At 39.1% G+C, this 288,358-nt stretch overlaps 1 protein-coding gene, 2 non-coding genes and 2 pseudogenes across 7 annotated transcripts; 3 read left to right on the plus strand and 2 right to left on the minus strand.

Moving 5' to 3' along the window:
- Positions 1–14,042: 14,042 nt before the first annotated feature.
- On the plus strand, positions 14,043–14,150 carry LOC142872023 (U6 spliceosomal RNA). The gene has a single exon (XR_012920271.1). It is a non-coding gene; the product is annotated as a U6 spliceosomal RNA (small nuclear RNA).
- A 6,510-nt stretch (positions 14,151–20,660) lies between these two features.
- TPD52 (tumor protein D52) lies at positions 20,661–231,940 on the plus strand. Of its 5 annotated transcripts, none has more exons than XM_076005202.1 (8): positions 20,661–20,870; positions 100,577–100,692; positions 112,642–112,790; positions 114,427–114,528; positions 115,615–115,641; positions 121,728–121,769; positions 123,354–123,402; positions 128,007–128,542. In XM_076005202.1, exons 1-8 carry the CDS (start codon positions 20,852–20,854, stop codon positions 128,124–128,126), a joined length of 624 nt encoding a protein of 207 aa, XP_075861317.1. In that variant the 5' UTR covers positions 20,661–20,851; the 3' UTR covers positions 128,127–128,542. The 5 variants fall into 5 exon arrangements, with proteins under 5 accessions (XP_075861317.1, XP_075861314.1, XP_075861315.1 ...); XM_076005199.1 differs by lacking the exon at positions 20,661–20,870 and adding an exon at positions 86,061–86,532; XM_076005200.1 differs by lacking the exons at positions 20,661–20,870; positions 115,615–115,641 and adding an exon at positions 86,062–86,532.
- On the plus strand, positions 44,734–44,874 carry LOC142871996 (U4 spliceosomal RNA). The gene has a single exon (XR_012920248.1). It is a non-coding gene; the product is annotated as a U4 spliceosomal RNA (small nuclear RNA).
- On the minus strand, positions 67,851–68,889 carry LOC105857596 (solute carrier family 25 member 36-like; annotated as a pseudogene).
- A 13,052-nt stretch (positions 231,941–244,992) lies between the features above and the next one.
- LOC142871975 (uncharacterized) lies at positions 244,993–245,111 on the minus strand (annotated as a pseudogene).
- Positions 245,112–288,358: the final 43,247 nt, after the last annotated feature.

Genomic DNA, 288,358 nt, shown 5'->3' on the forward strand with positions numbered 1-288,358 from the left:
CAAAGGACCCTTGAAGCTTTGGTTCCCGGCCATGCCCCACCCTTGCAGCTTTCTAGGATTGTGGTTTTTTTTTTTTTTGAGCCAGAGTCTCACTTTGTTGCCCAGGCTAGAGTGAGTGCTGTGGCGTCAGCCTAGCTCACAGCAACCTCAAACTCCTGGGCTCAAGCAATCCTCCTGCCTCAGCCTCCCGGGTAGCTGGGACTACAGGCATGTGCCACCATGCCCTGCTAATTTTTTGTATATATATTTTTAGTTGGCCAATTAATTTCTTTCTGTTTTTAGTGGAGATGGAGTCTCACTCAGGCTGGTTTCAAACTCCTGACCTTGAGCAATCCGCCCACCTGGGCCTCCCAGAGTGCTAGGATTGCAGGTGTGAGCCACGGCTCCCGGCCTAGGATTGTGTTGTTGACAGGTGACACATGACCTGCAAATAACCTCCGCTGTCTTTTAAAAATTTCTCAATGAATGTTGATTTAAGACAGTAACCAACTTTTCTGTACCTTAATGAATAGTTTCATGGAGAAATTTAGCTAATGTCTGTTTGAAATCATCTGGTGCCACCAAGCAGCCTTTTTGTGAGGATTAGTGATTATTTATGTGAAGAATACAACCAGATTTTTTTCCGTTCTTCCTTGTCAAAACCAGAGACTACAAATTGACATTTTGTAAAGGCCTCTTTGAACCTCTCCAGAGATTTCTCTTTAGAGGGTTTTGTTAGGATTGTAAGCTTGATTAAGGCTTCTTGTTTGGAGATGCTGCTAGAGCGTGTCTTTAGCTTCCACAGTATCTTTTCTCATGGGCCTTAACCTTTATATTCATAGTAGCCTCCTCTTCAGGTAGTAAGAGTTCATCTAAAGTTCCTTAATTTGTTGTTCATTTTTGGTGGAGGTTCCAGCAGAGGTCAGAAGCCTTTTTTGTTTCCAAAGCATGCACAAACCATATATTACTCCAAAAGCTTAACTACTGCCCGTATATATGTTTACTCTCTGGACATTGTATAGTTGACAAGATCTACTAAGTGCGAAATTCTGCCATCTGTGTTTTTTTATTTATTATTATTTTTATTGACTTTTAATTAAAGATTGTATATATTTATGGTGTACAACATGATATTTTGATATATATATATATATATATATATATAGTGGAGTATGTAAATCAGGGGTCCTCAAACTTTTTAAACAGGGGGCCAGTTCACTGTCCCTCAGACCTTCGTAGGGCCGTTGGAGAGTGCGGCGCACATTCCACACATGCGCACTGTGGGCCTGGGATGAGTTGGCTGCTAAGCAGGACAGGCAGCGGCAGTAAAAACACCTGGCGGGTGGGATAAATGTCCTCGGTGGGCCCCATGTGGCCCGCAGGCCATAGTTCGAGGACCCCTGATCAAGATAGTTAACATAGGAATTACTTCACATGCTTATTTCTTTGTGGTGAGAACACTTAAAAATCTCTCTTAGCAATTTTCAAGTATACAATATATTATTATTGACTGTAGTCACCATGATGTACAATAAACCTCTTGAACTTATTCCTCCTATGTAACTGAAATTTGCATCCTTTGAATAACATGTCCCTAACCCCTCACTCTCAGCTTCTGGTAACCACGTTTCACTCTGTTTCTATGAGTTCCACTTTTTTAGATTACATATATGTATGAGATCATGAGGTTCTTGTCTTTCTGTGCCTAGCTTATTTCACTTAACATAATGTCCTCCGGGTTCATTTATGTTGTCACAAATGACAGGATTTTCTTTTCTTTTAACGCTGAATAGTATTTTATTGCATATAATATCACATTTTCTTTATTCACACACTGAAGGATACTAAGGTTGATTTCATATCTTGGCTATTGTGAATAATTCTGCAATGAACATGGGAGTCTAGACATCTCTTTAACATATTGATTTCACTTGGTTAGGATATAGACCCAGTAATGACATTGTTGGATCACATGGTAATTCTATTTTTAATGTTTTGAGAAAACTCCATATTGTTTTCCATAATGGCTATACTTGCTATTTCATTTTACCTCAGATAGAGAACTAGGAAAGCTTAAATGAGTGATAGAATGTCCTGCTTGGCCTCGAGTTTCATTTTTGAGGTATAATCCATGCACAAATACAATTAAGCCATGTTCTCAATGGGAGTCTCTAATAAATTTGAGGGAGGTAAGGAAAGTTCCCTAACTGAGGTAAGACAATCATGAGGTTCCCCTTCTTCTGGTAGGATCAGGGAGTAGCTGGAATCAGGGTGTTGCAACGGTGAATGATAATGTGAGTAGGAGAGAATAATAGAATCTCATAAGAAGTTAACCGGCTGCGTGAAAGTGCTATATGTTCTCAGTCAGTAGTAATGTCTGGACTTCATGAGGAAACATGAGGTCAAGCAGGAAGCCTAGAACTAGTTCAAGAGAAACATTCTTTTTTTTTTGAGACAGAGTCTCACTTTGTTGCCCAGGCTAGAGTGAGTGCCGTGGCATTAGCCTGGCTCACAGCAACCTCAAACTCCTGGGCTCAAGCAATCCTCCTGCCTCAGCCTCCCGAGTAGCTGGGACTACAGGCATGCGCCACCATGCCCTGCTAATTTTTTCTATATATATTAGTTGGCCAATTAATGTCTTTCTATTTATACTAGAGACGGGGTCTCGCTCTTGCTCAAGCTGGTTTCGAACTCCTGACCTCGAGCAATCCGTCCACCTCGGCCTCCCAGAGTGCTAGGATTACAGGCGTGAGCCACCGATCCCGGCAGAAGCGTTCTTTTTTCTTTTCTTTTCTTTTTTTTTTTTTTTTTGAGACAAAGTCTCACTCCATCACCCCAAGTAGAGTGCAGTGGCATCCTTATAGCTCACTGCAACCTTCAACGCCTGGGCTAAAGTGATCCTTCTGCCTCAGCTTCCCGAGTAGCTGGGACTACAGGTGCAAGCCACCATGCCTGGCACTTGTCACCACACCTAGCTAATTTTTCTATTTTTGGCAGAGATAGGGTCTCACTCTTGCTTAGGCAGGTCTTAAGAGAAGCATTGACAAGTTTTTCAGTGATAGCTATTTCCCTAAAATAAGTGGGATAAGCCTTGGTGACCAGGTCAAGAATAAGGCCATAATAAGCAAAGAGTTTTTGATGGTTCCATGAAGCTGAGTTAAAACCCCAAGAGTTTTCCTAGATTGCTCTTGTGGCTATTACATTGTCACCTTCTATAACTCCCAAATATTGTTGAAAGGTATTTTCTACCTTATCCAAAAATCATATATCATACACACACATACACAAATATATTCTCTGTTGCATGTTTGAGTTATGGTCCAATCAATTGTTTTTTTTTTTTTTTTTCTAAGACAGAGTCTCACTCTGTTGCCCTGGCTAGAGTGCCGTGGTGTCAGCCTAGCTAACAGCAACCTCAAACTCCTGGGCTCAAGCGAACCTTCTGCCTCAGCCTCCCGAATAGCTAGGACTACAGTCATGTGCCACCATGCCTGGCTAATTTTTTCTACTTTTGGTAGAGACGGGGTCTCACTCTTGCTAAGGCTAGTCTCCAACTCCTGAGCTCAAACAATCCTCCTGCTTCGGCCTCCCAGAATGCTAGGAGATAACAGGCGTGAGCCACCTCACCCAGCCATACCAATCAATTCTTATGGAAAGTATTTATGTATTTCAGTTATGGCTATTAGGAGACTTTGTCCAACTTTTTTTTTTTTTTTTTTTTGAGACAGAGTCTCGCTTGTTGCCCAGGCTAGAGTGAGTGCCGTGGCATCAGCCTAGCTCACAGCAACCTCAAACTCCTGGGCTCAAGCAATCCTTCTGCCTCAGCCTCCCGAGTAGCTGGGACTACAGGCATGCGCCACCATGCCCAGCTAATTTTATATATATATACATTAGTTGGCCAATTAATTTCTTTCTATTTATAGTAGAGACGGGGTCTTGCTCAGGCTGGTTTCGAACTCCTGACCTCGAGCAATCCGCCCGCCTCAGCCTCCCAGAGTGCTAGGATTACAGGCGTGAGCCACCGCGCCCGGCTGTGTCCAACTTTTTGAACCATTTTTTTTTTTTTTTTTTGAGACAGAGTCTTGCTTTGTTGCCCAGGCTAGAGTGAGTGCCATGGTGTCAGCCTAGCTCACAGCAATGTCAAACTCTTAGGCTCAAGCGATCCTCCTGCCTCAGCCTCCCGAGTAGCTGGGACTACAGGCATGCGCCACCATGCCCAGTTTATTTTTTCTATATATATTAGTTGGTCAATTAATTTCTTTCTATTTATAATAGAGACGGGGTCTCGCTCTTGCTCAGGTTGGTTTCGAACTCCTGACCTCCAGCAATGTGCCCGCCTCGGCCTCCCCTGTAAAGGCGTGAGCCACCGCGCCCAGCCTGAACCATTTTTTTGACTTTCAGGTTTATTGTGAAAAGAGGAATCCTCTAGATAACCTTGTGGGTCAGTCCAACTAGCTTTTGCTATCCAGGATTTAGTATCTGAGTTTCTTTTTTTTTGTTGTTGTTTTTTTGAGACAAAGTCTCACTCTGTTGCCCTGGCTAGAGTACCATGGCATCAGCCTAGCTCACAGCAACCTCAAACTCATGGGCTGAAGCAATTCTCCTGTCTCAGCCTCTCCAGTAGCTGGGATTACAGGCACACGCCACCATGCCTGGCTAATTTTTCTATTTTTAGTAGAAACAGGGTCTTGCTCTTGCTCAGGCTGGTCTCAAACTCCTGACCTCAATCGATCCTCCTGCCTTAGCCTCCCAAAGTGCTAGGATTACAGGCATGAGCCATAGCACTCAGCCAGTATCTGAGTTTCTGACTAAAATACGTATAATTTGATATAGCTCAGGTAAGCTGGGGGTCATAGGCACCTAGGTCATATGCATAATAATTCCAAAATCTTCAATAAATAGTTGTTGATATTATCTAGGTTTAGGAACATCCTTAATTATAGCTCTTAATTCAGCTCAGGTCCAAGGTTTAAATTTTACAGTTGCTTGCATACTGGTTCCAAGGCATGATTGATCTTTATAGGCAACTGATATTTTCAGGTTTTAGGAGAGTTGTTGGGAAAGGTTGGGGGGTCTGTAGGAGAGAAAGAGGAGGGAGGAGCCTATGTAGGTGTGGAATGATAGACAGCAGGAGGATGAGGAGGGAGAGCTGGATAGAGGAAAGCAACTGAGAACAAGGAGGGAGGAGGCTTACTAGGGAAACAAATCTAGTTTTTTATTGCTTAAGTTTTCAAGTTGCTTATTAGCATTGGCCAAGTAAAAATTTTTTAGTGCAGGGGTTATTGAATCAGAATTTCATTCAGAGGCCTTTGCATACCAATCAAAACCCACTGCCATTGGACCTGAGAAAGTTTATTTCCTTTCTTGACTAAGGTTCTTCTCAAATGAACAATATTGTTCAAGTTAAATGAAGGACCACGGTGAAGTTATGCATTTCAAAAGAAGTCACACAAATTAGGATCATGATGAGAGTAGGATATAGATTTAGATGACGACTAAGCAAGTCAAAAGTGATGTTTGTGCACTTTGTGTCTCAGGCCCCAATCTTACCATAAGGCCACCTCTGGACACAGACCTGACAATCTGTGCCCCCAAGTAAGCAGAAAAATACAGAGAACATTCTCTCTGGATCAAAGCCAAGCTTTTAGGACCAAAAAAAAAAAAAAAAAAATCAATTCAGACAAGACAGAAGAACCTTATTCAGTTTTATTGGTGATCCATAATGAGGTTTGTCTGAATGGTTACTGGTTTGGTGAGAACCACAAATTCACCAGTGTGTGAGGCTGACTCAAAAAACAAGCTAATAAAGCCTATATCTGCGCTATAACTTTTGATTCTCTTCTTATGTCAAACAATGCTTTTAGATAGCATAACACAAATTGAAAGCACAAAAGAGAACAAAAAGGATGAAAGGAAATGGGCTAATTCCACAAAAGATGTCAAACAAATGAGAACGAATAAATAACCTGGGTACCAAACAGAATAAATAGCCAAGGAACTCAATGTAAAAAGTGCAGGATTTAGACCTGGTGCTGATTTACTGTGTCATTATAGATTCCAAAGCCACAAGCACGCTTGAGCCTAGGAGATCGAGACAAACATAATGAGACACCCCCCGCGCCCAATCTCTATAAAAATAAAAAATAAAGGAATTGGCTAGATGTGATGGCACGAGCCTGTATTCCTAGCTACTTGGGGAGGCTGGGGGTGGGAGGATTGCTCAAGCCCAGGAGTTCAAGGTTACAGTGAGCTATGATCAGCCAGTGCACTCCAGGCTGGGCAATGGAGCAAGACCTTGTCTCTAAAAGAGAAACACAAAAACAAAAAACCCACAAGGAGCAAGACACAAGAGGCCTCTGTGGTACTGCTCCTGGTTGAAGGCTGAGATCTGCAGTAACGGGCAGGGCAGACCATGTCTTATGGAGCCTCCAGGAAAAATGTAGAAATAAATAACATCACCCACATGAGAACAAACAGAAGCTTTTTTTTTTTTTCCTCCAAAGCTTGCTATATCTGGGGAGTCAGCCACCCTCATTAGTGTTTGGCAGAGATTCAAAGGCAAGCCGGGGAATGGCAAGATTTACAGTGAAAAAAATAAAAAGGGAAGGCTTCTGGTTTGCTTCCCTTGAGGCTGTTGGCATGGAGAAGCGGAGGCCGGCAAACTAGCTAAGTCATCTGATGTGATTGGTTTGGGGAGCATCTTTGGCTTCCTCTGGCTGGTCCTGAGTCGGAAGTGGGTGAAAAATGGGGAAGCTGATAGTCATCGGCCAAGTCCTGACCGTTCGGGGCTGATTGCAACAGAGGTTGTGGTTTGGCTTCCTGGACTGGTGGCTGCAGGTTGTGGGTCAGAGTTCCATTGTCATATGCAGTCTGGCCATTGTCCATTTGTATAGTCAGTCTCTCAGTAGTAATCTGATGCCCCTTAAATGCGATTATTTACACAGATGTTCATTCTACCTATTGGGAGAATGTCCTTTCTCAGGCTGTCTGAAATGTTAGCAAAATCAATTTAAAATAGTCTGGCGGTTGCCTACTCCACAAAGTGGTTGTGAGGTTTCAACATGCTGGTCTCACCTCACAGAATAAAAGAAACCTGGATTTTGGTTGTGACTTCATTAATAACCACAAGCCCTGGGCACTTACTGATCTTTGGGACTCAACTGCTATTCCAATAAAATGGGTATAACAACAAAGTTATTTCCCAAAGGCAAAGAACCAAACCAGATGCTCACTTGGAGTAGTTTCTAGCCCCAGTCACATGATTATTTATAATTTTTTGATTCTAGGTCTGTCCATTGGGATGGGCACCTGGCTGCTGGGGTTAAATAGGAAATGTTCACTTGTGATTGTTTCTTTGTCCTGACCTAAGCTGTGACAATGCATTAATCATCCTCAGACATTTTTGCTGTAGTGGTGCAGTGAGAAGAGCTCTAAACTTGAAAGGAGATATCTAGTGAGTTATAGTTCTGACATTTAAGAGGTGTATGATTTTTCAGTCAGTTTTTTAATATCTTTGTGTCTCAATGTCCTCATTTTCAAGATGTCATTTTCTTACCCCAAGCTTGTGGGGAGAGTATTAGTGTGTATCTTCACATTGATATTTGGCTTCATTAAAATTCTGGTGTCCAGTATAATGAAGTGTGAATTGGAGAAAATAATTCAATTTTTTAAAGTGCAGAATTAAAAACTTATAGAAAATATTAGGAAGCATGGAAAATATTTTTCAGATAGTTCATTCATAGGCCAGCAAGTGGGACTTCATCAGTCCCTTGACTGATGGGGAGACTTTAGACCTTTTCTTTTCTTTTCTTTTCTTTTCTTTTCTTTTCTTTTCTTTTCTTTTCTTTTCTTTTCTTTTCTTTTCTTCTCTTCTCTTCTCTTCTCTTCTCTTCTCTTCTCCTCTCCTCTCCTCTCCTCCCCTCCCCTCCCCTCCCCTCCCTCCCTCCCTCCCTCCTTCCCTTCTTTCTTTCTTTCTTTCTTTCTTTCTTTCTTTCTTTCTTTCTTTCTTTCTTTCTTTCTTTCTTTCTTTCTTTCTTTCTTTCTTTCTTTCTTTCTTTCTTTCTTTCTTTCTTTCTTTCTTTCTTTCTTTCTTGTCTCACTCTGTTGCCCAGGCTACAGTGAGTGGCATGGAGTCAGCCTAGCTCACAGCAACCTCAATCTCTTGGGCTCAAGCAATCCTTCTGTCTCAGCCTCCTGAGTAGCTGGGACTACAGGCATGCGCCACCATGCCCGGATAATTTTTTGTATATATATTAGTTGGCCAATTAATTTCTTTCTATTTATAGTAGAGACGGGGTCTTGCTCTTGCTCAGGCTGGTTTCAAACTCCTGACCTTGAGCAATCCGCCCGCCTCGGCCTCCCAGAGTGCTAGGTTTACAGGCGTGAGCCACCGCGCCCGGCTCAGACGGTTTCTTTCTTTCCTGTGTCAGAGGAGGTCAGGTCATTTCACATCCCCATCTAGTTGTTTATTTTAGAAACCTCTTGCTTCTGTGGCATTTTCCTTAGGGAGGAAGTAAGAGTGACCATAATTGAGGGATTATGACCCATTGTTTTTATTTCTATACATACCATAGAGGAAGAGCACTTATCCTATTGTGTAAATTGGGCTTTAACATAGCTTAGGTATTTTTAAATTTTCATTTCTTTAATTTTTTGCGGGGGCTTTAGGAGAACTGAGCTTAAGATACACTATGAGTAAAGCTTCCTTTGGAGCTTCCTTGAAAAGATCTGGAGATAATACCATCGCATAGCATTACTAGGTCATTTGGAGTACATTTTTGGCCCTGTGAGGAAGGGTTCTCGGTCAAGGTCTTTTTTTTTTTTTCTTTTTATTGAGACTAGAGGCTAGAGTGCCATGGTATCCGCCCAGCTCACAGCAACCTCAAACTCCTGGGCTCAAGCGATCCTCCTGCCTCAGCCTCCCGAGTAGCTGGGACTACAGGCATGCACCACCATGCCCAGCTAATTTTTTCTATATATTTTTAGTTGGCCAATTAATTTCTTTCTATTCTTTTTTTTTTTTTTTTTTTTTTTTAGTAGAGACGGGGTCTCGCTCTTGCTCAGGCTGGTTTCGAACTCCTGACTTTGAGCGATCCGCCTGCCTCAGCCTCCCAGAGTGCTAAGATTACAGGCGTGAGCCACCGCGCCAGGCCTGGGTCAAGGTCTTGACAACTGGGTAGTGGAGCATTTCTCCCCATATTCTTAAACTCCAGTGTCATCATAAGGTAGGTTTAGTTGTTATTTCCCTGCTTGTCACTCTTAGTTCTATCTCGATTCATACTAATAATTTATAATATAGGCAGAAAAGCCCAAGAAGGTTGCAGACAGCATGACTGTGGAGGGTACTGAGTGGTAACACCCAGATCTTCTCTTCAGGACTGAGAGTGTCAGCAGCTTACGACTCTGAGCCAAGTTCCCCTGCAAGAATTGCCTGCGACCGCAGAAAGCCCCCTGGCCCCAGATCATTTCCTGAGGGCAGCCCACTTCCTAGGGTGGGTCCATGTGAGGGCATAAAGGCAGGGTCTTTTGCTTCAGCTTGGCACAACCATGAAGGGACATTGCAGCTGCAGAGCTTCTGGAGGAACAGGCGGGGGCCTCTGTGGTGACAGCATCACACACGGTCCACTCTGCCCTTACCAAACCCTGCTTGCTTCTCCCTGCACCCAGGGCAGACGCCCAGGGCACTCGCCCCCTGCACACAAATCTCCATGTCACCATCTATCTGCCAGGGAACCTGACTGTAGTGATGACCGGAACATTTTGCACAGGGGAACCTTATTACTCTATCTTTCTTACGTCCCTGGTCAGAACTGACTTCTCTTAACCCTTTGAGCTCGCTTGCTTTTTTCTCGATTCCTTTATTATACTCGGACTTTAATTTTTTAAATACCCCAGATTTTACGAAGTGTGGCAGTAGAATAAAAAACTGGAGTTTCTTTTCATACACACTTACTTATTTGGATTTTTAATATTTTAAATTATTGATACATTCAAAGAGTAATTTTAATCACTATAATTTTTGCTAACCGTGTCGAGTCACACTCGACATCCGAGTGCAAAGGGTTAATTTCATTTTCTTTTTTTTTTTTTTTTTTTACTTTTTTTTTATTTTGGCATATTATGGGGGTACAGATTTTAAGGTTTCAATAAATGCCCATTTCCCCCCAATTTCATTTTCTTTGTGGAAGAACAACAGAGAAACTTATGAGAGAAACTTTGAAGTTATAAGAGCTGCCTTCAGAAAACATGAGTTTTTAGATTTTACAACATCAAGTGTCTTCCTCAAACTTGTTTTCTGATCCTCCCAAATAGTTAACTAGTATTTCTTAACATAATGATTAATTAGAAATGAATAAAGGGCGAGTATTGGATAACTCTTTTTTGTTGTGGCAAAATATACAACAGATAAAATTTACCTCTTTAACCATTTTAAGTGTACAGTTCAGTGGTATTTAGTACATTCGTTGGGCAGCCCTCATCACCACGACCCATTTCCAGAACTTTTTAGTTGTACCAGCTGAAACTCCTGATATGGATTAGGCTTGATGTGATAATTTAGTTATTGGTCCCGTTCATTCTAAAAAGTTGAGTTTGGGGAAAGGAGAGTGGATAGGAATCCCGTATGATTCTAAAGGACCTGACATTATGCAAAATAGTGGCTACCACAGAAAAAAAAAAGTGAATGAAAAAATGCTGGGAAGCTGGGTGATAATAGATTAGTATTTTTCAGACTAGAAGTTCTAACACTCCTGTGGAATAAAGAGAGTGAATGTAAATATTTTACTCATTGATTCCTTAGATTTTTACTTTAACAAAAAGAACTTTATTGCTTTTTTAAAAATAAGCTCGGTGTTTAATAAAAAATACCAAGAATAAACTAAAGAGGATAATAAAAATAATCTGGTCCTACCATCAAGAAGTAACTATTATTAACATTTGGTCAATGTCTTGCCAGATATCTTTCTGTGCATAAGATTGAATACACAAATTGAATACACAAATATATTTTTCTGAGAACATGATTATAATCCGCCTTGCTTTCTCTTCACAAAAGATGTTTTGTCCATCTTCACAGGCACCATAGATCTTTAGAGCTGAAAGGGAAATTGGAAACAGTATTGGTAAGGCCCTTATATACTTCTGGAAATGTGTGGGGCCTGAGAGCTCTCTACACAGAACAGAGATTTCATAGCTACCTCAAGGATTCAGAGAAATAGCAACTAGCTTCTCCCTAAAAAATGTTTGTGATACCCCCTGTGTTCATGCAACTTAATTTGTTTACTTAAATTTATCATTTCAGGGGGGAGGAGGGGATTGGGTAAATTCACACCTAATGGGTACAGTGCGTACTGTCTGGGGCTTGGGCAAACTTACAGCGCTGACTTGGGTATTGCAAAGGCAATATATGTAACCAAAGGGTTTGTACCCCCATAATATTCTGAAATAAAAAATTTATCATGTAAGTAATTGAGTTTTGTGGGGTTTTTAAATTTTATTTTTATTTTCCAGCTTTCAGTTTTTATGCATGCCACATATTTTAAAGATGCAAACAAGGCTTGTCGTTAAAAAAAAACCCAGCAGTCCATCCCCCTTACCCTCTGTATTCTTCTCCTAAAAGGCACCTGCCTTCAAATCATTTAGGTTTTTTTTTTTCACTTTCTAATATTTAAATAACTTGCATATTTTGGTACTTCTTCCAGTTTTAAGAATTTTCCATCAATTTTCCATTACCAGTGATGATGATTTACCCCTTTAGTCATCCCTCACTATCACCCATCCTTAACTTTCCTATCCACCACCAATCTATCCCTTCAATACAGGAGAAAATAAGGTGGAAATTGCTTTTCTTTAGTAAATTAAGGGTAAGGCTCCATTGTCTTTCAGTCTTGTTCACAAGTCCAAGACCATTGTTATTCCTTTTACTTTCTTTTTTCTTTTTCTTTTTTTTTTTTTTGAGACAGAGTCTCACTCTGTTGCCCAGGCTAGAGTGAGTGCCATGGCGTCAGCCTAGGTCACAGCAACCTCAAACTCCTGGGCTCAAGCGATCCCCCTGCCTCAGCCTCCTGAGTAGCTGGGACTACAGGCATGCACCACCATGCCCGGCTAATTTTTTCTATATATATTAGTTAGCCAATTAATTTCTTTCTATTTATAGTAGAGACGGGGTCTCGCTCTTGCTCAGGCTGGTTTTGAACTCCTGACCTTGAGCAATCCTCCTGCCTCGGCCTCCCAGAGTGCTAGGATTACAGGCGTGAGCCACCACGCCCAGCCTCCTTTTACTTTAAATGTCTGATTTTATTTTATTTTATTTTTTTTTGAGACAGAGTCTCACTTTGTTACCCAGGCTAGAGTGAGTACCGTGGCGTCAGCCTAGCTCACAGCAACCTCAAACTCCTGGGCTCAAGCGATCCTGCTGCCTCAGCCTCCTGAATAGCTGGGACTACAGGCATGCACCACCATGCCCGGCTAATTTTTTCTATATATATTAGTTGTCCAATTAATTTCTTTCTATTTATAGTAGAGACAGGGGTCTCGCTCTTGCTCAGGCTGGTTTCGAACTCCTGACCTCGAGCAATCCGTCTGCCTCAGCCTCCCAGAGTACTAAGATTACAGGTGTGTGAGCCACCTTGCCCAGCCTGAATGTCTGATTTTTTTTTTTTTTTTCATCTCTAGAACTTGTAGGATCTTTGTCTCCAGTGCTCTGACTTTTATAAGTTTGTGCCTTGCTCTGGGCCTTCAGCGAGTCCTTTCAATCTGGAAATCATGCCCCTCAGCTTGGGGCAATTCCCTGATTTCACCAATGATCCACTTCTCTCTGTTTCTTCCATTTCTCTCTCCCTCTTGAGCTCTTCTTTTGGACATTGGACCTCTGGAATCAGTCTAACTTTCCTACATTTTCTCCTCTATTTTCTAATTTTCTTACATTTTCTCCTCTATTTTCCAGATCTTTGTTTTTTGTCTTCTCTCTAGGAAACTGATTTACTTTTCTATTCCAAACTGATCATGGAGTGGCTTAAAATAACACAAATGTGTCACCTTATAGTTTTGAGGATCAGAAGTGTAATAGAGTTCTCCCTGGACTAAGGCCAAGGTGTGTCTTTCTGGTTGCTGGGGGGAGGGGGGAGGATCTGTTTCTTGCTTATTCAGGTTGTTGGCAGAATTCAATTTCATGTGACTGTAGTGCTGAGGTCCCCATTTTCTTTTCTTTTCTTTCTTTCTTTTTTTTTTTTTTTTGAGACAGAGTCTCTCTTTGTTGCCCAGGCTAGAGTGAGTGCCGTGGCGTCAGCCTAGCTCACAGCAACCTCAAACTCCTGGGCTCAAGCAATCCTGCTGCCTCAGCCTCCCGAGTAGCTGGGACTACAGGCATGCGCCACCATGCCCGGCTAATTTTTTCTATATATATTAGTTGGCCAATTAATTCCTTTCTATTTATAGTAGAGATGAGGTCTCGCTCTTGCTCAGGCTGGTTTTGAACTCTTGACCTCGAGCAATCCGCCTGCCTCAGCCTCCCAGAGTGCTAGGATTACAGGAGTGAGCCACCACGCCTGGCCCCCATTTTCTTGATGGCTGTCAGTTAAGGGCTCTTCCAGCTTGTAGAGGCTGCCCACATTCCTGGGCTCACACCCTCCTTCCTCCACCTTCAAAGTCAGCACCAGTGGTTCAAGTCCTCCAGTGCTTTCAGAATCTCTCCCAGCTTTTTCTGTTGTGTCATCTCTCAGCCTGCAGCCACAAGATTCTCAGCTCTTAAGAGCTCAGGTAATTAGAGTGGGCTCACCTGATAATCCAGGATACTCTGCGCAAGCTCACTAACCTTAATCATGTCTGTAAATCCCATTATGCCACGCGTTCCGGGATTAGGACACAGATATCTTTGGGGGTCCTTATTCTGCCCACCACAGGAGTTTTAATGCCTACTATACCTACTGTAATATATTTAACTTCTAACAACTCTAGTTCTCTGAATGTTCCCTTTTTTGTAGAGCAAACTATTTTTATTTCATGTTTGGGATAACTTTACTTATCTCTCTGAATATAATAATGAGAGCTTTAAAAATCTGTTTGTTGTGCTCGCTCCAGCAGCACATACACTAAAATTGGAACGATACAGAGAAGATTAGCATGGTACCTGTGCAAGGATGATAAAATTAAAAAAATAAGAATAAAAAAATAAAAATCTGTTTGTTTCTTCTCCTTGGATAGTTTGTTTCCTGTAAATTGCCTTTTTTTTTTTTTTTGAAACAGAGTCTCACTTTGTTGCCCAGGCTAGAGTGAGTGCCGTGGCATCAGCCTAGCTCACAGCAACCTCAAACTCCTGGGCTCAAGCAATCCTGCTGCCTCAGCCTCTAGAGTAGCTGGGACTACAGGCATGTGCCACCATGCCCGGCTAATTTTTTCTATATATATTAATTGGCCAATTAATTTCTTTCTATTTATAGTAGAGATGGGGTCTCGCTCTTGCTCAGGCTGGTTTCGAACTCCTGACTCGAGCAATCCGCCCACCTCGGCCTCCCAGAGTGCTAGGATTACAGGCTTGGGTCACCATGCTCGGCCTAAATTGCCTTTTTATTGTGTTTATTTTTGTCTTCATCTTCCACCCTGGAGCTATCTGTTGGTTCACAGTTGCCTGCCATGGGCATGAAACTGCTGATTGGTATCTCTGGGCACCTGGGCAAGACTTGCGGACCATGGGTTTGAGGATAAGGTGGCTTACATAATATCAACACTTGGAGTTTTTTTTCTTGGGTTGGTCAAGTTCCTGAGAGATGGATCTTTCAGTCTCTTGCTTTTAGGGTATAGGCTAGCTGTCTCCATTCTGGGAACCAAGGAAGGCAAAGCCGGGAAACCTCAGCATTCATGATATGAACTGCTAATGAACTTCTCTGCTTGCATTAGGAAATCCTCACTCTCAAATGTACTTAACCGTCTTCTAGTCAAGAGATTGTCAAATTTCCTTCTCCAGAGAAATTACATTGGTCTTCTCCTTTGCAGAGTAGGGAAGGGGATTGGGACATAACTTCTTATTACATAGACTTTCAACCAATCCCCCCTGTTTTGAGACTCAACTCTCTGTATCCACAGATACCTGATGCCAAGTCCTGAGCTTTTTGGAGCTTCCACAGTGTAAATTAGGTTCTTCTTGGCTTCCCCACGGCCAGCTTAGCATTTGGCTTTCTCAGATTCATAAGATCAATTATCATTATGTAGCCTCTGGCATCGTCTTTGTCCTTGTGGGTGTATCTCTTTACAGTAATTTTAGCAGTATTGGGAGGAAATAAAAATGAATCTATGATGTGAATATACTAAAGACCTCTGAATTGTATCCTTTAAGAGGGTGAACTTTATGATATGTGAATTATATCTCAATCAAATAAATTTTAAAAATAAATATATGTGTGTGATATGCCATCTTTATTCCAAAGCACGATTCCAGACTTTAGCGAGGAGGACAGTGACTCAGAGAAGTTTATGTGAAATGCCCAGGATTGTGATGGTTTTAAGTGAGGACTTTCAAGGGATGATTTAGCTTAATCCACTCCAGTGTTCTCAGTTGTATCTGGCCTTGTGAGCTTTGTTTTGGTGACAGAGGCACAGACTCCTCAGCCCTGACCTTGGACACTGGCTGTTCTAGCCTGTACCATTTCTTTTTCTTTTTGAGACAGAGTCTAATTCTGTTGCCCGGGCTAGAGTGCTATGGCATCAGCCTTGCTCACAGCAACCTCAAACTCCTGGGCTCAAGTGATCCTCCTGCCTCAGCCTCCCGAGTAGCTGGGACCACAGGCATGGGCCACCATGCCTGGCTAATTTTTTATATATATACTTTTAGTTGTCCAGCTAATTTCTTTCTATCTTTTTTTTTTTTTTAGTAGAGATGGGTCATGCTCTTGCTCAGGCTGGTTTCTAACTCCTGAGCTCAAACGATCCTCCTCCCGCCTTGGCCTCCCAGAGTGCTAGGATTACAGGCGTGAGCCACCACGTCCGGCCTAGCCTGTACCATTTCTGCAAGAGGAACTTTGGTGCTCTGGAAAAGTAGCCATCCTTGCAGGGGTGAAATGGTTTGCAAGACACTGAGTTAAACACCAGTTAAAAAATTTAAAATTATTGTGAATCATTTAATTTTGAATCTACGTACACCTGATGCAGTTTATACTCTGGGATAATCTTAAGGAAAGATGAAAAGATGAAGATATTGGGAGGAGTGATGGTGGAGACCCTCAGAGAAAAGGGATGGTGGCTCTCTCTGCACTCCCCTCCCCACCCAGCTCCTCTAATGTAATTTGATAAATACGCAGAATTCAGAGTGGCTTAAAAACATGGAAGAAAGATTAAGTGGTCTATGGCTTTCCTTAATGTAGCCAAAATCAATAATGTGAGATCATTTCCTATTAATGTTTAGAGATTTACATGTCCTACTTCCATTAGTGTTAAGTACTCTTTCCTGCCAATACCCATTTCTACACATTTTTAAGGTTGTTTACTTCATATTCACATTTAGTCTTTGACATAGCTAAGAGAACACATCCAAATGGCTATAATATGTTCTTAAGCAATTAAGTGTTAATAATCTGACATTAAATCAATTTTTCTCTAAAAATGTTTTCTTGATTTCTCGGATCTCTGAATCCTCCGCACCCTTGTTTACTACCAAAATTCAAGCAGAGAGAGTTTGCCTTTCTCCTGGATTGGGATAATTTTAGCAAAATTGTGGTATCACAGGACTTCAGTTGTTGAACAGAGAGCCAGAACTGCCCTTAGACGTAGGTAGGGTAGTAAGATTTAGCAAATAAAAATATAAAATGCCTTGTTAAGAAAATAATACATACTTTTTAAAGTATAAATTTGTAGCAAATATTTCAGGGGATACATTTACACTAAAAATTATTTGTCACTTATCTGAAATTCAAATTGAATTGGGTGTTATCTGATCTTACCTGGCAACCCTAGACCAGTACTGTACTGGGCTCTGGGCTTTAGAGACTGCACACCAGTGCTTTCCTAAGAGTGCATAGTACTTGCCACCAAATATCTACACCTTCATATCTATACCTCTTTACAGGCCACACATCCAGTTGCTGCAACTCTAAAATCTCCTGCCTAAATTGGCCCGCCACTGGTGTCAGGGCCTTCCACTTTTCTTCCAGGACAGTCCTTTTTTTTTTTTTTTTTTTTTTTTTTTTGAGACAGAGTCTCGCTTTGTTGCCCAGGCTAGAGTGAGTGCCATGGGTCAGCCTAGCTCACAGCAACCTCAAACTCCTGGGCTCAAGTGATCCTTCTGCCTCAGCCTCCCGGGTAGCTGGGACTACAGGCATGCGCCACCATGCCCGGCTAATTTTTTATATATATATCAGTTGGCCAATTAATTTCTTTCTATTTATAGTAGAGACGGGGTCTCGCTCTTGCTCAGGCTGGTTTTGAACTCCTGACCTTGAGCAATCCGCCCGCCTCGGCCTCCCAAGAGCTAGGATTACAGGCGTGAGCCACAGAGCCCGGCCAGGACAGTCCTTTTGAGTACAAATCTAGGCTGGAGGTATGGCCAAGGGGCAGCTGATGGGAAAGGGTGAATAGAGATGGGATATGTCACTAAGGTGTCCACACACAAAGGAGTGGGCCAGGCACACACAGATGCAGCATAGAACCAAGACGAAGAGCCAGAGCCAGAAGAGAAAGCCAGGGTCTCCATTTGTACCCTTGCCTCCGGCCCCCAAAATGTGCAAGGTGGCCCCACAGAAAGCACTCGACTATCTACACATTTTGTGTGATTTCTGCTGGCTATCAGCTGGGGGAGGTGTGTTCAATGAGGGCAGAGTACAGAAGTTTCCACTTATAATTTATAACTTCCATTTCTACTTATCTTCTTCAATACCTTCATTTGTTTCAGGTCATCTGTTTTAGGGGAAGTCTACAGTTTTTTATAGAAATTTCACCAGTGGATGAGTGTTGTAAAAAAAGAAACTAAAAAAAAAAAAAGAAAAAGAAAAATCCATGTTACCATTAACAACACCACCACAAAGCAAATCTAATGTTTCTCTTCTGTACCAAGCCTTTTAAGTATAGTTCAGCTCAGTGCACCCAGGTCCTCTGTTTAAGTGCTAGCTGTTCTCCAGAGATTCCTTGGAGTGCTAAAATACAAGCTCTGTTCATTTCAGAAGTAAAACAGTATGAGTTGTAAGTGCAGATTCTGTTTGCCAGAAAAAAAAAAATTGAGTAGAAGGAAGACAAGAGAAAAGCAGGCTTTTTATGTACTAGGTTTTTATGGTATGAATAGTGTTTCTTTAACCTCATAGAGAAAATTATGCTAATATTTGCCTAAGGCTCAGGATTGCACAAACCCACCTATATGGGTGCCTGCCAGAAGGGGATTTCTAAAACGGCATGCTGTATCACTTAGGATTGATTGCCTTTGGCTCCATGCAGCAGGAAGTCAGGCATTTATTTTCTCCTGTAAGAAGCAGGTCTGTGATGCCACTGAATACCTGGGTTCTTTTCTGCCTTTCCACTCTGCCTGTGGCTTTCTTCCTCATGTCCATAAGATGGCTACTGTCACTCTAGGCAGGAAAGGAAGCGTGAGGGGCAGAGTAATGTTGCCAAGTCTGTCTTCTTTTTAAATGGTTGCTTAGAGATTCCAACTAGCAAATTTAGCTCACATCTCATTGGTCATTAATGAGTTAGAGAACTACCTCTAGCTGCAAATGAGTTTGAAGGGGCAGTATTTCATGGGGCACATTGCCACCTCGAACAATATCTGAGTTCTCTTAGGAAGGAAAATAGGAAGGCTGGATATTGAGCAGACTATTATCCATCTTTGCCACATATGAACTAGTATATAAACCCTTTAAAAACCAAGACATTTTTTCTTTTCAACATATATAACAATTCATCATTATTATAGATGTAAGTTAAACAGATATGACTAGAATAAATATTTCTAACCAACACTCATTTTCAAGTGCTGTTTATTCATCCAAAATTAGTCCATAGGTTAAGAGACCATCTCTCCAGATATGTTTTTCTTTTCTTCTTCTTGTTTTTTTTTTTTAAGAGGTAAGGTCACACTCTGTCACCCAGGCTGGAGTGCAATGGCCAGATCATGGCTCACTGCAGCCTTGAACTCCTGGGCTCAAGTTAGCCTCCTGACTGGGCCTCCCAAGTAGCTGGGACTACACTGCGCACCACCACACTTATCCTCATCATATATTTATCTCCACACAACAGTTCTGAGCATCAGCTAGTCAAAACTCTTTACTACATTACAGAATTTTCTGCCAATGCCAAAACTTACCTTAATATTATATTAAAAATAATTTTTAAAAAAGCATCATTGTGCTTTTTTGTTATAAACACTGGATTGTTAGCAGATATAATATACCTCATTTTGAAATTTAAGCTTGAAAGCTAAAGTTATAATATTTATTAAATGCATGGTATAATTAAAGTATACAAGGATGACCAAAATGATCCTTGTCCTCCTGGAGCTTGTAACCTAGTAGGACTATGAAAGAGATATACCTAGAGCTGTAGTGGGCTGGCACCAGTGTCAGGGGTGAGTGCCACGAGAGAGGAACCAAGTATAGTTACAGTAGAAGTCAAGAAGGAGAGATCACATCTGTTTGGAGTAAACAGAATAGACCTCACCAAGAAGACATGCCACTGTTTACATACAGTGCAATAGTACAGAGATACAAAGCATGGACTCACTTCAGGTAACTATGAGTAATTAAAAAACACAAAACCAACTTGCTATTTATCTGTTGCTCGTGCAGTACTATACAACGTTGCCAGGTGAAGTGTCAAGACAGTCTCCACACGAAACAGAGAGCAGCCGGCCCCTCTCTCGCAGTCTCAGATGGATTTTGTCTGATATAGAGGCACCACCTTAGGACAACCCACATAATCAACCAGATTTCATGGAAGACCAGTAACTGTAAAACACCTTGAAAACAGAGTGCTAATGCTAATAATGAAAAGTACTGCATTGTTACAGGAAATTCAAACTGTCTTTTTTATCAATGGACATGAAGCCTCAAGACGCATTTTCCAAAGATCCCTGCTGATAATTCTGCCCTTTGGTTAATTTAATTCATTTCATTTGATTTAATTCACTTCAGAGTTGTCCTCAGTCCCACACTCAAAGCAGTCACGTTCTTATTACATAGAAATCTTCCTAATTTGACACCTAAAAAAAAAAAATCCACACTTTCCATGAAAGGACAGGACTATATAATTTTTCATGAGATTCTCTGTAATTTTCGCCTCTGCCGGGTTTTTTGACCTAGTTAGAGAAGATATCATAGGCTATTATTTAGGTGATAGAAGAATATGAGGACCACAGGGAAAAAAAAAGAGCCACGGGCATTTCGAAATAACCTTCCTGTGTTTTCTAACCAGTAAGTGCGTGAGAGCAGGTGCTCACAGAGGCAGGGAAGGGGCATCCCCAAAGCCTCAGTGGAAACTTTTGATTTTATAAATAACTTGATGGCGGAACGCAAACGCCACCCGGTTCCCAGGCTGCATGCAGCCTCCATGGTTGAGTCCCTCTCCTCGCCGTCCTCCTCTTCCCTCCTCCGGGCCGATTTCCTGCGGGTGCCGGAGCCGGGGCGCGCCCGGCCCCCTCGCCCGGCCCCGCCCGCGCCGACGTGGCGGAGCGCACAGGTCGGCGGGGTCAGGTGGTTGGGTGACGCCCCGGGAAAGCGCTCCCTGCCGAGGGCGGGCGGTGCCGCCGCGCCCGACGCCTCTGGGGGTGGGGACTTCGCGGGAGTCGCCGCGGGCCGAGGCGAGGAGGAGCTTGGCGCGGCGCGGCGCGGCGGGCGATCCGAGCCGGGACGGGCTGCGGGCGGCGGAGGCGCGGAGGACGCGAGGCGGCGGGCGGGCGGGAGCCATGGACCGCGGCGAGCAAGGTGAGGGCGGCCGCCGCGGCTGCGGTGGGCGCGGGCGCGGGCGCGGCGCTGCGCGGCGTGCGGCCCGGTGCCCCGGCAGGTGCGGAGCCGCCCGGGCCGCCGCGGCAAGTTGCGTCTCCCGGATCCGCATCCGGCATCCTGGGGCGGCCGCGGCTGGCAGCTGGGGCCGCGCGTGTGCGTGCGCGTGAAGAGACAGAGACAGGGCGACAGAGACTGAGAGACACAGAAGGTTCTGGGAGGCGGCGGAGGGGCCGGCGCCGGGCTTGCCGAGCTGAGGCTGCCGGTCGTGATGCGCTTTGGGTCTAGCGAGGCGCGCGCAGGGAGTGCAGTGCAGCCGGCTCTCGCAAGTGCTGGGAACCGAGGAACTGAGGACGGTGGGTCGTTTTCCATCCTCAAGATGGGGACCCGACTCCCTCCTCCCAATATTAAGACTTTCTGCCCTGTTCTAAGTTAAGCCGGGTAAGATTTTTGGTGGCATTTGATCCTATGGCTATGGTTTTAGATGCACATATTTAACATACCAGGTGTCCCCAAATGGTGGTGTCTGTGGGTCTATTTATGGGAAAGGAGCTTTTCATATTCTTTTACCCATCAAGATGAACCCCCCCAACACAAAACCCTTAGTCTGATTTACCGTAGCTTTGGACGCACTTGTTTCTTAAGACTGTGACTCAAGTGAAATTGTTCCGAATAGAATCATTGTTTGAGATGTAGTAATAGTAGGGCATGGTTTTCAGATTTAAATATTGCCTCATCCTAGAGATCTCTACTGATAATAACTGATAATAACAGTGACTGTAACACAGATAAGCGTGGCACGCTTTAAAAAAGACACATAAATCCCAAAAAAAGATAACAATTAAGGCAGCATTGAGATGTGAGGATAGGAATCACTTCTGTTTTGAACCCCGACACAACAGTTTTCATGTTTTGCTTTTTTTCCTCCAGTGTTTGCCTTCCTGTGTGCGTTTTTATGTAAATAAAACCATATCCTTATATACTTTGTGTTTTACTTTTGATAACTAGAATCTTTGGAGCTTTCCAGCCCTTCCTCTCTCCCCATCAAATTAATTTTACAGTTAACATATGAGTGCTTATAAACACTTAACATCGGAATGCTTGTAAACATTATCCACAGTATAATTTATGCATATACATGTATTATACATTATATATGTATATATTCACATATGCAGTATTATCTAGATTTTAAGCTTCTTAAAGTTAGAAACATATTTCATCTTTGATCGTCCTTGGTTGGGTAACATGGTGACTTGCACATAGTAGAAACTCAAATGTTTGAGTCAGAAAGCTTGCCACTGGTCTTGTATGTGTTGTCAGAAGGCCTAGGGGCCACCATGTAAGGCAGCATTATGCGTGTCTGGTTGTTGTTTTTTTGTGACAGAGGCTCACTCTGTTGCCCGGGCTAGAGTGCGGTGGTGTCAGCCTAGCTCACAGCAACCTCAAACTCCTGGACTCAAGCAATCCTTCTGCCTCAGCCTCCCTGGTAGCTGTGACTACAGACATGTGCCACCATGCCGGGCTAATTTTTTCTATATGTATGTTTTTAGCTGGCCAATTAATTTCTTTCTATTTTTTTTTTTTCAATAGAGATGGGGTCTCGCTCTTGTTCTTGCTCAGGCTGGTTTTGAACTCCTGACCTGAGCGATCCACCTGCCTTGGCCTCCCAGAGTGCTAGGATTACAGGCGTAGGCCACCTCGCCTGGCCATGTGTCTGGTTTTTAATGGGGGTGGTGTGTGTGTGGGCAAACATGTGTACATGCATATTTGTATACTAATCTGTTTTACATTGTCGTTTTAAACATAATTATGTTTTTAGAATAACTGGTACTTGTCAAAATAGACTGAATAGCTGTGTTTGATTTAGGTGAATGGAATGACTAGTTTTTTTTTTTTTTTTTTTTTTTTAAGAGACAAAGTCTTGCTTTGTTGCCCAGGCTAGAGTGAATGCCGTGACATCAGCCTAGCTCACAGCAACCTCAAACTCCTAGGCTCAAGCAATCCTGCTGCCTCAGCCTCCCAAGTAGCTGGGACTACAGGCATGCGCCACCATGCCCGGCTAATTTTTTTCTATATAAATTAGTTGGCTAATTAATTTCCTTCTATTTATAGTAGAGACAGGGTCTCGCTCTTGCTCAGGCTGGTTTCGAACTCCTGACCTCGAGCAATCCGCCTGCCTCGGCCTCCCCGAGTGCTAGGATTACAGGCGTGAGCCACCGCACCCGGCCAGAATGACTAGTTTTAGTAAATTTTGTGTTCTGGCTTGGGTGGCAAGAACCACAGTCATTAATACTACTGCAATATTCCAATTTGCTAATATACTTTGTGCGGTTTTTATAGGGCTTTTTTTTTTAAGTGTCTAATTCTGAGACATATTTTACAATATTATTTCTTTGGCTTGTAAGATGAGTCTTTTTTCTGTCTGTAATTTTCAAATGTTTTCTTTGGTCGAGTGATTTGTTAGTCATGTTAGTCCTTGTTTTTAATTCTCTGCCTTGTGGGCCAGGGAAGTCCACGCTTTCAACGTGGAGAGCTTGGAGGACTCTGCTTAGAATGGCAGAGGGGAAGGTCAGCTGGTTTACTCTGGAGCTTTGCTGTGTTAGAACCACGTGGCTCTCACTGACCTGTTTGCTTCCAGACTCTGCCTGTATATCTGCCTTTTCATCTTTCTGTTCCCAGGTACACAGCAGGTGCTCAGAAATGTTTGTTGACTGCCTAAGACAAAAGGGAAAAGCACCCCAAGCAGGTTCCAGCCCCAGGAACCTCTGTGACCCTCTAAGTCATTCTCTGGTTTCCCATTTCCTCCTGTTCTTTTTTTCCTCTATTCTTAAGAAGCAGAACTGTGTGGTTAGGCAAAGAAAGTTGCTGATAAGGCTGTGGGTCTTTGAACTGGTAGAGCAGATGAGTAAGTCCTTAATGGATCTGTATGGAGACTCCTGTCTTAAAGTGAAAAAAGTAAAACCTGGGATTTTAAACCTGATGTTCATGTGCAACTATGTGGGCTGAAATAAGGTTTATAAAACTGTGTGTTTGTCTCTTGAATTATGGTTTTTACAAAGTATTTAAGACCAAATCAGAAATGTTTAGGACTTGTTTAACTTTATTTTTCACATACATGGAGTTTTCTTACATTTGTCCCTTAAAAAAAGAGCAGTAAAACTCTAGATGCACAAGTAAATGGCCTACCTCTTGTCTTCAGTGCATGTCTCTATTGAAATGCTTTTGTAAACCTTCTTGTATAAAGTTGTCAAAATCTATCCTTTACTACCAATTTTATTTAACAGAGCTATAAGGTTTAAAAAGGAACACAGAGTTATCATGTTAATGCTTTATAGTATCAGGCCCAGATTCTATTATTTTTCTACTTCTCTTTTACCCAGACCTTGCATACAATACTCTGCTTACATTGAGAGTTCAATAAACATCAAATGATTTAAATACCTTAAATTGCACGGTGCCTTTTAAGAGTTTCTAAGCATTAAGCTCAGCACAGCACATGTAATGTGTGTGGTATTTCCTACTTTCAAAGAGCAGTTTATGCTAACTAGAGCATACATTGGGTTAAAAAAAAAAAACTGACTACTTTTTATGGGGCTAAATAAATATTTATACTGAGTACTCTCATATTAGTCAAGCTTTAGTTTAGCACTATTAAATTGAAGTAACAGTCACCTAGCCAGTAAGCATTTTACTAGTTTGAATGGAAAAAAAGGAAAGGAAAACCATTATTTTAAGCAGAAGGGAAAAGGTTGCTGGGGCCAAAGGACTAAGGAGAGGGAAAGGCTTTAAGCAAACAGTAACACAACAATATGTCACTATAATTTCAACACTGTAGTTATGCCTTAGAAATAAAAATGTGGGATGTCATTTATTTAAAAGTAAAGCAAGTGTAGAGAAGAATGGATAACAGTTTTGAGGGTCTGCTGACAAGTCTCTGGGTGTGACCCACCCAGGCTACTAATTTATTTGGTCCACAGCCTCTCGATTTCCATATGGTGCTAATGTCTTTGTTAGCTCTTCTTCACTTCCTGCATTTATTTTTATGCAGCAGCCTGCTTAGTCCCTAGGGGAAAAGCTGAGTGGTAGGAAGGGCTGTGATCTTTTAGTAGGATGTCAAAACAGAATAATCTATACATGTAATAAAAACAAATATACTCACAGTTAAAAACAAAAAAAAAACCCCAAATCCTCTGAACTTCTGTGCGACTGAGCCTTTTGTTATAGGCTAAGATTATTTTATTTTCCTTTTGGGGTTAATTATTTATGTTTTAATTGTTGACTATTGTAAAAATCTCTCTTCTGAGACTTCTCAAAGTTTATTTAAACTGAGTGGGTACCAACTGTGCTGAAACCATAATCTTAGCAATGTATTTTTATTGGAAAAATGTCCAAATGATAAAGGAATTTTAATATTTAGTGTAACTTTAAAAAAGTTAGATTGTAAAAAATGCTTTTTCGTATCTAAGAATAATTCATTTTTTAAAAATCAGAAATATAGATGGAGAAAAAGGAAATAAAATCACCTGTAAATCTACTCTGAAAAAATTATGGTTACTGTATTATTTTATACCTGTCCATATATCTATCCTTTTAAGCAAACAAATCACAAAATAATCTCTTACTGAATATGCCATTTTGTATAATAAGCTCCCTTTTCCAGAACTCAGTGTCTTTTTTGTTTATTTTTATTTTATTTTTAAAATTGGTGTATAATAATTACACATATTTATGAGAGTACACACTGATGTTTCAGTGATCAGATCAGGGTAATTAGCATATCTGTCATTGCAAACATTTATCATTTCTTTGTGTTGGAAATGCTCAACATCCTACTTCTAGCTCTTTGGGACTATATATTATTGTTAACTATTGTTCTATAGTGCTATAGAACACCAGAACTTATTCCTCCTATCTAGTTGTGATTTTGTATCCTTTAACAAATCTCTCCTTATCCCTACCTTCCTAGCTTCTAGTATCCTCTGTTCTACTTTTCATTTTTTTCTTTTTTAGCAACCCACTCTTAGAGAAAAATTCTACTTTTTACTTCTATGAGATCAACTTTTTTTGGCTTCCACATATTAGTGAGAACATGCAATGTTAAACTTTCTGTGGCAGGGTTATTTCACTTAACGTAATGTCTTCCATTTCCATCCATGTTGCTGTGAATGACAAGATTTCATTTTTTTTTAATGGCTGAATAGTGTTCCATTGTCTACGTATACCACATTTTCTTTATCTGTTTGTCCATTGTTGGGCACCTAGGTTGATTCCATGTTTTAGCTAGTGTGAATAGTGCTGCAATAAACATGGGGGTGCAGATGTTTCTTTAATACACTGATTTCTTTTCCTTTGGGTAAATGACCAGTAATGGGATTGCTGGATCGCATGTTAGTTCTATTTGTAGTTCTTTGAGGAATCTCCATACTGTTCTCCAAAGTGGCTGTACTAGTTTACATTTCCACCCACAGTGTTTAAGAGTTCCTTCTTCTCTGCATCCTGATCAGAGTTAGTTATTTTTTATCTTTTTAGTAATAGCCATCCTGAAGTGAGATGAGACAATAACCTCATTGTGGTTTTCATTTGCATTTCATTGTCGTTTTGATTAGTGGTGGTGAGCATGTTTTCACATATTTGTTGGTTATTTGGATGTCTTTGGATAAATGTCTGTTCAGATGATTTGCCCATTTTTTAATTGGATTGTTTCGTTTTTTTGCTGTTGAGATGTTTGAGTTCCTTGTATATTCTAGATATTAATCCCCTGTCAGATGAATAGTTTGCAAATATTTTCTCCCATTCTGTAGGTTATCTTTTCACTCTGTTGATTGTTTCTTTTGTTGTGCAGCAGCTTTGTAGTTTGATATAATCCCATTTGTTTAGTTTTGCATTTGTGGCTTGTGCTTTTGGGGTCTTAGTCATAAAATCTTTTCCCAGACCGATGTCCTGAAGTATTTCCCCTATGCTTTCTTCTATTAGCTTTATAGTTTTGGGTCTCACATTTAGGCCTTTGATCCATTTGGAGTTGATTTTTGTGTAGTGTGAGAGGTGAGAATCTATATGGATATCCAGTTTTCCCAGCACCACTTATTGAAGAGACTGTCTTTTCCCCAATGAGTGTTCTTGGTACCTTTGGCAAGAATCAGTTGGCTGTAGATGTGTAAGCTAAATGGCCTAATTACTTCTTAAAAGCCCCACTTCTTAATATTACCACATTAGGCATTAGGTTCCAACATATGAATTTGGTGGGGTGTGGTGGGGTGAGGTGGGTGGGGGGAACATGTCAACATTCAGCCCATAACAGCAGTCATCTGCAAACCAGGAAGTGGGCCCTCAGAGACTGAATCAGCTGGCATGTTGATCTCTGACTTCATCCTCCAGAACTATGAGAAGTAAATGTTGTTTAAGCTACCCAGTGTATGGCATTTCATTATAGCAGCCTGAACTGATTAAGACAAAGGCTAAGTAGGAATTTTTGCAAGTGGTGAGAGAAAGAAGGGCGAGGAAAGGAATTTACTAAGAAGATTCAACTTGTGCAAGGATGCAGAGGTGTGGAAGGGTAAAAAAGTGATTGTGAATTTTCAGAAATTCCCTGTGGCTGGAGGTTGTCCCTAGGGGAGTGTAAAGGATCTTGTATGTGAGGATCAGGAATTGTGGTTGTATTCAGGTGATGAGCAGGTGGTCAGTGTGTGAGAGTTCAGTTAGAAATATGAAGGCTTGCTCATGTGAGGGGTTGTTGACACTGGGAAGACTCAGCAGCTCAGGCTCCCTGGGTACCTGCCTCAATTTGCTTTGTTTCCGGTGTGCAGCCTCAGGGTGCCTAGACCTCTTCCATGTTGCCTCAGGGCTCCTAAGAGAGGTAGGCTGATGCTGGGTGGCTTTTTATGACCTGGTCTTGGAAGTGACATGGTGTCACTTCCATCTTATTCTTGTAGTTAGAAATGTGTCACAACAGCCAGCCCGTATTCAAAGAGAGGGGAATTAGACCACATTTTGGTGGGAAGAGTACCAACAAATAGGTGCATGTGGTTTTATTTTGTTGTTGTCGTTTCTGTGTTCTTGATTTGACTCTCAGCTTAGCTGTTGTTAGTATGTAGAAAGGCTACTGACTTGTGTACGTTGATTTTGTAACCTGAAACTTTGCTGAATTTATTTATCAATTCTAGGAGTTTTTCAGTGGAGTCTTTAGTGTTTTATAAATACAAGATCATATCGTCAGCAAACAGGGATAGTTTGACTTACTCTTTCCCAGTTTGGATGCCCTTTCTTTCTTTCTCTTGCCTGATTGCTCTTCTAGGACTTCCAGTACTATGTTGAATAGAAGTGGTGACAGTGGGCATCCTTGTCTTGTTCCATGTCTTAGGGAGAATGCTTTCAACTTTTCCCCATTTAGTATGAAGTTGGCTGTGGGTTTGTCATATATAGCTTTTATTATTTGGAAGTATATTCCTTCTATGCCTAGTTTGTTGAGGGGTTTTATCATGAACAGGTGCTGTATTTTATTGAATGCTTTTTCTGCATCTGTTGAGATGATCATCTGGTCTTTGTTTTTACTTCTGTTTTGGTGGTGAATCACATTTCTTGATTTGTGTGTGTGTATTTTTTTTTTTTGAGATATAGTCTCACTCTGTTGCTCGGGCTATAGTGCTGTGGTGTCAGCCTCGCTCACAGCAACCTCAAACTCCTGGGCTCAAGCAGTCCTTCTGCCTCAGCCTCCTGAGTAGCTGGGACTATAGGCCTGTGCCACCATGCCTGGCTAATTTTTTTTCTATATATTTTTAGTTGACCAGTTAATTTCTTTGTATTTTTAGTAGAGACGGGGTCTTGCTCTTGCTCAGGCTGGTTTCGAACTCCTGACCTTGAATGATCCTCCTGCCTCAGCCTCCCGGAGAGCTAGGATTACAGGAGTAATCAGTACCTGGCAGATTTGTATATATTGAACCATCCTTGCATCCCTGGGATGAAACCCACTTGATCATGGTGGATTATCTTTTTGATGTACTATTGAATTCAATTTGCTAGTATTTTGTTGAAGATTTTTGCTTTTATGTTCATAAGGGATATTGGTCTGTAGTTTTCTTTTTTTGTTGTGTCTTTTGCTGGCTTTGGTAACAAGGTGATACTGGCTTTGTAGAATGAGTTGGGGAGGGTCCCTCCTTAATGTTATAAAACAGTTTCAGTAGAATGGGTTCCAGTTCTTCTTTGTAGGTCTGGTAGAATTTGGCTGTGAACCTGTCTGGGCTGAGGCTTTTTTTGTTGGGAGATTGTTTATTACTTTTTCAATCTCGCTAGTCATTATTAGTTTGTTCAGGATTTCTGTTTCTTCCTGATTCAGGTTTGGGAGGTTGTGTGTTTCTAAGAATTTATCAAGGTCCTCTAGGTTTTTCTAGTTTGTGTGTGTAGTGGTTTTCCTAGTAGTTACAGATTATATTTTGTATTTCTGTGGTGTCAGTTGTAATGTCTCCATTTTGATTTCTGATTGAGTTTATTTGAGTCCTTTCTCTTCTATTTCTGGTTAATCAAGCTAGTGATCTATTGAATTTTGTTTATTTTTTCAAAGAACCATTATTTTTGTTTCATTGATTGTTTGTATTTTTTTGTTTGTTTGTTTCTTATTTTGTTTAGTTCTTCTCTGAGCTGTGTTATAGTTTTTTTTCCCTTCTGCTACCTTTGGGTTTGGTTTGTTCTGTTTCTAGTTCCTTGAGGTGTGATCTTAGGTTGTTAATTTATGATCTTTCTGTCTTTTTGATGTAAACATTTAAAGCTATGAACTTCTTCCTTAGCACTGCTTTTTTGTATCCCTTAGATTTTTGGAAGCTTGTGTAGCCTTTGTTGTTCAATTTGAAAAATTGTTTGATTTTTGTCTTGATTTTTTTCAGTAACTCAAGGATTATTCAGCAGTAGATTGTTTAATTTCCATTTATTTTTGTACTTTTGAGAGTTCTTCTTTTAATTAATTTCTAGTTTTATTCCACTGTGGTCTGAGAAGATACATGGTATGATTTTAGTTTTTCTAAATTTGATGAGACTTGTTCTATGGCCTAATACATGATCTGTCTTGAAAAATGTCCAATGTGCTGATGAGAATGTATATTCTTCAGTTTTTGGGTAGAATGTTCTGTAAATATCTATTAGGTCCACTTGCTCTAGAGTCCTATTTAAGTCCAATGTTTCTTTGTTGATCTTCTCCCTTGATGATCTGTTTAATTCTGACAGCAGGATATTTAAGTGCCAGGCTATTATGATGTTGCTATTTATTTCTTTCCTAAAATCTAGTAGAATTTGATTTATGAATCTGGGAGGTCATGTGTTAAGTGCAAATATTTTACGATTTTCGTATCTTCTTGTTGAGTTGATCCCTTTATCGTTATATAATGATCTTTGTCTTTTCTTTTTTTTCACTATTGTTGATTTAAAGTCTATTTTATTTGATACGAGAATAGCTACTCCTGCTTGCTTTTGGTTTCTATTGCATGGAATATTTTTTATTTATTTTTGAGACAGGGTTTCACTCTGTCACCTGGGCTACAGTGCAGTGGTACCATCCTACCTCACTGTAGCCTCAAACTCTGGGGCTCAAGTGATCCTACTGCCTCAGTCTCCCAAGTAGCTGGGACTATGGGCACGTGCCATCACACCCTATGAATTTTTTCTATTTTTAGTAGAGATAGGGTCTTGCTCTTGCTCAGGCTGGTCTCAAACTCCTGACCTCAAGTAGTCCGTCTGCCTTGGCCTCCCAGAGTGCTAGGATTATAGGTGTGAGCCACCTCGCCCAGCCTGCATGGAATCATTTTTCCATTCCTTTACCTTGGGTCTATTTTTGTGAGTTAAATGGGTTTTCTGGAGACAGCATATATTTGTGTTTTTGTTTTTTAAATCCATTTAGGATTTAAAGGCCAGAGGTCCTTAACCTATGTTGAGTTGTATAATTATTTCATTATATATTACAATGTAATAATAATAGAAATAAAGTGTACAATAAATGTAATGTGCTTGAATCATCCTGAAACCATCCTCCCGCACCCAGTTCGTGGAAAAATTGTCTTCCATGAAAACAGTCCCTGGTGCCAAAAAGGTTGGGGACTGTTAATTTAGGCAATCTATATCTTTTAAAGAGAGCATCAAGACTGTTCACATTTAATGTTAGCATTGACATGAGGTACTGTTCTGGTCATCATTTTGATTGTTACCTCATTGCTTTGTTCTACCCCTTGTGTTACTGTTTTATAAAAGCTATGAGTTTTAACTTTTGGGTGTTTTTACACTAGTGGATATTAATTGTTTTATTCCATGTATAAAACACTTTTGAGCTTTTCTTGTATGGAAGGCCTAGTGGTGACAAATTCTCTTTGTGTTGGCTTATCTGGGAAAGACTTTATTTCTATTTCATTTATGAAACTTAGTTTTGCAGGATAAAAATTCTTGGCTGACATTTACTCTGTTTAAGGAGACTAAAGATAGACCCCATTCCTTTCTGGCTTGTGGTGTGTCTGTTGAGAAGTCTGCTGTTAGTCTGGTGAGTTTTCCTTTGTATGTTACTTGATGTTTTCATCTCATGGCATGTAGGAATTCCCCTTTATGTTGACTTTGGTCAATCTGATGACTACATGCCTTGGTGGTGCCCTGTGCACATGTTTAAAACCATCACCTCCTTAGCACTCTGGGAGTTCGAAACCAGCCTGAGTGAGACCCCATCTCTACCAAAAATAGAAAGAAATTAATTGACCAATTAAAAATATATATACAAAAAATTAGCCGGGCATGGTGGTGCATGCCTGTAGTCCCAGCTACTTGGGAGGCTGAGGCAGGAGGATTGCTTGAGCCCAGGAGATTGAGGTTGCTGTGAGCTAGGCTGATGCCACTGCATTCACTCTAGCCTGGGCAACAAAATGAGACTCTGTCTCAAAAAAATACATAAATAAAATAAAACCATCACCAGATCCTTGTGGAATGTCTTTCGTGATAGGGTCAGGAGTGAAATATGGATCTCTAAGGGAAAGAGCTGGGCAGGATATCAAGGTTTGGGAGAACTTAGCATGGGTGATATTTGAAGCTATTATGTTGAGATGGTCTAGGAAAAAAAGTAGAGCAAATAGAGAAGCGAGAATGGATTGTCAACATCACAGAGTGGGGAAAGGAAGATTCGAATTAAGAAATAGAGAGGTAGACTTTCAAAGGCTATGGAGACGCTGAGTAGGTTGAGGGGAAGAGCAGATACTGGCTTTGGTGATGTTTCCTAGTCATGGATAATGCTGAGGGATTCAAGATCCGTGGATTGGGATGTGGTTGAGGAGAATGGGAGGGCCGGTACAGTGGACTCTGGGCCTATGGGAATGGTAAAGGGAGGCAACCAAGGAGTAAATCGAAGGGAAATTTGGATTAACTGATGGTGATTTGGTTGCCTGTGCAGAATGCTGTTTTGTTTTAGTTTTGAAGTGAAGAGAGTGAGTAGTCTGGCATTTCTATGTGTTTGTAAAATGAGAGAAGAAACCAGAGTCAAGGGAGAATAACTGGATTTGCTATTCCTATGTATGCCACCGGTTTAGGTTATGATGCTTTCAATGCAAAATGTATTTTAATAGTGATATTATAGAGTTTGACCTTCAAGGAGCTCAAGTCTATAAGCAATAATTCACTTTAATGTGTAAGAGCCTTGCAGAGAACAAGTACTTATTAAATATTTGCAGAATGAAAGTATTATACTCTCCCTGGGTGGTATGCTAGCCAGAGAAGCAATTTAGCTTAGAGGTGACATTTTAGCAAAATCATAGTAGTGCTGTGATTGTTAAATTCTAACCAGTGATTTCTAAGGACAAAGCTGAACCTGTGAGTTCATCATAGAGTGTCTTGGCTATGGGATTGATTTGTGCAGTTTCTGGATTTGTTAAGTGTTCTAGCTCAGGTGCTCTTGAGAAATAATTTTCATTCTAGAGTAGCATTTGCCCAACCTGAGGGTCAGTCAGCATTTTTCTTCAAGTCATCATTGAAAGAGAAACCTATCTGCTAAGTCTGCCTTTCTTGGCAGATTTAAAATGGATTATTACTACTGCTGATTGCTTCAGGGATTCAATGGAAATTTTAACTAATATTAAAGATAATATGACAGATTTCTCTTGGTTTAGGAGTTTTTATTTTTCCCAGCCTTACAATCCCTCCCCAAACTTCCTTCCTTTTTTTTAAGCCCACAAGAGAGGACTTCAGTCCTAAGATCCTTGTCTTCCCTGGTGGTGTGCTCTCTGGTCTGGGCTGTGGTCACTGCAGATGCCATTCTCCAAGTTGAATCATTCCTTTCCTGATGGTGACTGTCACTATGATGTTAAATTGGAAAAGTAGTGAAGTCTCAGGAGGCAGCCAGCCTTTCAAAGTGCACAGGATGACTTTGTGAATTTTCTCCAATCCAAAGTGGAGCAGAAGCCTCAAATCACGCGTCAGTCTGTCTGTCCCCTTATTTTCTTCTTAGTGTATTCATTTCTCTCAGAATTCCTGTCTCCTGTTTTTGATTTTCCTGTCTCTCTCCCTTAGCTTAGCCTTTCTCTTTTTTTCTGTCTTTTTTTTCCCCACTCAAATTTCCCTTTTTTTTTTTTTCTCTTTTTATCTTTCTTCATTTGGGGTCATAAAATGGAACTCAAGCATTTTTGTTGTTCTTTTTGTTTTGCTTTTATATAATGAATTTCATGCATTTATTCAATATATTTTATGGGTCCTATTAGTATTACATTTTTGGTCTGTAGGGATAATAGAAAAAAAAACCCTGAAAATGGATTTCTTAGTTTGTTCATTTATTATTAATTTCATTGCTATTTCAAAGGTAATTTAGTTCTTTTTATATGTACATGTGTGTCGTGATTCGAAGCTTAAAAGAAACATTTCAAGTTATTAATTGAGAACGGAAAAAAATATAATGCTCTATTGGTTTAACAATTTGGATTTCTCTGAGGAATTCTGAGCCAAGGAGAAACACTTAGAGACCACACATCCCCTTTCCTTTTTCTTGATTTAAGGGCATTGTAATTTTAAAAACTTATTAGAAGATGAAGAGAGGCTGGGTGAGGTGGCTTATGCCTGTAATCCTATTACTCTTGAGAGGCTGAAGCAGGAGGGTCCCTTGAGGCCAAGACCAGCCCTTAGTGAGAGCGAGACCCATCTCTACTGAAAACAGAAAAATTAGCTGGGTAATTGTGGCATGCACCTGTAGTCCCAGCTACACTGGGGGCTGAGACAGGAGGATCACTGGAGCCCAGGAGTTTGAGGTTGCTGTAAGCTATGATGACACCACTGCACTCTAGCTGGGGTTACAGAACGACCTTGTCTCAAAAAAAAAGAGAAAGAGGAAACTTGATTTTTCTTTCTCAATTAAAAAGACTGAGGCAAGCGGTGAGTCAACTGCGACTCTAATCCAGTGCCATCTCAGAACATGGACCTCTGTTCTATTGTCACGTCCACTTCGGGCTCTGCACACATTGGCCACCAGTGAGGGCTCCAGCTCCTGAGAGCTCTGTTTGTGCCCAGAGCTTGGGGGAAGGCTGTGGATGCCTAATCACCCTTTAGCATTTTTTTTTTGTTTTGTTTTGAGACAGAGTCTCGTTTTGTTGTCCAGGCTAGAGTGAGTGCCGTGGTGTCAGCCTAGCTTACAGCAACCTCAAACTCCTGGGCTCAAGCAATCCTCCTGCCTCAGCCTCCCGAGTAGCTGGGACTACAGGCATGCACCACCATGCCCAGCTAATTTTTTCTCTATATATTAGTTGGCCAACTAATTTCTTTCTATTTATAGTAGAGACGGGGTCTCGCTCTTGCTCAGGCTGGTTTCGAACTCCTGACCTTCGAGCAATCCGCCCATCTCGGCCTCCCAGAGTGCTAGGATTACAGGTGTGAGCCACCACGCCTGGCCACCCTTTAGCTTTTTGATGGTAATATGTAATTTTTTGTGTGTGTTTATTTTCCCATTAACGCTCCTACCTCATATCCTTATTTTGTGTATGAATGAAAGGAAAATGTGATTGTGTCCTTCACAGTGTGGCAGTTCTGCTCTTCCTTGCTTTAGAGGTTGGAAACAGTGAAGAGGGCGAGATGGGGATGGCTTTGGGCCTTTCAGCTTTTGAAGAATTTGAAATTCTTAGTTCATTTTAACTGATGCTGCATGGAAAGAAAGACATTTTACTTGGAGATGATGCTAACATTTATGGAGAGAGCGTTTCCTAGGTCCTGGCTCCAACCAAGCACTTATTTGATCTCACATCAGCCCTGGGCAGATGGCTGTATTCTTCCTTTTCCTGTTTTACTGATGAGGGAGTTTAGAGTTTCAGGGGATTAAGGAACTACCCTAGAACTACTTTAGATCATAAGAGTTTATCTACAATATTTTACATCCTCTCAATAATCTACAGAGAGCTTATCTTGAATGAATTTGTTGCAGACATAAATTTGCCAGAATGGAGCTGACTTATTTAACAATACCAGGTCTCACATGTGAGGGATTTGGGATTTGAATTATTGAATTGACCACTGATAAAATGTTATGATGCAAGTATAGCCAAAGGGAGCGGAAAAAAAAAAGGTTTTCCTGTTGCTGTTTTGGGGGAAATAGTACCTGTGATCCAAGAGAGGGGAGAAGGCAATGGTGAGATGTGGAAAGTGCTAGAAAGGAAGCTTTCTGCTCACCCCTGGCTGGTGGTGCTGTAGGTTCCTTTAAGGAATAGTTTTTTCTACCAAGGCAGTACATCTCTGCTTGTTCCAAGGGAAGCCAATGGGCAAGCCTTATGCTCTTGGAAGCAACCATGGCCCCATTAACTTCCTTCAGTTACTGGGCAGTGCCTGGTCAGAGCAGCTGTACTTAATGTGCAGGGTGTCCCAAAAGTCACCATACATAGGAAAAATGGGAAATGGTAGTTAAACATACTTTTATTTGCAAAATATTAATTACAAAATTTTATAAATTTTTATCTTTGTATGGAGACTTTTGGGACACCCTGTATTTAGTATTTTCCTATGCTTTGAAGTGATTCTTTATCACTTTTTTTGTATAAGTTGTACATAGACTTAGTGGAGAAACATGTATGAAAGCATAGCAATAAAATATTTCTTTTAAATAAAAAAACTAGGGCCGGGTGCGGTGGCTTATGCCTGTAATCCTAGCACTCTGGGATGCCGAGGCGGGAGGATTGCTTAAGGTCAGGAGTTCCAAACCAGCCTGAGCAAGAGCGAGACCCCATCTCTACTAAAAATACAAAGAAATTAATTGGCCAACTAAAAATATATATAGACAAAATTAGCCGGGCATGGGGGCACATGCCTGTAGTCCCAGCTACTCGGGAGGCTGAGGCAGGAGGATCGCTTGAGCCCGGGAGTTTGAGGTTACTGTGAGCGAGGCTGACGCCACGGCACTCTAGCCCGGCCAACAAAGTGAGACTCTGTCTCAAAAAAACTAAACTAAACAAACAAACTAAAACCTAGTCACCTTAAGCGCTTTCCTTCCATGTTTATTAGCGTCTAAGAGTCCTTTTTTCTTCAACAAATCTGTTATTACAAACACATTCTAATGAAAGTAAGAACTAAGGTGCAGACCTAATTTTCTTTGTTCCCTGATATTTGTCGCCCTTCCCTTCTTCTCCTCCCCTGCACACACAGCCTGTCCAGTCAGGATTCAGGTTCTTAATCACAAGCGTTTACTTGAAACACAGGCTGCTTTCTTTGGCAGGCCTGTCAGGTTTCCTCTCTTCAAAGGGAACCTGAGACCTGCTGGTGCCTGACGTCTTTCTCGTCAGAGATCTTCTTTAGAGCTGGATTTGCCCCTCACGGTTTTACGTATGAAGTGTAGTGGGTGCTTTTTTTTGTGGGAGGGATGTCCAGGAAGGGTGTTTTCACAACAGCGTTTCCTACCTCCTCTGGGTGCTGGGGCTGGAGTTTGCTTCTGCCCGTGTGATTCTCAGTCACTGCCGTGGGCTGGCCTGGCTCCTCTGTCCTCTGGAGGGTATGGCTGGCACCTTGTCTTCTCTGTCAGCTCTTTTCCTCTGGGTGGGAAAAAGGCGTTCAGGATTCATCTGCTTCAGAGGTGGGTGGGGGTTGTGGGGAGTTAAGGCAGGTCTGGTTGTAAAAGTGTCTTTCAAGCTTTTACTGGCTATTCAGAAATATCTGTTCTAGAAGGTGCCTCTAAAGCTGGGGTGTTGGCTTCCCAGGGTTGCAGTATTCTATTTTTGAAGTGACAGAGGTGCAGGGCTCTTGTTTATATTGAAAGCTGCTTACCAGGAAGTGCTAAGGCCTCCTCGGACAATGTCCACACAAGCGCAATTATGTCCAGTGGCTTGCTTTTCACTTGCTTCCTAACTCATTTAGGAATGGAGATATTCCACATAATCTTGTAATATATCTTACACTTGTCCAAAGATAAAATTACAGCAAATTTAGTTATAGATCTAATTGGCTTTTACTTGGGATTCTTAAATCCGGGCAGCCTTTTTACTCTGTAACACAGAGAGTTCCTACGGGGCAGGGGCAGAACAGTGGGTTTTGTGAAGGGGGAACAAGGAAACAGAGCCACGGAAAAAGCAGTTGCTTGGTTAACGTCAAGTTACTTCTGGTTACTTTCTTGCCAGGAGCTGAAGCAGAGTGGACTTCCTTATGCTGACTCAGATAGACTGGAATCTCCTGTTTTCAGGAAAAACTGGTCTGTTTGGGGATCTGCTTCCTTAAAGTTTCAATTTTGTTATGTGGCATGCAGCATGAGTGACACCATTTCAGTTTGGTTTGGTCTGTTGGGGTGTAGGACAGGAGCTCGGTCCCAAAACAGTGGTCTTCCATCATTTTTGTTTAATAACCTTAAAAATTTTTTAATAACCTTAAAAATCACGTATGCTGTTTTTTTCCCCAAGTTTTAAGTCTGTATTTATTTATTTATTTATTTATTTATTTATTTATTTATTTATTTATTTATTTATTTGAGACAGAGTCTCACTCTGTTGCCCAGGCTAGAGTGCCATGGTGTCAGCCTAGCTCACAGCAACCTCAAACTACTGGGCTCAAGCCATCCCACTGCCTCAGCCTCCCGAGTAGCTGGGACTACAGGCATGCGCCACCATGCCTGGCTAATTTTTTCTATATATTTTTTGTTGGCCAATTAATTTCTTTCTATTTTTAGTAGAGACGGGGGTCTCGCTCTTGCTCAGGGTGGTCTCGAACTCCTGACCTTGAGCGATCCTTCCACCTCGGCCTCCCAGAATGCTAGGACTACAGGCGTGAGCCACCACGCCCGGTCTGTCTGTTCTCTTTAGAGGTAAAGTACACTCTCATTACTACTCTTTCCCATAGTGGCAATTTTTTTTTTTAATAATTGGATATTTCTATTATATGAGGCTATAATAATAGTTTTACTTCATCTTCTCTGGGTAAAGAACTTAAGCTTCTTAATAGATACAGCTAAAAATTTGGCCTTGTTACAGGAAGAAAAAAGTTGGCTGAATCGTGGGATATGAGAAGAACTGTGTTTGCTTTCAGGTTAAAAAAAGAAATTATTTTTCTCTATACAATGGAGAAGCATGGCCCAGAAAGTTGAATGGCATACAGCTGTTTCTTTGTACTTCTGCAGTAACTTCGAGCATGGGCTTTTGCTTGTGTCAAAGTATAAGTGGGTTATTATGACCGCCCAGTATTCAAGAGAATAAAGCTTGAAACTGGAGTAGCTGATGTTCCAAAACCCAGGAGTGAGAATGTACTTTTATTTAGTTTTTTTCTCTTCAGTGAAATCTGAAGAGTACTCCTTATAGAGAGTGAAACTTTTATTTGATCTTTTATTGTAAAGTTAAGGAATAATATCTAGGCTGTTTTAGATGTTAGGCTTTAAAATTCTCATGTGGTATGTGTCAGGGATGATGCCATGCACTTTTGATATCAAATCAACTAAACTCTCACTTTAAAAATATTTAGAACAGGGAAATTTGTAATTTTTTAAAATGAGATACCACTTATTTTTTTGCCCCTGGTTTGGAACATGACTTATATCAATAGTCGGGAAATTAATAGGTTAGCTCTTCCAACCACCTTGCAACTGAAAATTAAGTATAATCTTATTTTTAGATTTATAGGTTTCTATAAACCTTATTTTAAAGTGGATTGCTGACTACACTTGTGGCATTTATTTGATCTTCATAAATACTGGCAGTAATGGTGGATTTCACTTCTGACTATGATGTTAATGGGAAATAAAATATATATATATATATAGAGAGAGTGTGTGTGTGTGTGTGTGTGTGTGTGTGTGTGTGTTTGTGTGTGGTCTTTCCAGGCCCCACTACCTTGAAGGGGGTTGATCAGGGCTTAGGCTCGGGATAGTGGCTAGATGTCCTCACTAAGGCATGTTGCTTAGATCTCAAAGCTCGCTTTCTTGTTGTCTTTGCCTTGCTAAACTGCCCCAGCAAATGTAAGGATGACAGTGGAGGCTGGGAGCCGGGTTGGTGGCTGCAGTGTGTGCTAAAGAATCAACAAAACAGGACAACAAAAGACTTTATAGAAGTGTAGCTTTCCCCAAACAAGGTCTGCATTGTGTGTTCTTTTTCATCCTGGGGTAGCTAGCTGTCCTTCCTACCAGAGTCAACTATTTGTCATGCACTCTCTCCATGGGAGACATCGGTAAGACCAGCCGAACTGTTGAGAGTTCTGGAGTAAAATTCCTACTGGACTTGTTTTTCGTGCTTTCTGTGACCTCCAGTGTTTCAGCAGCTCTTAGGGAACCTCATTCTCTGTTCCATCAGCTTTACTGTCACCAGGATTATATGGTTAATCATTTCCTAAGGCGCCTGCCTAGCACCTGCAGTATCTAAAAAAAGTTACTTTTATTGTTTCCTTTTTTGTCTATTATAGTCGGTTCTAAAAAAGTTACTTTTACCTTACAGGAGCAATGCATAAATATATTCTCCTTGTTAAGTTAAAAAAAAAAAAAGGCAAAAGAACATAAAGATAGTTGCTCAAAGACCTCGGTTGGTGTGAGTCCTGTCCAACCTTTTCTAGTTATCTGTATACCTGCCAGTGTAGACCAGGAGTTCTCCTGCTTGTTAAAACAAGGCCTCAGAGGGCCTGTTAAAACAGATTGCTGACCCCACCCACAGTGTTCTGATTCAGTAGCTCTCAGGTGAGGCTGATAATTATATTCAGTAGCTCTCAGGTGAGGCCTGATCATTGCATTTTTAGCAAGTTCACAGGTGATACTGATACTGCTGTTTCAAGGATCACATTTAGGAACACTATATAAAATTGATTTTTTGATGTGCCTTTTTTTTTTTTTTTTGAGACAGAGTCTCACTCTGTTGCCTGGGCTAGGGTGCCATGGTGTCAGCCTAGCTCACAGCAACCTCACACTCCTGGGCTCAAGCAATCCTTCTACCTCAGCCTTGAGTAGCTGGGACGACAGGCACGCGCCACCATGCCCGGCTAATTTTTTCTATGTATTTTTAGTTGGCCAATTAATTTCTTTGTATTTTTAGTAGAGATGGGGTCTTACTCTTGCTCAGGCTGGTCTCAAACTCTGGACCTTGAGCGATCCTCCCACCTCAGCCTCCCAGAATGCTAAGATTACAGGTGTGAGCCACCATGGCCTGCCTTGATATGCCTTTTTTTTTTTCTTTGAGACAGAGTCTCGCTTTGTTGTCCAGGCTAGAGTGAGTGCCGTGGCGTCAGCCTAGCTCACAGCAACCTCAAAGTCCTGGGCTCAAGCGATTCTGCTGCCTCAGCCTCCCGAGTAGCTGGGACTACAGGCATGTGCCACCATGTCCGGCTAATTTTTTCTATATATATTAGTTGACCAATTAATTTCTTTCTATTTATAGTAGAGACGGGGTCTTGCTCTTGCTCAGGTTGGTTTCGAACTCCTGAGCTCAAACGATCCGCCCACCTCGGCCTCCCAGAGAGCTAGGATTACAGGCGTGAGCCACCGCGCCCGGCCTTGATATGCCTTTTTAAAAAGCAAATGCTATGATGTTATGTGTTTCTGTGTTTTTCATCAGCTCTGTGTGAAGGAGAGCTTTCTGTGCTAGTAATATTGATCACTGCATTCTTTTTAACTGCTGTGTAGTTGCCCAGGCTAGAGTACAGTGGCGTCATCGTAGCTCACTGCAGCCTCACACTCCTGGGCTCAAGTGATCCTCCTTGCCTCAGCCTCTGGAGTAGCTGGGACTAGAAGTGGGCACCACCACACCTGGCTAAATTTTCTATTTTTTGTAGAGATGGGGGTCCCATTCTTCTTCAGGCTGGTCTTGAACTCCTGAGCTCAAGCAAATCCTTCTGCCTCAGCCTCCCAGAGTGTTAGGATCACAGGCGTGAGTCTTCATGCGCAGCCAGTCCAGCTTCTTGATAGCACACAGATCACTTTCCCATGAAAATGTGTTCAACTTTTTGTGTGCAACTGCCATGCCGACTCAAAGACCACTTGTCATTAAATTTTTTACGTAGATTCAACACTTCTGGTCACAAGCTGGGCTTAAACAAGATTGCCCTTATATCTTTGAGCTTCCTGGGAGAGTCTGTTTTTTTACTTAACTGTTCAGGCAGAACAGAGTAAAGCAAAGCAAATTCTTTCTCTTGTAAGAAAAACTTAATATCTTTCACCTACTTTTGCACTTGTGCTTTGGGATATGAAAATAAGCTATACGAAATGACAATAAAATTTGTAGTGAGTTTAACACCAGGGCTTCCCAGATAGACAGTGGCCCTCCAGGAGTGCTTCAGCGGAGCCTGAGTTGGTTGCACATTTTGAACCCCATGTGGTGTATGGAAACAAATTAAAAAAGTAACCCACAGAGTAATTCATTACAATTTTAATTCTTTCCATACAACCAACATGTAAGGGGCTTATTAGGTTTTAAACAGATACTGTGCTTTATTAGATTGTTTTTTGTTGTTATAATTTACTGGATAAGGTGCTGAGGGAATTGAGATGACCTAAAAATTTAAATAATCCTTAAGTTGGGTCACAATGGACACTGAATGCCATGTAAAAAAATAGACACAAGAAGCCACTTAAAAAGGACAATCTGCCGGGCGTGGTGGCTCACGCCTGTAATCCTAGCACTTTGGGAGGCCGAGGCGGGCGGATTGCTCAAGGTCAGGAGTTCGAAACCAGCCTGAGCGAGACCCCGTCTCTACCAAAAATAGAAATAAATTAATTGACCAACTAAAATTATATATACAAAAAATTAGCTGGGCATGGTGGCGTATGCCTGTAGTCCCAGCTACTCGGGAGGCTGAGGCAGTAGGATCGCTGAGCCCCGGAGATTGAGGTTGCTGTGAGCCAGGCTGACACCATGGCACTCACTCTAGCCTGGGCAACAAAGTGAGACTCTGTCTCAAAAAAAAAAAAGGTACAATCTGACACCTGCCTGCCCCAGAGGACCAGTTGTAGATATTTGCTTTCTGGGTTTGTTTCAGTGAATTAGATAGAAAAGGTGTTTCCGAAGGAAGGATGGGGGCCTGTGAGTTGTGTGTGCCTCCCATGGACTTCCCTAAGAAGACCACTACTCTGAAACCTAATAAATATTCAGTGTAATAGGAGATATCTGATGCTTTATCTCATTAGTGCTGAAGGACTTGCTGCAGTTGCCATGGAGAAGCAGGTGCTGCTTTTAGCGATGTGACAAAGGCCTTTCAGGAATGAAAGGTCGTCTAACCTCAGCTTGAAGTGCCCTGTTAGTCCTGATGAGTACTGATCAGTTTCTTTATGTCTCCCATATTGTAATATGTGTAACATTTTAAACTGTTCATTATTTTTTTTAAGTACTATTTTATTTTAATCAGAATTTGGCTTCCAGTTGCAAAGTCGTAGGCTTGTATGTTGGTAAAATTAAGGTGTAATTTATTTACTAATTGTTTATAAAATTATCATGAAATTCTTCTAGTAGGTAAGAGAACAAAATATTATAATATGCATAATATTATAAAAGACTACAAAATCCTTGCCTGACAAAGATTACTTTCATTTGGAGAAGCATGAATGCTCTGGTTGCTTCTGACTATATACCTTGAACATTTGAAAAAGCTGATCACAAAATTTGTCATATAAAATTTAAATTTGAATTTTGGAACCTTTTACATGACTTTTACCTTACAGATTAACCAACAAATGAGGTAATGTGACTTTTGCAATTATTTAAAATGTTAACCTTTCTATTTCATGAATGTAAGAATATAACATTTTTATGAAAAGCATTTTGCTTCTTTGCTTTGGTGTCTAATATGGTGGAATGTTCTAGAATCTTAAGACACATTTAAATTCCTGTTGAAATGTAACTGCCCAAACCTTAGTAAGATTTCACTATGTTAAGTTCTAGAAATGATAAGTTTTGGTTGATTGATCAGTTGGTCGATTTTGGTTGATTGATTAGTTTTGGTTGATTGATTAGTTGGTCGCCTTTAAAGTGATAAACATTGTGTTAAACCATGAAGCTTTAACAACAGCAACAACAAAGTGAATTCAAAGCCCAGCATGGTGGCTGGAGCCTGTAATCCAAGCAGCTCAGAAGGCTGAGATGAGAGGATGGCTTGAGCCCAGGAGTTTGAGGCTGCAGTGAGCTGTGATTGCTTTATTGCATTCCTGCCTGGTGGTGAAGTGAGACCCTGTCTATTAAAAACAAGCAAACAATAAAGAAAACCAGAAGAAATGAATCCATGGCTACTGCACCTAAGGAAGGTTTAGATGAGTGAGAGATGCTAGCATATGAGTTAGCTACAATAAATTTTATAGGGTGATGCTATGTGTAATCAGCCTGCTTGTGGGTGGCCTCCTGCTAAGTTTTGATGAGTTCTGATCAAAGAGAAATGTATATTCCAAAGGAGCCACACGTTTAATTGGGGCCATACATAAGTCTGTAAGTGACTTTGAAGGTTGTCTTCCCAACCCTGGATCCTCTTTTGGGATTCGTAGCAACAAAGGCAAACAGAGATGACTTTACTTTGGGTCTCCATGTTAGGACTTAGACCTTCCCATTCTGGGTACAACTTCTTGAAGCCTGGCTCCAGAGAGGGGAAAGGAAGTGGCTGATTTGACAAGCACGGTTCATAAACTAGATTGAACTCATTTTGTCTTTTCAATAGCTGCCTTCATAATTTGTAGTATTTTACAGATGGGAGATCTGATGGTCCAAGGAGTGGAACTTTTTCCTACTTTATAGGGTTCACAGTGGAGTCAAAATGCAAACCCCCATCAGTTTGATTCCCAAGTTCGTGCTCTGTGACCACTCCCATCAGCTGCTGAAGACCATGCAGCCAACTTGGAGGGTGTTGTGAACTACTTGCCTTTACCTCACCTCACCTCACCTTTACCTGAGTTTGTGCACCCTTGTGTGCACGTGAGGACATACATGAACATGCATGGAGAAGCCCTAGCTCTTGCTGGATTCTGGGCACATTAGTTTACACTGTCATCAAGACGATGTTTCTATCAATTGTTCCTTCCCTGCTGCCTTTTGGTGGGACTACAAAGGAACATGTGGGATGGAGAAGGGAAGCTTGAGTTCTGCCCAGGACCAGTCTGATTGTGCTTTTTTCTTCCCTGATTCTCTGACTGTCTTCATTTTCCAGACGTGGTCCCTGACTAGTGAAGGCCCCTCTGCAGTTAATCGAGGCTTTATTTCTGCAGACCAGCCCAACCCTAGCTTCATGTCCAACAATATCACTTCCCATTTTTTCTGTGCACAGGTGTGGGACAGGTGAGAATCTCTGATGTGACTAGTCTGATTGCTCTCTTCTCAGTGAGAAGACAGAGCCCCAAACTGTGCCTCAGGGAGCTCATGGCTAGTGTGAGATGCAGGTGGGTGAGACTTACGTTCAGCATATGACAGAATGACATCGCTGCTGATGACTGACCAGTGCAGGCTTTGCTCAATGGCAGTATCATAGCTGATGAGGTTTATCCAAGGCGTGATTATTGCTGATTGAAAACTTTTCCCAGTGCCCCACTAGGACGACTTGAAATATGGTTGGCATGAGTAATTTTTGACAGTCTATACAGAGATTGAAAATTAAAAAAAAAAAAAAAAAAGACCCATGCGATTTGAGTTAAGAGAAAGGAGGAAGTAATTCTGGTGAGTGAGATTCTGAGTCGTTTTCATAAAAGATAAGCTATTTTCCTTGGATCTCATCTTTGAGAATTTTAATAGATGGGCCTAGGGAAGAACTTTCTAGCTAATGGTCATATGGAAATTGTCTTAGTATCTATTACTGCATAACTTATTACTCTAAAACTTAGCATCTTAATAAAAAAAAAACAACAGAATGTATTATCTCACATAGTTTCTGCAGGTCAGGAATCCAGGGCTGGCTAGCTAAGTAGTTCTGGCTCAGGGTCTTCCATGAAGTCACAGTAAAGCTGTTGGCTGAGACTTCAGGCATCTCAAGGCCGTAGGATCTATCTCCCAGCTCACTTGGGTGGTCGTTGGCAGGTAGTGCCAGCTCCTCACTCCTTGGGCCTCTCCATAAGGCTGCTTATGACACGGCTTCTAGAGAAAGAAAACCGTGAGTTCTTACTCTGTTGATACACAGACCAACCCTGGTACCACGTGGGAGGCCCTACACTAAGTTGTGAATACCACTGATGCCGGGAGCAGTAGAGTATGTAATGTGAGTAAGGACCAGGTATAGGGTCTCTGTAGCTGCAATTTAGGGGATTAGGAGTGGTGTCTGGGAGGTGAAATTGAAGCTGATGTCTCCTGAGTTCTGTAGAGTATGAACGCGAGGTGAATTAACCCTCAAGCAGCTTAGCCTAGTTAGGGGAGTTGCATTTTGAATGTAACTGTGACCCAGGATGGAAAGCACTATGTGCACAGAGGTACCAGTTACAAGCATGAGGATTCAGAGGTTCCTGCTTGCAGGAGAGCAGCCAGGTTTGAGGGGAGGTGGTTTTGTGTGTGAAGGACATGGCCCAGGTGCTGCTCCCGTGGAGGGGTGGCTCATCATCCGTGCGTTATAATGTCATGGATTGCAAGTGACTGATCCCTTTCTACACACGTACACACACAGGCAGAGTTGTGCTGTCCCTGAAAATGCCTCTGCTGGTCTGTTCTTGCTGCTAGCTAGCATCATGGGACTTCCAGAAAGTGTCGGGGTTAGGGTTAAAAATCTGAGGTCACCCTGCTAATTAGTTTGGCGGTGTTGACCTCCCCTCCAACTTTCGTCTGTCTCTGAGTGGCACAGCAGCGGAGGCTGGTAGAAATGTGTAATTTCCTGGAGTGCAGTGCAGCTAACCATTTTGTTTCTGTGGTATTGTTGAGAATTTGTTAGCGCATGTAACCAGTTCTCATAAACATAGATTACCCGTGGGAGTTGTGTGTGTGGTGTGGTGAGCATCCAGGCAGTGTTCATTTGAAGTGACGTGTCCTGCATTCTGTGTGTTTTCTGTGGCCACAAGGAAGCCTGAACCATCGTTACTTAACAATGGATTACTTTTCAAAAGTTGGTTAATCTCTCTCAGGCCATTAATGGCTTAGAGACTAATAAGCAGACACACTAAATACGTACTACTTTATGCCTGAAAAAAAGAGGCAATGTTCCTGGAGAAAGGGAGCTGTTTTCTCTAGTTAACTAGGCGGAGCGGGAGTTCCCAGTGGTTCAGGTTATGATAAGACTTGATGAGTCAGAAATGATGTTATTCTGGAGACGACTGTACAGTAATTAGAATTTTACCTCATTTTAATTAAAAGATTCTAACTCTCACCTGCCTTCCCTGGCGTTTGGGCAAGGCGCAGAGTTGTCTCCTAGTCAGTGAGGCTCCGCGCCTTACTTTTGGGGTGACCTCAGGAGAACCCAGGCCTCCGGCTTCGGTGAGGCTCACGTTATCACCACCGAACAAAGAGAAAGCATTCGCGCAGGGCTTCGAACCAGTGTCTTTGTGACACAGCTGGACCTGTGCTGAGATCTCCAGGGCCTTGGCGTAAAACAAAGGCGTGTTTTGTTGTGTTGAGAGCATAGAGAGGCTCCCTTTCTTTTTTTGCAGTCAGATATGTAATTGGAATTGCTTAACAGGAACATGGAGCCTGCTCATTCTCCCAGACGGTTGGAATAGCCAGGTGGGGGCCCGCTTAGGTGGCTGGGAGTTAGGCACCCCCCCCAATTTACCGAGCATTTGAAACTCCCCACTTGTAAACACCTTGTATTCCTGTCCAGATGGTTGGGAGGATTGAAAAAAAGACATTGTATGTTTAAAAAAATATATTTTATTGTAATGGAAATAGTTAACATGAGATCTACCCTCTTAACAAATTTTTAAGTGTGCAATACGGTATTGTTTTTAATAGCTATAGTATTTGAGTGTGTTTTGTACAGTCTTTGGGTAACATGGCCAGTTTTTAATTTTAAATGCTCTGAAAGTTTGTTCTGAAACTCTGATAAAAAATTTTGTTTTTCCTTATAAACACTATCCTGAACTGCTGATGAGTATGTGTTTCTTTTTGGGGTAATGAAAATTAGATTCTGGTGATAGTTGCACAACTCTGTGAATAAAAACCACTGAATTGTACTCTTTGTACAGGATCAATTTTATGGTATATGAATTATGGTATATAAAAACTAAACACTGTCCAAATTATTACTACAAAAATCCCCTAATTTCTCCCCTCCCTGCCGATGTCTTAGCAGGCCTTCAGTAGATACAGGTGACTAAGTGTTGAATAGTGTAGTTGAAATAATTAAAATGGCACCAATAGATGAGGATGGGAATGGGGGCTGCAGTGTCAGGAGTAAAAGCTCCGGGGGCAGGGAGGCTTATGGGGTGGCTCCTTTGTTATTTATTGGAGGCATAGGAGGAAAAGATGCATCGTGATCAGGTGAGGCTCTGGGTGGGCCGGGCTGCAAATGATCCTGGATGCAGGACAGGTGTTAGTCTCGTGTGTGAAAGTTGGGAATGATAGTATTGTATGGTTCAAATTCTGGTTATCTTGGCTGTCAGAGTCGGCTTAAGGCAGGGAAGGGAGAATGCGGTGAGGTACCAGTTCTTAGTTTTCAGAGTGTCTGTGTCCTTGAGTAGCAAGGTCCAGCCTGGTCAGATAACAAAAGCCAAGAATGAGGTGAAGCAGGATGGCAGAACCAGGCCTGGATCGGGACAGTTGTCAAAGGTCTCCTTACAAGGTATGGGAGTGTGGTGTCCAGTATAGTTTTGGGGTTCAATTTTAGTTTTTTCATTTGTGTATTATTTTTATTTTTGATGAATCTCTGTGAAGAATGCATTTTCAATTATCTGGATACATATAGTCCTGTACTCAGATATAATATATCTAATGCCTTCTCAGATTTATATGTACATCCATATATATATATTTTCTAGACTAGGTCTCACTCTGTCACCCAGGCTGGAGTGCAGGGGGACAATCACAGCTCACAGCAGCTTTGAACTCCTGGGCCCAAGCAAGCCTCTTACCTCAGCCTCCCAAGTAGCTGGGACTACAGGCATGTGTCACCATATCCAGCTAATTTTTCTTTATCTTTTTTTTAGTTTTTTTTTTAAATTTGAGACAGAGTCTCACTCTGTTGCCCTGGCTAGAGTGCCATGGCGTTAGCCTAGCTCACAGCAACCTCAAACTCCTGGGCTCAAGCAATCCTTCTGCCTCAGCCTCCCAAGTAGCTGGGACTACAGGCATGTGCCACGATACCTGGCTAATTATTTTAGTTGCCCAATTAATTTCTTTCTATTTTTAGTAGAAACAGGATCTCGCTCTTGCTCAGGCAGGTTTCAAACTCCTGACCTCGAGCAATCGGCCCGCCTCAGCCTCCCAGAGTGCTGGGATTACAGGTGTGTGCCTAGGCACTCCGGGCTCTTTTTTTAGTTTTTGAAATGGGGGGAGTCTCGCCATTTTGCCCAGGCTGGTCTTGAATTCTTGGCCTTAAGTGATCTTCCTGCCTTGGCCACCCAACTTTTCAGATGTATATATAATTGCAAAGCATAAACCACTCTGAATTTTGTCTGAGCAACTGCTGAAACAGATAACTAAATCTTTTGAAACCCCATTTTCCTCCTGAGGGTATTCAGATTTTCTTCCTGTTGGGTTTTATGCAGTCAGGTTTCAGACAGAGGATTCTGTCACTGGGCGTATTATTGTCAAAGACAGACACATTTTTAACATAGTCTTTTACTGAGAAATATTTAAATTCTGAACGACTAAGCTATCTCCCCCTCAGAGGACAGTGTTAACTAGCACCATTATAAACTTGGGACTGCTCTAAGAGTCCTGCTTCTGAGGGCTTCCACCTAACTTATTTTCATAATTAAGAAAAATAATAAATGTTCAAGGCGAATGAATCCAAACAATAGGGGTATGCAATTAAAAGTCAGATTCTTTTATATGAGACCCATTTCCCAGAGACAGCTGTTACAATCTCCCTCTAGGTGTCCTTCCAGAAATGTCCAGGCAGGTAACGTGTACAACCACTTTAAAAATTCAAACGGAAACATGTCATACACATTACTCTATACTTTTCTTGTTTTAACTAACATGAATCTTGGACATTTTTCCTTATCTAACCCATATAGATCTTTTGTTTTTTAAAAAAACAGCTTTATGTTCCATAATTACTATATCATTTACTTTAAAATTCACTTGTTTTAAATGTACAATTCAGTGATTTTTTTTCTTTTTAGTAAACTTACAGAGTCGTGCCCCTATCACCACAGTCTAATTTTAGAACATTTCCACCACCCCTGTGCCTATTTACAGCTTCCCAACTTTCCTACCCCAGGCAACCGCTAATCTACTTTCTGTCTCTATAGATTGATTTTACTCTTTTTAGCAGTGACCTGTGGTCCATTTTGAGGAAATACAAAAATGTATTTAACTGGTCTCTAGCCAAGAAAATTTTAGTTTTTGCTGATGTTTTATTTTGCTGCCTTCCTCCTTTCTTTTGAAAAAATTGGGCAAGATTGAAATTTTGCCTTTGAGCCACACTTGGTAAGAGAGCGATAAGCGGGTTTTAAATGAAGTTGTTTGTGGATTTTCTTCTAGTCAGTGCCTCTGGAACTGGAAGAATTTTAGAGGCTGGATAATTATTTAACATTTGAATAGAAATTGCCTGAGGTTGTTCTTGATTATGTGGAGCCCCAGCATTTAATGTGTATTTTATGGATGTGGGTGAAGTGGAACTAAGTATTTACACATGCTTGGGCCTGAGGGAAATTTATTATTTCGTTTTTTTTTTTTTTTTTTTGCTTTTGTGTCTAACTAGGAGGATTTCAGGAGCTGCTGACTGTTCAGGAGTATGACATAGGATATATTTTTCAAACTGTGTCTTTGGGATCCATTGTTGGGTTGTGGATTTTTTTTTTTTTTAAATCCAGCTGTTTTTTAAAAATCAAAGTAGAACAGCATGAGACCAAAATGCCTTGCATGTTGTAAAGGTGAGCTTTGTTTTCTGACACTTTAGTTATAAAGACGTGTGTGTGTGTGTGTGTGTGTGTGTGTGTGTGTGTGTGTGTTATTTAAATATGAGAAATGTTGAAAAGTCAGTGCCTGAGGAGTAAGAAGAGTTTCTCAGTTTCTGTCAAAGGATCACACAGGTTATATTCAGGCTTCCTCTTCATCTCAGCTGTACTAGAACCCCTCCTGAAGGCAGATGGGGTGAGAAGAGTAGGACTGGGTAGCTCACAGAGGGGGTTGGCTGGGGAAGTGAGCCCGTTCATCTTGGGAAGTAGGAGGTGGAAATGAAACTTCCTGTGTGACCACTTTTCTCTGTCAAAAATAATGAATTATTTCAAATGTTCTGAACAGAAGGCTTTGGATGGATTTTAGTCAGCTTATCAACTAGTCAATGCTGGCATTTTTGACAACAACAATGTATACATCTAGACTAGGGAGAACTTTAGAACAATTAAGTTCATTTGATCTTGTGATCGAAAGTGACTTGAAGGGCTGTCTATGCAACTTTCCATCTCCATCCCGTGCACGCATCCTTCTGTCCTTGACAGTCCCACATCCTGCCCTTGCATACATCTACTAACAGGGAATTCATCACCTCTCCAGGCATCCCACTTCTCCTTCAGCTTCTTCCTGTCGAAGAAGACCCTCAGGCTTCGTATGTCTCAGGTTTCTGGATTGGACGGCTGCATTAGTTCTCTATGGCTGTGTAACAAATTACTTCATGACTTAGTGGCTGAAGACAGCAAATATTTATTATCTCAGGAATAAGTCAGGGATCTTGGAGCAGCCTATCAGGATATTCTGGCTCTGGGTCTCTCAAGAGACTGCAGTCGAGTTGACAGTTGAGGCTGTCATCATCTGAAGACCGGATGGACTAAAGGATTCATTTCCAAGAAGGCTTCCTCACGTAGTTGTTGGCAGGAGGCCTCATTCTTCACTGTGTGGACCTCTACGTAGAGCTGTGTGAGGGTCGTCATGAACGTTCTTTCTCTTGGATCAGAAAGGAGATGTTGGTAATGCCAAAGAAACTCCTCTGTCCCCTTTGCAAGTGGGCACAGATAAGACATCCATTAGCCGCCAGGTCTAGATAGAAACATGCAGAAATGTTTGAAGTCAAGAAGACAGTGGCCTGCATTGCTTTTGTAAGTCAGAGATGATAATGGCTGTCATGCAAACCTCACAGGATTGCTGTGTGACTCAAATGAGATGATGGATGTTAAAGATTTTGGAGACTGTAAGGTGTTTTCTTTTTCCTCTTGTAAAGATTGGCTCAGGGCTGTGTCTCCTCCATCCCTATACTGCCAACTGTAATATTCGAATGATTGCAATACCCCTCATGGGGTTGCCGTGAGGACTGGCACATAGTAAGCATGCAGTTAACAGCTATGGTTACTGTTCCTGAAATAGATGTGATAGGCACCAAAGAAAATGGATTGGTAAATTAAATAGCCACTGCTCCCAAGCTGTGGCCAGGGTCATAGTGTCTGCCATGCCATTGACTGTACAGAATACTTTATATGGGGAAACGGTTTTTATTATTTGTTGTTTTCTCTATTTGGATGACTTTCCTAATCTAACTTTCAACCATGATTTCTAGTCCTCTGTGCCTTCATCTTGTTATTCTGACATGATACAGTAGAAACTTCAGTCTTTTTTTTTTTTTTTAAAAAGTGACCTTAGTATTTTTCCTTGGTGTGTTTTGACTGTCCCTTCCCCCCATACTTCCTGGCCCAGCTTCCCCAAAATGTGCCAACAAATTTTTTTTCAGTTATCAGTGGTACCATCAATTTCCTGGACTCCAGGTTGGAAAATGGAGACAGTTTCTGCAGGGAATCCATTTGGGATTGAAGAGGTGGTGTGGTCTAGGCCTAAGGTGTGGTGGGAGGAAATTGAAAGAAGAAATGGTGCTGAAGGACACCGAGGGGGGATTGGTTCAGTATTTGCTCTCTGTGACCACTTTGCCTACTGCGCTGTGTTGGCGTGCAGGAGGGAGGCTTGGTATACAGATAAATTTGTCTACAGGATTCCAAATCCTCACTCACATATAATAGCAATCATCATTTCAACAACCAGTTCTGGAACATTCACCACGTACTGAATGACATACAAACATAGAAAGAGTTAATCTTCACTGGCACTGAATGAGATAGATTTTTATTATCCCACTTTGATTGATGAGGAACTTGAGGTTCAGAGAGTTTAAGTTTCACCATTTCACAGTTGAGCGGTGTAGAGCTGGGTTGCATCCCTGCTTCTCTTGATTTGACAGCTATATTTTTAACTAAGATGCTGAATTGCCTCTTTATGCAAAATCTCTTTCCATGCAAAAGCCTTTCCCATCACCTCTAGTCTTACACCGTTTGGGTAGAGGTGGCTGCCACATTCAGTAGCCGTGAAGGGATGTATAGCTATGACCGGCCACTGGGAACTTTGTCTTTTATAGTAAGTCTGCTCACAGGTGTCCCTGTAGGGTACCTGGTCCCAAGGAAGACTAAATGTGGCCAAATATCAACACTGTTGGAGTGGAGTGAAGGGTGGAAGAGGTGAACGTTGAGCAGTGGGCGAAGGACTCTTGCTACAAATGCTGCCTGATAATGGTACTGGCTGTCACTGGGAAATTCAGCCACAGTCTTGCCCAGGAATAGCAGGGGTGGTGGGATTAGGAAACATATTGATTTTTTTTTTTTTTTTTTTTTTGAGACAAGAGTCTCACTCTGTTGCCCAGGCTAGAGTGCCGTGGCGTCAACCTAGCTCACAGCAACCTCAAACTCCTGGACTCAAGCAATCCTCCTGCCTCAGCCTCCCAAGTAGCTGGGACTATAGGCATGTGCCACCATGCCCGGCTAATATTTTTCTATATATATTTTAGTTTGCCAATTAATTTCTATTTATAGTAGAGAAGGGTCTTGTTCTTGCTCAGGCTGATTTCGAACTCTTGACCGCAAGCAGTCCGCCTGCCTCTGCCTCCCAGAGTGCTAGGATTACAGGTGTGAACCACCGCACCCGGCCTAAGGGCTTCTTACTTTTAAAGCCTTGTCACTTTCCCTCTTCAGAATATGAAACTCATGACCTGATCAACCTCTTATCCAGCGTGAACATTTAGAAATAAGAGAGTCAGGATTTGAGGGTGCAGGATGGGGTGGTGCTGCCACTACTCTCCCTCTCAACTGCTAAAGAGATTAGCTGTGCAAACTATGGCGCATAAATTTGTGTCCTTTAAGGAAAAATGAAACGACAACAGCTAAAACATAAAGACAGAATACAAGAGTGAAGAAAAGCTATGAGCCCACATAGCGGTATAACTCAGTTGACATTCCATTGTTGACGTTTCCGTCTGGCCAGCATTCTGTGACCAGTGCACAGGAATTTGTCTGTTCCTGTCAGTACCTTAACAGATTTTGTAATGCTTGCATACGAATTTTAAATGTAAATTTAGTGGCTATACAGCTTTTAATATAATGATGTTATTAGTTTAATATAAATTTAAATCTTGTTATAAATTATATACTTGTACAAATCTGTAGTATTTTATTATTAAATGTTTGTTCAATACTTTGTGAGTGGTTGTGATTTTTAAAATAATAGCAATTATTCAAAAATTGTTTTTCAAGAGTTCATGTTCTGAGGTAAGAAGATGTGAATAGTGAAGAACTAAGAACTTTTTTTTTCTTTTTTTTTTTTTAATAGACAAGAGTCTCGCTCTGTTGTCCAGGCTAGAGTGCAGATCATAGCTCACTGTAACTTAGAACTTTTGGGCTCAAGTGATCCTCCTCCCTCAGCCTCCGAAATGCCCAGCTAATTTTTTTGTATTTTTTTAGTGATGAGGTTCACTGTGTTGTCCAGGCAGGTTGTGAACTCCTGGCCTCTTGCCTCAGGTTCCCAAAGTGCTGGGATTATAGGCATGAGCCGCAGTACCCAACCTTATTTTACTTATTGAAGACAGAGTTTACCATTATGTGGATATGACACGTCATTTCCTTCTACGAATAAAAATAAGTCAAAGAGTAAAAGCGAAAGGTAAAAAATATATATACAAATAAACAAATTCCAAGTGAAATAAGAAAGGCTGAAATGTTGTAGGACATTATAAGTGAGATAATTGTTTCTTCTGTTTATTCGGTAATGTGATAAGACAGTCTAGTACTGTGGACAGCTATCTATTTAAGATAACCACTGACATTTTCAGCAGCTGATTTTTATTAACTCCTTTTTAGTAAACATAAAAATAAAGCAAATCCCCCAAACTAAGTGGCACATAAGAATAAAGAGTGAAAAAGAAAAGTCTTCCTATGTCCTTCGTGACCTCTAAGTCATATTTTTGAGAGAGAACCACTGTAATGTTTTAATATTAATCTATATTTTTATTACATATTAGCATATATATGTGAGGGGTGTTTGCACGTGTGTGTGTGTGTGTGTTTAGAATCACAAATGTCAGGTTATAGATTATAGGATAACTCCTTTAACAACCTCAAAATCTCAGTGGCTTCACATAATAAAATTTTAATTTTAACTCACATAATGGCCCAATATGAGGTATCCTTGTTTGGGTTGTTCTTCTTGACAGCTTTTCATTAAGGAGAAACTCGGGGACCAGGACCTTTGTACTTGGTGGATTTACTCTCCCACCTGTTTGGATCTGAAAAAGAGAATTTGAGTTGCAGAATTAGAGAAAAGAACCAAGAGCTCTATACTCATGCTGTCATCTTTATCTTCTGAGTTTATAAGCAGTTAGATTTGTGAAGATGTGAACATTCTGTCAATTTTTTTTGTCATTCTGTCAGTTTCATTTCACAGTTAACATTCATGCATTTATAAAATGATTGTTGAATTATCAAAATATATGCAAACTAAGTGAAGGTGTAATATGCAGGAAGAATATAATCTGTCAAAAAGATTCAGGCCATCAGTTTGGGTTTGAGAGCTGGAGAGTATTGAAATGTTCCAAGTTGTACCAAAAGATTCTTTAAATTTATAGTTAGCTGCTGAATTCAATTGATTGGTAGGCAGTCGGTTTCTAAACGTGAATTTCTTTTGTTTAAAATTTCTTTTAATATGTTGTCTTAAATGAAAATGTATTAAAGAACTTATAATCAAAATTACAAACTTTACCCTTCAAAAGTAAAAGCATTGGTTACTGTTTCAGTAAGAGAGAAATTATGAGTATTTAAAATCCATTTGAGATGAATAGAGGATGTTTGAAAAGAAAAAAAAAAAATCTCCAAAACAAAAACAAAAAAGCAAAACAAGCCAGTTATGGTAGCTCATGCCTGTGATTCTACCACTTTGGGAGGCCAAGACAGGTGGGTCACTTGAGGCCAGGAGTTTGAGACCAGCTTGGGCAACATAGCAAAACCCCATCTCTAAAAAAAAAAAAACAACCCACAAAAAACAAAGCTGGGCATGGTGGTGGGCGCATGTACTCCCAGCTACTTGGGACCATTGGAGGCTGCAGTGAGCTATAATCACACCACTACACTCTAGCTCCAGCAAATGAGTGAAACCCTGTTCTCGGAAAAACAAAAACAAAAAAAAAAAAAAAAAAAAAATGTTCCTTTGGAAGAGAAGAATAAACCAGAAATAATAAATTGTAGAATTTTAGTACATTTTCCTCTTACTTTCTCAAAATAGTATACAATTCATAATCTTATGATTGGATATAAGTTTGTAGGTAGGTTTTCAGAGCAAAATAGACCCAACATCAAAATTACTTAAAATACAGATGTTAAATGAAGCAAAGATTAAATATGCAGGCGAATTTTACAGACTCTATAAATATGGACATGGACATTTTGGGTTTTTTTGAGACAGAGTCTCACTTTGTTGCCCAGGTTAGACTGAATGCCATGGCGTCAGCCTAGCTCACAGCAACCTCAAACTCCTGGGCTTAAGCAATCCTGCTGCCTCAGCCTCCCGAGTAGCTGGGACTACAGGCATGCACCACCATGCCTGGCTAATTTTTTCTGTATATATTAGTTGGCCAATTAATTTCTTTCTATTTATAGTAGAGACGGGGTCTTGCTCTTGCTCAGGCTGGTTTCGAACTCCTGACCTCAAACAATCTGCCTGCCTCGGCCTCCCAGAGTGCTAGGATTACAGGGGATTACAGACGTGAGCCACTGTGTGGGGCCTGGACGTGGACATTTAATTTTGCCAGAACAATGCGGACCTCAGTTTATCCATGATTGAGTCACCATATTGATGCTGCCTTCTTATTGCCTTGCTTACCACCACTTGGCATGACCATTCAAGACCTCTAAGGGAGAGTGCTCACATAGACTGTGCTTGGTGATTCTGGGATAGGATTTTGTAACAAAACTGATGGGGCCCACAGCTCTCAGTGGTTTTGTTTACCACTTTGCCATGTTACCTTAGAGACTGACAAGTTTTAACAGTTTATCTCTAAAAATTATCAATAGAATACTTAGGTAGCTGTATTGTCACATTATCTGTTTAACTTTTAATCATATAGCAGCCTGTAGGGCTTTAAACTAAAATTTGATGTGATGTTGACACTATTGGGATGAGACAGTAGGAATGAACGATTATAAAAATACTGTATCTTACCAGTGCTAAAATCTGGATATGTCCTGTAGTCACTAGTATCTTAGGTTAAATAAAATACAGTAGTGTTTTTTTTAAAATCAAAAGGCCATATTCATTTTGAAAAATGTTAACCCCAAATTTCTTAGAACTTTTGGCCTGCTTATTAATCGCTGCTGGAAAAAGAAGTGCTGATATCATGTCTTCCAGCCATATGAGGCTTGCATCTTCATGTCTATTTGACTCTGCAGTCTTTCTGCAGATCCTTGCTCCTTGACTCTCTCTCTCTCTTTTTTTTTTTGAAACAGAATCTTAGTTTGTTGCCCTGGGTAGAGCGTAGTGGCATCATCATGGCTCACTGCAACCTCAAACTCCTGACCTCAAGCGATCCTCTTGCCTCCGCCTCCCAGAGTCTGAGGATTACAGGCATGAGCAACTGGCCTGGCCTGATTCTCTTTCTTGAATTGTTCTTCCCATCTTGATAAACCATTATCTCTGAATCCAGTGGTCTCTTAACTCAGTTGCAAATTAGAATAATCAGGGCAGCTTTTCAAAAATACTGATGCTGACCTTGAGAGATCATGATGTATCAGTGTGGGTTCCTCTATTACAGCAATTGTACCACTCTGGTGTAGGATGTCAACAGTGGGGCAAGTTGTACGTGTGTGGGGACAGGGACGATAGGGGAACTTTCTGCTCAATTTTGCTGAGAATCTAAACTACTCTTAAAAAATAAAGTTTATTTAAGTAAAAGGTACCTGGCAGTTACATTATCAAGGGGTCCTAGGATCAGAATAGGTGATGATCGTGGCAGAAAAGATGATCAGTGTCATTTGCATTGTGTTGTTCTTAAACTTAAAAAAAAAACCAAAAAAACCTCTCTCCTCTAAAGTGGTGATACATTATTTTTATATTACTGAAGTTCATATATACATAAAGGTACCATGTTTTGTCTAATTTAAGATACCAGCAACTGTAAGCCACATTTAACACTGAGAAAAAAAAAGCTGCCAATTTAACTATGGCATACTACCACCAAAAAAAAAAAAAGAAAAACATTGACACCTGGGCCCAGATTGAGAACCATTGCCTTATTAGTCTATGAAACATGCCTGTACCCCTCCTTTGGCTATAGGTTCCTAGTATTATCTAACACATTGTGTCCCTTTCTCCTGCAGTTCTCCAAAGAGAGGTATATTCTCAGCCTTTACTTTTTTCGCTTTTGGTCATGTTCACCCAAGGCTTCTCCTTTTTATGACCTTCCTGACATGCCGTTGTCAATAACACCAGTTACTACCTGCTTGCTGTTGATTTCTTTATCTTACTAGAGACCTTTCTCTTGCCCTGGATGCTGTTGCCCATTTCTTTTCTGGAAACTCTATTCCCAAATCTTTCCAGATGTTGAACTCTCTGGGTGTTTCTCCCACCTCTCTGATGAGTACTTGAAGACTACATTCTCGGTCCATCTTTTATACTCGCTTCCTTGCCTCTCTGCATACTCTCCTTCAGAGAGTGGACGCATCCTTGAGTTTTCAGCTACAATTCTATGTTCATGATTTATAAACCTGTTTTTTGGCTATTCCCATCACCATCAGAATCTTATTTCCAGCAGCCCATGCAGTGTATCTACTTGGATATTCCATGAACTTGGCCAAAATGGAATTTATTTCCAATCTGTCCATGGATCTAAGAAGAAAAAAAAAAGAAGGGATGTATTTTTCTTTTAAGCTATTTAAACTGTCTGCTCTTTCTTGTTTGGTGGCACCACCGCCTGCCGAGTCTTCAGAGTCATCCTTCTGTCTTTTTCCTCCTCTGCATACAATCATTTAATAATGCCTGTGAACTTCATATCCTGACTATTTCTCAGCATTCTACACTCCCCTCTGTCACAAGCCACCAGGGCCCTTGCTTTGGACCTCCTCCTCAACGAGGGTTCTGTAGAGCTCGCCTAATTAGTCTCTCTGCCTCTCAGATGGGTCCTCCACAGTCACCAGAGGGACTCATCTAAGATTCAGATCTGAATCTCTATCTTTATGTCACCAGCACTTACCTCATTTCCTCCCATTCACATTGCCTTTGCCTTGAGACTCAACTGGTGGCCCTTTGCCCGGAGGACTCCTGGGGCTCTCCTGACTGTGCGCGCTGTGCTTGCATTCTGTTCCTTCTGCTCCTGTCAAGGTGTGCGTGCCCTCGCTGGCCAACAGGGACACATTCTCAGCCTGGCAGTGAAGGTTCCCCAAACTATGGTCCTCAGAACCATCATGCCCATGTTTATGGTCATCCATTCAGCCCAAATGCTGCTTCTTATTCAACACCTTATTCCTTCTCTGCTCTCCAACTTGGTTTAATCTTATTATCTGTTTTGTTTTGAGATGCACTGTGTTGCAGTAGAGAAAACTCTCACCACAGTGTAACACCTGAGTCCTCATTCTCACGATGGAACTGTCACGAGATTTTAGCTAAATTAAATAATTTATTTGATTTTTTTAGTTTTCTCATCTATAAAATGGCAATGGTGATGATAAAATATCACTGCCCAGGGATTTTTTTTTGAGGCATGAATGAGCAAAGCAAAGGGGGAATATGCGAACTAGAAATAATAATGATAAACATAATTCCTTTATTACTAATTATGTAATTAATAATAATTGGTAAAAAAAAAAAAAGAAACCCCACTTTGCTGTATCTCATTACACATAGCTCTAGGAACTCAGCTGGAAGTCAATGAAAATCTTCCAAATGAGTAAAGAAAAGGATGAAGCCAGACTGGAGCCCAGGTCTGTAAACCAGGCTACCTGTGTATGAAAGGGGACAAACAGTGACCAACCAATGCAGGGTTAGCAGCACAAAGGCAACCTGGTTAGGTCCGGGCTTGGATTGTTTTGGAATTAATTCCAGGCATTTGTACTAAGAATGTAATCTCAGTAGGAACTCCTTGTAACAGATGTACAGAGTTTAGGGAGAGATAATTATAATAGATTTCCATGTGGCTCCTGAGGTTTCAGGGGATTAGTTTGGATGTGCTGTTTGGGGCTGACTACTTTTACACAGTGTATTTGTTAGTTTGCAATATGGTATTCATGAGGATTAATGGCTGCATTAAGTAAGAGTAAACCTAAGACTCTCTGAGAGCTCGTTATAAAAACATTCAGTCAGAATCCCTAGTCTCCCTGGCCATAATCTTTTAATTGAATTGGATAATGTGGCCTCTTAATCCTGCATGGAGGAGGGTCTTGTCACTTTCATGTTCTCTGGGAGATCCTGTCATGTCTTGCCTTTTCTGGGGCCATTGAAAGGGTGGCAGTTTTGCTGTGTTGACTTTAAATAACTCTTAGTCTTAAATTGATTATTTGTTCTTCATGGAATATGGTCGAGTGTTAATTTTCATCGTCTTGGTAACGATCTTGGATATATTCCCAGATTTGTGTAGGTAGAGGAAGAGAAAACCAACATAAATAAATTTGAATTTTTTAGTGCTGATTTTTTGTTTTAAACACCACGTGAATGCTATCTCTATATTGTAAGACATGGCAATTGAAGAAAACCTACTTACTGTAAAATATTTGTCTTGGATTTTCTTAGCTCAAATGATTGTTATAAACATTCTGTTTATATTGGTCACTGAAGAGGGTCAGATGGCAGTGCTGATAAAAATATAAGCAGAATCAAGACAAAGAAGACAATTCTGATTGGTTAGAGTGGCAAGGTTCCTAGTTAGAGTTGAGTTGGTGGTTTGTGACTTGCAGTTTCTAGTTTCAGTTTAGTGTTTACATTGGGCTTTGGTTTGTTCTCATAGGAATTTGAAGTGACAGAGCTAGCCTAGTCTAATGGCCTCCCAATTAGAATTTCTTTTTTTCAAGCAACTCCCTCCTCTCATTTATAAATTTGGGCATAAACGCTGCTATGTCACCATTATGGCCGCATTGTCTTTGTCTCAGTACGGAACTCCTAAATCATGACGAGTTAGGCTTGTTGAAGAAAGATTCCTTTTGTTGTTTATCTCATTTTGTTGCTCTAATCATAGTGAGTTTATTTAGTGTACTGTGGATGTCTGCTAATACACATTTAAGACCCTCAAGAGAATACAGGGCACCAGGGAGATTATAATGACGGCTATCAGGAGAGTAATACCAAAGTGTTCTCCTTAGCTAAGGTCTCCACAAACCAAACCAACTGATACTTCTGTGGAAACAGAAGAAACACAAAGGTCAATGACTAAAATAAACTATAAATTCAGTCTCTGAGTCCAGAGGGTAATTAGCCAAGAAAATTTCTAGATTTGAGCTCTAAGCACATGATCTTGGTTTGCAATTTGAATGGCACTGGGTGTTTTGGTGAACTCCCTGAGTGGTCCACACAGCAGCATGAGGATTGTCCTGTGAAACTACATCAGGTTGTCCATTTCCCGCCTGCAGGGTTTCAGGAACGGAGCAATTCTTGTTCTTAGTGATTCCAACTCAGAAATGTGGGAGAAATTCAGATTGGATGTACCTAGAAGAATTGAAGATGTAGTCTAGTTTACAGGTAGATAATAGAACTCGAAAACAATTAACAAAGCTATATTGTAGTAACAGGTGTGCTGCGGTTTCCTTCTGAAACAATTTTTCCCTCCGTAGTCATCCTTCTTTCTACCAAAGATCATCAGAGTAGGACTGATTTAAATGCAAAATAAGTTTTATCTAATCATACTTGGCCTGTTTACATAAATGCAACAAGAATAGCAATTGATGAAATAAGGAGTTTGAGACCAGCTTAAGCAAGAATTGAGACCCTGTCTCTACAGAAAATAGAAAAATTAGCTGGTTGTGGTGGCACATACCTGTGGTCCCGGCTACTTGGGAGGCTGAGGCAGGAAGATCACTTGAGCCCAGGAGTTTGAGGTTGCTGTGAGCTATGATGACGCCACTGTACTCTAGCTGGGGTGACAGATTCTGCCTCAAAAGAAAGAAAGAAAAAAAGAAAGAAAAAAGGATAGCAGTTTATATTACATAGGCTTTTTAAAAGTTTGGTTTGATGGAACTTTTAATATGGAATTTCAAACTGGTGTTTTAAAAAGCCTCTTGAGGCTAGGAAGCCCAACCAACACTACTTTTAGACTTCATGTGCAGTACCTATATATTTGAATTTTTCTCTTCTCAAGACCCCCAGAATAACTTGAGGTTCCTGGGCCTGCTAGGAAGTGACAGTTTTTACTCACTCACTGTAAGACTGAGAACCCTTGAAGCCAGGCATACTATACAGTCTCAAATATGATAGTCCAGTCAAAGCCTTGATAGTATAACCAGTGTTTCCAATTATATCCTGTTATAAAGAGAACAGATTCTTATTTGATTTATGCAAATAACTATATTGAGATAAAATAAAAATATCTATAAGTAGCTTTCCAAGCTCTAGAGGATTAGGTAGGGGGAAAAAAGTAAATAGTCTTTATTCACAAAAATACACTTTACCAGTTTGCTGTAAGCTATAGATACCTTAAAAGAAAAGCAAAAAACGTTTCCTTAAATCTAAAAAATAAAACATTAAAATAAAGAACCGGCAAAATATCAAATAAAAATTAATAAAAACATTATTCCCATCAGTTATTCATTCCCATGTAATTAATTCTTGTTCTGCTTGATCTTAGGATAGTAGTTCATGGACTCACCAATTTCTTATTAGAATTTTAGAAATTTTTAGTCAGTTTAATGGTATGATCTGAAAGTTATCAGAAACCTGTATTACAGAGTCCTTTCCATGAATCTCTTTGACGAAACAGTTTTGGACGGTAGTTGATTGCAGGTGCTTTTAGAAAAAAATCAAAACAATAACTATCTATGGGTGACAAGACTTAAAATGGCCATAGTTAAATTCCGATAAGGGCTTATTATAATAATTATGCAGTTGACAAGGAAGTTTGTTATTTTCTGTGACATACATTTTACCATAGTGAAATTATGACTGATAGCATTATATCAAGACATCACATTTCTTGGAATTTTATACAACTTCTGAAGCATAGATTAGTAATACATATATTCAAAAATCCAAAGAATGTTAGACATTATTTCTTGTTTAAAATTAAAAATTAAAAAAAAATTTTTTTTTGAGATGGAGACTTGATCTGTCACCCTGGATGGTGTGTAGTAGCATGATCGTAGCTCCTATGGGCTTGAACTCCTGGGCTCAAGTGATTCTCTCACCTCAGCCTCTCAAGTAGCTAGGACTACAGGCATGTGCCACTGTGTTTGGCTAATTTTTCTTCATTTTTGTAGTGATGGGGTCTTGCTGTGTTGCCCAGGCTGGTCTCAAATTCCAGGCCTCAAGTGATTGTCCTGCCTCAGCCTCCCAAAGTGCTAGCTAGGATTATAGGCATGAGCCACTGCATCTAGCCTAAACATTATTTCTTATTTGGGATTCCCATGTAATTTAACATGCCAAACAAGCCTAATAACTTCACTATTTAATATTTCAGAGATTCTATGGCATGTCCCAAAGTTAGAAGTCAAAAAGACTAAATTTGGAATTTTCTTTGAGGAAGATTGTCAAAAATGTCAAAAGATCTAAAACACTTAAATAGGATCATCAGTCATTATGAAACAAAGGCAAATACAGAAAGGTTTACAAAGTTATGAAGAAAACTTAGCACTTTTAATATGACAAGACTCACTTTACTTAAGTAATTAAAGACCTAGTGACGAAAACATCACTTTGGAAGGCCAAGGTGGGAGGATTGATTGAAACCAGGGGTTTAAGACCAGCCTGGGCAACACAGTAAGACCCTGTCTCTATAAAAGAAAACACACACAACTCCTGGCCTCAAGTGATCCTCCTGCCTCCACCTCCCAAAGTTCTAGAATTACAGGCATGAGCCACTGCACCCAGCCTGTTTCAGTATTTTAATTTACTTATTAAATGATTCAGACATTAATGAATATCCACTATTTAATTAAATATAACATAACTTTAAGATTTCAAGTTATCTGGTGGCTCACGCCTGTAATCCTAGCACTCGGGGAGGCCGAGGTGGGCCGATCACTCAAGGTCAGGAGTTCGAAACCAGCCTGAGCAAGAGCGAGACCCCCTCTCTACTAAAAATAGAAAGAAATTAATTGGCCAACTAAAAACATATATATATAAAATAATTAGCTGGGCATGGTGGTGCATGCCTGTAGTCCCAGCTACTCGGGAGGCTGAAGCAGGAGGATCGCTTGAGCCCAGGAGTTTGAGGTTGCTGTAAGCTAGGCTAATGCCACAGCACTCTAGCCCAGGCAACAAAGTGAGACTCTGTCTCAAAAAAAAAAAAAGATTTCAAGTTATCAAAAAAGATTTTTGAAACTGTGTTTAAGTAGACATTTTATAAAATATAATTCTTTTTGAAAGTTTATTTTAATCACTTTTATTCCATTTACGTTTACCTACTTCACCTGTTCTTAATGATTATGCTTGAATTGCTTATGAAAAATTTCATGAGACATTAAACAGAGCTAGCCATTGAAGCAGTTTAGGAAATGCCACACTCCAGAGCATGCTGCTTTTTGTATATTGATCACTTCAAGCTAAAGGCATTTGAAAAATAACAAATGCAGTGAGACTCTCTCTGGACTTCCCTTATCTGCCTAAAGACAGATTTTTCAAAGGAATGCAACTATCATCAGTCCTTCCGCCTACACCATCATCTTATGTTATTTATTTTACTTCCATGACTGACATGCATCAAGATCAAGTAATTTACTTTTGCTGTACATTTTGGTTTTAGGTTGGATTTATGGTTTTATGGTCTTTTTTTTTTTTTTTTTTTTTTTTTTTTTTTTTTTTGAGACAGAGTCTCACTTTGTTGCCCAGGCTAGAGTGAATACCGTGGCATCAGCCTAGCTCACAGCAACCTCAATCTCCTGGGCTCAAGTGATCCTCCTGCCTCAGCCTCCCGAGTAGCTGGGACTACAGGCGTGCACCACCATGCCCGGCTAATTTTTTGTATATATATTTTTAGTCAATTAATTTCTTTCTATTTTTAGTAGAGATGGGGTCTCGCTCAGGCTGGTTTCGAACTCCTGATCTCGAGCAAGAGCAACTCCCGAACTCCGGACCTTTCGATCCGCCCACCTCTGCCTCCCAGAGTGTTAGGATTACAGACATGAGCCACCACGCCCGGCCAGTTTTATGGTCTTAAACATCTAGCAGAAATAACACAAACCTGTTTAACCAGCAACCCAGGAAAAACTGACAATTCTGAAAACATTCCTATTTTTATTTTACCCCAAATTTTCAAGCTAGCTTTATTTACCAGAGCCCTACCTACGTCATATGAACTTAGGGAGAAAAAAAACCATTTGGGTTATTTTCTATATTTTTGAGAGTTTTGGGAATAATTTACGTAAATGCTCTTTTATCCCCAAGCTAATTTGAATAGATCTCCCTTAAAGGATTTTATAAATTGGTTCAGTAATACCATCTGAAAATATCACATATACATACATATGAAGACAGGCATACAGAAAGAGGCAGATAAACTGCTGATTTAATAGTCACTTAAGTTAGGAGAAGTCCAAAGGTCAGTCTGGGTTGTTGGTTGCCCTGGAGTTGCTGTAATTGCAAGGCCATTAATTCAGAAGGCTTTTATTTCTTATCTTGTTCTGAGGTTCTTAGCTAACTTACCTAAACCTGTAGCTTCCCTATCTTTTTCCTCCTTTCCTTCATTTCCTTGCTAATGTTAGGGGGAAAGTCCATTTACCAAGAGAGCAGTTAGGGCTGGCTGAATTGGTGGAATGCCTGGGATGCCATAAGAAAAACAAATGTCCAAGGGGGCTTTGAAATCAGTAACAGATTAATTTTTCTTTTGTCTGCAGGTCTGGTTGATTGACTGGTCAGTGCAGGTGGGAAACACCTTGTAAATGGCTTTCAAAAGGTTATTTATGGAGTTTTTTTTTTTTTTTTTTTTTTGCTCTTAATGGTGGTTTATATGTGTACCAAATGGGGGTTCATAGCCAGAGATCTTGCACCCTTGGGGGGCACCATTCTGCCTCTTGCACCCTTTTTTGAGCTGCTGCTTCATGTCTTATCTGTGTGTGTTTAACCTGTGCGTGTCTACCCTGAGTTCAGGGTAGAGCCCATTCATGAATAGGGCAGACAAAGCATTTTCTATGACAGACAGGATACTTTTTATTCCTACTCTGAGATCAAGATTTTGACCAATGTATAGGGTGGTTAAAAAGCAAATCTGATTTATCAGAAGGCCTAACTTTATAAACACTGACCTAGTTCTTTTTCTTCTTTTTTCCTTTGGGGTGTGCATGCAGGTAAGCAAGCAGAAAAGGTCAGTAGATGAGGGTAGGTAGAGGATGATGGAAAGAGAGAGGTTAGAAGCCACACGTGGCAGTCAAAAATACATTCCATTGTTTCTGGGGCATTAGGGATCTGTGTGTGTGTGTATGTGTGTGTGTGTATCTATCTGCACGTGCACACATGTGCTGTAGATGAGCAATTTTGTTTAGGTTAAAACTTCCCCATTGTGGCCACCAAAATTCTAAATTATTTTTGGTAAGATTTACACAGTTCTCTAGAAAAGCACAAGTTCTGAGATGGAGTCACAGAGTCCGTGGATTTAAATAAACACATTATTTTTTTGTCTTCCTGGAACCTTTCCTAATAGATTTTTTTTGTTTGTTTGTTTTTGTTTTTGTAATTGTGGAAATTTTATACATCAGTATAGCAACATCCACAGGCAAAGTCTCTTAACAGAATTATAGCAAACATTTCTATAAGGACCATACATATAATACATTTAAAGTATTAAAGGTTACAGTTAACTCAGTTGCAAAATGTAAAAGCTATATCCTATTAGCACATTTAACCCAAATTAGCTTTTATCTATGATTTACCATTCAGGAAACTAGAACACAATAAATTTCTTGTCAAAAGCTCATTTATAAAACTGTAAATCAATTAAGATCACTACCTGCTGGATCAGATAGCAGAGGCTTCTCTTCTGTATTAATTCTACTATTCCAAATATTAGTATTAATGTTACCTTAAAAAAAACTTACAAGGGCAAAACTGAAAATTACCATTTTCTCTACAAAATAAATGTAATCTATAAAGACCTGGAAATAATTCAAAAGTTCAAATTCTTAATGTGAAAGTAAGTAGAAAAAGATTCAAAAGTGGTAAATTTTTTCCACTTTAAGTAAATGATACCTAGGTATGATGAACAGGTAATAATTCAAGTTTATCACTAGTAAGTCACTGAAGAGATAATTACATTCATTCATGTACCATCAAATTAGAGAAGGTCTGAGGACATGCTCAAGTCAGTGAAATGGCCAATGATCAACATTTTACTAGTTTATTTTGTCTCAGACTACTGGCATGTGAGTTTGATATGTTAACAAACAACTTAAATGTCCACATTAGGCTAAACATCAAGCACCTTTTAGCAGGGGAAACCAAAACATTTTAATGCCAAAAATACACAAGATATTTAGATACTATTTCATTGGTTGTCAAAAACAGTGACTATTAATACTATGTAATTTAAAATATTATTCCAGGTCCTCTCAGAAAAATGTGAAAATAATACCGAGGTTCTCACTGTTATTGTTATTTTATAATTTCGCAGGAATTAAAAGCCAGAAGTTATAAATTTATGATTGCCAATACTATCTTTGGATAGTTACAGTACAGTATATAATTAGGGATGCCTTTGTTTAGAAGACTGGAAAAGTGCTTATGGAATAAACAACACTATAATCTCACTGATATAAATCAACTAAATGTGACTGTGTCTAGCAGACATGGTAGAGAAAATGGCAATTTTGAGAAAAGAGTGCTTCTAAAGGCATTTCCTTGGAGGCTCCAAGGTTTTATTCACATTATTGAAAGACCAAGTGATGTGGTATGATTACTTTAATTCCTACAACCAAACTTCTACTTAAGCACCGCTATGTGTTCCCAAACTACTTTTCTTTTGTCCACCAGGCTGGCTTCAATATTCCAGTGGACCATATTCCAGTGGTCCACTGTAATCTTTTGGTCTTCCCTCTTTGTAGTACAGCAACCCTATGTGATACTATCCATTGAGTAGGTAGACCACCAATTCATAGGTGGCCATCATGATGGCTGTGTTTGGAATCTGTCTCACCAGATGAGTTGCTAGACCACGGTAAAGAGATCCATAACCTACTTCTTGAACAACCAAAGACAGTATCTGAAAGAAAGATCTATATTTTGTTCTCTCTTCACGTAGTCTTGTTCTTATAACTTCATGAGGATATGCTATAGCTGTGGCACAAGTTTTTGATGTGGCAGCTGCTAGCATCATTCCCACAAAATCTGATGCCTCTTTCACAGACTTTTCTTCATTTTCCATTGTAGAAGCAATTTTATATTCCAGTAGTTTTTGCTTTATACTTTAATATATAACAAAATGGATTACAGTCTCTGCTGTGTCAACATATGAAGCAGACATGCCCCTATAAAATCCTCTAAGTCCATCTGTCTGATACGCTTTATGAACACATTCAAAAGCACCCATTCGCTTTTCCCCACGGTTCCTTGCATCAAGCTGTAACTGAGTCTTTATAAGCCAAATGGGGTTGGTTGCCGTGATTGCGGTAAAACGAGGTTTAAGTTAGTCCATATTTCTACAGGAGGAGACCTGCTCATGGGGAGCGTGAGATGACATGATCTCACTCTTTCCTCGGGAGAAATGTACAGTAAATGCCTGCCATTGCAGCTGAAATCATGTGTACCTGGGTAGAATCAGGATCAAATACACCATTCAGCTTTTCCTTGCAGTTTGAGTAAGCAACAAAGTATATTGCTCTTGAAGGGGCCACCCCCACTAAATTGTGGCCCAATCCTCTAAACAAGGAACGAGGGCCTTCTTTTTCCAAGATCACCTTTAGGCAATGGATAGGTCCAGGAGACACTACTCTGTTGACAGTGGCTCCAGCCATTGTGTTCAAATGAACTTCAGAGATACAAAGCGTCACAGAAGGTGACTGCAGTTGTGTTTTTACAACTTCCAGTGGACATGTCAGAATAGCTCCCACTGTGCTACCACATCTCCTGGCAAACAGATGCACCAGCGTGTCTCTCTGGCTCATTCTGTCTCCAGCATGTGCTCTGGGAGCTGAGGCGGGACACGGATCCGGCCGGCCCCTGTGGCCGGTGGCTTGGATCCCGGACTGGAGACGCACAACGCCCCAGGGACGGCGAGGGGAGCAGGTGGACTTGCGGCTGCAGAAAGCAACCGACACAGCCCTCCCCGTGGCTCTCCAGCGATGCAGCCCCTAATAGATGTTTTTTATTAAACTGAATACAGTTTTGGGTTGTGTGACCCAATCAGACCCCTGAATCCTCCCTATGAGACCCAGTCCAGTTTCTGTTAGGACATCTAAATTCAGTCTAGACCAAAAATATTCACATAAATTCAGAGAACTTGACATAAGTTGTAGAACTCAGATATTGTAGAGGACTTACTAGTGATGACCTCCAAATGTGCAGTGAGAAGCGGGTAGCACAAGGGGTCTAGTGGGGTACTTTGCTCATTCCTCCCAGACATCGTTATCATGTGGTCTCCTTTGGATCCTACTTCTGACACCAGATTTGATAAAAGAAAAACTTTAAGCACATTTAAATTTTAAACAGTTTATTTGAGCATTCAGTGATTCATGAATTGGGATAGCATTAGACTATAAGAGGCTAGTATTCTGCCAGAAGGGGTAAGAGGGAAGGAAACCTTTTATAAAGTATTGGCAGAAGCAAGACAAAACGATTTTTTTTTTTTTTTTTTTTTGAGACAGAGTCTCACTGTGTTGCCCCGGCTAGAGTGCTGTGACATCAGCCTAGCTCACAGCAACCTCAAACTCCTGGGCTCAAGTGACCCTCCTGCCTCAGCCTCCCAAGTACCTGGGACCACAGGCACACGATACCATGCCTGGCCAATTTTTTCTATATATTTTTAGTTGTCCAGCTAATTTCTTTCTATTTTTTTTTGTTATTGTTGTTGTTGTTGTTGTTTGTTTCAGTACAGACGGGTCTTGCTCTTGCTCAGGCAGGTTTCAAACTCCTGACCTTGAGCGATCCTCCCACCATGGCCTCCCAGAGTGGTAGGATTACAGGCGTGAGCCACCATATCCAGCTGAGAAAACAATTTTGATTAGTCAGAGTAGAAAGTTCCTAGTGAGAGGTTAGTTGGTGGTTTCTGATTGGTACTGTTTCTAGTTTCAGTTTAGTGTTTACATTGGGCTTTGGTTTATTCACATAGGAATTGAAAGTGACTGAGCTACCCCAGTCTAATAGCCCCCCAGTTAGAATTTTTTTTTTTTTTTTTTTTTTGAGACAGAGTCTCACTTTGTTGTCCAGGCTAGAGTGAGTGCCGTGGCGTCAGCCTAGCTCACAGCAACCTCAAACTCCTGGGCTTGAGTGATCCTTCTGCCTCAGCCTCCCGAGTAGCTGGGACTACAGGCATGTGCCACCATGCCCGGCTAATTTTTTATATATATATCAGTTGGCCAATTAATTTCTTTCTATTTATAGTAGAGACGGGGTCTCGCTCTTGCTCAGGCTGGTTTTGAACTCCTGACCTTGAGCAATCCGCCCGCCTCGGCCTCCCAAGAGCTAGGATTACAGGCGTGAGCCACAGCGCCCGGCCTAGAATTTATTTTTTAACACCGCCTGTAAATTGAGGTTTCCACGGCTTCCCTCTTGGGGTTTGATCAATTTGCTAGAGTGGTTCATAGAACAGAGGGAAACAGCTCACTTATGTCTATCCATTTATTATACAGGATATGATAAAGGAAAAAGATGCACAGCTAGGTGGAAGAGGAGCACAGGGTGAGGTATGGCCGTAGGAACCTCTCCAGGAACCTCCATGTGCTCAGCTATCTGGAAGCTTGCAAATAGAAAAGCCTTCTAGAATATCATGTTGTGATACTGTGAAATGTATATTTGGTCTTTGTCCCTGTTTCTTGCCATATAGGTCCTAAAATCTTTGGAGTCTCCAGAGTGCTGAGTGTCTTTTGTATGTTAATGAGATGACTGGAAGCTCCCAGAATCACGATCTTTTTTTTTAATGGAAGCATTATTACCTAGGCATGATTGATTAAATCATTGGCTGTTGATTTATCAACTTAACTTTTAGCCCCTCTCCCCTCCCCACAGGTTGGGGGTGGGACCAAAAGTTCCAGCTCTCTAAGTACATGGCTGGTATACCCTATGTGAGAGCCCACCTCTGGGATGGTTTCTATTGATCTGGGATTCTCACCTGTGTATAATCCCCTTCCGCATGTCATCAGGTTTAATCTGTGTGACCGGTAGAATGTAGCAAAAAGGATGATATGCCAGTTCTGAGATTAGGTTATAAAAGACTGTGGCTTCCATCTTGGGTCTCTTCGTCTCTCTTGATCACTTTCTCTGGGGGAAGCTGGCTGCCACGTTGTGAGCAGGTTTATGAGGAAGCCAGTGTAGGGAGGAGAAGAGGCCTCCCGCCATAATTAACGTGAGTGAGTTTGGACGCGGCTTCTCTAGCCCCAGTTAAGCCGTCAGAGATTGCAGCCCTGGCCAGCAGCTTGCCTGCAACCTCATGAGAAACCCCAGTGTAGCTAAGCTGCTCCCTGATGCCTGACCTTCAGAAGCTGCAAGATGATAAATGCTTGATGTTTGCAGCTGCTCAGTTTTGGGGTAATTTGTTAAATAGTCTTAGATAACTAGGACATGCTGCAATTTCTATTGTGAAGTTGAGTATACCTCTTCATTCTCAATATCCTGCAGTCTCTCAGTGCTCGCTTGCACTTAATGTGCACATATTCTCTCTCTCTCTCTTTCTCTCTCCCCCTTCCTCTCTTCCTGCCTCTCCCCATCCCCTTCTCTGTCTCTCTCTCTCAGACCCCCATACACAATTTCATTTGGTTGCCTAATCCTCTGTCATGCTTATTTGTTATCTAGATCATTTCTGTTCCATACCTCTTTCCACTAAATATGTTGTTGACTGGGTCCCTGCTGCTAAAACATTTAATAGTAAATGTGTCACTGTCACAGTCAGTACAGCCACACTCTCTGCTTGACTGGGCCACAGAGTGCTCAGGCATTTGGTCACCTTTTGGTTGTGTCTGTGAGAATGCCTTTGGATGAGATTAACGTTTGAGTTGGTAGACTGATTAGAGTAGATTGCCTTTCTCAATGTAGGCGGGCCTCCTCATCGAATCCATTGAAGGCCTGAATGGAACAAAAAGGCTTGGTAAGAGGGAACCCCTCTCTAGCTAGTACCCCAGTCTTCCCTTGCCCTTGGACCCAGACTTGAACTTGAACTAACATCATAGTTTCTCTTGGGTCTCCAGCTGTCCAGCTGCAGATCTTGGGACTTCTCAGTCTCTGTAATTATGATATTTGTATATTATAGGGAGCTTCTGGAGAACCCTGACTGTTCAAATGACTTAGTAAACATTAGCTGGCTAGGCGGCTTTCTGAAAGAGCTGATTCTTACTAACCTTTGAAATGCCACGTGCCGAACTGTCCTTTACCTAGAAGCCAGAACCAACCTTGTTTCAGGTCAAGTTTTTCAGTGTCTTACTTTTCTTTCTCTGCTTGTTCTTAAGCCCCAAAGTAAAATCTGTAGAGAATTCAGTTTAAATGATGTTTCTGTTTTTATTTAAAAGTAAGAAAATATGACAGAGAAGAGTCCTGAGAACTTGGATCAACTTATTTAAAGCAGTAGTCTTCGTATTCAGGTATTGCTGTGGTCTCTGTCTTTCAGAGCTTGTTTTTGGTGTCATTTTGCCTCATTCCACGGTTAGGTTAGTGCCCTTTGATTTTCAGTTCTGAAAATTTGGAGGCCGGATTTCTGCAGAGGATTATTTTTCTAAATCAAATCCTCTTTATGGAGAATCTAAATTTAGAATTGCTCTCTGTTTTGATCAACAAGCAGGTTAAATGTTTAGGACACTACTTAGAGAAGATGTAGGCACCACACCTGCCTTCTCAGGAATCCACGGAAAGGAACTAGGATTGCCGGTTTTATTGTATCATGGGCAGATAGGTTTGTCATCTTGGTAGCCTGCTGCCACAGCAACCTCTAACTCAAGCGATTCTCCCTGCCTCAGCCTCCCAAAGTGCTGGGATAACAGGCATCAGCCGCCAGTCTGACCTTTCAGTGGATTCTGACAAATGCATAAGGACATGTATCCACCATTACAGTATCATGCAGAACAGTTTCACTGCCCCCCAAATCTCCTGGGCTCCACCTATTTAATCCCTCCTTCTTTCTCCTTGAACCCCTGGCAACCACTGATCTTTTTACTGTCTCCATAGTTTTGCCTTTTCCAAAATGTCATATAGTTGGGGTCTTACAGTATGTAACGTTTTAGATTGGCTTCTTTCATTTAGTAATGTGCATTTAAGGTTCTCCTGTGTCTTTTCATGGCTTGATAGCTCATTTCTTCTTAGTGCTAAATAATACTCCATTTTCTTCATGTACCACAATTTATTACGGATTCACCTACAGAAGGACATCTTGGTTGCTTCTACTTTCTGGTGACTATCAATAAAGCTACTGAAAGAAGCCATGTGGAGGTTTTTGTGTGGACCTAAGTTTTCAGCTTGTTTGGGTAAGCACTTGGGAGCCCGATTACAGGATGTGAAGTGGTTTTTAGACCTATTTGTATAGACTCTTGACCCCAGTGTCTCTCCTTTTGCCGAAAACTGCCCTGCTCACTGTGGCAACCTAACCAGGCCTGCGTCTGCCAGGACATTCCTGTTCTTCATAAGGAACATTTGATGAACAAATCTGGACACAAGGGTCTTGATTGTGTCCACAGGAAGGAGTATGTCAAATCTTTTACAAAATGTATTCTTTAATCATGGTTGCTGTTCTCCCATTCTACTCTATTGCTCCATTTTGAATTCCTTATTTTGGTCTGTCTGGTAGTAATTTCCTTTAAAATACAAGTAACTGCCTCAACTCTTATATGATTTTTTTTTCCTATGGTAGAATACGTATAACACAAAATTTGCAACTTTCACCATTTTTAACTATATAAGTCAGCAGCATTCATTACATTCACATCATTGTGCAACTAGCTGTCACCACTTTCTGTTTCTAAAACTCTCTCATCTGTAGATACGATCATTTTAAGAGGAATTTATTTGGCAAAATATTTCTATCAGTCAGCTTTTGTGAAATTTTGCTGCAGTAACACACCCCAAATCTCAGTGGCTGTTGACAACAGTCTTTATATCTCCCTCATGTTTTGTATGTATCATTTAATTTTTGCTAGAACTTAGTCACATGCCACCTCCAACTGCAGGGGAGCCTGGGAAATGTAGTTTAGCTGTATAGGAATAAGAGCAAATGGGTTTGGTGAGTAGTTAAGGTTCTTAGCCATATCAAGTAGGATTATAAAATTGTACACAGAGTTATCTTGATCTTTCAGGGATGACATGACAGTAAGTACATGGTTTTGTAGTTCTGGCTGCTTTTCAGGAAACCATTTTTCCACTCCATGCTCCCTTCCCATCTAAACTTAAATTGCCTTATCCATTTAACACTGGGAAAGCTTCCTGGAATAAATAAAATTACATGCTGATTTGAGAAATAACCTGTTTGATAATGATGTTTTATGAATCTCTGAGGAAAGTCAATAAGAAGTCTTCACAATAAAAAATATATTATAACGTCAGAGATTTAAAAAGTGTCAGGTCTTCAGTCTTGTGCCCAAAGGTAGAGAGGCAGTCTTAAAGCCTTGCAGCTATTGATTTGGTTTCAAGATGATGGGCTACTTTTGAGTTTACTTGTGGCATTGGTAATCGTCTTTACAAAGGAAAGTGTGTGGAATTTGGAATTAAAAGTGGCATTTCTTAACCAAGAGTAGCAGGTTCAGATAGTGGTGCTATAAATTTTGGCATGAGACTGTTTCATAATAAAATTTAGGAAAAAATTGGCAATATTTGTGCTATGTATTTGTTTAATGGTTGACTCACTGGGTACCTTAATTAGCTTGTTATGGCTTAAAGGCAAGTTCAGCTGCCTAAATGCACGAATTGGTATTTTGAGCTCATTTGGTATGCCTCAGCTTGCTGCTGATAGAAGTTCGTGGTCCAATATTAATTTAAAATAAGTGCCTACTGCTGTTCTTGACAAACTCCCATTCCCTTAAGGAAAAGTGTTTCATATGAGCTTCTAGTTGCCAGGAATAGCTGTGTAAGCATTGTGGATGTTTTTCCAAATTAAAATTTCGTCTGCCAGTTCATTATTCCTTCTAGGGTTCTGACAGTCGGTTGTGTTTATGCACCCCTACAGAGCTCTCTTTAAACTCAGTCAGCAAATTGGAAACATTTAGCTTGGACTAGACCTCTTTGTCTTCCAATAATCTTGCCATAGAGACCACTGTACTCTCAAATACATCGTTAATACTTTTAGCCAGAATGTCCTGCTTTCATTCTCTTATTACTGAGCCATTATTCCAGACTCTGTTCATTATTATTATAATTCCAGACTCTAAGTAGTTATCCTATTGAAAAGGCCAGGCTGATGTATGCCCTGTCATGATATAGCCAGTTTTGTCCTGTCTGAATTTGTTTGCTTTGTGAACTATTAGGATAGCAGGAAATCAAAAACAAAACACCAACAAATCAAAACCCATTTGGCTACGAAATTTGTCTCTTATTTAAAAATGTGTATGGCCGGGCGCTGTGGCTCACGCCTGTAATCCTAGCTCTTGGGAGGCCGAGGCGGGCGGATTGCTCAAGGTCAGGAGTTCAAAACCAGCCTGAGCAAGAGCGAGACCCCATCTCTACTATAAATAGAAAGAAATTAATTGGCCAACTGATATATATATATAAAAAATTAGCCGGGCATGGTGGCGCATGCCTGTAGTCCCAGCTACTCGGGAGGCTGAGGCAGAAGGATCACTCAAGCCCAGGAGTTTGAGGTTGCTGTGAGCTAGGCTGACGCCACGGCACTCACTCTAGCCTGGGCAACAAAGTGAGACTCTGTCTCAAAAAAAAAAAAAAATAAAAATGTGTATGTATATTTTCTTTCTTTAATTGCTTTTTAAAATGTTGATAGATTTAGGGGGTACACGTGGTTTTTGGTTACATGGATGGATTGTATAGAGATGATGTCTGGGTTTTTAGTGTACCTGTCACTGGAGTAATGTACATTGCACCCACAAAAATACATAATTAGAAAGTGCAAAGGCCATGTAGAATAAGTATTTAGAGTTTACTCAAGCTTTCGACTGCAGGCAAACGTAGCAGCTGTTATCTAAAGCCAGACTCGCAGCATCAGAAATCACCTGGCTTGTTACGAAAGGCAGCATCTTTGCCCCACCCCACACCTAAATCACAGCCTGTAGTTTAAGTCTTCCCAGGTAGGTCATGTCTATTTTAAAGTTTGAGAAGCAGTGGCTGGAGATCTGTTACCTGAGTCTGTAATCATGGAAACCACCAATCATGTGAGGAGTGACCATAAAATTTTAACTCAAACTCTATTTGTAAAATAAAAAAATCTGTATATTGCGGTTCATTATGTAGGTACATGGCAATTATCAAGCTATTTTTCTATTATTTTGTGTTGTGTTAATGAAATCTCTATAGTCTGAGAACAGGAGTGGCAGGACCAAATTGAAAATAGTAAGATGTTTTTGTATATTTTGGGATCCAGTCTCTGACTCCTTATGATAGAGAACCTAGGCATTCTTGAGACTTCTCAACAGGTTCTGACTTTCCCAGTTAAAGGCTCAACCAGATCATGTATTTGGAGATAGGTTGAGGGAGGGAATGAAGTCTCATTATGTGTCACTCTTGCTCTTTAATAATTAAAAAAAATTTTTAAAGGAAAAAAAAAGCCTCTGACCTGGCTACTGACATTAACTCACTTTTTATTATCTTGTGAGGGTAGAAGAACATTCTACTGAGAATATTAGGGGTTCCTACCATGTGAGAATCTCTTTGCAAGTCAATGTGTTAAGTCAGTGGATTTGTACTATTTAAGAATGCATTTGGGCCGGGTGCGCTGGCTCACCCCTGTAATCCTAGCACTCTGGGAGGCCGAGACAGGCGGATTGCTCGAGGTCAGGAGTTCGAAACCAGCCTGAGCAAGAGCGAGACCCCGTCTCTACTATAAATAGAAAGAAATTAATTGGCCAACTAATATATATAGAAAAAATTAGCCGGGCATGGTGGCACATGCCTGTAGTCCCAGCTACTTGGGAGACTGAGGCAGCAGGATTGCTTGAGCTCAGGAGTTTGAGGTTGCTGTGAGCTAGGCTGATGCCATGGCACTCACTCTAGCCTGGGCAACAAAGTGAGACTCTGTCTCAAAAAAAAAAAAAAAAACAAAAAACAAACGCATTTATCACCTAAAGAATATTTGCATTTATAAAATAATTACATTTTAAAAATAATTTGTGTATGTCTGCTAGTTTGTGCATTTTTATTCTGGAAAGGGGGCTCCATAGAGCAGTGGTCCCCAACGTTTTTTGGCACCATAGACCAGTTTCATGGAAGACAATTTTTCCACACACGGGAATACTGGAAGGTGGTGGAAAGGATGGGGAGGGAGAGGTTTCAGGATAATTCAAGCGCATTACATTTATTATGCAGTCAAACCTCTCTATATATATTTGCAGCTAGTGATAATCTATATTTGATAGATAATGATAATCTATATTTGCAGCTGCCCCCCAGTGCTAGCCTCAGCTCCACCTCAGATCATCAGGCATTAGATTCTTATAAGGAAGGCACATCCTAGATCCCTCGCATGTGCAGCTAACAGTAGAGTTAAGGGTCCTGTGAGAATCTAATGGTGCCACTCATCTGACAGGAGGCAGAGCTTATGCAGTGATGAGAGCAGTGGGGAGCGGCTGTAAATACAGATGAAGCTTCGCTGGCTTGGCGGCCTCCTGCCTCCTGCTGTGCAGCCCTGTTCTTAACAGGCTGTGGGGACTTGTACCAGTCCTTGGGCTAGGGGTTGGGGCCTGCAGCCATAGAGGATAGGTTTTCTTATAATACCGTGCCACAATAGGCTTTCCTCTTGGGGTGGAAAACAAAGGGGGAAAGAAACGACATTCCCATAGGGAGTATTTCCTAAATTTATAATGCAAAGTTTCTGATCTGAAGGCTGACATGTATTTTTAAAAGAAAGCTGGAATGGTTTAATGGCACTTTATTCAGTGGAGGGATGACAGGGTCGCTGAGCCTTCTCATATACCCGCTTCATCCCCAGCTGATCCCCACCATGCCCCCTCCTGCCTTGTCTCCTCCACTCTTCCAACGCGCGCACACACACACACACACACTCATAAAACTTTTTTTGGACTTTTTTCCCACTTGCTTCTACCCTTTCTTTCCCTCCATTGGTCTCCACTTCCCGTTATCTGACTTATGTCATCACTCTTTCTATAGCTTCTCTGCCAGATCAGCAGGACACCAAGCCCAGTGGCTTCTTTTTAAGTGTCTCTAGCGTTTGCTCTTGTCCACTTCGTCTCCTCCCTTTCTGCCTATGATATGGGTCACTCGAGGTTTTCTTCCAGGTGTTGTGCTTCTTGAGAGCACTGGAGCCAGACTGCTGGGGTTGGAATCCCACTTTCACCACTTACTAGCTGTGTGCCTGGGGCAGGTTACTTAACCACTTTGTGCTCAGTTTTGTCATCTGTTAAATGGGGTAGTGAAAACACCTACCTCATGGGGCTGGTGTGAAGTGCATGGAAGAATGTCTGGCACATAGTAAGGGTTCCTTAGGGGCGAGTCATAATTATTAGTAACAAAGGGAATTTCCTGCCCTTTGTAGGCCCTTTGGCCTGCTTCCCACTTGCATGTGTTCACTCCCTTCCTCCCCCCTTCCCTCTTGGGCTCTCTCTTCTTTTTGGGCTTTTCCTTGATAGTCAGTCTCTGGGTTTCTCACATTTGTATTTTTGCTCCTAACCTTTTTCTGAGCTCCAGAGTTTAATTTCTAATCCTCAGGCTAGCCATTTACTTACAGAAGTCTCCTACGCACTGTAAACCAAACCTGCCAAAATGGAACTCATTCTCTTATCACCTAAAGTCTCTTCTCTCTCTTATTGAATTATACTCTTTTTTTTTATGAGTTAATATAATTTATTTATTTTTAAATCAGTGTTATTAAGAACAAAGCAAATGTGCTTCCAGAAAGTACACTGTATTTTATATGACAAAATATGTCTTTCAAACATCTCCAGCAAAAATATAATATAAACATGGTTGAAAAATCAGGGTACGGATTCACTGAAACCTATAGAAAATGCCAGAATGTTCTCAAGATGCTGAAAATCTAATGGAGAGATAATAATTGTATGTGTAAAAGTTAATATAATTAGCAATATAAGAAGACAAATAATTATCAAACATATAATGATTGTCAAAAATACTGATAGATAACACGTACTTGATAAAATTCAAAATGCTTCTAATTTTTGTTATAATTTTATATAATATAGAAAAAGAGATCAGAAGACAGAAAATTGTTATGCCCAAATGTGGTGGCTTATTTGTATTTGCATTCTGTTAAGAAAAATTTGGTAAAATGGAGGTTGAAGATGAGCCATCTCTAAAATATTTAAGACTTGTTTTAGAATTATATTTCATTAAGATTTCCATAAAAACCATTTACTCTTTTTGATTGATAAAATATTCCTGCTGTCCCAAACACATAGGAGTTGCTTGGTTGAATCCATTTCTTCAGAAGCTGGACTGAATCACACTCTTTTGTTACCATGTTAATTAATGCTATCACCGTCTTTCACAACTCCCGCTGGGGAATCAGTTTGCTCTCCCAGTTATCTGGTTGGTCCCCAGCATCTGTTGCTCTCCCTCTATGGCATCTTTGCCTTGCTGTTCCTGCTGTCCTCCCTGGCCCATGTGCTTTGTATTAGTCGGCCTGGGCTGCCATCACTGTGCCACCGACAGTGGGACTTAAACAATACGAATTTATTTTCTCACATTTCTGAGGCTGAAAGTCCAAGGTGCTGGCAGGGTAGGTAGGTTCCTGGGTGAGGGGGCATTCCTGGCTTGCAGACTGTCACCTCTCACTGAGCCCTGGCATGGCCTTTCTCTGGGTGCTCAGGCACATCCCTGATGTCTCTTGTTTTTATAAGGACACCAGCCCTGTTGGATTAGGGCCTCACCCTTATGACCTCACTAAACCTTAGTTACCACCTTCTAGGACTTATCTCCAAATACAGTCACTTTGGAGGTTAGGGGCTCAGCTCACTGAATTTGGGGGACACAATTCAGTGCACAGCACCCCGGGTGCTGCTGCTGGATACGGTTGCTGATTTCCCATCTGCCCCCTGGAGCCCAGCCTCACGCAGAGGTGAGAATGATGTTTCCAAAGCACAGCTCCGACCTTCCTCTTCCCACTCCTGATGACCTGAGTGGCCCCCACTGCTTAGGGGCAGTGTGACGAGAGCTGCCACTGTGGTACTTCAGGGCACTTCCCTTCATTTTTCAGTTCCTCATGTTTGTTCATCCGAGAATTGGACAGAACCTTACTAACCCCATGTTGTTGTAAGGATTAAATAAATGCTAATGAATATTTCTTATTTTATCGTGATAAAAACCAAGTTCATACTCTCTAGCCTGCCATTCAAAGTCCTCTGTCACCTTCTTACTCCGAGAATGGGGTCCTATGTGGTCCTGGGACCAGCATCCTGCCATGGCCTGGAGCTTGTCAGCTGTGCAGACCTGCGCTGTAGTCAGATCCTCAGGGGATTTGTGTGGGGAGTGGCTCATCACCTGATTCTAAGTACTGTAGTCGCTTGCCCAGAGCCAGGGCCTTGCAGGCAACTACCTGGCTTCAAATTCCAGCTCCTTCACTTGCTAGCTTTGTGTCTGAAGAGATGTTTACATAAACGGTCTATGCCTCATTTCCCCTCTGAAAAATGGGGGTAAACAGAGTGTTTGCCTCACAGGTTTTGAGGGTTGAGAAATTATGTAAATAAGGGAGTGTCTACCCCTGTGATTTTAAATGGCATTTCATATTTAAAACTTAAGTCCCTTTTTCTGAGTTGAGGTTTGTTTACTGTGGCACAGTCGGGGGAAAGGAAGGTGCCTTTCACTTTCCTGGCCACCTTCCCACCCTCTCATCCCGACAGCGGAACAGGGTCCTCCCTGGTCTTCCTCTGGGAAGATGGGACCACAGGAGGTGATGGTGAGACTTTATTGTGAAGGTGAATCCCTTGCTGCTACTGCAGTGGAAGGGGGAGACATCTTCTTGGCTCTCAGAAGCAGCCGACACTGGGGTGTGCCTGGGTGTCTAAGCCGTGACCCATCTCAGTCCTGTTAGCTTCCTGCTGTGAGCAGTGTCCTGCTCCCGGCTGCCCCGGCTCCCCCAAGGCTGCTAAATCTATGCAGAGGAATTCTTCTCCATCATCTTCTAAAAGCCTTTTTCAAATTTACAGAAAGATTGCAGGATAAGAATAGTATAAAGAACACCTGCATTCTCTACTCAGATTCACTCACTCACTGTTAACATTTTACCCCATCTGTTCTATCATTCTCTGTGTGTGTGTTTTCTGAACTATTTGAGAGTAAGTTGCATACATCATGGCCCTTGCCCCTAAAAATTTCAGTTTGTATTTTTTAAGAAGAGGGATACTCTCTTATATAACTACAGTACGGTTGTCAACTTCAGTAAATTTGAAATTGATATAATACAAAACTTAAATCTGTGGTCGTATTCCAATTTTTTCAACTGACTCAGAATGCCCTTTTTAGAATTTTTTCCCCTTTTAGCAAGGCCCCAATCTAGGATCAGGTATGATTTTAAGTTGTTGTATCTTTTTAGTATCCTTTAACATGGATCATTTTCACAGCCTTTCTTTGTCTTTTATGACATTGATGTTTTTGATGAATGCATCTCCCTTTCCCTTTTAAAAACAGAACCTTTCTTTTCTCAAGCAAGGAGTATTGTAAAAAATTAAAACAAAAAAGAAAAGAAGAACTTTCCTCATTTTGGATTTGTCTGATGTTTCCTCAGGATTAGATTCAGGTTCTGCATCCCTGGCCTGAACACTACATAGGTACTCAGAGGACTACATTTGCACACACACGTCCATCTGCCTTTCATTGTGTGATGGCTATTTTGATCACCCAGTCAAGTTGTCCCTTTCTCCATTGTACTGTTACTATGTTTTCCCTTCTATCAACTAGTTAATCCGTGAGGAGGCACTTTAAGACCAGGTAAATATCATGCTGTTCATCAAAATTTCTTCCTGGATTTCACAACGATTGATTATTCTTGTCTGAAAAGATCTTTATAAGGATCAGGTTGGCATTCATAATTAAGGGTCTTCTTTCTCCCCCTTTATTTGTCTATTTATTGTTTGCATGGACTTTTGGATTCCTGTTTTTCCAATGGTTTATAATTCATTGCTGTCCTTAATTATGCCAGTAGTCTGATTGTCCCCTTTTTGGCTAGTCGGAGCCCTTTTAAGCAGGCAGCTGTGCCATCCTGATGCATCCACATTACCTGAATACCTGTGCCTGCCTCTCCTGTTGGCAGCCACATCATCTCCGGTTGAGATGCCCTTTGGGGGACCTCAAAGTAAATTTTGTATGTTAAATAGCTTTTAAATCACACTGTCCCATAAATGTCTTTCAGATTTGGGGAGAATCTACCTTGACATATTTGAATGATGTGTCAATAGGCAGACAGAAACTTAATTTTCTTTATAATCATTTGTACCCACACCTGTTTTCATTTGCAGTAACTGAGTCCTCTTACTGCTCTGTAGTAATAAGCACCTTGCTGGCTGCACCGAGTGGACCTCGGAGCTGCCCTTGGGCGCCCTCTGCTGACACTGAATTGCCTGCGCTCTTTTCTGCGGTTGTAGTACTTGGATTTCTCGTTCTGCCCATTTTCTTTCTTTTGATTGGTTGCTTTCTCTCTCTTTGATTATTACACAAATATGTATCATACAATACAACCTGCTTTGTTTACTCAATGTATCCAGAATATCTTTCCATGTTAAAAAGTATATATTTGCACCATTATGTTAATGTTTGCATACTTTTCTGTTATGAATGTTCTTTTTAGCATTTAAATAACCTATTTTTAGTAGACATGTGTTGCTTATTTTTTTCATTTCAGATAGCACCTAAAATTTACCTATGTCATTCATTCATAACTTCTTGAGTAGGACTTGATAAGTAGGTAGGAATTTAACAGGTAAAAATGTAGGAAAAGGAGACTCTAGTTCAAGAAAATTGTTTAGACCAAATTTAGGATGTGTTCAAGAAACAGGAAAATCATGGTGGGGCACGGTGGCTCACGCCTGTAATCCTAGCTCTCTGGGAGGCCGAGGTGGGTGGATTGTTCGAGGTCAGGAGTTCAAAACCAGCCTGAGCAAGAGTGAGACCCCGTCTCTACTATAAATAGAAAGAAATTAATTGGCCAACTGATATATATATATATAAATATTAGCCGGGCATGGTGGCACATGCTTGTAGTCCCAGCTACTCGGGAGGCTGAGGCAGGAGGATCCCTTGAGCCCAGGAGTTTGAGGGTGCTGTGAGCTAGGCTGACGCCACGGCACTCACTGTAGCCTGGACAACACAGCGAGACTCTGTCTCAAAAAAAAAAACAAACAAAAGAAACAGGAAAATCAAGTTTGGCTGAAACATGGTTGAGTAATAGTGGGAAATATGGTTAGAAAGTAGTATTTTGGGACTCTTTCTGTTGAAATGATAAAAATCCAACTCCAACCATAAGAGAAGTAGAACAGAAACATGTTTGCTTAATAACTGGGAAGCCTAGGATAGCTGGGTATAAGGCCTTAGTGCTATTGCGCCATCCTTTCCCTGTTTCTACTTCTGCCCCTTCCCAGTCTCAGCACTGGTTCTCTTGCCTGTTGGCACAGGGAGGGAAGGAGCCCCGTGGGCTTTCCAAACCAGCATCCAACAGCTCAGGTTATAGGGAGAGTCACTTTCTTCCATTAGTCACAGAGTAAACATCAGGGAAGGCCATGGACTGGTACTCTTTGGATCACACTTCTACACTAGGCCAGTTTTCGTGACAGGGATGGTGTGTTTGCGTGGGCTGGATCTGAAACACAGGCCCACGCTAAGGCCAGGGAAAGGTGGGAACTACGGTTGTGTTTCCCCCTAGAACTCCATGGAGCAAGTGAAGTAGGATCCTTCAAGGGATGGCTGGGTGCGATGGCTCATGGCTGTAATCCTTGTACTCTGGGAGGCCGAGGCAGGAGGATCATTTGAGCTCAGGAGTTTGAGACCGGTCTGAGCAAGAGCGAGACTCCGTCTCTACTAAAAATAGAAATAAATTAATTGGCTAACTAAAAACATATAGAAAAAATTAGCTGGGCATGGTGGCGCATGCCTGTAGTCCCAGCTACTCGGGAGGCTGAGGCAGAAGGATCGCTTGAGTCCAGGAGTTTGAGGTTGCTGTGAGCTAGGCTGACGCCACGGCACTCTAGCCAGGGCAACAGAGTGAGACTCTGTCTCAAAAACAAAACAAAACAAAACAAAACAAACAAGTAGAGTACAAATTTTAGATAATTACTTGAATTCTAAATCCTCACATTTATAAATAAGGCCTGTAGTGTCTGCATAAGCCATCGTGGGTCTTTTCCATCCCACGCTGATTACGGCGCACCTTCCGGTAGGTTCTGCAGTAGAGCTGCACTGCAGCCTGCCCTGGAGAGGAGGCTGGGGAGGCCCAGATGGCTGGCACTTCACATTCTGTGTGCTGCTGCTGGGGCAGGAGGGGACAGAAAGTGGGGGGGCTTCTGGAAGAGGGGGCATTGCTGCCTGAGGCTTGAAGGATGAATGACTGGCAGGCAGAGAAAAGGTGGCACTTCAGGTGGAGGGCGTGGCCTGTAAGTCAACACAGAAGGTCGAGGACTGGGGGGCTGCAGCGATGGTGAGGAATGGGGAAGTGGCTGTGGCTTGCCTTGTGCCTGTGTCATTGTTACTGCCCTTCTAATACCTGCAGCTCTAAGGGGAAGAACAAGTAAAGTCGTGGAGACATGCTTTTTCTACCAGTGTTTAGTGACCAAATGCAGAGTGTATGGAGAGGGCCAAGAGTCCCCTGATCCACAGTCTAGACCAGGGACACAAATCTGATATCTTTCCTGTGGCAGCAGAGAGACTATGATTTCAAGAAACCAGACAATTCATTCTTTCAAATAATAAAAAGAAACCATTTATTTGATTTCTAAACATGGAATGAATAACATTTATAGTTGCCCAAATTTTGGTACCTTTTAGGAGAAAAATACAGATCATTTTTTTGTTGGTGTTAAAAATAAATGTTTAAAAAATTTAAGGTAAAAGACTTGCCGTAAATAAAGTATAACATGAGATTAGCCAAAAAAAAGTTTAAAAATCATCCAGTGTGTATTCTGTATGTAAAAACAAATCATAACTTGAGGTGAATATAGACTGTCTTGGATCATGTATATTTAATACACTAGACACACGCTGATTTGCTTTTCATGCTTTAAGTATATTAGGTTTTGTATTTGCTTCCAGTTCCAGGAGAATATATCTGAGTTTTCTTTTTATCAGATTTGAAAAGGTAGAATACTGCCTTGTTTTGTCATGCAGTTTCAGACAACTGCCCACCTGAGGGTGGGCGGCTTTTATTTTTACCTCCTTAAATATTAGAAGCAGCAGGACATGCAGATGCTGTAGCTTGAGCTGAGGTCACAGTCAGCATAGAACGGTTCTGCTAAGAGACTTATGTTAAAGGAAGTGAATTTGGTGACTTGGAAGTTTTGTTTTACAAGCTAACTGTGGCGTGGCCACTCTGCAGGGCGGCACAGGTTTATTGCAGGGTGAGCAGAGCCATGGCCTTAGTCAAACAAAGAAGGTGCAGGAACACCTGGGAGTGGTACCTTCAAAGTTGGTTCTTTCGCTTTTCAGTGCATGTAACTGAACCACCATCTTTTCCAAAAAAGAGGAAAAAGACGTAAAAGTCAGTCTGAAACTTTTGCGACACTCAGTAAGACTCCACGTTAGATATAGCAATAATGGCAATTTAGCTTTATTTTTGTCCCAAGTTGTGCTTAGAAAGCTGATTGCGAAACCAGGAAGCTTGGCTTTCAGAATTCTGCTGTAATCCAGGGTGGAAAGAAAGTATCCCCCAGATGGCAGCGGCGGCGGGAGATTACTGAGGGGTAATCCTTCCTTGTCCTAGAAGATTAAGTCTGCCCTGGTGCAGTTGTGGTCAGCTGACTGTTTTTTTTTAAAAAAAAAAAAATAAATTGTGGTTTCTTGTTGTAATGCTGCCAGCGTGTGACGTGGGCTTGGACTGTTTGTACACCGGAGCCACTTTGCAGAACCGGCCCTTCTTTGTTTACTAAGGAAAGCGCCTTGCCCAGGTTGTTCATTGTTGGCTGAAATTAACAACAGGTGGTGAACAGAGCCCCTCCTAAAGGTTGCTCAGGATAAGTCATTTGTTAAATAGGTCTGTTTGTCAGGCGGGCTCTCCGAAGGAAGCCAGGGCCTCTAACCCCCTGGGGTTGAGTTCTTCAGCCAGGTTGCACCTGCACAGGGAACATGGCCACAGCGGCACTCAACTGAGGAATCAGGCCAGGTGGTTAGAAAGCCATGCGTTCTGCGTTTGTCTGGAATGGATCGTGGAGAGATGGACTTATATGAGGACTACCAGTCCCCGTTTGATTTTGATACAGGAGTGAACAAAAGCTATCTCTACTTGTCTCCTAGTGGAAATTCATCTCCACCTGGATCACCTACTCTGCAGAAATTTGGTAACTACTGATTTGGTAAAGTTAAGTTTGCCTGCGATAAAATCTAGACGTAACTTGGGGTTTGTCTGGCTTTAAAATTATTGCAGATCTCCCAGGGTGTTGGTGGGTTTGTTAACTAGCTAACAAAGCTGTTCTAGATTCAAAGCAGAGAGATAGATGGCTCATTAAATATTTAGAATATATGTATACTGGGAAGTTAGATTTTAAAGTTAGCACTATTTATATGATCATAAGAATTCTCCCCTTGATAGGACTGGCTCACTTTGAGTTTGTTGAGCTGGTAAATGGTAAATAACAACGAAGGAGGAATCTGAAGGCCCTGGTTTCTGCCTGTGTAATTTATGAAGACTTTCCTGGTGTTTGTTTTTAGTAAAACGAGACTACAGTATCTGAAGCACTGACTAAATTCAAGGTCCTGTTTTTAATGGATGCCCTGGGTTTTGTTATGGAATACTGAGAGTAACTTGCAGAAATTCCTAGGCAAGAGATTTTTTTTTTTTTTAAAGAAAAACTCAGAATTGCTGTACTGTATTTTGTACTTTGGAAGCAGTTATTCCTTCATATGTGCCAGTATGGTTGTTCCCAAGGCCAGGAGCACCGTCAGGGGAGATCTTCACTTAACAACTCCAGGCAGAGCAAAGCTGGAGGCGGCCTTAGCCAACATCCAGGCGGGTTCTGTCGTTTTACAGCCACCACGGGAGGGAGATGGCTACATGTAACTTCCTCTGTTACTTGCCAGAGAAGCAACCAGGTTTTCCCAGAAGTTAATTTTTTCCTTATTAATGAAGAACAGGTCACATTTTGTTCTTAAGCTTGAAAAATGGGTAATTTAGAAAAATCGTGGCAAAGGCTTTACTGCATGAAACCTAGCTGAAGGTATTTTAGGTTTGTAGGTTTGCTGACAACAGGGAGTATGCTAAAAGCAACGTTGCTCTAACTCTTGGTTGCAACTGGTAACCGTGTTTGGGGGTGCAGCTGGGACTTCCAGGAAGGGGAAAATGTTGATGATGATGATGAAGAGGGCCCAGGACTGGTCTCTGCAAGTTGGGGGTGGGTAGGCAGCCGCTAGATGTCTGTTGTGGGGAGCGGGGTTGCCGGCTTTCTCCTGTGCTGACTTTGCTTTGTCTATGTGGGACACCGTGGACCTCTGTAATAACATTCAGGGCTCCCCCCTTGCCCAGTCCCTTTCTAACTTATGTATAAGGGCAGCACACAGAGGGGGGGGTGTTAGCTCTCCCCATAACACAGTAAAGCCTAAGTGACAAGGGGCCATGAAAACCTTCCAGAAGCCGGGGCTGCAGTTGCAGCGTTCAGGTAGACCTTGGCAATCAGTGTGCAAGGGTTCGAGATTCCCAGAGAGACTGATGTTGCTCATTTCTTTTAGTTCTCATCTACTCTTTTTTGTGTCTTTATTTCTGTCACCTACTTTTACCTTCCCAGTTACCACGATGGCTGCCTTTGGATCTTTTGTAGGGTTGGGTATGCCTCTAGGCAAATTTCAGAAAGTTATAGTCACAATTCTTAGCTGTCTGGAGCTGTCTTTAGAGTTGTGGAATTAAAAAAATATATATAAAAAAAGCAAATGAATAACAACAATTTAAAACAAACTCATGTACCTGTGAGTGTGTAGATGTAGTGGTTTGCATTAATTGAAAGAAAGGAGGGAGAGAGCATTCAAACAACTACAAAAAGAACCACCATAAGTAGGCATCTGGTAAGAATGGGGTGATTATAAAATAGCAAAATAAAAGGGGGGAACCAGAAGAGTGATTACCAGTCTCTGTGCCTGGGACTCATGGTGCATAGATGGAATGAATAGTATGTCTTCCACCTGTTTGTACTTTTATTTCTATGTAGGACCTCTTAGGACCAATACATTTTGAATCTACTAATAGTTCATGTGGCTTTTGGCCACTATGTATTTTCTTGATCAGCAGGCAAGTAATGCAGACAAGAAGGACTGATGTGAAGAGGCATGCTATCAGAAAGGTTGGGAATGCTGATCTTGAAGGCATGTATTCCCTGGTATTTATCCAAAATGCCATCATGGGGCAAATGAGAAAGTAATGAGATTTAATGTACAGGTGGGATGTTCCTAAAAAAGCAATCCTAGTGAAGGTTAGGATGAGGGGCCGAGGCTGTAGCAAAAAGAGGCCTTTTGGCCGGATACCATGGCTCACACCTGTAATCCTAGCACTCTGGGAGGCCGAGGTGGGTGGATCGTTTGAACTCAGGAGTTCGAGATCAGCCTGAGCAAGAGCGAGACCCCATCTCTACTAAAACAGAAAGAAATTAGGCAGGCATGGTGGCACATGCCTGTAGTCCCAGCCACTCAGGAGGCTGAGGCAGAAGGATTGCTTGAGCCCAGGAGTTTGAGGTTGCTGTGAGTTAGGCTGACGCCATGACTCTCTAGCCCAGGCAACAGAGTGAGACTCTGAAAAAAAAAAAAAGGCCTTTTATCAGGAGCCTTTAAACTCTTTGGGCATGACCAACCCATATTCAGAAATGCCTGATACTGCCTGACCCACAATTCGCATAAACACAAATATCCATCAGTACCTGATACAAAATGTTATGAACTAGAGCTTATCCTTACTATATGGGATGTACTCAGTTATTTTATATCATTCTATTCCATTTTTTCTTTTTGAAATGCTCATCTGGTACTGATAAATGGATTTCACGACCCATAGTTTGAAAACACTGATTTATAGTAAGTTTCAGAATCTGGAATATAAGCTCTGTTAAGGAATGTTAGTTTGTCTTCTTTGTTCACTGCTGTTTCTGCAAGCACCCCAAATCGTGCTTGACATTTATGGCTCAAGAAGTATTTTTTGAATAAATGAGTGAGTGAAACTGATATGGAGTAGTTCACACTCCCATTCATTTTACAGATGTGAACACTGAGGCTGGGAAAAATGTGTGATGCCCCCAAATCACAAAGTTTAGTTAATCTAAACTTGGACTAGCGCCTGTCTCTTAATTCTCAAGCCTGTCTCTCTCTGTGTGTGTGTGTGTGTGTGTGTGTGTGTGTGTGTGTGTGTGTGTGTGTGTGAGTTAGACCACAACGTCTCACCCCCTCTGCTAATAGATATTGTAGAACAGGTTAATCATTCAAGGCCTGACTTCTCCCTGGGTCAGGGGTTTTACTGTGGGGGTGGTTTGGTGATTCCTTATGTGCCACTGAGACCCACACATTCCATTCCATTTTCTGGCTGCTAGTCAGCACCAGGGGAGCCTCACAGCTGCATTTTCTCTTCCATTCTGTAAACACCTATAAGGATAATTTCCCAAATGTTATTTACATAGACTCTCTCTTCTTCTTAAGAATTCTCTAATACACAGGAAGATGCAGACCTGGCTTATGGCACCTTTGGTTATTTCTAGTGACTTCAAGAAATACGAGCAATGAAAAGAAACCTGACATTTTAGTTTAATGCTGTCATATTTGCAACTCTAAAAAGACTGAAAAATCAAACTGAAATTCCTTAGCTCTTAGTTCTTCTTTTCATTCTGTTTTACTCTTTTTGATTTCTACTGTGTCATTCCCACGTCTTTTTAGGGAGGTGGTGACTGGTTAAAAGTTTTTCATTATTACAACGGTCTTAAATAGCAAACATATCTATGGTGTGCAAAATAAAAATCAGAGCAGAATTGAAGAGACTTCTCCTTATTCCTACAGAGGAAGAGACTTCCTCTTCGGGGATCCCCAGATTTCTCCATGGCTGACCTTTGTCTCTCTTCTGTAGAGTGTCCTAGTTACTAGTTTTATACCTGATTTTTGGGGGGTGGAACAGTGGGGAAAGGAGATGGCTCTGAAGTAATTGACCGAAGATTTTGTTTTTTTAAAGATGAAAGAGATTTAAGGGTGAGTTTAGGACTATTGGAAGGAGCAAGTAAAGCATATGAATGCTAATGTGTTCTGTCTAGACAATCTTTTCTTCCTTCTCCAGTCTTTCTGTGAAGTTTTGGGAGGTGACATTTTGTCTTGGGTGGGACATTGACCGCTGTCCAGGGCCCTCTCCTTTCCAAGCAGAGTCCCAGGAGTACTTATCTGCCAGGTGTGGCTCCCAAGCCCTCCTTCCCCTTTTGGCCTTAGTATAACCCTTTCCCTCCTCTACCCTCCCTTCTCCTCACCTCCCCTCCTGGTCTATTTCCATAACTGGGTGTGGGGCTGACACTGACTCTAGTTACCCACTAGAGTGGGAGCCCGGGATGTTACAAGGGAGGATGCCTAGGACAGCACCCACCACAGAGAATAATCCGATCAAAATACCTGTGGTGCTATAGCCAAGAAGCCCTGTCCTAACTGGGTCCTGTTTGGGGTCTTCTGAAGGGACCCCCACCCCCTGGTGTGGGGATCCCTAAATACTCCTCCTGCTGCTTCTGGGATTTTTATCACATCCAGAAACAAGATACAGAGAGAGGGGGCCCCAGCTTATAAGGGGAAAAAATATCTTGTGATCTTCTTAGATATTGCCGCTAAAGATACTTTGAACTATATGTTTAAACCTCTCGGTTTAAAAAAGGGGATGCATGTTTCCCCTGTTGGTACGGAAACAAGAACAGTCCCAGAGACTGAAGTTTCTTATTCCTGCTCTGGTCTTAAAGCCATTGTTGCCTCTTCAAAGACTGTCTAAAGAGAGGGGTATGCGGTTTTCTTTTCCAGAGAAGCTTCTGGGGCTCAATTATACATTAACAAATGCTTTCCTGGGTAGATGGTGTTAACATTCAGGCTAAATAGCAGATATCTTAGACTCCTTTTTTGGCATCTTTTCCCCTCCTTGTTGAATTTTTTCGGGGACAGCTGATGTTACATTCTTCCTTCTGTGATATCATTCGTGCCCCATCTATAGAAGCATGGTATGTTTTCTCATGAAAGTGTGACATGAAGGTAGGTGACCTGTTCCAGATAGCAACAATCTTTGGATAAATTATGTATTAGATAGAAGTTGTATTTCTTTAGAAAATTGGCATTTCATGTCTGTCTTAAGTTTAAAAAAAAAAAAGCCCTTTGTATGTAAAAAGCAGTGGAGTGAAAATGCAATGTATAAAATTTTTAAAAGCTCAATATAAAAGGTAGATAATGAAGGGAGATTGGGTTCTTTCCCTCTAACTTAACAGTGTACTTTTCTATAATTCACTGACTCAGAGTATTGATGGGTGGGTGGGTGTGTGCACGTGTGTGTGTGTGTGTGTGTGTGTATGTGTATGTGTGTGTCTGAAACTGTGGGTCAGAGACTGTGCTGGGGCCGAAGACACAGGATCGGAGCACAAAGGCCAAGCGTTGCCAACTGCAGGCTGTGTTCTAGTACAGTAAGCACTGCACAGAGCTTGTAATACCTGGAGCCCAGGCTCATGTCTCAGCCTGGGTCGTGCGATCCAGGGGAAATCCTCCAGAGCAGGAGATCCCTAAAACTGACTTGTTAAAGTGAACGCCACTTGGAAAAATACAGAGGCCATTTCAGTCAGAGAAAATAACATGTACAAAGACACAAAAAAGAGAGCATGTTTTAGAAAGAGGTATAGTGGAGGTGGTTGCATGAGATTGGGAAGGTAATTAATGCCACTGAAATTAGACACTCAAAAATGGTTACAATGATACTTTATGTTATATATTTTATCACAATAAAATAATAAATTATTTTTTGTGATAATAAATGTGTTATCACAGTAATAATTGAGACAAAAATGTATGGGAGCTATATTAAAATTTTTTTTGAGTTAATATGTTACTTTAAAAAAAAAAGGCACGTCTCCCTGGAGGGCCTACAGCAGCAGGAGGTGGGTGGGGGCGTCCAAGTTGTCAAGAGCAGGGAGCTTTGTGAGGAGGTAGGAAGCTGTGGAACGATTCAAGGCGGGGACGCTTGTGTCAGATATAAACTCTAGAAAGCTCATGCTGGTGGCAGGATGGTGAATGGATTGGGGAGGACAAAGATCTTCTGGGAGTTTAGGGGCAAGAATGTAAGTAAGAAAGAAACAGTGCGAGTCTGAATTTGGCAGAGGTGGTGGGATTGCCTATGTGGGAAGTGAAGTAGATCCAGAGAGTGAGATCAAACGACCTCTCAGAGAGGTAGAAGAAAAACCAGGAGGGATGAGAGGAGTGGAGAGGTCAGACTGAAGTTCAGTGTCGTGCCTTGTGATGCCAAATGAGGTGTGACTGAGCAGTGCCCTTAGTAGAAGGGATGTGTGTGTGTGTGGGGGGGGTGGGGGCAGGTCCAGGGCTGCCAGGGGTTGAGGAGTGGTGGGAAGTGTGGCCCAAGAGCCAAGCCTCATGGAAGAGGAGAAGAGAGAGGGGAAATAGCCAGGATGAGTGATAGGGCACAGGAAAATGGGAAACGACAAATGCTTATATGTGCCCACTTTTTATAGGGAAGGGGCCCGGGGCACATTGAAGGTAAACATTTGGTTAAAGATCTCCCAGCTAGTAATTGCCACAATCAGTGTTTATACAGCCTTCATTCTGTATCAGTTTCCTTGGGCTGTGTAGCAAAACTGGGTGGCTTAAAACAACAGAAATAATCTTATCTCTTCAGGCTGGAAGTCTGAAATTAAGGTGTTGGCGGTGCCATGCTTCTTCTGAAACCTGCAGGGAAATCCTCCCCTGCCTCTTCCTCTCTTCTGCTGGTAGCTTACAATCCTTGGCGCTCCTTGGCTTGTAGCTACAGCACTCCAGTCCCTGCCTCTCCCTCTTCACAGGTGTTCTTTCTCTCTGTGTCTCTGTGTATCTCTGCATATCTTCTCTCTGGGTCTCTGTGTTCAAATTTCCCTCTTATTAAATATAAGGACACCAGCCATTGGATTAGAGCCCACCTTAATCCAGTATAACCTCATCTTAACTTGATTACACCTGGAAAGGCCCTGTTTCCAAATAAAGATGCATTCCCAGGTAACAGGGGTTAGGAAGTTAGGAAATTGAACATATCTTTTAAGGTGACACATTCAGCCTATAACACCATCTATTATAATTTCAAAGCTCATGCTTGTCTTTACTCTTTTCAATATCTCTGTTCTCAGTTTTCTCATATAATGAAGCATTTAATTCAAATGCTTCAAAATTCTTTTCAGATCTAAGATGGTATGAAATGGCTAAAAAGCTTTTAATTGATGATCCTAGGAAGTCTTTGAAGTATTTGGTCTTAATTGGGATGGAAGTGAAAAACGAAAGGTTTAGGTGGGTGCTCCAGGATGGGAGTGGGGACAGGTCCGTACTCACAGCACCCATGAGAGGAATGGAGAGGTGCTCACCAAGCTCTTATTCGTAGCTTAATTGTAGGGTCTGAGTTTTTATAAAAGTGGCTTTTGCTGCTTTTTCTGGTTGAAATTTGTGGAAGTGGGTGGTGAAAAGGTGGTTGTGCATGAGAAAGTTACTTTGATTAAATCTTTAACCAATGAATCAGTTCAGATATAACCTTTATTAGCATTCATTCTGTTCTAGACACTGAGTTCTGAGATGAAAAGATAAGGAAGTGACATCAGGACTTCGCAGGCTAGAACTGGAGACCTGTTCAGAGACTGAACTCTTTCTCTCCGTCACTGTGGGTGGTCCTGCCATCCGCCTTCCTCAGGTCATACTCCCTCACACACGTTTCCATGGAGGCCAAAAGTGTAAGAATTTCATCTGCCTCAGATTACTCACAAGTTCTCTGAGGTCTGAAGTGTCATATGTCATCAACTCCAAGGCACCGCAGATCATAAGAAGTACTATTAATATTTTGTGTTTAATTAAGGGGAAAAAATGCTGCCAGTTAAACCAAACTAAAAAAAAAATATCCTGACAGTGCTTTATTGTCACTCAAAAATTTTAGTTTTATGTTTATTGAATTTTTTAGATTTATTAAGACATGTACACTGATCATAACACTCCTGTACATATTTTTTTAAATAAAAAAGTTGATGTTTATCTAAAACGTCTTTACACACATTGCCAAACTGACTCGAATTGCTTTTCAACTAGGAATAATCCCATGTCCATTCTATTTATATATTTTCTTCGCATAAAATGTCTGTGATGCAGGCTTTCTTAAGAGATGTCTGTAACTCGATCTGGGATTTTCTGTGTTTTCTTTCTTTCTTTTTTTTTTTGAGACAGACTCTCACTCTGTTGCCTGGGCTAGAGTGCCATGGCGTTAGCCTAGCTTACAGCAACCTCAAACTCCTGGGCTCAAGCAATCCTTCTGCCTCAGCCTCCTGAGTAGCTGGGACTACAGGCATGTGCCACCATGCCTGGATAATTTTTTTCTATATATATTTTTCGTTGGCCAATTAATTTCTTTCTACTTATAGTAGAGATGGGGTCTCTCTCTTGCTCAGGTTGGTTTCAAACTCCTGACCTGGAGCAATCCGCCCGCCTCGGCCTTCCAGAGTGCTAGGATTATAGGCGTGAGCCACTGGAGCCCAGCCTGGGACTTTCTAAACCACTGACACCTATTTGGCAAATTTGGTGGCATACTTGTAGGTGACAAACAACTATGTCACAACAACTGTTTGGCTGATGAATCCTGCAGTGCATCTCACAGATGTAAAATGTAACAGTGTATCTTCAGGTTGATGGGGCACATCTCTGTCTTCTCCATCCTCACTGTCAAGGTGCTGGGGCTCTCACCTGGGCATCCAGCAGTTGTCCTGTCACTCCAGGTTCTTCCCAGTCCAGGCCATCATCTACCCTGCTGCTGGAAGGACTTTCCAAACGACAAGTCTAGACTTGTCACTCCTTCCTGTAAAACTTTTCGAGGGTGGGGTGTTTGAGGGGGGTGGATATTACGGACGGAATTAAGACAGGCTGACCGTCTGCTTGTACAACTAGCGAAGAAGAATTAAGAGAGTGGCTAAAATGTTAACCTGATGGAACAGATTGTCACCAATTTTTACTTAGTTGGGTTTGACGCTGTTACCTGTGACTCTCCAACCAGGGATTGCCACAAGTTCTTATACTCTCAGGGAAAAAAAGTCCCTGTGGAGAAAGAAAGCACTGATTTCTTGTCCTGCCCTGGTCATTGGCATTTCTCTGAGAAAAAGAATATGTGAAGAGGCAGGAGTCTACAGTCAGAAAGATTTGAGTTTTAATCTCACCTCTGTGACTCTGGGCAAGTTACGTAACTCTGAAGACCTCAGTTTCCTAATGGAAATGAAGCAGTACTCCTCTCAGGTGTTGGTTGTAAGGTGTTTTTGCTTTTATTGAGGTAACATTTAAGTCTCCCTTTCTAGTAGCTGGTATATTAGACGTTAATATTAATCATATTTTCTCCCTCTTCTTTTTCTTTTAAAAACAAATTTCCATCAGATTCTGAAAGGAAACATTCAAATTAATGAATAAATAGAATTTTTTGTTTTATTTATGGTTTTAAACATTCTATACTTTAAAATGTTCCTGTTTCCCACCTTTCATGTTGTGAATGAGAAATTAATATCTTTTCTCCCGACAGCCAGACTCTACTTTCATATTAAATACCATACTACTATTGAACATACAGAAAACATAATAATCTAGAAAATATATAAAGCAAGATTTGGATTACCTGGTTTGGAGAAAACTGTAGAGTTGGAAATGATGAGGACTGCTTTTGATCTAGTCTGCCAGATTTGATTATTTTTTTTTTACAGTGTCTCATTTTTATTATTGCTTTTAGATACCCTCCAAGTCTGACCTTCTGCCCCTTACTTTTGTCTTTGTGTTCAGATCAATGATTTGAAGTATTTGCTTTCAAATCACACTGGGTTCGAACTCCCAACTGTATCAAATATTCAGGTGTGTCATCTTGGGCAAACTGCTTAACTTCTGTAAGGTCCAATTTCCTCACCTGTAAATGGTGATGGTGATCCAATCTCAGAAATGTTGCACGTAAATGACTTAATATATTTGGACCACTTAGCTCAGATCCGTTATGAATAGAATGCATTCAGTGGTGGTGGCTGTGGCTAATAATTTTCCTAAGGCGTGAGTGTCATGTTTTGCTGGTGATTTGGTATTTATCATTCTATTCTTGGTATTTGGTAATTTGGTATTTATCATTCATTCTATTGATTTTTTTTATTCCCCCCCCCCAGTTGATTATCTTAAGATAAACACCTTTAAAATTTAATGTTGATGATTTGCTGCCACCTACAGGCTAATGTAAAAAAAGCAGCACATGTCATTTCCATCTTTCTTAGATAAAATCTCAGGGGCATCTTGGCATTCCTGAAGCCAGCTGTGGGTAACTCCATAGTCTCCTTTTCTGAGAGATTTCTTTTTTTTTCTTTTTTTTTGTCCTTGAGACTCAACCAGTGTGCTTATGAGAGATTTATTTCCCTTGGGAGCCTGAGTACTTGAATAGTATCAGAATCCTCTTAGATTCTTTTTGAAATTTGGCAATATGCAGAAAGCACCATTAGCAATCGGTTATTGTATTTTGCCCCTTGTTTAAGTAGATTTGCAAAATAGTGTTTATTAAAAAGCATGAAAAAGTGTTTGCTGTTAAAGGCATGGTTTAGTACTTGAGTTTTGTTTGTTTTATTTTGGGATCCGGTTCTAGTTGGAAAACTTGGAAGTGTGTTGAGCAAAACATTAAAAATAAATAATGTTTATAGGTAACTCTGTAATGGTTCTTACTACATTACATTATGTGATTATTACTTGTATGCTTGTCTCCCATCCTCAATTTCATGCTCCTTTTGTCAAAGAATATGATGTACAGGATAAATTTGCAAGCACACATTTGCAAGCTCCTCAGAAATGGTTTCTTATAGTACACAGTGCGGCACCTTGTTCACAGTTTGATTTGGCAGGAGTTGGAATAAGAGGTGCCAATGCCGGATAGCAGGAGATGGGTCCAGTAAGGCTTGTGTGCCAACCTAAGGGGCTGAACTGTGTCATAAAAACAGTATGGAACAGTAAGGAACCACTAAAGGATTTTAAGCTGAGGGAGGACATCATATTTCTTTCTTTCTTTTTTTAATTTCAGAATATTGTGGAGGTACCGATGTTTTGGTTACATGAATTGCTTTTGTACAGTTTGAGTCAAAGTTATAAATGTGTCCCTCACCTATATAGTGTGCACTGTACCTGTTAGATGTGAATTTAGCCATCCCCCCACCTGATTTCTGTTGAATTTTATAGTCACAGGTGCACCTGAGTGTTGATCTGTAAGTTTCAATTTGGTAGTGAATACATATGGTTGTTTTTTTTTTTTTTTTCTAGACAGAGTCTCACTTTGTTGCCCAGGCTAGAGTGAGTGCCGTGGCATCAGCCTAGTTCACAGCAACCTCAATCCCCTGGGCTCAAGCGATCCTACTGCCTCAGCCTCCCGAGTAGCTGGGACTACAGGCATGTGCCACCATGCCTGGCTAATTTTTTGTATATATATTTTTAGTTGGTCAGTTAATTTCTTTCTGTTTTTAGTAGAGATGGGGGTCTCGCTCAGGCTGGTTTTGAACTCCTGACCTTGAGCAATCCACCCGCCTCAGCCTCCCAGAGTGCTAGGATTACAGGCATGAGCAACCACGCCCGGCCTACATATGGTTTTTGTTCTTCAGATTTCTATCATAGAAATTGACTTGGGCAGTCCCTTCAAAGATATTTTATAGGAGACCACAGAAGCAATTATTCATTGAGCTTTTCTACCTATTAATTGTATCTTTCAAGTATTGTGTGTGCATTCATCAGCTTAATCATATTGTGTGTGCCAGTCCAATTTGTAGATTTTCAATTGTTTTATTTGTATTGCTTGATGCCTTTAACAATTCTGTAAACACTTTCCAGGTAGATGCTGTTTTGGTACTGTCATGCTGGTGATTATTGTTATTACAATTATTAACTACCATGAGCCAGTTAGTATACAATAGACCCTGTACAAGTGCCTTTGTAACTTGTACACAATGTACATACACATTATCTCATTGATGCATATAGTTCTCTTATGTTTGCCATGATGCCGGCTGCTTGTTCAATGGCGTGGTTATTCTCCTTGGTTTTTCTTCTCTGCATCTGCTGCCTGGCGTCTTGCTTTGGGCAGGATGCCACATTGCTGCTTTGGCTGAACTGACACTTCTCAGAATGGTCCTGGGAGGTGGTGGGAAACAGTCGCAATGGCTGAGATACTCCCTGGCAGGAAGAGGTGAATAGCAGGCAGAGGAGGAAACCTTTCTCTGGTCCCCCGTGCAAGAAATCTATTGCCAGAGGAGCCTGAGAAATCCCAAACCTGTGACATGAAAATGGATGGGCAGAATCACTGGCTGGTGACAGTGGCCAATAAGCACTTGCCTCAGGCATACAATTTAAGGGGTGCTAAAAAAACTCAGTCGTCAAATGATATGTCAGTACAATATTTTTAAAAGGTCAAAATGAATGCAACAAAAAATTCCATGATGAATAAAATATTACAATTTTAAATAAAGACGGGATCAGCAACAGGGCATAGGTGCAAAGTCATTTTGGAGCCCGAGGTGAAGGAAAATATCAGCAAACTGATCCAGTCTGTTTAAAATTTTGGTATTTTGTTCATCATGGATTTTTTTTTTTTTTTTTTTTTTTTGAGACAGAGTCTCACTTTGTTGCCCAGGCTAGAGTGAGTGCCGTGGTGTCAGCCTAGCTCACAGCAACCTCAAACTCCTGGGCTCAAGCAATCCTCCTGCCTCAGCCTCCTGAGTAGCTGGAACTACAGGCATGCGCCACCATGCCCGGCTCATTTTTTCTATATATATTGGTTGGCCAATTAATTTCTTTCTATTTATAGTAGAGGCGGGGTCTCACTCTTGCTCAGGCTGGTTTCAAACTCCTGACCTCGAGTAATCTGCCCGCCTCAGCCTTCCCAGAGTGCTAGGATTACAGGCATGAGCCACTGCACCTGGCCCATCATAGATTTTTTAAAATTAACTTTGATTTTAAAACATATTGCATCAAAATATTTATGTTGAGTGTTTTGGTAGCCCCTTCAATTTTGCACCTAAGGTTTGGGTGCTTCTCTGGCTTCCTCTTAGCCTTGCAGATGGGGGTTGGGCAGGAAAAGAGGGGAGAGTCAAGGGGCAGCGGCCTCCCTGGCCACTCCCCAGGGGCTCTGTGCGAGGGGACCAGGGGCTGCAGGATTGGTCTTAATGTGGAAAGTTTCTATGTGGCTGTTGATCAGTCATGTCTCTGAATATATACACTAGGATTCTTTTTTAAAGGTATCTAGATGAGATATATGTTTCCTTGTTTTGTTTTGAGACAGAGTCTCACTCTTTTGCCTGGGCTAGAGTGTCATGGTGTCAGCCTAGCTCACAGCAACCTCAATCTCCTGGGCTCAAGCAATCCTGCTGCCTCAGCCTCCCGAGTAGCTGGGACTACAGGCACGCGCCACCGCGCCGGGCTAATTTCTTCAATTTGTAGTTGTTTGGCTAATTTCTTTCTATTTGTAGTAGAGACAGGGTCTTGCTCTTGTTCAGGCTGGTCTGGAACTCCTAGGCTCAAGTAATCCTCCCACCTTGGCTTCCTAAAATGCTAGGATTACAGGCATGAGCCACTGCGCCCTACGAGATAAATGTTTTTAAAAACTACAAAGAAGGTGTTTCTTACCTCCACTAACTAATGGAATGAGATGGAATAAAGGTTTCTTTAGGGCATCTCGTACTTTCAGTGGTTGTTCCTTCATGTTGGGTTTGATCAGCACAAGAAGCTGAAGACATGTGCAAACTCCTCCCCCAGGTTGTGAAGGGGCTAAAATCTTTCATTTAATTTATACCGATTTAGTCATGCAGCATTTGAAAGCCTTGGCAAGATCCCATTCTGAGCCTCTGCCTTTTCTGCTCTGTAGTAACTATGTTGTGACTGAGACTGAACAGAAGCTGAAAGAAGGCTCTATTTTCTAAATTCTTATTTTGACAGAGTCTAAGTTGGTGGTTTCTAGTGGTTTGCCCAGACTTTTCCTTTGTCCTTCACTAGGAGCGCCAGGTCATTTGAAGGTCCAGAAAAGTGATGTATGGATCTAACCTAATTGGCTTTATTCTGGCTGGAACAGTGGAGAAGCCTAAAGGAGAATTTTACTTGGTGTTCGTGCCTTACAGACTGTTTTTTTAAATCCCCAACAAGGTCTGCTGAGAACAGACCCAGTCCCTGAAGAAGGAGAAGATGTTGCTGCCACGATCGGTACTACAGAGACTCTATCAGAAGAGGAGCGAGAAGAGCTAAGAAGAGAACTTGCAAAGGTAAAGAAACATTTCTTTTGGAACTTTGTCTGTCTGTCTGTCTGTCTGTCTGTCTGTCTGTCTGTCTATCTATCTAGTTAGTTTTCGAGACAGAGGCTCACTCTGTTGCCCGGGCAAGAGTGCCATGGCATCAGCCTAGTTCACGGCAACCTCAAACTCCTGGGCTCAAGCAATCCTTCTGCCTCAGCCTCCTGAATAGCTGGGACTACAGGCATGCACCACCATGCCCGGCTTGTTTTTTCTACATATTTTTAGTTGATCAATTAATTTCTTTCTGTTTTTAGTAGAGACGGGGTCTCATCTTGCTCAGGCTGGCCTCGAACTCCTAAGCTCAAACGATCCTCCTGCCTCGGCCTCCCAGACTGCTAGGGTTACAGGCGTGAGCCACCATGCCCAGCCTCTTTTGGAACTTTAAAAGTACTGTTGTTTGTATTCGTAAAGCACATGGTGACTGATACAGTCAGTTCCTGGGGACAAAAAGCACCATGTGTTTGCTTGTCCTAGAGGTCTTGAGTAGGGGAGAGGAGATAGAAGAGGATGATAGAGATAGATAGATCTCTTTTTTTAACAAAAAGAGATGGGATCTCACTCTGTCGTTCAGGCTGGGGTACAGTGGTGCAATCATAGCTCGCTGGAGCCTTGAACTCCTGGCTTCCCACGTCAGCCTCTTGAGTAGCTGGGGCTACAGGTGCATAGCACCACTCCTGGCTAATTAAAAAAATTTCTTTTTTCTTTTTTCTTCCTTTTTTTTTTTTTTTTTTTTTTTTTAAGAAATGGGGTCTTGCTGTGTTGTCCATGCTAGTCTTGAACTCCTGGCCTCAAGTGATCCTTCTGCCTCAGAGAAGTTTGTTTTTATATGAGAAATGTATATACGGGCAAAGCGGATCTGAAAAGTAGGGTGTGAAGTAGGAAATGGATGAGAGGAGTACTGGCGAATATCTTCTAAGGAACCTCACTGATGTCTGATGCACTTGACTCTTCAGCTGCATCAGTGACTTTGTTCTATCCTTGGCTGTGTTGTGGAGATAGGCACTTTTAAGCCTCCTTCCTCCCTCCGTTCCTCTTTTCCTTCCTTCCTTCCAACCATCTAACTTCCTTTGTTCCAACTTCCATCCTTCTTCCTCCTTTCCTAATTTCCTTTCTTCCAAGACATTCATGTAACATAAAATTAACTGTTTTAAAATGTACAATTCAGTGGCACTTAATACATTCACAGTATTGTGCAACTGTCACCTCTTTCAGGTTCCAAACATTTTCTTCACCTCTAAAGGAGACCCTTGCACTCATTAAGCCTCAGTCTCCCCTCCCCCAGCTCCTGGCTACCGTTAATATGCTTTCCGACTCTCTGGGTTTAACTATGTTTTGAATTTTTATGTAAATGGACTCATACAGTATGTTACAAATCATACAGTTTTGTATCTGGCTTTTCACTTAGCATGTTTTTGAGGTTTGTCCATGTTGTAGTGTGTCTCAGCACTTTATTCCTTCTTATGGCTGAATTATACTCCATTGTGTGTGTCTGCCACATTTTATCCATTCATCTGTCGGTAGACATTTGGTTGGTTTCCACCTTTTGACTGTTGTGCATAGTTAGCTAGGAATATTTATGTATAAATACTTGTTTGAATACCTAGTTTTCGTTCTTTTGCATATATATATATATATATATATATATATATATATATAAATGTGGAATTGCTTTTGCCATATGCTTATGGCTTAACTTTTTGGGAGAATTGCCAAACTGTTTTCCATAGCAGCGATGCCATTTAATGTTTCTATCACCCATTTTTCCACATCCTTGGCAACTTTTGTTATTTTCTGTCTTTTTAATGATAATCATCCTAGTGGGCATGAAGTGGTATCTCATTGTGGTTTTGATTTGTTTCCCTCATGACTAATGATATTGAGCATCTTTTGATGTGCCTATTGGCCATTTGTATATCTTCTTTGGAGAAATGTCAAGTCATTTGCCCATTTTTAATATTGGTTTGTGTGTTGAAAAGTATGAGTTGTGTATATATTCTGGATGCTAGACCCTTATCATATATCCTGAGTAACAATTTTTTAAAAATTATCCGATATATGATTTGCAAACATTTTCTCTTATACTCTAGTTTATCTTTTTACTTTCTTTTATAGTGTTCTTCAATGCACAAAAGTTTTTTTTTTTTTTTTTCAATTTCAGAATATTACAGGGGTACAAATGTTTTGGTTACATAAATTGCTTTTGTACAGTTTGAGTCAAAGTTTTAAGTGGGCCCCAGCTCCCAGGTAGTGTGCGTTGTACCCATTAGGTGTGAATGTACCCATCCCCCCCACACCTGCTTGATTTCCAATGAATGTTATTTCCATATGTGCACATAAGTGTTGCTCTATTAGTTCCAATTTAATGGTGAGTACATGTGGTGTTCGTTTTCCATTCTTGTGATACTTTATTTAGAAGAATGAGCTCCAGCTACATCCAGGTTAATACAGGAGGTATTAGTTCACCATTTTCTTTGCATAAAAGTTTTAAATTTTGATGAAGTCTGATTTAGTTTTTCCTTTAGTTGCTTGTGCTTTTCCAAATCCAGGTCATGAAGATTTATCCCTGTGTTTTCTTCTACGACTTTTATAGTGTTTGTTAGTACATTTAAGCCCTTAATGTATTTTAATTTTTTTTTTTTTTTTTGGAGTCAGAGTCTCATTCTGTTGCCTGGGCTAGAGTGCCATGTCATCAACCTAGCTCACAGCAACCTCAAACTCCTGAGCTCAGATGATCCTTCTGCCTCATCCTTCCGAGTAGCTGGGACTATAGGCATGTGCCACCATGCTCTGCTAATTTTTTCTCTGTATATTTTTAGTTGTGCAGCTAATTTCTTTCTATATATTTTTTAAGTAGAGATGGGGTCTTGCTCTTGCTCAAGCTGGTCTCAAACTCCTGACCTTGAGCAATCCGCCTGCCCTGGCCTCCCAGAGTGCTAGGATTACAGGCGTGAGCCACCGTGCCTGGCCCTATTTTTAATTTTTGTATGTGGTTTGTGGTAGGGGTCTAACTTCATTCTTTCACATGTGAATATTTAGTTTTCCCAGCACCATTTACTGATAAGAACATTTTTTCCCAAGTGAATGTTCTTTAGCATTCTTGTAAAACAGACAAAAAAAATCAGTCAACCATAGATTATAGATTTATGGGTTTATTGCTGGACTTCATTACATTTGTCTATGTGTCTTCTTTTGACAGTACCATCCTGTTTTGATTATTAAGTTTTGAAATCTACAAGTCCTCCACCTTTTTCTTCATTTTCAAAATTGCTATTCAGGATCTGTGCGATTACATATGCATTTCAGAATCTGTTTTTCAACCCACCAGAAAAAAGCCATTAGGATTTTGATAGGGCTTGCATTGAATTTGTAGGTTGATTTGGTGAATATCACTATCTTAACAATATTAAGTCTTCTAATACGTAACCATGGAATGTCTTTCAATTTATTCAAGTCATCTTTAATTTCTTTGAGCAATGTTTTATAGTTTTCTGTGTACAACTCTTTTACTTCTTAGTTACATTTATTCCTAAGTATTTTATTCTTTTTGAGTATAAATGGGATTGTTTTTTTAATTTCCTTTTCAGATTGTTTATTGCTATTATAGAAATATAACGGAATTTGGCATGTTGATCTTATATTCTGTAGCTTTACTGAATTTGTTTATGAGCTTGAATACTTTTTTGTGAATTATTTAGGATTTTCTATACATAAAATCATGCCATATGTGATTAAGTATAGTTTTAATTTTCCTTTCCAATTTGGATGCCTCTTATTTTTCTTGCCTAATTGTTCTGGTTGAAACATCCAGTACAGTGGTGACTAGCAGTGGTGAAAGTGAGCATCCCTGTCTTTTTTCCTGATCTTAGATGGAAAGCTTTCAAGTGTAATGTTTTATCCATGTTGTAGCACATATTAGTATTTCCTTTTTATGGCCAAACAAGATTCCATTTTATGGACATATCACATTTTGTTTATCCATTCATCAGTTGATGGACATATAATTCTTTGAGAAATCTCCATATTGTTTTCCATAGAGGTTGTACTAATTTCCAGTCCCACCAACAGTGTATAAACGTTCCTTTCTCTCTGTATCCACTCCAGATCTATTATTTTTGGACTTTTTAATAAAAGGCATTCTAACAGGGCTAAGGTGATATCTCATTGTGGTTTTAATTTGCATTTCCCTGATGATTAGTGATGTTGAGCATGTTTTCATATGTTTATTAGCCATTTATCTTCTTTTGGAAAGCTTCTGTTCATGTCTTTTGCCCACTTTTTAACAGGGTTAAAAACAGGTTTTCTTGCTTGCTTGTTTGAGTTCTTTGTAGACTCTGGATATTAGCTCTTTATCAGATACATAGTTTGCGAATATTTTCTCTCACTCTGTAGGTTGTCTGTTTGCTCTTTTGATTGATTCCTTAGCCATGCAGAAGCTTTTTTATTTAATCAAGTTCCATTTATTTATTTTTGTAATTGTCATTGGGGTCTTCTTCATAAATTCTTTGCCCAGGCCAATATCTAGAAGAATTTTCCCTACATTTTCCTCTAGATTCTTTATGGTTTCATGCCTTACACTTAAGTTATTTTGTCTATCTTGAATTAATTTGTGTGAGTGGTAAGAGGGATGGATCCTGCTTCATCCTTCAAAGTGGAACTGTGGTTGTCCCAGCACCATTTATTGAATAGGACTTTTTTTCTTCAGTGTATATTGTTTGCTTTGTCAGAGATCAGTTGGCTGTATGTAGATGGTTTTATATATGTATTTTCTGTTCTATTGCATTGCTCTGTATCTCTCTTTTTGTGTCAATACCTTGCTGTTTTGGTTTTTATAGCCTTGTGGTATAGCTTTGTGGTATTTGAAGTCTGGTGATGTGATGCCTCCAGATTTGTTCTCTTTGCTTAAGAGTATTTTGGTTATTCGGGCTCTTTTTGGGTTTCAGACGAAGCACAGAATTATTTTTTCTAGATCTGTGAATTATGCTGTTGGTATTTGCATGGTGATTGCATTGAAACTGTAAGTCACTTTGGGTGCTATGGACATTTTAACAATGTTGATTCTACCAATCCATGAGCGTGATATACTTTTCCATTTGTTTGTCTTCTGTGATTTTTTTCCTCAGTGTTTCATAGCTCTCTTTGTGGATATCTTTTGCCTTCATGGTTAAGTATATTCCTAGGTGTTTTATTTTCTTTGAAGCTATTGTGAATGGTATTGAGTCTTTGATTTGACTCTCAGCTTGACTGTTACTGGTGTACAGAAATGCTACTGATTTATGTACTTTGATTTTGTAACCTGAGACTTTGCGGAATTTAATCAATTCCAGGAGTTTCTTGGTAGAATCTTTGGGGTTTCCTAGATATAAGTTCATATCATCAGCAAAAAGCAATAGTTTGACCCCCTCTTTCCCAGTTTGGATACCCTTTATTTCTTTCTTCTGCCTGGCTGCTCTGGGTAGGATATTTTGAATGGAAGTAGTGACAGTGGGCATCCTTGTCCCATTCCATTTCTTAGGGGAATGGTTTCAACTTTTCTCCATTCAGTAGGATGTTGGCTATAGGTTTGTTACCAATGACTTTTGTTATTTTGAGGTATGTAACATACCTTGTATGCCTAGTTTGTTGAGATTTTTTTTCATGAAAGGATGTTGGATTTTGTTAAATACATTTTTGCATCTATTTAGATGATCATATGATTTTTGTTTTTAATTCTGTTTATGTGGTGAGTCACATTTATTGACTTGCATATGTTGAACCATCTTTATATCCCTGGAGTGAAACCCACTTGATCCTAGTGAATTATCTTTTTAATGTGTTGTTGAATTTGGTTTGCTAGTATTTTGTTGAGATTTTTGCATCCCTGTGTTCACAAGGGATATTGGTCTGTAGTTTTCCTTTTTTTGTTCTGTCCTTCCCTGGTTTTGGTATCAAGGTGATACTAGCTTCATAGAATGAGTTAGGGAGGATTCCCTCCTTCTTGATGTTCTGGAACAGTTTCAGTTGAATAGGTGCCAGTTCTTTTTTGTAGGTCTGGTAGAATTTGGCTGTGAATCTGTCTGGTCCTGGGCTTTTTTTTGTTGTTGTTGAGAGATTTCTTATTACTGATTCAATCTCACTATTCATTATAGGTCTGTTCATGATTTCTATTTCTTCCTGATTAAAACTTGGTAAGTTGTGTGTTTCCAAGACTTTATTCATTTCCTCTCAATTTTCTAGTTTGTGTGCATAGAGGTGTTCATAATAGTATTGGATGATCCTTTTTATTTCTGTGGTATCAGTTGTAATGTCTCCTTTTTCATTTCTGATTGAATGTGTTTGAATCCTCTCTCTTCATCCTAGCTAGTGGTCTATCAATATATTTATCTTTTCAGAGAACCAACTTTTCATTTCAGTGACCCTTTCTATTTTTGTTGGTTTCCATTTCATTTAATTGTGCTGTGATATTTGTTATTTCTTGTCTTCTGCTAGATTTGGGCTTGGTTTGTTCTGGTTATTTTAATTCCTTGGTGTGTGACATTAGGTTGTTAATTTGTGATCTTTTTAATATAGGCATTTAGCATTATGAATTTCTCTCTTAGCACTGCTTTTGCTGTATCCCAGAGTTTTTTTGATAGCTTCTGTCACTATTGTCATTTAATTAAAAATGTTTTAATTTCCATCTTTGTTGACCCAAAGATCATTCAGCAACAGGTTGTTTAATTTCTATGAATTTGTATTGTTTTGAGAGTTCTTCTTAGAACTGATTTCTGGTTTTATTCCATTTGACCTGAGAAGATCTATGGTATGATTTCGATTTTTAAAATTTGCTGAGACTTGTTTTGTGGCCTAATATATGGTTTGTCTTGTAGAATATGCCACGCACTGATGAGAAGAATGTACATTCTGTGGTTTGGGTAGAATGTTCTGTAAATGTCTGTTAGGTCCATTTGTTCTGGTATCTTATTTAAGTCCAGTGTTTCTTTGTTGATTTTCGTCTTCCATGATCTGTCCAATTCTGTCAGTGCTGAAATCTCCCACTATTATTTTGTTACTCTTTGTTTTCTTAGGTCTAGTAATATTTGTTTTATGAATGTTTTATGGGGGTTCCAGTGTTAGGTACATACATATTTAGGATTGTTGTATCTTCTTGTTGAATTGCTCCCTTGATCATCATATAATGACCGTCTTTGTCTTTTTCTAGTGTTGTTGATTTAAAGTCTGTTTTATCTGATACAAGAATATCTACTCCTGCTTATTTTTGGTTTGCGTTTGTGTGGAATATTTTTTTTCCACCCCTTGAGTCTGTGAGAATATGAGTTAAATGAGCTTCGGGAGACAGTAGATATTTGGGTTGTATTTTTTTTTTTTTTTATCCATTTTGTCAGTCTATATCTTTTAAGTGGGGAATTTAGAGCATTTGTAATGTTAATAACAATAAGTAAAATACTGTTCCAGTTCTAGTGTTGATTGTTACCAGTTGCTTTGTATTCTCCCTTTGTAATTGTTTCATAAGAGCTGTGAGTTCTTACTTTTTTACTGGTGAGTAGTAGCCGTTTTTTTGTTTTTTACTTTTTTTTTAATAGAGCACTTTTGAGCATTTCTTGTAGGACAGGTCTAATGGTGACAAATTCCCTTAGTGTTTGCTTGTCTAGGAAAGACTTTATTTCCCCTTTCATTTATGAAACTTTGTTTTGCAGGATACAAAATTCTTAGCTGATGGTTATTCTGTTTAAGAAGACCAAAGATAGGACCCCAGTCCCTTCTGTCTTAGAACATTTCTGTTGAGAAGTCTGCTATTAGTCTGATGGGTTTTCCCTTTAAGATACTTGATGTTTTCATCTCCTGTGTGGTAAGAGTTCCTTCTTCATACTGACTTTGGCCAGTCTGATGATTGTTTGCTTTGGTGATGCCATTTTTTAAATGAATCTACTGTTGAGCTTCTTGTATCTGAATGTCTAAATCTTTAGCAAGATCAGGGAAGTTTTCCTCAATAATTCCCTCAAATAGATTTTCCAGGCCTTTTGCTCTTTCTTCTTCTCCCTTAGGGATACCTATGATTCTTACATATTTTTTGTGCTTTACATAATCTCATATTTCTTGGAGACATTTCTCTTGGTTCTTCCTTATTTTTGACTGATTGTGTTAATTGAAGAGAGTTGTCTACAAGCTCTGAATTTCTTTTCCTTTTTTTTCTTTCTTTTTTTTTAGCATATTATGGGGGTACAAATGTTAAGGTTACATATATTGCTCTTGCTCCTCCTCCCCCCAAGCTCTGAATTTCTTTTTTTCTGCTTGGTCTGGTCTATTTAAAATTTCCACTGCGTTTTGTATTTTCTTAAATAATTTTCTTTTCCAGAAGTTCTATTCATTTTTTTTGTTAATATATCTATCTCTTTAGTAAATTTTTCATTCATTTCTTGAATTATTTTTCAGATTTCTTTGTGTTGGTTTTCTGTTTTCTCTTGGATGTCATTGAACTTCCTTATAATCCACATTTGGAATTATCTGTCATTTCAGTATTTTCATTTTGGTTGGGACCCATTACTAGAGCTTGAGTGATATTTTTTTTTTTTTTTTTTGGGGGGGGGTTGGTTCTTTCACTCTGATTTGTCATACTTTCAGAGTTCTTGCAGTGATTCCTTCTCATCTGGAGCAACTACCGTGTTTCCCCGAAAATAATATCTACCCATAAAATAAGCCTTAGCAGGATTTCTAAGCATTTGTGCAATATAAGCCCTACCCCGAAAATAAGACCTAGTGATGGGCATGGCTACACAGAGTATCTGCACAACCCATGCATTTCGTCGTGGAGCAGTAAAGAAGACGAGCAGCCCTTCTCATTTGTGCCATCGTGATAGCTACTATTGCAGAGGTGACTGGAAAGATGTGGGCAGCCCCACCAACAATGTCAGCTCCCCCGTCAGGTCCTGGCCATGCTGTGCGTGCTGCAGACTGAGGCTTTGAGGGGAAAATAACATGTCTCCTGAAAATAAGCCCTAGGGTGGCTTCTTAAGGAAAAATAAATATAAGACCCTGTCTTATTTTCGGGGAAACACGGTATCACTTGTTTTTGAATTTTCTTTTGCTTTGATGGGACTTTTCCCCCTTCTCTCTTAAGGGTATGCCTGTAGCATATGTTGGGTTAGGACCTTTGGCTTTGCTTGTGGGTACTTTGATAGGGGTCTAGGTTATAGATGGCTACTTTGGTTCTAGAGAGCCTTAATGTTTCAGTTTTCTCAATTGCTAGTTATTTGTAGGCTGTAGCAGTGGTGTACTATGTGGGTGGGCAGATTTCCTGCCTCTTATCAAGAAAGGGAGATGAAGGTCTTTGAAATTTTTTTCTTTCCCCAGCCCTGTGGACTTCTTAACAGTATGAATTCTATTGGGATGTCCAGTTTAATCTCCAAGTTAGCAGCTGGTGCTTGTGGTTGAGAGTCAGCCATGCCCCATATGATTGAATCAGTAAATGCTGTATTAGGCTGTGTAAGTTGTCCTCCCTGCCAGTAGGTGGTGCTTATAGGAGAAGGCCAGCTACGGTGGCATTTTGGGGGCCTGTGTCCTGCTCTAGTTGATCAGGAGAAGCATTGGGATGTTCCAGGTGGTGGGTGAGGCCCCGGAGCTCCCAGGGGACTCCTTATTCTCATCCGTAGCAGAGGTGGGTGGAGGAGTGAGGCTGCGCAGGGGTGGGTTGGGAGGGCCACTGTTCAGGCTCCACAAAGGCGGGCACAAGGGCTGTCTCAGCAGAGCTCAGGGGTTGCCTTTGGGCTGCTGGGGAAAGCCACTGGGAGGAGGCTGAGGCAGCCCCACCAGGCGAAAAAGTCTGCTTGTTGGGGAGGGGCAGTTTGGAATTCATAGTCCAGCAGGTAGGCGTGCATTTCACTCTTCTGCTACTTCCCTTTCCTGCAGATTTCGCTCCAGCATCTGGCCGCAAGCAGCCGCCCAAAGCACCCTTATCAGTAATGCTGCTGAAGGCTGCAACTTCTCTGCGTGGTACCCCCACCCCCGGCCCCGTACTGAAAGCATGGCTTTCCTGTGGGGGGGTCAGATACTTAGCAACAATGCTGCAGCTCATACCCATGCCATACTCTCCTTTTGATTCTGCCCACCTGGATTCCCTCCTGTCTCAAGATCAGTTCACAAATCTCTCCTCTGTGCCCCTGAATGATATGACCCAGTGCTGGGGGTGCAGGATCTGGCCTGCGGACCTGTCCTCTGATCCCTTGAGTTCAATCCCTGACTGTGCCAGGGAGAAGTGTGTGGTCCTGAGTTTCCCGTGGAGTACGTAGGCAGGCTTAATGTCCCTCCACCTTGGGGTATGCCCTGCATTAGCAGCAGTGGGCGGGGGAGGGGAGGAGAAGAAGAAGAGTTGGAATGGAGGAGAGCTGGGACCTTTGTCCCTTTGTTCTGAGGCCCCCCCTGGTGTGCTGCACTCTCCACGCCTGAAGGCAGCCTGCCCTGAGTGTCCAAGCTCTGGGGTCACACACAGTTCCCCAGGACCTACCAGGCTCCTGTGGCTACTACAGTCCGAGCAGGTTTTGGGCAGTGTCTGTGTGGGATTTAGTGAGGACAACTGAAGGGCTGAAGCTCCCTGGGGAGAAGAGAGGCGCACAATGGGTGGAAAAATAGTTTGGCATCCACTGCCTCCACTCAGGTCTGTGGTGAAGGGGGAGTGACCCCCAGAGGGCTGGTAGCCTGGTGCTCTGTTCTCAAGAAGCTCACTGATGGCAGCAGCACTTGGGCTTGTGCAGGGAGAGGGCCTCTCTGGCAGTTCAGGAGCCTGCAGCCTGCCAGAGGTGCGAGGGAAGGAGAAACAACACCGGCACCTACCTTCTCCATGGGGCTGCAAATTCCTTGGCAGTGGATTTCTGCTGAAATCCTGTTCTGTTCTGCAACTTCTTCCTGTGGGATCTCCAGTAGGTTCTGGCACTCTTCCCTCTGAATGACACCTGGGCTATGCTTTTTCATCTGAGACTTTCTCCTCTTCCTGAGATGATCTGGCAACTGATATCTCTGGTCAGCCATCTTGCCTATCCTTTTTGCCGGTGAAAGAACGGTGTTGCTAACGGGCTAACGAGAATGTAAGTTTCTAACTGGCAGCCACTTAGAGTAGCATAAACCCTGCCTCTAAGGTTAGTAACGTGAATATCTCTCCTGCAGAGATGTTTACGTAGCAATTAAAAGAATAATTAATTGGATTTGGTTGTGGGGGGTTTGTTTGTTTTTGTGGGTTTTTTTCTGTTGAGTTGTTTATTCTATTCTGCCAGTCTTTTTTTTCTTGTCTTCATAGCTTCTGCTTGCCATTTTGGCTTCCTTAAGTATATATAAGCTTTCTACAACATCTCATCATCTCACTGTGTCCTACCTGTCCTTCAAGGCGTCTTTCTTCAAGTTTTTCCGTCTTCTACTCATTGTCATCTCAGTTCTCAAACCGTGTTCCTGGGTGACAGAGACTGGTTAGTTGAGTACCTCTTTTCACACCAGGCTCACCACTGATTCCTGGCCACTTGGTGGGTGGCTGTCCTTGGGTCATGGGCCCACCTCTAACCACTTAGCTCAGTCTGGGCCATCATCAGTAACGGGTCCACACGGGACTTCTGTAGGGCTCTCTCTCGGGGAGACAGTTTGATTTATTATGGCTGTGGCTGTGGCAGACATGAAACTGACATATCTAGTATAAACTCATAGGAATTAGGTAAGAAGGTTGGATTTGGGTTTGGCTTGATTAGGTGTGTTTTGGTCGGGGATGGACATTATTTTGATTTGGTATACAAATTTGGTATACAAATTTACGTAACATTATATGTGGTTTTTAAATAGAAAGATAAATAAATTGAAAAAATGTTTTAAACATAACTCTACAATTTTGGGTATAGTTTTGCACTTATAATCTTAATTTACTGAATTACCCTTGCTGTATTCCCACCCCAACCCCCTTCCTTGTAGGTAGAAGAAGAAATCCAGACTCTGTCTCAAGTGTTAGCAGCAAAAGAGAAGCACCTAGCAGAGATCAAGCGGAAACTTGGAATCAGTTCACTGCAGGAACTAAAACAGAACATTGCCAAAGGGTGGCAAGATGTGACAGCAACTTCTGCGTATGTTCCCTTGATTATACGTTTTTTTAGGAAATATAAGGGACGCTTTTGCTCACCTGGGGAGGGAAAGAGAAAGATGCTTCTGCAGCTTTTCTTTGGACCACATGGGGTGTTTTCTTTCCAATTCTCAAGTGTACCTGCCTCTTTTGTAACTTTGGTTTTCCAGACTATTTGTTCTAGGGAATAGAAAGAAAACCAGCCTCATATGTGAGTTGAACAAAGAAAATTCAAGTTCCAAAAATTTATATATTTACTTGCCAAATATATACATTGTGTTATTTAATCCTCACGATAACCCAGTAGAAGGGGTGGTGGGATCACTCTAGCTAAGAAAACAGGCTCGGATACCGGTAACTTTTGAGGTCACATACCTCTTAAAATATGAAGTCAGGGTTTGAATTCAGGTCTGGAACCATTTTTTTTTTTTAACCCTGCTCTGCATGTATTAGAAGATTCTTGGGTCACTGTCTCTGATATGTGCTCGTGGCAGAGTCCAATCTCTTAAGCTTTTTGTCTTTTTGATCACACATAGTTATGTTTTAGTATTATCATGATGCAGTTTCGTTTCCTGGCACAAGGAGGAGCAAGCTTCTAGCAACAGATTCTGAACTGCTCTGTCTCCTGTATTCAGGCCCATCTGCTAAGCTGATGAGCTTAGAGTTGTTTCATAATTTAACGGTCAGCAGTGAAGCCAACTGCATCTGACATGACAGTACTCAGGTGCCCATTCTTTTGGTCCATTTTCTATCGATGTAAGTTGACAATGGGAAAGCATGCAGGAAACTAGTCTTTGACTGTATTACATTAAACCCCATTTATTCTTGGTATTTGATCTTGGCAGGGTAAGTAAAAATGCCTGAACATTCATTTCAGTAATATGGGAGTCTTAACCTTTTTGGTAGATACCATATTCTTTTGTTCTGTGTTTTTTTTTTTTTTTTTTTTTGGTGGTTTTTGTTTTTCTTTTTTTGTTCTCCGATCCCTGGGTAGCTGGGAAGGAGGTGGTAAATTACATCTTTGCATTATAGCAAATATCATACTAGAATCATTTTAAGTATTATATCTTTTACATAATATGCTGAGAGCCCAGCAAGTCCTTATTTGGTAGCTATACAGACATGCAAAATTTTAAAAAATTCTTCATGCCCATAAAGTATATTTGGATAATTAAATACACATGGGGGGCCTGCTCATCTCAACCTGCTTGTTGCTTCTGGCCCCTTGTTTTTAGGAGGTCAAGTTGTAAAAGGCATCTGAGGAATTTTATTTCATTTTTGTTTTGTTTGGCTTACATGAAAAAGGAAGGAACAGGTGGTATAATTTCTTTCAGATTTTGGCTCATTTTTGTTTTTGTTCCATGACTATTTTTAGCCCTCACCCTGACTTCATTGGCCCTGCCTTGCTAGGCCTCTGTGTTTCCGGCTGGACTAGAGAACTGCAGAACATTGTGCCTGAGATGATGGTTAAAGTATAAGATGCTGCGATGATGCTACGGAGGTAGTTATGAAGGATCTTAGAAGTTGTTAAGAATACTTTTTTTAAAGAGTTCTCCAATAGGTGGTGACCACTGCACTTGAAATAATTGATGTTGGAAAAGTTAGCTGACTTTGCTCTGTTTGTTTATAATTTCATGCAGATACAAGAAGACATCTGAAACCTTGACTCAGGCCGGACAGAAGGCTTCAGCTGCTTTCTCATCTGTTGGCTCCGTCATCACCAAAAAGCTGGAAGATGTAAAGTATGTCTTCATTTTTCCTTGCTTACTGAGTAGCTAAGGCAAATGAAACTGTTACTGTGGTTGCATTTGTTTCCTGACTTTGGCTCTGGCCGATGCTGGATTCTTCTGTTAGCATGAGGGAGAACACTCCTTCAAACCAGGACCTGAAATGCTCGCCTCACTTCTCTTAGGCATAGCATTCTAACTTCAAAATGATCTTCTCATGAATCCATTTAAGGTTGTTGAAAAATTCTGGTTGTGAACGTCTGTGTCTCATTTTCAGTCCTTCATGAGCATCAGGGTAAGTATGTCTCTGGTGGTTGCAAACTTGTGATTGTGGGCAGAGCCTGGTGTCTCACTGGGGAAGAGTACAGGAGCATTGAAGTGCACACTTGAATTGAGGCCTGGCTTTACTTTCTGTGCATGACATTTTTATACCATGATGCGATTACAACATGCCCATTCATGCACTGATTTGTACTAACCTATGAGCCATATCTCCATCATGCTTAGGCCCAAATCTTGATTTTTTGAGCCATTGCTTTTTATTTGCCCTCTGTATTTAGCTTAGTCTGCAGAATTTTCCTTGCCATTTTGATAAAACCGCTTCATGGTACTTTTGTGTCCCCTTCTTCCCACGTGGATTAGAATATTGCTGCCAGTGACAAATGTGGTTTAAGTGAGCTTCTGTTGGCATGCAAGATGTGTGTTTTAGAACAAAACAAAACATGACAAATGCTCAGATTGCATGGCTTTGTGTTTTTCATTTTTTGTGGGGAAAGTAGATTTTACAACCAGAATTTTGTCAGTTGAATAGGTCAATTAATGTGTTACACTTTGCACCAAAAGAACTAAATTCCTTGCTTTGTTATATTTGGACTATCATCATTCTGAGCGTAATGTAATAAATAATAGCTTTCTTGAACTCTTTTGACAATTATATATACATCTATTAGGTGCTTTGATTTCTTTTTATGCTGACTGAATTGTGTAGTACTTTAGAGCCCAGGTAAAACATTATACCACTTTTTAAAAGTAGGTTATTTAATTGTTTTAGATTTATCAGAACTTCCTTTCTTTTTTAATGCTTACTCTGGCTTCTTACAGATTGCAAGCCTTTTCACATTCCTTTAGGTAAGGAGAGTTTGAACCATCACTGCAGTCTAGCAGTTGCTTAAGACAAGTATGCTGAGATTAGATGATCATGCCACGTTGGTTGGTCATGTTTGTCCACTACATAATTTTTCTTGCATTTGGAGTATCTTTTTCTCTAGTGAATTCCTAATTTCAAGGGAGGATTTCTTGTATACCATGAGTAATGTATAAATTAAAAGAAGTATTTGACACTGTAGTTCAAGGGGTATGGAAATGATTTTGATGTTTCTTTTTTACTTTTTTTTTTTTTTTTTGTAAAAAGAAGCAGCTTTACCATGGCATGCAGAATTCCTCCCTTTTAATGTCTGACTTTGTTTGTTTGTTTTTGATGCTTTTGTTTCTTTGGTGCTTTTGTAAGGATGTTGGAATTCTTCACCTGGGTCTTATTATGGAGTTGTAATAGAGTGCATATGCACTGCTTCATGCTGTTAGTCTTCCATCTTATATGGGTTACGCTACTTTTTCTTTTTTAATTGTGGTAAAATATACATGAGCTAAAATTTGCCATCATATGGCATTTTTAAATACTTGTTTTACTAGCTTATAGTTTTGTATTATTTTATTATTTCTTTTAACTGTGCGTGTAAGGCAACTTTATGGTTTGCAAAAGGGAAGAGTTTATTAGGCTAAAAAGAAAGCACATTGAGAAGATGTTAGCTCAGATCATGCCTTATAGAAAGAGACTTTGTGATGCTGAGCAAACCCCTCCCCTCTCTCCCTTGCAGACTGATTATTCATTTAGTTGTTGGAGGAAACTAAGGTGGAGGAAGGCATTTAGAGTGTAAGCAGGAAGGATAATATTATAGTAGTCTTCACCTCTGTTCCTATTAATGCAAATTGCCTTCTCAAGCAATTACTTGTGGGAGTGTAGCTATTTGGCTTCTTAAGGAAGCAAACAGGTACTTATAGCTCCTGTCTTGGTGACATTTAGCCCTGGAAGTCAGAGTAAATCATAAGGATATATAAGCTCTAAATGTTGAATTATTTAAAATGAAAATTATGCTTTAAACAAAAAGTTGCCAATAATAGGAGGTGATTGTGTATCTCTGGTGTTCAATTAAAAATGGCCTAAATGCTGTAGGTAACTGAATACACATTCAGTCACAGAATCCATTCTGCTAACATTAGTGTGTCTACTGTGGACAGGACCCACGGAGATAAGCACAAAACAGACACGGATTTTATTACAGCTTAAAATCTTTGAGCGGAGGGGGAGAAGAAAGTGGGGTCTTGGGATGAGATAAGAATGAAAGAGCCCTGTTAGTACCTGGTTATAAAATACCTGGTTAGATGTGATATAAACATGAATATAAAATATAAAAATATGTAAGGGCTATTGAGAACTATGTTTCATCAGTACATATCAGTGTTCTTTTTTTATATACCTTTAAAAAGATTAAGCAAATGTACCTATGTATGGCTCAATATGTTCTGTCTTATTAATTCATCAGAAACAAAAGTTTTGCTGCTTTTTTCTGGCTCCTTATATAGTCACTTTTCCCTTTTGAAAAATATAATTGAGATTATACATTACCATTTTCAGTCTTGCTTTTAATGAATATATATTGCATTTTAGTATGTGGAGGTTAAAGTAAGGCTTGTGATTAAAAATTGGAAATGGCCGGGCGCGGTGGCTCACGCCTGTAATCCTAGCTCTCTGGGAGGCCGAGGCGGGCGGATTGCTCAAGGTCAGGAGTTCAAAACCAGCCTGAGCAAGAGTGAGACCCCGTCTCTACTATAAATAGAAAGAAACTAATTGGCCAACTGATATATATATAAAAAAATTAGCCGGGCATGGTGGCGCATGCCTGTAGTCCCAGCTACTCGGGAGGCTGAGACAGAAGGATCGCTCGAGCCCAGGAGTTTGAGGTTGCTGTGAGCTAGGCTGACGCCACGGCACTCACTCTAGCCTGGGCAACAAAGTGAGACTCTGTCTCAAAAAAAAAAAAAAAAAAAATTGGAAATGACAGAAGTAAGATTATCTTTTGAAAGTTAAACTGTATAATTCATACAGATGAAAGGTTACGTAAAGTCTCTTTACAAAATAATTTCTAGGCCAAGAAGTCCTGTTTGTAATCTGATTTAATGTGCTAACATATGTAAAGAAAAAACACATCTTTTTAGATCATGTAAGTCACAGAGGAAAATAACTAGTCATGTTCCCCCAAGAACTGTCCAAGGAGAGGGAGTTTGGACCATAGATTTTTGAGTGTTCCAATCCCAGCAGCAAGTCCTTTTCTTCCATGGAGATGGATTGTAGGAGGTTCCTTTGCAGAGTGCTGTGAAACAGTTGGTTAATCTCACACTTTGTTCTGAGTCCATCTTACCTGACAAACGTATGCCAATGATTTCACTCTCTAAGGTAGTTATGGATATAAAAGGAGAAAATATACTATTAATAGTTTTGCCAACTTGAATGTATTAGACTAAGCAACAGTTGTTATTTTACGTAGTCAATTAGTACTTGGGATTTAGATATTTGCCTTATGCCTTAGTTTGAGGGTAGGGAGAAATATATATTTTTTGGTTGCTAGCTTTGGAGCTGGCTGCAACTGGAAAGCTTTAAAAGAGTATATTCTAAAATGAAGTGATGTTAATTTGTGTTTCCGTTAAAATCATCCTTTATAACAATGACGGTTACCACTTATATGGTCGGCAAGACTATATATATAATACTTCTAAAGTAGGTGCTATTATTGATATTACAGATGAGGAAACTGAGTCAAACTGAGTCATAGAGAGATTGCACTGACTTCCCCAAGGTGGCACAGGAGGTGTACATAGCTGATGGCCAGGATTGGAACCCAGCACACCCTAGGTCCAAAGCCTGCACTGTCCTCCTGTGCTTCCCCAGAGCAGTGATGGTTTAAGACAGTGCCCCTTTATGCACTACCAGCAGTTACTTTGGACAGTAACTACTGGCACCACCTACGTCAAGAGATTGTGTGAAGGCAAAATGTAATAATAATATATAGATAGCTCATAAAAGCATGCCTGGCACAGAGTAAGCATGCCAACATGGTAGCCATTAACTCTTCCTTCTCTTCCTCCACCTGCTACTACCTCCTTGCTTCTCCTTCCTCTACCTCTCCTCTCTTATTATTAGAATGAAAAGATCAAATAACTGTAAGAAACAAGGAAAATTAAAAACAAATCAGTTCAGCTTTTTAAAAGAATAACTTTTTCAAAGTAAAAGCAAATACAGTAAGATTGAAAAGTACTCCATGAGTGAATAGCAGGTTGTCCTCTTTTTTTTCTTCATTGTTTTGAGGAACCCAGGTTTACGTTCCTACTTTGACTACAGATTAAAATAGTCGAGGGTTACAAATCAAGGTAGAAAATTTTAACAAAATTTGCTTTATGCATAGTAACTGATGCTCACAGCCTGTCTGTTAGTGGTAATTCTGGTCCAGCAGCAACCTGACTTTTTGCTTTTGAAGTTTTCCATCTTATATTTAAACTTGAATGAAATTAGAGAGGATGTACAAGTTGAGGCAAGTTGAAGTTTCGTGTAACTTCCCGTAGAGAAGAGAGACAGGGCCTATAGTTAGATTACAACTAGCTACCAACAAAATGGAATTTCATCTAATATTGGTTGTGGAGAAGATCCAGTACTGGATAGAATTGAAACTGATACGTGCTTCTTATTCTTCCTGCTAAAATAGCTACCTCAAAAGCAGGGAAACCTTGACTTTGAATCTCTATTAATTGATTTCATTCTCTGATGGGTGTATTTATCTCACAATAAAGCAAAATATAACACACACAGAAAGATGCTCAAAACCATTCAATTCAGTGATTTTTCACAAAATAAATACCATATTTGAATCACTTCCTTGCCTTCCCTTATATATTACCACTTAAACATATTAAGTCAGTAAGTGCTGGTTAAAGTGGTATAGAATCCAAAGGATTAAATGTTGGAGGAAGCAGTCTTTTATGTAGGGGCTCAGGGACAATGACTAGAATTAACTCTGAATTTCTGAAGTGTGCACTTTACCCATTTCTCAATTTTGATACTATCCAATTCAATGTATGAGTCCCATGGACAAGGAATGTATCACATGTTTGGCCATTACTCACCCTCTGTTGCCAGAATTTGGTAATCTCTACCAAAATGAATGTTCTAGTGAAGAGTCTTTTGATTATTAGGAACAGAAAACTATGTCAAGTAGCTCAACTAAAAAGGAGAATGTGTTGCACAGAAACAAAGTTCTTTTGTAATCTAAGGAGAGGAAAGGAAAAGCCCAGGCCCCACCTAAACCAGCCCTGCTCACTGGAAAATTGACGTGGAAGCTTCCAGGAAGCTTCCAGAAACCAAGGAAACTTAAGAAACCCGTTCTTCTTCCACCTTGCCCTATTCCCTGCACGATCATCTCTCCCTCATTTCCTCTACCTCTCTCAGAAGTGCTTATATTCTATTTTTTTCTTTGGGAACTGGCTTCCTCTGTGTTCTTGCAGCTTTCACCTTCAACATCTAAGTCTTTGTAACTTTCTAGCTGAAGTACCTGCCACTAACTGATCCAGCAGCCTTAGTGTCCTAATTACAATATGCCAGGATGAGAATCTTCATTGTCCTAACTCCTTTTTCTTTTTTAACCAGGAGGTTAGCTGTGATGGGTGGTGCTCCACTGATGCAGTTATGGCATTAGTTGTGGTGGAGGGTAGTGTGTGGCAGTGTGGCTGTTCCAGGCAGCTTCTTTTGAAGGGTCTGAGGAAGGGCAGGTGATATTTGGAGTTGTGGTGGTGTATATTTATAAGGACGTTTTTGGTTAACCTCTGTCCTTAAAATGTGGGACCAACACACTTTAGTAGATCAAGTCGAAAAATAATTAGCAGATTCCTCCCAGAATAAATTGTAGTCTTATACCCAAGGTGTCAACCACCAACATGTAGCATAGAGAGAATGCTGAGTTACACGGATCTTTTCTTGTTACAGAAGACATCAAGTACAGAGACGTCTAAATATTTCGTTGATTATCTTGGTTACACAAACTGCCAGCATATTTTGATGGATATCAAGATCATACTCCATGTTATCACATATTACAAAACTAGAGTTGAGGAGCTATATTCAACACATTATCATTGGTAACAATTGAGTCTTTGAGAAAAATAAATTGTAAACACACAAAATACTTAAATGCAATTGAGAATTAATATTTTGAACTATCTATTTTACCCAAAGGAAAGATTATTTACCTAAAAAGCTGGATCAGTGATGAAAATATTATAAGCTAAGTAACAATATCAGCAGAATATAATGATTTTACAAGCCCCCAAATTAAGGTACTCTCATCTCGTGAGGAGGTTTCTATGGGAGATGGCTAAGAGTAGGTAACCTTAAACCTGAACAGTCAATGAACTGCGTTGTCCTTGAGTGAGATGTTGGTCCGAGTGAGATATGAGGCAAAATGTTATTTGAATGGCCTTTAATTCAGATGAAGTACAGTGTCTCTTATTGGAAAACTGGTACTATTTAAGATTACTACTGAGGCAGGAGATGCAATTTTAAAATCACTCAACGTTGTCAAATAGGCAATTGATTTTTGGAACCTTCCTGTTCTGGCCTGGGAACAAATATCTGAGAGAAAGTCGGCTGCAAGAGCCCTTCCCTGGCCTTGAGTGCCCGTGCCTGTGTGTGTATATGTGTGTCTGTGTGCACACTTCATTTTTGAGGGGAGGCGGTGAACATCAAATTAGGAGTCCCAAAGACCCAAGTCCTATTTTTGATTCTGCTGTGATCTTGGGTAAATCATTTAACTTTGGGGCCTTGATGCTATATGCCTTAAAGATCCAGGTAAAAGTGCTTTACAGTTTTCAAAGTGCTACAAAAATGCAAGATTGTGTTATTAGCTCTAATAACTACTAGGATTAAATTGGCTCCTGAATAAAAGCAAATTATGTTGAAATAATTTTGGATCCCCTCCACCTCAAAAAATAGATAATTCTTCATGTGCTGAAAGAATAAAGTGACTAGACAGCTATGTCTTTTTGGCTTTTTGTAATGTCAAATCACCACTATACTAACTTCATTTCTATTTCTTTTTAATGCTGCCCCTTAGTATACGCTCCATTCAACATTCAATTAGCATGCCTGCTATGAGGTAAAGTATATTTTTATGAAATGTAGTTGGTCTTATGCTTTCTTATTCTTTGCTTAGATGTTTAACCTGAACTGTCCTGAAGTAGGGGCCTAAAATTCTATTCTAAACAAACTGCATGTTTAACACTATCAATTTTCAGTTACTCTTTCTCTAATGTTGACATAGGTGCAAGAAATCCATTAAATATTTGGGAACTAAAAACAAAGAATTATTTCTATTTTACTTTGTAAAAACCCTTATTTTGTTTCATTTCTGAAATCTGTTTACTTGACAAAGTAAGCACTACTTGTCTAATAACCCTTTTCTTTTCCTGGATATGGGTGTCCCACCGCCTTTGTCTAAATTAGCTTTAGTTATGCTCCTCTTTTCTTCCATCCTCCCCATTTTCCCTTCCCTCATCCCAGTGTGACATTTGGAGCCAACCATGGTTTCATTCTATTATCTGCTTTTATCAGTAAGCACTTGCAAGTGGTTTGGTTCATATTGTTGTTAATACCTCACCTAACCTCTCTAGAAAGGCAGAGGATTTTTAACAATAGATACTAGATACTTGGCTTAAACTTTACAGTACATCGGAATCACTTGGGGTGCTTGTTAAAACCCTGCTTGCCAGGCTTCACACCTAGAGTTTCTGGTTCTGTGGTGGTGGGGCGGGGCCTGAGAATGGGCATTGCTAAGAGGTTCCCAAGAGTGGCTGCTGAAGCTGGTCTGGGGACCACGCTTTGAGAAGCATCCTCTTACACTCTTCTGCTGTCACCACTGTGGGAGGGAGGGAAACCCCTTGTTCCCTTCTTGGCCTTGTCATCTTGGTAGTAAGAAGGATATTCAATGTCAGGTGGCTAGGATAGCAGCTTTGGAAACCCATGTGTGAGAGACAAAGGCGCTATGATTCTACTTAATATGGATGAACAGAAGGCACCTGTCCTGTGGGATGAGTGTGTTCTCTCTGTCAGTTGGGGCAACACTGTGAAGTAGGCAAAGCCAAGTTTCTGTGCTTCTCCCTTCCTTTTGGTCCTTCCCCCTTCCTTTTTCCCTGTATATTATGCTGCTCCCTGGGAATTAGGATCCCTGGTATGGAAGTGTATGTAGTCTGCTTGTCTTGCTTGGATGATACGGTTTCACGTAGGAATCCTGCCAGGCAGGATGCCAATCTAAACAGTTTTAGAGTGTAGTGCCTTCACCAAAATTAAACTGATCTAATGGTGGCATTTTCTTGGACCATGACAAGTTGGTTGGGGAAGTGACAGAATTGATGTTTTACCTGACTTTGTTCCCTCTACTCACACATATACTTGACCTTGTCTATTAATGTATCACTTGTCTATGAATGGCTCTCTTCATGGAAGCAAAAGCACATTCTTAGAAATACTGCATCAGAAGTTGATAATCTTGCATCATAATATTTGTGTATATACCTGCACACATATGATACAGATATATATCTGTTCTTTTGCTGATTGAGAATAATGTCGAAGAGGAATATAATCTAATCATAAATTAAAGATGTTTTATAAATTGTTAGATTTTTTTTTTTTTTTTTTAGTATTTGTAATTTTACTATTTGTTTTTCTTTTCTCTCCATAGAAACTCCCCAACTTTCAAATCCTTTGAAGAAAAGGTTGAAAACTTAAAGGCAAGTAGAGAGATGAATAGGATCTTTGTGATACACTGCTTGGTGCCTTAACTTTTCTTTGGTGTGGGTAAATCATTCACATTAGTATTTCTTTCTAAAAATGTTTAAAGAACTTTAGGAACTCTTTTATGTTATTAATAGACATTTAAGATATTATGTATTCTTTTAATTAATATTTTTTTAGTGTATGTTATAGCACAGCCTGCTAAATGCTGAAAGGAAATGTACAATTTAGAAAGCAATAGCACTTCAGAAATTTGTGCTGCTTTTTGCTTTATTCATTTCAAATACTTTTGCAATTGGACAAAATCTGATATAAATTTATTATAGACAATTAAGAATAATATAGGAAGCACAAAAGAGAAAACAAAAAAATTGATCTGCCCACCCAGAGATTAATATTTGTATATAGTAGTACTATGCTGTTATACTTTAAAAAAGAATCAACCATATATCATAAACATTTTCCTGTACCATTCAGTATTCTCCTTCAGTATTATGTGTAATGGCTGCTTGTACATTACCTTATAATAGAAATTATTTTTTCGGTCCTCAATTATTGAACATTTTTATTAGGATGATGATGCCATGATTGTCATTGATAATTCACTATTTTTTTTTATTTCTTTGATTTTAATGGTGGTGAATATTTTCCCATAATGATTAGCTTTATTGGTTTTTAAATTGTATTATCTTAAAGATCATATTCAAAACTACAAAATCATCAAGTCTTTGGATCACAAGCAACCTTAAAAGGTCATCTAGTTCCCATCCACTACCTGATCCTTTCTACAGACACAGTTCATATTAATATTAATATAAAGCCTTATGTTCATTTTTCCTAACTAACTCTGATAATTACAATGGATATATTTTAAGGATTAAAAATAATATCTTAAGTGTTTTTTTAATAAATCAGCTTAAATACTCAGTTTAGTCTTTTAGAACTTTGAGTCACTTATATTTAAATGCATCTTTTAAAAACTATAGAAGCAGGTATGTTTATTAAAAGTGATCTGGATCTTTTTTTCTGGCACATAACAAACAGCACATACCTTTTCTGTTTGTGTGCAAATATATGAATGTTTTTCAAAAAGGAATCACACTGTACACACAGTCCTATGACTTGTTTATTCAATCTCCACTATCATGATGCTTTGCGAACCCATGAATGCAGGGAGGGACCTGGTTTTTTCGCTCACTGTTGCTTCTCAGGGGCTTAGAACACTCCGTGGTACATTGCCCGATATGTATTTGATGTATTAAAATATATCATAGTCATTCCAAGAGACCCGCTTTTTCTTCTTCTTAACGTCAAGTCATATATTTGAAAAGGAACTGTAGTTGCAGTAAGTCGAGGCTTACTGTATGTAATTCAGTTCTCAATATTGTTAGGACTGTTACAGCTTCTCCTCGAAATCTGCTGTAAGCATTAGTTTTTGAAATGGCTAGTTGGAAAGCCAGGCACCCTGTGTCCTTTTGATGTTGGAGATGAGGAGAAACTTCCAGGTCATTTATTATATACTCTCTTCCTGAATATGTTTAGACTCTGTAAATTGTAATCTTTTAAAATGTGACTAGGCACCATTCAGATTTTTTAAAAAGTAATTTTTTTTTTTTTTTTTTGGAAGACAGAGTCTCACTTTGTTGCCCAAGCTACAGTGAGTGCCGTAGTGTCAACCTAGCTCACAGCAACCTCAAACTCCTGGGCTCGAGCAATCCTCCTGCCTTAGCCTCCCGAGTAGCTGGGACTACAGGCATGCGCCACCATGCCTGGCTAATTTTTTCTATATATATTAGTTGGCCAATTAATTTCTTGCTATTTATAGTAGAGACGGGGTCTCGCTCTTGCTCAGGCTGGTTTCGATCTCCTGACCTCGAGTAATCTGCCTGCCTTGGCCTCCCAGAGTGCTAGGATTACAGGCGTGAGCCACTGTGCCCGGCCTTAAAAAGTAATTTTTAAAAAGTATAGTGTGTTAAACAGATATCCCAAGGAAGTTATAAAATAAAATTGTATGCTTGGGATATAATTTTGCTAAATTTATATTTAATTTTATTTTTTTATAAGTAGGACTTATTTATCTATTTATTTTTATTTTTTTTAGTAGGGACAGGGTCTCCCTCTTAGGCTGGTCTTAAACATTTAAGCTCAAGCAATCCTCTCGCCTTGACCTCCCAGAATGCTAGGATTACAGGTGTGAGCCACTATGCCTGGCCATAAATTTATATTCCATTGAACATCAGGTCTACACATACTACATTTGGATTCTGGATTGATTGATTGATCTGTGATTATTGAGTGTTCGTCATGTGCCATGCAGTGCAGTGAGTATTAGCCACTAGAGGTACCACAGTGAGCAAGAGAGATATAGATCCTTTCTATAAGATGTTCAGACAATTAAATAGGCAATGAAAATAAAGTGAAGTAAGGGCTATGACAGGGAAAGTTCAGGGTGCAATGAGGACAAGTAGTAGGAACCTCATCTACCTTGGCAGGAGGGAAGGTCAGAGAAGGTCGCTCAGAGGACACAGTAATATAAATGGAGACCTTTAGGTTGAGGGGAATGTTTGAAGCTTGGGGCCCCAGAGATGATGGTAGAGTGAATTAAGGTAGTACAGTGTGACAAAGTCTTGAGGTATTTAGAAGTGACAAATGGCAGAAAAAAGATTAATTGGATGTAGAACAAGATGGATATGGATCAAGGACAACTCCTAGGTGTTGAGTTGGGGCAACTAGGTAGGTGCTTACTGCCATTTAAAGTAGTCTTAAAAAAAGATTAGAAGGCCAGGGAAGGTGGTTCATGCCTGTAACCCTAGCACTTTGGGAGGCTGAGGCAGGAGGATAACTTGAGGCCAGGAGTTCAAGACCAACCTGAGCCAAGTACAAGACTTTCTCTACCAAAAATAGAAAAATCAGCCGGGCATGGTGGTACACACCTGTAGTCTCAGCAGCTTGGGAGGCTCACTGGAGCCCAGAAGTTTGAGATGCAGTGAGCTATGATGACTCCACTGCACTCTAGCCCGAGAGACAGAGCAAGAAGACCCTGCCTTAGGAAAAAAATATATATAGAGAGAAGGGGCCAGTTGTGGGGGAGGAGTTCAGTTTTAGACATGTTGAATTGCAAGGAATCTTGATATTTTCTTATAATTAAGGAATGTATTTTAGTAAATTCTATAAATAAATAATAGATATGCTATACAAATTTCCCAAACAATTAAAAGATATTTGGATGGGAAATCAAAAACAATGAGGGAAAATTTCAACTAGATTGTAGTTGTTAATGAGTCTCTGCCCAGTCAGTTAAGATTGAGCTAAGAGGAAGGTCAAGTTCACATCCCCTGTGAGCTTATTGCATCCTTGGTCACTGACTGGTTTCTTAATGTTAGTTGTCCTGTTGGATAATCATGAGATGTAACACAGTGAGAGAGCATAGATACATCTGTGTTGAAGAGGGTAAAGTGACATGTTATGTGTAAGGGTTTTGAAAAGCATAAAATATTGTATAAATGTAAGGCAGGATATATTCATTCAAATAAACAATTATTGACAAAATTTCAGTACGTAGCTTGGAGTTGTGCTTCTAGGGTAATCAAACTATAATGTGCACAGGAATCACCTGGGGATCTTTTTTTTTTTTTTTTTTTGAGACAGAGTCTGTCTCACTCTTGCCCAGGCTAGAGTGAGTGCCGTGGCATCAGCCTGGCTCACAGCAACCTCAATCTCCTGGGCTCAAGCAATCCTCCTGCCTCAGCCTCCTGAGTAGCTGGGACTACAGGCATGCACCACCATGTCTGGCTAAGTTATATATATATATATATATATATATATATATATATATATATATATATATATATATATATATATATTTTTAGTTGGCAATTAATTTCTTTCTATTTTTAGTCGAGACAGAGTCTCTCTCTTGCTCAGGCTGGTCTCAAACTCCTGAGCTCAAACAGTCCTCCCACCTCAGCCTCCCAGAGTGCTAGGATTACAGGTGTGAGCTACCGTGCCTGGCCCACCTGGGGATCTTTTTAAACTCTATTTGGAGTTGAGTTGGGGGTCGAGGGGATGTCTGAGATTCTGCATTTCTAACAAGATCCCAGGTGATGTTGGGTATGTAGGTCCTTGGACCACACTTTAAGTAGTAAAAGGTTAGAAAGCTTTACTGTAACTGGGAAAAATACATACATTATCTTTGTTGTACTCAATAATATTTCTTGAATGAGTGTAGCTGAATGAACACTTTGATGCAATACAAAATGTTATCCAAGTATAAAGAAAGTTCATAGATATTTTAAAGTAATAGACCTTACAAAGTTTTTTAGACAGATTTCCATGTGAAGAACAATTAGCAGACAGGGAGAAAAAAGGAGAAAGTATAGAATTTACCAGTCTGAGTAGTTCAAAAAAGAATGCATAAGTTTTGCTATGAAACCACAGTCAACATTACAACAGTACTAAATTCCATACATACATACTAATCACTGAGCTATTAGGTTCCTGATTTATTTGTTCTTGAAAGTAAAATTACAGTTACTTTATGCAGAATCAGCTAATTTTATGTTTCATGATGTCTTTTCCTTTTATGAACTTTTTTTAAAAGTCCAAAGTAGGGGGAACCAAGCCTGCTGGCGGTGATTTTGGAGAAGTCTTGAATTCAACTGCAAATGCTAGTGCCACCGCCACGGAGCCTCTTCCAGAACCCACACAGGAGAGCCTGTGAGATTCCTACCTTTGTTCTGCTACCCACTGCCAGATGCTGCAAGCAAGATCCAAGCACATCTTGTCAACATTCATTGTCATGAATTTCTACCAGATGTGCTTTTATTTAGCTTTACATATTCCTTTGACCAAATAGTTTGTGGGTTAAACAAAATGAAAATATCTTCACCTCTATTCCTAGGCAACACCCTTTAATGTGTATTTAAGGCCCTTTATTTAGGAAACACCATTATTAAAAACACTTATAGTACCTGGGGACACTCACTAGAAGGATCTAAGAAGCTGCAGGTTGTCATAGTCACTTTCTTACTTTGCAAAATTGCTCTAGATGTGGGATGCCAGTTTGGCTTCTACAAGATTTCCTTTTCTCTTTGAATCTCTGTATATTTGATTCCTAATTAAAATTGTTCTTTAACATTTTCTGATTCCTAGTTATTAAAAGTTTGCGTATATTTTCTTTACCTTTAAGGGAAGAGCTACCAGCTACAAATAGGTATTTTGGAATAAACACTGTTTAGGTACAAGGTACACATCTTGGGTATCTGAAGACACCAGATTAGCATAAACAGCTCTCCATCTAATTTGTTACAGTTTTGTAAGTGACAATGTGTACAATAATCAAACTTGTAGGTGATGAGAGTAGAACTCCTCTCCCCTCCATCCTTGTCTCCATTTATGACAGTAACCATTTCAGTGTACTGGTTACTATGTCACTCATATCAACTAATTTTTTACCAGGTTAAAATTCTAGTTTGAGTAAATTGACAAAATAACATTCTGAATCAAGCATATTGTATTATCAGTAGGTTAAAATATAAGCATTCTTGTCAATTCAAACTGAAAGTCTTTTAGATCTAGATTGCTGTAAAAACACCAAAATCAATCACATTAGGTGAAACATTGTTGTCTTCATTTAATCCATTTAGCACCATTTAAAATAAGCACACAGAGTTATAAGACTAATATAACTTGAGCATTTTTTGTACTAAGGGGTTGGTGATAACTCCTGAGGTTGTAAAGCATTAATAAAAATCAACTCATCATTTTTCTACTTAGTTTGTTTTCAATGTGTTAGAAGTTGTAAAAGGATACTGTAGACACTGCCTCTTTTTTTTTGAGAACTGAGCGTTGGGGCTGAGTGAATCATGGCCTCTGGACGAATTTGCAGAGGCCAAGGTACTCAATTCTAATAACTACTTACACATCACCACCACTTTTGCTTTATGCTGTATATGTTTATGGCCTACAATGTTGTATTTGTTATTTATCAAGTTGTGGTTGTTTTATTGTTTATGCCAAATGTTAACTGCCAAGCTTGGAGTGACCTAAAGCATTTTTTAAAAGCATGGCTAGATTTACTTCAGGATAAATTATCTTATGAAAACCAAATTTGAAAAGCCACAAGTGTTGATTGTTATGAAATAACATGTTGCCATTCTTGATTGCTAGAGCTTTTTTGTTAGCATTTTGGATGCAATTAAAACTATGCTCTATTACATGTGAAAAGCTTAGTAAATTCTGTATATCAATAGTATAGGTCTTAATATTTATTATGAGACCAATGGTCCGGAAAAAGCTTGTTGTGTTAAAGAATCAACTGTTGTCTATGATAAAAAAAAAAGAGTTTTTTAACCATCCATTTTAAATCATTGCTTAATGGTATCATATTAACATATTCTAAATAATTTCCTTTTAGAGGATTTAAGGTAAAGGTTGTTGAAGCATTGTCCCCAAAAAGTGGATCTGCAGAAATTTATCTTTCTATGGAAATATTGTGGTGATTCAACATAACTGTTAAATTATTTTCTGCCAACTAGTCTTTAATTTTTTTTATTCCAACATCTTTTTATCACATTGTTTCTTGGGTGTCCTGCCCTATTACTATCTTTTCAACAAGGCAAAATTGAGTGAGATGGCAGTTTTAGTTGAGGAAAAATATCCTCAAATCCCTTTATGGCCCAATTGGGGGGGAAATGATAGAAATAGGGGTGGGAAGTGGGATGGGTATACATAGTGCGTATTGGGGATGGTTGTGAAAGAAGAAATTGGAGAATCACTTTTCTAGACATCTACATACATTTAATCTAAAATAAAAATTAATCTATTGTAAAGTACTCTGCCCCTTAAAGAAGTAGTACAAAGAGTGAAGATGAATTTAGAAAAATAGACATAGATTTAGACTTATTCAAAATGGTCTTTGTAGCAGATTCAACATGAATTCACACATATTTAAGGAATTTGAAACAGTAATTAATGGAAATACTAGAAAGAAGTCCTGGTTATTGTGTTTTTTGTTTAACACTGGAAGAAAACAAGAGCATGAAATCTCAGATATTTAAGGACTCAAAAAGTGCAAAAGAAAATATCCCTGAAGATAATTCCTTTCTTACAAAAAGGGATGTCCTTAATTTAAACTTTGTGGGAAATAAAGCAAGAATTCTTATGCTTATGAGGCCAAGTGACTGGATGGAAGAGAATAGAACTCAGTAATTGGATTATCATTGTAGCATCTCAAAGTAACTTGAAATAGGGGAAGAAAATGTTTAATTTGGACTGTTTCTGGATCTGTTAAAATATACATACTGTCTATTTTTTTGTATAGTATTTGAAAACAATAAAAATTCTATGATTTGGGTATGGGTTCTTTTGTATGTATTACCTGTCTGTTAAGGAAAGGGGCAAGCCTATTATGCATCCTCTCTCCAAACCCTTCATGTTCTGGATATGTAAAGAAACCATGAAAAATCCTATTGAATCAACATATCAAGGCTGGGCGCAGTAGCTCACACTTGTAATCCTGGCACTCTGGGAGGCTGAGGCGGGCGAATCGCTCAAGGTCAGGAGTTCAAAACCAGCCTGAGCAAGAGCGAGACCCTCGTCTCTACTAAAAATAGAAATTAATTGGCCAACTAAAAATATATAGAAAAAATTAGCCGGGCATGGTGGCGCGTGCCTGTAGTTCCAGCTACTTGGGAGGCTGAGGCAGAAGGATTGCTTGAGCCCAGGAGTTGGAGGTTGCTGTGAGCTAGGCTGACACCATGGTACTCTAGCCTGGGCAACAGAGTGAGACTCTTGTCTCAAGGAAAAAAAAAAAAAAACAACAAAAAATCAAGCAAAACTGAAAAAGCTACATGCTGGCTACCAAAAGGCACTTATTAACTAACTTTTTTGCTGCATATGTGCCAGAGGAGATGCTACATATGTTTGTCGAGATCATGTGTTTCTTTTTCATTTTTGGGGGGTGAAGATGGGGGAGGGTCTCACTATGTTGCCCAGGCTGGCCTCAGACTCTTGGGCTCCAGTGAGCCTCCTACTTCAGCCTCCAAAGTAGCTGAGACTACAGACCTGTGCCCTTGTGCCCAGTCATGTGTTTCTTCATAGCTCTTAAAGTCCAGATGAATAATTACATTTTTGCCCATAGTGAAGAGACCCTTGGCCATTGATTTGTCATTTTTAATGACATTCTAATTGGATTAATTATAGAGACCACATGTGGATCACAGTTAATATAAACCAGTATCACTTTTAAATAAACCTGCAAAGCTTAGTTTTCACAATTTCCCTATTGTCTGAGATAACAATGAACCAAAAGGCTTTTCACTCTTAAGTTTGCAAGCCCTCAGTGGGTAGGGCCTGCATATGCTATCACCTGCCAGGATTTCATACTTAAATCCTATTTGGCAACTAAAATTCTTGCCAGTTCTTATATGTAACTTTGATGTCAGTCACTGAGGTTGTTAGTAGTGTGATTATTTGATGGTTTTTGTACAACACAGTAAAAAACCAGACACAATTTTGTTGTTTCAATATTTGTAAGTGGATATGATCTTTCACGGTAACATTCTCCACTTCAACACATGCTTTAAAGTTTTCCTTGGTTTCTAGGATTCTTATTTAACAGTTTCACTATTTTTTAGTATTAGTGTTCTTCCAATTCCTCAAATGCTATCCCCCAGTTACCTTCTACATCAGTGGTCCCCAATCCTTTTGGCATCAGGGACCAGGTTCATGGAAGACAGTTTTCCAGAGGTGGGAGTGGTTTGGGGGGATGGTTTCAGCATGATTCAAGCACATATCATTCATTGTACAAACTCTCTACTAATTATAATCTGTATTTGCAGCCACTCTCCAGCGTTAGCATCACCGCCTCAGCTCCACCTCAGATCAGGCATTAGATTCTCATAAGGAGCGTGCAACCTAGATCCCTTGCATGTGCAGTTTACAGTAGGCTTCAAGCTCCTGTAAGAATCTAATGCCAATGTTGATCTGACAGGAGGTGGAGCTTATGCCGATGATGCAGGTGATGGGGAGCAGCTGTAAATACAGATGACACTTTGAACACCCACCACTGCTCACCTCATGCTATGCAGACCCATTCCCAACAGGGCTGGTCCGTGGCCTGGGTGTTGGGGACTGTGATTTCTACATGATCCTCTTAGTGATCTTATCTATTTCTATGGCTGAAATGACTACCTCTAGAATGATACTAGTAGCTCCCGAATCTGTACCTCCAGACATTATCCCAGGTTTGCGTATGTAGTTAAGAGGCATGAATTTCTAATAACTTCATGTCATCTCCACCTATAACTACTATTCACTGAGCTTTCAGGAAGTGCCTGGGCATTTTACACTTATCACCTTTAATTCTTTACTCAGGTACGTGGCAGTGTCAATATTTTGTAGATGAAACATAGCCAGTAGATGTAAAGTATCACATTTCTTAGTAGACTTGAACTATTTTCTTTGCCATCTGCCATTACTAATATTTTTGCAATGTGTGTTAACAATTTGGAAGCTACATGAGAAAAAAAGAGGCTTATATTTTTAATAAAGCAAGAAGTTGTAATTAAAGCAGGATCAGAACTCTTAAGATGCCATGAAGATGTGGAAACACTGCCATTACGGCCCATATCACTGTTCGTGCTTGTATAGACAAGTAGAGTCTGCAGACATCCTGCTTGACTTGCTTGGTACTTCATAGTTCCTCTCATTTGATGCTTCTGATGCTCTACCAAAGGCAGACAGTTTTAAGGCATAACTTGAAGTCAGCTGACACAAATTCTACATTTTAAAATCAGATGAATTCTGCATTTCATATATTTTTTAAAAATGTGTTTAATGTGAAAGTAACTGTCTGTCTACAAGTAAAATTGAAGGCTTCAAGATGATGTATCCTATCTTGTGAGTACATACATCCATCACCAAATACATTAAAAACTACAGGATTTGTCTCCAAATGCCTGTTGTCACAATCCTTCAGGAATTGTTATCTAGCTGAGATGGGACAAAAATATAAATACATCTGCTGAATTTTAGAGCTAGGACCTTAATAACCCCATTTGTTCTGTGCGTACTGATGTATTAATAGTTAAGTTTACAAAGCACTTCCTTAAACTTGGGACAGAGGGCAATAGCTTGGTTTTACAAATCAGCAACATTAAATTGTCCTGCTTAAGATCAGGATTAGAGTCAGGACTAGAACTCAGGGTTCTTAAAAGTCATTGGCTATGCTCTTTACAATTTACACTTTCTTCTGAAAGGAAGTGGAAGTAGCAACAGGCATAGATAATGCAAAATTGTTTTTAGAGTCCATTTATGGTCAAGGGAAATAGTTTAAGTGTCAAGAGGGAGAACTCACCTGGAGTAGAATTTATCTTAAACCCCCTGCTGAATTTGTAAGGACTTACCCAGGAGTTGGCTAGTAATAAATCTTACATGATCCATACAATTATACACCATTCCAAGGTCAATGTCCTGTATTCTTTTTTATTTTTATTTTTTTTGAGACAGAGTCTCACTTTGTTGCCCAGGCTAGAGTGAGTGCCTTGGCGTCAGCCTAGCTCACAGCAACCTCAAACTCCTGGCCTCGAGCAATCCTACTGCCTCAGCCTCCCAAGTAGCTGGGACTACAGGCATGTGCCACCATGCCCGGCTAATTTTTTCTATATATATTAGTTGGCCAATTAATTCTTTTCTATTTAGAGAAGGGTCTCGCCCTTGCTCAGGTTGGTTTCAAACTCCTGAGCTCACACGATCCGCCAGCCTCGGCCTCCCAGAGAGCTTCAGGATTACAGGCGGGAGCCACCGCGCCCGGCCCAATGTCCTGTATTCTGTATGCTGTCTATGCCATTAGTTTGAGAGCATCAGAAATTTAAAATCCATAGTCAAAGGCATTACTAAAATAAGGTCTGGCTGGACGTGGTGGCTCACACCTGTAATCTTAGCATTTTAGGAGGCCTAGGCTAGAGGATTGGTGGAGGCCAGGAATTCAAGACCAGCTTGAGCAAGAGCCAGACCCATCTCTACTAAACATGGAAAAATTAGCTGAGCGTGGTGGCCTCCGTTGCCTGCAGTCCCAGCTACTTTGGAGGCTGAGGCAGGAGAATTGCTTGAGCCCAGCAGTTTGAGGTTGTAGTGAGCTATGACACCACTGCACTCTAGCCCAAGAGACAGAGCAAGACCCTGTCTCAAAAATTCCTTATCTCAAAGTACTTGCAGATGAACTGGAAAGGAGTGTGTCACCTGCCCTTAGAATAATTAATTGCGGTTAAATATAAAACTGCCAGATAAAAGACAACTTAATTTGTAAACACCTCAGGTATGGTGTTAGGCCCAGTTTAGAAAAGGGTATGCAAATTCTGGGAATTACCATTGGGGGGAAAAGTGGAAGAACATAAAGAGTGTGGGGGAGTCTCCGGTGGAGCAATATTTGGGCACATTCCAAACTTCTTAATTCTCTAACAGGCATAGTAGCTATCTAGAAGTAACAAAACGTCTCAGAAAGACTAGTTTTGTAACGTAGATGGTGGATTGGCAAACAAGGACAAACGTGGATCCAGGGTTTCACAACTATTTCTCCAGCCATACCGTATGCCCAGTGCCAGGGGTACAAGAGCAAAGCTCCTGTTTTCACGGAGTTTACAAAGTTGGAAGAGTATACACTAAAGATTATTTCAAGTAAAGTATATGGTAAATTAGAAAGTGCTAAGTGGTATAGAAAAAAACAGGAGCTGGGCAGAGTGTTAATGGGGGGAGGGGAGCTTCCAATTCTAAATAGGTGAGCAAGGAGAACTTCATATTTGAGTAAAGACTGGAGGAGCGTGGGAGAGAGAGCCAGGCGGTCATCTAGAGGGGATATCCAGGCGAGGGGAACGGCAAACGTCACTTAACCAGAAGCTGCAAGAGACCAACGGGTGCCCAGCGCTGGGGAAGCGAAATTCCTGCAAGTTAAAAGCGCTTCCCACGCAAAGTTTAGCGGACCTCCTGCCACCAGCGATTTAACCCACCAATTTCAGCTTAAGTCCCCTCTGCCCTACGGTGCCTTCCCTGCCCGGTGGTACCAGACGTAACCAAGCCCGTCGGCCATAAGTGCGCTGCGGCAGGTGGGCGGGGCTGTTGTCGCTCCGCCCCGTAACCCGCGCGCTTACGGAGAGAAGGCCAAAGGTCAGAGGTTGTGAAGCTGTCATGGCGACCTTGTGCCGGACTCGTGCTGTGGCTGCCGAGAGCCGTTTTCTGCGAGTGTTTCTCTTCTCCAGGCCCTTTCGGAGCGCAGGCACTGAGAGTGGTTCTCAGAGTAAGAGTTCCGATTCTCAGGAGCCTAAGACGCAACCGGGCGGCTTCGCGAGCGCGCTGGAGCGGCACTCGGAGCTACAGCGGAAGGCAGAGGTGGGGCGGCCGAGGAGTCTCGGGAGACGCGCTGGTGACGCGGTGGGCGGGGTCGGGAGTCCGGGCGGAGCCCCGTGCGGGGAGTGGATCAAGGATTCCGGGGAGGGTCGCGGAGTTGGGCAGCCTCGTGGCCCAGCGGCCGGCCACTGTGATAAGAGCGTGTGGTTGGTGTTTTTCTTCCCTTCGTTGTACTTTTATACGGCATTTACGTGCTGGCCCGGCTCTGTCCACACTGTTCCGCGCGCGTCTTCCTGGGGCGAGTGCTGGTGGGGGGATACCAATGGGAGCGCTGCCGTTGAGTGGTCTAGGGCGACTCCTGGGGCTCTGAGGCGAACTGGACTCACCTGGGAGAGTCAGGGCTCTGCTCGGACGTGTTGTATGTACACCGTAGCTCCGGCTTGGAGCTTGGTGTCTGCCGCACAAGGCTCTTCATATACATTTATTAATTCAGTAGTTAGGTGAATGAGAGAATTTCCGTCTGTCTGAACTTGAACAAGTGATTTAACGTGTCAGCGCTTCACTTTCCTTTTCGGCAAATGATCTCTTTTTTTAAAAAAAGTTGAATATCCATCTGCCTCAGCCAATAGTTTTGTGAAATACCATAAAATTATAGATAAATGAAGTGGATGAAATAAACTAGAGTACAAGCCTGAGTATTTTTTTAAATAGTAGACTCAGAAGACAGGAAATTGAATTATATAAAAATAAACTCAATTTTTGTCTTTATCTCACTGGGGAGCAGTACCAAACAGTTCAGACCGACAATGTCCTGTATTACAGGGTCATTTTAGTAGTAATTATTATCAGAATTTTCCTAAAATCCGAGGATTAGAAGAAACCTGGTGTATTCGTTTTCTATTTTATGTTGTAACAAATTACCAAAGATTTAGTAGCTTAAAACAACAAGGAAATTTATTTGGGGGGGGGTTGTGAAGAATCTGAGGAGGTGAGAGATACAGGGCTAAAATCAGGGTTTGGGAGAGTTGTGTTTCTTTTTTGGGTTCTTGGGAGAATGTGTTTCCTTGCCTGTTGAGCTTGTGATGACTTCTGTTCTGCCTCCCTCTTCTGCTTTTGAGGTTCCTTGTGATTACATTGGGCCTACCCAGATAATCCAGGATAATCTCCCTATTTTAAGGTCAGCAGAGTAGCAACCTTAACTCCACAAGCAGTTTAATTCCTCTTTGCTATGGAAGGGAAATTTGTAATTAAACTTCTGGAGATTAGGATGTGGACATCATTAGCGGGACATTATTCTGTCTACCATACTAGGAGAGATCGTAAAATCTCAACAGAATAGCTATGGCTGACCTGAAGCCACCTAAGGGATAGGTGTTCGATTCTTTCTTAATGTAGTGCTTTGAGACTTTCAAAGTGCAGTAAGACAGGAAACATAAATACAGTTCAGTGCACCTCCAGATACTTGTATAGGAAAGGAATTTTCCTGTTTTTCACCTTCCAGCATTTCTCACTGATAATCTACTCCTATCCACAACATATTCCAAGCACCTGCAGAAACCCCCAGAAAACAATTCTTAAATTACTGAGCTAATTGTGGCAAGAGTGAAAATTGTAGCATCACATGTATATAGTAAGTGCTTGCAACTCATACAACAGGAATGTCTCTCATACTTTGTGGTTTCACATGGTAATCAGTAATAACTGTTTGTTTAATGAAGGAAACAACCAAATTGTTTAGAGTAACCAGTATTCCTTTTCTTTTCTAAGAGTTCTAATTGGGTTGTTCAGTTTTTTTTAGGAGGAGGCCAGGGTGTTTCCCGTCAGCCCCAGCACATCCGTTAGATTTGTTCAGTCTAGCTCTAGCTGAACAGTCTGACTGGGCAGTTGTTCTCCACCTAACACAGTTTAGAAAACATTATTCTACTAGATGGAGGGTAAATATGTTTGGTTTACTGTGTGGATTCACCAGTTTCTTGTTCACAATTCTTTGACATCTTGTTTTAATGGAAAGAAACTTCTCTAGGAAGGAGGGTATCAGGAGGCTGGGTTGTCTCTGTTCAACAAGTTTGCTTTGAAGAGTTTAGAGTTAGATGGACCCCTTTACTGTTTCTTAGTTGATAACCACTGACTCCAGTGCTCCCTGGTCCAGGTCATCACACACACTGTGGACCAAGTTTTCTTCCTAAAGTTGGACACCTCAGACTTTATGAGGTGATTTTTTTTTCCCTTGCGAATCCTGTAAACCTCTGTTCACACTGCCTACAAGATTAAATATGCAATAGTATATCTCTCTGTCATGGCATCAGAGGCCTGCCATCATTCAGGACTGTACCTGGCACAGAGGTTAAAAGCTTAGGCTCAGTTCCAGGTTGCCAGGATTCTGCCATCTTTCTAGCTGAGTGACTTTGGGCAACTTACTTAGCCTATCTGAGTTTGCTTTCTTATTCAGTGTGGAGATAATACTCTTAACTGTAGTTATTGGGAGATTTACGTGAAATAATACATTTAAAGTGCTCTCTTTTACTCAGTACAATTTAGCTTTTATGTGGCCCTAGCCATTTTTCCTCTAGCCTTTTGCTTTCTGAGGAATAGTTTCATAAAGATGTTTCCAGAACTGTACATTTCTTTGAACTCTCACTATTTTCTTAAATAATTAGTAGTAAAACTTTATTTTATTTTTAGAGACAGGGTCTTGCTTTGTTGTCCAGGCTGGAGTGCAGTGGTACAGTCATAGTTCACTGTAGCCTGGGACACCTGGGCTCAAGTGATCCTCCTGCCTCAGCCTCCCAAGGTGCTGGGATTACAGGTGTGAGCCACTGCCCCCAGCCCAGTAATAAACTTTAATTTATCAAACTGTATAAGTTCATAGTTGTAATAGATGTACCACACTGGTGGATAGATGTACCACACTGGTGGATGTTGATAACAGGGGAGACTATGAATGTTTGGATACAGGGGGTATATAGGATATCTCTGTGCTGTCCTCTCAATTTTGCTGTGAACCTAAAACTACTCTAAAAATTTCTCTCTCTCTTTTTTTTTTTTTTTAAAGAGACAAGGTCTTGCTCTGTAGCCCATGCTGGAGTGCAGTGACGAGATCATAGCTCACTGTAATCCTTGAACTCCTGGGCTCAATTGATCCTTCCCCTCTGGCTCCCAAAGTGTTGGGACTACAGGCATAAATCACTATACCCTGCCTTAAAGTTTCTTGTGCATTTTTTTAAACAATAAGATATTTAAAAATGTAAGTAGGTATGTGCTTCAACTAGAGGTCTAGCTGTGACATTCAAAGAGAGGATAAAAATCAAGTTTTTCACAGCAAACAATCCCAAACTAGACAAATAAAAACCTTGCACATGCCATTCTGTTTAATCCCAAATTTAAGGACATTTGTAATTACTAGTATGTTAACTTGTGGTATGAGAGTAACATGTGACACATCAGAATACAGGTTTTTCTGACTTTTCCCCCGAATAGAATGTAAGTTTCAGTAAGGCAGAGACCTTGTCTCTCTTATTCTGTTAAGTTCCCAGTGCCCAGCACAGTGCTTGACTGATAGTGAGCACTCAGTAAATATTTGCCAAATGTGTGAATGAATGAATAGTACACATGGTATATATTTTAACTTCAGTTATATCTGGTCTGTCTTTGAATTGTGATGTGTGTGACTGTTCACAAATAGTTATACAAGTGAGAATAGTACAAGCTCGAGTATGTCAGATAAATGTGCCTGTCCAGAGTAATACTTGAACAAACATAAGTGTAAGAGTAATAAGAAAACTGAAACTACCACATTAGTTTTAATTTTAGTGTTTATTGGAAGTTTTTGGTGCTTTCCTAACATATTTATGATGAGGAATATGAGCAATTGTTAGGTGTTAATGGGGATTCAACTTGCAGAAAAAACCTCTTTACTCTTGTAAGTTTCTGAATCTATTTAATTGAAGAATATCCTGAGATTATAAGATGAATAAATACTATTTGTGTGATTAGTATTTTTGAAAAAAATATTAAGCTAATTGGTTTTTTTGCTTTGTTTCTTTTTTTTTTTTTTTTGAGACAAAGTCTTCCCCTGTTGCTCAGGCTAGAGTTCTGTGGCATCAGCCTAGCTCACAGCAACCTCAAACTCCTGGGCTCAGCAATCCTTCTGCTTCAGCTCCCGCGTAGCTGGGACTTACGGGCATGTGCCACCATGCCCAGCTAATTTTTTCTATACATTTTTAATTGGCCAATAATTTCTTTCTATTTATAGTAGACACAGGGTCTCACTCTTGCTCAGGCTGGTTTCGACCTCCTGACCTTGAATGATCCCCTGCCTTGGTCTCCCAGAGTGCTAGGATTACAGGTGTGAGCCACCACACCCGGCCTAGTATATGACTTTGAGTATTTTTCTTTATCATTACGTATATCTGATTATAAAAATATTTGGTTGGTATTCTATGATATGGATGTAGCATAATTTATTTAACCAGAAAGACCTTCATTAATGAGCTTTTTAGGTTGTTCCTGTTTTTTTTTTGTCTACCATAGACAATGTTACAGTGAACATTTTTATTTTTTGCGTGCTTAATGGGAGTATATTTGTAGGATCTGTGTTGGGTAAAAGTATATATACAATTTGAATTTTGATAGATATAGCCTGTTTATACTAAATTTCACTTAGTATAATGCCTGTTTTTTTCACCCCCTCAATCAACAGAAGGACTATAATAGGTAGATTTTCTTGATATTGGTCAACCAAAACAAAATACAGAATTGGAAACTGGTGGCCGGGCTGGTGGCTCATACCTGTAATTCTAGCACTTTGGAAGGCCAAGGCTGGAGGATTGCTTCAGCTCAGGAATTAGAGACTAGCCTGAACAAGAGGGAGACTCCATCTCTACTAAAAATAGAAAAATTAGCTAGGCGTGGTAGCGGGCTCCTGTAGTCCCAGCTACTTGGGAGGCTGAGGCAGGAGCATCACTTGTTAGGTGTTAGCATCACTTGAGCCCAGGAGTTTGAGGGTGCAGTGAGCTATGATGATGCCACTGCACTCAGGGCAATGGAGTGAGGCCTGTCTCAAAAAATAAATACATAAAATAAAAATGCAAACTGGGATTATTATCCTTTAGTTTTTGATTTTTATGATAACTCTGTTCCTATTTTTTGACTTCATAGTAAAAGAATGCTATTAATTTGAACTCATAAAATACACTTACACTAACAAAATACATTTACTAAGTATATATTGGGGTTCTGTGTAAGATTACATTTGTAAAATGGCTTCTGCTTAAAAATATTTTTGAAGATAAAGTTTGCTGTTCCTTAAACAAATCATTTTTTCTTTACCTTTACCCTGGAATTAGCTTCCCTGCCTGCAAATTCCATTGTAAAAATCACCTCTTCTATTAGGCCTTTCTGATCTCACCAACTAGATGAGAAACTCTTTTTGGATGTCCTGAAGCTTTGTTTTATACTACCTTTGTGGTATACCTGCAAGTCTCAAGTTATATTAAAGTCAATGGTGAACCTTATTTTATCGTATTTTCTAGCTGTAGTTCTGGGAGATGAGGGACCATTTTTTATTCCACCCTTTTCATCCTTTGTACATATGATTCTTTACACACAAGTAAGGATTGAATATACATTTGTTGGTATAAGTTGGAATAAAATTTAGTTTGATGGTTGAATAATTATAAATGAAAAATAACATCTCAGATGGCCTATTATTGGATTTAAAAATACGTATATATGGTGATGAAAGTTCAAGTTGTACCCATTGATTTAATTCTTTCGGTCCTTAAAGTACAGACTTATATATGTGGACACCAGAAATAAATGATGTTCAGTAAGAGCCCTCCTTAGTAAAATTATTCTTATGAAGAACTTTCCCCTGTAGCCAGGAATTTAATCAAGGGCAGTGAATCATGAAATCGTTATCCTGATATTTCACTGAGGTTGCTAGTTAAAAGGAACTCAAATCTAAAAGACCTGTAATGCCATTGTTTTATATGGAGGTTGTAGGTTCCATTCTTATTCCATGCTCACTTGTTTACTTCTCTTTTAAAAGTAGAATAGAAGTTCATTAAATTTAATAATGGTTTATGTACTATCTCTTCACTTAGTTCTTTTTTTTTTTTTTTAGGGTAGGGACCAAGTACTATTTATCTCTGTAACCAATGCAGCACATATTTTATGTGTAGAAGACTTGATAAATGTTCGCTAATGATATATTTTAAGTCAGACACCTTTTTCTTTCCTTTTAAAAAATATTTTGAAACCTTAATCCCTCTTATGTCAGTTAGACAATTTAGATTTATGGAAATCTGTTAAACTGATTGGCAGCTGTGCCATAGCATATACCCCATCTCAGAGTCACAAGGTGGCAGTAGTTGAGCAAAGAATTGGTTTTTCTGCTTTATAATATTACTATTTCTTAACAGTAGAGGGCGGCCTATCACTTTTCAGCATGTTGAAGAAATGGTTTTCAGAGAGCTTTGAGAGTCATGCAGTAGAACATTTTACTGTGGGAACTTATTTATTTAGAATACTGATTTTACCTTATTTTAGAAATTACATTAGCTTAGATTTCATGCAAATATTTTTTTAAATGTTTTCACTTTTTCATGAATATTTCTTATTGATATTTTTTATTTTGAAATACTAGAATATTCCAGAAGCAGCTTATTTAAAATTAGCTGTTTAGTTTTTTCAGAAGGACTGAACAAATAAAAAATACGGACTTATGTTTATTTTCATATAAGGGGAAAATTCCCTTTTAGTGTAAGTTTTAAGTCCACTAAATTCATAAACTGTAGTAGCAAAGTTATATAGTTTTACTTAACCTTTTGTTTTCTTACCAGTTTTATTGACAGCTTTAAAAATTATACCAGTGTTTTAAAAACTATTTTATATGTAAAGAAATATTAAAAAATGTTTCGTGGTTTAACCATGATGCCAGCCTATTGTTACATCCCAGAATTCTAGTAGAGCTATCTCTGAGTCAGTAATAAAAATCTTCTGAAATGTTTAGTTTCACAGTGGAGTCTCACATTTTCAAAGCTTATTTCAAGGAAATGACCAGTTAATATAAAAACAATGAAAGTAAATTGAAGTAAATAGAATTCTCTGGAGAAAGTAGGTTTTTGTAAACGCTTATAATATACTAATAAACAGTGGTATACATTTCTTAAAAGAAGAGATACATATATTCTGTATATATTTTGTTTTGTGGATGGTCATATGATCTGATCATACCTAATCAGACTCTTATGATTTCCCAAGTCAGCATTAGCTTTCACTGTTTGTAGATCTTTCTTAACTCTCATTTTTGCTCAGAAATCTTACTCCCATTTTTTTATGTTTAAGTTTTGGGTTTTTTTAAAAAAAGGTTACTATATGTTAAATTTTTCTCATTTGATTACCTTCATTTTTGTAACATGATTATGGCCCTTAAGTTTGTTTTTATCTATTGTCATTAAATAGCAGAGGAAATAAGGGAAACTAAGAACATTTGAGTAGAGTCTGGTTTGTAGGGATTTGGGAATAAAATTAAACAGTCTTGATTCAGTTTGGGTTTTGCCTCCCTTTTTTTGAACTCCTGACCTTGAGCAATCCTTGCCCGCCTCGGCCTCCCAGAGAGCTAGGATTACAGGCGTGAGCCACCGCTCCCGGCCATTGCCTCCCTTTTTAAAGCTTTAGGGACTCCGCTGTTGGCAACTGCCAGGCAGTCAGTAGTGGACTCAATCCAGGAGTTGGCAACTCAGCAAGTTGCCTGACCTCCAGCCAGGGCTAAAAAGTTGAGATGTTTGGATTTTTCCAAGGGAGATAAGTGCACACTGGGAATGGGGTGTCACTGGGGCAGAGAGTAGATTATTTATACTACAGAAATGAAAACTTACATTCAAATAAAAACCTGTACACAGATGTTCATAGTAACTTCATTTGTAATAGCCAAAAACTGAAAACAACCCAGATGTCCTTCAACTGGTGAATGATTAAACAAGCTGTGGCACATCCTTACCATGGAATACTACTTAGCAATAAAAAGTAATGAGCAATTGATAGACTCAACAACTTGAATGACTCTCAAGGGAATTGTGCTGAATAAAAAAAAAAGCCAGTCTGAAAGGGTTACATATCATGTGATTTCATTTGTATGACATTCTTGAAATGACAAAATTGTAGAGATGAGAACAGATCAATGTTTTCTAAAGAGTTAGGGGTGGGAGAGAGGGACAAGGGAGGTGGGGAGTTATAAAAGGACAATAGGAAGGATCCTGGTGGCAGTGGAACTGTTTTGTATCTTGACTGTGGTGGCAAATACGAGAACCTGTACATACGATAAAATTACATTAAACTAAATATACAAATACAAGTGAGTACATGTACAACTGGTGAAATATGAGTAAGATCAGTAGATTGTATCAATATCCATTTAGTAGGTGTGATACTATATTATATACTCTTATAAGATGTTACCATTGGAGTGACTGGGTAAGGGTGCTGAGGATCTCTGTTTTATTTCTTATAATTGCATGTGGATCTACAGTGATTTCAGAATAGAAAATTTAGTTTAAACAACAACAACAAAAAGAATCATTTCACTAGTCTGTTGGGCCCAGCATTGGTTAAGACCATCAAATTTCAAAAGCATGAGCTCCTTACCCCTTGTTATTTTCCTGTAAAATGATGTTTTTGGTTAGAAGCAATGCTGTGTGGAATACCAAGAAAGCTAGAATAGCTGGAAGTAAAGTTCCATGTGTCTGCCTGCATACCTTAGCCTTTAGTTATTAGACAACTTCTGTCTTATTAGAAACCTTAAAGGAATCCCTTGGTCCTAGGTTTTATCTGTCTCCCACTCTCCCCTCCAGTAGCTGCCTCACATATGAGGGGTAGGGTAGGGGAAGGCACTGATTATCCAGTCTCCTTTTGTAACTGTATTTTTCCCTAGCATAATTACTCTCCTATTATGCGATATAACCTCTGTTACAGAGATTTCTAAATTTTTGATCATGCCCCTTCATTAAGAAAATTTTAAGCACATGTTCCAATATTTACTTTAAAAATAAATGTACTATAATGCTATTTTATATACATTTTTAAACAAAAACATTTTAAAGGTGAAGTAAAAAATAGAAATTCCAGTGTTCTATTCTTTTGTCCAATGGGTTACCTCCTCCTATGGAAATTACCACTCTTTCATACTACCAGGCCTCTTTCCTTCAGGCCTGCTCTATAGATCTGTATTCCTTGGCCCAATGTCTCCTATGTCTTTTTTATGAAGTTTTCCCTTTAATCTTCTCTACAAGTATTTCTTGCTTGCTTTCTTGATTTGTCTTGATAATATGGCTTCCCTTCTGGCCTCCCCTAGTTGTGATGGGTCTCAAGACTAAGAGAAGAATAGGAGTCATCTAGGTTCTTGCTTCTCTGTACCATTTCAGACTACTGTTCTATTAGAAATACTTTAAAAAGGCCCCTTGATAGAAATCTTTCCAATTCTTTCGATTTTTTTCTTTAGCATCTGGCTCACAGCTTTTCTCTTTTCCTCTTCACACTTATCCTCTTCATTGACTTCAGCATTTACATTCATGACTTTGTCAATAATTTGGCCACATAGTTTTTTGTATATTGACCTTTTATCCTGCACCCTTACAGAATTACTTATTAGTTCCAGAAGTTTTTCCATTGATTCCTTTGGATTTTCTACATAGATCATCATGCTGTCTGTGAAAAAAAAGAGTTTTATTTCTTCCTTCCCAATCTGTATACCTTTTATTTTTATTTTTTTGTTTTATTGCATTGGCTAGGACTTCCAGTACAATGTCGAAAAGTAGTGATGAGAGGGGATATTGTTGCTTTGTTCTGAGCTTAGTAGGAAAGCTTCAAGTTTCTCACCATTAAGTATTATATGAGCTGTAGGGTTTTTGTAAATATTCTTTATCAAGTTGAGGAAGGTCCCACCTCTATTCCTAGTTTACTGAGAATTTTATCACCAATGGGTGTTGGATTTTGTCAAATGCCTTTTCTGCTACTATGGATATGACCATGTTATTGTTCTTCTTTAATTGACTGATGTGGTGGGTTACATTAATTTTTTTTTTTTTTTTTTGAGACAGAGTCTCACTCTGTTGTCCTGGGAAGAGTGCAGTGGTGTCATTGTAGTGCACTGTACCTCAAACTCCAAGTATCAGGGACTACACCTGCCACCATACCCTGCTAATTTTTCTGTGTTTAGTAGAGATAGGGTCTTGCTCTTGCTCAGGCTAGTCTCTAACCCCTGAGCTGAAGTAATCCTCCTGCCTTGGCCTCCCAGAGTGCTGGTATTACAGGTCTGTCAACTTTTTTCCAGGTCTACCTTCCTTCATACTTAGTCTGGAATGACTTGACAGCCGTTCTAATATCCTAGAATCTCACTTCCTTAATCATTTGCCTTTTCTGTCATTCTAGAGCTCCCTTAATGTAACTTGCATTGCTCTTATACCTAGCCTGCCACATGCTGCTGGGTCCTGTTAGGGGATTTTCAACGTTGGCACTGGTGACATTTTGGACCATGTAATTCTTTGATGGGGGAGCTGTTTTGTGTATTGTAGATATTTAGCAGCATCCCTGGCCTCTATACAGTAGATTCCAGTAGCATCCCTTGTGATAATCAAACACATCTTTAGACATTGCCAGATGTCCCCCGGGGGGTAAAATAGTCCTGGTTGAAAAATACTAGATTAGTCTATAAAACTTGATGGTGACTGGGTCTATAAGAAATTGATTAGTTTTTTTTAAAAAGCTAACTTTTGGGGGTGCTTACCTTCAGGCACTGTTTGAGTGCTTTATATATGTATGGTCATGAATTTATTCCTCACAACAACCCTGTAAGATAGGTATAATTATTAACTCCACTTTATAAAATGAGTAAACAGAAGCACAGGGTATAAGTACGTAGCCCCAGAGCTGGGAAGTGGTAGAGCCAAGATTTGAATTATGTGGCCAGACTTCAGAGCCTTCCTGTAGGAGCCCCCTCCTATTCTAGTCAGCACTAATTGTTTATATTCTTGCTGCACGGCTGTCATTTTGATTCTTTACTGCTTCTATGAGTCATCTATTGCTGCATAACTAACCGTCTCAAACTTAGTTCTCTAGACAATTTATTCACTTCTTTTAGAGAAGAGAAAAAAATCATATATTTTTATCAGGGCAATAAATGCCTTATTACTAGGTATTATGCACTTGAGATATTTTGGACTTGACAGAAAATTGACTGCCCTGCCTCTGTTGTTTTTCATTATTCCCCTTGTTTTCAGCTCATCTTCTCATTCTAGCCTTCTATTATTCCTGGCATAACTGAGCCATTCCTTTATGGATTTCTTCAGGATAAACTAGCTTTTTTTCTGTCGTTTTCTCCTTCCTGTAGTTTCCTTTACTCTGCTTCGTTAATTACCACTCTTCTACATGCTTTTTGTCCACTAGAAAGTATATATATATATATATATATATATATATATATATATTTTTTTTTTTTTTATTTTGAGACAGAGTTTCGCTTTGTTGCTCAGGCTAGAGTTAGTGCTGTGGTGGCAGCCTAGCTCACAGCAACCTCAAACTCCTGGTCTCAAGCGATCCTCCTGCCTCAGCCTCCCATGCAGCTGGAACTACAGGCATGTGCCACCATGCCCGGCTAATTTTTTCTATATATATTAGTTGGTCAATTAATTTCTTTCTATTTTTAGTAGAGACGGGGTCTCACTCTTGCTCAGGCTGGTTTTGAACTCCTGACCTCGAGCAATCCGCCCGCCTCGGCCTCCCAGAGTGCTAGGATTGCAGGCGTGAGCTACCGCACCCGGCCTTAGAAAGTATATTTGTATGCTTTTGGTTTCCATCCTATTCTCCTCAATATTGAGGGTTTATAATTTTTATATTTTTTTCATTCATTTGCCATCACTTAATGGGATTTCAAGAGGGAGAGAGATAAATATACTTTGCCATCTTAAACCCACTAATCCATTTATTTTAATAAAAGAACATTGTTATGAGCATACCATTTGTTGGTTATTGTTGAAGATACAAAAGTTATTACAGCACAGTTAATAGAAGTGTGTCATTTTAAAATTACTTGTCAGAGAAGATGCATGTTGAAGTTTTTTTTAATATGAGGTAAAGTATATATACCATTTCATCATTTTTGTTGTTATTGTTGAAATTAAAAGATAAAGCTGGGTAGGATGATGTGTTCCATTTTTAATGTTTAATACTTTATACAATTCTTTTTCTATTTTAGAGTATTTAAGAATTCCTGCTACTTTAGAGTTGGAAGAAAATTTATAGGTATCTAATCCTTTCATTTACAATTGAGAAAACAGATCCAAAGAAGTTAAATGACTTATTCAAGATTTTTTTTTTAGCTTTTATTGGCTGAGTTGGTCATAGAACTTAGGTTTCCTAAGTATTTCTGTGATTCTTCTGTACTGTTTCCTCTCTCTGTTTTTTTTTTTTGTTGTTGTTGTTGTTGTTGTTTTGAGACAGAGTCTTACTCTGTTTGTTGCCTGGGCTAGAGTGCCATGGCGTCAGCCTAGCTCACAGCAACCTCAAACTTCTGGGCTCAAGCAATCCTGCTGTCTTAGCCTCCCGAGTAGCTGGGACTACAGACATGTTCCACTATGCCCGGCTGTTTTTATATATATATATATTTTTTTTTTTTTTTTTTTTTTAGTTTTCCAGCTAATTTCTTTCTATTTTTTAGTAGAGACGGGGTCTCTCTCTTACTCAGGCTGGTCTCAAACTCCTGAGTTCAAACGATCTGTCTACCTCAGCCTCCCAGAGTGCTACAATTACAGGCGTCAGCTGCCATGCCCAGCCTGTTTCCTTTCTTTTAAGTTTGTTATGATTTTTTATCTATTTTCCAAATTCCACAGCAACTTATATTTAAGAACCACTGTTCAACATACCATGTAGCTTTGAATAGCGTATATGGTACTTGTGTAAAATGAGGTAATTGGACTAGTTGATGTCTCATGTTTATCTTAGCACTAGTAGCCCCTTATTCCAAGCTATATATTAAATTTTTTCATATGCACAAAAGTTATATATATATATGCTTAAGGTATATTAAAAGTTTTAAAGTAATACATATTCTTTGTATTCTAGACTTTCTATAATAGTATGAAGAAGAAAATAGTTCTATATTAAAATTATTATAGATAGCATTTGGTGCTTTTCTGTGAGGGATTTGTATCTATGTAATATTACTATAAAGATATATAAATTTATATAAATTTGTATATAAATATGTGCACTGTTATTTTTAACTATCTACCAGATAGCCAACGTTCTTTGAAATTTTACGTAGGTTTATATTATAAACCTAATATGTGCACAACTAAGCTTACTCTCTTATCTCAGCTTATTCTTCACCTTCATCCATACCTCCCCTTTGCCTCACTTTCTGCAGCCCCTTGGGTATTAAGGCTTTGCTGTACTATTTGGTAAATGTTGTTATCTCTTCTTCTGTATTCCAATGACCAATGTTTTAGTGTAAGCCCTTTTTTAAAAAAATAAATAATTTTATTGTATATCTTTAAGGCATACAACATGGTGTTGTAAGACATATATACATATATATGTATATATTAAAATAGTTACTATAGTGGAACAGGTTAACATAGCCATCATCTCACACAGTTACTCATTTTCCCTCCTGTGGCAAGAGCAGCTATAATCTACTCATTTAGCAAAAATCCTGAATACAAAACACTATTATTAACTATAGTCCTTATTTTGTACATTAGATTTTTTTACTTCTTCATTCTACATATTTGTTACTTTGTATCCTTTGACTTACAGGTCCCCATTTCCTCTCCCTAACCCCAACCTTGGTTAACCACTGTTTTATTCCCTGTCTATATTTTTTTCCCTAAGATTCCACATATAAAAGTAAGATCATGCAATATTTTTCTTTCTGTGTCTGGCTTATTTCACTTAGCATAATGTCCTCTAGGTCCATCCCTATTGTGGCAAAGTCAAGATCACTGCCTTTTAAAAGGCTGAGTGATATTCGATTATTTTTACATATATATATATATTTTGTATATATATGTATATGACAGTATCTATATTCATTTGTCCATTGCCAGATACCTACATTTACATATCTTGGCAATTGTAAATAGTGCTACAATGAACATGGGAGTGCAGATATCTAGTGTAAGCCATTTATTACCTCTATCCTAGGTAATTGGAAGAGCCTCTCCACAGTTGACTCTTTTCTTTTTTTCTCCCTTTGGTCCATCTTTTATAGTGCTACCAAAGCATTTTGTTTTGTTTTGTTGAAACAAAGAACAAGTACTGTCACCCCATTGATTAGAAACTTCTTTTGACTCCCTACTGCTTATAAGATGTCTAACCTATTTAGCCTAGGATACAAGACTTTTTACAACCTAAGTGAGGGTAGCAGTTGTTTTCAGCAATTTTTTGAACCCTAATTTCTGTTGTCCTGTTGGTTTAACTCTGTATTCCCTTACCATTTCACATATTTTCATATCAAGGCCCAGAACAGAACCTGGTACATGATAAGCAGTCAACACTCAACATATGTTTGATGAATGAATGAAAGCTGTACTGTTCCATTTATCTGCTACCTATGCAGTCCTGTTGAACTTTCAGGCTTCAAAGGGAGAAAATAGTACAGCAGAGTAACAGGAAATCTGAGCTCTATGACCAGCCTTAAAGGGAGCAGTCAACTCCAAGTTGCTTGCTTTACCTATGACAACTCTATGAATAAGCCTTATTGTAACATTTTCCAGGGTTAGACACTGAGCTCTATGGTACACACCCAGTGGTGACAATGTGCTTACAATTTCTGCAATCTGCATCAGCATGAGAGGAGCTAACAATGTTGGATTAGACACTTTAAAAATAGGACTCCCTGTAGTCAACATGTATTGTGGGAGTTGCTACATTTATTGTTTTTAGAAGTCCCTTGACAAGTAAATGAGTACATGTTGGCTTATGCCCTAGAAATTCAGAGATGGTTCTAGACTATGATTTTTGAAGGACGACTTTGATTATTTGAAACAGTTCCGAAAATCAATAATGCAGTATCAAATATCAACTGCAATAATGAGCATACAATTTAAAAGCAAATTCAGGTGTTAATCTAGGAGTCTTATGTTTTTAGTGAAATCATTTCACTCACTGAAAACATACTTCCTTTGCAAAATGTAACAAAATAAAGGCAAAAATAATGGGCGAGGAAGCAATAGTGTTCTATTTCCACTAGATTTTAAAGTTGTCTTTAAAAAATAATTATTTAAGCTGGGCGCGGTGGCTCACGCCTGTAATCCTAGCACTCTGGGAGGCCAAAGCGGGAGGATTGCTTGAGCTCAGGAGTTCGAGACCAGCCTGAGCAAGAGCAAGACCCCATCTCTACTATAAATAGAAAGAAAATTAGCCAAACTAATAAAAATAAAAAAAATTAGCTGGGCACAGTTGCGCATGCCTGTAGTCCCACCTACTCTGGAGGCTGAGGCAGGAGGATCACTTGAGCCCAGGAGTTTGAGGTTGCTGTGAGCTAGGCTGATGGCATGGCACTCTAGCCCAGGCTACAGAGCTCTGTCAAAATAAATAAATAAATAATTATTTGTAATTTTATGAATTGTATAATGGATTAAATATTTCACGACAGACTTACTAAAAATCTTGAGAGAATTCTTTTAAACATTTGGGAACACTCTATAATTTTTTTAAACCAAGGGGAAATACTACTTACTATCATACTAATCTTAGCCCAAACCTTTCTTCACAATTATAAAGGAGATTATAGTACTATTTTAGGAACAGGCTCTAGTGATGGCTGAGTTATATCCAATAAATGTTTAACTACTGAATCAGCTACTGGATCTTCTGTCAACTAAGGCTGTTTTAACTAGCTTATGGCTTCAATTGGAAGCCTGTCTACCTCCCACTCCTCCCAAAAAAGGGTAAGAGAAAAAAGAGGAAGCCTGGTAGATATCAACCACAGAAGTGGAGTAATGAGAAAGCAGGTCATAGGGGGAAATCAGGCAGGACCCAACCTGGTTACAAGCAGGATGAGACACCCTAGTTGAAAATCTGTCTGCTCTTCCCTTAAGCAGTGCTATTCTCAGCTGCTCTTGTCAGGGATAGCTTATTTAGTATTTACTCTCTTTGTACTACCTCTAGAGGGCAAGTCATAGCTGTGTCTGTATGGAGTCTGTAGGGCATATTTTATCCTTGGCTCTCTGCAAGAACTATTTTTTCAAGGTGCTTGTTTAAGGACCTTTAATGTTATTCTGTGTGGAGTAATAAAATAGGATTATGGCTCATGGCATGCATTCCTGGGTATCCTTTAAGCTCTAGTTGGTACGTAGGTCTATTGACTTGTCTTTGTTTGAGATTGACCCTCCTGTGTAAGGCTTTTTCCCAATGTGTTTCAATCTACTAAATAAATTCATCACCATACCCTTCCTCCAGCACCTGAGGGAGTTGTCATCAGCCAAATGTCTTAACTTTTCTTCCTGAGGCAGAGGTCATAAACTTGTGATTCATGGGCCAAATTCAACACCCAAATGTGTTTTGCCAGTTTTGTAAGATGGAAAACTTTTTTTCCCCAGCATATAAGCATTTAAAAATTGGAAATTTTACATTAATATGTGGATTTCTGCTTTTTCTTGGAAAATTAAAACGTGGCAACAACTGGACTTGAATTGCAGCTGCAGCTGGAGCTAAGTAGTGGCTACACCTTTTAGACTTGGGCACATTCTGCTTATAAAGCCCCCACCTGCCCTGGCATTTGAGTTTGTGATCCTTGGAGTAGTACATGCATTAAAATTAAGTCATAAATATTGTTTTGTAGTTTTAAAAGTAAATATGCTTTTGAACTCTTAATAAAAATTCTCCTTTGAATAACAAATGTAAAACTCTTTCCAAATACAGGATATAGGTAGATCAAAATGTTAATATTCTTCTGTGATTAGCTCTCACAAATAGAAACTTAGTACTTCCCTTATATTGCACTAAAGTGCACACACACCCCACCATACACAGATTTAAAGATAATAGAAGGCATAAATCTATGTTCATGGATTTCTGAAAAATCATGTGTATGGAAAACATTTTTATAAGAGGAAAAAAAGGAGTAGTCAGACTATATGTTCAGTCATGCCTCAAGTGTATTCAATACGTAAAAGGGCTCCTAGAGAGTAAGCAGCACAAAACAATTAAAGAAGCTATTTTTCCTTTGAAATTTTACTTTAGGAAAAAGAAAATTATAACAAATTCAAGTTGTTTAAAAATAACAGGAACTCATGTTCAGACTGATAACTGTGATGAAGAGTCCTTAATCATTTTTATCTTAGTGTATATTTAAATTTGTATTAAAAATAGTCACTCTCACCAAACCTTAATTATTAATAGAAAGCATTTTCGAAGATGGTCAGAATTGAGAATAAAGTTGAGCACCTTCTCATGTGCTCAGACTCTGACACCTTCCAACCCCCACCACTAGCCCCATTCTGGGAGGCTTTGTATACACACTCTCCTATTCTCCTGACCTGGCTTGGGCTCTTGAGACCCCACTCTGGACCACCGCATCCCTGCCATCCCCCACCAAGTCCAGATAGCTACATTTCTTTAGCTCCTCTTCAGGAAGAAAAGAAAGGTAGAGGTAATTAAAGAGCATAACTGGATATTTATAGCAAAATTCCATATAAAAAAAATTTTTTTTAATTATTGCTACAAAATTTGACTTTAAAAATTTTCCCCTTTAAGATTTTATTATACCTTTATGCTGAGTTATATGTATATAAATATCTCTTTTCATATTTAGGACTCTCCAAAAAATGTGGAATCGTTTGCATCCATGCTAAGACGTTCTCCTCTTACACAGATGGGACCTGCCAAGGATAAAATAGTCATTGGACGAATCTTTCATATTGTGGAGAATGATCTTTATATAGATTTCGGTGGCAAGTTTCACTGTGTATGTACAAGACCAGAAGTGGACGGAGAGTAAGTAAAATCATTTCCAAGTGCTTTAAGAGTGTTTTTAAAAGTTGAGGTACCTCAGTATTGTTTGATGTAGGTCGTTTTTGAAAAGACAGAAAATATGTTCATTTCTCTTGGTAATGCTGTTGGCAGAAAAGTCTGAAGTGCATTAAAAGTACTTGCCATTCACATTAGGCCATATTCATGTCTTCTCAAAGCAGTGAAAGCAGTTTTGGGGAAGACTTGAATGTTCATCCTGATAATAAACCATTCCACACCATAAAATTAAAAGCAACTTTGTAATAATATATGCTGTTTAGGCTATTTTGCTTGTAACCTTTTTTGCCCCTTCTCTGTTCCACAGTCTCTTTGTGCTTCTCAGAGAAGCCTCCCCTTTCTACTTCTTCAGGTATCTTTCTCTTACTCCACCAAATTCTGATCCTTTATCTTTTCTTTTCTTATTACTTTGCATCTATTTTCAGGAATATTATTTTTTCTATCATATACACAGAATCCATTCTGTTAGTAGTCTACATAGGTAGAGATATTTATTAATATATATAGGCATTGGAGAAAGCACTAATGTGAGAGATCTAGGAGTAGACTATCAGGAGTAAATGAGATGTTGAACTAAGATTCTGAGCTGGGAAAACAGTAGTAAACAAAACAGAAATGACTTTTTCTTCTATCAGTTTTTAATGTGCACATTTTTTAGATTTCAGTATTTCTAGTAGGATGCATCTTAATTGATAGTATATCAATTGAACTAGCTGTGCTTTATAAAATAATGATGACTCTAGTAACCGGTGGTATGTTAGATAGAATGACTTACAGTGATTAGGAAGTTTGTAACATTTGAGAATGAGTCATACTGTAGAAATAAATAGGGAAAGAATCTACTCTAGACCTAGGAGAGCAATTGCAAGAATGTGCTGCTTCTCTCCTGAGAGCTCTGGATGTCTAAAAGTATAGTTGATAACTGGGCTTACCCAAATTAGAGACACAAACTTATTCTACCCAAATCTGAATAGGACCTGTCAAACTTAACAAAATAACACATTTCTTCAGATCAGTGCTGTATGAGTAAATATTTAACAACCAGATGTCTGATTTTTTAAAAAAAGCCCTGATTTCCCAATTTCTGTGCCATAAAATAATACTCCCACTACAGTCAATTTCAAGTTACTAACATGGTGTCACTGAATGTAGAGTTGGGAAGATGCGTGCACAATGGGCTCTCATGAGCTGGTATAGCTGGCTCCAGCACACCTCTATCTCATATAATCAAAAACAGAACAGTGTCTTAACCAAGTGAGTGGTATAAACTAGGTGATACCTGGAAGGGAAAATGGACTTCTTAAACTCTCTGACATAAGAGATAATGGCTCAGCCATAATTTGAATTGGTTTGTCAAATAACTATATAAGTTTAGTTAAAGTAGTAGTAAGATCTAAAAAAATTTCTATATAGGATGTGTCTGTCAATCTAGATTTTAAGACTGTAATCAGTATCTATTGTATAAAGGGTTATTGGAGGAATTAAATTAGTTATTGTATGGAAAGACTTAGAACAGCGACTGACATATAATAAACAGATGCTACTGTTGTTATTGTTATTCTTGTTGTGTTGTTATTATTGAAATCTTGGCGACTCAGTGATGACATCCCTGAAGAATTCCTGTTGAGGAGTGTTTGTGAAGGAGGCAAATGCAAAGATATGTGGTCTGTAAATTTTCTTTTAAGAGAGACATCCTAAGCTCTTGGGTACTTTCAGCAGAAGCTATAGCAGATCATTTTTTCATTAGTAGAAAATATAATAGTAATTTTAAAATGAAGTGCTGTTTTATTTTACACAAAGAAATCCTCTAGTCCCTCTTTACAACTGATGGATTTTTCATCATGCTACCATGGATGCTATCCAGTTGCAGTGGCTATCTTATTCTTACAGGTTGACCTAACATGCAGCCAAGAGAATCAGGTATTAACTTTATAAAAAGTTGTATTTTACAGACAACTCTGCTTAGCTATTTCTCAGCAAATATTCACCTGCTTAGTGAAGTTTATTATATATTGCAGATACCAGTGATATATATATTTTTTATATTTAAGGATGGAATTTTGTTAATAGTATCTCTTTCATGGATGTTTATTTCTTTGTGGATGTTCTTTTATCTGTGCTGCTTTTTTTCATTTAATTAAATTCTTAAGACATAAGTTTTGTCATGTCATATTTTTGAACATAATATTTCAGAATGCCTTAGAAAACTAGAATCATTGATTTGATTCTTAAATGGTTAAATACTGGAATCTGTTCCCACATTTACTAAATCTTAATTTTTTAATTTAAAACTGTACACACACCATGTATGCACACATTCTATTATGGAAATTATTCTTTGCTTAAAACCTCCATCTCCAGTCATTCTCCTCCCAGTGAAGCAGTCTAGTTAGCAAAAGTCTTTTGAGGGGAGAGGGGTGGCTCATAGTAATTTTGCAAATAAATTCTCTAGTCTTTGGAGCAGTTACTATATTATAGTCTTTTTTTTAAATGTAGTTAGGAGAGTTAAATGCCTACATTGTTTTATAGTTATCTGTAGTAGTTATCTCTCAACTCCTGCTTCTAATGAACCACCTGCACACTATCCAATTACTGTCACCCACTTAAGACTTCCACTGTACTCACAAATACCCACTTAAACTTCCACCATACTCACCAAATCAATACATTCATGAATGAGGATCATGAAAAGGGAGGAGCCAAAGTGGTACAGCAGTTGATTTGTTCATTCATTTATTCATTCATTCAACACACACTCACTAGACCTCTTCAATTTGCCAGGCAGTGTTGTAAGGACTAGGTCTCTGCTCTCATGAAATGCATAGTCTAATGGAGGAAGGAGTACTGATAGTAAACAAGTACTTAAATCACTTTAAAATATTGGTAATTACACAAGTAGAAAAGGATAATATGGTGACAAAATGTCTGGTGAGTGGAAGATAACAGTCAAAAAAAAAGGCCTTTGGCTTCTACTTCTAGTGCTCTAGGTCTGAAATACAATCAAAGTACCGCCCCTCACCCCTCCTTTTTTTAAATGATAAGCAAGAGTCAAAGTTTAAGCCCCTTTCCTCTGGGCTTAGAGACTGGTGTTGTTACTTCTAACAGTGTGCCCAAGGGACTAGTTTACTTCAGCCAAGATTTAACCTGAATAGTTTGATCCCTTTTTCTGCTACCTATATACTATATATCCAAACCCTATGGCTGTTTAGATAGCAACTCCACCTCTAAATCTGCATGTACTAGTTTTTAGCAAATTCCTTATTGTCCAGTTTTGTTTTTTTTATTTGAGACAGAGTCTCGCTTTGTTTTCCCAGGCTAGAGTGAGTGCCGTGGCGTCAGCCTAGCTCACAGCAACCTCAAACTCCTGGGCTCAAGCAATCCTCCTGCCTCAGCCTCCCAAGTAGCTGGGACTACAGGCATGCGCCACCATGCCCGGCTAACTTTTTCTATGTATATTAGTTGGCCAATTAATTTCTTTCTGTTTATAGTAGAGACGGGGTCTCACTCTTGCTCAGGCTGGTTTCGAACTCCTAACCTCGAGCAATCCACCCACCTCAGCCTCCCAGAGTGCTAGGATTACAGGCGAGAGCCACCGCGCCCAGCATATTGTCCAGTTTTTAATGTCATAAAATGAAGATTTATATTTTTCACAGACTATTTATTATCTGTCTTGATTGATACATGAAGAAATACCTAGGTTCTTTTTAAAACCCTCCTCTAGGTTTTTTATAGCTTTTTGTCATTTATGTTTTTAAAATACTGTAGAGAAGTGTCAGGCAAACAGAATTACTGTTTCAGTTACTTTTTACTTTTATTTGTATCCAAAACAAAATTTGTGGGTGGGAACTTACTTTATTCAAATATTTACATATTGTCTTCATCATTGGTGGGAGGATGATACAGTGATCCAGGAAGTAATGAGATCCAGTTTGGTTGTTTCTGGTCTTCCCCTTTTCCTGCAAGTATAGATTATATGACTAAATAGAACAGTTTATGGGGCTGAACACATGTTTGCTCTCTAACTCCATGATGCCAGACCTCTCACCAACCAGATTTTGGAAGGCTAAATAAATCTCAGTAATGGCAGATCTTCCTGCTTTGGTAGTTTGTAAATCCCTATAAATAAGACATAGAGGCTGGGCGTGGTGGCTCAACGCCTGTAATCCTAGCCCTCTGGGAGGCCGAGGCGGGTGGATTGCTTGAGGTCAGGAGTTCGAAACCAGCCTGAGCAAGAGCAAGACCCCCGTCTCTACTATAAATAGAAAGAAATTAATTGGCCAACTAATATATATAGAAAAAAATTAGACGGGCATGGTGGCACATGCCTGTAATCCCAGCTACTCGGGAGGCTGAGGCAGTAGGATTGCTTGAGCCCAGGAGATTGAGGTTGCTGTGAGCTAGGCTGATGCCACAGCACTCACTCTAGCCTGGGCAAAAAGCGAGACTGTGTCTCAAAAAAAAAAAAAGACATAGAAATTTACATCATTTGTTTATCATTCATCAGCCTTACTTAGTTTTATTATCCCTTTAGAAAACCGTTTTTTCCTCTACCTTCAGACTTACATGTAGTTGAATACTTTCTACTTTACAAGTTAAAGATTAAATATAATGAAAAATAACTAACATTTGATGAAATATCCAGTTTAGCAAAATGTTGTAATTTTGTCATTGTTGCTTTTAATAAATAAGTTTGATGGTATTTCAGACTTACAGCAACTGATAAGTATCAGAAATCATTTTGGTTAACAGAATATTCTAATTAGCTAAGTAATAGCTTTTAATAAGTTTTATAACTGTTTTAATATTCATTTTTTTATGATAGGTTAAAGGAATACTTTTCAAATTTTGTACCCAAAAGCCTTAGAGTTTTGCAGAAAGGCATCAGAGATTGCTCTGGTGGTAAAAGGGGTATTAGGCCCTACTTTTAGAGCCACTCTACATTTATCTGTTTTGTATATTACAGTTCTGGGAACATTTTGTTTAAAATGTGTGGTATTTCTACTGCAAAAAAAAAAAAGTTTAAAAACACTTAAGGGAAGAAACTAATTCTAGAAAGGCATTTCATTAATAATAACATTCAGAATCTAAGCTATTGTATTAATATTTAAGCATGTAATTTGATCTACTTAAAGTAAGCTACAAAATAGAAATATTATAAGTAAATTCAGAGATTTGGGGGCATGATTAAGACCTATTATATTACTTGTAGTACCAGTCTCGAAAGTTTTAACTATTGTTTTTTAAATCAGCTTATGACTTGAAATCAGAAATCACATATGACAAATCAGAATGACTGTGGCATTAACAACTTCTTTAGCAATTATCATTTACTTAACTGATTTACCAAATTAATCAACAGTCTTTCTTTGTTCTATAAAGCCCACTGACTAGACTGATGCCAATACCACACCAAACATTAGAGATTAGAAATCCTGTACTATGCCCGAGCATTTTTGCTTCTTCCAGTGAGGTATATGTTTAGCAAAAACTAATTGTGCTTATTTCAAAATATGTTTATATTATTAATATTATGTAATTTATTTGAATATCACATAAATTAATAAAATATGAGTATAGAAAGGGTTTTTGTTCTTATGAAAGCTAATGTTAATATTTTGGAACGACTTCATAAAAGAAAGATAATTTTTCTTTCTAAGAAATTGCTATTGAATTAGGTTATAAAGATTGAAAGAAAAATCATAAAAATGTGTAAGGTATTGCTTTCCAAATGTCTTTCTGTTCTTTGTCTACTTTCATGTAACTGACTTTGGCAATCACAGACCTTCCAGGTGTAGGTATTATTCCATAAGGAAGTCGAGACAGAGCTCCAGTGAATAGACACCTACTCAGAGAGAAGGTCTTGACCCCATATTAGTATATTTCCATCAATTTGCTTGAAGTTAATATTTTTACTTTGTATGTGTATACTTTGAGTCTTTTAATTTTGACCTAATTTTCCATGAACCATTCTATGAGTCAGAGGTCTTCTACTATGATTTAAAAGTACAAGGCACGTTTCCCATCTTGGGAACCTGTCTTCCTCTTCTTTTAAAAACATTTTTTCTTCTGTCATATTAATATAGCATGCAATTTCACAAAATTTGTTGCAGTGTAAATTAAGATTGTTTCCTTTTCATAGTCCATCTGATTTCCTTCTAATAACCATAATGGGTTTTTTTTAAAACTTATACTGGCATTTCATGTATATTGTCTCATTTATTTCTCACAGTAAACAGAAAATAGATGATATTATCCCCCTTTTCCAAATGAAAAAAATGAGTCTCTGAGGATAAATAATGTGCTGCAGCCACAAAACTAGTAATCAATAAAGCAGGGATTCAGACCTAGAGCTGTGTATATCCAAAGCCCATGAATGTTCTTTTCATCCTACTATGCTGCTGTCTAAATCATATAACATATAGTAACTGAAGTGTTACTGTAACAATCTCACACATGAAGCAGTTTCATATCAGGGACCCTGAAGACAGTGTGGTAATGAAGCTCTATGGAGGTCTGTTAAAAGAATGGTAGGCTGGGCACGCAGTGGCTCATGCCTGTAATCCTAGTACTCTGGGAGGCTGAGGTGGGCAGATTGCTCGAGGTCAGGAGTTCAGAACCAGCCTGAGCAAGAGCGAGTCCCCGTCTCTACTATAAATAGAAAGAAATTAATTGACCAACTAATATATATAGAAAAAATTAGCTGGGCATGGTGGCGCATGCCTGTAGTCCCAGCTACTTGGGAGGCTGAGGCAGGAGGATTGCTTGAGCCCAGGAGTTTGAGGTTGCGGTGAGCTAGGCTGACCCCATGGCACTCACTCTAGCCTGAGCAACAAAGTGAGACTCTGTCTCAAAAAAAAAAAAAAAGAATGGTAAATAGTTTATTATATCTTTGGTTATGTTATCCAAGGTTGCTATGGTTTGAATGTTTGTGTCCTTGCAGAATTGATTTGTTGAAATGTAATCCACCAATGTGATGCTGTTAGGAGGTGGGGCCATTGGGAGGTGACTAGTTCATGAAGGCTCTACGCTCATGAATAGGATTAGTGCTGCCTTACCCTTTTCATTATGTGAGGACACCGAGAGTAGCTGCCATCTGTGAATGAGAGGACTAGGTCTTTACCAGACACTGAATCTGCTGGTGCCATGATCTTGGACTTCCCAGCCTCTAGAACTCTGAGAAATAAATTTCTCTTTTTTACGCACTACCTAGTTTGTGGTATTTTGTTATAGTAGCTCAAACAGCTTAAGGCAGCAGTATAGTGTGTTTGAAAAGTATTATCACGAATAAATAACCATAGCAGGTCCAGCCTTATTTTGGAATGAATCTATATTATAATTATGGTGACACTCACAAGAACCTATTAATGTTTGACAATGATTAATTGCCTAAAGTCAGCATGCCTCATGTTATTTGGGAATGATATATTTCAAAAAAGTTGATTCTGTAAATAATAGAAAGTTGGCTATTTCTACATGTAATACTTAATCTTAATTCTTTGATTTGTTTGTTAAGTAAAATGCATCATCTTTCTTTGAACGTCATTAGGCCTAAAGTAATTTAACCTTTTTTTTTAATGACCCAGAGTCATAATTATAAACATAAATTTCTATATTGTATCATAATAAAAACATATGGAATTCATCTTTGTGGGGATTTAAAAAAAAATAAATAAATAAATAAATAAAACATATGGAATTATTGCTTCATAACCACATACTCCTCTAGTTCTGTAGTTTTTGTGCTTCACCTTTGGGTGTCAGCTCTCCTTTTCTGCTTTTTATAGCTTTCTCAACTCTCTTAATTTTCTTCTTCAAGTGTGCCACTACTTGGGCAATTGGTCACCAAGTTTTTTTGTGCTTAAAATAAGGACAACTAGCATTTGAGTAAGGACCTAGCAGCCTCTTGTGTAAGAAAAGTGCATGTACTTCAGTGCTTGGACTTCAGCATGTATTTTGATATCTTCTAAACTCTTACTTAGTTCTCACTGGGTTCTGTAGCTACTTGATGTCACCAGATAACTAGCTTCCTGATAAGTGAAGTGTAGCTGGGTTGGGGTTTTGCCTGTGTTGACTGCATGTTCACTGATGCCTTGATGGAGGTTGTCACATATCAGAACAGTGTTTGTTGAACCAATCAAGGTGCTGAGTGTTTTGGACATAAGCATTTATCATGGTTGATACTTTAACACCTCCAGTAGGAACAGCAGCAAAAATAAGATGGGATTGTTGGATCCCAATTCTTGTTTGAAACAGTGCCAATTTGAATTTGTAAGTACATAAATAAATTGTTAAACCCAAAGAATTGCTTTATTGCCTCATTTAGTTTGGTTGCCTTGGAATGTACCTGTAAGATATTTTATCAGTCTCAAGAAATAAGTTGTTGATTTTATTAGTTTTAATTTTAAATAAACTGGACATGGTACAATTTTTGAGTCAGCAAGTTTTTAATAAGCAGTTAATATGTACTTAATGATAGTGATGTACAGATTAAAGACAATCCCTGCTTTCAGGGAGTTGATTCAGTTAGGAGGATAGAGAAGTAAACCAATAAATATGTAACACCATGTAAGTTCTATTTACTGTATTCTACAGGAATGGAGAAGAGGGGGTCAGTGGTTCAGTCAGCTTGTGTCATAGAAGGTTTCCCAGAGAAACTAATACAATTGAGTTGTAAAGGATAGGTAGGAGATACTAAGTGCAGGAAATCAGAGTATCTCCAAGTGAGAGGGCAGGACTTGCAAAGTTTTAAGTATGAGAGAACCTGCTTCTTCTGGCAACTCAAATGGCTTAGTTGGCTTATGTTTAGGAGGAGTGATGGGGGATGGGAGAATGGGGAGATGGGCAGGAGCCAGATTTTTAAGGAATTTATATATTATTCTAAAAAATTGGGGCTGTATTCTGAAGGTGGCAAAGAACCATTGAAATATAACAGGTAACTTGGATCAAATTTGTGTTTCAGTCATTCTGGCACAGGTATGGTGCATATATTGGAAGAATGTTGCTAGAGTTGGGGAGTTAGTAAGGAAGCTGCTAGAAAGAAATGAGAATATGAATTAAGTCTAAGTGAGATAAGGAGAAACTTTTCATTAGCAATTTAGGACGTATAAGAGACAGGTCTTGGTGACTGAGTAGTTGTGGGTAGAGGGAAAAGTGTGTTATTTCAGGTGTGAATGACTAGTTAGATCAGGCATCTTCAAACTACTGCCCGCCGAGGACATTTATCCAGCCCTCGGGGTGTTTTTGCCGCCACTGCCTGTCCTGCTTAGCAGCCTACTCGTCCAGGCCCACAGTGTGCATGTGTGGAATGTGCACTGCACTCTCCAGCGGCTGAGGGACAGTGAACTGGTTCCCTGTTTAAAAAGTTTGAGAACCCCTGAGTTAGATAGTTAGTTGGGTTGTAATAAGAAGGTGGAGAAGGGGTATGCATTGTATTGATATTTTTGCCTACTTTAAAAACAAAAAATATATCTGGAGGCTTTGTTGGAAAAGAAAAAAAAAAAATAAAATAAAAATAAAAACAAAAAATGCCCAGATTTAGATTGATTTGATCCTCTCATTCCCATTCATGGTCATAACACTTCTCATTTGTATCAGTCAGGGGACATTTCTCTTTTTACTGAAATGTAAAATCCCTGTGGTTAATCCATGCTTACTACTTTGGTTATAGAGCCAAATCCTCCATATTTTTTCATTTCATTAAGTTATATTTTAATTTTGATTTTTCAAGAGTTGAAAACATCTCTGTTAAATCCTTAAGTCCAGTTTTACAAGTAAAGCTCATTTATTTATTAATGTGTTAATGAGAATTGTGTCTTAAAAAGCATTATCTCTACACTAGCATCTCTATCACAACACACATGATTGACAGCTCTGAAAATCAAAGAGTTTCAAAACAAGCATGATTGGCAGCTCTAAGGTAACTAGCATGTGCACTGAATATCATTTGTACTTTTGTTTGACACTAAGGTGGAATAAACAAGCTAATTTCCCAGTCTTTGTTTCTATTTCAGGTTATGTGATATGTAGGGTCAAATAAAGAAGGGAATGTATATTGCATGTTTGAAAAACTAAAGTTTTTGAGGTGTATTGGTAGGGAAAAGAGAAAAATAAGAATTTGAATTAAGTGGGTCTTTTTATTCCAGAAGACATGGAACACAATTAAAAAGTATGCATGTTTTAAAATAGATAGATGATTTAAAATTATTAGTTTTTCTTTCACAGACCTCTGGATTTTCTTTTTAAGATAAAAGAGCATCTGTTATATTTAACTTTTTAGTAAGAATCCTTAAGAATATGTCGAAATTATATGTTCAAATATAAATTATGTTTACATATGATCAAATTATAAAATATGATCTTACAAAGTTCTGAGTTCATGAAACACATAAAATTTAGAGTGTGAATAACATTGGAGGTTTTTCGTTTCCTTTTTTCTTGTTTAGATACATATCATAGCAAAATTCTTTTTGATTGATTTGTTCTATTGGATTGATTGTTCAACTGGATTCTATTTTGATTGATGTGCAACAGTTGATTTGCTTCATGCTACATATTCCATACGTACAACTATATCAGTACAGAGATTGTCTAAATTTATATGTCAAGGAAGTTTGCCATATATGCCTTCCCAGGACTGTAAAGGTCAAAAGTGAATCTGGAAACTACTTTGGTGGCTGCTTGTTAAGGAATGCAAGCAATTAAGTGTTCCCACAAAAGCTTTGAAGTTAATATCTTAATAGGACAGAGAGGAGAAAAAGTCAAGGCTGCACTCCTACAATTGGTTCAGGCTGTACTTAAGAGTGGATGGATTTTAGAAAAATTAAAAGCTATCTTAATAGAAGGCCTGAGTTCTATTTTAAAAATTACAGAATTTTGTATTAATTTAGATTGCCACTTGATAACATCTAGAGACCCTTAGGGACCCAGAATTTCAGCATGTATTTTGTAATTTGTGATTAATTATAAGAACAGTAATAGCTAACATTTGTTGAGTGCTCTCTGTGCCAGACACTTCTTAAAGAGATTTGCATTCATTATTTTCTTTAACATTTTTGTTCCTCTAAGGTAGATACTGTTAGAATCCTTATTAAATAAAAAAAAGAAAACTAAAGAATCTAAGGTTTACAAAGATTGTAAGTAACTTACCCAAGGACAGCAGCTAGTAAGTAAGCAGACAGTAGGTAATATAGCTTCTCTAAGTCCATATTGTTAACCACTGCATTATACTGTTCAAATATACTTTCAGGGGTGTGTATGTGAGAGAGAAAGAGAGAGAGAGGGGGAGAATTTGTTAATTTTCTCACCAAATATTTATTGAGTACCTTAATTATAGTGTGTTTAATGCAATTTTTAAAGACTTTATGACATCATTAGGAGGAAAGATACACACACACACACACACACACACATACAGAGAGAGAACAGTAACAAAGGAATTTATGAATAAGTAACTAAATGATGTGGTCAAGCATAGTTCAAAAGAGAAGCTAGAGAAATGAAAGTTTGAGATGGTTTCGTAAACAAAAATAGTACCTCCCCAAAGAGATGGACTTTAGATTCTAAAGGCTGGGGAAGGAGGTGTTGGAGATAGATAATGGAAGGACACCCCTGGGGCAAATGGTGAGTACTAGCACAGAATTGAGAATGATCTTGGTGTGATAGCATTATCTATGTCTGTATAACAAATTGCTTCAAAAATGTAGTGGCTTGGCCGGGCGCGGTGGCTCACGCCTGTAATCCTAGTGCTCCGGGAGGCCGAGGCGGTCGGATTGCTTGAGGTCAGGAGTTTGAAACCAGCCTGAGAGAGACACCACCCCCCCACCCCCCCCACCCCCGTCTCTACTAAAAATAGAAAGAAATTAATTGACCAAATAAAAATATATATACAAAAAGTTAGCCGGGCATGGTGGCGCATGCCTGTAGTCCCAGCTACTTGGGAGGCTGAGGCAGTAGGATCACTTGAGTCCAGGAGTTTGAGGTTGCTGTGAGCAAGGCTGATGCCACGGCACTCACTCTAGCCTGGGCAACAAAGTGAGACTCTGTCTCAAAAAAAAAAAAAAGAAAAAAAAATGTAGTGGCTTGAAACATTTATTATTTCACACAATTACTGTGGACCAGGAATACAGGAGTGCCTTAGTTGGATGATTCTAGCTCAAGGTCTCCCATGAAGTTCAGTCAATATATTGTCCAGGGCTGTGATCATCTGAAGGCTTAACTGGGTCTAGGGGATTTGTTTCCAAGGTGGTTCACTTCATGCCTGGCAAGTTAGTGCTAATTGTTGGCAGGAGGCCAACATGGCACAGAGACCTCTCTATCAGGTTGCTTGAGCATCCTCACAACATAGCAGCTTCCCCCAGAGGGAGTGATCTGAGAGAGCAAGGAGGAAGTTGTAATGCCTGTTATGACACAGTCACACACTATCACGTCTGTCATATCTGTTTGTTAAAGGGGAGTTACAAAGCCCAGCCCACACTGGAGGGGAGGGGAATTAGGCTCATGTATACAAAATTTGTGTATGTATTTTATCATTTATTTGTGAAGGAAGCTTTAATCCAAAAATGTAATAGCTATTTATAAAAACATACGTGACAGAGCAAGATTTAAGAAAATAAAAACACCTTTCCCTCTTTGTTTTCATTGTTAAAAATACTTTTATCACTAATATTACTATTATTAGACACTTCTTAGTCCTAGATTTTCTGTATACTTTCTAGATGACCTTTATTTTTTCTTCCCTGCTATGATTCTGGGTATCCAAAATCCTTATTTCTTTACTTATCTATTGTTTGAACAAACTGCTGGTAGCTTTGGGCTAATTCAGTAAACATTTATCAAGTGGATACTCTTTATCACTCCTAGATCTAGCTAGCTTGGGCTATAAAAACCGATACTGCTTCCTCACCCCTCCTCCTCCCCTTCCCCTCCACCTCCACCTTTTCCCCTCCCAATAGTAATTGAAACCTACTGATGGCAAAAGCTCTTTTTCAAGCTGCTGGCACTCCTTTTAAACAGTTATTTCTGCCTCCTGCAAGAGGGCCTTACTAATTTCAAACAAATCATACTGAATATTTTATTTTGCTTAATTGAATTACCATGCACCCAGCCATCTAGTCCTGAGAGTTGTAATAGACTGTTCTTATTACAACCCTCCTCATGCATTCAGTCAGTTAGCAGCTTTTATCAATCTCCCCTCCTGCTGTCTCTACCATTGGGGCTTTTCTCCAGCCATTGGAGATTTACTATGGTGATTCACTCCTAATCATTCTCTTCCTCTCTACCTTTTTTTCTCCGCTAATCTGTTCTTTTCTTTTTTCTGTGTATGTATTTTAAAATGACCACAGTGATCAAGATTCTATGGTGTGGCTCGAGATTTAGGGAGTGGTAAAGTATTTGCTTTACTAGATAGGCTAGAATCCTTTTAGAAAATTCTGAATTTCAGACGGAAATGTTATGACAGTGGAGAGACAGAAGAGTGATGTTTGGAGATTGGTGTTTTGGGATCTTGACATTAGTAGTGATGTGTGGGATATAGTGGACACAGCAAGACCAGTTCTGAGACTATTGTCATTCTGGCAGGAGCTGATTAGGGGCTGGACGAGAGTAGGAAGAGATGAGAACAGAAAGCTAGGAGATGCTGTTCAATGAAAGGCCGATAGGTTTTGGTAACTGATGCTTTAGGGTTTCCAGCCCAAGTGGCTAGAAAAATAGAGGTCACAGGGCTAGGGAAGTTGGTAGAGGAACTATTCATACAGCAGGACATGGACTCTGTTTTATAGACATGCTGTGGTTATTTTGTAGGTATTTGATGACATGGGATTGTAAATATGAGAAATTAAGCTATAGAATAACATTAGAGCTGGAATTAGCAACTTCATATTGGGCTCTAAGTATATATATCTGTCTACCTTTATCAGCAAAGACAAAACAAAAAAACAAAATACACAGGCAACAACATCAGTGCAGCTTTGTTTTTGTACCACTTTAAGTGAGAGTGATTGCTTTGAAGAAATGTTGCAGTGTTCATGTTCAGGCATCCTATTAGAGCAGAATAGCTGAATTTCTAAAAGTGAAATGCAAATGTAAAAATAATAAGATTCTTTTGGAGAAATATTATATCCTGCGAAGTATATTCACTATAGCTTTCTGTTATTCAGCTTCAACCATAGGCTCTTTAAATTCTTTCATTTGTTTCTAGTAGATTTCTTATTACTTTACCTTTTCCACTCTTAGGCATCTTGTTTCTTTCTTCTACCTCCTTAGAAGATAACCTTTTCTCCTCCTTTCCTGAAAACAAGTTTGTACATTAGTTTAAACCATATAAAATTCCTGTTTTCAAGTAAAAAATAGTTGAATATCTGACATTTCAAATGATTCAACCTGATAGTCCCTGGATTTCCTATTTGCTACCTTAAATTTGCTCTTTATTATCTTTTTAGAGCATTTGATAAAATTGGAAACGTTTTAGCTTGTTTCCTCTTCAAGCTAGTCTACTTTCCCCATTCCCAAATATTCCCCTTCTTTTCTAAATTTCTCAGTTCAGCCCACCAGGCTCTGCCCTCACCATTATACTAATTGAAAGAACCCTCTTAAATTCATCAGTGACCTCTGGTCATCTGCCCAAGAATTTTTGCTTAAGTGCTGTGTGTTATTCAACACTGCTAGCTATTCCCTTCTCTGAAATTGTCACATCCCTTCATTTTCTTGTTTCTCCTTCTACTTCTCTGTTCTTTTTGTACATTACTCTAGGATGTACTTTAAAAAATATTAGAGGATAAAAATGGTAGGGAGGAGATAACAGCAGTTTTTGGCATGGGCAAGGAAGTTGAGCAAAGCAAGTAACAGGAAGAACATGGAGTGGAGGGCAAGAGGCCGAGGTTCTGTCTAACCCTACATCTGTCAGTATGTTCTGTAAAAATTCATTTACCCAGGAGTCTAGGCTAATTTAATGAACAGAATTGTTCAAAAGGATTGTTTTGGAGCTCACTTATTTTTAAAAACACATTATAGTAATTGAAAAACACTTTATGTGTCTATAAATGATGCTTATTTATAAGTGTTTTTTATAAGTCTTCATTTATATGTATCCATTTTTCTTTGGTAAATTAGGAATCATTCATGGTCAGTATAGTCCTATATTTGAAAATATGATGCTTTGTTCTTAACTTGTTCTAATTTTTAAGAAAAGATTTTTTCCCATAAATATATTACAGTTAGCTATCTTATAAAGTTTTAATTCAGAACCTTAATTTTGGTCCTAAAATAGAATACTTTGTTTCTTTTTAAAAATGCAAATTAGGTATTAAGTAGGTATAATTAGATCCTTAATTAGTACTCATTGAGCATATTATAATGTTCATGTAGATTTTATGCTATTTTCTGTGTCATTTTTGAATTTGTTAAGCAAACAAATCTTACCTTGATATCTTTTCCTTGAAAGCATTTTCTTTTATATACAGTATTCTTATAAAAATGGTGATATCAACTATTTGTCATTTGATCCCTCTTTCATTGTGGTTCATATGATTTGAAATTATTTGGCTTCCAAAATATACTGCTGTAAATGTACATATTTGAGACTCAGCATTTAAAAACATTTTTTAAATTAAAAAAAAATTAATTTTTTTATAGAGATGGGATAATATGTTGCCCAGGCTAATCTTGAACTCCTGGCCTCAAGAGATACTTCCACCGTGCCTTACAGGCTTGAGCCCAGCCTGAGACTCAGCATTTTTACTAGAGTTAATTTTAACCTCTAAACTTCTATTTTACTCACCATCCATATTGTTTTGGCTTTTACATTACATTTATTTTTTATTTACTAGGAAGATAATATGTTAAACTAATTTAAAAGTTAACAGGTAAACATAAACTCTTTATTTTTTTTTTGTTGTTGTTGTTTTTTTTTTTTTTGAGACAGAGTCTCACTTTGTTGCCCAGGCTAGAGTGAGTGCCGTGGCGTCAGCCTAGCTCACAGCAACCTCAAACTCCTGGCTCAAGCAATCCTCCTGCCTCAGCCTCCCGAGTAGCTGGGACTACAGGCATGTGCCACCATGCCCGGCTAATTTTTTGTATATATATTTTTAGTTGGTCAATTAATTTATTTCTATTTTTAGTAGAGACGGGGTCTCGCTCAGGCTGGTTTCGAACTCCTGACCTTGAGCAATCCGCCCGCCTCGGCCTCCCAAAGTGCTAGGATTACAGGCGTGAGCCACCACACCCGGCCCATAAACTCTTTAAATCTCAAAATCTGTTCCAGAAACTAAGTATCTTTTTCTAATTGCAGTTGTACATATTTTAGCCTGCCTGTTTCCTGAATATAATTTATTTAGAAACTTTAATTCTGAATTTAGCTTGTTTTTCAAATATTGGGTTTTCAACATGAATTTTTTAGGTCCTTTGTTTCAGTTATTTCACTGAAGAAAACATCTGAAGTTTGAAGCAAAACATTCCAAAAGTAACGCTTAGCATATGCTTGTTTGTGATATAAGTTGTATGTTAGTAATGGTGATGATGATGGCGACAGTGTTGATAACTAATAGCAGCAGCAGCAGCAGCAACTTCCTCATTTTTAGAACTGTTATGAAATTCTCCCTGCAAAGAAATCTTAAGTCACTTGAAGAAATAAACATGCTACATATTTGGGAGAAAATAATTTTTAAATGTCTGGCATAATGCCTTACTAAATTTAAGTTCACCATAAATATTTCTTGCTTACTTTTTTTGATAGGAGTGACAACATTATTTAGCTAATAGTAGGGTGTTTCCATTATTGGTTGAGATATACTGTTCTTAGTTTTCCTTTGGTGTTCTAAAGGGACAAAATTAACCTTCAACAAAACAGTAATCCTGTTTCAGTGAAGAAAAGAGAGCCATTTCAATTTTAAGAAGAAAAATAAAATTAAGGTTGGATTAAATGAGAATTTACTATTCTCTAGAATTGAAAATTTGGAAATTTTCTACTTGTTCTTGTCTTCATAGTTGTCTACATTATCATAATCACTATAGCAACAGTTATTTACTGTTAACTCTTTACTATGTTTAGTCACTTTTCTAAGTATAATGGTAGTTTAAGCTCATCGGCCCTGGAATGAAGATATCTGAATTTGAATCCTGGCTATATTTCTAAATAAATTATGTGATCTGGAGCAAGTTGCTCAACTTCATGGAGTCTCAATTTTCTTGTCTTTGGATGGATGGAATGATAACCCCAATTGGTTGGTGTGACACGGCAGACACTGTGCTTTACGTACATCTTACTAGCATTGTACCTATTTAATAGATGAGGAAGGTGAGCCTCAGAATTTAAATGACTTTCTAAGTCATTTAGACTTGTGTCAATTGTAAATAGCAGAAAACTTGTCTACTTGTGGCTTAAACATATAGAGTCTTATTTTTCTTACATAAGAATCTGGATGTTGGTGGCTTCTGGGGTTGGTTTAGCAGCTTGACAACATCAGCATTTCATGCTTCAGTATCAACATCAGGCTTGGTTCTTGAGTCATGAGTGCTACAAGGCTGCTGATTCTACAGGCCACACATCTGTGTTGAAGGGACGAAGAGAATGGTGGGGGCAGAGTCAGCTTCTTTGTCCCTTTTATCAGGGAAACTAGAGCTTTTTTGGAAACCGCTCCCAGGCTTTCAGAGTATGTTTCATTGGTGAGACCGGTAGAACATGGCCCTCTCCCTAGCTTCAGGGAAGGCTCTGAAAACCAGCATTTAGCATTTTTCTTTGTGCATGCTGCATGGGAGAAGGGGATTGGGAATAACTCATGTGTTACCTAGCCAGTGGGCTCTGCCTCTGCCTGAGCTCCAGGTGCTATTAAATGACAAGGCTGGATTCTAACTCAGGTGTATCTCCCTCCAGAGGCCTAATTCTCCAATTTTGTCTCCCAAAGAATAAAGACACCCACATTATAAACATTTTGAATGAACATTATCCAATATCTACATAGGTACAGTTTTCTTCTTGAAATTTTGTATTTTTCAGAATAAAAACTATTTACCTTTTTAGGCTGGCTATAGTTTGAAAGTATAGGTTATGTGTTCCTCTCTTCAACTAAAGGTATAAAAACACAAAAAATTAGTGACTGAATGCTCTTTATCTTAGAAATGACTAAGATATGTTCGTTTCAGGGAATTTCTTACAATTTTCAACTTTCTGTAGTGAAAAAAATATATAATGCATAATTAAAGTAATGAGTTTTTGCCTTCTTCTGTTCTAATTATTATGTTTTAACTCATATTAAATGAGTTTGTTCCATGCTTATTTCCTAAGGGGTGGTCCTCCACTGATTTCATTTTCTAGAAAATAAAATTATGTCACAGTTCTTGGAAACTGCATATTTAGTTTTAGTTTGGGGTTTTTTTTTGTTTTTTTTGTAGAGATGGGGATGGGGTGAAGAGTGGATGAAAATTAGGTCATAATCTAAATTCTCTATTCAGTCCTAAAATACCTAACCATAGTTTGTTTGTTTGTTTGTTTGTTTATTGAGACAGAGTCTTGCTTTGTTGTCTAGGCTAGAGTGAGTGCCGTGGCGTCAGCCCAGCTCACAGCAACCTCAAACTCCTGGGCTCAAGCAATCCTCCTGCCTCAGCCTCCCGAGAAGCTGGGACTACAGGCATACGCCACCATGCCTGGCTAGTTTTTTCTATATACATATATTAGTTGGTCAATTAATTTCTATTTTTAGTAGAGACGGGGTCTTGCTCTTGTTCAGGCTGGTTTCGAACTCCTGACCTCAAGCAATCCTTCCGTGGATTACAGGCGTGAGCCATAGTTTATTCTTATATTGCCTTTTTTTGAGGTACATTATATTGAATTTTGTAGAGAAAAAAGGATAAATACAGTAATGTTTTGAGTTAGGTGACATTAGCCACATATTTTAGTCAAGGAGACTGAGACCTAGAGAAATTATGAAATTTATATAAAGTCAGTAAGCTCATGTCATGGTAGAATTTGGTTTGAAGCCTGACCCAACATCGTGAGGAAGAAATCCTGAGCAGTCTGTCTACTTAGATTCTTGGTTTCTACTTCTTTTCAAATATTTAAATTACATGTTCATCAGGAAAAAAAAAAAGCCATATCTCCTAAGTATCACTTTTTAAATTTTAACAACTTTTTGTCACACTAAATAATCTTTTGTAAAATAATTTAAATACATTAAGTATAAGTTGTCATTTACCTTAGGCCACACTTTTCAATTTTTGTCTAATCAGTTACTCTATCAGAGATGTTATAAAGTAATATTTAGCTAATCACAGCTAAATTCAACTGCACCATCATCAACCATAAGCAGGCAGTTACTAATAAATGGACTGTTCCTATGTCGATCTTTCTAGTCTGAATTCCAAAGTATGTTGTCCTTTTAGCTAACTACATTGTGATGTGGTCTATCTACATTTCTATGTGTATAGCTCTATTTTCACGTTCATATTTTTGAATTGGATAATTAACCAAGTAAAATATTTCTGGCTACATTTTTATGAGTAAAAAGAAAATAGGAAAAAGAAGTATTTATATACTATAAATATCAAATTCTGTGTTCTTTTACATTAAAATTTTATGATTTAGTTTGGGCGTGGTGGCTCACGCTTGTAATCCTAGCACTCTGGGAGGCCGAGGCAGGCGGATTGCTCAAGGTCAGGAGTTCCAAACCAGCCTGAGCAAGAGTGAGACCCTGTCTCTACTAAAAATAGAAAGAAATTAATTGGCCAACTAATATATAGAGAAAAAATTAGCCGGGCATGGTGGCGCATGCCTGTAGTCCCAGCTACTCGGGAGGCTGAGGCAGCAGGATTGCTTGAGCCCAGGAGTTTGAGGTTGCTGTGAGCTAGGCTTGATGCCTTGGCACTCACTCTAGACTGAGCAACAAAGCAAGACTCTGTCTCAAAAAAAAAAAAAAAATTTATGATTTACTGAAAATGCATGAATTTCAATTTATGCAGGTTTTCTTTTTTCCTATATATATATTTTTTTCCTATATATTCTCTTGTTTATTTTAAATATAATTTATTGCCCAAACCAAACCTAATTAATCCTATTGGTCTCTTCATTTTATTTAATAGATGAAGGCTTTAAATCATTTATTCTACATATTAATGACTATAGTATCAAAGATAATATTCTTCAATTATCAAGCCAAATTAGTAAGATTGTATTTATGTTGGTATTTATGTTTTTAATTATTTTTTCTTTTTTGTTTCCAGTTGTAAAAGTAATGTATTTTAATAAAGAAACTATGGGAAATTCCCTAAGTATTTAAATTTTAAAACTTCATAGCTCCGCCAGTCATTTTGGTACATTTCCTTTCAGTCTTTTCAACTAGAAACAGATTTTTATTTTATCTGTACATAATATGATTTTAATTATATTCTCTATAATTATGAATATTGAGCTTTGCATTTAATTTTATAGCATAGCATTTTTTCATTATGAAGAATACATTATATCATTGAATATATCACAACTTCTTTAGGCATTCCTATTTATTAGACAGGATGTTTCTACATTTTCACTTTTGTAAATGACACAGCCTCGAACATCTTCATGGATAAAGCTTCTAGGATTATTTCCTGATGAAATATTAAGTGGAATAACTAGGCTTAAATGATTATTAATATTTTTCAGGTTTATGTAAACAGATTGAACATTTCATGTGTCTATTAATAGTATTTTCTTTTTTGTTAATTATCAGTTTTCTTTGTTTAGCTTATCTATCTATAGGGATTCTAGTGTCTTCCTGATCTGTGTACATGAGTTCTTGATATTATTGCTTATCTTTTTGTTTGAAAAATATCATTTTGTTACAGATGTAATTCAAGCTGATTGCAAAATACAAATTCAGATAAAGAAAAAAATAAATTCATCTAATGAAAATATTTCATATAGATGTAAAAAAAGGTTAACAGAAAAAAATCATATCTTTGAAAGCCACTTTATAACTGGCCCCCTCCCCAAATAAATAGATGTGAGGGCCAGCTAACTTTGTCATAAGCATAATTATTGAAGACTGTATAGCATTCCATTACTACAATTTGTTTAACTAGTCCCCTATTGATATATATTGATATTGTTTCCAGTTTTTACTGTTTATAAACAACACTTCAGTGCCAATTTTGTACATACATCTTGGTATGATTATCTGATTATCTGCTTGGGATAAACTTTTTGGAGTGGAAGAACCGGAAAGGATGTATGTTCTTTAAAGATTTATATATTTTTCTAAATTTCCAAAGTAACTATTTCTCTTTGACACTAGGTGTTACTTTGTCATCTTGTCAATCTAATAGACAAAAATATTATGTCATTGTTTTAATTTGCATTTTTAATGACTGCCAATGGTGAACATTTTGCCATTTATTTGTAAATGAATTTTGTATTACAGTTTCATTGGCCTATTCTAGTTCATTAGTCTTTTGTATTTATCACTTTCTTATTAGTTTATACTATTTATTGTAACTGTTAAAACTTTTCAGTTTATTGTTGGTTACTTTTGCTGCACAAAATTTTTCTATTATGTAATTGATTTGACATATTTTTTTTCTTTTATAGTTTCTAGTTTGGATGTCGTACTTAGAAAGGCCATTGCTTTCCTGAAAATATTGGCCTATGTTTCCTTCTAGTATTTTATAGTTTTATAATTTGATCTTAATTTATTTTAAATTACTTGACATTTATTTTGGAATTAAATCAGGACTCCTACAGCCCTCTCCTATAATAATAATAATAATTGCTAATATTCATGAGCTAATCTTTATTGAGCTCTTATTACCTTATTTTGTTGTCCATAAAACACACAGCTTTTTGCATTTCAGCCTGTCTTACCTCTTTGAAATTGCTATTAGCCAGGTGACACTTGTGATGTAATTGTCATTGCCAGCCCATATCTGAAGTTAGTGTTGGCTATTTATATCATCATCATTTCTTTTGGGATATGTCCTTGGTAAACTGCACATCACCATTGAGCCATTCTCAGCTTTTTTTTTTTTTTTTTTTTTTTTTTTTAGTGAAATAGAATAGAAAATATTAGAATACACTGCAAATAGTAAGACTAATTAATACTTTGAGGAAACATGTCACTTATGTGTATGTATGTGTATATATTAATAGAAAGAACTACTTTATGAGTGCTGGGTTTTGACATGTAAACTATGTTTGACATGCAAACATGTAAACTATGGGGTACTGTCAAAAAGGTTTGTCAGCCACCATTGTCTAGAGATTGTAATGGTGAACTAAAGGCAACTATGGAAGATTGTAATAACTACTGACAAGATAAGACAAGATGGCTCGTGCTGAAACGTAATAAAAGTTCAGATTTCTATGCACCACCTTTGTGTATCTTCTTAGGATCTTCACTGTCTCTTGCTGTTTCTAGTTGCACTTTCCCCTTTGCCACTTGTTTACCTGATGCTGTTTCCAAAGTTCTGGACTCTCTCCTTGGCAGAAACACCATAGAAGTTAGTGATGCTTGGCCAAATTCTCCTTTAATCTCCATTTTGCACCTTTACTTCGCCCTGTTGAATGCCTGTCAGTTATCTATCTTATGTATAGGGTTTTTCCCTTCCAATGACTGAAAGTATGTAGATATCACCTGGTGATAGATTTTAATCTAGTTTGTCCTTTTTTTATTAATGCGTATGATTTCCCAATATTTTAAAATGTTTGACATATATCAGTATCCATGTATAATATTTTGATATGATTTTAGCAATAAGGGAATGTTTTCTATACTGTAACTCATTTAAAAATATTAAGAGCAATTTAAAGCTTTCTTTCTGTGTTCTGAACTTTGAATTTGAGTTTCATGTACTAGTAGTTTGTGGTTTTTAAAAAATGTATTTATCATGGTGGCTCATGCCTGTAATCCTGGCACTCGGGGAGGCCAAGGCAGGCGGATCATTCAAGGTCAGGAGTTTGAAACCAGCATGAGCAAGAGCGAGACCCTTATCTCTACTAAAAATAGAAAGAAATTAATCGGCCAACTAAAATATATAGAAAAAATTAGCTGGGCATGGCGGTGCATTCCTGTAGTCCCAGCTACGTGGGAGACTGAGGCAGAAGGATTGCTTAAGCCCAGGTGTTTGCGGTTGCTGTGAGCTAGGCTAATGCCACGGCACTCTATCCCAGGCAACAGAGTGAGACTTTGTCTCAAAAAACAAAAAACGTATTTATCAATACTTGTTTTTATCTTCAGTTACCTATTAGCAGAAATTAAGGAATTTGCATTCATGATCAGATTAATTGTTATCATATTAAAAGCAGGCACTTTCTGATGGGCGGGAGTGTAAAATGGTACACTTTGGAAAACAATAGCAGTTCCTTAAGTGGTTAAACAGAGTTACCATATGACCCAACAGTCCCACTCCTAAATATATACCCAAGAGAAATGAAATCATATGTCCACTCAAAAACTTGTACACAAATGTTCATAGCAGTATTATTCATGATAGTCAAAAGGTGGAAACAGTATAAATGTCCATCAGCTAATGAATGGATAAACAAAATGTGGTATAGTTGTCCCTTGACATCCAAGGGGGATTGGTTCCAGGACCTCTATAGATACCAAAATTTGAAGAAGCTCAAGTCCCTAATATAAAATGGCATAGTATTTGCATATAACCTTGCATATTCTCTTGTATACTTTAAATCATCTCTAGATTACTTATATAATACCTAATACAAGGTAAATGCTATGTAAATAGTTGTTTTTTATTTGTATTTTTTATTGTTGTTTTGTTATTTAAATTTTTTTCTTTGGAATATTTTTCTATCCACAGATGTGAAGATTGTAGATGTGGAGGGCTATATATAACCACAAAATGGAATATTATTCAGCCATAAAAAGTAATGAAGTTATTGAGATATAGTACAACATGGCTCAATCTTGAAAACATTATGCTAAGTGAAAGAATCTGATCACAAAGGACTACATACTACATGATTCCGTTTATATGAAATGTCCAGAATAGTCAAGTCTATGGAAACAGAAAGTAAATTAGTGGTGGCCTAGGGAAGGGATAATGTGGGGGTTGAGGAGGGAACTTAAGGGCTTGATGGCTAAGGGATACAGAGTTTCTTTTGGGCATGATGTAAATGTTAAAAAAGTGTGATGATGGCTGCACAACTATTTTTAGTGACTATACTAAAAGCCATTGAATTGTTTAAGTTGGTGAATTGAATGGCGTATGAATTGTATTTTAATTTTAAAAACTTTTCTGTGTAAGAAAAGCAGCATGATAAGGGAGTCAGGAGACTCAATTTCTTTCTGTTCTGTGGACTTGAGCAAGTTATGGCTGGTCCTGAGTCCCCATGGTCTGGTTGGCCTTTAATAGCCTTCCCTACTCTAAAATCTATGATTTTAATTTTGGGGAAGTGATCTAATTACAGCTGTCAACAAATACGCATTTAGACACACTGATTGCTCCTATTCAATGGTTTCCCAAATTGCAGACATGCTGATTTAGTAGTACTGGTCCTGCTGCCCTCCTCTGCCTTCTCACGGCTTCTAAAGGAAAGTCCACTGTTTGTTTATATTAAAGGCGGCATTTTCCCAAAGTTACTGTACAGTGCAGTTCACCTCATTTCTTAGCCCAAACAATACATGTGGTGCCACTGAGTCTACTGTCAAATAGCTTGAGTTACTTCTTTATAAAACATGCTAAGAGTAGCCCTTGTCACTGCAATGTTAGAGTATCTCAGTAAATAACCACAGACTTTATTTATAGCACTGTATGTTTTGGATTTATAACATTTTATCTCTTAGAGACATAGTATATTATTTGCTTGGTTACTTTATAATTGTGATAGTTTCATGCCACCCACTGTAGGTTGTTCTGCAGTGGTTATTCTAACCACAAATTAAGGAGTTATTTTTCTGTGGTTCAGTAATGCACAAGGATTATATTGCAAGAGTCGCTGGAGCCCAAGTTCTATAAACAGTTTTTTTGGAAGAAGTCTTTGTCTAACAGACTGACTAGATTGTTGGTACTCAAAACATTAGAAGACAGAATTCAGATGAGCAAAACATAACTTGTTGATGGTCAATTGTTGAACATTGTGCTATAAAATGTCAGGCAAGGAATTTACTAAGTATTGTCTGTGTTGGTATATGGCAGCAGCCTTTTCAGTAGGACAGAATTGCTAGAGAATGTCCTATACCTAGAGCAGTTATTTTTTTTTTTATGGTTTTGGGGGACTTGGGCCCATTTCAGAATACAGTGAAAGCACATTTTCTAGGAAAATTTACACACACACACACACATATATATATACCCATATACACATTTTGCAAGCAATATTAGGGGGTTCGCAGATTTACCCCAGTATACCTATTAACCTTTAGGTATCCATGAACCTAGGTTAAAACCCCATAATCTGGAGGTTTGATGATATGGAAGCAAGATAGCTTTTTATCTTCTGGAGTCACTAATGGTGATAATTTGCAGGTGGAGCCATGTGATCCTATGGCAGTGTATAAGTATACAAAGTGCTACTGAACTTGTTGGAATGTTGAGTTTGTTCACATGTTAAGCTCTATAGGAATAGCATCACACCTGACTAACTCCTTTATTCCAGCATGTATTATAATAGTAGGTGCTCAGTAAATACTTGACGAATGAATGAATATATGAAGATGGGTCCAATGAAAAATGTATTCTCCAAAAGAGTTGACTGCTATTATAAGATTGCATTGCATTTTGTTTCAACTATTTCTTAATAGCTAATATTTCAGAGGCAAAGTAAAAAAAAAAAAAGTGTAAGAAGTAAAAAAAAAAGATGCATCTAGTAACATTTCAGAAGATGTTCACTTTACATCTGAGCACAAATTTAATTTTCCTATTTACTTCTCACCTTGTTTAACCATAATTTGTTTTCCTTTTGTTGCAGATGACCAAGGTCATCTATTTTCTATTACTCTGTCTTTTCCATTTTAGATAATACTTCAGTAATTAGAGAAAAGGTAGGATTTACAAAAAGTTTTTGTACTGTTGCTAGTTATTTTGAAAGCCTACAGGATTTCTAGAATGTTTTTGGCTAAAATTTTCATTTTATAAGTAATGGAAATTTTGTTCTTTGAGATTTTTTTCTAGATTTTTTGGTTCTTTCTCTGTACATTTGCAAAACTTGGCTTAGTATTTTCTTCTTTGTAATTCAAATAGATATATGAGATTCCCAAATTGTTTCTGCCTCTCTAGTGAATGACTTAAAAAGATAATCTTAAGTCCTTCTCACATAAATAACATTTTTAAAAAAATAGGGTTAGTATATCATCCTCAGTCATCTTTTGAGGAGATTAAGTTATATTGTTAAATTAACTTTTCTTTTTTTTTGGTACCACAACTAATAAGGGGAATTCTTAAACTGACCGGCTTAATATAATAGACTGGTTCATAGTCTAAGGGACAAGAATAACTGTTAGCTAATATTTAAGGATCATTTGCTAGGATTCAGGCAAATGCTTTATATGTATTAACTCATTAACCTTTGGAATTATATTGGACACAGAATATTATTATTCACATTTTTAATGAAGGCAATACTGAAGGCACAGAGAGATCAATTTGTCCAAGTTCACATGTTGCTCACTACTGATTAGTAATTCTCAGAGCCTAGATTCAAATATTCACAATCTGATTGCAGAGCCTGTGCTCTTAAACACCATAGTAGACTGCCTCTTAAACTCTATAGTCAAGAGTAAATAAATGTTAGAGGCAGTGAAGAAAGATTTCACAGAGAAGGTGACAATTGAATTGATTCTTAAAGAATCATTAGAAGGGGGAAAGAAGGCACATATATAGATGTCTGACAATCTCAAAGGGCATAGTGTGTTGTGAGCAAGGTTGAGAAGGGAAAGTTGCAGGGCATGAGACTAGAAAGAGGTTGAAATCAGATTGTGAACTGACTTGTGATCCATTCAGGGAATCTGGACTTTATATTATAGAATAGTGGTTCCATTACACAGATCCAAAGATTAATGCTGGGGTGGTCACCAGAATCAAGTGGGGAATTTGCTAAAAAGGTAATTCTTAAGCCCCATTCTAGGAGATCTGATTCAGAAAGTCTGGGATGAGGGCTAGAAATCCAGGTGTTTCTGATGTATAGGCATGCTTGGAACTTCTGCTATATAGCCTGTAAGGATCTAGTAGAGACTTATAAGAAGGGGCATAACAAGGACAGGATTTTGCTTAAAGTGAAAATTATGGAAATTGAAGTTAGCACAAAATATTTTGGAGATTTGGAGGCAGGAAGATCAATTAGGAGGCTATTGCAAAAGTTTAGAAAAGAGATAATAAAATCTTGAATTAAGACTATGGCATCGTTGATGGAGTGGAGGGAACTGATTCAAAAGGTATTTCACAGTACAAATTGATAGGTAAATAAACAGGAAGGAGATAGGGAAGAGATAAAGAATTATGTTAGGATTTATAGGCTAAGCAAATGGGTGAATAATCATACTTTACCTAAGAAGAGCAAAATCATTTTGCCATACTATTACTTATTTCAATCTGTACATTCAGGATAATACAAATATTATGTATTAAGTTATATGAGAGTTAGAATTGGCAGTGTCTGTTCAAATGTGACCCGACAGCTTCCTGGGTATCACGCATCTAGCCACACATCTCCCTGTGGTACAGTCTTCCACTTGGGAAAACCCACTCTCTACTGTTTATCCAAGGCCAAATGGCATCCATCCCCTACCTGAAGCCCAGATGTTGACCTCCACTTTGATTATCCAACTTGACACAAGGTGGTGCAAGGATTCTGTCAGAAAGCATGTCACTCATACATAGCACATGTTGCTTGCTGATGCAGAAGGCTACATGCTACTCCAAGGCCGCAGGTTCCCTGCCCTGTGCCATTTCTTGCTCACAACGGCACCTTTCGCTATTGCTCACCATGCAAGCAGTGGTCTTTGGGCAATCATGTTGGAACTATTTGGCCTTTTCCACCTGGCCACAGCCGATTAGACCAGAGTACACACCTGGGTAAGCTGGGACCAATCTAAGGTCTATCCCCTGGAATTGGGAACAAGAGAAAAAGAATTAGTCTCTTCCTACATTTGGGGCCTTAACTTACAAATTTATGGGCTTTGAGTAGCCACATCATATGCTACGCAGACTGGAGAACAAAGAGAGCTGATCCACAGAGAAGAATCCACAGACATAGTGAGGGTGGGTGGTGAGGAGAGAGAGAGAAGAGAAAATATGAGAATATGACAGTGAGTATTATTGCCCGTGTTCCTTATGGCCTATGGCTTCTCAATTTTTCTGGGAGCCAAGAGTCAGTATCCACATAGCAATACTTCCTGCTGTCATTCTCTGTCTTGCCTGTTGTCAAAAGATACACTACCAGGATGTGCTATCAGCCATACCAGGCCTGCCATTTTTGAAAAGTGTTTGACCTTAGGACAACATACTTAGATTTAGTGATTGAAATGCAGGTTAAGCCTTCATATTTTCAGTCAGCTTAGGCATTTGGATTGAACACTACCAGAATTAGCAATTTAGAGTGGGAAACACTGTGGTATGTATTCTAATACAAATTTTTAAATACAAGTATATACCCAGTATATCTCTAAACACTTAATTCAGGGTTTTTGTTTTTACTGTTCTTTTCCTACCTCTTTTCAAATGATTTTTACCAATTTTTATAGCCAGTTTATGAATGTAGAGAGAATGGGACCTATTCAGGAACCAAGATTGCTTTTAAGTGCATATATGCAATAACTCAGCAGTTTAAAAAAAGGATTTATACCTGGAATAGCCCAGCCATAGGCTTTCTAATAAGAATCAAGTGAGATAGAACAGATTTATCATGAGAAATTATTGTTCACATTTCTATACATAGCATATACGTGATTATAAACTGTGCTAATTAAGTATACTTTTTATGAATGACAAAAAGCACTAAAGCCAGACAAACTACAGGCTATTAAATTAATTCATAAGAATTATAGTGCTTCTATAGTATATATCATGCTATTATATAATACATTTGAACAACTTTGCCAATTTTTCATGTACTTTTTTCATGCTGTTTTCTAAATTCCATTATTTTTCTTTTACTCACGAGTTATGTAGAAATATATTTAAAATTTTTAAACCAATGAGAATTTGTAATTATTGATTTTTAGTATAATTGTATTGGGGTCAGAGAAAGTGACTTCCAGTATTTGAAATTTGTTAAAACTTCCACTTATGACCAGTATTTGGTCAATTTATGTGAATGTTCCATTTATAAAACTACTATTTAGTGGATTTGTCTTTTCTTCTAATAATCCTTTTAATTTTTGCTTTTATTGTGTTTGAGGCTGGCTATTTTACTACTTTCACACAAATTTAGAATTTTCATATTCTAGGTAATTTTCTTCTTTTTATTATGTAATGACCCTTTGTATCTATAATAATGTTAAAAGAAGCTCTAGTTTTGCAAAACCCAGCTTCAGTATTGTATTTATTCTTTGAGTTGCAGTTCTCTTTTCTTTTTCTGCCTTTCTGTCATCAATTCTGAACTTCTGACTCAGTGATACAATTAAAGAAAATGTTTTTGGTATTTTAACTACTATGTTTATTTCTTTTTAGCAGAAGCTTTGTTGAGTTTATTCTCTCTAACATACTGCTAGATACGGAAGTCTGTAACTTTTATTTTTAAATTTGCTTATAATCAAGATCAGTCATGAATATTTATATATGTTTACAAAATTAGATTTTGAAGAATAAATTAAATTAGAACCCATATGGAATGAACTTTTAAATAAGTTCAAAATTTTACTTAAACTTCTCACATTGTTCTTGCTTGGTATTGATGATCCATTGACCAACACTATAGAAGATTTAAGCATAGGGAAGCACTCTGAAAGTTACTGAAACAATAGGCATTTTTTTCTTTTTGTAATCACTTATGTGCTTAAAGCATCTATCCTCAAAGCAGTTATTTTTTTCATTAATTAACTTTGCATTTTCAGAATCATTGCAGATATAATTAACATGTAAGATAAAATTCATAAGCATGAAACTAATTATGGCTGGTAGTGATGAGAATTTATGAAAGCAATTAAATAAAGCATTTTACTTTTTGACTCCTACTAAACTAGGTAGTCGGCAGCTGCCTATTCTTCAAAAAGGATAAAAGGACATACATTAATATGTACTATAATTCATAATATATTATCATTTATGAGGCTATTGTGGATATATGGTTTGATTCTATTCCAGACCTCCTAAGACAGTGACTGCTTTCCTTTCCTAAGCATGAGAATAAGGATAATACTACTTAGCAACTTGTTATAGATGCTTTCATAGGAATATTAATGAGTAATATTTATAACAAGACTGAAGTCAGATTGCCTTGATTTGCTTATTTAACAGTGTAATCTTAAGCAAATTACTTAAAGCCCTGTTCTTCAGTTTCTTCACTGTAAAAATAATAGTACTTTAAATAAATCAGTGGTCCCCAACCTTTTTGGACCAGGGACCGGTTTCATGGAAGACAATTTTTCCACGGACCAGGGGTTGAAGGATGGTTTCAGGATGATTCAAGTGCATTACATTTATTGTGCAGTCAAACCTCTCTGCTAATGATAATCCGTATTTGCAGCCTCTCCCCAGCACTAGCATTACCACCTCAGCTCCCCCTCAGATTACCAGGCATTATATTCTCATAAGGAGTGCACAACCTAGATCCCTCGCATGCTCAGTTTATCGTAGGGTTCACACACTCCTGTGAGAATCTAATGCTGCCACTGATCTGATAGGAGGCGGAGCTTATGTAGTGATGCAAGCAATGGGAAGCCTCTGTAAATACAGATGAAGCTTTGTTTGTTCACGCATCACTCACTTCCTGCTATGTGTCTTGTTCCTAACATGCTACGGACCAGTACTAGTCCATGGCCCAGGTGTTGGGGACCATAGAAATAAATCACTTAGAAGAATATCTGGCCCTAAAATTGGAAGCAATTAATGTTTGCTCTTGTTTTCCCCCCTAAGAATAATTATTAGGCTGTACATTGATTTAGATTATGAAAAATGTCAAATCATTTTGCAATTTTGAAAGTTGTAATATTAATAGGTATGTGTATATTACATATTGCTGTGTCACATGTACAGCATTCACTTGAATTCATCTATTTTCTAGAGATGAGTAAAAACAGCCTCTGGGTAAATGGGATGTACTCATGGACTTAATAATCAGTGATGTTGATCATCTGTAAGCATTTTCCTGTAGTCATGAATATGGCAGTTCCTTTACTGTAGGAGTGGTGGTGGTGATTATGATGGTAGTAGTAGCTGTAGGATTGTGATAGTGTGTCATAGTAGCAATAGAGACTAATGCTTATAGGTAACATTTATTGATTGCTTATGTGGTACCAGTCCTCTTCTAGGTATCTCACATGTATTAACTTACTATTTTATCCTCACAGTAGCCAAGGAAGTAGATGCTATTATTATCTCAATAATTGTTTTTTGAATAAAGAAATGAGTCGGCATCTTATTTTACAGACAAGAAAATTAAAACACTGGAGAGGTTATACAAGGTTGTACAGCTAGTAATTGGTAGAACCAGAATTTGAACACAGTGTAATTACAAAACACATAAATACAGATGTGATTCTTTCAAGGTGTTTTTGGCTTAGGGAGATGACATTTCAGTTAGCACTTGAGCTTGCACCTTGCTCTAGCTAGGTTTTTTTGGCTAGTGTGAAGCAAACCATTTTTATAGGAAAGTAGGTATAAAGAGAGATATGTTTGTGCTTTGGACAATATATTTATACACACACACACCCCCACACACACATATGCCACTGCCAGCCCTGCTGATGTCTCAGACCCCTTCCCTGGATTTTGCCTCCTCAACTGCTTTCTGGTCCTATTCCAACAATCTCTGTTGAGTAATGGTTTATATTACTTTAGTTCCCTTAGTTCCCTACTTTGAGCCAATCCTGATTTCTCTTTATGCCCAAAACAAGCCACTGAAAAAGGTTATGTAAGTGGCAATAAGAGAAGTATGTCAGAAAAGAAAAAAACAAAAGAACAATAGTTCAGTCAGTAACTTTATTAATATCAAACTGATATCGACTTTGCTATTTTGTCTTATTTGAGTTTTAACTCAAAAATTACTTCACTCATATAAGCTGGGTAAGAGTAGTTTTATCTAGTGACTTTCAGTTCTCACTTGACCTGTCATGTGCACATGGATACAACTGCTGGCCACAGGGACAAGTGTGGAGCATTCTTCCGCCTGCACTTCCTAGGCTCTTTAGCCCCCATTGAGCTGCGAACAGTGGCTGAGGACAAAAGCTGTATACACTGTACAAACAGAGCACCAAAGCAGCAGTACACTGAGTCATTCTTCGCTCTGTGTGAGAACTGAGGGGGACTCTATTCATTTCCTTTGTGCTGGTGTCTGTCAACAGCGCTGTTTGAGGCAAGGCCTATTGTGCTGGCCAGTGTTTCTTATTGACCTAAGTCTGTGCCTGCTATGTTCCCAGGGTCGAAGTTGCGAGTGAGAGAATGTTTGGAAAGGGGTAATCATAGGCTAAATGCGTTTTGCTGCATTGTCATCTGACCTATTAAATCTAAACTGTGGTCTATGTTAATGCAAACAGGTAATTATATAGTCACAGCTGCAGCTATTGACATCTGGTTACCGCCCCCATGGAAAAAAAATATGTGTTTTTTTTGTTTGTTTTTTTTTTTGTCCTGTGTTTAGGTTCTTATATGCTGGACTTTAATGATTTTTCACTGAAAATAGATCATGGATTAGGAAGACTGGAAGATCAACAAGATGGATACTTTAAAATAGCCTCTGCCAAAGATGTTTGCTTATGTTTTTCTTCGATATCAGTGCTTTTCTATGACTCCAGTGTGAATAATCTTGATTCAGTTTTAGCTTTTAAGTAGGGTAAGGTAAAGGTAATTTTATGTTTCCGTCCTGTACAATTACATCATCATACCAAGACACTGTGAAAGGGCTGCCTTTCATAACTTAATTTTGTTTGCTTGCCTAAGGGTTTTATCCATAGTCTTTCATTGCTGTGCTCTCCAATGCAGGACAGTATTTGCAAGAGGTATGGGTTCTCCAGTCATGGCAAGTACATCATAGTAAATTGAAGCTTATGGCTATCAATTATGTTAATAAAGTCTATCCTGTCTAGTTTCTTTCAGTAGTCTAAGGAGCAAAAGTTATGAGTAAATTAGTCCTAGTACATCATATCTTCCATGTCCTCTGGAGAAGAACTATTTTTATATTAGTAAAAGAAAAAAATGTTTAGAAATGTTTTCCAACTAACCATGAAAATCCATTTACCACTCAAGCACTACTATATTTTCATTCACCTCCACAATTCAGTATTTAACAGTATTTATTAAAAGCCTAGTAGGTGATGGATTCTATGCTAATTATTGAGGTACAATTAAAAAAATAAATACCTGTTGTATTGCTTTTTCTAATTCACACTGTCACTAGTGGTATTATGAAGTATATCATGGTGGAACTGATATAGGATGTAGAGGAAAAGTTTTAAGACCTTGTAACTTGAAGATTTTTCTGATGTTTTGACACTTTCTGTCTCTTGAATGTTTGAATGCAATGTCTTTTCAAGTAGATAATTGCAAATCCCATTGGGACCTTATTAAGAAACCCAGGATGCTTACTGACCTGGGTTATCCTGCCTTTTGAACCAGAGTTCTGTAAGCAGGGCTCAGCTCATGCCTTTGCCTTGCACTTCTCAGAGTGAGCTAGGGCTGGTTGCACTGGGCTCTTGGAACGTGTGGTGATTATTCAAAGGATGGCAATACAGCATCACCTCCTGCATCCTAGGTGCTGGGGATACAATGATGAATAATATAAAACTTTCCCCCTCTGGGAACTCAGGTTAAATACCTTTTTTTTTTAACCATCCTAATAACAAGCACAATTTTGAAAAAAATGGCGTAGTGATTGAATTTAATAGAATAAATAACATGATAAAAAAATTAAATGATAAATATGTTCTCCTTTTGAAAGTGTGGATCAATAATAAAGAACTTTTCCTTTCACTTTAAAAATATTTCACATTATGTTTCTAAGTAAAGTTGGCATTTTCTACATGGAACCGTATATGGAATTAATATTTACTGAAATAGTATGCTTGTCACTATTTTAATACTTAGAGATGAAAACTATTTTCAAATTCTTCTAGGGAAATTTTTTTTTTAACAAGAATACCTTCTTTCATTTTTCAGTGCTGCTGTTTCATATACAGAATTATTTTGACAGATACCAAGTGTAGTCACTTCAAAAGGCTTTTCATATTTGTAAGAAATAAGAAACCATATGCCATCTTGCAGAAGCCCTGATTTGGAAACAACATGGCTCTTGGCCAGCAATTAATTAAGCCACTCTTTTGTTTTGGCCATATTGGTGTTATATAGGTGTGAAATTTTCTGTCTTCACCAGATAGGAATATGTTGTGTACCCATGATAGTTTTAGGGAAAACAGTCAATTTTGGTGTTATTTTCCTACAAAGTAATAGGAGATGTAAGTATAAGCAATTGAAGCACAAGAAGAATGGAGAAAAAAAGAACTATTGGGATAAAATGAGACTATGAATTTGGCACTTGGATAGCTGAAAAGTGATTTCTATCACTTTGGTCCATTGAAAATTGCATCAATGTTAACAGGAAGTTGGAAGCTGAACATCTGTAGCAGGTGTCTGTTGTTAGGGAATATAGAATGAGAAAAGATTACTTAATTATGTGCTGTGTGTAGTGGGATACCCTATTGTCCAAAAGAGAAAATAATTAGCCTGACTAATCGATTTCCTGCATTTCTCCTGAATTCCAGTTTAGATAATCTTAAATTATCTTCAAATAGAGATCTTCTGTGATATCAGATTATGGCTCAATTAGGTTACTCAGTGTTCTCTCATCATGCAACTTCACTTGCTTCTCATTAGAGTAGAATTAACTTTTTATTCAGGATATAGTAGTTAAACAGAGTTATGGGCCTTGGGTCTAAAGATTGCAATCAGGGAAGGCTGGTCTCAACAGAGAGCTTCCTTTCACCCATTTTGACCATTGTCACTGCTTCCCCTCATTCATCCTCATTGCTGTTGATCTTAGCAAGAAACCCAGAGACACTATTGCCTTGCTTACAAATAAGGTTTTATGTTTGATCTTTTCATTTTGTAAAAGATAAAGCACCTAAATCTTAAAAGGGTGCTTTCTTTTTTTAATGAACAGCAGTGGCTCTGGGAATTTCAAAAGCTCTATAATGTTTTGTTCATATGGTAAAAAGGATTCACAGCAGACATTGTGATCCAAATACTTGTTTTCTTTTTCTTTTAATGGAAAATTATTTCCCTAAGATTAAACATGATTAAAATTCTTTTGCACTTTTCTCCAAACCCTAACTAATAAAACCAAACCACACGTATATTTTGGAGAGTTTCTTGAATACTAGCCTTAGCAATCGAGCTTCTCTTTCTTTACAGTAAGTACATGTAAGTGCTAGCCTGTGAGTACCTGCATGCATCCATCTACACGCACGCTGCTGTACATTGGGACTGTCTAATACATATCTTTATCTTTGGGAAAAGTGAAAACATATGGAAGTGCTTTGCACATAATTGTAGGTGGGTGCACAGAGGGTTAACCATTCAGCATTCTCAGTGGCTTAATTAGGCTCTGGCACAGAGCCAGGAACAGTAGAAAATGGGTCTGCCTGGGACAACCGCAGAAACCAGCGTATTTCAGCATCTTGGCAAGGTCTAGAGCCTTCAGCAGCAGTCTGTGCTTGTGCCTACCTGTTGTGGGAAAGTGAGAGGCTGTCCAGACAAGGGACAAAGCAGCCAGGCATTTTCCCATCCAGCTTTCCTATTGTATTTGTCTCTTTAAAAAAAGGAGGCAAGAGTACCTGTCATCGAGCACGACTTCTGTAGTGATTCACTGCACAGTGCTTTGCTTCATTCAGGAGGGGCTCCCTTAAGCCCACTAAGGAAAGCCCTGTGGTCTGTCTGAGACTGCACCGTGTGGAAAGCAGGATGTTGTTAGGATTTGAGGTTTGGGAATGATCCATGGTAGATTTGGCAGTATTAAGAAGTTTCAATCAGTCAATGTTTAGCCTCTGTACTTTTTCAAAAAAGGGAAAGTACTATACTTGTATTAGTGCTTTATTGATAAAATTAATAAAACATTGTTATAAAATGTATTATTTTTAAAAACATACTGGTTTTGTGAAGTGTACAAATCTGAAAGGCCTAGGATTGTAATCTAAGATTTTCTACTTGTCTTATGTGCTAAAATAAATATATTTGCTTTTCGGATGGTTCATATCTCAGGTTTTTAGAACTAAGACTTCCATGATAATCTTTCTTTCATACCAAAAACCCATATTGTAAATGTGCTTGAATTTCTATTTGCTGAACAGTTTTTCTGTGTAAAATTATTTCAGATGGGGAAACATTTATTTTGCATTAGACACTTCCTTTTTTCTCTTGTATTTAAAGTTGTAGTATTTAATATTTCAGAATGAAATCCAACTTTTAAAAACTGTATATACAACAAAAATATAACATAGAATCTTTCAGTTCTTAGAAAAAGCTTCATTAATAAAAAAATCATAAATAAAAAAAGTCTTTTTATTTAGATAAGCCAATTTTTCTATAGCTATTAAAAACAGGTAGAATACCTCTCTGGGAATAGCAATTTGAAATTTTTTTTATATTTTATAGCCTTCCTGTAACAAAGATCTCCAGCCTTGAGCTTGTTTGACCTCTTCTTTGAAGCATTACTTAATATAGCACTACTTCACTTCCATAAGAAAATTAATAACAGTATTTTAGAGCTGATTTACAGCTACAGTTAAAGTCAGTTAACAATAGGATGTCATTAGTTCTGTAATCTTTGCTGCAGTTAAAATAATATAGATCTTGTACACTCTAATGCTTTACAAGCTCACAATATGAAAGAGGGAAGAATTTCATTTTAAAATCTGTTATATACTCTGGGAGGCCAAGGTGGGCGGATTGCTCGAGGTCAGGAGTTCAAAACCAGCCTGAGAAAGAGTGAGACCCCATCTCTACTATAAATAAAAAAGAAATTAATTGGCCAACTAATATATATATGGAAAAAATTAGCCGGGCATGGTGGCGCATGCCTGTAGTCCCAGCTACTCGGGAGGCTGAGGCAGCAGGATTGCTTGAGCCCAGGAGTTTGAGGTTGCTGTGAGCTAGGCTGACGCCATGGCACTCACTCTAGCCTGGGCAACAAAGCGAGACCCTGTCTCAAAAAAAAAAAAAAAAAAAATCTGTTATATAGCTCTAGCTGAACTCCTTTAGTTTGTCACTCATTCAGAGACAATATTGTATTATTGCTTTAATTCACACATGCCTCCAAAACTAGATTGTAACGCCGCGTATATGCTTAAGGCAGTGTTGGTACAAGACTCAGAGTCAACTCTTATTAACTTCACTTGTGTAATTTGTTTGATTCAAGTGAGTTGAGCAAATCCAAACTAGTTTTGGTGTATTTGGGGGTTAAATTTGAAACATTTCTTGTAAGATCTCAGAAAAATTCACCCTGACTCTTCATACTAACAAAATGCAGTGTTTGTAGCTCTGAGTACATATCACATTTGTTAGTTTTTTTAGCTGTGTGAACACAGTAGAATAACAGGGTAATGGTCATTCACTAAATCATTTTGTCTTGATATTTGCCTATTGGCAAAGTCTCAGACCTCCCTTTTTTCATTAAAGAAAAATTCACCAAAATTGATTGGTGACTCTTTTTGTTAGTAAATATCTTTTTAAAAATTGTTGATGTACCAAATAAGATCCACAATAAAAATTATTGTTTAGGTTGGGAGTGGTTGCTCATGCTTGTAATCCTAGCACTTTGGGAGGTCAGGGTAGGAGGATCACTTGAGGCCAGGAATTCAAGACAAGTCTTGGCAACAGTGAGATCCTATCTCTACAAAGAATAAAAAAATTAGCTGTTTGTGGTGGCATGTACCTGTAGTCCCAGCTACTTGGGAGGCCAAGGCAGGAGGATTACTTGATCCCAAGAGTTTGAGGTTGCAGTGAGCTACAGTGACATGCTACTGCACTGCACCCTAGGCAACAGAGCAAGACCTTGTCTCAAAAAAAAAAAAAGGTATTTTTTAAATAGCCCTGAGTTCCTCTGTATCTCAACATTTTCTCTTTTACTCAGGAATCCCATTTCATATTATGCTATCCATTTGGGAAAGATTTTCAAAAGTGATAGCATGTTTTTCTTCTAGCCCTTACTTTTGAAAACATTGTAAAAGATAAAGAAGTTATAATACAACATTGATGAACCCTGAAAACATTACACTAAATGAAAGAAGTCAGTCACAAAAGACCATATATTATATGATTCATTTTATATGAAATGTCTGGAATAGAATACTCCATAGAGACAGAAAGTAGACTAATCATCGCCAGGGGTTAGGAGTGGGGTGATGGACAGTAATTGCTAATGGGTACAGGGTTTTTTGGGGTGATGAAAATGTTTTAAAATTGGATTGTGGTAAAAGCTGCACAATTCTGAGAATATATTAAAACTCACCGAATTGTACACTTTTAAATGGGTAAATTTTATGATATGTGAATTATATCTCAATAAAACTGTTAAAGAAGTTTTAGTAATGGGAAATATAGATTTTTTAAAAATTATTACTATTTTATGCTTATAGTTAATCTCTCTCAAAGTACCCCACTTTAGTGTAGTAAATATAAGTTATATGTGGACTAAATCATTAGCTTCGCTTCATTTTAATAGCTTATAATAATACCTACATTGTAACATGTCAATCTGTATAGCCCTAAAAGATGATTTGTATCTTCTTGAACCACATTATCAGCAGAGTTAAAACGCATTTATTCAGTGAAGATTTGTGGGTGTTTTAGTATATACCAGATACTGTTTCATATGTTAAGCATGCAGAGATGACCAGATTATAGTTCCTGCCCCCAGGAGTCTCACCATTAGTAGAGTAGACAGACAAAAACAAAAGCACACCAAAAAATGGGCCAGTATGATACATGCTATCATAAAGGTCTGACCATTTTTTTTATAGCAGTCCAGACTTTGGGGGATGGGGAAAGAAAGTACAGTGCTCTACCACAAAATATTAGGGAAGATTCTTCTAGAATGGAACTTATGGTCTGAAAAAAAGAGAGAATGTACCAGAAAGATGAAGGCCTTCTAAGCAAAGAGAATGAATAGCTTATATCAAGGAACAGGGTAAAGGAAGAGCAAACAAAACAAGCATAGACTATTGAAGAACTACAGGTGGCTCGGGTCACTTCATGGGGTAGGAACAACAACAAGAAAAACACTGGAGAGCTCTGAGAGAACTGTTCATTCATTATTTAATCTCCTTAATTTATGATCACCCACTATAGGTGCAGAGAAGAAATCAGGAGATATTTAGTCCAGCCTTTCATTTTACAGACATGGTAACTAATGTCCAGAGAACTGCATCCAAACGGCTAGAATTCTTGAGTCCCATTCCAACAGCTTTGTTACTATATCGCTTGCCTTTGGAAAATCCGAGCCTGAAGGGTTTAGTAGCACTCAATAAATGTTAGCTATTCTTAATTTTCAGAAACATTTCTAAAACTGTGCAGTATTAATTAAGAAGTACCGAAAAACTGTCACCTTTACTCAGGATATCAACCATACACAGAATAAATGTTCCAGCCAAAACCTTTGTTTTGAAATTTGATTAGAATCATAGATTTATGAACTATGTGATTGTTTTTGTTTTAAGTCACTAAATTCGGAGTTGTTTCTTATAGAGCAATAGATAACTGGCACAGATTTTAGTACCTGAAAGTGGAATACTGCTATAAAAATAAACTAAAAATATGACATTGGCTTCCATCCCGGCCTGAAGGGTACTGAGGAAACTGTTAGTGTGGGCTTGAGTGTTATTGGAAGCTGAAAGAAAGGATATTCTTATTATATGGTGGAGGAAAGCTTGGCAACACCCTCACCTGCAATAATATGGAAAATAGAAACTATACCTAATGAACTAGAGGATCTAGCTAAGAAGATTTCCAGGCAGAGGTTAAAGGTACTACCTGGCATCTTCTACCTGCTTAAATAAAATGAGGCGAGAAGAGAAATAGGCTAAAATACAAGATGTTAAATATAAAGCAGCCAGGACTTGCTGGGTTCAAAAATAAATTTATTTTCTCATTCTTGGCCAGGTGTGGTAGTTCACACCTATAATCCTAGCCTTTTGGGAAGCCAAGGTGGGAGGATTGCTTGAGGCCAATAGTATGAGATCAACCTGAACAACATAGTGAGACCCCATCTCTACAAAAAATAGAAAAATTAGCCGAATAGGGTGGTGTGTGCTTGCAGTCCCAGCTATTCGGAAGGCTAAGGCAGGAGGATTGCTTGAGCCCAGGAGTTTGAGGTTGCAGTGAGCTATGATGACAATACTATATCCTAGCTGGAGCATCAGAGTGAGACTCTGTCTCAAATATATATATATATATATATATATATATTTTTTTTCTTCTTCTTCTTCTTCTCATTCTCAGCCTAGAATCATCATTCAGGATGACAGATGATTCTAAAATTAGACAACAGCTTGTGGACAAAAATAAAATGCAAAGGTACAGTCAGGAAAACATGGAAGACCTCAGAATGACTTAAAGGGGTGCCTTAGGCTCTTTCAAACAGACAAAAAGCCCTCTAAAGATCTTAAGGGTGTGGCTTAGATATTTTTTCATTAGATAGAGCTTCCATTATTCATACAGGTATTATTCTACAGTAGATTAAAACATAGAGAAGGAGGAGAAGGGTTTATCTCAACAAGATTTGTGGGTGTGATTTTGGTTTAATTTTAATATGATTCATAGAAAGCCCACAGAGTTTTGTAGTGGAAGAAACACTGCCAGCTGGACTAAACGGGACAGAGATATTCTCAAATGAAGTGATATTTGGACCCCTGAATTTCTATGGGAAGAAACAGACTGAGAAAACTACTACTTACTTGAAAATTCAGGCTACATTTTATGGAAAATGAAGGGTAGTTCAGAGGATGGAACCGAGAACCCAGAGGGCAGAGGGTAGCCCCAGGGTATCATTCTCAGATACTAGGACTAAGCCTTAATCAAGCAACTGCTAAGACTGGCTGGATTTCAGAGTTGTTATGGAACAAAATCTACTACGTGCCTCCTATTTCCTCCTTTTTGGAACAGAGTGTCTATAGCAATTATCCTATACCTGTCCCAGCATTGTATGTTTGGGGTGTGGGGGAGTGTATAGAGGCATATAATTTATGTTTTAGTTTATAGCTCTTCATATCAAGAGGAATGGCACTCCAGGATCTGTTCCCGTGGAACCACTCTCAAGGAGCCTTATCTGTACTTTTAGTTTATTTAGATTAGTGATCCCCAACCTTTTTGGCACCAGGAACTAATTTCATGGAAGACAGTTTTTCCATGGACCAGGGGTTGGGGGATGGTTTCAGATGGATTCAAGTGCATTACATTTATTGTGCAGTCAAACCTCTCCACTAACAATAATCTGTACTTGCAGCCACTTCCCAATGCTACTGTCACCACCTCAGCTCCACCTCAGATCACCAGGCATTAGATTCTCATAAGGAGCACACAACCTAGATCCCTCACATGTGCAGTTGTTCAGGCTCCTATGAGAATCTAATGCTGCCACTCATCTGACAGAAGGCGGAGTTTATGCGATGATGTGAGCGATGGGGAGTGGTTGTAAATACAGATGAAGCTTCCCTTGCTTGCCTGCTGCTCACCCCCTGCTGGGTGGCCCAGTTCCTAATAGGCCACGAACTGGTACAGGTCTGTGGCTAGGGGTTGGGTACCACAGATTCAGATGATGAGACCTTGACCCTTAGCTTGATGCTGTAATAAATGAGACTTTGTGGAGATCTTGGGAGGAGGGAATGAATATATTAATATTTTGCTTGTGAGAAGAATGTAAATAATTTGTGAGAGGCAGGATCCGACTGTGGTGATTTTAAAACATGTCTACAAATCGTTTTGATATTCTTCTCATCTAGAGGTGGAGTCTAATTCCCTTCCTTTTGAATATAAGCTTGCTTCCTTCACTCACTTTTAACACATAAGAATGTGGTGGAAGTAACTGAGAAAGTGACATGGTTTCTGAGGCTAGGGTTATAAGGCTATTAATACAGCTCTGTCTTGTTCTTTCTCTTTTGGAATTAACCACTAAGCTGTGAGGAAGCCCAGACCACATGGAGAGGCCAAATGTAGGCAGTCTCAGGCCCAGCTGAGGTCCCAGTTAACATCCAGTATCACCTGCCATGTTTGAGTCTGAGGAAGCCTTAGCAACTAACTGCAACCATGGGAGAAACCCCGAGTGAGAACCACTTAGTATTAATAGTTTTGGTTTCATAAATTGCTTGGTTGGAGTAGTTATTAGTTTTGTTTTGTTTGACAGTTTATCTTTTTTTTTCTTTTTAAAATCTTTTAATTGAAGAACATTATACATACAAAAAAGCATACCAATCCTAAGTATGCTGTTCAGTAAATTATCCCAATGTGAATGCCCATGTGTAACCACCACCCACCTCAAGAAACAGGAAATGATTAAATACTTGTACGTCTCGTGCCTGCCATGAGCCCCCTCCCAATCACTGTCTCTTTTCTTCTTTCTAGAGGTCATCCCTATCCTGACATCTAATACTATAGATTAATTTTGCCATATTGCTGTGTATAACAGTAGTATATTCATTTTTGTCACTGGATAGTATTCCATTGTATATTTGGGTTATTTCTTATTTTGATTATTATTGCTGTTCTTGTACCTGCCTTTTGGTGTATCTGTACACATTTCCATGAGAGTGTGTGTGTGTACATAATTGTTGGGTCAAAGGGTATGTGTATGTTTAGAAGATAATGCCAGGCAGTTTTCCTAAGAAGCTATAGCGATTATATTCTTCCCCAGGAGTGAATGAGAGTTCCAGTTACTTCATACAGTTGTTATTATCAGTCTTTAAACACTCCCATTCTGGTGGGATTTTATGTTGTTATGATTTTAATTTGCATTTCCTTGAGGTTGAGATCTTTCCGTATGTTTACTGGCCACTTTGAAATTCCTTTTTTGTGTATGTACATACTTACAGAAAAGTATTGTCATTGCCTATTTTTCTGTAGGATTTTCTTTTTTTAAAAAAAGATTTGTAGGGTTTCTTTATATTAATATATTCTGGATAGCTGCTCTTTGTTGGTTACGTATGTTGTAATTATTTTCTTCCACCCTGTGTCTTGTCTTTTCACTTTTTTAATGGCATCTTGTTGAGCAGAGGTAGTGGCTTAATGTATTCATCTTTTTTATGTAGTACTTTTTTGTATTCAGTTATAGAACTCTTTCCTTACTCTGAAGTTATAGGACATGGTCTTATTATATATTCTAAAAGTTTTATTGTTTAACCATTTATATTCAGCTCTAAAATCTGTCTGGAATTTATTTTAGTATATGGCATGAAGTAGAAGTCAGATTTCACTTTTTTATATGGTTATTTAGTTAAATTAGCATAATTTATGAAAAAGACTGTCCTTTTCCTTGTGCTTTGCAGTGCTGCATTTTTCAGAAATTGAATGCTTATAGATAAATGGCTCTGTTTCTGGTATCTCTATTCTGTACCATTGTTTTGTTTATATGTCCTTGGTCCAATACCACTTTCTCTTAAATATTATAGTTTTATTGGTTGAAACATACATTATGGCCAAGCATGTGGTCAGCTTGAGTAAATGTTTCCTGTACCTTTGAAAAATAAATGTGTGTTCTTCACATGTTGGGTGTGGTATCTTGTATATGCCAGTACTCAGTATTGTTAATTATTGTATCCAGGTCTTGAAATCCTCAAAACCTATTATTTTTTGGCTGCCTGTTATGTTTGTTACTGATAAAATACCCCACTTTGATTGCATATTTGGTCATTTCTCCTTTTAGTTCTGCCAGGTTTTGCTTTATATATTTTGAGATTACTAATACATTATTAGATGCCTAAAAATTTAGAATGATTTTATCTTTCTGGTGAATTGGTCCATTTGTATTATGAAATGTTCCTTTTTAACTCTACTAATGCTTCATGCCTTGAAGTTTTATCTCTTATTAATATGGCCACACCAACTTTATTTTAGTTTATGTTCATGTAGTATGGCTTTGCTCATCATTTTATTTTCAATCTTTCTATATCTTATAAAGTGTGACTCCTATAAATAGCATTTATTCGAGCTTTTTCTACCCAGTCTGCCAATCTTTGACTTTTTTTTTTTTTTTTTGGGACATTGTCCTACTTCGTCGCCCAGGCTAGAGTGAGTGCCGTGGCATCAGCCTAGCTCACAGCAACCTCAAACTCCTGGGCTCAAGCAATCCTGCTACCTCAGCCTCCCAAGTAGCTGGGACTACAGACATGTGCCACCATGCCTGGCTAATTTTTTCTATATATATTAGCTGGCCAATTAATTTCTTTCTATTTATAGTAGAGATGGGGTCTCACTCTTGCTCAGGCTAGTCTTGAACTCCTGACCTCAAGCAATCCACCCGCCTCGGCCTCCCAGAGTGCTAGGATTACAGGCGTGAGCCACCGCTACCAGCCCAATCTTTGAATTTTACTTGAAGTACATAGTAATTTTACATTTCATGTAATTACTGATATATTTGTGTTTAAATTAACATCTTACTATTTGTTCTCCCCCCCTTCTTTTCTGTTTTTACATATGCTCAACAAAGAAAGGAGCTAAATTCCTAGCAACCTGGGACTTTCATTTAGCCAGAGGGCCCCATCCTCCAAAGTTTTCATATAATTAAGGTCTTGCTCTATGTATCTTCCTACTGTATTTTCAAGAAAGTAAAGTACATGCACACATAAAATACATATATATATACACACAAAAACACATGTTTTACTTTAATTAAAATCAAATGTAGCAAAAGATATGGAACAAAAAGTCAAGAGCCTTCGGTGCAGATCTCTAGCCAAGGGATAATCCAGCTGAGGTACTACTATAAGGAAAGCTGCCAGTCGTGAAAAGTTCAAACCTTAATCAAAGTTTCAGGTAGTGAACTTGGTCCCCATGAGACCAGGTAGTTTCCATGTTCCTGAGTTCCTTAGAGTACCTGGAGTCAATATTCAGCCCTAAAGAATGCCCAGCATAAATTGGAGGATTTAAGGTTTCCATTGACAGAATAGAAAAGTTGATGTTACCGTCTGTATCAGTCTGTTCTCCAGAGAAACAGCTCCCAAAGAACTATAGCTACAGCTGTAGATAACCTATTGTAAGTCATTGATTTACACAATTATGGGGCCAGCAAGTCTGAAATTTGCAGGGTAGGCTGAAAACTCAAGCAGGAATTGATGCTTCAGTTTTTTTTGTTTTTTTTTTGAGACAGAGTCTCACTTTGTTGCCCAGGCTAGAGTGAGTGCCGTGGCGTCAGCCTAGCTCACAGCAACCTCAAACTCCTGGGCTCGAGCAATCCTGCTGCCTCAGCCTCCCGAGTAGCTGGGACTACAGGCATGCGCCACCATGCCCGGCTAATTTTTTACATATTTATCAGTTGGCCAATTAATTTCTTTCTATTTATAGTAGAGACGGGGTCTCGCTCTTGCTCAGGCTGGTTTTGAACCCCTGACCTTGAGCAATCCGCCCGCCTCGGCCTCCCAGAGAGCTAGGATTACAGGCGTGAGCCACCGCGCCCGGCCGATGCTTCAGTTTTGAGGCAGAATTTCTTCCTCAGAAACCTTAGTTTTTGCTCTTAATGCCTTCAACTGATTAGATGAGGCCCACTCAACATTATTTGGTTATTATAAATTATAGATATTATCACCATCTACAAAATAATTTCACAGCAATGCCTAGATTAGCATTTGATAGATTAACTGGGTACTATAACCTAGCCAAGTTGATCTATAAAACTCACCATCATACCATCTATAGTATCAAATGATATAAGAAGCAAAGCCACAAAGAGATGTTTTTAATAGTGATGCCTGTGAATTAATAGAAATGACCAATCCTGGGGAGATAGCAGCAAAACCTAAGAAAGAGGCCCATGGAGCAGCCACTCCAGATTAGGCATTGTAGGGAGTTTGTGTACTTGTAGCAGGAGGAATTCATGAACTCACCAATTCCTTTATTCTTCACCATAAATTCCCATCTCCATCCCCCAAGTATAAAAGGGAATGGTTGGAGAGAAAGAATTAAAACGAGTGCCACCACGGAGATGTTACCCAGTACAGTATTGTTGTACAAATGGCCATCACAAAATTAAAAGGAGGTGTTAGTGTATTTCTGTTTTGCTTCTCAAAGTCAATGATCTTTTTTTTTTTAAATCTCTGTCAATCTCTCTCTTTCAATATATGTATGATTTTCTTTCTCTCCCTCAACTTTTATATTTTATTTGTTTCTTCAACTGTCCTAAAAGAAAATTTAAAAGTCAGTTTTGTTTCAGGTTGTATAAATAAGATCAATGAATATTAATTTTTAACTTCTGGAAAAAGGGCAAATATAGTACTATTAACTAAGTTCTATAACTGTGACTGTAACTATCACTATGTGCACCCATATATACCAGATTCAGCTCCAGATTCTGAAGAGATTCTGGTAGACTCCCCACTTCCTTTGACAGCCATGTACTAATGAAATTGAAAACTCACTGTCTTCTGCAGCAACAATGAGAACTGTACACGCCCTTGCATCATGAAATATGCAACCAGAGTAGCATTGTATTTTTTAAAAGAGAGAGAAAACGGCTGCAGCCTGCTGAGCTCAGGCAGCTGCTGCTTGATGTCTTCCACTGTGAGAGCACCTTTCTGACAGGTTCTCAGGCTCAACTCTGAGGTCAGAACAGGATTAGGACAGGAACCCACTTTGCACTGACAGCTGCTCTGTTAGTCAGTGTGCTGACTTCAGCTCCATGGCTTCTAAAGAATGTTTAATTAATTTTCTCAGTACCAAAAGTTATCTCTGAAAATGTTATAATCTTGTGCTTTAACTGGTTTTGTTTTTTGCAAGAAATTATGATTTTTCCCAAAATCAGATGAAATCTTTGTTCCTGACCTGCTCTTGGATGCTTTACCTAGCACAAATTTATCAAATTGTGAATGTTACTACCCAGTCTTCTCATTATTATTATCCAGGAAAAGACCATTTGCTTTGCAGACCTAAGCAGCTCTCAAGAGAGGCCCAGTCGGCATATTGAACAGCTGGTTCCCTGTAGCAGAGAAGGTACCCATGGGAAATGAGGAGCTCTGTTGAGGGTGTAGGACTCTTCCCTATGATAAGGACCCTTATGCAAGGGGGTGGGAAGGACTCAACTAGGGAGAACAGGGATGTATCTGCTGGTTTGCGTTCTATGATGATTGTTTTGCCATGTGGAGATGAGGTTCCAGCTCATTTGGGGGGCATAGATCTTGACGGCAGAATGCTGTCATAAAAAGAACATTTCTGCCTCTACAGGAGAACTATCTAATTACATTCTTTTGTCAAATAACAGTATGGTGATGTTTCTACTCTCAGTGTATATTTATGTTTATTGTTACTCTCCATTTATATAGTATGCAGCTCAATGATGATCTGCTTGATTTTGGAAGGTTAGGGTACGAAGAGAGAGAAAGTAGGCTTACTAGAAACTTAGTTTTCTTTCTAATATCCTATGTTAAATCCATCATAATACGTCTGAATCAATATGAATAAAATTGTTTCCATCTATATGTGATCAAAGAAACTACTGAAAATATTCTAAAAAATGTTTGGAAGGGGGTGTTACTTTAATGTTTTAATTTAACATATGGGTTTTATAATACATAAAATACACTTAACTTAGGGAAAGGGAGTTTGGGAGACATCGCAAAGAAATGGGGATTATTTTCCAAAGTTGTAATAGGTTCTATGAGATCTGTATTACTCCTATAAAAAGTACACTATGACATGTATCCAGATACTTTCAGAATTTGGAAGGCTTTCAGCTGCAAACCCTACCTTAACTGTCTTAAATAATAAGTATATATAACAACTCACATATCAAGGAATCCAGAGGTAGGGCAGTTGTAATTGAGTTGTGATAAGAGCCCTATATCTTCCTTTTTGTAATTTTCTAGTCTACACTAGCCCTCTTCCCCATTGGATTTGTATTCAGGCTGGATCCCATCATGGTTGCAAGATGGCAGTAACAGTGCTAAACATCATATCCAAAATTAACAATTTATGGATGTGGAAAGGGGCATCTATTTCTTGTATCTATTTCCAGAAATTCTTCTGCAGATATTCCTTCATATAGTATTGGCCAGAATTACATCACATGCTGGGTTATAAAGCAGTCATTGGTGGGAGTGAGACCACTGTGATTGAGTCAGACTTACCCAGATCTGCCAGGGCTGGCTACACAATTTGCAGGGCCCGGTGCAAGATGAAAATTGAGGGCCCTAGCCAGGGCTAGGGAAGTTAATTTTCTTTTCTCATGGGCCCACCATCCTGAACCAAAGTGGAAGGCAACCCAAGGGATTGCTGCCCATGTGCCAGAATAACAGAGGTACCTAGATCATGGATGGGGGGATGGGGTGAGAGGTTCCCATTACATTGCCTACATAACACACTATGGCATGATCAGGTTAGGGCTGGAATGGCCATCCCCTTGCCTTGTACTGAGATTCTGCAGAATGATGCCCTACCCTTAACCTGGTGGCTGAGAACCTGTCCTGAAGAGTTGAGACTACATGTGAGCCTGGACTCCAAGCCATGGGTGCATGCTTCATTGTCCCATCATACTTCACTTACACACAAATGCAAAGATAAAATTATTAAGAAGTCCACGTCAGTAACCGCAGAGTATTATACCCCAAGCACAGGGCCCTTCTGTTCATGAGGTCCTGAGTGCCTGCACTCGTCACACATTCATTTTCTCCTGTGCTTGAGACTGCAGCCAGCCTCCCCCCAAAAATATCATGGTGGCTTCCTGAACAAGAAGGAAAGGGGCTCTGTCAACACAAACTAAATGGAAGTGGGGGAAAGGAGTAGATATTAGGTTGAGAATCAACAGTGCCTGCTATTGACACCATGGCCAGAGAAAATACAGTGGTTTGGAATATGAGTCCCAAAGTGAAAGTCACAGGGCATATGCTCTGACTTCATACTGGCAACTCCAAGATGAGTAACAGCAGAGATTTATTCATTTGGCATTGGTTAACATCTGTCCTGAAGGACATCTGAAGGGTCAGCTAGTATGATACAAAGTGAAGCCTCGAAACTCAAATTTTACTTCAGATGACACAAAGCATTTATTTATTAAGATAACTATATTGGTTAAGACAAAGGTGTCACAAGGAGAGAGAGCTACTGAACAGTTTGTCTTATGAACATGGATGCAGAAGTCTTATACAACATGGTAGCAATCCAAAAATAATTTTTAAAAAATGGGTACTACATTATGACGAAAGATAGAGTTTATCCTGGGAATGTAAGTTTGGTTTAATTTAGAAATATGTGTCAGGCATGGTGTGGCTCACGCCTGTAATCCCAGCACTTTGGGAGGCCGAAGCAAGAGGGTCCCTTGAGCCCCAGGAGTTGGAGACCAGCCTGGGCAACACAGTGAGATTCCATCTCTAAAAGAAAAAAAAAAATTAGGTTTGGTGTCTCAATCCTGTAGTCCCAGCTACTCAAGATGCTGAGGCAGGAGGATCACTTGAGCCCAGGAGTTTGAGACTGCAGTGAGCTATGATCACACCACTGCACTCTAGCCTGGACAACAGAGCAAGACCCTGACTCTAAAAATGAAAAGAAATATATTTAATGAAAGATATGTAAAACCTCTACACTGAAAACTACAAAACATTACAACAGGAAATTAAAGAGCTAAATAAGTGGAGAGATACTATATTCATGGATGAGAAGGAATCAATATTAAGATGTCAATTTTCTCCATATTGTTCCATAGATTCAATGTAATCTCAATGAAAATCTTAGTAGGCTTTTTTTTTTTTTTTTAAGAAATTTGGCAAGTGATTTTTAAATTAACATGAAAAGGCAAGCCCTAAATAGCCAAAACAATATTGTTTCTTACTTTATGTCAGTACATATTATGGAGTTATGATAATAAACAGTATGGAATTAGCAAAGGGAAAGATGTATAGGATTTTAAGGGGCTTTCTAGTTGGTTTTCATGAAGATCTTGAACATATTTTTTGTTTATTTTTAAGGTGTTTTACCTTTTTGTTGTTGTTAATACCAGTGGTGTCTTTTCATCTATATCTTCATACTTATTCATGTTTGCATGTATGAAGGCTGCTGGATTTTTGTGTGTTAATTTTGTATATAGTCACCTTACTACATTTATGGTTTCTATTAAATAATATTGCTTTGATTATTTGGGATTTTTCCAAAGAAATAATCATCATCTGTAGGCAATGAAAAATATAACCCCCTTTCCAATTTGTATGCTTCTTTTTTCTCATGTTTTCTAAATATGTTGGCTATAGTGGTGCTTCTTGTTATTAGAGTATAAGAGTACCGAGTTATTGGTTTTCTTTTTTGTCTATTTACTTAAGCTGATTGTTTCACAATTAGAGAACATTCTGGAATTTTAAATTGAAATGCTTTACAGAAAAAGTTTTATCATTTTCACTAGAAAAGTAATCATTTTATAGATCTGGAATTACTGACTTGCTAAGTGTTTTTTCCTTACTATAAAGCTTACTGTAGAAAATGTAAAAATTACACAAGAGCTAAAAGAGGAAAATTAATCATCCCACTCAGATGACCATTGGAAATATAATGATGTCTGGCATTCTAGAGATTTTTCCCAAGTAGATGTCTTGAACAGAGAAGATGTGTCTTAATATGTAGTGGGTGATGTTTTTAATAGCTAGCTCTAATTTTGGCAAGTTGGTTCTTTTTCTATAAGATTTTAAACCTCACAGTGAACATTAAAGTGGATTTCAGTTAAATAACTCAGACTCTTTTGGATAGGAGGTTTGTTTGTACTTTCATTAGTACAAACAAGAAAAGAGCATATGTTACAATGCTCTTTACTTTAAGCATGTTTGTATTAAAATAGTGATTCAAGAAATGCTGATTTTCAGTTGATGATTTTCAGGTAGATGATTTTCAAAAGGGTGAGAGGAATTCAGAAGCGAGGTGACAGATTATTGTCATAGTCAAGATATGACATTTTGATGATTTAACTTTGGGCAGTGGCATTTGGGATATAGAGGAAGGAAGGAGTTCACAAAATATTTAGAAAATAGTAAGCAATGGAATTGGTGTTTTATGCAGAGTATTGGGATTAAGGAGGGTTTTTAGATTTCCAGCTTAAGAACCTTGGATAATCAAAGTTTGGTCTTCAAATTGTGTAAGACCTTTTTGGATTGGTCCCTAACACAGATTTAGTAGTTTTAGAAGGTTTCTCAGCAATATCTCTCTCTTATTATAAAATGGAGTTTATAGTATAATAGTATATTTCTGTTAGGGTTGTTATGAAGACTAAATTAATATTTATAAGAGTGACTTATGATAGTATTTGGCACATATTAAATGCTTAGTAAATATTAGTTATTTTTCTCCTAATTTGCACAGGATCACTTGGACTTTCGTACTCTTTTACTTTCTCGTGCCTTTTTATGCCTTCCTTGTATACCTTTGAAAATTTTGAAGGCATTCATTATTTTACCAGTTAGTGAGGTTTTACATTTATCTGAATAAACATAGAAGGATAGGAAAAAAGCATTGGAGCTGTACATATGCACTGAGTTGAATCCTTGGCATATTTACAGTCTGGAGAAAACTGGGGTAGCCACAGCAGAGGGAAGCACAACTTTTAGGAGCATGCCAAAAAGTTTACAAAGAAAGTGTAAACTGCAATAAAAATAGAGCATTCCTCTAAAATGTTAGAGAGATGGCCAACTTCATTAAATCTCTCTTAATAAAACCTTTTTTGAACTGTAAAAACTACAGGAAATAATCTAACAGCTACCTGAGTGTCCCTCCTAGAATTAACAAGCATTGACTTTTTTAAAAAACTCAGACTTTTTTTTAAAATCAAAGAAATAGAAATCAATATATTTAAAAAAAAACTTGAAACCCTGTTTTGTACAAGTAGGTGAAGCTAGCTAAGATAAATTCCAGAATGCTAATGACTTAACGTTATTTCTCACTCATATAACACTGCCATGCGACTATTCTTGGTTGGTGGCTGCTGTTCCATGTGGCAATACAAAGACCCAGGCCCTTCTATTTTATGGCTCCACTGCCTTTGACACGTGGTTTCCAAGGTCGCAGTGTTCGAGTGTATCAAGCTGATGGAAAAGGAAAAAGATTGTAAAAGGCACCTCGACTACTTGAGTTTCTTGGTCTTCAGGTGACATGCCTCATTTCTGCTCATATTCCATTAGTGAGAAAAAGTCATATGACTCCTCCTAGATATAAGGACACTGGGAAATATAATCCTTCACCTCCCACAACACTGCACATGTAAAGAGGGTGCACAAATCTTTGGTGACAGTCAGTGCTCTCTGGTATATTCACTTTGCTTAACTCTCCAGTACCATTTACCTTTCTCTCTAGTGGCAACAACCATTTTGAATATGAATATATACTTCAAGGTTTTACATTTTTACTGTAAGTGCATATTACCATAAAGAATATATGATATTGCTTTTCTGTGTGTTTTATTTGGAACATGTGTTTTTAAATGTTTTACTTTATATTATTTTATAACATTTTGACACATCATTGTGTTTTTGAAATCTGAGTATCTACACTGAGATCTAGTTAATTTTAACTGCTATATAGTATTTCACTCTATAAATATAAACTAAATTTTGTTCATGCTTTTCCCTAGTGATGAACATTTAGATAGTTTCTTGTTTTTAATTATTATGAACATTATGAGCATGTTTGTCTCCAGGGACACATGCATGTGTTTCCATGTTACCTGGAAGCTTAATTATAGGGTGGAAGAGTGTATGTATGTATATGTGTGTGTGTGTGTGTGTATAATTTTTTTTTTCTATTTTATTAGGTACTACCAGATTGCTCTCTGATCATTCCATTTAACACTCAAAGTTTATGACAATTCCCATTTTCTCACAAACCAAACTTTGGATTTTTTTAAAGACTTTATTGTATTTTGATAGTCTAATATTACAGATGAGATATTTTAATTTGTTCTTTTCTAATCACTATAAAGTGATGTTGAACATCTTTCATATGTCTATTGGCCAGTTTTCTTCTTACATAATTTGTTTATATTCTTTGTCCACTTTTCTATTTGATTATTTATCTTTTTCTTATTGATTTATAATTCTTTATTATGGATATTCTTTGTTATATGTGTTACAAATTACTTCTTTTCAAACTATCTCGTGTTTTATTTTTTTTAATAGTGACTTTGTCATGCAAGTGTGATACAGTTAAGTATACCCATCTTTTCCTTTATGAGTTGTTATGGTAGTCATAAACATGGCCCCCAAATTCTTTGACACTTTTCCATTAAGGAGGTCTATATCTTCCCTTGAATCTGGACTGTATGAGCCCTTGAACAGTAGAATATAGCAGAGGAGGTATTGTGCCAGTTTGGGGGCCCAGGCTTTAAAAAATTAGGAGCTTCTACTTCCTGTCTCTTGGGTTAATTTTGGAATATAACTACCATCCTGTGAGGAAGCCCAGGTTGCCTCACCCTGCAGAAAAGTCCATGTGAGCGTACTGGCTATGTGAGTGAGCCGTCTTGAAGTGGGTCTTCCAGCCTCAGTAAACCCCCCCAGTGGACATAATGTGGATCAGAGACCAGCTGTCCCTGCTGAGGCCTGCCCAGATTTCAGATTCTTGAGCACAATAAATGGCTGTTGTTTAAAGCCATTGAGTTTTAGGATGATTTGTTTTGTAGCTGGAGTACTTTGTGTGTCTTATCTAGAAAAGCTTTTCCTACCCTGAGATCAAAAAGATATTTTCCTTATTTTTGTATAATGTGTTCAAAGATTGATTTTCTTAGTTTCTGTAATGTATTTGCTACTCATTTTTGTGTGTGTGTGGTAAAATGCATGTAATGTAAAATTTACCATTTTAAAGTGAACAACTCACTAGCATTTAGTACATTCAAAATGTTTTGTAACCATCATACACTGTCTAGTTTTAGAACATTTTCATTACCCCAAATGACACCCTGTACCCATTTTACAGCTTACATTATATGTGGCTTGATATGGGGCTCTAATTTCCTTTTTCCAGGTGTAAAGCTAGTTTTCCCAATATGGTTTATTGAATAGCTCTTTTTTTCCTCACAAATGTAAAATGCTATCTCTATCATCTGCCAAGTTCCCTATATAAGAGGGCTGTCCAGAAAGTATCCAGGCATTAGATACATAGCTGGATACTTTCTGGACAGCCATGATTTACTTAGGTTTGTTACAGGGCTGTTTATTTTTTTCAGTTCTTTCACCCTGGGATTTTAAAAAGTAAACTTATATTTATAAACATACTGCCTTGTGATTAGACTTCTTATCAACCTCCCTTTAGTTGCTCTCTCAGTATAGTTTTGTATGTATATTTTTCCCTAATAAACTGTAACAAATCTCTAAATGGCCTTTTATGTGACATGGTTGCTAGGACTTTGCAAAATTACATTCCAGCTTTATTGAAACTTAATGTGTTTTATATATTTATGTGTAAGGTCATATGTTCCTATTCAGATTGTCTAACTCGATGTTATTTTTAAGTGCCTCTTGATAGTGATAGTCATATGTTGAATTTGAAATTTTGTATTTTGAGGGATTGTAGCTTTAAATAGGATTATTCTTAAGTGTTCTACATATCTTTCTACTATTCCACACTGACCTGAGCCAGTGTGCTCATGTCCTACTATAGGCTCTTTTTGGTAAATACTGGTAGCCATTTGAAGAAGATAAGGACTAGCTACTTTTTTGCAGTCTCATTATTAGGTTATAATGAAAGCAAATCTCAGACCAAATTCTGCTGCACATACAGACACACACTTAGAAATTTACTAACTAAATATTAACAGGCAGGCACAGACAGTTCTTGTAACATGAAGAAACCTCATCCCTCAGTCTTCAGAGGGGCTCTGACTAACACCTTGCAGAAAAGGGGTCACTTAAGGAAAAATTCTGCTTCCTTCATACCCAACAATAGGCAAACAGAATCCTTCACATCTCAAACAAGCTATCAGAATATTCAGTTTAAAGGAAGGCATCATGCATAAGGGAAAAGCACCCATGCTCTAATAGATTCCTAGGCTCTCTTCTTGAAAGGATAGGCCAAGTCTTTAAAGTGCTTTTTAGTTAGCCTTTCTTTTCTTTCTTTCTTTCTTTCTTTCTTTCTTTCTTTCTTTCTTTCTTTCTTTCTTTCTTTCTTTCTTCCTTCCTTCCTTCCTTCCTTCCTTCCTTCCTTCCTTCCTTCCTTCCTTCCTTCCTTCCTTCCTTCCTTCCTTCCTTCCTTCCTTCCTTCCTTCCTTTTTCTTCCTTTCTTCCTTTTTCTTCCTTCCTTTCTTTCCTTTCTTTCCTTTCTTCTTTTTTTTTTGAGACAGAGTCTCACTTTGTTGCCCAGGCTAGAGTGAGTGCCGTGGCATCAGCCTAGCTCACAGCAACCTCAAACTCCTGGGCTCAAGTGATCCTCCTGCCTCAGCCTCCCGAGTAGCTGGGACTACAGGCATGCGCCACCATGCCTGGCTAATTTTTTCTATATATATTAGTTGGCCAATTAATTTCTTTTCTATTTATAGTAGAGACGGGGGTCTCGCTCTTGCTCAGGCTGGTTTCGAACTCCTGACCTTAAGCAGTCCGCCCACCTCGGCCTCCTAGAGTGCTAAGATTACAGGTGTGAGCCACCGTGCCTAGCCATGCCTTTATTTCTTAAATGCTTTTTATTTCACAAATGGGACCCCATTTTTAATATTCATCATGCTAGTTATAGCCCACTATTTTCACCAATGACATTTTTTCTGATATCCAATATCGCAGTTAGCAAAGGATCAGTTGTCCACTGAAATACAAGATAGTAGAGGCATTTAGAGTAGCCACCTCTGGAATATGAATGTTTATTATGACTAAAGTGGACTATTTCCTGGATTGTATATTTGTTACTTTAGCTCACATCACATTATCCCAGTGTATAATATATTTTTAAGTATTTCAGAGTAAATTGTAGGCATCATAATTATCACATATACACTGTTTTTTACTAAAGTAAAAAGATTTCCTAAAAGCGAAATATTAATATCAGTTCTGCTTATAAACTCTATTTAGACTTTTAATCCATATTGACTATGCAGAGAGGCATTTTATTGACACAAAAACACTCTATGTTACAATTGTTAGTTCCCATCAAAGTATTGTCTGCTTCAGATTTGGTTGTATCCTGGTGTGATTCTCAGGTTATTTTGAAGCTTTATAACAATGCTCATGTTAAAAAATCAATTGCTGTTTGTGACTGTTGGATTTTTGGACACAAATCTTCAAGATTCTTTATTGCTTTATTTATTGAAATTAAAGTAGAAATCAGGACTATTTATATATAAGAGTGAGGTTTTGCTTCTTCACATAGAATGCTAAGGAATCTAAAAGTATCAAAAACAATGTAATATTTTGTGATAGAACAATTTGAAAATATAATGTGTTATTGGTAGAAATTAATTGTGTTCATTCTTTCCGTTGTCTCTTGTATCTATTGTCACGTAACACACTTACAGCAGTATGATAGGCAAGCAGCTGCCTTCATAGCCATTGCCAGTACTAAAGATTTTTCTAGGCTCTTAGCACTCTTCTTTCATCTGTAAGGACAGGGAAGGCAGCTGTCTTTATGTATTGGTGTAGGGTTGGCATGGTTTGCTAAGGCAGCTGCTAGACTGACTTCACAGCTGGGGGAAGAGTGCTTGGTATTAACAACAAAATTTCACGGAAGTATGAAAAAGACAATGAATGGGGGGTGTCTTTTAGATCTTGGTCACTTGAGGTGAAATAGGGCTATTGATTCCTCCTAAAAATATAGATAATTAATGGAAGGATATTGAAGTAGTTTTGATTGGGTTTGGTGCAATTTTTTTTTTTTAATCTTTTAGAATCTCCTCTTCCTGAGTGATTTAGGACAAAGACATAGAATTGTGGATTTTTTTGTTTTATTTTAAAATGTACCACATATGCAAAATTTCTTTTATCTGTAGACAATGTGAGTTTTTTTTTCTTATGGTAGCCATAGTTATAATAGCTTGTTAAATAATTTTAAAATGTTTAATTTTTATTTAGTATTTTAAAAGCAATCTCAAGACCAGTTTAGTTAACTTTAAATAATAAAAGTACACAAATACTAGTCTAGTGTTATCCAGAGATCAGTTTTAATCAAGTCAATGAAAACACTGGTATTCTTAAGAAATGTTAGGTAATTTCATATTGACCATGTAACAGCTCTCACTCCAGACTTCTAGAACTGATCCTCTCAACTTTTTTTGATAAATTTTATGAAAGAAATGAGTTTTATGAAACCAGATAGATACTAGCATTGCCTGAAGTTGGGCCAATTAGCCAAAAATTTAGGGATAATTTGGAGATTTTGAAACTCAACTTCAAAATCCCAGAGATGTCATGTCTTTACTTTGAGGATAGTCAGTTCTTTTTTTTTTTTTTTTTTATATATATTTTTAGTTGGTCAATTAATTTCTTTCTATTTTTTAGTAGAGACGGGGTCTCGCTCAGGGTGGTTTCGAACTCCTGACCTCGAGCAATCCGCCCGCCTCAGCCTCCCAGAGTGCTAGGATTACAGGCGTGAGCCACCACGCCCGGCGAGGATAGTCAGTTCTTAAAACTTAGCTATCTTTTGGTAGCTATAAAGTATTGTTCAGGTTAATGACAATTTGTGGATCTGTTGTAATTGTAACTATTTTTACTTGAAAGGGCTGTGCTCTTCCAACTATATCACTACTCTCTTGAATGCAGCCTGTATTGGCAGTGGAGAGTCAGTGCCATCTTGCTTGCCGTCTATTAACCCACTTTCCTCTTGGACTGAAATATGTTTTGCTTTCCTCTTGGACTGGACCCCTTGAGCAAATCAGAAATGTTCTCATTTTTACTCTGCAGTCATTGTGTTCAGATGTCTTGTCCCCTCAATAAGAAACTTTGTGCGCCACTAGGGGGTCTAAGTTGAGTCTCAGATCTCCAGGTGCATTATCTGATTTAGCTTCCTTAACCTTTTCAACAAATTTCTTTGCCATCTGACCACATTAAAATAAGTTAAATGTACATACTATGCTTTATCTTCTTCCACAGCAAGTGGTCACAGTAATTAACATGATCATGAACATAAAAATAGTTTTTTTTCATTTTAATCCCTTTCTCCCTCATTTATAATATTGAAGCCATAAATTCTTATGATGGATAATGTAATGGAAGATATACATACTTAACTTCCCTTTAGAGCTGAATAAATTATTGAAACAGTTTCTCTTTCATTGCAACTGACATATCTTTGGCAAGGAGCTTACCTTTCAACATTTAAAACCCAACTTCTTGAATTCATTTCTAGCTCATGAGTTCATGCTAGCTACATGACTACAAAATAATAATAATAATTGGGTTTAAAATTTTAGGAGAACTATATTTCATTATAAGCAGCATGTCAATTTAGGAGGACTAGGGGCAAAAGATTTGACTATGTGACTTCTCAGAGATCCCTGAGAATATAATTTTTATACTATATTTAGTTTATTTTGTTCTGCAGATGTCTTTCTTATCAATAGTTGCTTAAATGGGGGAAGTGAGCTGAAGACCTCTCTCTGGTTTTAAGATCATACAAATACAAAATGTTATATACAGAGAATAACAGAAGATATAGAGGATAATAGTTATATCTTTGTGCTGTTTAGAACATCTTTCTTCCATTGATGATCTGGAAAAATAGAGGGAGACTGAGCCAATGAATGGAGATCAAGATGTTATACTGCCACATTTGGAATCAAGGAAATGTTAGAAGATTGGAGGATTTTCCTATATTTTTCCAAATGATTCAGATTCTATCTCTTACCTTTTCTTAAAGACCTACCTTTTCTAGGGTTGAGACTAGAATCTCTCTAATCTGATTTAAAATTTTATTTTTAAACATAAGCTTATATCACTGATTGGTCTATTAGTAGGAAAAGGGATTATAAGTATTAAAAAAAGTGATGGCTTCCTTTCAGGTATTTCAATACCTAGGCCCCCAAAAATAATGAAATAAAAATCAATGTTGTGTGCCTCATTGCTTTTTCATGTGTGAGAAAACTTTTCAACAGTTCTTTCTACCCCAAGGGTACTATAGATTGCTTGTACTGTCAATACTTTTCTTCATTTCTTTTGTCCAGTACAATACACCTCCTTGTCCCTTTTTTGGGGAGTGGTGGTAGAATTTCACCCACTATTTAAAATGTAGATGATGCATTGTTTGGAAAAGTTGGCTTTGAAAAAAAAGAGTTTAAATCTAAGTGAATTATCACCTAGGTTGTGTGTGTACCTAGACCAGCAACCCGATACTGTGGGAAAGCTACAAGCCACCTTTGGAGATGGTAAAAAAAGAAAGATTCTGCTGTATAGTTTATTTTGCTGTGTGATAAAGGCAGGACTTCTTAATCACTTAATCAAATTTGGAAAGAACAATAGACATCCTGTAAGTCTAATGTCAAAAGCAAAATTTATAAGAGAAAATTTAAAAATCATTTCTTCTCATCTATCACCATGCTCTTATTTCCTAGAAGAATAAAGGAGTTCATTTTACTAGCATACGAATTATGAACTAATGTTTAATGAATTTTAAACCGAAGCACCAGATGATGTGTATAGTAATGCCTCATGAAATCTTAAATAAGGCTCCTGTAATGACAGCTCTCCCGAACACAGCAATTTCTCCAGAACCTGAAAATAATATGGAGTTCTAAAAACAGTGGCCATAAAACCTCTGGGTTAACACCTGGCATCTTCTTATTAGAGGTTTTTGCTTGATATACAAATCATTAATCTTATTTCAAATGTAAAGAATCAGAATATCAGGGGAGGAGGCCTAAGAAATCAGCCTTCAACACATCCCCCCAAGTACTTCAAATGCTTACTAAAAATGAAGACATTACTTCTGGCCCCCATGAAGAGCTTCATCAAGCCTTATTGATATGTATTTCTTTTTTTTTTTTTGAGACAGAGTCTTACTCTGTCACCCGGGCTAGAGTGCCATGGTATCAGCCTAGCTCACAGCAACCTCAAACTCCTGGGCTCAAGCGATCCTTCTGTCTCAGCCTCCCGAGTAGCTGGGACAACAGGCATCAGGCATGTGCCACCATGCTTGGCTAATTTTTTCTATATATTTTTAGCTGGCCAATTAATTTTTTTCTATTTTTAGTAGAGGCAGGGTCTCACTCTTGCTCAGGCTACTTTCGAACTCCTGACTTTGAGCGATCCTCCCACCTCGGCCTCCCAGATGGCTAGGATTATAAGCATGAACCAACATGCCTGGCCGATAAGTATTTCTTAATAAGATTATTTGTTCCAGCTGAAAGGAAATTGGAAGTGGTTTACTTCTAAAGACCATATAGGAAATTGAGGTAAGTGCCAGGGCAGCAGGAGAAATAATGATAACATTGTAGAAAGAGACCAGAAAACTAAAAGTCATACTCATTAAAAGAAACTTCTATATTGGAATATTTAGTAACAAATTTTCTTAATGATGATTGAGACCAGGCTCATTTATTTTGTTTTTTATTACAACATGATTTTTGCAGTGAATTTTAAAATATAATTATGTTCGTAATGACCTTAAAAAGTCAAGGAAGGTTTGGTGTGGTAGCTTGCCATGCCACTTTGGGAGGCAAAGGCAGGAGGATCGCTTGAGGCCAGGAGTTTGAGACCAGCCTGAGCAACATTAGCAAGACCCCATCTCTACATAAAAATATTAAAACCTAGCTGGGCGTGGTGTTGCACACTTGTAGTCCCAGCTACTCAGTAGGCTCAGCCAGGAGGATCACTTGAGCCAGGAGTTCAAGGTTACAGTGAGCTATGATTGGGCCACTGCACTCTAGCCTGGGTGACAGAGTAAGACCGTATCTCTTGGTTACAGTGTGTATTTTTGAAAAAAAAAAAAAAAAGACCATATCTCTTTGGGAAAAAAAAAAAAAGTCAAAAGATTAAAAAAATAATAATGCACTGATTGATGACTTGGAAAATGTTTGATTGCATGACTGAATCATAATGAGACTTAAGGAATCAGTATGCCTCTCAGCAAGCAATGACTTTGTGAAAGGAGTGTTGTCCTGCTTTCAAATTTGTAAGAAGTGATGCAGCCACTAAAGAGGTTTTTGTTTTAAAGTGAGCAAAATCATTTTGAAGGGTAGGATGAAAATCATTAGTAAAAGCTGAGTGAGGTAACTGAACCCAACCTTAAGGAATTTGGAAAGAACTTCTGCCCTGATCTTTCATGATTGCTAGCTAGCACATTGATGGAAACTAGATGTTGAAGCAGTAGTTGCCACAAATACCCTGCCACCTTCCTTCCCCTTCCGCAGCCAGCTCAGCACTTCCAAAGAATCCTCCACTTATAGATTTTTTGTTAAATGTTTGGTTTTACTTGACAAATACTTGTTAATGTAGGTAAAGATTAATTTTGTGTTTCTTTTTTATTTATTTGCTTGATCAAATCAGGGTTTCCTGAACAGAAAATCCATTTATACCTCTGGAGCTATAGTCTAACTTCTCTAGATATCAGTTAGGTCATAACTTGACAGTTTAGTGTACTTTTGTGATAGAGTTACAACACAGTTGTTCAGTTGGGTATAAGTTCTGTATGTCAAACTCTTGGTTTGGCTCTAAATTCTTTAAACAAATACACTTTGCCAGTGTGTTTGAAAGGAGGAGAAACTACTGACAACAGTAAGGTATTTTTTAAAATCTGAATGACGTTCACTACTAAAACTTCAACTATACGGTATCCCTTAATTTTAACATTCAATTAATCTACTTCTCTTGACTCCATAACATAGTAAAAAGAGTACAGACTAGAATCAGAATGGGGTTTGAATTCAGCTCAGCTCTACTATTACTGGCTGTGTGACTTCGGGAAAGATTTTTCACTTGGAAAATGGTGATAATAATGTCCCTTCCTCTAAAGTTGTTTGTATGAGAATAAGTAAGATAACATAAAAAGTATAAAACACAATATGTGGCAAATAGAAGTTAATAGGAAGAGCATGCCCCCCACCTGTGTCTTGGTAATATGGCATTCAAATTTCACTTGATAGGTAAGAATTCCCCTGCAATATGTTTATTCAGTAATTAGAGAAGGAATCTGTATATCCTTTAAAAGTTGTATTATTTTTTGACAGATCTTCACATAATGAGTTTGCTTTTCATTTGATTTTATTTATAAATAGCATTTGGTTTTATACTAGTGAACACACACGCGCACACACACACCTAGATGAGTTAATTAGCTTCTAGAAAAACACTTCTTTAAAAATATAACAGTGAGTAGAAATCCAGGTCACAACACTTTTTATCACTTTTCCAGTGATCCTTCTTAAATACTACGTAGTAAACTGATGTCACTTAATAGAGTACAGTTCTGTGTCTCTCATTTATTTAACAGCTGCTTTACAAACATATTAAATGTAAAGTATCAGACAATACCTTTTCATTCTTTAAAAATAAAACCAAAAAGTAATCTCTTTATTAATCCAATTAATTAGTGTAAGGTAATGTCACACCATGAAAGGTAAAAATAAAGTCTGCATCGTCTTTGATTTAAAAGAAGAAAAACGTCATTATTTTCTGTTTAGTTCATTTCTACCAATAACTACACAAACAATTACACAAATACACAAATTTTAGTTATTTGTTGTTTGTATTGTTTTAATCTACTAAAATTTAGAGGTACATTTAATATGGTCTGGTTTTTCAGGGCAAAAAACCGAGTACCGATAAGCTATAACTGTATCATTAAACTTTTTGAGCTATAATTTTGTGATTGCGTACTACAACTTAAAGGGATAAATCTAAGAGTTTTTCTGTTTCCAGTTCCTTAAATTATTGTACTGACCACCTCTTCCTATTTGTCTCTTACTATAGCTTTCAAGTTAAATTTTACATGATTTTTGAGGGAACTATTTTTGAAAACCCAGGAAAATGTCCATGTATCTTTGAGAAGAAATGAGTTACCCCTTATCTCCTTGATAATAATAAATTTATCATCTAAGAGGCAATAATGCAGGGAGATTTTTTCCTTGTTAGAAAACTAAGAGCATGTTATTATAAAATAGAGAAATATATTATCACACTACCATGAGATAATACGATGTTTCCCCCAAAATAAGACAGAGTCTTATATTTATTTTTACTCAAGAAGATACCCTAGGGCTTATTTTCAGGGGATGTGTTATTTTCCCCTCAAAACCTTAGCTTGCAGCACACACAGGATGGCCAGGACTTAACGGGGAGCCGACTTTGTTGGTGGGGCTGCCCGCACCTTTCCAGTCACCTCTGGGATAGTAGCTGTCATAATGGGGCAGATGAGAAGGGCTGCCTGTCTTCTTTACCGCTCTGGGATGAAATGCATGGGTTGTGGAGATCAGCTGCGTAGCAAGGTCCATCACCAGGTCTTATTTTTGGGGTAAGGCTTTTATTGCGCACATGCTTAGAAATCCTGCTAGGGCTTATTTTATGGGTAGGTCTTATTTTTGGGGAAACACGATGCGATTAACATTTTTCTTTTTTCTAAGGAAGCACAGATTTTTAAAAACTTGGGTTACCCTCACATGTCATATTTTGTAATCTCTTCATTTATTAACATAGTGAACATTTTCTTTTTATTATAGTCTCTTAAAATTTTTTTGGTGTATAGTATTCCATGTAAGTATGTATCATAACTTATTTAACTAGCCCCCTGTAGTTGAATATTTAGACTGTTTCTAAATTGTTTCTGTTTTAAATAAAGTACAGTAAATATCCTTTTGCCTATTTCTTCTCACTTGTGTTGGATAAAATCCTAAAAGTAGAATTGCTGGACCAAATAGTATAAACATTCATATTGCCAAATTATTCTCTTTTAGGAAGGTAGTACTAATTTAAAATCCCAACTAGTTCATTCCTTTGCAATCATGGGCACTCTTTTTTATATTAACCATGTTGATAGTGAAAGTACCTTGATTTAATTTGCTTTTATTTGAACATTATTGAACTTGAGGATTTTTTTTTCTTTTGTCTAGGGAGCAGATTGAGGTTACTGGCTTATAATATGTATTTTTTTTTCTGGTAAATTTCTCGTCATATCTTTGTCCATTTTCCTCTTGTGCCTCAATTTCTTTTGCTTCTTTAAACCAAATTATTACTTTTAGGTGAAAATAAACATGATAGAAAAGTCCTTCTTAGTATAAAATACCAAAATGTGATATTCTTCTACTAGCTTATGTTGTAAATATTCTACAGGGAACATATAGTTTACAAATGTTTTACTCTCAAGAGTATATTACCATTTTTTAGTGTTTTATCTGGATTTATCACTCTACAAACATAAATGACATTCTAGAATATTCTCAGAATTGAATAACTCCTTTTTATTAATACACCTTTAGGGATCTTCATCTTTAAAGTCAACACTCTTCAGCTGATCACAAGTATAAGTTCTCATATGAAATCAAAAAATAAACTTTACTGTGTTTTCAGGGTTTGGACTTAATAGTAGATGGCAGATGTAGTTGTCTGTGTTAAACAAACAAACAAATAAAAGAGAAGAGGAAGGGAGTGAAAGATCATTTCCTTACCAAGCAATCGCATAGTTTATTGTCTAGAAAATAAAAAAGAAGAAGAAGAAGAAAGAAAAAAAGAAAGGAAAAGAAAGAAAAAGAGAAAAGAGCCAGTTTTGTGTACTGTCGAGCACACAGATGTTCCTCTTGGCAGCCATACAGTACTAGTCAGGATTGGGGTTTTTGCAGACGTAGAATGTGAGGCTTCTTTGTTGGAGACAAAGTGTTGCCTGTGGTGGGAATTGCTGCAGTGATGGGAAAGTATCGTAATGTATTGTTGGATTACTGTGATTTTCAATAGAGACAGTACATTAAAGTAGCTTTGTGGGCAATGGATTGTTTCAGCCAAGTCTGGCTAATAACACACTCATTTTGGCAAACTCTATTTAAAAGGTAGAACTGGCATCGTTTTGTGGTCATGGAGCTTGTCCCACACTTGGGCATCAGAATTACTTTTGCAAGCACTAGTTTTTAACAACCAATTTATTTAATGTAATTCAACAAAAGAGTTTGTGACTGTAAAGTTAGAACTGTAACTACTTTTCAAATGGAACCATTTATTTTTTGTTGTTGTTAATTGCTAAACTAGTTTTTTTCAGAGTTGTTATAGAAATATCTTTTTAATTGAGTTGCTGCTTCTTAACCCACTAGTTCATTTAAGATAAGGTTTTGTTACAAACTTATAGAAAGTACATGATTTACATGTTTTACATTTTAGTAGCCTCTTTGTGTATATCTGGAGTGTCTTTCGTTTAAATATAAATGCTGTATTGTGAAATGTTTAAACCATATGTGTAAGTCTAATCGATAGAAAGCAAAGATGAGTATTCTTTAATTGGCTAGCTAGTATTATCTTTCCTGGTCTTTCACCAGGAAAAGTATTAATAGAACAGTTAGCTGTGCTGTACTGGATGTTGACCTAGATGTTAGCTGTATTTTAGGGTTAGAATGTACACTTTAAGGATTGATAATTGAATGTTTTTTAGTCATCTCTCTTTTCTGCCTTTTATGTTAAATAGAATACTAAACGAATTTGTATGGCCTTTTAATTGCTTACATAAAATTTGAACAGGAAGTGAAAGAAGACTATAAAAAGTAGTAGCAGCAGGAAACTTTAAGATTAATTAGGTGGGGTTGTTGAATTAGAGATCGAACTAATATATTCATGGAGGTTTAGATGTTGTAAGAACCATAGATATTTACTCAACCATCTCTTTTAACAAAAAAAGTGAGACCCAGAGAAATTAACTAGTAATAACCTGTTGAGTGAGGAGTTGAAACTAGATTATAAAGCTCCTAATTTCACATCTAAACACTCTGTTTGATATCCTTCAATTTCATTAAATCAAGGCAACATTCATTTACTGAGCTCCTACTCTATTGAAGGATTCATCAGATATTTATCATGGGAAAAACCTATATTCTAGTTAGTAAACAAGGAATGCAATCATTAAAAGTTGATAAAAGCTTTAAATAGTGGTTTAAGACAGTAGAGACATATCTCAGGGCGCTACGTTTTTAATGGCCATGTGAACTATCAAATGATAATTATTCTTGAAACTTAGTAAAAGGGTAAATATCTCCAAGCTGGGGTAGTCAGAGGAAGACGTTCTTCATAGAGGTTATATTTTGAGGTGGATCTGGATTTTCTCATCTTCTTCACTGGTGAAATTTAACATAAATTTCAGCTCTTCTCCATAGAGTTGATATTCTCCTGATATTTCTTTCCTAATAGAATTTAAATTTACAGATACCTCTAGTATAATGAACAACATTTCATTATGATTGTTTATCTCTCATACTAGACTCTATAAATTCCTTAAGATCACAGACTTACTCATCAGCTCTTGAATATCTGCTTGGCACATAATGAGTGATTAATATGTGTTTCAAATAAATTGAACATTTGCTGGTACTCAACACAAATAGGGATTTGTATGACAATAACACCTGGTTATGAACTGAATTGTATTCCCCTAAAATGTATATGTTGAAGCCCAAACCCCCTATGTGACTATATTTGGAGATAGAACCTATAAGGAAGTAATAAAGTTTAAGTGAGGTCATAAGGGTGGGGCCCTACTCCAATGGGATTGGTGGCCCTATAAAAGGAGGAGGAAACATGGAAATGCTGCTCTTTCTCTGCGTACCCCTAGAAAGGGCCATGTGAAGACATAGCAAGAGGGTACCCTTTACAAGCTGGGAAGAGACTATCAGAAGCTGAGTTGGCCCCAACTTTGATCTTGGACTTTCGGCCTCCATAACTGTGAGAAAATTGATTTCTGTTGTTTAAGACACCCAGTCTGTGGAATTTTGTTATAGCAACTCAAGCAGACTAATACACACATACATAAACAAACAAATGTAGCAGTACACATTGCTTTAGAAAACAAAAAAGGTCCTGCCTCCCCAGATCTCACCACACATCTTTGAAAAATTTGTCAGCTGCCGTTTACCCTCATAAGAACTTAATCCTGCAGAGGCAGTTTGCCGGCCCCTGACAGCCTGGCAGCCAGACCTGTGCCAATTATGACAGGAAGTAGGTAGTTCCACATACAAATGAATCATTTGTTAAACCAAGAATACTGAATATTAAAGGACTAATAAACTCAACTCTACCATGATGCCTAGTGAATTCTCACCCAGATGGACAGTACTGCCAGCAGGGTCAGATCTGGCTGCTGTGAGCCTGAATGAGGTGTGCCAGCACAGCTACACTCTCACTGCAGTGTGTCTGTCCACAGATGGCTTTTCTGACTAGCACTTCATCCTTCCTATCTGTCGGTGTCTTTCCACCTTTGTTCCCTACAATTTGTTTTCCACAGAACAGCCAGAGTGGTCTTAAAAACAGAAATTTGATCATTTGCTTTCCTTCCGTAGGCTTTCCAAAGCACCTAAATAAGCCCCAAACTGTTCACTGGGGGTATGAAGCCATACCTGGCCTGCCTCCTTGCTTTCCTCTCTGACCTCTGAGTCCTGCCAGTCACCCAGTACTCTCCAGCCACACTGGCCTTCTTTTGGGTCATGCCAACTTTGCCCTGCCTTTGAGTCTTTAAACTAACTGCCTCTTTGTAAAATTCTCGGCCCCCATCTTTGCATAGCTGGCTCCTTTTTTGTGTTTCAGGCCTCTACTTAAACGTCCCCTCTTCAGAGATGCTGCTCTTCTCTATCCAGTTTAATGTTGTTCCCTAGTCCCTCTCTATCATATCATCTTGTTTGCATTTTCTACGTAACACTTACTAGTATTTGATTCAGTTGTTTGTTGGTTTATTGTCTTTCTCTCCCTACCACAGTGTAAGCTCTAGGAGTACTGGAACACTATCTTTCTTATTCGCTGGTTATTTCGGCATCTAAAGCAGTACCTGCCACAGGTGGGCCTTTAAAAAATGTTTGTGGAATGAATAAGTGAATAAATGAATGAACCAATCAACAAATTGACAGGTTGGAGCCTCAGGCCCAGGGCAAGTACTTCTGTGGGTCCCATCTTCCTCAGGGCCTGTATTCTGTTCCCATATCCTCAATTACCTGGTTCCTGCTGTCAACAGAAAGGCCTGTTGGGTCTAGAAACACACTTCCTGAAAAGTCCAGCCGCTATTGCTTATCCAGTAGATTAGAAGCCTTTAGCTAATTGATACCCCTCTAAGTTAAGCTTAATTTATTTGAACACAACATCTTTGTCAGCCGCTGTCTAATCCCAACAGGGGAGAACCCTCCTGCCAGTCAATTTGCCAGCCCCAGCTTACAGCCAGACCTACATTAGTTATGACAGAGAGTAACTGTTCTGTACCTGAATTATTTCTTTGGTAAATAAAGGCCTGCCCGACTGAACTTTTATTGAGCATTTACTAAGTCCTTTGTATACATTTATCTCATACAATCTTCTTAGCAATCTTATGAGTAGGAATTATGGTGATTCCCATTTTACAATAATGAGGAGCTAAATACCTTGCCCAAGGTTACATATGATCATAGAGTTGTTCACATAAAAGGAGTATATTGGGGAACAGAATTGTTCTTAAACACTATCAGTTTGTTATCCTAGTTTTAGTTATTTCTGACCAGTAAACCAATAAACTGGCTGTCTTTACCTATTACCATGACATGATAAATGCTCTCTGGATAGAATTCTACTGTTCCTTTATTCATCTTTTCTTGGCAATATAAAAAGCTCTAGGATTGTGAAATCTTTTCCCATTGTGCAGCCACTGATTTGGGAAGTTCATTTAAATGGGAAAGGAAAGCTTAATGCAGATAACCTCTGTAATATAGAATTTGATAAGAAATGAATGCTCATCAAAGTTAGGATTTCTTTTTAGGGACTACTAATTTCTTCTTAGCAGTGAAGAAAAAATTTAAGTTACTATTTTAGCCTGTTTTGCTTTACTTTAAAGGCATAAGAATTCATTCAGAGATATTTATATTAGTCAAAATATACCTTGCACTGTACTTTTGGAATATTGTTATTATTCAAATGATGTTTTGGGGGTAGCAAAAGATTTTAAATAATGTCATCTAATCCCAAGGAACTTGCCTCAACCTCCTGCTTCCACCAAAATAAAAACAAAAGCAAACAAAAAAACCGTTTACTTACAACTTTAAATCATAAATAGATGCTTTGATTTTTTTTAATTCAGAAATTCTGAAGTGTGTAATGTTTCTTTTTTCTTTTTTTTCTTTTTTTTTGCAGAATTTTATTACAGAGATATTTGATTCTTGGCAATATTTTACTCTGTTAGCATTTAGAGCAATGTCACCCTAGAGATACCAATCTGCTCAGAAACAATTTCTTTTCTCAGGTCAGAAGCAAAAATATCAGCTTGGTGAGCAAAAACACTCTGGTCACTGTGTAGTCACACTCCGGTTTTGACAGGACTGTCCCAAAGATCAGGGCATACTTGCAGCATTCTGAGTAACACACTGTCAACACCTGTGCTCCTCCTCAGGATTTAAAATAAATGAATGCAGCTTTGAGATTGGAAGGCGAGTTCAGGAGCACATATGACAGTGGTGGAATGCAGACTTGTTCAAAGATCTCAGTCCCCCAGTTTGCAGAAATAGTTGCAGAGATGTTTCATGTAGCATTTGAAAGTACCTGTTTACTGTAATTTTCTACAAACATGTATCAAATGCCTATGGTGTCGTGTAGTGCAGAGCTGCAAAGTGAAAGTTCAAAAGTGCCACATTGACATAGATTTATTAAAGAGTAACGTTGATAACAGAAAAAAGTAGCTTCATTTGACCTTCTCAGGTCTCTTTATCATTTGTATACTAGAGGAGGGTAATTTAGGACTTGCCTACCCAGGGAAGTGATTAATATAAGAGGTAAAACATCTGTGTTGGCTGGTCAGTTAAGTGGTGGTTCTATCTGAAACACACTGTGACTGGCTGTTGAGCCAGCAGTCACACCCAGAGTCATCTCTAGCTTCAGATTTGAGCCAGATGAATAAGCTAGTCATGATAATGGATATTGCTATCTGGAAATAAGGCGCCTATGGATGTGGTAAGTCATTAATGAGAGTATTGTGCTTCATGGTCTGAAGGAGTTAAGTGATGAAAGGTAAACTGAAAGGTAATCAGATTTTAAATTTTTTACTGTACAGCTGACCTACCTTCTGACTGTTTGGCTGTTCTTTTTTAAAACTGCTTTCTAGCTTTCATGCTTCCTGATGTAGAAGACCTAATAGACTTTCTGAGTCACAGACTCATAAATTTTAGAAATGAAAGGAATCTTGAAAGTCATTTAATTCAGCCCTTACTGAATTCAAACTCCATCATTGCCACAGTGGTCATCCATGTTGTAAATTCCGAGTGATTTCTGCCATTATTACATAAAACAACTGATTTCCTTTCCAGCCAGCTCTGTTAGAAGTTCTTCCTCTGCCATCCTGTAGCCTCTGCCCATTTGTCTTATTTCTACTTTTAGGAGGCACACAAAATGGTCACAGAAAATAAATACTGTCACCTTTGTAATATTAAAGCCTTTCAAATTTAGATAGGTTCAAAGTTCTCTTTCTACTTTTTTTCCAACCCGCTGAATACCTTACTTCCTGTAAGTTCTTCATTCAACATAATACAAGATTCTTTCACCATCCTCTTTTGAAGAGACTCCAACTAACTGATCAATGACCCTCTCCTTGTGTTGCCTGGAACAGATCACAATATTCTGGGTATGGTCAGAAAAGTAAAAGGAGATTAGAATTATGTAGAATATACATCATTATATGGATTATATATACTTCCAATTCAGCCTAAAATTACATTAGCTTGTTAGAAGAGCAAAACTACATTGTTGGCTCTTATTGAGCTTGCAGTGATCTAAAACCACTTTCTTACGTGAAATCACTTTAAACTGCTTGCTTTTCTGTACTTGTATAGTCTATTTTCTTTTTTAGTTTTAATTTCATAGAAACTTCAAGACTTCAGTGCCCTCTGATTTTAATAAAGAGCATGAACTAGAGTATTTAATTAATGTATCCAGACTTGAGGATGCAAAGAGCAGATATCAGACAGGGCCTCAAACTGTCAAGTCACAAGCTCTATTCTGTTCCCTGAGGGTCTTTTTAAAACCAACCTAACATAACCCTAGTCAGTGTGGGATGGGAGTCTTTGTGCTCCACCCTCTCTGCCCCTTCTACTCCCTTGTCTACTCCCCTTCCCCTCATCGACACTGATTTTTGTTCTATGGGAGGCTGTTTAAAACAGTCTGGGTTGTATGGAATCTGTGGCATGGGTCTGATTCTTTTATGAAAGATTTCCCTCTCTCTGACCATTGCCAGCCTACACAGGCTACTGCAGTAACAGTCTCTTTTAAGTGTTTGGCTTTCCAGAGATATCCGATAAAGTTTCATCTCTTGTTGAAAAGGCACAGAAGTCAGGGCAGACCTTCCAAAATGTCCATAGACTGAAAAATTGGCAGAATATGCCTTTTCACTCCATTTTTGCCTCTGGGGGTTGGGAGGAGGAGAGATAGGGAATAGTTTCTCTATTTCTTATTGGTATCCCCTTACCTCATATAGGTGTTGAATAGGTGTTTGTTGAAAATTCAATAATGCTTATTTAATAAATAACTAATTCAGAGAGATATAAACAAGATTAAAAGAAAAAATAAAACTCAAAATGGGTGGTACAATAAATTTAGAACTTTTCTGTTCTCTTAATATAGTCAAAAGTACAGGGAATTAGGTAGGAATCTGGAGACATAGGTTCTACCATAGAAGGACATTATTTAGGATATTTTAGGGATGAGGTCATCAGGAGATAACTACCTGCCATAAAGCAATTGTCAAGCTAAAATTCGACTCTTGTGTATGCTAGCAAGTGTTAGGTTCTTGAGCATTGTGCAAGTGATTTTGAAAATCACATATCTTTTGGTCATGAAATACAAACTTAACTGCAGTAAACCTTATATAACTGAGCTAAAATGATTCAGCCTTTTGTTTAGATAAAAATACATATTAACCTCTTGAATTTTCATAGTGGAAAAATAATTTTGCTCCTCTCATATTTGATATTTTAAACAGGTAGCTCTACGTTTGACCTTCTCCATGATGTCTACACTGCATTCACTTGTTAGGGAAATTAAGGCTTGAATTAAGCAATATTCAGTTTCGCCCAAAACTACCACGAACCACTTGGAATTCGATTGCAACAAACACTCAAGAGAATAACTTATGAACCCATTAACCCATGAGTTTTGAAGAGGTCAGGAGGACCAGATCTGTTTGGGGAGCTTTGTCCCAAATGTGCATGAATCTACATCTCTACCCTATTGATTTTGATGGAGTAGATCTCAGTTGGCCTTCAGGTATCAGGTTTTTGTTCAAAAAGACAAGAAAAAATTTTAAAAAGCTTCCACAGGCTATTCTGTTGTGCCTCCCAGCCCTTACTCCCTGTAGAGACACCAAGTCTGTCCCTGTAAATTATAGAGTAATCTCTGGACTTCATTATCCCCCTCCCTCAGCTCCAAGTCCCCAAACTCAAAGAATGCCTTCAGTGAGTTTTGTTATCCTGTTGTTTCTTTTATGTATGCTGAAGGTTGCTACTAGACTTGTCCATTTGAACAGTATTCTTAATATCTTTAATAAAATTATATTTGAAGTTATTATCCTTTCAGTTGTCTGTTGTACTTTATAAGTATCAATGCAGTAAATTTGAAAATAGTTCCTATTTGTTGAGTATTTATTTTGTGCCATTCACTTTTCACACTTTATAATGCTTTAAGCCTCACATCGATCTTGTGAATTATTACATGTAACCTTCATTTTACAGATAAGTAAACAGCCCAGAAAGGTAGGTTTTGTTTTACCCAGTCACAGGCAAATCTCTGTTCCACACTGCCAAAATTTGCCTCTGCCAAGAAATGTATGTATTTTCTTCTCTGATAAAATGAACATAATATACTACACAGTGTATTCCCTTTTGCTTAGATGCCATAATACTAGCGCCAAGTTTGATCCCAGTTTTAGTCAGCGTATTTCAGGTGTCTGAAAGCATTTATTCCTTCTACTTTCTTTGGATTTTTTTTTGCCCCCTCCATATGTATTTAGTCATAATTTAACTAGCAACAAATATTTAGATTTGTAATCAAAATAGACTTGATATAGCTGTCAGGTGATAGGATTTTCCTTTCCCTCATTTCTTGACACACCTTATTTTGTAACTCTAAGAATAGATTGTAACTGTCATTATTGATGTCATATGTAATATATTATATGCACATTCCAGATTGTTAGAAAGTGAAGTTATTTACTGGACATTTAAAAATGCTCCATTTTCATATTTTTTAAAATAAACCAATGTTTGAATAAGAAATAAAATTTCTGTTTGTGATGGCGCAAAATACTAGCAAGGCGAGGGTAAATAGAACTTGGTTTTAGGGAAAAACAAAATCATACATTCACACATTAGAGTTGTAGAAGAAGATTAAAATCCTTATTCAGGGTGATTGCAGTTTGAGGAAGTGCATTCAGAATTATGAACAATACCCTTTGCTCATTGCCATGAGGGTATGTAAGTTTCCAGTTGTCAGTTATATGCTTTGTTTATTTTGGCCTAATCAGTAGGTACATTCTATATATTAAATAGTATTTTTAAAGTGATAATCATTAGTTATTTTCAAATGACTTTTAATGAAAATTCAGGTATCAGAAATTATGATTATATGATAATTTCCATTTCCAACTTACATCTTCTAATGACCCAAGATAATAAGTTAGGACTTAAGATTTGTGCTGTATTTAAATTTTTATAATAATGATAGGTGGAAATACTGGAGAGGAGTGGAACTTAGTGAGCACTCTGTCACCTTATTTTGTTACCCATGGCTGTTGTGCTTGATGGGGCAGTACAGATAATACAGGTGTGAGTGATACTTAAACAGGTATGTATTTAAAGTAACTGGCCACTAATTCAACAGATTGTCTAGAAACTAGTTGGGGGCTGTGAAATGTTGCATGCTCATGATCATGTAGGGAATCAAAAGAAAAATGAGAGACTTCTGATAGGCATCTTACAGATTGAACAGAAAGAAGCAATAGACTAGATAGGTCAAGGAAACATGGCAGATGGTACTTTGAAAAAGTAGGGCAAATCTGAATCCACCAAGTAGTCTGCATGTAAGAGTTCACTTGTTAATTGAATATTCAAGATGGTCATAATATTTTACATAGCTAATTAAAAGGCTTAAAATTTTGCATTTTGTGTCTATGTGTAATCAGTTTTTCACTTAGTATTGCTTTATACTGTATCAATTCACAAATACTTAAAATTTTCTGAAAGTAGAATAAAATCATACAACCACAAAAGACTTTAGGTCTTTTCTAACCCTGTGCTTTTTAATGATGAGGGAATTGAGGCCCAAACAGTTCATTTAAAGACCAAAGTATACACATTCCGACATGCTCACACACAGGGGCATGGCTGCTGGCTTCACATGTAAATCGGCATGACTGTGAGCATTTATATGAATTGGAAAAAACAAATTAGTGTTAATTAAACCATTAGAAAATTTTTCCGGACTCACACCTATAATCCTAGCACTCTGGGAGGCCGAGGCAGGCAGATTGCTCGAGGTCAAGAGTTCGAAACCAGCCTGAGCAAGAGTGAGACTCCGTCTCTACTATAAATAGAAAGAAAGTAATTGGCTAACTAATATATATAGAAAAAAAACTTAGCTGGGTGGCGCATGCCTATAGTCACAGCTACTTGGGAGGCTAAGGCAAGTAGGATCACTTGAGCCCAGGAGATTGAGGTTGCTGTGAGCTAGGCTGACACCACGGCACTCACTCTAGCCTAGGCAACAAAGTGAGACTCTGTCTCAAAAAAAAAAGTTTTTTCTTCTTAAAAAAAGAGAAAAAGAAAAGTTTACCTCTATAGTCTTAACTTTAAGGCACTGTGAGAAAGTAAGAAAAAAATCTTAAAGATTTTAACTTACTGGGATGAAAGCATAGTTAATGATTTCAAAAGAACTATTTTAAAACTTCTGAGAATTATGATTACAGAAAGACAGCTAATTTGACTAGCAAAGTCAGAATTACTCTCACAATATTCTCTTTGGATACTGAGGTTGAATCCAAGCCTTGTATTTGTCGGCTTTGTATTATTTAATATATTTATATCAAAGAACTAGTCAGAGAGATTCTCTCTATTTTAAGTCTATGAGAACCATCAGTAGCATGCACTGACAGATGTTAAAGAATGTCTGTGGAAAGAATGTCAAAAACCTCTCCAAAGGAAAGTCTTTAAACCATGTCCTTAATGCAGAAATGCAAAACCAGATTTAATTGCCCTTTTCCTATACAGCTCAGACATGCAGGCTCGTTTACTGCAGCATATGGTCTGAGAAAGTGCACAGTAGAAGAGAGCAGTCCTGGTAAAGGCTGAGATTGAATCCATTTAGGCTGGAGTTCACAAAGATCAGTCAGAAGCAAGCACTTGAAGTTGAAAGAAACACACCAAGCAGTAAAAACACAGGCTATTTTCATTTTGAATGTGCTCGATGGAGACATCCTATTTACCTTTCAAGACAACAGTATTCTGTGGTTTTAATATGAAATAGAAGAATTCTGAAAAACTATCCAGATTTTTTTTCTAATTAAAAAAAAAAAGGATGTAAAAAATAACATTACATGAAACTGTGGAGATTCTTTTTCCTGATAATTTAATTCATTATTTACCACTGGAGAAAGTAACCATTTTTCTAATGGAGAGTAATTAAAACGAGTTTGATGGCAGCAACATGGCTTATATTTTATTTCATAGGAAAGGCATTATAAGACTATGTGAAGCGATAAATTCTTACCACTCCTAAAGGGATTAAGTTTACTGTTCTTGCAAGAGGTCACAGGTAATTGAAAACTTAAGAAAAGAAAGAGCAAAAGAATCTGTAAATCCTCTTATACCACTGCGTGGCTTTAGGCCAGTAGCTTTATTTCCATGTACCATAATTTTTCTATCTGTAACATGGAGGATATCTCTAATTGTTTTAAACAAAAATACAGAAGATATGATCCATGCTGTCAGATACACACATATGTATTAATACATATATATACAGATATGTAGAATGATTAGAAAAAGTGATTGACTTCATTATTTTCCCAATTTTACAAAAAGACATTTATTTCTATAATCAGAAAAAAATAACTTTTTAAAAACAGCTGAATAAGCCTAAAGTTTACTTAATGGACCATTTATAAATGCCTTCAGAATATCTAATCAAACATGGTGTGGGGACTGTTCATTTTATTGTCTACCAAAATTATTTTCCAGTGACTTTTTTGAGACGTTTGTTTCTTCATTTTATGTTTATATAAAATTATTTTCATTTCAAAATTACAGTATCTAAAGTATATATTTAGATCTTTAAAGATTTGTGGGTTTTAATCAGTAGCAGTATTTTCATTCTTGCTTTTCTATAATGTTAACATTAAACTTTTAAAATAAATGATTAAGGAAGAAAGGCAAGTGAATATCAGTTTTCATTTGGTATTATAAAAAACTTGAATATTTTATTGACCAAATTGAGTCATCATGATGTTATGGCTGGCATTATATCTTTCCTAATTCATTTACTTTTTAAATTGACAAATAAAAGTTGTATATATTTATTATAAACAACATGCTTTGAAATATGTATACATTGTGGAATGGCTAACTCAAGCTAATTAACACATGCATTATCTCACATACTTATCATTTTTCGTGGTGAGAGCTCTTACAATCCACACTCTTGGCAATTTCCAAGCACACAACACATTATTATTAACTATAATCACTATAATGTACATAGATCTCTTAAACTTATTCTTCCTATCTAACTGAATTTTTGTATACTTTGACCAATATCCTTTGACCTGATAACCATGGGGGCAGTGGTTCTCTCTGTTTCTAAGAGGTCAACTTTTTTAGATTCCACATATAAGTGAGATCATGTGGTATTTGTCTTTCTGTGCCTGGCTTATTTCACTAAACATAATGACCTCCAGGTTCATCCAACTGGCACTACATTTTAATAACAGTGCAATCAATCCCAAATACTGAATGCTTTGTGCTTAGACTTTTTTCCATTTTGCTTTTGTAAAATTTCACTTTACTTTAAAAGAATATTTTAATTTTAGGGAGAAAAATATATCTGAAAACATTTTTTCCCCTTGATACTCTCTAACTTTAAAAATAAATGACGTGTTAAAGTAAATACCAGTTTGAAGAACTGACTTGTTTGAATTTCAGTTTGGAGTATACTTTTATTGTGGTTATAAAATCTTCAAAGGCAACTTTAAGATGAAAATTCTTAAACAACCAAATTACTTTTATGTGGAATACAACTATTTCTCAGATACTAGTGTTAACTTCTTTATCTCGAGCCAACACAAATTAAAAAGAGAATTTGCATTTAATTTTTAACTAGGTGTTCATGTTATGATATACAGAATTAATAGAATTTTTTTTCTTACTATTTAGGAAATACCAGAAAGGAACCAGGGTCCGTCTGCGGCTATTAGATCTTGAACTTACGTCTAGGTTTCTGGGAGCAACAACAGATACAACTATACTAGAAGCTGATGCCATTCTCTTAGGACTTCAGGACAGTAAAGACTCAAAATCAAAAGAGGAACATCATGAAAAATGAACTTTGCTTAGTGGATTCACTCTTTTTTTGAACACAGATATTCATCAAGAATGCAATTAGAAAATAGTGAATAAATGATTGAATGAAGATGCAATAAATGAAAGCTATAATTATATCTCTTACTAGAATTTTCTTTGGCTGTATCCACCCCTGCCTTTTTGTTTCCCTTACCTATATTTTTTCCCTTTGATTGGGATAGTATACACTGTGCTAAGAAATTCTGTCATTCAATAAATAATGTTTTGAGTGTTTTTTATATTCATGGCACTAGTCTAAATAGCAGTAAACAAATTAGACAAAATTGCTTGCCTTGTGGCACTTACATTTAACTGGAGAAAATAGACAATAAATAAGTAAAATATAAATATATAGTGTGTTAGACAATGATACATGCTGAGGAAAATTGCTGAGTGACGATGAACAGAGCAGCTGCAGTGAGACCTGTAAAGAGGCTATCGCAGTAATCCAGGAGAGATGATGGGGGCTTGGACCAAGGAGTAGCAGCGGGGTGGTGAGAAGTGGTTGAAATCTGAATATATTTTGGAGATAGAGCCAATGGGATTTCCAAACATTGGATATGGAGAATAAGTAAGAAAGGAGTGAGGAATGATATCAAGGTTTTTGGCCTGAGCAACTGGAAGAACTGAATTGCCTTTAAGATAGGGAAGAGCAAGCTTGAGAGAAGTATCCAGAACTCCATTTGGGCCATGTTAAATTTGAGATGCTATTAGTAGAGATGTTCTAAAGGCAGTTGGATATATGGGTCTAGAGTTCATGGGGGAGATCTGGATGAGAGAGACTTGCAAATCACAGACATTTTACCATACTTCCTGAATGATGTAGGTTAAGAATTCAGGTGGGGTTCAACTGGGCAAGTTTCCTCATGGTATCAGCTGAAGTCACTTATAGGTACATAGCTGGCTGCTCTCGCAGAGTCCAAGACAGTTTTACTCACATGTCTGGTATTTTGGCAGGGGTGGTTGGAAGGTTAGGTTCAGCTGGGACTGTCAACCAAAGCCCCTACACATGGCCTCTCCAACATGGTAGTCTCAGTCTTAGACTGCTCACATGATGGCTGGCTTCCTCAAGAGGACGCTTTCCAAGAGAACCAGGACAGAACTACATGGCTTTTTCTGACCTAGCCTAAGAATCACACAGCTTCACTTCCACCCAGTTGGTTATAAACAAGTTCTAAGGCCAGCCCAGATTCAAGGGGAAGGAATAAGAAGACTATACCTCTTAATGGAGGTGTGGCATTGTCACATTGTAGAAGGCCAAATGGGATGAGAGATACTGTGACCATCTTTGAAAAATAATCTGCCACACCACCCCTTCTCAGGGCCACACCAAGTGACCCTCCAAAGTCCTAAACCTAAATTTCCAGCCTTCTACTCACTAACCTTTCTGCTCCCTTAAGTTTGTGTACCCAATTGAACACTTTTTCAAAAATCTTTGAGACTCCAATCCATTGACTCCCAATTTTTTCACTCATCATCTCCTTCATGCTCTCACTACCCTCTCTACCCAGCTTTAGAGTCTGGGGTGCATCATTATAATTACTCCCTTGCAAATAAAGCACCCTTAAGTCCTGTCACCTTGCTCCCTTCATACTTGGCAAAACTTCAACCCTGGTTAAATCTGTGTACCTACCTCATTTCTGCACCGAGCAGCTCAACATTACAGGAGAAGTTGATTGGTATCACTTTAAATCTGGAGTTCTGGGTTAAGATGTCTGACTACTATACACATCTAACTTTACTCCCTCCAAAGCCTCCCCGAAACTGCAATGAAGGGAGATGGATGGATGGAAAGATAGGTAGATAGATGGACAGATAGGTAAATGATAGACATGAATGTCCACACTGAAAAAAAAAAAACCTCAAGTGTGAGAAAAGCAGGGAAAGAGACAACACAAATTGCAACACAATTTTGCAATCTGGAGCAGAACAGAGATAGAAGAATTCTGAGCTGGTGGTGCAAAAAGCTGAAAACCATCCTGATTTACTGCAGAATCTTCTTAATATTCTGGAACTGGCAGTACTGGGGACTTCAGGATCTAGGAGTGAAAGGGTAGAGGAGGTCAACATAAAGAGAATTGGGTAAAACCTGAGACACAAGAACCTAAATTCCTCCCCCCATTCCATTTCAGTGGTGCAGCTGCCCCTTCCACTCAACATAGCTGTCTCCCACCTCAACGTGAGTCTGGCAATTTAGCATTTGGACTCTGCCATCTGCCTTCCTCTGTAAAAACAGTTGTGATGGGGTGGTAAAAGAGTAGGGCAAATGCACAAACACAAATGCACTAAGCCAGATATTTCACGGGGCTCTGAAGACTGGAAGCCAAGGAGAGTATCAATTAAGTAATCATCTTAATTGTGGAGGAAGGGTGGTCAGGAAAGAAGACAATCTGTACCTTCTGACATTTCAGATCTGCAGGCAGGCCCTGTATTCCTATTTTCAAAGGCTCGCCAGCTGGAAATTCTTTCCCATCTCAAGACTAGTTTTTAATCTAAACTCAAGTTCCCAGGTGTACTGAGTTAAACAGGATAATATCTCTGCCCCCCACCAAAAAAAAAAAAAAATTTTTTTTCATGTCCACCTGGAACCTGTGAGTGTGACCTTACTTGAAATAGGGACTTCACAGATATAGTCAAGTTGAGGTCATGCTGAATTGAAGTGGGTCCTGCATGCAGTATGACTGCTGTCTTTATAAGAGGTGCAATTTGGACACAGAGACGCAGGGAGAATGCCATGTAATGAGTGAGGCAGAGACTGGAGTTTTGCTGCCACAGGCTAAGGAATACAAGGATTGCTGGCAGCCACCAGAAGCTAGGAGAAAGGTGTGAAAAGGATTCTTCCTCTGAGTCTCCAAGAAGGAACCAGTACACCGACACCTTTATTTTAAGACTCCGGCCTCTTGAACTGTGAGGGAATGACTTTTTGTTGTTTTTAAGCCACCCGATTTGTGGCAATGTGTTAGAGCAGCCCTGGAAAACTAATACATCAGGCATACATAAGAAGTAAGAGGTCTTAGCCAGGGATTGATTTCCCAGTATGACCCAGAGAACAGCGATACATCTCTCTCTCTCCCGGTGCTTTGACTCCCTGGTCCCCAGTTGCAGCCTATTTCAGTTTCCTGTTCTCCATTTTTCCTTGTTTTCCTTCACTTCTTTGTTCTGATGCATCATGTCCTGCCTTGATGAAAGCATCCATGGGGCCTGCAGCTATATTCAACCTGGAGAAATCAGTTCCCCAAACCCCAATCACCTAGTTCAAGTCAGCCAGGCTGACACATCCTAGAGAACCAATTTTAGGGGAACAGTCTTCATTCTTTTAATATCATTAAAGTAAAGCAAGTATTTGAATCCGCTCAATACTCTTTTTGCAAGTCAATTCATCATGCCAAACAAACAAAACTTATTATGTTTCTGTGCCAGCTCTAGGAAGCAGACATCAAGACAGGCGTGCACTTCCAGGGGAAATGCTGTGAAGGCTAAAGCTGGTGGGGGGGTGGGCAGGAGTGGACGGGAGAGCCTCAAGCTGGGCTGTCCACCTGGTACCTGTGAAGGAAGCAGGGTTGGTGGGAGGAAGAGAGTCCAGACAGAAGTGCAGCTCTGAGAAATTCTCAGCGGGCTAATGGGGAGAGCCAGAGCAAAGACTGCCCATTAGAAGAGTCCCCTCTTAGGCAGGAATGCCCCAAATCTCCTATCCCTACCGAGCTCAGTCACCAGAGCTGCCCAGGAAGTGTCACATCAGCAGGAACACTGTGGTGGATGCTGAAGGTGCAGCAGCTGGAGGCTGTCTCCAAACTACACTCCTTGGATCACTTTCTCTTGAAGGGAGAGCTGAACAGTGCATTCCTGGCGTGACTGCAACTTCCAAATATACAAGTACGGACATATAAAGGCTGCTACAGTTCTCATTTGCCTCCTGGTTTTCTGAACAAGAATATAAACTTGAAATAAGTGAATTTTAAGTCTTAACAGGTTTATTGTGTCTTTGTAGGAGCCTAATTTTCTTTAAAATGTATGTCATTAAGAGTTTCTCTGCCCTTCCCAATTTCATTTTTATTTAGCCTAAGATTGAATTATGAACTGTGGTTAACTCTTTAATTACTCATTATGGTAGAGCAGTACAGTGGTGTGGATTATCCTAATTATTTGTATTTAGCTTTGGCATGTATTTTTTTTCTGTGAAGCAAGTGGGTTTTTTTTAAAAAAATTGCAGTAAAACATATATAACATAAAAATTACCTTTGTAACCATTTTTAAGTGTCCAATTCAATTATCTGAAATACATTCATTCACACTGTGCAACGATCGATCGATGGGCACTACCCATCACCAGAACTTTTCATCAGCCCAAACTGAAACTCTGTAACCATTAAACAATAGCTCTCTATTTCTCCCCACTCTCCAGCCCCCACTAACCACTATTCTACTTTGTGTGTCTATGAATTTGACTATTCGAGGTACCTCATATAACTAGAATCATGTAATATTTGTTCTTTTATGTCTGGTTTATTCCACTTGGCATTTTCATGCTTTAATCATATTGTAGCATGTATCAGAATTTCTGTTCTTTTTAAGGCTGAATAATATTCCATTGTATGTCTGCACAATATTTTATTCATTCTTCTGTTGGACATTGTGTTGTTGCCATCTTTTGGCTATTGTGTATAATAATGATAATGTGAACATTAATATACATTAATAGAATACATTTTGAACTTACAATGGAATGAGTCTATCTGGCCTGAAAGACTTATGACATGCATAAAAAGTGATATAATAAATAATGGGTTAATTCTGGATATACTAGTTAATTGTGCAGCATCCTCACTCTGCCTTCCCTGCCCTCCTTCCAGGTGCTTGGTGGAATATATATAAGCACCCGAGTGCCTGCCAAACAGGACTGGCCTCTTTCTACACTTACTGATTTACCCCTTACCCATGCAAATGTTCTATTTCCATGGTGTTCCAAAAACTAGAAAAGACTTTAGAAATCACCTTGGCCAGAAATTTAAAACATTTTTAGGCATAGACACCCTTCTTCAAATGAAATTTTACTTAGTGTGATAGATTGAATTATTGATCTCAATTCTTTCTTCTGATGTAGTGACATTATATATTCATATTCTCAACATGGTCTCATGATGGTGAAATATACTTTCCTTCCCCTTGACTTTGGACTTGGCCAGACTTGCTTTGGTCAATAGGATTTTAGTGTCTGTAATGTGAACAGATGCTAAAATATGCTTTTGAATTTGGCCTTGCTTTCTTGCACAGACCCGCAAACTAGACCAAGCCCAGTGTACTCACAGCCTGAAGCAAAGCCATACCAGATTTATAGACCAGAGAGTGCAACAAATACTTATTGTTTTGAACTACTCACATTTTTGTGGTTGTTAAGCAGCAATAGCTTACTGATATAGAAATTATTAATAATACCTAGATGTAGCATTGATTCTTGGATTGGGTAGTGAGCAGCAAAGAAATTATTATAGGAAATAAGAAAAATAGCGGCCCGTGTTATGTAGTAGCAAAATGTTTGGTAAAACTGTCACTTGATGTAACTTGGAAGGGAAAAATATGCACCTAATTAATAAAGAGATTTAGGGGCAAGAGTTTTAGGTGGAATGTTGAAAGCATAAGCTGCATTTAATAAGGTACTAAAGAAATAGATGAACTCAGAAAAGATCACACCTCAAGCAAAAGTGAAATCCATAGTGCTGTCAACAAGACATGACCTTAGGGTAAAGATTGAGTCTAGAATGTGGGCCGGGCGCCACCGCTCGCGACTCACGACTGTAATCCTAGCACTCTAGGATGCCGAGGCGGGTGGATTACTTGAGGTCAGGAGTTCAAAACCAGCCTGAACAAGAGCGAGACCCCGTCTCTACCATAAATAGAAAGAAATTAATTGGTCAACTAATATATATAGAAAAATTAGCCAGGCATGGTGGCACATGCCTGTAGTCCCAGCTACTTGGGAGGCTGAGGCAGCAGGATCGCTTGAGCCCAGGAGCTTGAAGTTGCTGTGAGCTAGGCTGACGCTACAGCACTCACTCTAGCCTGGACAACAAAGCGAAACTCTGTCTCAAAAAAAAAAAAAAAAAAAAAAAAAAATTGGCCGGGCGCGGTGGCTCACGCCTGTAATCCTAGCACTCTGGGAGGCCGAGGCGGGCGGATTGCTTGAGGTTAGGAGTTCGAAACCATCCTGAGCGAGACCCCGTCTCTACTAAAAATAGAAAGAAATTAATTGACCAACTAAAAAATATATATATACAAAAAATTAGCCGGGCATGGTGGCGAATGCCTGTAGACCCAGCTACTTGGGAGGCTGAGGCAGGAGGATCGCTTGAGCCCAGGAGTTTGAGGTTGCTGTGAGCTAGGCTGACGCCACGGCACTCACTCTAGCCAGGGCAACAAAAGTGAGACTCTGTCTCAAAAAAAAAAAAAAAAATAGAATGTAGCAGTAACATCTGTTTTTAAGTCCCAAGGAAGGCTGAAAGTGCCCAAAGTAGTGGTAATTAAGTTGAGACAGATATGGTTTATCTCAAAAAGGATTGTGGATGTGCTTTTTGGCATATGAAGTTCATGGGACTCACATAAATAGAAAGCACACAATGTTTTTGAGAAACACATATTGACAAAAATGCTTCCAGTCTAGACTAAAATAGACTGGACTGTTCATGGTGTAAAAGGACCTTGGACCTCAACTTTTTACAGGCAAGAAGGCTCTGAAAGAAACAGCTCAGCGACAACAATGCCATATTCTCTAGTGTTCACAAAAGAGCAAGAAGGATGATGGAATGGGAAGGGTCTCTGAGACTACAGAGCCAAGAACAATGGAGACAAATGGATTTGAGAGCTATCTCTGGGAAGCAGAATGGGGAACTAATCAAGGAACATTCCTAGCTTAGGGTAGAGGGACCCAACTAGTTCATAATAGGGATTCCCATAACACTTGCTTAATGAGATTTCAGAATTGCTGTGGGTCAGTGATTGCTATGTGCCTATTTACTTTTTCAAATGGGAGTATTTATTGCAGTTATTTTGTCCTTTTTTCACCATTGTACGTTAGATGTACTAATTATCTCTTGCTAATTAATTATCTATTGTTAAGTAACAAATTATCCCCCAAATTTAGCAGTTTAAAACAACATGTATTTATGATAGCATAGTTTCTGTGGGTCAGGGCTCCAGGCACAACTTAACTGGGTTTTCTGATTCAGGATCTGTAACAAGACTTCAAGTTGTCAGCCAGGGATGGGGGCTCATTTGAAGTTTGGCTGGGGAAGGATGCACTCCCAAACTCACCTACATAAGTTGCCAGGATTCAGTTCTTTGAAGTCTGTTAGACTGAGAGCTTCAATTCCTTGTTGGTAATTGACCAGAAGCCACCATCAGTTCCTTGCCATGTGAGCCTCCTTAACATGGCGTCTTGCTTAATCAGAGCCAGCAAAAGAGATGAGAGAGAGAGAGAGAGAGAGAGATTGCTGACAAGGTAGAATTCACTATCTTATGTAACCTAATCACAGATGTGACATATTCTATTGGTAGAAAGCAAGTTCCTCGTGGGAAGAGAATGACACAAGCTCACAAATACCAGGAGGTGAGGGACCATTGGAGACTACCTTAGAAGCTGCTTACCAAAGGTGTGTAGGAGGTAGATAATCTCCATTCAGTTTATAGGTTTCTGGATTAAAGTAGCAGCAATTGGATCTGATGTGGACCACAAGATCCTGGGCTTTCCACAAATGCCATGATTAGATGAGACTTTGTGGGTGGAGGGGTGGGGGAGGGGGTTTGTGGTCACAGGATGGGAGTGAGAGAGTTTTGCATGTGGAAAGGATGGGAATACTTGTCCACAAGAGCAACTGTGACAGATTGAATAATCCATCCCAATTCATCATTCCCCTATAAGTGACACCTTTTCTATAGTCTCATGGTAGACAGGGTGTAGTACCCTTGCCACATGGGACTCATTATTTCTATCATTGATATAAGCTAAAGATATAAATAAGTTCAGGGAAAGTTTAGATGAATCTATGAATGGTAAATTCAGTTTTGAGTAGTAAAGGAAACCAGGGAGTTTGAAATACATCCCAAAACTTCTGAGGCCAACATTAATGGAATCCTATGAAACTTTGAAACCACAGGCTGGTTAGACCATTGGGCTGATGCAGTATTGCATTTCTTATATAAATATCATTTGGTTTTTAAAAATAAATACACATTTTAGTATAAATTCCTAAGGGAAATGTGTAGTTTATTTGAAAAGACTATAACTTTTTTTCCATGTTTCTTTTAAACTAATTACAAAGAATTCAGAGACACTCTGAGCCAAAAGAGTTAGGAAAGGAAAACTCTACAGAAGAATGTGTCTTATTTTAAGAACTCATACCTGCACTCTGCATGTGGGAGATGGGAAATGGGATTTTGAACATAGGATCTTAGACTCCAGGTAAGAAATTGTATGGACCCTAAAATTGTCCTGTGAGCAGATGAAGTCTTTTGAAACCAGAAAGTGGCTCAGATTACTACCATTTGCTTCACAAAATTGCCTCCCTGACAAAACAATCCAACTGTTTTACCATACTCTATAAGTCTCAAATCATTATGGTTTGGGAAAAATGCACATGAAACTGTGATAGCAATAATTACTTTAAATGAATGAATAAAAGAAAGCAAGATATTGTGTTTTTTTCCAAGCAGCATTTAAATGCAGAATCTTTCATTTTAGATGCAGTAAATACCACAGAAGCCAGTAGATAAAGATGATGTCCCAACTCCCAAAACCATACCAAAAGGAGTGGGAATTCCACTCAAGCAGACAGCCGAGACAAGGATTGTGGGTAAATGCTGCAAGCTTTATTGGTAAGAAATAATGCTAAGTCTGAGTTATGTTGCTGCATAATTATCTTTTAGATATATTTAGTGATGCCCCATATACTAGTAAATTTTTAAAATAGAGCCACAAAATAGATGACAATTTAAGGTAATCCTATGCCTATAATTTTGTCTAAAAAAAATTCTCTGGTTCATTAGTCATTTCAATATTTGTTAATACCTTTTCTTTTCTAACTCACCTTTTGGTGCAGGTATTAACAAATTACAAGTGACTGATAGTCCAGAAAAAGTTCTGGAAAATCTACCGAGTGCCTATTATCATCAGCCTCCACATAGTCTAACTTAAATGTTACTGATAGGTGAAGAAGCAAGAACTAGAAAAACCAGAAAAGACATTATTCCATAAAGAGCAAGAAGGAGAGTGATTATGAAGTTGGATCCTCTGGAAAGCCAGAAATCAGAGTCTTATTCATGTGGGGTGAATTAATTTAACATGATTATCTTCTAAATAATTCTCTAAGACTGCCTCAGGAGGTAGGAAGTTATCAGTCATGGATGTTTGCAACGTGCACTGGTGCACTGGGTGACCACTTGACAAGAGGATGTCAGGTGCAAGAATACTCTACCAAAGTTCCCTGGTTGTTAAAGGGACAGGGACACAGAACTGATCTGTAACCAAGAACTCTAGTTAATTAGACAAGCCTTGCTCATGCTTATAGGACCCTAGGACCCAAGACAGAGACCAGCTTTTGCTGTTACTGGGTGCTCCCTCAAACAGCACACTCAAGCCTGTCTATACAACTCCAAGTCGAGGCCCAGCAAAGTGGAGCCCAGAGAAAGCTAAGCATTCTCTCTCCCAACTCTGGAAGGGCCTATTTGTCAAGGGCCTGTTTCCTATTTGAAATAGAAAACAGATTATCTGAAAACTCATCGTTCCACAATTCTACAAAATTGCCCTCAAACCCCCTTTCAGACCACTGTACAACAAGCTTATGAATTAGAAACAGAAAAGCACACCCATACCAATAAAGGTGACAGTTGACAGCAGAGAAAAGTGCCATCTTCCTCCATATGAAAGACATAGGGACTATCCACAGACGTGGGGGGGTCTGAACAAGACACGCGTATTGGGACAAAACACTGTAATCTTCACAACTATTGAAGAATAACAGATAGAGGCACGGTGACCATTTTCTTGTATTCTCCCAACCCCACGACTCACCTGGGGGTCCTGCCTCTGTCTGCCTTCCACCACCAAATCTCTGTGCAGTCAGCTCATACGTAGCATTAGTGACCGTGCCAAGTCGCCACATATTCTTCATGGTGTTTCTATGCTGCCAACTTCCTCCCTATCCCCTCTCCATCTGCATAAATTCTACTCAAAATGCTTTCCCCAGAATAAGCCAAGTTTAGTGTTTGAAAATAATTGTGGGAATATTTGAAATCCACTATTTTTCTAATGAAATGTTACATGGTTAATAGCTATTAGAGAAAAATTTTTAAAGGAGCATTTTACTGGTCAAGAACATTGTAAAGCCCTGATTAATCAGAGAGACTTCAGTTCCTAGGGAATATGTAAAAGGTCTACACAACCAAATCTTTCCTATAAAAACTCTAAACTGCATTACGCAGTCTCCTGGCCTCAAAACATTTCCTGCTTTTTAAAATAGAGAATAGTGAACAGGATTTAAAGTTTTCCTTGATGACTCAGGGCCACCATTATGAAAAACAATTTCATGATGATGTGATTTCCCAGGGATTATTAAGGTGGGTAGAGCTGCTAGCTCCTACCCAATGGCCCCGACCACTGTGCTCTTGGAATTTTTTGACTTGTTTCCTACAAGCTCCCTTGCTATCAACTAATAGTTTGTACTATGTCAATGGGCCTGCTTCTTCCAGTAATTCCCATGCTTGTCTACCTGGTTGCTCTTAAGCTAGCTGAGGGAGCTTTTTGCCTATATAATACATGACTCTCAGTAACTATGCTTCTTTAGTTCTCCTATTTGTTTTAAATATGTTCCATCTCTTTTCTCTGCTCACCTACATTGGTATCAGTATACTCTTCTTTTTCTAATTTATAAGCTTGTTTTACAGTAGTCTGAAAAAGGGTTTGAGGGCAATTTTGTAGAATTGCAGAACAATGAGTTTGGGGATATCTTTTTTCTATTTCTTTTTTTTCTTTTTCTTTTTTTTTTGAGACAGAGTCTCGCTTTGTTGCACAGGCTAGAGTGAGTGCCGTGGCATCAGCCTAGCTCACAGCAACCTCAATCTCCTGGGCTCAAGCGATCCTTCTGCCTCAGCCTCCCGAGTAGCTGGGACTACAGGCATGCACCACCATGCCCGGCTAATTTTTTGTATATATATTTTTAGTTGGTCAATTAATTTCTTTCTGTTTTTAGTAGAGACGGGGTCTTGCTCAGGCTGGTTTCAAACTCCTGACCTCAAGCAATCTGCCCGCCTTGGCCTCCCAGATTGCTAGGATTACAGGCGTGAGCTGCCGCGCCCGGCCAAGAAATTAAAGGTTTTAGAAGAGAAAACAAAACTAATAAGAAAATAACTTGGATTTTTTTAAAAATCAACTTTAATAGTGGCCTGATACAATCTCCTAGAGCGTAAGTATCTAAACAAGTAAATATGGAAAGACGGATAGTTCAATTAATGGATTACTTTTGCTTTGAAGCCAATCAGTACTTTGTAGCTCCAACTCCTAGGGAGTTATTGCATACTTTCTTAATAAGCTGTAGAAGTCTCAACAGCGGGGATTGGGTTTTGCTCATTTTTGTACATACTTTTGCTCATTTTTTGTATCTAGCACAGTGTCAAAGACATAGAGGATACCCATCAATATTTGTTGAATGTAATTTAGTTGATTCAGTGGCCATGATTTTACAAGATCCTTTGTCAACAGAGAAAGATAGAATGTTCTGCAAACTCTGATCCCCAGGGTAGGAAGCAGACATTCTCAGCAGTGAGATGGGTACAAATAATGCCCTGGATTCCTCCCATTTCTTTCCTCCTCTCTTCCACAATCCCTTCCTCCACTCCCCCCACTCCATGCTTCTGAGTATCTAAGTGATGTTTCACCTCATTTTCTTTTAGATGCTTTGAACAGAAATTAAAAGATCTTCCTTTTCTTTTTTAAAATGGAAAAACAAAAAGAAAAAAATTAAAAGATTATGCTACACAAACAGCTTTTGTGTATCCAGATTTCAAGTATTCATCTGAGTCTGGTTCATCTCTCCCAGTAATATTCTAGCAAAGAGCTGCTTGCTGGACCTGTATCTCCACATCTGGCATTTTGCTGTCCTGCAGGCAGGGACAGGGGAAGTGACTGTGTGTTACTTTCAAGGATGTCTTGTGATTTTGTATTAACCGTGTTCTTTTACTTCTCTGTTGGCACAAACGTTAGAGGGTTCGCTATATTCATTGCAACCTGGGAAGAATTCCTGGAGTCTAAAGGCTGTCGGAAGTTTGAGGAAACTGAAGAGGGGAGGGCACAGGCTTCCAGTTTCTTTTTGCCCATTCTATTCTTTTATGAATTGCACGGAGGTCTTACGGACTTTCAATGCCCATTGTTTTCTTGCCTGGGTACGTTTCCTTCTGTCACTCATAGATGTTGTTTACCCAAGTGTTGACAGGCAGTTTTTTCCTCAAGGGTACTGACAAGATGGTCGCATGGACACTAAGCATTTGGCTCTCTGTTCAATGCCACAAAAAGTGCACAAGGAATGCCTCTTAATCAAATTTGTCCTCACAAAGAGATAATCTCTGCTCTTTGGTTTAAGAACCACTCATATGCCCTCATTGTCATAGTAAATGACAGCTTGTTAAGCTTTTCTCCATGTATATACACAAAACAGTGTCGCTCAGAGTGAGTATCACACTGTCCACACAGTAAAACTGTCATTAGTTCCATCTGTGTTTCTTCTGGCTCAAGCCCCATAGATTAAAGCTGTGACATACACGATCAGTGAAACACTTCTACTATTTACCTAAAGATGAAAATACCAGTAATGCAAGCTATGAAAGGAGTCCAGCTAGACTCCAAGTTCCAATATGGGGCAGCCTTCTTATGTACATTTTCATGAGAAAGTTCGAGGGATGTATCCATTTACTTATCTATTAGGACTTCTCAACAGAGAGGTAGAACTGCTCTGTGCTATGTGCATTCTAAGTTGTATTTAAAACAGCCACGACAATAGAAAGAATTTTTAACAATCATGTACACTTTATTGGCACTGATACAGGCTGTATGCTAGATACTACTCATTTTTCTGACCTCAACGTTAGCTTTACGAGTCTGATTCCCCAGGAAGTAGATGGAGTGGGCCACAGCATACCTTGTTTTTGTGGACTTGGAAGTGAATTTAAATATAAGGTCATGACCTCTTGATGGGTGTTCTGGCACCATTGGTTTTTTTTTTTTTTTTAAATACTTCATTCTTTATTTTAATTTTTAAGCCTAAAGCATCTGGTATTCCCAGGCAGTCTCCCATCCAAGTACTGACCAGGGCTGACCCTGCTTAGCTTCTGAGATCAGAAGAGACCGGGCATGTTCAGGGTGATATGGCTGTAGACCACACTGGGTTTTTTCCCAATAGAAATAGTGTTCAAAAATATTTCTTGCAAAAGCAACATCTCCTCTCTGAATCTAAGTCTTCTACCTTTATTATAGGGATATAGAAAGTATAAAACTATACAATCTGTATTATTAATTTACCTTAATGAATTATTAATTGTTAGTTTATTGATTCTATGTCCTTGATGTTTTCTGGTGAATTCTTTGTGATGGATTACCTCTGTGGTGGATAACATGCCAGTAAACTTTTAAAAATTCTTGTCTAATAGGCCCTGAGAAGTATTATCAATTTAAAAAAAAAATGTTATTTTCTCACAGTAGTTTCAGTATATTGAGGTTACATTAAAAACCAGGAAAAAATATATTTAAGTAATGTTTTCCCCTCTTACAGTGCGTATTTCTCAAATAATGAGTAATTGATTGGTAAGATGATTTTTATCCCTCCTCCTCATAGAGTATTTTAAATTCATTTTATTTAGTAATTCATTTATCTATTTATTAAATACATTTTACATAAAGATATAATGCTCAGAAAGAGCAGAGAGCATCAAATGGTTTGAGAATTATAAATCCTACTTATTAGGATTTATATCCTAATTCCAGTAGAAAATGAAACAGCTTATAAAATTACTACCTTGAATTAAATCACTGTTGAGTCAGAGATTTATTTATTCACTAAAATTCCTTCCACCTGACTCTTTTGACACACGAGTAGTCTGGATATATAAGCACCCGAACGTTCCAGATTCCTTGTCTCTAGCCCACCCGCTTTTATTAAGACCACTCAACACCCCCCAGCATGTAGCCATCCCTGGGAATGTAGCTTCCGGCTGACCTTGGCCTTCCCATCTCTCTCACCCACTTCCTGTCTCCTGTCTTTCAGCCCCAGACAGGGCAGACTAACAAGACTTCCGGATAGGCAGGAGTCACTAATGGGCATTTCCACTGCAGTAGGCACTTAAAGGAAAGACACAGACTAAGCAGGAAACAGTAATATATTTTCCAAGCAGGCATTATATTTTCAAATTTTCTTATGACTTTTTGGATTCCTTTCCAGTGTTTCCTGCTCTTTTCATTTGGGTTGGTACATGTTTTAATATTCTCAAAATAGCTTGTCTTGAAATCTTGCTTTCATTTTTATATAAAACCCAGAAGGAGAATGGTGCCTTTCTGAAAGGCAAAATAACTTTATGTTATGTTGTAACAAACAAAACCCTCACTCGGGAGCAAAGTATCACCACAGTTAAATGCTCTCCAGATGCCTGCTTTGCTACCAGAGTATAAACAGACATGCTCCAGTCTGTATTTACCTCTTCAAAATGCAGGCCTTAAAAAATTATATGAGAAAGCTTTAAGAGATTCTCACCTTTAACTGTGGACAATCAGTATTTTTCTCCTGTGTAGGGTGACTAAGAGAGTTTTTAGAACCTGGCCTGTCACCCCTGGAAACTCTATTGATTGCCTGGGCGGCTTGGAAGTTTGCCCAGACTGCTTTGTGGAGCTTGCCATCCCTGAACACATTCCTGTTCCCCAGAGGCTTGCAATGAGAAATAATAAAAAATAAGAAACGAATAGAAAAGTTTAAACATTTCAATTAGTAGAATCCAGTATGGACGTCATCTCTGATAGTCTCTAAATTCTATATATCCTTGGAACAAGAGCATTCCAGCTGGACTTTCCAGGGATTCCTTGAAAGGCAGTGTGAACATAATATTCTACCGGGTACTCTTCTTTTCTGGGCACCAGGAGGATAGGTATGAACATCTCCAGCACAGCCCCCTGACCTCACAGAGCTCACAGTTCAGTGGGGCAACAGGTATTATACACATACCCTCAAAAAGAAACACGTATGTGTAAATTTGGTAAGTTCCAGAAGGAAAAGGTTCTGTTTGTATGAGAGTGCCACTGAGTGACTTGGTTTAGAGCAGAGGAGTCAGAGAAAGCCTCTGCAGGGAGATCTCAGGTAACTTGGGGGCGGGGCGGGAGAGGGGGTGGCATCTAGACATAGGGCCTGTCATACATGAAGACCCAAAGGTGTGTGAGAACTTGGCCAATTGAAGGGACTGGAAAAACCACCAACGTTCAGAAGTATCAGCATTATCATGGGGCAATTAATTTTTCAGAAGAAGATCAATAATGATGGCTTTTACAGATTTGACAACTTTTAAACCACTGATTTGAAGATAACGAAAAAAGTTTAAATTTAACAATCAACGCAACAAAATGATCTAAAAATATTTTTGTGGGCTGTATCCGTGAGGGATTGAGTTCAACTGCATGCAATAGAAAACCCAGCAGCAGTGGGTAAAGCCACAAAGGAGTTTCTTTTGTTCACACAGCAAGTACAGAGCTAATTGATGGCTGGTGGTTTGGTGGCTCAAGGTCTCTTTGATTCTTTTGGCCTTTTGGATAGGTGTAAAAAAAAAAAAGCATTTCCACCCATAGAATAGCTAAAAAAAAAAACTCTGGATTAGGCCAGGTGCGGTGGCTTATACCTGCAATCCTAGCACTTTGGAAGGCTAAAGCAGCTTAAGACCAGGAGTTCAAGACCAGCCTCAGCAAGAACAACACCCTGTCTCTATAAAAAATAGAAAAATTAGCTGGGCATGGTGGCACACACTAGTAGTCCCAGCTACTTGGGAAGCTGAGGCAGGAGGACTGCTTGAGCCCAGGAGTTTGAGTTTGCAATGAGCTATGATGATGCCACTGCACTCTAGTCAAGGCAACAGAACAAGACCCTGTCTTGAAAAACAACAGCAACAACAACAAAAACAAACCCCGAGTTTCATGCAAAGATAGTAAATTGTCCAACCAACTTCTAACATCCCCTTTTCCCTTATTAACAGAACCCAATTTTGATGCCCAGCTTTAAAAAAAACTCCCCATCTTCTCTGGCAACTTGGAATCACCATATGACACAGTTCTGATCTAAAAAGATTATGTGACGTCTGCTGGCTGGTGAGTTCTGGGGTTTCTCCTCCCTGATATACACATTACTCCTACCTCGTGGCCTGCCCTTGCCTGGAAAGTGGAGACAGGGACTGGACCTGGACCCCAAGTAGTCACCCTGCAGTCATGACTTTGAGGCATATGTTCGACGTCCTCTAATGCCCTGACGGTCTGAAGGAGTCTGTTGCAATGTTAACTGGACTTAAACCAAAATGAATCCTGTCCTCGTAATGAATTCATTTGATTAACATTCGTGTTGTGAGAGTTGTATGACTCAAAATAGAGTCACTTGTGTCAAACTCTAGCAAATGGAGCCAGGGAAGGCCATGATGGGAGGGCTCCCATGCATGATTTGCCTGATAACAGGAACTATCACATGAAAATTTTCCAAACTGCAGCTAGCAGCACAAGGACTGATAGTCACTTATACAAGAACAATTGTGTGTTTCAAAAACTGTCTCAGCCGGGCGTGGTGGCTCACGCCTGTAATCCTAGCACTCTGGGAGGCCGAGGCGGGCGGATTGCTCAAGGTCAGGAGTTCGAAACCAGCCTGAGCGAGACCCCGTCTCTACCAAAAATAGAAATAAATTAATTGACCAACTAAAAATATATATACAAAAAATTAGCCGGGCATGGTGGCACATGCCTGTAGTCCCAGCTACTCGGGAGGCTGAGGCAGTAGGATCGCTGAGCCCCAGAGATTGAGGTTGCTGTGAGCCAGGCTGACGCCATGGCACTCATTCTAGCCTGGGCAACAAAGTGAGACTCTGTCTCAAAAAAAAAAAAAAAAAAAAAACTGTCTCACAAGCCCAGTCAAAAATTATAATGGCCTAGCTATAACTCCAAGATTACAAGTCTTACCTAGCAACTCCTGACACTTGCCAAGCAGAACTCACCAGCTCTTATAAAATGCTGCTAGCGCTGATAAACTTTCTTTCAAAACAACTTGCACCACCTCTTCTTTCTCCAGCAAACCCTAACCTTTTCGTCTGTTTCCCAGACATATCAGAGGCCACCCTAGTCTGTCTGTGTGTATGTCCTGGATTGCAATGCTACTTCTTGTATATTATTCCCACATAAAGCCTTTACACGTAGAGATTCATTTCTATATATTTTTTAGTTTGACAATGTTTAACACAGACTTTGTTCCTTTGGGGTGATGTCTGTCCTGTTACATAAAGCTGGAGTATCTGACCTGTTCTATTCCCATATTAAAAGTCAGACAGTTGTGTGTTGGCTTCTGTAGCCTGTCTGCTGCAGCTTGAGAGTGAAAGAAAACCAAGAAGTAAACTTTCTAAATGATTCAATCAATACAAGATGTATGCCATTTTTAGACCATCTATTTTGCTTGTAATTTTAGAATTCTAGATCAGCTTTGCACATCAGTACTTTCTGAGATCTTTGTTTCATTGCACATCCTCCTGCGTTCAACTTGAGGAACCAAGGAAATGATTGGGTCTGCGTGGTAGGAGGCATAGCCCAAACAGGCATCTGGAATACCGTGACTCGTGTATTATCTCAGCCATGTTGGGGTCGGCAGTTCCATGTAAGTTTTGATACATTCTGTGCTGATAGTGGCTCCTTAAGCACACGCCCACATGTGGTAGCCAGCCCCCACGATGGCACCAATGATTTCCCCTTTCTGCCATTCCTGGTCTTGTGTAGTCCCTTACTATACTACATCAGGGTTGATCTGTGTGACCAATAACATATGTACTATTGGCTAGGTCACAAAAGAAATGTGGCTCCGCCTTGCTCTCTCTTAGATCATCTGTTCTTGCAGAGGCTAGCTACCATGCAGTAAGGACACTCAAAAAGCCCTATGGAGAGGCCTATGTGACAGTAAATAAGGCCTGCTACTAACAGCCAGTGAGGCACTGAGGCCTTCTGCAATCAGCCTTGTGCATCGGCCTTCTTAGAAGCAGATCCACCAGCCCCAGTCAAGCCTTCAGATGAATCCTGGGCTCACACGTCTTGACTGCAACATCATGAGTGATCCTGAGCCAGAGTTTCCCAGCTGCTCCTACATTCCTGATTCACAGAAACTGTGAAATAATAATTGCTTGTGGTTTTAAGCCACTAAGTTTTGGGGTGACTTTTTCCCTTCAGCAATAGATAATTAACACATCACATAATTTTGCTCTCTATACTGGGGCATCACAGATACCATGGATGGCTGGTTTGGCCCAAGCATATGCGTAGATCAGGAAGTTAACATTCCTGAGGGTGACCTTTGACCAATGGGGAGGGAGCTGATGGATCCATGGAGTTGCTTCCTATCTTTCGAGGGACAGTTCTGGAAGGCATTCAGTGGGCTTCTCAGGTGGTCCCAGCAGAATCAAGTCCCTGTTTCCCACAGTTGTGTCTCCCCTTTTGCCAGCTTGCTCTTCCTGGTCCCCCTCTCCCCTCCTCATCAGATTGACCTCTCAAATAATCTATCTGCATAAAAGTGCTGATGTCAGGCTCGAAGACAATAAGAGTGAGAATAAATGCCAGCAGGAAGAACTGTTCCTAATGAGAACATTTGACTTAATGCATGAGAGCAACAGGCTTAGCCGAGCTTAAGTGGAATGTACAAATAAGAAGCTCATTTTATTGGAGGACTTCTTTAGCAGTATAACAATAAATTCTTTTTTCTTTTTCTTCTCTTTTAACTAAAATGTGAGCGTTTTACATGGTGTCAGCTTTGAAAGTTTTCTAATTAGACGTTTACATGTCAAGGGCTCTTATTCTCGGCATTAATGAGGAATAAAATAGCTCCTGAGAAAAAAGGTAAATTGTGCATATTGCATTCCTCGGTTCTCAGAAAAGAAAGCTCATTCTCAGTAGGCATGATTGCCAAGTTCAGGCACGGTTAAGAAGTTCCTCGGGGCTTTGGTGTCCACAAAGGGAGCGGCGCCCCCACCTGCAAGCCCACACAGTGGTCTGCTAGAGCAGTGAGGCTCATTAGAAAAATATTTTCCTAAGAATAAGGAGTTCGAACTACTTCCACCGTGTGGGATATCATTCTTGGTCCCTGCCCACATACAATACTTTTGTATAAGGCATGTTTTTGGGGTTGTGGGTGTGGACAGTGGAACAAATTGTTTTGACTTCATACCAACCATGGAGCTCCAGGACCGGGGAAGACAAGTCAGGTCTTTTCACGGACGTTTTGGGGTTATTTTTTTGGTCTCTTTTTGATTAAAGGAATTGTCACCATGTAGTAGATTTTTTTAACTCAAAGAGTTCTCTTGCATTAACCTAATTTTATGAGCCATCTGAAGTCTGAAGGGATACCTTAGAATCCAGTGACATCAAAGATTAACAGAGCTCTGATGGCTGGTTCCTTTGGCTACGATGCCATTCTTTCCCTGCTGGAGAAATGGTTCACAAGGGGAGGGCAGAGAGCTTCAGTCCAAGTCCAAGGCCATTCGAGTTGGACTCAAACCCAGGCTTACATAGCATCCATTTACTTTTTGTAGCCCCCAATCTACCTTACTAGTTCAAATTCAGAGCTGTGGTAAAGATAAAAGCTGTTCTGGCCATGAATGATGCTTTACTAAAAATCTGAACTTCAACATGAGGATTAGAGAATGAGGGGAAATAGGTGGGAATGGGGCAGACATGAGAAACACAACAGAGGATAGTGGACATTGGAATCATAGGAAAGGAGAACCTAGTGAAAAGCTATAGGTGGTCCATCCAACAGTTAGAGCACCTACCAGGTACCCTGGACTGTACTGAATATGTAAAGACCGTGACGGCACAGGCCCTGTCCTCAGGACCTCAGTCCAGTGAGAAATATGACTTTGTTTTTTAGAAAAATAAACGAGATTCCTAGTCAGTGTCATTTTTGAAATTTTTCCAGTGGGATGTTTGCAGACAAGGACCCTCGATAAAATTGGAGGTTGACACAATTATGACAGTGACCATGATTCCTATTCCAACCTTCTCTTTCCAAAATAACTTTGCAAGATAATGTAATTGAAAGCTTTCTGGAAGGTGTCTGACAAATGTTAAGTCTCCATCAAGCTAAGTGCATATAAGGACTTAAGGTCTGCAATTCCCTCTCAGTTCTTCCTCGGACTCGCTCCCTTCTCCATGTCATGCAGTCTTTTCCTTATAGCCCTCACCTTTCCTTGTTCCGGCTGAGGACAGGGGACAGAGGGCTGCAAACCCTGGAGCTTGCCTGTGAACTGAGCCCCATTGAGAACTGATCCTTTTGACTAAAGTATCAAAGCAACCCAGCTGCGGATTATAGAAACAGAAGGCTCTGCAGCTTTCGTTTAAAGTCAGGTCATAGAGCTCTTTGAAGAGTTTGAGCTGTTGGAGGGGGGAAAAAGTGTGAGGCAAGTTCCAAAATGCACACACATTATATTTAAATAGAAGAGGCAGCAATATAAAGTAAAGTGACGGATTCTTTAGCAAATATAATGGAGCATATTTATTTTAATGAGTGTTGTCTTCTTAGGTGCTAGTTACCATGGTAGACAAAATACTTTTTTCAACTCTGCCACTATTGCTCAAAGCAATTTCCTTTCGAAATTGTCTTCAAAGTTGGCAGAGTATTCCTTTGTATATTCTCAGTAGAAGGCATTTTATCCTTTAAGAGAGGATTTAATTTTTTGTTAAAGAGTCAAAAGCCATTTAAAGCCAAATATGATGACAAAAGCTAGTGATCAAGCTGAGCAAGGTTTGTGACTGTAAAATGACAGGGCCAATGTGGGTGCATGGGCTTGAAAGGATTCTGAGCCAATTCCAGCAAAATCACCAAAAATGGTTTCATTTTTTTTTTTTTTTTGGATGAGGTTATATTAATTTGCTAGGGTTGCCATAACAAAAATCCCACAGACTGGGTGGCTTAAAGAACAGAAATGTATTTTCTCGCAGTTTTGGAAGCATAAAGTCCAAGATCAGGGTGTCAGAAGGATTGGTTTCTCCCGAGGCCTCCCTCCTTGGCTTGCAGATGGCCACCTTCCCACTGCATCTTCACGTGGCCTTTCATCGGTGAGTATCCCTGGCGTCTCTTTGTGTGTCCAAATTTCCTCTTCTTATAAGGACACCAGTCAGTTTAGCTCAAGACTCACTCTAATGGCCTCATTTTAAATTAAGAGCCCTATCACCTCTTTAAGAGCCCTATCTCCAAATACAGGTCCTGGGAGTTAGAAATTGAACTTGTGGATTTGTGGGGAGCACAATTCAACTTGTGATGTAAGCCATCACTGAGTAAGGGTATAACTTCTGAATTGCTCTGTTCTGAAGTTTACACGTTGTCATTTTTATGTGTAAGTACTGCTGTGCTTATTAAAAAGTAATTACTCCCAATGATGGATAAACAAAATGTATATATACACAATGGAGTATGGGGCAGCCTCCGAAAATGAAATTCTGACACATGCTATAACATGGATAAACCTTGAAGACATTATGCCGAGTGAAATAAGCCAGTCACAAAAGGATACCTATTGTATTGATTCTACTTATAAAAGGTACTCAGGCAGTCAAATACATACAGAAAGTAGAACAGTGGTTCCCAAAGGCTAGGGGTAGGGGAGAATGGGGAGTTACTGTTTAATGGGTAGAGTTTCTATATAGGATGAAAAAGTCTGGTGACGGATGGTGGCGATGGTTGCACAACATGAGTATTCGTAATGCCACTGAACTGTACACTTAAAAATGGTTGAAGTTGTAAATTTCATGATGTTATGTATATTTCACCATAGTAAATTTTTTTTTTTTAGGTAAATACTCTGTAGTTGTTGGTCAAGAAATAAATGATAGGGCCGGGCGCGGTGGCTCACGCCTGTAATCCTAGCACTCTGGGAAGCCGAGGCAGGCAGATTGCTCGAGGTCAGTTCGAAACCAGCCTGAGCAAGAGCGAGACCCCGTCTCTACTATAAATAGAAAGAAATTAATTGGCCAACTAATATATATAGAAAAAATCAGCCGAGCATGGTGGCTCATGCCTGTAGTCCCAGCTACTGGGGAGGCTGAGGCAGCAGGATCGCTTGAGCCCAGGAGCTTGAGGCTGCTGTGAGCTAGGCTGCAGCCACGGCACTCACTCTATCCTGGGAAACAAAGCAAGATTCTGTCTCAAAAAAGAAAGAAATGATGGATGCCCCAACTACCCTGACTTGTTTAATACACATTGTATGCCTATGTCAAAACATCACATGCACCCTACAAATATATGAAATATATGCAACTATTATGTACCCATAATAATTAAAAAAAATTTAAAATGAAAAAAGGTCAAGTCCAAGTTTTTTAGTAAATGTGGCTTCATATGGCTTATCTGTTGAAGCAAAGGATAAATGTATAAACCTAGGAGTTGTAGGTAGCCCAGGAACCTAGGAAAGTTGAATTGTTATAATTTAGGATTCAGTGTCTTAATTCTTTCTGAGCAATAGTTGTCTCAGTTATATGCAGTAATAGCAGTTTATTAACATCTATTTCTGACTTAATAATGTTACGATGGTCCACATGAGCCTTCCTACCAAGAGTGGGCCATGTCCTGGGGTCAGCATATGACGTGGCTGCCCATGCCTAGGACTTAATCTATTTAAACCATAAAGCAAATTAAGTCTGGTTCCTGATTTTCTTTCTGTGCCCCTTCTCCTCTGCTGAAATCTTATTTCCCCTCCCTACTGAGCACTAAGTGCCTTTGGTGCTGAAGTTTTGAAGCCCTAATCCTCTTGCCATCAATTCTCCCCTCCAACCCCAGGCCTGCTGTCCAGGAAGCCAGGCCCAATTAACCAGAATTATCCCTACTTTCACCTCTTGTTCCATCCCATCGAACCTTCCAGTAATCTAATAACAGGCTTTCAGAGGGGCCATGGACCATGAAAAGAAACACTATCTACTATAAAACATTTTAGTGATTTGTAAAAGAATAAAATATGGAAAAATGTATTGATTCCATTCATCATTTAAAAGGAAAACAAATTCATACTATGATGTAAATGACTGAAGGATTTATTGGAAGAAGGAGGCAATTCTTTAGGCTGGTTCTGTGGCTGTCATTTCTTGTTGTGCTTGGCCACTCTGAGTCCAGTGCCTCATTTTTCTTTTGCAAGATTGAGGCGTGAGAGGAATTTTATTAGAACTTGACAGTTCCCATTCCTAGCTCCTTACCACAACTGACCAACCCCATAGAGATGTCACTAGAAAGTGACATTGCTTCTGTTGGCCACAGGCTTGACCAAGGTAAGCCTTCTCAATAGGATTATTCTTTTTTCACATATAGAAAAACATAATCAGGTTTTTGATTAATCTGGCTTCTCTGGACTTGCTTTTGAAATAAATGAAAAACCATACCAAAATAGCATTCCACTGATGTTAGCTTGAACCAAAGTTGCTCTATTAAATAAATGATTTTAACCCCCAAAAAATATCTGTACAAGTAGCTTCCAGTTACAAGGGAATCTTTCTCAAGTACAATTGTCTATGAAGTGGCTCTTCTTTGGCTTTCCTGAAATAAATCTATTTTTGAAGTGTCAGAGGCATTGTGATACAATTCCATCTTGAAGATGGTCTCGTGGCATTAGACCCTGAAGAGGCCATCAATTTTCACTTTATGATATACGCAAGTTAATGAATATCAAGTCTTGTGTTCTAAAAATGTAAAACTATTCTTACGGCAGCAACAAGGGCATCACTTTGGTTCTCCTCTTTTTACTTCTACCCCATTTCCATGAATATCAACACATGAATCAATCAATACCTGATTGTTTGTTGCTGTCGAAGCCCTCACGGATTTGAATTCTGGAGCTGCATGGCCTTTTTACCCTTTCCCATAGCATGAGTTTTACACAGAATCTGAATGTAAGTCCCAGGAGTGAGTAATGACAGCTGGGGCCTCAAATTGGTGAGCATTGTCTGATGTTGGTGGAAATCTCAAGCCTGTGAGGAAATGTATCAGATGTAAAAGCTAACGCAGAAGAGTCCCTCCAGTGAGAATGGGAATGTTGCTTCTGCAAACTGCATTTCTAAGCTATTATAGTCTCCGACAAAGAGTAAAATGCCTTCTCACTTCCTCACTGCCCTTCTGTGCTTACCGCTGCTTTTTACCACACGATATCCATCCAACTCTACCCCCAGACTGAGGAACCGTTGAGAGCATGAAGTCAGACAGACCTGCCACTTAGGAGTGGTGTCATTCGGGCAAATTTCTGACCTTCCCTAGGCTTCTTTGTCTATCCCTAAAATAGACTATTGTGAGGAGCAAATAAGATAATCATGAGGCACATGGTAAGTACCAAGCAAGTGGCGATACTCAGTGCTTGTCGTTGGGTAGCGCGGGTCTGCAGAGACCCTCCACTGGGGTGAGCTGGCAGTCACCCGGGCCTGCCTGCTGCCCCGTGTCCCAGGTCACCGCACAGGTGGGAAAGTCCAGCTATCACACAGCAGCCAGCGATGGATGACACGGTTAGCGGGGAAGCATGAGCGGGCCTGAGAGGGGCAAGGACCTCACGTCTTTGCAAGAGCTCAAGCTCCCTGTCTGACGGCGAAGAAAGGCCGTGGTGAAAGAAACCATTCCTCGGGGGCTCCCACGGGAATAAACTGGGAAGTGTTCGGGGATTTACTGATCCCTGAACCGGGAGAAGCGGTCTAGGCCGGAGCAGGCAGGGTTGATCAGAGTGCGCATGCTCAGATGGCTTCGGATCGCAGCACTTCAAAGGTACGGGTCAGCGTCTAATCGAATGGGGGAGGAACAGTCCCCTTGGACTCACACATAAAATGAGAGGGAGAAGTCTAATAATTAACAAGATGAATTTAGTTTGGTTGTCTCTCTGAAGTCTGGCCTAGAAGGCTGTCTCGGGTGCTCCCCCATGGTTTTATCTCGACCTTTGGGTGTCAGACGCCAGGGCAGGAGACCGCAGGAGCCCCCGCGGCGCCCGGGGCTGTGAAAGAGCAGCGGCTGCGCCCGGCCCCGCGCCCCGGCTCGGCCGCCGCCGCCGCCCCACACACGCGGGATCACAGGGGAGCTGACGTTTCATTTACCGACTGAGCGACTCTGAAAAAGGCCCCTGTGCCCAATTACCGCGGCGCGCCGTCTGCGCGGCGGCGGGCGGGGCCTGCGGGCCGGGCGCCCGCGCGGGGGCGAGCGGGGGAGGCTGGGCGCGGGCGGCCGCGAGCAGGATGCCTGTGTGAGAAACAAGCGCCACCAAGCCGGAGCCGTCACCTCCTCACCCCTGGCGGCGTGGGAAAGCGGGGCCGCCCCCGCGCGCCCCCCAGAGCGAGCTGCGGAAGGACGCCCGTCTTCCCTGGCCAAGTTCAAGCGCCCATCGCGTCTCAGGACCCTTTTCTGTTTCTATTCCCCCCTCTCTTTTCTCCTCCCCTTCCCTCCCCTCTCTTTCCCTCTCCTCTCCTCCCCTCTTCCCTTCTCTTCTCTTCTCTCTCTCTCTTTTTTAAGACAGAGTCTCACTTTGTTGCCCAGGCTAGAGTGAGTGCCCTGGCGTCAGCCTAGCTCACAGCAACCTCAAACTCCTGGGCTCAAGCGATCCTCCTGCCTCAGCCTCCCGAGTAGCTGGGACTACAGGCATGTGCCACCATGCCCGGCTAATTTTTTCTATATATTTTTAGATGGCCAATTAATTTCTTTCTATTTTTTAAGTAGAGACGGAGTCTCACTCTTGCTCAGGATGGTTTCGAACTCCTGATCTTGAGCAGTCCGCCCGCCACAGGCCTGAGCCACCGCGCCTGGCCTTCTTTCTCACTCTTTTAAGGAATGTGCCAGTGGCATTTGAGAGTATAAAAAAGATTTATTTTTTTAAACAAATGAGGATGGCTTGTCCCTTTCGCGCCTCCCTGCACTTGCCTTCCCCGAGGAGCAGGCTTCCCCCTCAGGGACCTCGCACCCCACGCGGTCCCGCCCCGCTTAGCTTCCTGACAGGGGCTGCCCAGGCCGCCCACCCTGCGTTGTGACCGGAATAAGTTTTCTCCAGTTAAAGCCAAAATTTGAATCCCCAGCGTCATTGATTCTTACTTAAAAATTTGAGCCTCGATAAGGAAAAGCCACATTCCACCACTCACTCGCTGCACGTAGGCAGGAGGCGCCCTAACCGGCGGGTCGGTTAACCTGTTTACCAGACACCTGACAGGAAGGTGGCGTGGTTGAGTGCAAAGGACAATGGCCCGTGCGTCAGGAGCCTGGGGTTATGTTTCCAGCTTTACTGAGGACTTAACCACCTCTGTGGGCCCTGCCTCACTTTCTCCATTGACAGAGCCGGGATAAAAGGCGCTTTGAGAAAGCTCCATTGGGGATTAGTGAGATAGCATCTGTGTAGGGCTCTGCGGTTCTTGGAGGAAAATGCTGTGTAAACACGACTAGCTGAAATCATCACCTTTCTCGCTGCTATTAATCTTGACTCCCCTTCCTTGTCTGCTTTGGCAGCGTTGTGTAACCCAGTGTGTATGTGCGTGTGCCTGCGTGTAGTATGCGTGTGTGTTCGGGGAGGTGGGGCGGGATTTGGGTTCAGAATAAAAGCCAACCCCTTAAAAACTGTTAAAGCCAGGTAAATTCCGGGCTGGGAAACCCCTAAAGCTTGACAGATGAAAGCACTGTCTTAATTTCACATTTTTTCTGTCTTTCCGTGCCACATTAGCTTTCAAAAGACTTCACTGAATGATCACGGGCAGCAAAATGAAATTTGAGGGTGTTTCTTTTCTTTTTTGCTTGCTTGCCCATATCCAGATATCTATCTTTTGAAAATTATAAGGGATTTGAACAAAATGCAATGTAAGAGATAAATAATTGCACTGAGTAAAACTAATAGTTCAGAGAACACTACCTTATTCTTTCTGGACAACAAGGAGTTAACCAATTCTCTCTGTCCAATATGTACAGTTTGGTGTGGGGCTGGGTACAATGACACCCTCTGATAGTACTCTGCTTGGCCTGGGAGGGTCACAGCAAGGCATTCAGTGGTTCCCTTGCTTTCAGCCACCCTCCCACAGCCCAGAGCTCCCACATCAGAGTGTGCAATGGTAAAGAAGAAACTTCTGGGCTGATGATGCCTTTAGCCTACTTCCCTGCAGAGGCATGTGTGGCTCGTGCTTCCATTTAAAAAAAAAAATAGAGCCTACCAAATCTGTTAGTCATAGATACTACTTCACTTCTAACAAAAAACATTGTGCTCTGAAGATTTAGGCTAGAAGGGCTGTTGATTTGTATGTGGTATTTTACTCTCCTAAAAATCAAATAAATCAATTTAATGCCTTGCATGTATACGGTAGGATTATAGACACCTGACAAGAAACACCTATCTCTTTTGTCACGTATTCTTGAGGGGCTGCATGATTGGAAGTAACTTTCATTTTTAAAAGGTCTACACCAGGTTCAGATCACCAAATTCTGCCTGGCAGAGAAAGGCACCATGAGGCACCCTGTCCCTTAAAGCAACTGATAAAGTCTATCCTCTCTTTCTGTAAGGCTTCCCTCAGTCCCTCCATTTATGAAAGCTAATCATTTAGGGATAGCACTAAATGTAGTATTGTTATAGCATTCAATGTATAAAACATGCTCAATTGAAATTCCAGGTGAGTACAAGTCCTGTAAGTAGATTATTCTGAGTTTATTGAATTGATCAAAAAAGTTAAAAAGTAGAATTTTTGTGTCTGGTTCTACCCCTATTATTGCTGGTCTTGAATAAGTCACTTCACTTGTCCTTTTTCCTTCTGATGTTGTTTCCATTAATAAAAACAGGAAAGTGGGACTAGTCATAAAACTGCCTGGGAGATGACAAAAACCAAATACTTTGTGTCCTTTTATAAGGAAATGGTCTGATGAGGTAGCACCTCACTCAAAGGACTCAAACCTTAACTCTCAGATACACGACTATCAAATTAGAAAACATTAAAAAATAAAAGCTTAAGAGGGCCATGCACTTACAGTTATATGCCTTATTATTAAGAGAGTCTCATAGGCGACCAGTCAGAGCCTATTTGCTTTTCCTTGAAGCACAGTTCTAACAGTATTTTTATTTTATCCATCTCACAATAGACCATTAAAATAGGAAAGATAGAATACTGACTATAACTGATTACATTAAAGAAAGTTTAAGACCTCAAAAAGGCAGTGCCAAATAATTTTAAAAACAAATAGTCAGATGGAAGCTTTGTGTTTGTGAGCAAACTTTTCTTTTCAGCACAAAAGATCTTGAAGTCATTAATATATCACAGTATAAATGACAGCAATAATGAACTTGAAGGTGAAATTATGCTGATTGCACTGTGTTTAGAAAGGCAAGTGAGTAGATACCGTGTTTCTCCGAAAATAAAACAGGGTCTTATATTTATTTTTCCTCAAGAAGACACCCTAGGGCTTATTTTCAGGGGATGTGTTATTTTCCCCTCAAAGCCTCAGCTTGCAGCACACACAAGATGGCTGGGACCTGACAGGGGGAGTGGATCTTGTTGGTGGGGCTGCCCTCATCTTTCCAGTCACCTCTGGGATAGTAGCTGTCACAGTGGGGCAGATGAAAAGGGCTGCTCATTTTCTTTACCACTCTGTGACGAAATGCATGGGTTGTGCAGATAGGCTGTGTAGCCACACCCATCACTAGGTCTTATTTTTGGGGTAGGGCTTATATTGTGCAAATGCGTAGAAATCCTGCTAGGGCTTATTTTATGGGTAGGTCTTATTTTCGGGTAAACACGATAGTAATTTTTACAAAGATTTTTATTTAAAAATAGAAAATTTTAGCACTTAAGGGACTAAGCTTTAGTTGATTGTGAAATATATCAGTAGAATTCCTCATTCCTCAAGAATATTAGATAAATGAAGTGTTTTAATAGGAAAAACTAATAGCACCTTATTTTTACATGCCATTCCAATGCATGCCCTCTAGGTAAACCTCAGACTATAAGGGGTGGTTGGTTCAGTGCTGATTGCAGGAAAGATTATCATCCACTAAATAATTCAGTTTACATCTTTTTTTCCCCTCTGATTTTCTATCCAAGAAGAATCAAGGCCTGGTTTTGCTTAGTTTGTGAAATCCCAGTGCAGAGGAGGCTGGCTAAAGACCATGAGTTCTAGACATGTTAAATTTGGGTCAGGTTGTGTATATATGTCATTAAGAATTGACAAACAGTTTGATATTTTATGGAAAATATCTGGGAAATTCAAATTAAGAACTGACCACAAGGATTACATGGAAAGTTACACTAGAAGTGCACAGAGCATAACAGACCACTATTGGTTATGGTCCAACAAATATGAAAAAAAGAATATCTGAGTTTCTCTAGAGATTACAGCAATAAAGAAATAAGATCAGCAGAACTTGGTTATTCCTGAACCATACAAAGAGGGAAAGAATTTATGTGAATGAAAATATCGCTTTGGAAATGAAATTCTGACATTAAGATTTCCTTCGGTTGAGTTCAATTCCAAGGATATCTGGCAGATGTTTCCAAAATTGATTCTAATATCTGATTTTGCAAATACCTGGAAATAAGACCTGTCTCTCCAAAAGAAAAAAAAAATTAAAAATTAGCTGAGCATGGTGGCACAGGCCTGTAATCCCAGCTATGGGAGTAGGGGTGGTGGTAGGAATGTGTAGGTGGGTGGGTAGAGGTTGCAGTGGGAGGATCGCTTAAGCCCAGGAGTTTGAGGTTACATTGAGCTATTGCACTCCAGCCTTAGCAACAGAGGAAGACCCCCGTCTCTAAAAGAAAAAAAGTCTCAAGGCTTTCCTTGCTTTAAGAAAGGATGATACAAATCTAATCACTGACAAAAGAATTTTCCCTCTAATATATTATGTCTACTTCAAAACACATTCAAAATATCTTTTTTTTTCTCCAGTAACTGCAGCTGAGTTAATTTTTCTGCACTGCTGACTGGGAGTATCTCATTTGTTGAACACCAGCCCTGTTTTAGGTGCTTAGGTAAGTTATCTTGGTTAATATTCACAATAATCCTGTGAGGAAGGCATTTATTATCTTTTTTTCTAGACAAGGAAGCTAAAAGCTTAAAGAGATAAGATAACTTGCCCTTGGACACATAAGGAGTAAAAGTGGTGGAGCTAGTCTTCAAACTCAGATCTGTGTTTTTCTAAAGCTGCTGTTATTCCCATATGTCTTCCCAAAGGAATGGGATTCCATTTGCTTGTACTGGCTTATTCATTCCAAGATCTGGAGGCACAGAAATCTTTAGGCATCTACAAATTTATGGACTATGTTTTGAAATTCTGAAGTATCAGAAATTTGGAATTCCTTTCTTTTCCCTTTCTCAATAATGACTTGAACTTTTCAAAGTTTCAATATCAATCTAGAAATTGAGTCAGGTATCTGCAGGTATCTCATTTGTTATTACTAAATTGCTTACAATGAATGTTAGAGTGCCTGATGAACATAGGTGCAAGCTAAGAAACATGATTGTTGTATTTCTGCAACCCAAAGAGAAGAAGGAATATTTCTATGTAATTGGACTAGGGGCTGGTATTGTGTTCTGACAGAAAAAGGATTTGGAGCCTTTTGTAGTTGTGTACTTTCTACCCCTTTGTTTAGAAGTTTGAGAAATTCTGAGAGGTACAATAAGGTTAATAACACAAAGTTCAGGTTTGTGAAAAAGAAAATTAGGAAGCACTTAACCCATGGTATCAAATTTCCCTTTTTTCTAAAAGAAAATCTACATTCCCCATGATGTCTTTCCAGATAATAGTGTTTGTTCATCAAATGAACTAACATTTTAACTATTCATACTTCAAAAATAAAGAGGACTACCATTTGCTTCCCACTTCTCTCCCCTCCCAGTGTGTGGTGGGGCTAGACTTGGCAGCAGTTAAACAATAGCTTAAAACCTTTATTTAATATAATTTTCATATTACAAAAAATTACATGATGCTAAAACCTCAAGAGTTAGGCATAAACACATGAAAAAATAAATTTTAGAAGGACTCCTTTGAAATAAGAGAATCTCTGGCTTGGCCAGTTTTAGGACTCAAGGTTTCCATGTAATCTGTCAAGAATACAGCCAATGGTAGACACTTCCTGTTTATATCTTTCTAAATAAAAGTGAACAGTGTCTTAATTGCCAAGATAAGATAACTTACGTATCTTGGTGTTCAAATATGCATCTTGTAGTTGAGCATTGCAGAACGGCTTTACTCTGGGGAATATGATTGAAGGGATTAAGTAATGCCCACTCTCTGTATTCCTCCCACCCTTTTCCTCAAAAGCAAAAGAGAGAAGGTGGAATTAAAATGTAGGACCCATAAACCCAATAGACAATTTTAGTAGCCAGTTCTGAGGTGACTTTCTAGAAAAATGTAGCTAAGGAGCTGCCAGGTACAAAAGCTGTTGGCTTAGTGCAAAAGGAACCCACTAGGATTGCTCTACAAGAGCCTCTGAATGTTAGAGAGTTGGAGAATATAATTTAGAAATAGGTTAAAGGCATGCAGACATGTTTTCATCGCTCATTTTCCCTATGACTTAAAGTTGGAGTACCCAGGATTCAGTCCTTAACACCTAATATCTTCTCTTATCTACATACATTTACTTCTTAAGGGATCTCATAGGGCCTCATGGCTTTAATATCAAATTTGGATTTTTAGTCTGAATTTTTCCAGAACTCTAGACATGTATACATACAACCATCTACTTAATATCCACTCCATTATGATATCCAGTAAGCATTGCAAAACTTAGTGTCTCCTAAAATGAACTTCTGATTCTCTTCACCTCCAACCTCCTATAGCTTTCTGTCTCCACTCCATTTGGCCACTTGCACAGGCTGAGAATCTTGGAGTCACCCTTGACCCCTCTCTCTCATGTACACCCTATTTCTGATATCACAGTAAATCCTTTGGGCTCTATCTTCAAAACGGATCTAGTCTCCAACCACTTCCCACCACCTACTATGATCTTGGACTATTCCCTCATCATCTCTCACCTAAAGGACTGCAAGAGCCTCCTAAGTGGTCTCCCTGTTTCTACCTCTGCTCCCATACAGACTTTCTCAAAACAGAAGCCAGAGTGATCACTTAAAACCAAAGTCAAATTGTGTCCTTCCTTGCTCAGTTCAAAATGCTCCATCTCACTCAGAATCAACACCAAGGTCCCTAGAAAGGCCAAAAAGGTCCTGCCCAATCTGCCCTGAGCACGACCCTCTTAGCTCCCAAACCTCACTGCTACTATTTTCTCCATCAATCCCTCCATTCCAGCCACTTTGGCCTTGTTTTCCTTAAATTGACCCGGCCCACTGCCCTGAGGGCCTTGGCATCCTCTGGGTTCTCTCCCCTCCCGCACTTAGCCATGCTCCCCTCACTTCCTCAGAATGTCACCTTCTCAAGGAGTCCTAAGGAAGAGGGAGTAGTTTTGTTATGTTTTGGCCACATTCCCTATCCCCTTCCCTTTTTTAGTTCTCTCCATTGCACTTATGACCTATTATAGTACATACTTATTTACTTGTTGATTATCTATTTCCCCGTCTCTGGAGTGCAAGTTTCATGAGGGCAGAAATTTTATTCTACTTTCTTTGATGCACTGCTGTATCTCCAGTGTTTAGAATAGTGATTGGCACATAGTAGGCACTCAACAAATATTGAATGGGTGAATGTTTTAGGACCAGTAAACTCTGAAAGTTGGAGACTATTCTAGCACTTCACGGCAGTTCTGTAATAACTCATAATATTCTTCCTCAAAATCAAAGAGGTGATTCAAAAAGATCTATTAGACTGAATTTGTTATCATAGTAAATATGCGATTCCTCTAGAAAAACAGTGATTACATTTTCACCAGGGTCTGACACTAAAATATCCTGTGGCAACCATAGTGATCAGCCATTCATTTAATACTTATAGGTGTCTCTTAGTTGCTTTGCTACATATAGAAAAGAAAGTGACCCTGCCCTTCAAGGAGCTTATTTTTGAGTAGGATTGTCAATATCTGTAACACACTCCATGAGGGAGATGAGCTCCAGAAGAGTCCTAAGTACACATAGCTCCCAGAGCAGAGAGCATGGAGACAGCATTCCCAATAGCGGTGCTTTTTGTGAGAGCAGGTGCTTGAGAGGTGCCTTGAAGCACGGTTAGGATTCAACAGGGGGAGACAGATATTGGGATGCAGAGAAGCCATTAGCTGAATTTGTAAAAGTTTATCATCCCTAGAGGGTTTTTCTTTGGTAGGGGAGGACAAAGGAGTAGATTTGTTATGTTTCAGCCATTTTTGCCTTATCCCAAGTTCAATTTGGCCAAAGGGGGTTATCTCTCCTGAACAGAAAGCTTTTCAGTGAGAGGAGTAGGGTTACTTTGCAATAACATTGAGCATAAAACAACACTTGGACATTCAGAAATTCAATTCCACAAATACAGATGCCGTGCTCAACTTGCCCAAGGCTCTGTAGAGAGGCGTGTTAAGGGAAGTAGGAGGAATATGAGAATTGCCCCAGAAACCACAGCTTGGACTGTTTGCCTTTAACAAAAGGAAGTGAGGACCTTTCGTGGAGTGGAAAAGTGTGCAAGATAGCCAGGAAGCAATATGCCAAGAACTATGCTGGTGATGGGAGAAAAGAGGTCTCAGGTGAAGTGGTAGCCAAAGGAGTTAGCTGGGTTTACTGGAAGAATTTATATATATATATATCATATGTTTGTATACTATAATGTTATTTTATATAAATATATAAACATAATTATGTTTCATATCATATATGTGGGGAGAGCTAAAGAGGAGAGGGAGAGAGAGGGAGAGAGAAGGAAATGGAAAATACATTATCTTAGAGTATCTAGTCTTAGAGATTTCCTACCTTCCTCTATAGTTAGTAAAAGTCATTGCTAAGGCCAGAGAGGAAATCAGAGCAGTGATAAAATATGTCGGAGCTACAACCAGATAAGAATAGTTTTTATTCCTTTGATAAGAGAGAGCAGTTTTCATTTTCTCTTGTGGAATCATCATCAGAGCATTTTAAGATTGGAAGTATTAGAGACAATCCCCATCTCACAAGTGAGGAAGCAGAAGCCAGAGGTAAAGTGACTCTTCAAAAGTCAGATGGCCGGCTATCTGGACTGGACGCCTGGTCTCACACCAGTCCACTGCTATCTCCACTGCACTGTTCCACAGAACCTCTAAGTCTCACTTCTTATTTTTCAAAGTCATGCTAATTTTGCATTCTACATCATGACGTATACATTTTGTATATGTTACATACATGAACATAATAGGAAAATAATATTTTTACTTTATCCAGAAAAACTGATGTTCATGAAAATTTCACTTAATTGCAACACATTCCTGCTTTAGACCCCAGTTTGAGGAGCATATAGCTCTACACCAAGACAGTGCTTCATGGTCTGCAAATAGAATTGGTACTTTGTGGTCCAGGAACATAGGGTCTCCATGAAAATAAAGAATTCGTCTCTCCTTGTTGAAATTTTAGTTTTCATTAAGGCCTCACCTTGCCTTTTATGAGAGAAGGAGAGCCTCCTAGTCTCCTTATAGAGCAATCTGTTACTGAACATTTACTCATTCATTCAAACAAGTACTTACTGAGCACCTACTCTGTGACAGGCACTGTACAGTGGTGAACAAAGAAGACAGAAGGCCTTGCCCCTGTCCAGAGGGGAGAAATAATAAATTATAAGCAGACATTTCTCCCTTCTCATTTCACCCTTCATGAACTCTACTTCACAAAATAGTTGTGAATCCTCTGTCTAGGCAATTTAGTTGGGAAGCAAGAGATGATTCATAAAATGAGACTCCCCCGACCCCAAAGGCAACATATACATCTAGATGTAATTTAGACTCTGCCAAGGCAATGAAGGCTGAACTGAACTTTGAGATATTCTACTCTGTTCCATCCCAAATTGGTAAAGATGAGACAATTGAGGCCCAGTAACTAGCTAATTAGTACTAGAGACTAGAAAATGAGTCACCAGACTCTTTTCACCGTGTCTGCTCTTGGAATTCCATGGCCAAGTGTTGGTTTAGGGCATCCACAAGGACCCAGCACTAACCTCCTGCAGACTCATGGGGTTGAGGATGTGTTGATTTCTAGGTGGGCCGGGTGAAGTGTCTACTGTTGCCCTGATGTTTACACACAGCTGGAATATTTCCTTTTTAGAATTAGAATCTCAGCTGCTGCTCCTTTTGAATTTTGAATCCCCGTTTTGTCCTCTTAGAGAGAGCAGAAGTTGGCAGTGTGTCTGTTCCACACTGTGTTAGGTGTCAAACCCATGGCCAAGAGTAAACAGCTACAGTAGGTGAAGTGGGATTAAGATAGCCCAGGCAGATCCGGAGGCCCGGCACTTTTAATGGCTGAACAGAGAAGCAGAGGGCATTAAAAAGTTGCCAGTGCTGTGTTCGCTGCCTAACGCTTTATCTATAGACTGAATGCTTATCTTTTCATCTCAGCGTGGAAGATCAGTGTCTCCAAGCGTTGAGTACAGCCTGTGCACAGACACTCAAAGGCCGGTTATTGTTGAAGATTATGTAAAGAGGCTTGTTGGGAACTCAGGAAAAAAAATCAAATCACAGAGTTCTATTTGTTCCTGTTGTCGGACTGAGATAGTGGGCAGGAAAAGAAGGAAGGAAAGACTAAAACCCTGTCAGATAGCACACGAGGACACGTGCGAGCCAGAACTGCTCAGTCTTTTGATTGCCACAGACCAGGCTACTGGGAGCTGCGTTCTCACCATGCTGCGAGGGCTGGAGCAGGGAATGGGCATGAGACATTCACGCTGGTTCTCGTCCACTTTCCGGCTGGAGAAGGAGGTCCTCCTTCCGTGTTTCTTAGTGGATGGCATCCTGCCCACTCATTTGCCCTTTGGTGACTCTGCTCCTCCCTCCTCCCCCTGTCCTGATCTCTACTCCTGTCTGTTCTCCCTCCTGAACCTCTTCCCAATCCATCTGCTGCTCTCCACCCCAGTGCCATGCCCTGCTCCAAGCCACACTCATCTCTCATCCGAACCTTCACTGTACCATCCTGACTAGTCTCCCAGCATCCACTCCCGATGCCTCTCCAACAGTCCATTCTCCACTCTGCAAAAGTGTATCTTTACTAAGTGCAAATCAAATCTGTTTAAAACCATCAGTTTTCTTGCTCTTAGGATAAAAACAAAACTCCCTAATATGACTTCCTGAGCGCTCCCTGAGGTCAATTCTACCCACCTCTCCATCCTCACCCTGCTGTGTTATTCCCCTTGTTGTGGGGGTGCCACCCACCCTGGCATCCTCTCCATTTCTCAAATGCCCCATTCTCTACTGCTTCAGGGCCTTCAGCACATATTTCTCACTGCTTGGAAGGCCCTTCTCACCACTTGGCCTAGATAATTCCTCAATATCCTTTGATTTCTTAGGGAGAATTTCTCTGCTCCCTCTGGCTAGGTCTATTATATGTTCTCTTAGCATTCAAGGTTTTTCTTTGTAGCGTTTATGAAGTTTATAATTAAATAATTTATATTTGCTTCATATATGTCTCTTCTAAGAAGACAATATATGCTCATAGTGAGGGCACATACTGTGTATGTCTACAGCACCAAGGGCAAGACGCTTGGCCCGTGGTAGCATTTGGACTTTGTTGAATGAGTAGAAAGACAACTTCCACCCGGTGGTCACTATTCCATGTACTTCTTGAGGTCAGAAGACCCCACCCCTCCCAGGCCTAGTATAGCAGAGGGTTAGATAACTTTTCCTCAATCAATTTTAAGTCAGCTGGTGACTGACTTGGAAGTACGTACAACTTCTGAAAGTCTGTCCCAGAGAGCTGCTTCTGTCTTATGATATCCAATGTAACAAGTGAACCTCACTGTGGCTTTTCCTTACTTCATTACTGGTTCAATCTGAATCTATTGATTTCAGTTCTTAATTTTGTCTATTTTACTAGTTTAGCTCTTTATTTTGTATGAAATGTTTGCTCAGTTAAGATGGACTGGGGGAGCACTTCAGGTGAGGATAGCTGAGAAGGGGCGTGGGAGGAACTTCACAAAGTGACGTGGCTGCTGCACAATTCTCTCTCTGCCATGGGCTCCTCCAGCCCTTCCTCCCTCTGTGAGCCCTGCTTCAGCAGAAGACATTTTATTGAACAGATGAAGCTTCAGGGTGAAGCTCTCACTTACTTATTTCCACTTAGTCGTATTTTCATTAATCCTCTCTTCTTTCCTCCTCTTCATTTCTTCTCCCTCTCCTGTACCCTATCATCTCAGAATGGGTGGCGTTTCATTCTTGTCCCAAATGTACTGTCCATCTGTGCTCTTAATCCCAGCTGCTGCTCCTGCCTCCCTCCGGACTCTGACCTTTTCACGTGACTTCTCTCTTTTGTCTTCAGTTTCTCTCTCTCTTTCCTGGCTCCTCTTCATCGCGCAGGCGTGTGCTCAGTTCTCAAAAATCCCCGAGTCCTTACTTTTATTGTGATTTCTTTTTCTACCCCCATTTATTCTTCTCTCTCCATTTCTTTGTTTATAATCAAGTTACTCAAAAGAGTTGTCCACACTTACCACTGCTACTTTCTTCATTCCTTCTCACTCTTGTACTCATTGCAGTATCGTTTCTGACTTCTCCACTTTCATAATAATAGTAAAACTACCTAGACTACTCCATAGTGACCTCTAAATAGCGAAATTCAATGAACATGTATGAGTATTTTCTGTTTTATTCTATGCATAAGGGATCATGTTGGGTATACAAGGAGGTAGAGACATCCTTGCTGCCCTCCTGGAGCCCAGAGACAATGGAGCTAATAACTGCCTACAACACAAGAAATAATTGCTTTACGGAAGTACACATGAAGTGTGATGAAATCACCAGCCAGGCTAACTAGAGGAGATGATAACTACTTCACCAGTAAGTTAGTCCTTCACCTGGGAGTTGTAGGAAGAAAAGGAGCTTGACGAGGTTGAAAATTCTGAGTGCTGTAAGGGAGTAGAGCACAAGTACTGAGAAAGGAAAGCAAGGGAACTTCCAAGGGGTGCAGAGAAGAGAGGTGGTCAGCAGACTCGTGAACAAGGTGGTACTTGTTCTGGACCCTGAAACATGCACTGGATGTGGATGTGTTGGAAGTCAGATGGCTAAAAAGCTCCAAGGGTTCTGTTTCTAAAAGACTGCAGCATGGAAAGCAAGACGGGAATTTTATCTCCAAGTGGGAAGGCCCCACTGACTCTAAGGAATTAGGGGTGGAAAGGCAGCAGCACCTGCACAAAACACCAACTGGTGCTTCCAGAGGATTACCAGTTAGGTTGTTTTCTACCTTTAATCATTCATATTAAGTGTTTTTATGGAATGGGGAGCACACAAGAAAGGTTGGGAGGAGACGTGCTAGCTCTTTCCTTGCAAACTATCTCCATCTGCTCTGCGAGATTTAATCTGTTCTAAATGAGTGTGGAACAATGTAACCAAGCAGGTCTTTTTCCCTCTCTAGTTTCTATGTATTTAATTCATAAAACAAACCATTTCGTACACCCTTTCCCTGTTCCACTTCTTAAACTCCCCCTCTCCACTCCCCTTTGGGTCTGTTGGCAGAAAGAAAGGGAACAATATTCCATTTGTGAGTGAAAAGAGGACACAAGATAGAATGGTTTAGAAATGGAAACAATGCCCCAAATAAAAGACTTGTTCTTGGCTTCTCCCTCCCCGCACCCCACTGAGTTTTTCTGAACTGTGTCAGGACACTTCCCTCCATCCGTTGTCCCAGGGAGCCAGGAATGGTTTCTGTTGACTGGTTTTGAAGCTTTGGCCAACGTCACTATCAATTAGAACATCACAAATTAAAAAGCATGATTGCCCTAGGAGACAAACCTCGAAAGCTAACATTGAGAATAAAACAGAGAGGGAAAAAATAATTTGGATTTTTGCTTTCTGGTCCCAGGATCAAGAGTGCGAACGTTGCAGAGGGTTGCTGTTTTTGTTAGTCATATCGTGAGGGCTCTAGGATCAGTAATAAAAACATTATGGAGTGTTGAGCGAGGCCTAATCCCCGAGGGGAGTACAAAGCGGACAAGAGCCTGCCTTGGGCTGGCAGCGGCAGATAAACAAGACAAAACAATAAACAGTGAAGGTGAATAAGGCTGAGGAGGAAGAACTTAATAACCCAGGGCTCTTTGCCAGAGGAGTGTGACCCCCTTCTCAGCCACCTGCCAAGTCCTTTGCAGTCACCCACTGGAAGAGGGAAGGAGGTCCAAAGAGATTCTTTATGCATTGAAATCCTTGTGCAGAACATAAATTTCACTGGCTTCCCGGGAGACATGTTGTATGTCATGCAACATCCTATTTGAAGGAATTAGACTGCACAAATACTCTGTAAATATAATTTACTTTCTCTAATAGTCTAAATGGGCAATACCTTTTGTCAACATCTCTGTTGCAAACTTTTTGAGGGCAAAGACTGAGTCACCTAGGCTTGTGTGTGTATATGTTCAATTGAGGTATAATTAACATATATTAACATATACAGATCCTCAGTGCTCAGTTTGATGAGTTTTGACAATTGTATTCATTCATGTGACCACCACCCAAAATAAGATATAGAACATTTCCATTATTCCAAAAAGTTCCCTCATGCTCCTTCCCAGCCTTCCTCATGCACTCATCCCTGACACGACCACTGCTTGCTGAATTCTGTCACTAGAGATTCGTTTTGCCTGTTCTTGGATTTTGTATCAGTGGAATCGGATGGCATGTAGCCTTTTGTATCTGGGTTCTTTTCCTTAGCGTGATGTTCTTGAGATTCATCCACACTGTTGTGTGTATCGGTAGTTTGTTCTTTTGTGAGTAGTATTCCACTGTATGACTGTATCACAATTTATCCTTCCCCTGTTGGTTCTCCTTACTAACAGACATTTGGGTGGACTGAAATTTGCCTATTATAAATAAGGCTCTCTTGGGTAAATATCTAAGAATGAAATTGCTAGTTCATAGGGTTAGAAGTAAGTTTAACATTATAAGAAATTTCCAAACATTCTCCAAAGTGGTTGTAACATTTGGTATTTCTATTTACAGTGAATGAGAATTACAAGTATTTTATATTTTCAGCAACAAATAGTGTTGTCAGTCTTTTTTGTTTTAGCCATTCTAGTGGATGTGAAATGGTATCTCATTGTGATTTTAATCTGCCATTCCCTGATGAATATTGATGTTGTACATTTTTACATGTGCTTCTTGGCCAATCATATTTTCGTTTTGTGATGTTCAAGTCTTTTGTCAATTTTTAAAATATTGTTTGCCTTTTTTATTGACAATTTATAGGAGTTTATTATATATTCTAGGTATAATTCTTTTATTGGATTTATGTATACAATTACTTTTCCTACTCTGTGACTTGTTTGTTCATTTGCTTAAAGGTGCCTTTTAATGAGCAAAAATTTTTAATTCAACTATTGTCTGACTTACAATTTTTTTTGTTAGTGTTTTTGTATCCAGTCTGACAAATATTCATCTACCTCAAGATTGTAAAGATATTCTATGTTTTCTTTTTGTTATTGATTTTATATTTTGGTGTATGATCCATCTCAAATTAATTTTTATATACAGAGTGAAATAGGGATCAAAGTTTATTTTTCTCCACATAGATTTTCAGCTGTTCCAACAAGTATTTATTAAAAATACTTATCTTTCCCCTTTGGATTGACTTAGCACCTTGGTTTGGAAATCAATCGATGATTATATATATGCAGATCTATTTCAGGACAGTTCTGTTTCTTTGATTAATTTGCCTATCCCTATGTAATTATTTATACTTATATGATTGTTATTAAATTCAGAGCTACAACCCCTTCCCACTGCTTGCTCCCCAAACCTAAGCTGATGGTATTACCAGTGTCTTATATCTCTGCTTCATACTTGATTCTTTTCAAAGCCTTCAGTATACTTACAATAGTATGTTAGTAGTGTTAATTAAATGCCTATCATGTGCCAATATTACTCTCTGTTCCTCCTATACATTTTTAATTTAATCCTTATATATACTTTTACACAGGTATTATCTCCATTTTATTAATGAAGAAAACTAAAGTATACAGTAGTTAAATAACTTAGCCAAGATCACATAGTGAGTCCTAGAACTGGAATTCCAAACCAGCTCTAATGATCTAACAATTTTTGAACTACCCTCTACTAGGGGTACAGTGTAATGTAATTTACTTGTAGCGAAAATGTACTCCTTACAGACAATTTAGAAAGTGTATTGTTTTAAGGTATAATCTTAACTATATCCGGCTAGTGCTTGTGGTGTTGTTTTCATCTGTATATTGGTGGAAACCTTTGAATCTGTGGGCAAAAGTACTAGAATTGAAATCTAATTGTTTATTATATAGAAGGAATAAACACAGCCACAAATGGTAATTGATGAAAAGCAGGAACTGTAGTATGTCTCATGGATCTGGCTGATGACGAAGAGTAGGAATAGTTTCTGTGAGTGTCTTTATTCAGCGTTGAGGCACTCTTTCCACTACAATATGCTACCAGTCTCTAGTTCAGGGTGTCTAATAAAATAATAAATGCTCTGAGTTCCCTCCTTGCTTTCTTGGGTTCATAAATAACACTTATGAGGTGGGATGGGGGGATCTTGATTATCACTCCTTGGAGCCACTGAATGTTAAATTTTAATAATGATAATAAAAAAATAGAGTGCCAAAGACATTTTCAGGAGAAGCCTCCTGAAAGTATTCTGATAGAATCAAGAGTTTGCCTCCTGGAGTTCTTTGTAAGTTTGGTTGCCTAGAGAAACAGCCTGGCCGCCCTCAGGGGCGCTGTGAACTACCAGTGGCTCCAGTGGGATGGCTCACACCTCTTAATCAATTCCAGCACCAAGGAGCCCAAAAGTCAAGTGCACAGGAGGAGAAGAAGCAACCTGGTCAAACTAGTCTGACTTTTAAGAAGAACCTGAATCATATGTTTCTTTTCACTTTGGAAACATTTCTGGACTGTCATTTAAATGCCACCTTAGACTGAGCTACCAGATGTGAAAAAAAAATAGACCAGATTCTGATTTAGAATTTTCTCAGCAGCAATCACAAGAACTGAGTTTTCATTTGTTTATCTGTTCCTTTCTTCCATCATTCATTCATCTATTCATCAGTCGACAGGCATTTATTGTATAGCCTTGTGCTAAAAGTTGCTTATGGATATTTATAATCTCTGCATTACTGTTCAAGTTATTTATCTCCTATTCTTTGGAGAAACAACAGGTAGAAATAATATTATGACTTTGCATAGAATCAGTGGGGGATGGTAGGCAGAGAGGTCAGGCTATTTTAACTATAAAATATATATAGAAGGCAGAATATAATTATTCTTATGATTCTATCAGTAAGTTTACCTTAGATTAGTACTGCTAGATTTTGATGACATATTTGCTTTTAAAAATCATTATTTTTTCATTAAGTAGACTAGTACCTTTTGGATGGATTTGAGTATATTATAATACTGGTAATACTGTAATTTACTGTTTGTGATATAGTGAGTATTTGAGGGCACTGCAAGGTGAGTATTTATACTTCATTTTTTAGTTTAAATTTTAACAATATTCCCAGTTTCATAAGCTGGTCAACTATGTATATGAACGTTAAGACTGAGTGAGAAACATACCTGACCTTTTTTTGGCAGCAGGATGGGGTGAAATGGTATTAAAAATTTCTGAAAAATTTCTCCTAAGTTTCATTAAATAACAGAAGGCCAGGGCTGTGGTCAGCATTACTGGTTAGTGAGAGTTGGTCAGCATTACTGGGTTGTGGAAGTGGCTTTACCCTCTCATATCTGCTCTCACTCATTTTCCAAAATACTTTTAGGTTTCTAGTTAAAGTACTGTTGCCCCATGCCAGGACCCTGAATTATGGCAGATATCTGAGGCCAGGACTAGGGACTGCCAAGGCTAGGAATGGAACAAAGGGAGAGCCAGACCCAGAAGCTGGCAAGACCGGGGAGTGCTTAGAAACTAGCAGTTATCGATGGAGCCTGGAGAACAGCTAGGAGTCAGGGAACGCGCAAATGTTAGAGGTGCCCTTGGCCACACAAGCGGTCAGGAGAACAGTTAGGAGGTACTGGCTGCAAGGAGCCCTTGAAATGAGGCCAACCTCTTCCTCTGCCAGAAAGCCTTTCTTATGCTTCTCATTGTGTCAGGTGTTCTGAGCAGGGCAGCCATGTGGGGAGACGGCCAGTGTTAACCTCTAGAGAGGGGACATGTGTGGGCCTGCCTGGGGTCCCCAGGGAGCCAAACCTCGGATGGGCAGCAGCACAAGTCCTCTCACTCCTGGTTCTGTGCTCCTGCCGGCAGACCACACTGCTGCCGCTTCTGATCTGGAAAGCTTTTCTGGTACAATGGCCGCTCCTCATCTTCTTCCATCTCTAAGGAGATTAGTTAGTTAGGAGGCAGGAAGTTGAATGGCTTCAGGCTTTAATCTCCTGGTTATTCTAAGGCTGTTTGATGTTAGCTCTTCCTTCAGACCAGGGCTTTGAAAGGACTTATTCTTTTTCTGTGACAGAGAAATGACCAGGACACAGCCATATTTTAAGTTCCAAGGGCCCTCACATCTGTTTGCTTCCTGCATTCTGAGTACAAATATACATGATGATTTTTATAGAATATTTCTTTCTTTCTTCTCTCTCTTTAATGCATTTTTGTTTCTTGCTCCTGTTCTCTCTTAACTCATTTTTATTCCATTAGGTGATAACTGGGCTGATACTTCAAGCATGCTCACTCAGCCTGTGAGGGGAATGCAGGATTAAGAACACAGGCACGGCCTGACAGCCATGTTAATTGTTTACTTATTTACTGCTTAACACATGGTATCAGGCTTCTTACTGTATTTCCTAGCAGCTGGTGTGACAGATCTTCCAGCTCCACAATCAAACCTTCTTGCTGCAGCCTAACTTGGGCAAATCCAACCTGAATTTTTAAAAACAAGTACAAATTTAATGCTTTGAAGAGCATCCACCCAGAGTAATAAAATACTATTTAGGACAAGTTTTGGGGGGATCTATTTTACTAAAAAGAAAACAAACTTTATAATCGACAAATCGATTGTACTTAAATGGCACATCAAAGAACTTCACAACATGGGAAACTTCATGCTTCTACTTGTTTTACAAATTCTGTCATCAGTTTTATATCATTTATTTGCTTAGTAAGTGCTTTTTTGTCCATAATGCAAAAGTAAAAGTCATTTTTGTTTCTATGCACATTGTATAAAATTTGATTACAAATGCAATTGTGTCATTAATTCCTATGTGAAATATGGGCTACATAATGTGGGCTGCACCCATCATCAATCAAGGTTTCCTTTACTAATAGCTGTAATGATCTTTTTGTGGACAATCATACTTTCCTCCATGATCAATTGAATGTGTTGTTCAAGAAAGATGAACTCAGCTCTAGGACTTCAGCTTGGCTGAGCAGAAACAGTAGAATGTTTTGCTTATGAGCTTCCAAGTTTGAAGTTCGTATCATTTTTTTCTAAGAGATATTGGGTTTATAGTTCTGGGCTTGATCACTTCTGCCATGAGACATTTCCCTTTGATTTTCAGAGCACTCTCATCATTGTTCAATGGAAAATCCAGAAGAAGTGCAGCCTGTGACTCTGGGGCTCAAGTCTGAATAAGGTATTTTTGAAGGAGGAGGAAGAGAAGTCAGATAAAAACGAGGATTCAGAAGAGGCGAGGTAAGGTGAGAGTTTGGGGCAATATGCTTACCTGGTGTGTTCTAAAGAACACTACAAGTCCTATCACAGAAACCTCCAATTAGGCCTCAAAACATCAATTTCCCTCTTATCCAGAGTGAATATTATATCTTTCTAAGGGGGAAGCATATGGGAACTGCTGGAAGGGCTTCCAGTCCAAGTAAAAGGCAGATCAGAGAACACAGGGCTCCTGAAGTGTCTGATCTTTTGCCTATGATTTGTCTCAAGTGCAATCGACAGCCCCAACTAGCAATTACAATTCAGAGACCGGTATAGCTGGAAACTGGTCCAACAGGGAGGGAAGGTTTGACCATTTACATGCAGTTAATTATTAAGGGCTGTCAGATGTCAGAATGGGAATTGGTAATATTGTGGTTAAACGCCCACCACATGTCTAATTTGGGTTGTGCCCACTACCTCCAGCACCAGTTCAAATTAAGTCCACATTAATGTCTGATGACTCACAGCTGTGCAGCATGCAGTTCTGTGCACTCCGGGGGTGGCAGGGGGATTTGCATATCAGTTAGTGCCAGATAATGATTATGAAAGATGTGCATTGCTGTTTGTTGGAATAAGCACTGTATAAGCCAAAGCCATAGTTATTCTTATTTTAAAATCATCTTCATGCTTAAGGAAATGTTGATCTGTAAATTAGCCTTCTTGGTGCAATACATTCAGCGTAAGGAAGGCAATTCCGGGTGAAACAATACACGTGTTGTCAATGGGTGCCAATAAGGCCTCAAAGAGATCAGAATATGGCCAACCGAGAATTGAAATAAAGCCTGTCTCTATAATAATTCTCTATTAAACTTGATGGGAGTCTATGTTTTGGGCTGCCAAAATACTCTTTTTTTTTATGATGATGATTTTGAATATAATGTTCCAAGTGAGCCCCTGGAGCTGTGGCCATGGTGCCCACCTGCCTAGCAGTTGGTGAAGGGAGTTTTCCGGGGGTCTTCCCCCATGCCAGTGATCTCACAGCAGGGTTCTACCCATCCAGACAGGCAGAGAGCAGGTGTCACTCGGCTCGGAGGTGCACTCTGATGGTGTCCAGGGACTTCGGAAGCTTTGAGAGTGATGGCTGACTTCCAGCAATCCAGCGGGCTGCATGGGGAACCCCTCATGCAGAAATATTTTGGGGTCCTGGGCAAACATATGGTTTTGTGATATGTGGTAAGTGGAGGGGAATGGAAATCGGTGGTGGGAGCCAGGTGGGCATATTGGCATTCCATGCCCTTGGCCATTGCATGGGCTGGCTTGCAAGAAACTCCATAATTAGAAGGAAGCTAGTGTTAGGCATTATTTCTCAAGAAAAATAAGCACTTCTGGGAAGACCAAAATAGGAATACTTTTTTTATAAAACAGATGGTATAGACTCTGTACTTTAATCAGAAATCATACCCTTTCACCATTTATAAGCAAATCGGCATGAAACCATTTCATAAAAGCAAATCAAAGCTTAAAAAAATCGTATTCACCCTTGGTATTTTATATTTGTCTTGTTTTGCTAAAAAATATAAAAATATGTGGAATGACAGATGAAAGAAAAATAGGACTTTGCTAAGATTTAAGCATTTTCAATAATGACCAAGGATGCATTTAGAAAACACAAGTGGCTGTGAATGTGTCACATGTTTGGGTTTCATGCTAAATAGGGAGCAGGAGCTGTGGAACGAAGACTTCACTTGGGGCCAAGAGACTATCTGGCTGTTTCCATTGGAGTGCCTAAAAAAGCCCTGCATGGGGGTGGCCGGCTCCAAGCAGGAGCAAGGGGCCAAGTGCAGGCCTCAGACTGGTCACTCTGGGTAGTGTTCTCTTTCTGTCCTCCAAGTGGGTGATTAAGAAGCCCAAACATAATGATCTGTTATGGACAGAGATCACAGTGCCTGCGGTTTCCAGAAGCTGCTGCTGACATTGTCTTGACAAGAGCCCCAGCTCAGGGGTCACTTGAGTTGGTGCTGTGGGCTTATTGCCCTGAAAAAAACTTCAGCACTGGGGGCCGTTGGGCATCATGCAGAGTGTGAGGTTGCTTTCTTTCATCAGGTTTTGTGTCTGAGCTGGACTACTGCTTTTCTGCTCATCATTTGCTTAAAGAGGAGTTATTTTGTGCTGGTGCCCAGAGACTTGGTCGTGACTCTTGAAACTACAATGCTCCCTAAATAATAACTGGGCACAATGACTGCACAATAATAATTCTGCCATTCGGGGCCCATCTGAAGTCAACAGTATGCAGTATGCCTGCAACACTCATTTGATGGCACATCAGTGTGCAAGATCATTTTTCTTTTTGGTCTATTCCTCTGATTTCCTGTTTTCAGAAACAATAAATGGCCTGCCCTTCTGCTTTGTTAGCGATTTTTCTATCTTTCAAAACTACAAGTTTGATGAGTTTTTCTAGATTCAATATCACACTGAGAGGCTTCCTTGGTGGTGGATGTGGTAGAAAGCTTAGGATAGAAATAACATTTGTGTTCTAATGTCCCCTGGGTCTCATAAAAAGTAGTGCCCAGGAAAGGATAAACATTTGTCCCAAGATGATACAAGCCAATAACTTTTACTAACTTAAAAGGTGGCCTACAGGAGCCACAGAACATTCTAGTCAGGTTTGCCCTGGCCACTAGATGTGGTCTTTTGCCTGGGGGTGAATTAGTTCCCTAGTTCTGAGGTGCCGATGGGGGTGTGTTCTTGGTTGGGAAGGATGGAGGGGAGCTGTCAAGCTTGGCCCAGGCCTTGCTATTCACTCCTTTACCAGCTGGGTGGCCTTGAGCAAGTTACTTATGTCTTTAGCATCTCAGTCACTTGCTCTGCAAAATAGGGGAAATAATAACCCTTCATAAGTTTGTTATGAGAAACCAATGACACAGCAGTACATATAGGCATTATCCCAGCACCAGATACATGGCAAGAATTCAACTCATGTGCCTTTCTTTCTTGTCTTTTTCCTGTGATTTCATGTTACGGTTATCTTAATGACAGTGTCTTTCCTTTTAGTTATTATATACAGTATTCATAACAGTTTAATATAGATGATTATTTTTGGTAATATATTTTTAATTTTTTTAGCACTTAAATGCTATTAATTCATTTTGAGTGTAACTCTTTCATATCTGTCTTCTCCTTAGTACATACTAGCTCTCTGAGGGCAGGGCCCTTTTGCTTGTCTATTTTAGGATTCTGGTGCTTCCTATCACCTGGCACAGAAGACACACTCAAAAACACTTGCTGGATAAATAAACCAATCCCTACAAAAAGCCAGACTCACATGGGCTGAGAGAAGAGAGAATCCCATTGGAAAGATGAGTGCTTGGTGGACAAAAAATTGTAGCTGTCCACTCTCCCAGGTCTTTGAACCCTGCTCTAATATCAGCCAATAAACCTTGCAGCTTCTCAGCATGACTGAGTTTTCTCCATCATGGTCTTGTTCAGTACTTAGAGATACTGAGGTGGGGATCAGGTTGGATAAAAAGATAGCAAGGACAAAGAGTGAAAAGTTCATTAAACTACAAGCCTTATAATTTCTGCTTGGAAAACATGGGGACAAATTAGCCATGGTGCCATAATTATCAGCCTCATCTGGGTCATGTCTACTGTAGGCGTCAACCCTGGTGAATTCTCTCTCATGTCAGGTTTTGTGTATGTGACATTTCCTTTATCTTTCTACCCTCCACTGACACACGCTCCCTCCTTTGCCTGCCTAACTCCTGTTTATTCTTCAGAGCTATGCCAAGAGGCCACTTGCTGTAACAGTCAAATTCAGGTTATATCTTGTTTTAGGTGCTCCCAAATTTTGTATTTCATCATTCCTTGTAAAGTGCATCATTCTACATTGTAATTTCCTTATTTATCTGTGTCTCTCTCCAAACCTAAAGCTTCCTAAGAGCAAGAAATATCTCCAGCTTGTGTGCCCAGGACCCTCACAGTGCCTGACATAAGATAGGTGAATCAAACAATTTTTGTTAACTAACAGTATAAACTAGAAAGGGAAAGTCCCATATAAATTCCTGTCCTGCATTGATAACCACTTTTATTATTGGCAAGACAGATGAAATCACCAATTTAAAGACAGTATACACCTGTGTGTGTCACAAAGATACTAAATAGTTTTGTGAAGATTAGAGAGAATATTTTAAAATAATTAAAGACAGCAGATTTAACGATTCCATTTGCAAAACAAGCCATTTACTGATCTTCCCCATGGCGGACTGGCTTTTTGAAAATGAGATGAATGAAATTGGTCTGACTCCTCTTGAATCTTTTATTTTTTCTACAGTGATTATTTGAATTTTATGTGTCTCCATCATTTTGGTTCCACATAAAAGGAAATGATGCCTGCCCTCTGGGATACCTAAGTCTTTCTCTGGTCACCAGCACAGGTGAGCAGCACTGCACCCAGGCATCAGGTCTCAGAAAGGTCATTTAGGAGCCTTTCCATTGAAAGAAGTATGAGAACTTTCAGAGTTTCTGGGATCTAAGCAACGAGGAACAATTCCTCACTGTTTTCAACTAAGACAAACAGAAAGAAAAGGGGGGTCGGGTGGGGTGGGGGGAAGAAAACCCTGGGCTCTGATAAATAACCTTTCCTTATGAAGTGCACATCAGTCTGACACAAGTAATTAGCTGTCAGGTGCTGGGCTTTGCTGTCAGAGGCCAATTTTCAGATTAGTGTTAATTGCAGGGGGCCCCCCCTTGAGGGCCTTTGCTCCCACCCCCTCCCGCCTGGGCAGGCTCCCTTCCCCAGCTTGCTGCCAGTTTGACTGCAGCCTAAAGTAATGGAGCTGGCAGGGTGGAATCAATTACTGGCCAATGAAGATTTTCCCACAGGTCTGGGCTTGGGAAAGGAGGGCTATTCCTGCTGCCTAGACAGCTGGCCTGACTGTCCACTGGGAAAGGAGGGAGTGGGGCCGTGCTCAGTGACAACCACTGACAGCCCATACATTATTGACAGGATTTGGCAGAGAGGTCCCTTTGCTACCTCTGTTTGTCCTTGCTGTCCCTGAGTTTTGTGCCTGCACTGACTACTGCTTTATCCCAACATCTTGCTGCCCAAATGAAAGTACACACACACAAAAAATCCACATCCAATCTGGTTATGGGTCGTGACCCAAGAGGAAAAAGAAAATGAAGATGGCACGATGTTATTACAGTCTAACAGCAACATTTAGAGCTAAGATTTTTTTCTGTAATTTTTTAATTTTTAAAATTTCTCATGATCAAAGTTGTGCTTTGTATCATTTTGGTTCAGTTTTTTTTTTTTTTTTTTTTTTTTGAGACAGAGTCTCGCTTTGTTGCACAGGCTAGAGTGAGTGCCGTGGCGTCAGCCTAGCTCACAGCAACCTCAAACTCCTGGGCTCAAGCAATCCTGCCTCAGCCTCCCGAGTAGCTGGGACTACAGGCATGCGCCACCATGCCTGGCTAATTTTTTTTTCTATATATATTAGTTGTCCAATTAATTTCTTTCTATTTATAGTAGAGATGGGGTCTTGCTCTTGCTCAGGCTGGTTTCGAACTCCTGACCTCGAGTAATCTGCCCATCTCGGCCTCCCAGACTGCTAGGATTACAGGCGTGAGCCATCGCGCCCGGCCAATTTTGGTTCAGTTTTAATTCACCACATCTAATTCATAGTGGGACCTGGGCTGGTGCCACCTGGATTTTTTGGTCACTTCCAAAGCTTCAAGACATTTTGGGCTTTAGTCAGTGTAGGATACACTTAGGATTGCATTTGAAAATTCACCTCCTCCCAGTTTTCTGCTTAGTGGCACTAATAAAATCTACATGAAGATGTTTTGCTTTCTAATTTTCACTGTGGTTTATGCCATTAGCTGAAATTTTGAGTAGGAATAACCATTTGAATGTAGGCAAACTGCATCATCGTTTCCGTTGGGTTTTGCATGTTAATGCAAAAAAATAATTCTATGTTGACAATATTACTGACTATTTAAAAGCAAAGAAGTCATATTAGATAATTTGCCAAAGTCCATTTACCAATGATATAAACATTTCAAAGAAATTTTAGTTTTTGAAAGATGCATTTAACTATCCAACTTTCCATTAAAAGGTTACTAAAACAAGATAAGAAAAATACACTGAAAAAGTGATGTAAAAACTAGTGCCACATTATACAAAATTAAGATATTTATACATGAAAATATTTTTCAATAACCTCTTATTTGATTTTCCTTTGTTTTTTGTTTTCTTTTTGGAAACTAATGTTCAGGATGAATTTTTTCCTTTCTCTGTTTTATACATAAAATTTCTATGAATCTTAGAGGGAGTTTAGCTGTATAATTGAAACAGTCTTTGATTACAATTACTCAGTTCAAAATCAAAGTGGACAGATAAGCATGGGGTTGGAATGTCAAAAAAATAGTGGGATGTTGCAATAAAACAGGTTCTTACCCCTGGGTGACAAGTTTCAGGTACTAGGCCTAAAAGATCTCTTGGAAACATAGCAATTGGGATGAGAAATACAAGTCTCAGATTCACCAGGCCTGTTCTTTCTGTAATCAAAGAAAAGTGATCAGGGGAGAACTCCCCTTTCTCTCCCTTATGTTGAGAGATTCCCTGCCTTTGCCCCGGGCGGGCGGAAGGCTCAAGGTAGGGAGCATAGGAGGTGGAGTGAAGAATAAAGAATCCTCCCAACTGTTCTGTGCATGGGATGGGAGGGCTAACAGGTGACTGATTTCTTTCAAATCACACCTGTGACAATATTAGATGATTCTAAATCCCAGAATGAAGGGTTTGTGACCAAAGTTTTGTTGTGTAATATCCTGCTTAACCTCTGTGGAATCTTGAATCCCTGGTGACTGACATTCAAAATGATGTCAAATTGCTACTGCCCATAGCCATGGTGAGGCTACGCTCAAGCCACAAGGGCCTAAAAACGCTGCTGCCTGCAGGTCTAACCTGTACAGCTCTCAAGCCAGTGTGAGCTGACATTCACTGCTGCCTGTGGGTGTGGGTTGAGCTATGCTGAAGCTGGTGAACAGCTGACAAACGCTGCCATCTGTGGATCTGAGAGGTCAGCCCTAAAGCTGGTGTAGGCAGTCAATTGCCACTGCTGGATCGCATGAGTGGGACTATACTCAAGCCACATGGGCAACAAACCCCACCATTTTTGGATCCTAGTAGGGCAGTTCCCAAGCCATCCCAGGCTAACAATTGCTGCCACTCAAGGGTGTGGATAGGGTTGCACTCTAGCTGGTGCAGGCTGACAAAGGACGCTGCGTGCAGATCTGAGTGGAACAGCTCTCAAGCTGGCTTGGGCTGACAACTTCTGCTGCTGACAGAACTAGGTGGGGCACTCACTCACTCTGTAATATGGAGGCTGCCAGTGACAACCACATGGGAACGGTGAGGCAGGAGTCACAGAAGAGCAACAATATTAAACCCTCATAGTACATCTGCCCATCTTAGGCCAGTTCAGTTCTACAGAGTAAGACACAAGTGCACCATCCAGGGGCCTCTTATTCTTTGCACTAAGTAGGAGAGTTCCCAGCAGAGGAGAACAGGTTCACTACAAGCTTATCTGTCTTGAGCTGAGAGAAGAGATTTCAGATGAGAAGAAACCAGAATAGGAACTCTGGCAGTATGAAAAAACAAGCTGTTTTGATACCCCTAAAAGATCAAATAGGGAACCTCAATAGGTCTCTAGGGATGGAACCTAATCTATTGGAATTTTTGAAAATGTCAGAGATGGAATTCAGAATATGGATGGCAAATAAGATGAATGGGATTGAATAGAAAGTTGAAAACAAACACAAAGAAGCAAAACAAAACAAAAATTGTCTCAGGCTATGAATGAAAAAAATGATAAACTCACTAAAGAGATAGACAACATAAGAAAAGATATAACAGAACTTAATGAAATGAAAGAGTCATCTAGGAAAATTCAAAATATAGCATAAAAGCTCAATAGGCTTAGACCAAGCAGAAGAAAGAATTTCAGAGCTTGGAGACAAGGCTTTTGAACTCACCCAGTCAGTCAAAGATACAGAAAAAAGAATAAAGAAAAATGAACAATCACTCAGAAAAGTAGGGGACTGTGCAAATCGGGCCATTATAAGAATTATAGGCATCCTGAGGGAGAAGAGGAAAAAGCAAAAAGCATGGAAAACCTATTTGAGGAAATTATTGAGGAAACCTTCCCTGGTGTTGCCAGAGATTTAGATATCCAGATACAAGATGGTTATTGTACACCAGAAAGATTCATAGCAAATAGGACATCTCCAAGACACATAGTCATCAACCTGGCCAAAGTCAAAATGAAGGAGAAAATTCTACAAGCTATAAGACAAAGGTAACAACTAACCTACAAAGGAAAATCCATCAGTCTAACAGCAGACTTCTCAGCAGAGACCTTATAAGCCAGAAGTGATTGGGGCCCAATTTTTAGTCTTCATAAACAGAATGACTGTCAGCCAAGAATTTTATATCCTGCAAAACCAAGTTTCATAATTGATGGAGAAATAAAGACTTTTGCACACAAGCAAACACTAGGGAATTTGTCATTACTAGACTTGCCTACAGGAAATACTGAAAACTGCTTTATACATGGAACAGCATGATAGATACCTACCAGGTAAAAAACATCTAAAATTTAAAGCTCACAGACCTAACAAAACAATAGCACAAGAAGGAAAACGAAACAACAAGGTATCATCCAACATGATGAACAGAACAGTATCCCATGTATCAATACTAACACTGAATGTGAATGTTCTGTATGCCCCACTTAAAAGACATAGACTGACTAAATGGATGTAAAGCATACCCCAAGTATATACTGTCTCCAGAAACACATCTAACTCACAAGGACTCACATAGATTCAAGGTAAAGGGGTGGAAAAAAATATTTGACAGACATGGAAACCAAAAGCAAGCAGGTGTAGCCATTCTCATATCAGATAAAATATACTTTAAAATAGGCAAAGATGGTCACTTTATAATGGTAAAGGGAGCAATTCAACAATAAGACATAACAATCCTAAATATATATGCACCTAATACAGGAGCTCCCAAATTCATAAGGCAAATTCTACTAGAACTAAGCAAAAAAAATAAACAATATCATCATAATTGCCAGGAACTTCAACATCCTGCTAACAGGACTGGACAGATCATTAAAGCAAAAAATCAATAAAGAAACACTGGACCTGAACAAGACTCTAGAACAAATGGACCTAATAGACATTTACAGAACATTCTACGCAAAAACTACTGAATATACAGTCTTCTCATCAGTATATGGGACATTTTCCAAGATCAATCATATTGTAGGCCACAAAAGAAGTCTCACCAAACTAAAAAAAAAAAATCAAAATCATACCATGTACCTTCTCTGACCACGGTGTAATAAAACTAGAAATCAACCCCAAGAAAAACAGTCAAATATGCACAAAGTTCATGGAAATAAAACAACTTCCTGCTGAATAATCCTTGGGTCAATGATGAAATTAAAATGGAAATCAAAAGATTCCTTGAACTGAATGTCAAAGGAGACACAAGCTTTCAAAATCTATGGAATACAGTACAAGTATACAAACCTAAGGGGAAAATTCATAGCCTTAAATACCTAAATGAAAAAAAGACAGAAAGATCATAAATTAACAACCTAATGTCACATCTCAAGGAACTAGAAAAAGAAGAGCAAACCAAACCTAAAAGCAGTAGAGGAAAAGAAATAACAAAGGTCAGAGCAGAACTAAATGAAACAGAAATCAACCAAACTAAGTAACTAACTAACTAAACAAATAAAACAAAAAGTTGGTTCTTTTTTTAATGTTCTATGGCATATAATCTACATAAAAGATGCCTGTGTAGCCATGGTTCACAGGGGAACCCACAGACCATGCACTTCGTGCGGCCCTGGTGCCTCCTGCACCCAGGAGACTTGGGAACTCAGCAACTGGCTACCTGCCTGCGATTTATTTCTCCATTTACACCCAGGTGGAGATACTGACATTAAGACACTCTGGGAAGACGTGCAGGGCTCCTGGGAACAGTATTAGGTGAAAGCATCACCTACCAGTTTTCCTGTGTCCATTGGATGGCTTCATTCTTATTGAACTGCTCTTTGAATTCATATTCTTATAAAGTCAACACTGACATGTTCATTGGGGCTGATCTTCAGAGTCACGTTGTGTTCTCTGTTTCTCCACTCCCAGCTCCTCTCTCCGGGGCTCTCCTCCTCCTGGTATACACATCCACCATAGGAGGCAATGAATGTCTTGTAGTTGTAATCAAAAAGTTGGTTCTTTGAAAAGATAAATGAAATCAATAGATTGCTAGCCAGATTAACCAGAAATAGAAGAGAAGGGACTGAAATAAGCTCAATAAAAAAGGAGACATTATAACTGATACTGCAGAAATATGAATTATTGTCTATGAATACTACAAAACTTCTGTGCACACAAACTAGAAAATGTAGAGGAAATGGATAATTTCCTGGAAACACACAACTTCCCAAGCCCGAATCAGGAAGAAATACAAATCTTGAGCAGACCAATGATTAATGAGATTAAAGCAGTAATAATAATAAAAAAAACTATCCCCTGCCCACCCCCTCAAAAAAAGCCATAGACCAAATGGATTCACAGCCAAATTCTATCAGACCTACAAAGAATTGGTACCTATACTACAGAAATTATTTCACAACATCAAGAAGGTGGGAATCATCCCTTACTCATTCTGTGAAGTCAATATCACCTTGATACCATAGCCAGGAAAGGACACAACAAAACAAAGAAAACTACAGACTAATATCCATTATGAACATAGATTTATAAATCCTCAACAAAATTCTAGCAACCTGAATTCAAAAGCACATCAAAAAGATAATTCACCATAATCAACTGGGTTTCATCCCAGGGATGCAAGGATGGTTTAACATATACAAATCAATAAATGTGATTCACCACCTAAACAGAAGCAAAAACAAAGATCATAGGATCATCTTAATAGATCCTAAAAAAGCATTTGGTAAAATCCAGCACCCAATCATGATGAAAACCCTCAACAAACTAGGAATAGAAGGAACATACCTCAAAATTATAAAAGCCATTTATAATAAACCCACAGCCCACATCATACTTAATGGGCAAAAATTGAAAGCATTCCCCCTAAGAACTGGAACAAGACAGGGTGCCTACTGCCACCACTTCCATTCAACGTAGTACTGGAAGGAAGTCCTAGCCACAGCAATCAGGCAAGAGAAAGAAATAAAAGGTATCCAAATTGGGAAAGTGGAGGTCAAACTATCCCTGTTTGCTGACAATACTATCTTGTATCTAGAAAACCCTAAAGACTCCACAAAAGACTCCTGGAATTGATAAATAAATTGAGCAAAGTCTCAGGTTACAAAATAAATGTACAAGAATCATTAGTATTCTGTATACCAACAACAGTCAACCTGAGGGTCATACTAAGGACTCAGTGCCATTTACAATAGCTGCAAAGAAACCTAGAAATATACTTGACCAAGGAAGTAAAAGATCTCTACAAGGAGAAATACGAAACATTGATGAAAGAAATATAGATGACACAAACAAATGGAAAAACATCCTATGCACATGGATTGGTAGAATCAACATTGTTCACATGTCCATGCTGCCCAAAGTGATTTATTAATATAGATTCAACACAATACCCATTAAAATACCACTGTCATACTTCACAGATCAAGAAAAAAATAATTCTGTGCTTCATTTGGAACCAAAAA

This window comes from Microcebus murinus, chromosome 7 (genome assembly GCF_040939455.1).
Source record: "Microcebus murinus isolate Inina chromosome 7, M.murinus_Inina_mat1.0, whole genome shotgun sequence".
NCBI lineage: Eukaryota > Metazoa > Chordata > Mammalia > Primates > Cheirogaleidae > Microcebus > Microcebus murinus.

Coding starts and splice junctions, on each gene's coding strand:
- TPD52 (XM_076005199.1), top strand. CDS start 86,394: ATGGATCGTGGAGAGATGGACTTATATGAGGACTACCAGTCCCCGTTT. Junction 100,693..112,641: donor TAAGAAGAGAACTTGCAAAG/GTAAAGAAACAT, acceptor CCTTCCTTGTAG/GTAGAAGAAGAAATCCAGAC. Junction 121,770..123,353: donor ATTAGCATGCCTGCTATGAG/GTAAAGTATATT, acceptor TTCTCTCCATAG/AAACTCCCCAACTTTCAAAT.